A 288358-nucleotide genomic window follows, 5' to 3' on the forward strand; every position below is an offset into this window, starting at 1 on the left:
TCTGTCATGCACAAAGTAGAGTAACTTACTAACCTACTTGCCAAAACTATAGTTTTTGACAAGAAATTTGTGGAGTGGTTGAAAAACGAGTTTTAACCCAACCTAAGTGTACAGTGCCTTGCGAAAGTATTCGGCCCCCTTGAACTTTGCGACCTTTTGCCACATTTCAGGCTTCAAACATAAAGATATAAAACTGTATTTTTTTGTGAAGAATCAACAACAAGTGGGACACAATCAAGAAGTGGAACGACATTTATTGGATATTTCAAACTTTTTTAACAAATCAAAAACTGAAAAATTGGGCGTGCTAAATTATTCAGCCCCTTTACTTTCAGTGCAGCAAACTCTCTCCAGAAGTTCAGTGAGGATCTCTGAATGATCCAATGTTGACCTAAATGACTAATGATGATAAATACAATCCACCTGTGTGTAATCAAGTCTCCGTATAAATGCACCTGCACTGTGATAGTCTCAGAGGTCCGATAAAAGCGCAGAGAGCATCATGAAGAACAAGGAACACACCGGGCAGGTCCGAGATACTGTTGTGAAGAAGTTTAAAGCCGGATTTGGATACAAAAATATTTCCCAAGCTTTAAACATCCCAAGGAGCACTGTGCAAGCGATAATATTGAAATGGAAGGAGTATCAGACCACTGCAAATCTACCAAGACCTGGCCGTCCCTCTAAACTTTCAGCTCATACAAGGAGAAGACTGATCAGAGATGCAGCCAAGAGGCCCATGATCACTCTGGATGAACTGCAGAGATCTACAGCTGAGGTGGGAGACTCTGTCCATAGGACAACAATCAGTCGTATATTGCACAAATCTGGCCTTTATGGAAGAGTGGCAAGAAGAAAGACATTTCTTAAAGATATCCATAAAAAGTGTTGTTTAAAGTTTGCCACAAGCCACCTGGGAGACACACCAAACATGTGGAAGAAGGTGCTCTGGTCAGATGAAACCAAAATTGAACTTTTTGGCAACAATGCAAAACGTTATGTTTGGCGTAAAAGCAACACAGCCCATCACCCTGAACATACCATCCCCACTGTCAAACATGGTGGTGGCAGCATCATGGTTTGGGCCTGCTTTTCTTCAGCAGGGACAGGGAAGATGGTTAAAATTGATGGGAAGATGGATGGAGCCAAATACACGACCATTCTGGAAGAAAACCTGATGGAGTCTGCAAAAGACCTGAGACTGGGACGGAGATTTGTCTTCCAACAAGACAATGATCCAAAACATAAAGCAAAATCTACAATGGAATGGTTCAAAAATAAACATATCCAGGTGTTAGAATGGCCAAGTCAAAGTCCAGACCTGAATCCAATCGAGAATCTGTGGAAAGAACTGAAAACTGCTGTTCACAAATGCTCTCCATCCAACCTCACTGAGCTCGAGCTGTTTTGCAAGGAGGAATGGGAAAAAATGTCAGTCTCTCGATGTGCAAAACTGATAGAGACATACCCCAAGCGACTTACAGCTGCAATCGCAGCAAAAGGTGGCGCCACAAAGTATTAACTTAAGGGGGCTGAATAATTTTGCACGCCCAATTTTTCAGTTTTTGATTTGTTAAAAAAGTTTGAAATATCCAATAAATGTCGTTCCACTTCATGATTGTGTCCCACTTGTTGTTGATTCTTCACAAAAAATACAGTTTTATACCTTTATGTTTGAAGCCTGAAACGTGGCAAAAGGTCGCAAAGTTCAAGGGGGCCGAATACTTTCGCAAGGCACTGTATGTAAACTTCCGACTTCAACTGTAGGTATTCCTCTTGTCCAAATGGGATAGGGCAGTGTGCAGTGTGATGATGATTGCATCGACAGAGGACCTTTTGGGGCGGTAAGCAAATTGGATTGGGTCTAGGGTATCAGGTAGGAGGTGATATGGTCCTTGACTAGTCTCTCAAAGCACTTCATGATGACAATAAGTTATTTAATTTGTCTGGGTGCAAGACTGTAGTCATGGACTGTTCTTTTTGCTAACGCACGGCAAGCGGTACCGGAGCACCAAGTCTAGGTCCAAAAGGCTTCTTAACAGCGTCTACCCCCAAGCCATAAGACTCCTGAACAGCTAATCAAATGGCAACCCAGAATATTTGCATTGCCGCCCCCCCCCCCCTCACCTCCTCTTTTACACTGCTGCAACTCTGTTTATTATCTATGCATAGTCACTTTAATTCTACATACATGTACATATTACCTCAATGACCTTAACTAACCTGTGCCCCCGCACACTGACTCTGTACCGGTACCCCCCTGTATATAGCCTAGCTACTGTCCTTTTGCTGCTGCTCTTTAATTATTTGTTATTTTTATTATCTATTTTTTACTTCATATTTTTCTTAAAACTGCGTTGTTGGTTAAGGGCCCATAAGTAAGCATTTCACTGTAAGGTCTACTACACCTGTTGTATTCGGCGCATGCGACAAATAAAATTAGATTTGATTTGAAAGGGGTAAGAGTGGAGCAACGGGTCTTACTTTTGTTATTGTGTAATTGTGTGCATGTGTGAGGTGGAAACAGGGAGAGACAGAGAGAGAGAGAGAGAGAGAGAGAGAGAGAGAGAGAGAATGAGAGCATGCACATGTGGTGTTTAACACTGCTGAATGCAATGCACTCGTAAATCTCAATCTCTTTCAATCTCTCTGTCTAAGCCACATGGTATTCTGTGAATGAAGATCTAAAACAACTGTGACCCTTCAGAGCTTCCTGGGATTCAGGTCTTGTCGTGATGTCCCAGATGACTACACTGGCTCTCCACATGGGGATCAACTTACTGTTGGGCCTGTAAACCCACAGCATACAGTCTACCGTATGTGTAATAATCAAAATATGGGCATTGAGAGGGCCTTCACTGTATACAACCTCCCAAATGGTTTTGGTAGAGTATTTTCAGGGTGTAAGGAGAGCTGTGGTTTTCAGGACTCAGCTGTTGCAGTGGGATGCAGTGTGGCACTACAGAGGGACGTGCTGGGTGGGTCCATACTATACTACAGTGTGGATTTATTTTAAAGCAACACTGGTGGACTTTGGGGATTCATCCCCTCTCATGTGTTATCGGCATGTCAGCTTTTTAAACTCCAGAGCAAGTGACACAGTACATAACACAGCCACCACTACTCTGAAGTGCCCCTTGTCCTGAAATAGCTCTGGTCTGCTATATCTAACTGATGCCCAAGAACGTTTCAGCCATCAACGCAACACCTCTCGCCCTGCCACGGCAGGAGATAATGCCATTAACGAAGATGGCTGCCTCTTAAACCAAGATTTCCATGTAGGACATTGTTTTCCCCTATCGTCACTATTGAGTCCTGCACTCTAACACATAAGAACACTTATAAAGCATTTAAAAAACATTTGCTCACCATTTATTAATCATCACTCCCACATTTGTAAATGTTAGTAAGCTAATTATTCACGTGCAGTTGAAGTCAGAAGTTTACATACACTTAGGTTGGAGTCATTAAAACTTGTTTTTCAACCACTCCACAAATTTCTTGTTAACAAACTATAGTTTTGGCAAGTTGGTTAGGACATCTACTTTGTGTATGACACAAGTAATTTTTCCAACAATTGTTTACAGACAGATTATTTCACTTATAATTCACTGTATCACAATTCCAGTGGGTCAGAAGTTTACATACACTAAGTTGACTGTGCCTTTAAACAGCTTGGAAAATTCCTGAAAAATATGTCATGGCTTTAGAAGCTTCGGATAGGCTAATTGACATCATTTGACCTGTGGATGTGTACCTGTGGATGTATTTCAAAGCCTACCTTCAAACTCAGTGCCTCTTTGCTTGACATCATGGGGAAAACCAAAAGAAATCAGCCAACACCTCAGAATTGTCTTTTTACACCTCCACAAGTTTGGTTCATCCTTGGGAGCAATTTCAAAACGCCTGAAGGTACCACGTTCATCTGTACAAACAATAGTACGCAAGTATAAACACCATGGGACAACGCAGCCGTCATACCGCTTAGGAATGAGACGGGTTCTGTCTCCTAGAGATTAATATACTTTGGTGCGAAAAGTGCAAATCAATCCCAGAACAACAGCAAAGGACCTTGTGAAGATGCTGGAGGAAACAGGTACAAAAGTATCTATATCCACAGTAAAACGAGTTCTATAGCGCCATAAGCTGAAAGGCCGCTCAGCAAGGAAGAATCCACTTCTCCATAACTGCCATAAAAAAAGTCAGACTACGGTTTGCAACTGCACATGGGGACAAAGATCATACTTTTTGGAGAAATGTCCTCTTGTCTGATGAAACAGAAATAGAACTGTTTGGCCATAATGACCATTGTTATGTTTAGAGGAAATACGAAAATTTGTGGGCAGAACTGAAACAGTGTGTGCGAGCAAGGAGGCCTACAAACCTGATTCAGTTACACCAGCTCTGTCAGGAGGAATGGGCCAAAATTCACCCAACTTATTGTGGGAAGCTTGTGGAAGGCTACCCGAAACGTTTGACCCAAGTGAAACAATTTAAAGGCAATGCTACCAAATACTAATTGAGTGTATGTAAACTTCTGACCCACTGGGAATGTGATGAAAGAAATAAAAGCTGAAATAAATCATTCTCTCTACTATTATTCTGACATTTCACATTCTTAAAATAGAGTGGTGATCCAAACTGACCTAAAACAGGGATTTTTTACTAGGATTAAATGTCAGGAACTATGAAAAACTGAGTTGAAATGTATTTGCTCAGGTGTATGTAAATGTCTGACTTCAACTGTATGTGTATGTAGTTCCTTAAACATCCTGTGTTGTGTGATTAATCTTTTACCAGGTACTGCAGGAATGTCTATCAATGGCATGCCAATCTTTTTGTGAGAAATTACACTGGTCAATCAAAACATCTATAAAGTATTCATTTTAAAGTACAAATAGCACTCACTTTAGATTAGGGACTGCAAAAATACTTTACTAATCATTAGTAAATGGTTTATTAATGTAGGAGTAAGGATAAATAAATGATGAACACACAGTTTGTTAATCCCTTATGAATGGTTTGTAATGGACCCTTCAAATAAAGTGTTACCGAACATTATAACCCTCTAATTTGTATCTTCTCTCTGTTTGTACTGTCTCTTCAGCTGAGGAAATTACAAATGAATCCCACTGCTTCTGTACTGCTGTGGCTACAACACTGGACCATGGATGTGTGCTACTGTGCCTGTTCAACAATAGATCTTTCCAACAGTGAATCCTTCAATCAGGAATGCTGGACTCTGGCTTTGTCTATTCTGGGACACTTTGAACCCACCCCCCTCTATGCACTCATACAAGGCACCATCTCCTCCTCTGCTCCTCTGGACTGAAGGTCAGGTCCACTGGGGCCAGAATTTGAGAGGCACCGTCCTAATAATAAGACTCATAACGTTCATAGACTAAAGCACACTAGTAGTTTTCCTTTCACATTTAGCACAGTAGAGTTCTCTGGAGTTGAGATATTTCACATTCACAATATGGAGTACTGGCAATGTGCCATTATCTTTGCATAAGTCATTTATGACCACCTTGTGTTGACATTATGAAAGAACACCAATATAACTTGTTACCAAAATATTACTGCGTTGCTATTTCATCAATACATTGCTCAGACATCTTCAGTGTGTCAGTATCTTCCACGTAGAGAATGTAAATGTACTGTCCGCCACCATGTTCAAACAGAGAGCCGTTTGTCTCTATTAATATTGTGTGATGTATTTATAGAGCATGTTTAATGTCACACAGACGGGCTCCTGAAATAATCTCTTCTCAGGTTGCATCCTCCTGTGGCCACACACAATGGCAGACACCCCTGTTGGCTCCTCACAACAAAGAAGCCGCCTGGGCAATTACTGAGGGACAGAGTGAGCACATGGGCATCTCATTCACTTCCTGTTGCGCTGTGCAGACTTGAGCTTTTCAGGAACTTTTATTATAGAGAATAAGATAACACTTGGTATTTTCATTGAGGACAAAAGTGACACTAGGCAGGTTTTAGTTTCAACAAATAGATTTAACAAGCTACTACATATAATGGATAAGTGTGAAGTATTTTGTAAAATATACCGGACAATTGCATTCACAGGCAATAATATCTGTAAATAACTGTGAATAAATTATTTAATAATAGTAAACTATTAGTTAACCCTTGTGTAATAAGACAGTTATTTAGAATATATTTCAGGATGACACTTTATAGACCTATCTGCTCACAACGGTATTTGAACTTTTTAAACCACTTATGTTTACAATATCGTGGGCAACTAAAACGGATTATCAGTCAAATGTATTGTGTTTCAGTCTAGTTAGGCAATTACGTATTGTCATTCGTATTGTCATTCTGCATGGTTGTCGACTAGATAGTGGTTCCACAGCTGATAGTGACACCAAAGTTTATAAAAGCAGTTCAAACGTATTATAATTATGTGTACCCCTTCACAATGTGTACCCTACATGAATTGTTACTGTAAAAATAGCCAGCTTGAGATAAAAACCTTGCTTTCCTTTTGTGTCAATTGAGACACGCGGTCACGACCAATAGGCGATGGAGGAGGTGGCATATGCTAATTAGGGATTAAGCTACTCTGACCGTGACCTTGAGAAAGACAATAAAAAGCGCACACACTGTTCCAAATACTCATCCCGTTGCAGGACCCTGTTTTGAGGTCAGTTACAACTTAAACTCGTCTGTTTGTTTTTTTTACATCATTACACGCCTTTACGCACCAGTGTAAACCCATGTGTGGTTTTTTATACAATAATTTTTTTTTAAATTCTTGCTGAAAAAAATGTATCTTGCTATTTCTCTGCTGCCTAAACTGTGTTGTCATCTATTGTCAAGAATGGATTTACTCACTACATTACGCACGAATCGTAAATGTTGTTCTTTGAGTTTGTCCAAACGTAACTTTTTATGAATGAAGAAAAAGTTGACTCACTTAAATGTGAACCGTAATAAGAAAACAAAAGAATGCACAGTAAATGTTCCTCTCTTTTCCAAGGAGTTTGAGAAATCGTCTGTCCTGTCGGTGCTTCGTCGGCGTGTGGAGTTGCCATTGCGGTCATGTCCCGCTTTGATGCGAATGAGTTCGGAGAGGCTGGTCCTTTTCTATGCTAAACTGACCTGGAGTTGCTGGCTGCGAAGACCATCGCGTTTGATGGTAAAAGCGAACATGGGTTCCAGACGCAAAGCAGGCTTACATTGAGGTTAAGATCAACGAGCTCAACGGAGACCAAGTCATCGCTGAGACCAAAGTTAGAAGGGTGAGTGTTGCGCTCAGGGATTTGACACAACCATTTACTCAGGTTTAGAAGATATGACTACCTCCTCACTGTGCAAAAACTGTTTGAATCAACGTTGTTTCCGCGTCTTTAATATATATTGATGACGTTGAATCAATGTGGGAAAACTGATTGGATTTGCAAAAAGTCATCAACATAAGGGAATTTCGTTTTTTTCCCCCACCTTTTAACCTAAGTCAAATAACATGTAATGTTTTGTTGATTTCACTTTAGTTGACAACTCAACTAAATGTAAATCAAAACTAGAAGTTGAACTGGCATCTGTGCCCAGTGGGTCATTTCTTTGCAGGTGTTTATAGATAGTTAAATACTAAATAAATAATTAAATACTCATAATAAATATAGTATAATAATTTATTCTGATGCATTAGTATGAATAGTTTTTAAGAATAAAATGGAATATAGGTTTGTAGTGACTGAATATGATATGACAACAGAACCAGAATATATATGACCACAGTTTTCCTTGCCCAAGGCCCCAGTCTCACTGTCGCCTCTTCCTACTTCCTCTCCCCAACTCTAGTCTCTTACAGTGTAGCAGGGGGACATCCAGCAGATAAATCCTCCTAAGTTTGACAGGATAGAGGATATGGCCATGCTGACACACCTCAACGAGGCCTCTGTGCTCTTCAACCTGCGCAGGCGCTACGCCGCATGGATGATCTACGTGAGTGACCCCACAGGGGCAATGGCGGGGTGGGACAGTTGTTCCATGCACTTCCTGGGATCCTTGAGTAGCCAGAACCACAAGTCAGTCTGTTTTAGACCATATGAAATGAGACTGTCAGTTAGTGCTCCTCATCCTTCTATTATTGCTCAGTTGGGTCTTTTGGGGAACAACTTGATTTAACAGTATGTCAAAGGTGTTGAAACTATAGCCCAGGTATGATGAATTGCCTTATTCAACTCTCTCTCCACAGACTTACTCTGGGCTGTTCTGTGTGACAGTGAACCCATGCAAATGGCTGCCTGTCTGCACCTCCCCTGTTGTCGCTGCCTACAAAGTCAAGCGCCGTGCAGAGGTCCCGCCCCACGTCTACGCCATCACAGACAACGCCTACAATGACATGCTGCGCAGTGAGTCACTCAGCACAAATAATACTCACACTCCTCCATGTTGTCAGAAACCTGATGCTTGCCACTAGAAGTCATGATAGTGCACACAAACACCAGACAGTAATGGAATATGACGTGACTTAAGTAGAGCTTCACCAAAATACAAGTTGACGTAGTGCTACTACTATTACACAAGCCTTTTCTAACAGTTCACTCTTTATGATATCTACACAGATCGCGAGAATCAGTCCATGCTCATCACATAAGTAAAAACCCAAATCCATCTCAGAAAACTGTGCTCTAATCATTGTGATACCCTACCGTCTGCTGTTGTTCCATTACACTACTAGCAAAAACAAGAAGAACAACTTGTGACGTTGGCCTTGTCTCTGTATACACAATCAGAATGTATTCTAGGCCATCCAAACACAGCCACTGTTTTAAAATGTGTATATAAAACAATATTCTATTTTTGTTTTGTGCTGTAACTCAAGATGTCGAAACAGGAGTTGTTTTTTGGGGGGCTAAAGATTTTGGTACAATTTTTTTCTTTCAGCGAGAACATTCTGGTATTTTGTTCTTGGCTGCAGTTTATAGTCTAATTTTCTTGATTTGTGCATTTTTTTACCTGTTTTATCTACACATTTCCTTTCTTATCTATACTTTTCCCACACTTCTATAGCGGAGAATCCGGTGCTGGCAAAACTGTAAACACGAAACGTGTCATTCAGTATTTTGCCATTGTAGCAGCTCTTGGGGAAGTAGCTGCTAAAAAAAGGAGTAAGGCCAATATGGCATTCCAGATTTCTTTTCCTTCCCCTTTTACATTTTTTTTGGGGGGGTGTTTGGGACTCGCTGCATGTTTACCCTTTCCCTTTATGACTTCTTGGTCATATTCTGTCATTCAGCATCAAAACAGTGAATGTTAATATACATTTTTACTGTCCTTTGTGGCTCAAAGTCCATGTTTGTCATGTATGCAGCCCTCGTTTGTTACTGCTTGTTCTCGTTCTCATTTTTGAATCTTTATTTTTTTCATTATTTCAAGTCTTATATCTTTCCTTTTTGAAACGTTCTGTTGTTATTAACACCCGTTACAGGCCCACCATTGAACATTTTTTGAGGAAAAAAAACAAATTCCATTTTAGAATAAGGCTGTAACGTAACAAATTGTGGAAAAAGTCAAGGGGTCTGAATACTTTCCGAATGCATTGTATATACAGTGGGGCAAAAAAGTATTTAGTCAGCCACCAATTGTGCAAGTTCTCCCACTTAAAAAGATGAGAGAGGCCTGTAATTTTCATCATAGGTACACTTCAACTATGACAGACAAAATGAGAAAAAAAATCCAGAAAATCACATTGTAGGATTTTTAATAAATGTATTTGCAAATTATGGTGGAAAATAAGTATTTGGTCACCTACAAGCAAGATTTCTGGCTCTCACAGACCTGTAACTTCTTCTTTAAGAGGCTCCTCTGTCCTCCACTCATTACCTGTATTACTATCCAAAATGAATGAAAGCTTTTGAAAAATGGATGGCAATAGCGTAAATTAGTTGGTTGATTATACTCCATCTGCTTTATGTGATTGTTACTGTTTACTCTGCACCACTCCTACAGGGCAAGTTCATCAGGATCCACTTTGGGCCCACAGGGAAACTAGCCTCTGCAGATATTGATATATGTGAGTACCATCAAAAAGCAAAGTGAGATGAGCTCATAACACCTGCATAAAGGGCACAACTCTGCACACAAGTTTCAGGGTGTGATGAAATCAAAGATATGCCCATTCTTTCTCTCCTTTAGATCTTCTGGAAAAATCCAGAGTGATATTTCAGCAGCCTGGAGAGAAGCTACCATATCTGCTACCAGATCATGTCCCAGAAGAAAACAGAACTTCTGGGTAAATTAGGATGAAATTCAATACTACCCAGAAAGTGTTAGTGTTAGGTGACCCAATTGCATGGGTTTTGATTGACAAAGATTGTCTCCACCACAGACATACTGCTGGTGTCCACCAAGCCGTACGACTACCACTTCTGCTCTCATGGCGTGACCAATGTGGAGAACATGTACGATGGAGGGGAGCTCATGGCCACCGATGTAAGAGCTCTTACTCTGCTATTCCTTACTGCTAGACCAACTATCAGTAAGGAATTTGTCATGACATCACTTCCCCTGGTTTCTCCACAGCATGCCATGGATATCCTGGGATTTACTCCTATTGAGAAGTATGGCTGCTATAAGATAGTGGGAGCAATCATGCATTTCGGCAACATGAAGTTCAAGCAGAAGCAGCGCGATGAGCAGGCAGAGAATGATGGCACTGAAAGTAAGGGGGACTACCAATTTGAGATTTTGCATAAAAGTGGACTGTCTAAGACTAATAATCAAGAGCAGATCAGGACCAATTCCATTGTAGCCTCCAACCAAGTGTGTTATGCGTGTGTTTCATCATGTATATGTCCTGTGTGTTTGTCCAGGTGCTGACAAAGCCTCCTACCTGATGGGAGTCAGTTCAGCTGACCTCATCAAGGGGCTCCTGCACCCTAGGGTGAAGGTGGGGAACGAGTATGTGGTGAAGGTATAGAGCGTCGAACAGGTGAGGAGGACTCACCACCGCACAGTCAGGACACAGCACTCAACAGCATCTGTACAGCTACAAATATTCAGTTTTCTTGAAGTGAATTCAGCTTAATTTGTGATAATTTAGCTCAGTGCTGAGCATGTCTGCAGGGATAGCTTCTTAATCTTCTATTGGTCAATATATTCAGCAGACTCTAGAAATTGGTCTCCAAGCAACTGTGTGTGTGTGTGTGTGTGTGTGTTTTAACTATTCCGTCGGAGCTCTGGCCAAAGCCACTTACGATATGTATGTTCAAATGGCTGGTGGGACGCATCAACAAGACCCTGTACACATCCCTGCCTCGCCAGTTCTTTATCGGAGTGCTGGATATAGCTGGCTTTGAGATCTTTGATGTGTCTTTCCTTCCAACAATTTTCACAGAATGTTTTAATTCACTCTCTTCCTGGATCTTAAACAGATTTTTGTGTGTGTGGTCTGTAAATATCAACATTCTTTTCCAGCTTCATTTCACAAGACTAAAATCTGAAGTGCTTCTTGCATTCTTACAATCTGAGGCTTTTATTCCACTCGATATGCTTTTTTAGAACCCCGGTCCCTCTTTCATTTCAGCTCAACAGCTTTGAGCAGCTATGCCTCAACTTCACCAATGAGAAACTGCAACAGTATTTCAACCACCACATGTTCATCCTGGAGCAGGAGGAGTACGAATGGGAGGGCATTGAGTGGACCTTAATAGACTTTGGACTCATACAGGCTGACATTGAACTCATAGAGAAGGTATGTGGAGCTACCACTTCTCAAAGACATTACATTAACATTAGAAATTAACAAGAACTTCCCACCTCGGATGAGGTATTGAACCCAATGATGTGTTTGCTTGCTAGTATGTTTCATGACAGGATCCTGCATGTGTGTTTGTTCCTGCAGAATTTGTATGTATTGTTTTATATTTGATTGCATGATCCATCTCAGATTCACTACATGTATGTTTAGTTGAGCTTTGTTTCTTCTGCCCCTGGGGATCATGTCCATCCTTGAAGAGGAGTGCATGTTCCCCAAGGCTACAGACAACAGCTTTAAAGCCAAGATGTACGACAACCACATTGGAAAGTCAGCTAACTTCCAGAAACCGCGGCCCGATAAGAAGCGCAAGTATGAGGCCCACTTTGAGCTGATGCACTACGCTGGAGTGGTAAGTGTGTATGAATGGTATAATATTACAATACAATTGAAACAAACCAATAACTTGACAATCATGAATATATATATACAACACAGAAAGTAGAAAAGGAAACAAACGTTTCATTTTTCACTTACAAATTTCATTAGGATTTTTTGGCAGTAGTTAGAGCAACTTTTAGCCACATGAGCTTCTCAATCAATATCAATATCCTTAGTGATATTCACTCAAAACCGAGCAGGATTTGAAAGTATTGTGATATGTCCTTTCTATACCCCTCTTTCCAGAAAACGATGTGTCCTCCTAATTATCGTGTAGTGTATGTGAAAGTATTATCTAGAAAGTATGTTAACGGTTGACTTCATCCTGACACCCCAGGTACCATACAACATCATTGGGTGGCTGGACAAAAACAAAGACCTGTTGAATGAGACGGTGGTGGTGGGCTTCCAGAAGTCCTCCAACAAGCTGCTGTCGTGCCTCTATGAAAACTATGTTGGCCCTGACTCAGACCAAAAGACTGGAGGAAAGGAGAAGAGGAAGAAGGCTGCCTCTTTCCAGACCATGTCACAGCTGTATGAGGTGAGAGTGACAATTTGCTCTATCAACAAAATGCTGGATAAATTGACAATATCACAAGCTAATCGAATGAGATCCAGCTGGATTATACTTTTCCTACTGTAGTAGACAGTAAAACTATACAAGTCATTAAGGTGTAATAAACAAACAGAAAGGATATCGCTAGTTAGGCAGTGAAGCTGCATCAACATTGAGAGATCATCTATCCTGTGCTGAGAAGGAGACAGTTAAGACTTGCAGTGATGTTTAGGGAAATGATCACATGAACATCACTTTAAGTCTGTGCTGGCTCCATTCTCATAAACATCGCACACTGTATCCTCCCTGAAGTCAATGGAAGAGCTACAGCTGTGCACCATAACTGAAAGAGTGAGGGAGAATTTGTTTTCATAAACTGCTGCAATAACTTAGATATTTGCTGACGTTGTAAACGCTGAACCTACATTGAGCAACATTCCCATCGTCAATGCTAGCTTAGGTTTTCATTCTCTCCACCCGTTATGTGCGCTTCTCTGTCTGCAGGAGAACCTGAACAAGCTGATGACTAACCTTCGCTCCACTCAGCCACACTTTGTGCATTGCCTTATCCCCAACGAGACCAAGACCCCAGGTACGCCACAGTGCAACATTCAACTGAGATCCAAGGGAGTCGGAGTGCCAAAGAAATCTGAGGAACATCTTGTTTACTGTAAGTGCTCCAGAGAGCATCCTCTACTCTGATTGATTACCTCCTCTACCCAGGTCCTCTGCAGGGATCATGGATTCCTTCATGGTGCTGCACCAGCTTCGCTGTAACGGTGTGCTGGAGGGCATTAGGATATGCAGGAAGGGATTTCCAAACAGCATCATATACGCAGAGTTCAAACAGCGGTGAGTGTGATAACACACGTTCATTCCCACAACACACACATAAAAAAATATATTTGGAATTAATCATACAATACAATGTTAGTTTTTTTTACTAACAGCTATCACATCCTGAATCCACATGCCTTCCCCGATGATACGTTTATGGACAGCAGGAAAGCAACAGAGAAACTGCTCCAGAATATGAGGACCAGGAAGTAAGGGACCATGGCTTCATTTGATTTGATCCTTTCAAGTGCTCTAGTAGAGTACCTAAATGAAGTCAGGTGTACTTATGATCTGAGAGTATTTGGCCAACATTTAAACCCAGAGAGGTTTTATCATGGCATTTCTTTGGAACCATTCATAGTAAGATAAAGACATCAGCATAAACAAACCAACTCCTCCACCAGTTGCTTCCTCCAACAGGTTCAATAGTAATATGATCAGTTGCTCCCTTTCAGTTTGTGATATATTATAACTTAGTGCTCCCATTGTGTAGTACAGGGCTATTCAACTATATTCTTATGCGGGCCAGATGTAAAAAAAGGTTTATTGCAGGGGGGCCGGACAATTTTTCACATTCTTTGGAAGAACTGTAAAAAAGCAACGCACAACCACCAATAAAGCACATTTCTTAAAATTAATCGTCACCAAAAGTAGTTAGGAAAGGAGGAGGGCGCTCAACCAACGTGAGTCGAGGGTGCAACCCCCGAATTTGAAAGGAGCAACGCTCGCTCACCAAAACTAAGCATCTCAATAAATGACACAAAGACATATTCAAATCAGGTAATGCCAAATTCCAGTCGGAAGGGAGTTTAAAGCTTTGAATTCATTTCCCTTTGTCATGAGGTGCACTTTTAGTCACACTCCTAACGAGTCCTATGAGTCTCAGAGGGGGAAACAGAATGCACGTACATACGTGTTCCTTGGAGTCATATCTTTCAGGAATGGGGTCATAATATTTTGTAGCTTAAACTGTGGCTAGATCCAAATTCATATGAAGAAAAAATAAATCAACACGCCAGAGGTGCTAGAAACCCCTAAAAACAACACTAGAAACAACCACTATGGTGCTTGTCGTTTTGGTACTGAACGTCAAATTTGTGCCTGGAATTTTTTGCAGAACTTTTATTAAATGTTCAGAATTGATCAAAGGGCGAGTATAAATTAATACACGGGCTGGATCTGGCCCGCGGGCCGCTAGTTGAATAGTCCTGGTCTAGTATGTGTGGTATGCAAGGGCAATGTTAGCGGCGTGTGTGAGGCGTGTGCTTGTCCATGTATGGTTACCCTGCATGTGTGTGGCCCCCACGGTAATATTGACCCCATTACCTCCCTCACACACACTCCTCCCCACCCGTCCCGGCCCCTCTCCCCTCTCTGCTCTCCCTAAATTAAACAATGCTGACGGTGTCCTTAGAGCCAGGTGGTGACATGTGCCAAGTGGCAGCTGCTAGGGCCCACCCTAAAAATACAACCCCCCCCGCCTACCCCGTGGCCCTTGGCCTCTTTTGTCCCAGGCGCCTGCAGTTCTAAGTAAGCACATAGATGGAATATGTGGCGGGTGACAGATGATTAAAGGCCGCTGTTTGATAGAGGGCTTTAGTTTCTAAATAAACACATAGACACTCACCTTTGAGAGGCAGAGCATGGAGTCATGTCAGAAATGCAATCATACTCATACCACAGCCACCTCCCCATTCACTCTGCTACCCCCGACACCCTGCCTGACCATGGCCCTGTACTCACTCAGGCACACATTCACAACTCTGACAGGAAGTGCCTGACCAGGTTGCAAAAATGTCTTGTATCTAAAAGAATTCTTCAGCTGTCCCCATAGGAGAACCCTTTTTGGTTCCAGGTACAACCCTTTTTGGTTCCAAAACCACAGGCTTAAGATTTTCAAAATAAGGATAATATAATAATATCCTTTTGGGTTCCATGTAGAACCCTCTGTAAAAAGGGTTCTACCTGGAACCAAAATGAGTTCTCCAAAGGGTTCTCCTATAACCCCTTTAGGTTCTAGATAGCACTTTTTTTCAAATAGTGTAGTTGAAGATGTCTAGGGGTGTGAGACGCCATCGTTATTTTGGAAATCTTCAGCCTTTGGTTGATCCAAGACATTAAACATGTCATGAGGGATGCCAGATTGCATAATTATTCCAATTTTAATTTGCCTAACAATAAAGGAACTCATAACTATGATGAGACAGCCTAGGTCAATTACAAGCTGTGGTGAGTTTCTAACCAGACATTTTCACTTGATCAAAAAATACAGTTGACTTATTTATGTGTGGTAATTGTTCATTTAGTAGGAACGGTAGAGAGATCCTCAAAATATAAGATAAAGATAAACCTCAAGTTAAATTTGATATTTTCTCATTTAAGAAAAGAAGAACGTCTTTGAGCCACACAGCTAAGCAGGTATAGGCGCTGAGGATTTCCAACGGCTCAGCACAGTTGTGAATGCAATAACATGAGGGTGTTTTTCCACATTTTATTACGTTACTGCTTATTCTAAAATTGATTAAATCTACACACAATACCCCATAATGACGAAGCAAAACATGTACAAAAAATGTAAAACAGAAATACCTTACATAAGTATTCAGACCCTTTGCTATGAGACTCAAAATTGAGATCAGGTGCATCCTGTTTCCATTGATCATCATTGATATGTTTCTACAACTTGATTGGAGTCCACCTATCTATAAAAGGTCCCGCAGTTTACAGTGCATGTCAGATCAAAAACCAAGCCATGAGGTCGAAGGAATTGTCCGTAGAGCTCCGAGACAGGATTGTGTCGAGGCACAGAGGGTACCCAAAAATGTCTGCAGCATTGAAGATCACCAAGAACACAGGGGCCTCCATCATTCTTAAATGGAAGAAGTTTGGAACCTCCAATACTCTTCCTAGAACTGGCCGCCCGGCCAAACTGAGCAACCGGGGGAGGAGGCCCTTGGTCAGGGAGGTGACCAAGAACCCGATGGTCATTCTGACAGTACTCCGGAGTTCTTCTGTTGAGATGGGAGAATTTTCCAGAAGGACAACCATCTCTGCAGCACTCCACCAATCAGGCCTTTATGGTAGAGTGGCCAGACAGAAGCCACTCCTCAGTAAAAAAGAACATGACAGCCCGCTTGGAGTTCACCTAAGGACTTTCAGACCATGAGATTCTCTGGTCTGGTGAAACCAAGATGGAACTCTTTGGCCTGAATGCCAAGCGTCATGTCTGGGGGAAACCTGGCACCATCCCTACGGTAAAGCATGGTGGTGGCAGCATCATACTGTGGGCATGTTTTTCAGCGGCAGGGATTGAGAGACTAGTCAGGGTTGAGGGAAAGATGAACGGAACAAAGTACTGAGAGATCCTTGATGAAAACCTGCTCCAGAGTGCTCAGGATCTCAGACTGGACAACGACCCTAAGCACACAGCCAAGACAATGCAGGAGTGGTTTCAGGACAAGGCTCTGAATGTCCTTGAGTGGCCCAGCCAGAGCATGGACATGAACTCGATCGAAATAGCTGTGCAGCGATGCTCCCCATCCAACCTGACAGAGCCTGAGAGGATCTGCAGAGAAGAATGGGAGAAACTCTCAAAATACAGGTGTGCCAAGCTTGTAGAAGACTTGAGGATGTAATCACTGCCAAGTTGCCAAGTTGCTTCAACATAGTACTTAGTAAAATGTCAGAATAAATGTGATATTTCAGTTGTTTTTTAAAATAAATTTGCTAAACTTTCTGAAAACCTGTTTTTGTCATTATGGGGTATTGTGTGTAGAATGAAAAACTATTTGATACATTTTTGAATAAGGTTGTAATGTAACAAAATGTGGAAAAAGGGAAGGGATCTGAATACTTCCCAAATTCACTGTAAATGGGGTCTTCTACATCTCTAAAAATAGCAGCATGGGGTGATGGTTGAAGTTGAATAGCTAGGACCTGTGATGAGATTTAAAAGATCGAAGTCCAGAAGCTCATCATTTTGGAGCAAGACCATGAACATGTGTGTGAAGTTAGCAGGAGACTGGGTCCAACGCCCACACTTGTCATCAAAGTCAGGGTATATCTCTGCTACTCTAGACTTGCTCATATGAACTCGATGGAGCACCTTAAACTGGTTGAGTCCAAGTCGAGCACAGGAAGAAGAGGGAAAAAGCCCTAATTCTGACCTCTACTTACTTCCTGTATCCAGGGAGGCTCTGGTGATCATCCAGTGGAACATCCGGGCCTTCAACACGGTGAAGCACTGGCAATGCATGATGCTCTTCTTCAAGATCAAGCCTCTGCTAAAGAGCGCCACCACAGAGAAGGAGATGGCCACTCTGAAGGAGGCCCTGGAGAAGTTATAGGTAAAACGTAAAGAACTGGAGAAGAAGCAGGTCAATCTGATCCACCTCTCTCTGGAGCTACAGGCAGTAAGTTCCCACAGACTGACGGCGATGCACGCATTTACTACCTACTACAACATGGTACCATTAGGGCTCCAATGTCACCTCACATTTCTCCCTCTCTCTCTCCCTGCAGGAGTAGGAAAACCTGGCGGATGCGGAGGACGGCTGTGACCTCCTGATCAAGGCTAAGATCCAGCTGGAGGCCAAGGTCAAAGAGATGATGGAGAGGCTGGAGGACGAGGAGGGGATGAACGCCTGCGTGCTCGCCAAGAAACGCAAGCTAGAGGACGAGTGTGCTGAGCTGAAGAAAGACATTGATGACATAGAGATCACCATGACCAAGGTGGAGAAGGAGAAACATGCCCCTGAGAACAGGGTGAGGAGACTAGAGGAACACAGAGAAGGAGATCAGACCAGACAGTCACAGAGAGGGAGAGGACACTGAACCACATATGTCATAGTCCTCTTGTCCTTTAAAGTGAAAGAGATTCCTCCTAATTTTAGATGATACAAACAGTGGTAGTATAGTCCTGACTTAATGTAATTAATTAATCAAGTCAGCGTCAATACTCCATCCAACTGAAACGTCTGAAAAAAAAATCTAACTTTAGCAACCTAATATTGGTGAATATGTGCAGATGAGAATGCGATGTGCATAGCTGAGTTCCTGAAGTCATCGTATCCCTTGTCTCCTCTTCTCCAGGTGAAGAATCAGATTGAGGAGATGTCAGCTCTGAATGAGATCGTCCTGAAGCTGACCAAGGAGAAGAAGGCCCTGCATGAGGCCCACCAGCAGACACTGGACAACCTGCAGGCTGAGGAGTACAACATACTGTCCAAGGCAAAGGTCAACACACTGTCCAAGGCAAAGATCAAGCTAGAACAGCAAGTGGACGATGTGAGTTTACGCACAAGGAACTACAATGCATATCCAACCTGACTAAAATGAAAATAGATATAAATCAAGGGAAATACATTTTTGTTGCGATACATTGCCTTTTTTTACAGCCACCTAATCTTTGACATTCTCCATACTCTTTCCCAAATCAGTTTGGGAAAGCTGTCCATGGAGTCTGTCAAGGACCTAGAGAATAACAAGCAGCAACTTGAAGAGAAGCTGAAAAAGTGAGAACAATCTATTTGATTGAAGACTGAACAACTGATCAGTTCCATGATTATTGATCAAATATGAATGTTCTTTCAAATCAGGAAGGACTTTGAGATTAACCACACTAGCACTAAGATTGGGGATGAACAAGCCTTGACCATTCAGCTCCAGAAAAAGATCAAGGAGTTACAGGTATGAATGGAATACTGGGTCTGGAAATAGTAACAGCGATTTCTGGTTAATATAATACAATACTATCACATTTCTCAGTACATTACAAAGATCACAGACCACAAGCTGAATGCGTCCATTGATCTCTACGTCTATGCCCATATCTTCTCCCAGGCTCGTATCGAGGAGCTAGAGGAGGAGCTGGAGTCTGACGGGGCATCTGGGGCATCTGACGCTGCGCTCAGGCCGACAGTGGTGAGGCCCTGTCCTAGAGCGTTATAGAGACAATGTGTAAAGCCATGGGTTTAGTTTAAAAAAATACTTCCCTGTCTGATCTCCCACTCTGTCCCCCACCCCTGTAGCTGAGTTCGGCAGAAAGCTGGAGGAGCGGGAGGCCCTGGTCACTCAGCCGCAGCGCACAAAGTACTCCTTTAGTCAAAATGCTGGGGAGCTCAAAAAGCAGCTGGAGGAGGAGAATAAGGTTAGAGGCAGTTCTAGGGCCAGTCAGAAGCCCCATACTGTAGTGGAGTGCTGATGGCAGCATCAGTCTGGTATCTTAATGACAATGTATAAACATCTCAATATCATAGCCCACTTAAGCCTAGTGTTCACTACACGATTTTGGCACCAATTTAGCTGTCCCAGGCAAGTTTTTGAGATCGTAGACAAAATCTCCATGTCGTTGCCTACTCGGGTCGCGCGGCCGTCACCGACGCTCGTTTATTATAAGCGGGTTTGAGACGCAATCGGAAGGCTATATTTTGAAACGTTTCATTTTATCGGCACAAAATATGCAATGCTTTTGTAGTGTGAGCTGTGCAATGACATGTTTTGAGAACGGTGATCAGCAATAGCCAATGACAGCTTGCCAGAGAAGAGCCCAGAGAGTTGATGATGTTGTTTTGCATCACCCAGAATGTGTAGACTCTCGAGCAGGAGCAATGACCACTAGTATGTGTTTGTACTTGCCTTTAACCAAAGCGTTGAATCATTACAGCGCTGAAGTTCACAAGCAATGTTATTCAATTCAAAATGTTGGCTAGAAATTTCAACACTGTATGGCAAACGTGAATGTCTGACTGAAAACTTTTATGAGGCTGCTTTGAGCCACAGCTCGTTCTAGTTACATTAACAATCTAATCACATCATCATATATAGATGGTTTAATGTGGGCATCACTATGTTGGCAAGACAAAAAAAACTACAGGAAAGACAATAATTTAATGTGAGATGAACAGCGATGTTCAGGTTTTTTAAATGTCGTGTAGTGTAGTGTACACCCAGCATTAGTTGGTGTGCTTAACAGTACGACTCTCCTTTGCTCCTTCCACCATCTTGGCGCTATCTCCACTATCATTGTCTTCAGGCAAGGAATGCACTGGTCCATGCTCTCCAGTCCTCCCGCCACGACTGTGACCTGCTGAGAGAGCAGTATGACGAGGAGCAGGAGGCCAAGTATGAGCTGCAGCAGGGCCTGTCCAAGGCCAACGCTGAGGTGGCCCAGTGGAGGACCAAGTATGAGACAGACGCCATCCAAAGGACAGAGCAGCTGGAGGAGGCAAAGTGAGTGAGGCATCTAAGGTCTACATACAGTGACAATGACTCTTCACTCTCATCTATGTTTTCAACCCTGGCATAGTAACTAAAAGAGTGACATCTAATTAATGTGAGATGATGTATCTATTCAACGGGAAGAAGCTGGTGACACGTTTGCAGGAGACTGAGGAGTCTGTGGAGGCGTCCAACGCCCAAGTGCACCTCCCTGGAGATGACCAAGCACTGGCTGCAGACAGAGACAGAGGACCTAGTGATGGACCTGGAGCGCTCCAGCACTGCAGCTGCCGCCCTTGACAAGAAGCAGCGCAACTTCGATAAGGTCAGCAATTTGAGATTATCATGGGCAATGCAAATTACAGAGACATGCTGTCAACTTGATGACATGTTGTTGCTGAGTAAGGAACTCAAGTGAATGACCTCAGTGGAAGAAATTGCAATTTAGGTTGTTTTGAACCTAAACGTTATCCAGGCAGGGGCAATGGAATTGCTAATGAGGTGTATTACTGATTTCAGGCGCTGGCTGAGTGGAGGCAGAAGTATGAGGAGTGCCAGTGTGAGCTGGAGAGCTCTCAGAAGGAGTCCAGCAGCCTGAGCACAGAGCTGTTCAAGCTGAAGAACTCCTACGAAGAGGCCCTAGACCATCTGGACGCCACCAAGAGAGAGAACAAGAACCTCCAAGGTACGACCACGTCACACACATTGGAATAACTCTGACTACTGAGTCATTGGTCCTGGTCCAAGCTACATGAGTTGAGCCATTGAATTGTATCATAGCCTAATTAATTTCTCCCCCCAAAACCCCCATATGTCATGATAATCAATAATAATCAAATGATTTATTAGTTGAGAATTTCACATCGATTGTACAAAGTATGGAAACGCAAACTGAAAGGCCTTTTTTCCACTAACCCCACTGTCCTATTCCCTCCACCTACAGAGAAGATTGCTGACTTGTCTGATCAGATCAACCAGGGCTGCCTTAGAGGAGGTTGATGTAAGTCACTGTCTCTCTTTAAGTGTGCTGTACTGTAACCATTGTGTGTATTTGTTTGTATAATATGTTGTTCTCTCTTTCTCTCTCTCAGGGCACTTTGGAGCATGAGGAGAGTAACTCTCCACCTCCTGCTGGAGCTCAATCAGATCAAGGCCGTCATCGACCGGAAGCTGGCGGAGAAGGACGAGGAAATCGACAACCTCCGGTGGGTTAAATCACCACACAGTTAGAAAAACATGCACTGGTAGCGATCTCTCCTTTTAGTATCAGAGGCCCATGTCTAGGAATGTCCTCCCTTGTTAACTCCTCATTTTTTGCCCTCCTCCTCTCCTCCCTCAAACCCCAAGCCAGAACCACCAGCGAGCCTTGGAATCCATGCAGGCCACCCTGGACTCAGAGTGTAAGTCCCGGAATGAGGCGGTGCGTCTGAGGAAGAAGACGGAGGGGGACCTGAACGAGATGGAAGTGCAGCTGAACCACACCAACAGGCTGAGTCCCGGAAACTACTGCACCACCTGCAGGTCCAGATCAAGGCAAGTTCTTCATCAGCTGGTCTGACAACTCCACACTCATTTATGGGTACTGTGACAATGTGACACACGGTTGTAAAATGTCTAGAGACAGGATTTGTATGTATATTTATTTGGTTTTTACAATGCTTTGTTTACACTGTAACAAACTCTTCAGACTCATTCAATTTAAAGTTAGCTACGTGACTCATTGACCCTTCAGATCATTTGCCAGCTGGGTTATGTCAATAGCGTGCTGTACCGAACACAGGCTTTTTCTTTTCTTCCTTTGTATATTTTCTTCCTCCTACATTTGTATAGTTATGACACATTGATTTGATTGGGGAGATAACGGAGAGGGACATAGCAGTCCCACAGTCTGGGTTTGAACACATGGCTCCAGGGGCGACGTGTGGTCCGGGGGGATGGCAGCACTACTGCTAGACAAGCTCCCGGCACTACTACTGAACACTCTCTGTCTCCTCTGTAACCCCAGGACCTGCGGCTGGAGCTGGATGAGACGCTGCACCAGAACGAGGAGCTGAAGGAGCAGACGGAGGTGACGGAGCGCAGGAACAGCCTGCTGACTGCAGAGGTGGAGGAGCTCCGAGCCCTGCTGGAGCAGAACGACTGTTCACGCAAACTGGCCGAGCACGAGCTGCTGGAGTCCACCGAGAGGGTTCACCTGCTGCACTTAAAAGAACACAGGGCGCATCAACCAGAAAAAGAAGCTGGAGAATGACCTGTCTATGTTGTCCACTGAGTTGGACGAGGCTTCGCACGAGTGCCACAATGCAGAGGAGAAAGCCAAGCTGAGGTAAGGGAGAGAGCCAGAAACCCAGGCTAGACTTACTTGTGTGTCTAGTTTAAAATTAAATTAATTTCCGATTACAAATCAATCAATCAAATGTATTTATAAAGCCATTTTTACATCAGCCGATGTCACAAAGTCCTGTACAGAAACCCAGCCTAAAACCACAAACAGAAAGAAATGTGGTTAAGAAAAACTCCCTAGAAAGGCCAGAACCTAGGAAGAAACCTAGAGAGGAACCAGGCTCTGAGGGGTGGCCAGTCCTCTTCTGGCTGTGCCAGGTAGAGATTATAACAGAACATGGCCAAGATGTTCAAATGTTCATAGATGACCAGCAGGGTCAAATAATAATAATCACAGTGGTTGTAGAGGGTGCAACAGGTCACCACCTCAGGAGTAAATGTCAGTTGGCTTTTCATAGCCGATCATTCAGAGTTAGAGACAGCAGGTGCGGTAGAGAGAGAGAGAGTCGAAAACAGCATGTCCGGCGAACAGGTCAGGGTTTTATAGCCGCAGGCAGAACAGTTTAAATATATGAGAGAGAGAGAGAGAGAGAGAGAGCGAGAGAGAGAGAGAGAGAGAAGCCCTCCGAAACAAACTATTGCAGCATAATTACTGCAATAGATCCTGGAACCATATTACAGGTCAAACTCTTCTCTCTGTCATTGTCCATTCAGCCATGATGGCTGAGGAGTTAAAGAAGGAGCAGGACACCAGCTCTCACCTGGAGAGGATGAAGAAAAACATGGAGCACACCACCAAGGACCTGCAGCTCTGCCTGGATGAGGCTGAGCAGATCGCCCTCAAGGGTGGCAAGAAACAGATCCAGAAACTGGAGGGCAAGGTGAGAGTCCAGAGAGCACACCCTTTTCTCATTCACCATCTGTTCATTAGGAGAGTGCAAAGTAAGTAGATTGTTGACTCAATTAGCATGCTCAGGGTTTTGCTTTACCGATTTAGGCCTTACCCATTTTAACAGTCCTGTAAAGACTGTAAAAATGGGACCCGTTGTGTCTCTGCTTAGCACTCAGCATTGGGGGAAAGGCCCTGCGATAGACTTGCGTTCTATCCAGGGGGTGTACTTGTACATCATGCTGCCTCGCGCTACAGAAACAGAAGATAAGCTGCTGCTTCTATGAGCCGCTCTAGTTTGGCAGGTTGGCGTTTATTTGGATGAATCTTATCCTGGTGGCAGAGCTGAGCGATTTCCACTAGATGGGCCAGCGTCAAAGTCAAATTTGTCTATTTACCGAAAAAGAAATGTAAACAAAAATTTGATTTTTGGTCTTATTTTAAGGTTAGGCATGAGGTTAAAAGTGTGTTTACTGTTTGTTAGGGTTAGGTTTAAAATCAGATTTTATGACTTTGTGGCTGTGCCAGGTAGTGACTACCCTTCAGAGCTGCCTCCAGTACATTAGTCATCCCAATAAATGGCAACCTGCTCCGGCCAAGGCTTGTGCAAGGCTACTTCATTTACTTGGTTAAAGTTGTTTACCAATTTTGGATGGTGAGTGTAGATCAGTGATCTGATCAGTCTCCCATCAACAGGTGAAAGAGCTGGAGAATGAGCTGGAGTCTGAGCAGAAGAGGAGCCAGGGTTCTAGAAGGGAGTCCGCAAGTATGAGAGGATGATCAAAGAGCTCACCTACCAGGTACTGAAACATACCACATGATTATATGCACTGTTTATTGAAAGAGCTGCCTGGCCTGTCAGGTGTTGTGATGTGATGTAGTGCGTCATGCTGCCCTCTGCTGTTTGTGTTTGTCCTTGCAGACAGAGGAGGACAGTAAGAACCTGGCCCGTTCTCAGGAGCTCATAGACAAGCTTACAGGCCAAGGTGAAGAGCTACAAGAGGCAGGCTGAGGAAGCGGTAAGTCCCCCACAACATTTCAAGTTTTCATTTAAACTGTTGTGTTACTGTATGAAATGTGGGTCTGTTTCCAAATGGCCTACAGTGGCATGATCTAGTTCCCTGCTCTCTGTCTTCTCCTCTCAGGAGGAACAAGCCAACTCCAACCTGGCCAAGTTCAGGAAGATCCAGCATGATCTGGACAATGCAGAGGGCCGATGCCACTGTCAACAAGCTCCGTGTTCGCACTCGGGACCAAGGGCCCAAGGTCAGTACTACACTTCATGGACGATACCAGTAAATTGTGATATATCACATAACATGGTCTTCTCCGTAGTATTTCTCAGAGTATTTATTCCCATGCCCTCAGTATTATCGGTGGTTGTTACTGAAACATACTGTGTTTCTCTTGTGTGTTTCAGCTCGCAGAGTAATCCAGAGGATAACTACCAAACCAAAGATATCACAGCCAGCCAGCTGCAGCAGTTGTGGTGTGACTGTGGGAGTACAATACAGACCCAATAAAGACTTCTAAAAACACTTATAGTACAATTTGTCTCACCAGATAGGTGCAGTGAAAGGTGTTGTTTTACAGCAGCGGTGTCAACTCATTCCATGGAGGGCCTAGTGCAGGGTTTCTCAAACTAGCAAGCTTTGATCATTTGAATCCGCTGTGTAGTGTTAGGGCAAAAACCAAAAGGTGCACCCCTTGGGGTTCCAAGTACTGAGTTTGGGAAACACCATAGTAGTAGGGTGCCTATTAAGGTTAAGTGCCTTTGCTCATGGGTACAGACAGTTAAAAAAAAAAAAAATTGTCGGCTCAAACCAGCGACCTTTCGGTTACTGGCCCAACGCTGTAACCGCTAGGCTACCTACCGCCCACATTACTATCGGCAGTCAGTGTGGTACGTGGAGATGCAGTGAGTAATGGATGGCAGTGGTCAACGCATGGAATCGTCAGTAAATTACAAGAGAATTTACACCCAGTGTTCTGTGGTCAGAGGAAAGAGGACGGCTGCCTGCTGCACACAGGCGATGTTCATGAGGACAAATATAAGCACCCACCACACATTATCATTATCGGTGTCCCATCCTTAAAACCACTGTGACAAAATACACTGGACACACACTCAAAAAGAAAGTTGAGAATTTATTTAGGATTATCATTGTATTAAATTCACAGACAAGACTGTTAAATTAAACATAAGATTAAGAAAACAGTTGTGAAATTGAATTTTAGGGGGATTGTGGTGGATTGAGTCAGGATTAGGAGTGGTGTGTGTGTGTGTGTGTGTGTGTGGGGGGGGGGGAATCCAATGTACACTAAAACATCACCACCCCAATATCCAATGTCAAAGCAAAATATAAACATACAAAAATGATTTGATCATGTTTCAGAAAACATAAAGGTTTTGCTGATCTAATTTCTCTAGGTATACACACACACCATATGCTTTTTATTATTCATCTCCAATGATAACAGTGACTGGGTTATACCACACACAGTCAAACAAAGGAAACTAACTTGGCATATATGCCAAAGAACAGAGTAACAATTCCATCAAATAATGTATCTGATGTAAGAAGGGTAAGAGACTAGGAATTACAATCAAATTCAAATAATTAAGCACCAATTATCAACTAAAAATGTAAAGTCAGACTTTCATATTTTTTTTGTATTGGATTTAATGTATATAGGCTGCTTCTGAAATGTAAGTTCTTAGTGTGAAGCAAATCTGCACAAAACCAAATATACAGTATGTACAATGTTTCAACAGTACAAAATCTGGGTGGCTGTTAATGATGGATAGTATAGAAATACAGTACTGCGTTTGATTTTCAAAGTTATATCTAGCAATTAAGACCAGATTTTTTAAAAGTAGGTTATCTACTCTGCACCAGATGCCAACAAAAAAAAAACAGACAATATGCTATTCCACAGGCAATCATGACTTTTGGGGAGCGTGGAACATGCACAGAGTTCTCATGGCAACAGTTCTGTTCCAAACACTAGAAGAACACAGAATGACCTAAATGGTGCTGCACCGGTAGGACTCCTATGAACATTGCAGGCTCCTTCCATGATGTACATGAACACAAGTCATCCACATTATGTAGTGGTAAAGTGTAGGTAGGTAAAGAAACCAAATGGTGCGAGAACACACATCGTAGGAAAGCCTGTGGTTATGTAGCAATAACAACTGTTAGGGCAAACCAAATGGTGAACAGATTATACGTTCACATGACTGAATGTATGATAGCAAAAAAAAAACTGTTTTAACAGGATTAGTTCCATTTCGACATACACCCTGTGAGTGATCCAATTGGTGCTTGCTGGGTTGAAAAATGAGGTAGCTCAATCATTGGTCAATTTCTTGGATTAGTTTTTTTGCTAAATGCTTACTCTGCATCGGCAACATCAGCACATTCTAGCCAGAGGAGCCATAGCAATGTAACCACTCCCATTCCCCCCTTCAGCCAATCACATTAGAGGTGACATCAAGCACAGAATCATCACAAAGACAGATCAAGATTGTCGAAGTCTAGGCTCATGGTAAGATAAGAGCAGTCAAGAGTTAAGTGGACGACTAGAGAACAATCAAGTGACGCAGCACAGCGTGGCTGTTGGTTCAAGGATAAGGGGTTAAGGAACTGTTGTGAGAACTGTCGGCGACAGAGAGTGGGATTGAATACTAGAACCTGCATAGTTAATTATTTTGCCAAACCCCCTTTCACTTGATGCATACAAAGTCTGATACAAAATGAAAACACCGGTCATCAAAATAAACAAAACAACAATTCAAACAGTGCAATGTTTTCTTCCTTTTATCTACACTTTATTTAGAACTAAAAGCTATTCTCTTAACAAGATGAAAAACAAAAACAATGTCTGAAAAACAGAAAGGAAAATGTTTCCTTGTGTTGGGGTAAAGTCATGAAGGGGTTGGTGACTTCAGGTGAGTGGGGGTCCCGTCCAGCCCCATCTCATCCACCATAGGACCCCATAGAATGTCAACCATTAACAGATCCACAAGCTACCTGGACGGGTTGAGTAAAGCTACAAGTACCAGTCGACTAGATTCACCTAAGAGAGAGAGCCCTACATACACATATAGATCAGAGACGAAGCCATTCATTCAAAAGACCACTGGACAAGACTGATGCCACCTCTGCATCCAGTCATGAGCAACCCTCTTAGGCTCACAGACATGGAGTCAACACTTCCCTTCTCTAAGAGAGCCATGTGGGCTAGAGGAGACACAGGGGGGACTAGTCTTCAGACATACTCTGGGCCTCCCCTCTTATAACAAGTCCCCCACAGTGAAAACAAACCATTTTCTGTGTTAGATGGATAGATAGATACATCCTATCTAATTTGTTGCATCGTATGTATAGATTTTTCAATATATTTATGTAATATATAAAAGGCTATTTGATTTCACCTAAAGCAAACCACCAACATAGGAGTATTTCAAGGTCCAAGAAATGTATCTCTCTACTGTAGGGTCTGGTAATGGACAGACAAACAGGTGCAGTCTCGCCCCTTCTCCTCCGAAGAGAATGGAGCGAGGAGTGAAGATGGCCAGGATTGTAGAATCACCCCCCCCCCCCCCCTCCTTCAGTAACGGCCTCCTGGCCTAGTTACAGACAGCATAGCAACGAGTCTGTGTCCAGCCACAGTTACAGTCCTGCTCTAGCTTTCTGGCATGGTCATCACTCATGATAGGTGTCCATACCCCAGCAACCCCCTACCCCCTCCACCAGGCCAGCCACACCCAAACCCGCCTGTATGGGTTAATCCTCCAGCAGGTCCCTGTCCAGCTCCATGAAGGGCTCGTCTATGTAGCTGGCTATGGCACACAGAGAAGTCCTGTCTGAGCCCAGCAGCACTGACACTGTCTCCTTCCAGTAGTCAAAGGGGATGCAGGAGCTCTGAGGGAGAGAGGAAACAGGGGGTTAAGACTTGTAAAACACCCCCTTTTTACCCAAAGAGGAGAAGGGGATATTCATGGTAAGTGGAGTAGTGCAAAATCGCAACGTGACACTTTCCCCGGTCTTAGGAAATACAAAATACTACCGCCGCACCTGCCCGGTACCCCAACAAAATGTGGTGGACACCGACTAATGAAAACACAAGCACATTTATAGGATTTGATGATTGGCCTCCTCCCGCGTCTTCCGAAACACACCCAGCTCCGTGCCATTGAACTAGTCTCTGACTAAATGACCCCTCACTAAACCTTGCATGATTTGAATTTAAAGTTTAGTCAAAGGCTAGTTAAATGACAGGCCAGCCAGTCTACGGACTACAACTAGATCGGGTGAGCTCATAACAGGGACGCAAACTGCCGAAGCCCCCAAAAAGTGACAAATGTTACATATTTTCAGGGAATAACAAGTACATATTTGAACAATCTCAATACTCTGGAAGCATGTTTATGGTAGGCTGGCCTCGTTTAATTGATGCCGTGGGTCGAGTTTAATCCAGATAAATGTATAGTTCCATATCACAACATGTTGCTGAATTCATGAGCGAAGCAGAGGGCCTATATATGCCTATTTGGCAAGTCAGCTGTGCAGGGCTGCATCTCACTGTAGTAGGCTGTGTTTTGGTTATTTGGATCTCCATTCAAATCTAATTTTATTGATGACATACACATATTTAGCAGATGGTAGGGCGGGTGTAGTGAAATGCTTGTGTTCCTAGCTACAACCGTGCAGTGGAGTAGTATCACTTGCCTTTTGTTTACTGCATTTGTTTACTGTTAATGTAAGTAGCCTAAATATAGATTGCGTCATGCTTTTATCAATCTGATATTGTTTACTAGGCCTACTTGGTAGTGCTGTTTTGTTCTATTTGAATTCATTCGTTTGCATTCGCAGTTGTCAGTATACTGAGCCAAACTGCTATCCATTTTTGTTTGCATGCATGAATAACTAGGCTACCACTTCCAGCATTTATTAAGACAGCAGTGTTCATGGCTACATTCACAGGCTGTCGGTAATAGGTGGCTTACCCTATTTATCTTGTAGCCTATATTCATTACCAAAACAGCCTTGCTTTAGTGTGATAAGCAGCAGAGATGGGCTACAGATTTTGTGCCAACCTGTCACTTCCAAAATCACTCAATCAATGGTCTCAAGAGTCTCGCCATTTTAACTTTATGGTTATTGTGGTGTAGCGTGATATAAGCAGAACTCAATATACAATTCCAATGCAAGAACTCCCCCCAAAGAATTGACGAACCCCCAAAAATGTCAACTGCCCCCGTAGTCACTTTATCCTGGCGCCGGGTCTGGAGAGAAGCAGCTGAGTAGACTAATGGCTGGTTAGGGGATGTGACTGGCTGCGCACAGCTGTCACACGTGATATTGGATGAAGCGATCTGATTTGACATATATGACATCACACTCTGAACTCTGATATTCTATTTTAGCTTGTCAGCTTAGATGCTAAAGTAGTTCGCTAGCAAACGTTAATAACTTAGTGTGTAATAATTTGCGCTATTGAAACATAAGTACGGCTTTGTGGTAATCGTATCACCGCCACCCCGGCGGTTACGAGTCACGAAGGCAGTCAAATTCCACGTGGCCATTTAGTCACGGTAATTAGGGTTTTCCAAGTTCTGATGCTGCTGATGGTCATTAGTAGCCTAACAAATTTCGTAACTGCCTGGTACTCTGCACTCTATTGTCCCTCTAATCACTCTGACATCGATGCAAATATAATCGAAAATCTAATCAAACACTTCATGAGAGCCCATGATCTCATGTTGCGCAACATTTCAATAGGCCATGCAATTGCGTGAGAAAACAGTAATTGGCTCTATTAAATATAGGAGGATCCCATCAGCTTTCTATAGGCTAGGCCTACTATATATATATTTTTTAACTTTCCTAATATTAAGTACATTGCTTCTCTTTACAACAGGAGTATAGCCTACCTGACTGGCATGAAAATAAAACACGGGGGAAAAGTGTCCTCCAAAAAAAGTGTCCTCGCAATTTAAGTGAATAGATATATTTTTTCCCCAAACTTTTTTGACAGGTGCATGATAAATGCTAAATCTAAATCAAAACAAATTTCACACATATATTATTTTGTATATGTAAAGACAAAATTAAATCAAGAATAGTCTGATGGGTGACAATACCAGCCTATCACATGTGAATTCTATATTATCACTTATCATAATGCCCAAGCGTAAGGCAAGAAACAGTGCCTTTTTTGCAACTTTTTCAAATCATAGTCGCACACCTCATGTAGCCTAGCCCATAGGCCTATATATGTTCTAATAAGGTTTGTATCACAACTAAAGTGTCCAAATAACTTCTTAAAATTAAGCACATTAATCCTCTTTACAAGGGTTGTAAGAGCCTAACTGGCGTGTGAGTTTCAAGTTTGGGGAAGATCATTTTCACCATAAAAATGCACCTTTATAATAAAAGCATTATATGCATAATCACATTTACGGTAATTTTTGATAATGGTGTTTTCCCGCTAATGGAACATTCCCGCTTACTGCTGTGTGTGCATTACTGCACTTATAATGGGAAGATATAGCCCAATAGTTTATCAACATTTTTATCATCTAAATGTTCTGAACTGTTGGGTCAGCCTCGTTGCATAAAACAGTTTAGGGATTCTAGTGGTTATATTAATTTGGGATCCATTGCATCCCACAACTGTCCCAGACTATGTTTGGAATATTTATTTCACGCACAGAATAGGTCGGCTTTTGATAGTAGATTTACATAGGCTAGTGCTTTTGCTGTTCGTTAGGCCAACTCATCTGGTTGGATGACGAAATGTAAATGTGGACAGTTCTTCATTATGCACCTTGGAATTGGATAAGGATCCACGCATTTTTTTAGGGTGCATTACAGCCACACAAAGGGGTTGCCACCGGGAAATTTGAGGTATCATCATATGCTTGTCAAATTGTGAATAAGAGACTGATGTATTGTGTACAGTCCGTGCAAAAAAAACAAAGCAGAGCTCATGCCTTTCAAGCAACTTTTTCAAATCATCGTTAGAGTCGCATCATGCAGCCTTACAATGTATTAAAAATCAAAACATATAGCCCAACGTTTGTAGAACAACTAAAGTTACATTAATAACTCTAAACTAAGCATATAGGAATACCTATTTCTTTCTTAACCGCTCAACACAGAATAGCCGTATGTGTGCACTCCCTCAAATTGTTTGGTGAAAATATCCTTTCTATTTTATTCAGCTTTGTTCAATTGTATTCTTCATACTAGAAAAATAATGCCACGGGAATTCAAAGAAAATCTTGTCTGCTAAATGAACTAGTGTAGCCAACAGCCATATGGCATAGCCAGATCAGGATAACTCAAGTATGCTATTCTGTTATTCTGAAATAGATTACATTTTCTTCATATCATGTTTCTTTAGAACTGTCTAAAATAAATGATAGATTTATTGTGAAGGTGTAGGCTATATTACATGGATTTATTAGACTTTTTAAAATGTAGATGTTCCAAAGGTCTGCATCAGTGGCTTGTAGGCTATGTGTTGAAGCCAGGAGATGCTAAATGTGTTTATGTTAATTAACGGTTAATTATCATGAGACAGTTGACAATCACTGGCTGACAAAATTTTGTGACCGCCACAGCCCTAAACATAAGCAAATTATAGTTGCATGTATCAAATATAACCGCAGCATTATTTCGAACACAGGTTGCTTACCTCAAGTTGCATTCCAAATTTCCCAGTCAGGAACAAAGTTTGTTGTGTGGAGTGGATGATGACTCAGCCGCCAGAGAAGGTAACGTTAGTGAGCACACAGTGGGGAGAACCTCAATTGCATACTTCTCGCTCCTCAAACCCCAATGGATGTGAAAGCCAGAGGTCCCTCCCCTCTGACCTTCTCCTCCAATGGGTTTTGAGAAGGAGGTGAGGAGAGAGGACGCAAGGAGTGTGCAATTGAGATTCTGTTCACACCTCTCTTTTATAGCTCAATGGGTGACACACTCTGCGTACTTTGCCAGACATACTTTTGTTTTTATGGATCGACACAATTCATGTGAATGACCTATTTTGAGATCAAAACTGTGAATATCGCCAAGAAGCGCCAAGTTTGCATCCCTGCATAATATATTTTGAAGAAAATAAATCTGGTTTTCCCTTGTTTGGGACAGAGCAGGGCGAGGACACTCACGTTCTCCAGACAGGTGCTGTCCTTGTCCTTGTTGAGGTAGTGGCGCTGCCAGAAGCGCAGCAGGTTGTGGAAGTTGTTTAGCAGGCAGCCAGGATATTTCTCTGCATACTCCTTCTCTCTCAATGTGTTGAGGTAGAAGGGAAGTTTACCCCGCCTCCTGGCCAGCATCAGGACCACCAGGCTGGTGTTCAGACAGCTCACATTCTCCTGGGCAAGGGGATGGGCAGGGGAGAGGGGGACATGTCAGCGCCAGATGTTGGAGAACAACAACCTCAAAGCCTAACAAACTGAGGACACATTCCTCTTATCCTGAAAGAGGTACAGAGGTGTGGGTTTGTCTGGTGTTAGAGAGACCTGTGTGAGAGTCTGCACGTTGATGACATTGACCAGCCTGAAGAGGAAGGACAGCCTGTTCTCCACCCGGGCCATGTAGGACAGCAGACAGCATTCAGACAGCACCTCCACCACTGCAGGACCACAGCCAGCAACAATTACATCAGGAACAGCACCATTATAATGCACTCAAAGCTTGAATTCATTCCAGCATTGGCAGCTTAAGATACTACATGTGACCCTCTCTCATCGTTCCATTCACTTACTATGGGATTAGACAGTGCGGCTTACCTTTCACATCCTCTGTCTGGCTCTCGAAGCGGTCGAGGGACAGGACGATGCAGCGCACCAGCATGTTGGAGTCCACCAGGGAACTGTTGATCTGGGTCATGAAGGTCTGGAACTGCAGCCGAGCCGAACAGAGGAATGGGACACACAGCATTATAGAACACACACATCGCAAAAACTTGGGTACATTGAGATTACTTATATATGACTATAAGAATCGATATTGCATTATTTCATGTATTTTCTGGGACGATTGAAAGGACTAACAGATTCTTCCCACATTGGGGGGGGTTGCTACTCGCTAAGGGTTTCACCTTGTCGTCTGTGCTGACATATTTGTTGAACCTCTTGAAGGCGTCGATGTTGAACTTCATGAGTTCCCCCAGCAGGTCAAAGTAGCTCTGCAGGACATCTCTGGACTTACAGCCACTGTCTATGATGCAGAACAGGATGTGTTCTAGCAGCCCCCTCTTCAGCAGAAACATCTGGTCCGCATAAGAGGTGGCTCCACGGAGGAAACTCTCCACCGCCCTGGCCTGCCAGAACCTAAAGGAGGAGTCTGGAGGCTCCCTCTTCATGACGGCGAGCAGACGTGTGAGGAGTCCCTTCTTCCCATCGCACACTAGACTCCTGCAGGAGCACAAGGAGACAGGGAGAGTGCATTAGTGTGTGAATCACTCACAACAGATTTCGGACACACAATATGGTATTGCATTTGAGGTTTCAGAGAACATGATGTCTCTGTAGTGTGACGTATTGAGGGTGGAGTCAAAAAGGAGTCCCGGCCGTGATTGGGAGTCCCATAGGGCGGCACACAATTGGCCCAGCGTCGTCTGGGTTTGGCCGGGGTATTTGTTCTTAACTGACTTGCCTAGTTAAATACATTTTACATTTAGGATGCATACCTGTCTGTATTGACTAAGGCCTCCACCTCCGGTATGTTGGCCTTCAGAGAAATGGCACTCAGCTCGTTCAGCTCCTGACTGTTCAGAAGAAGGTACTTGTTCCTGAAATAAAGAAAATGTTGTTTGTTAAACTCAAGTGAAGCTAACGGGGGAACTTTCGGTCAAACAGACTGTTTGAAGGTTACTTACTCGTGGTGGTCACTGAAGCTCTGGAGAAGCCTCAGAAACTGGATCTTGAAGGATATTTCCTAAGGGAAGGACAGAATCAGCGTGATTGATATTGCAAATGTTATAACACAGCAATGGTAATATGTTACCCAGAGTGAGAATCCTAGAAAAAGCCACCGATCATGTCCAGGGACAGCTCAGTGAGAGACGAGTGCACTGCTTACAGGACTGCAGTCACAGTTCTCGTTCTGGCCATGCACCACGTGATCGGACGAGGTGTACTTCCTCCAGATCAGCTTGTCAAAGAGGTTGTTGAGACCTGGGATCAGACGGAACTCTGCTAACATCTTGTGTACCTGAGGAAGACAGATCAGGTGGTCAAATACACGCAAGAGCACAGGAGTGCCTACACCGGAGAACCCGTGTCCTGTATTAGGTGAGGCGTCTGCTCTGTCCCCCAGTCCCTCACCTGGTTCCTCTGACGGCCCATTAGCAGCACACAGAGCACGTAGAGCACCTCCACCTTGTACATGATCTCATGGACAATCTTCATGGACTGGGGCAGACGGTGCCTCAGAGGGCTGGTGGCCATCGAACTCTCATCTGATGACTCTGTGGAGGAGACACAACAGGAGGTTTTTTTATTTTTATTAAAATGAGAAGAAATGTTTATAGATAAGTACAGAGGTACAAGGGTAGGTGACAACCGAGATGTCCAGGATATTTCTGTATAGTACAATAAATAAACATTTCACAGGCAGAATGGTGCATCTAATGTTAGACCTTTTAAGTGATAACTGGTGTTTAAGGCAGTGGTACAGAGCAGGAGCAGAGAGGATGCTGACCTGTGCTGCTGTGCTCAGCTTCCTCCGTGGCCATCTGCATGAGGGCGTCCAGCACCAAGGCGTTGTCCAGCCACGTGTACCAGTCCTCCAGCTCCTGCAGGAAGTTCGACGCCCCGGTGGCCTCAGACACCTTCCTGGTGGCCAGCTTACACAGGCGCTCGATGAAGCCCGGGATGTTCAGGAGGGTAACTGGGAACAGGGAGGCAGGGTGCGCTCATTCATTGATCATGTAACGTTACTCTACAATAGTTTTCGGTTGAGCACCGATGGGAAAACTTTTGGACAGAATAAGGGTATCGAATTTAAATGAGTACTACAAATGAACAGACGAATCAAACCAATACTTTAATGAGACCCCAAAGAAAGGGTAATTGAGCTAAATAGTGAGAATACAATCTAATCTCTCCAGTGTGTTCCCGTATCCCTGTCCTACCTTGATTGACCTCTGCACGTGAGGGGCTTGCGTTGCGTTTCTGCTGTGCATTCTTGGCCAGCAGGGTGTGTTTGTCATCATTTCTCACGTCGGGTTCTGAGATGGTGACAGAGAGGATGCGGCAGAAGTTAGCCAGCTGCTGCTGGTCGAAGCTCTGGACCAGACCAGACAGGTTAGGAATCCCCTCCAACTGGATCATGTCCTGGGGCAGAGAGAAGACCAGGACCAAACAAATGGATCACCATCGGCACAACATGATCATGGACACCAAATCTCTACCTAGAGCAAACGCTCATACTCTGTGTGAACAATATTAGTATAAATTAAAATAATATGAAGACTTTGCCGTGAAGTTGCTCTGACCTTCTTGACGCCGAGAATATCCTCGATTAAAGTGGCAGTCTGTAGAAACGTCTTCTTGTTCGTCATCAAGGTGAAGAGAAACAGGACAAAGTCGTCTCTGGCTGCAAGGCTCTTTGTAACCCCTTCCGTCTGAGAAAATGTGGGGAGAGATTTGACGATTAATGAATGTCTAAAGAGGAAAAAGCAGACATGACAACTTTTTTTTTGCGTATGAAGTGATGGCCTGCAAAGAGGGTACTTACACATATACAGCAGTTATAAAGAACACTGAGGCAGTCCTTGACTAAGTCATCATTCACTGCAGGGACAAGAGACACAGACATGAATAACAACGGTCCCTTATGTCAAAAGTGCAGTCTTCAGAGAGAAATTATATCAGACCTAAGTGTTACTGCTTACTTTGAGGTTTCTTCTTCTGCATAGTGAGTGTAGGCCTCATCAAGATCTCTACCAGCAGCTTCGAAGGGATGGAAAAAATGAATGCAATGAACAAACGTCGCCTGATAGTATCCCAGAAGGCACTGATACACTGCAGTAGGAGGTGACATGGCTGATTCAAGACATTCAAACTGGTCATTGATTACTTTCCATCACAGCATAGAACACACTAGTAACAAGAGCATAATAAACAGTATGTAAACATACATCAACTCCACCAAAGAGGTCAAAGGTGTATGTGTTGGGAAAGGTGGATTCTTGAGCACTCTTCCTGTCTTCTGTGACAAAAGACATTGCCTCCATGGAAAGTAGGGATGATAGTTCCTGTTAAAAATAACAGATAATTAGGCCTTCATCTTTGAGTAAACTATACACATTCAGTCGGCTCCTATAGCCTAGGAGACTGAGCTTAGTTGATGTTGTGGTGTATATATTATCTGGGTACCTTTAGTACACTGTGTGTGTGGGAGAGGTCACTGTTAGGATGGCTGCTCTCATGGAGCTTCTGCAGCAGCTCAGGGATGCCGTGCCATTTGGCCCTCTTATCTCTCTCCTGGAGCAGAGCCTCTGGGAGCTGGAACACAACGAATGAGTGGTGAATACAGGAAATATGCGAGAGCTTAGAAAATGTCTCCAGTATGTTCCCGTGTCACAAGAACACTGACAGTTGATCCTTTTACCCTACCCTCAGCACACCCACACAACCGGAGACAGATTTAACAAAAGCCTAGGTCTTAGATGTTAGTGCAAAAATAATCGCATCCCCTCCAAATTCCAGTTGCAGAGACCATCTTCTGGCACCAGTTAAGTCAGAAGTCATTCCAAATCATGCACAAATGCTCCTCACAAATGGAGCACAATATAACTTTCAGTTCTCAAAACTCAATTATTACTGAAACGTTGAGAGGAATGTGGCTCAAACTGCCATTTGAGACTTTATATTGGAATCGGTGGAGCAACACATAGGCCTTTTCTATTCTTTAACGGCAAGTTGGCAGTGAGTTAAGCAGGCCACATTTCACAAGAATGAAATGAGGAAAAGAAGTAAAAGCTTATCAGTGCTGCTGAGGTCTGAGGTTGCCTTGAAAAGTACACAGGATTCCTTAGTTTCAATATCAGAGAATTTGTCCTGTCCCCATTGCATGTTCAGAAATGTTGCGCTTATGAGTTGACTTCATAGCTATTATTGGTAAGGTTACTATACTAATAGTTAGTAGGGATTTATTTGGTTTTGGATTTTATTTTCATGGTAGTACAGAATTGGGCAGCTCATGATTGAGCGTACAAACTTTCCAGCACAGTAGGTGGTGGCATGCACTGTAAACATTTGTTTGCGGACTGCCATGATCTCCATAGAAGAAGAAGGGCAGGGAGTCAGAGGGTAATTCTAGGATAGACATCCTCAGCATGCACAAGGTAGCTCTTCATGTTAAATGTATAATTCAAAAGGTTTGTTTTAAAATCACCACCATCTAGTCTACTGCAGCCATTTGTATACACACATGAATGAGTGCATAATGTATCATTTCCAGTGGTGTAAAGTACTTGAGTAAAAATACTTACTAAGTCGTTTTTTGGGGTATCTGTACTTTACTATTTATATTTTTGACAACTTTTACTCCACTACATTCCTAAAGAAAATAATGTACTTTTTACTCCATACATTTTCCCTGACAGCCAAAAGTACTAGTTACATTTTGAATGCTTAGCTGAACAGTCTAGTTCACACACTTATCAAGAGAACATCACTGGTCATTCCTACTGCCTCTGATCTGGCGGACTCACTAAACACAAATTCATCGTTTGTAAATTGTGTCTGAGTGTTGAACTGTGTCCCTGGCTATCCGTGAATTAAATAAAATAAACGTGTCGTCTGGTTTACTCAATATAAGACATTTAAAATTATTTATACTTTGACCTTTGATACTTAAGTACATTTAAAACCAAATACTGTTAGACTTTTACTCAAGTAGTATTTTACTGGGATGACTTTTACTTGAGTGATTTTCTTTTAAGGTATCTTTACCTTTACTCGAGTATAAACATTGGGTACTTTTTCCACCACTGACCATTTCCACAAGATTATTAGCAAAAAAAAAAGGTGCCGTAGATTTTTCAACAGTGCATGAAAAGAGAAAGGTTTTTGACCCTGTAAGGTTTATTTATCTGGCTAGTAATGAGAGGCTCACATGAGCAAAAACAAGTAGCTAGTTAGGTAAAATACCTGTTGGCAGAATAATGACTGAGCCGTGCCCAAGCACAGATGGGCGGCTCCCATTTATGGAAACGAAAGTAGCGTTAACGTTACGTAATCACGCGTGTTGTTCCAAGTTAGTTCTATCTAGCAGATGAAAAACACATCCTGTCAAAACCTAAAACCCAGCTAGTTAGCCGTAGCTAACTGATAGCCAAACTAAGCTGCAAGCGAGCTAGCAGCAGTGGCGCACTCTTTCCGTTTCGCAAAGTCATCAAATGTTAGGTAGCTCGCTAATATAACAACATTGAGTAATACAACTAACTACATATACCAATTGTATGTAACGTCATGGATGGGAACAGACACATACGATACTACCAAAGATGGCTATCTACTTAGGTTAGCTAAAAAAAAAAGGTTAGCGTAAATATACTAGCAACACTTAAAAAAAAATCTTAATCAACAAAAGAGCTAACAAGTGCAGGCTACATCAAGGTTTCGGCTGTCATTTTATTGTAAGTAGCTAACTTGCGGGTGTATTTAGTCATTTAGCGAAATGATCACATTATTTTGTAGCATAGACAGCTGATGTTAGCCAACTAACCAGAAAGTCTGATAAACAGCTAGCTAGTTTCCCAATATATGCTAACGTTAGCTAGCTCTCAGCAGGGTTACCAAACGCAATCCCAGCCAGGCTTGAGTCGTCCTCCCCCTTTTCAAATACCTTCATTGCTGATACATCGCACAAGTTGTCTTACCTGTGTCCCTCTGCTGAAACCCTGGCCTGCGATCTGACTGTGTGTGATTTTTGAAATGATATTGCGACTGCTTCGTTTTCCTCCAGTCCAAGGGGACTCAGACCCCAGAAACGTCGCCATTATTTCTTTTTCCTGAACAGTTCTAAGCAGGAAGTTCTGTGGATTTAGCGAGCTATGGTTGATACAAAATATTCCCATGTATCTAGCGGTATCTAGTGGTAGGACTTGAAAATGGTCTTGACATGAGATGCTTTCTCTTTGTGGGCCAGATGTGAGAAAACTACAGCATCCATTGTCTTGTATGTTTTGACGATCTTGTTTTTATAATTAAGAAGTTGGCCATGATAAGAAACCAATGAAACAAAACAGTCACTCAGAACTATTTATTTATTACTCATTCTCACCCACAGCCACATTCTGGTAAAAACGTCTGAGTTAGTACTCCTCAGCCTTAAGTGTCTTCATTTGCGCTAGCTAGTTTTCGCATGGCGTCGAGTGGAAAGATGCTTCAGGAGGGTGGTCACGTGTGCTAGCAAGGCAGAAGTCCCGAGTTCGCGCCAGGTATGGGCCGAATCAGGAGGAATTGATTCTTGTTATGCAAGCAGCGTGACGTTCTTTACTCAGACATGGCAATTCATTCATACAAACAGATTGCATATGAAACTACAAATGGGTTCTCCCTTTAGTCCAGATACAACATTATTGTATTTCAGTGATCTTCCTTCTTTGATTCAAAATAGACCAATACATAGGTGTTTCTGTGAGGACCATCAGTATGAAACCTTCCATAAGCTGAAAGGAAGTGCTCCTCACATCATAAGACCTCTGAGTTCCATCCAATGTATATAAACCCTGGATTGCTGATACTATGTATTGGCCAATAAGAGCCTTTAAAGCAACTGGTCGGCCATATTGTCACTCCCCAGAAGGAGCCGTTTCCCAAACTCGGTCTTGGACCCGCCCTGGGTGAAGCTTTTTAAATTTTTCCCCCTAGCACTAGACAGCTGATTCAAATAACCAACTCATCATCAAGCTTTGGGTTTTTAATCAGCTGTGTAGTGACGGGAAAAAACTAAAACCGAGTTTGAAAAACCCTGCTCCATAGGAATGAATGGAATTCTACAGTATTTCAATTAAATATTTCAAAGACACAATTACACATATTTAAGTGTTTGTTGTTGTAGTGGGGACAGTAACATTAGTACTTTCAACAAGTTATACTTTAAGAAAGTATGTATTTATATATATTTGTATTTTAAATGTTAATGTTTAGCTCACATCATACAATTTAATAGTATGCATTAAGGTGTCCGTAATAGAATAAATATGGCAAAAATGAATGTAGACATTAATACATGCATTTCTATAACTTCCAAAATATTTTTTGCAAGGGTGGGGGAGTGACAAGATGGAGATGCACCCCCTGTCAGTCATCTAGTGTAGATATATATATAAATCATAGGTTTCACCTTGTGAAATATGCTCTTGAGAAGAAGAACCAGTAGCATTAGAAGTGCCAAGTAACACGGCTCCTTGTGGCTACCTGAACCCAAACCCACATTTTACCATCAAGACATGAATTGTGCTCATTTTTTTCATTGTGGTTGTAAATGGTAGGCTTACTACTTTTTAACTTCCTCTATGCTTTTGTTTAGGTCACCCTTTCTGGCCTAGTACCGTTGGGCCGGGGCAGCGGCAGACCAGACAGTATTATGTATTATTATTTTACTCTCAGTCTTCCCTCTCATCAGGTATCCCAGTGTTTGCCACAGTCCTGGCAGCTGGCCTCTGTCATGTAGAGGTATGAGCTCATGGCCTCCCTCAGCCCCTTGCTCACCAGCGAGTCCTCTGAATCCACTCTGCCCTTACTGAAGATCAATGAGCTGGGAAGACAAGAGGCAGGCACAGGGAATGTGATATACCTACCACCAGTATATGCATCATCTTACAATGTGAATTACAATGCAGTTAATTGCATAGATATAGCATGACACATCATATCATATTGACAAATAGTCAAATAAGTAGTGTGTAGGTCACTTGGGACACAAAATATGGTAGATGGAGGACTTAGGAATGTGCCCCACCTGTCTACGTCCTTCCAGTTGAGGGTGGGCCTCCTGATAGCTTTGGGGTACGGTCTAGTCATAGTAGTATTGTTTGAGCCTTGGATGATGCAAGGCTCCCTCAGTAAACAGCACAACCCATCTGCTGACTCTGTGGATAGACATGTTTCCAAATGTTTAGAACATTCTCTACCCAAACAACACATTACAGTAGTACCATACTGTCCACTCTCTTTGCATACCAGAGTAAGAACTGTGCTGTAATAATAATGCATTTGAGCCCGTCGATGGGCTTGTACCCACCAGAGTAGTGTTCCACCAATTGGCCCAGGGTGTAGAAGGTGAGGCTGGGGGAGATGTAGAACCAGCCGTTTTGGAGGCGACGGATGCGGTAGTGTTTCACTGTGCCCATGTACGAGGAGTCGGTCCTCCCAAGGACCGAGAGCGAATAGGTGTCTGTGACCAAAAGTAACACAAGACTCTTGTCACGCCACAGCAATGAAACAGTGCACAAGTCCTAGGCTAGTTGTTGTGCTTATAGCAAACTTAAAAAAAAAAAACTTGACATAACATTCAGTAAAATGAATTTAATTAAACGAGCCCTAAGCCATGAACATGGACTCACCTGTGTTTGTCTGACTCTGTCGTATCAGGAAAGCCCCTGTGTAATTGTGTGGCATCAACAGCAGCTCCTCTGCATTTAACCTGCTGATGCCATTATACTGCCACCTGATTAAAGATGGATGAGAAATATCAAATATTCACTATCAGAAGACAAATAAGATAGTACATTATATTTTTCAATCCTCTCCACCCTGCGAGGAAACTCCACTGGAACTACTGGTGCCATCATCCCCCACTGGGGGAGGAGTGACATAATTAGGACATTGATGATGTCATTCAGAGCGAGAGAACATCTACAGTATTGCTCTTTCAAATTGACGCATTCCAATTCCCACCCTCTAATGACATTCACTGATGTGTAAACAGCTGTGACAGTCAGAAGTAAAACTTGAGAATAAGTAGTAGGTATCTTACCTGTTTATTACTTTGGCAGTGTAGTGGCTGGGGATGTAACTCTCATTGCCTGTTGTTGTGGATCGCACCATCCAAAAATCCCCATCACTGCAAATAAAGAGGTCAGTCAGTGCATTCAACTAAACTATCACAAACTACCACATACAGTAGGGTCAGAAATGATTGACGTCATTGATAAAGATGACCAAAAAGGACTGTATAAAATAAATAAATACTGAGCTATATTGTATACTCCAAAAAGTTGGGAAATTATATTATTTTATACTAATACAATTGCTCTTGTTCAACAAGTAATACATCATTTTCTCAAAAAGGTAGGGTTAAAAATGATTGACACCCCTGTTTTTAATACCTTTAGAGGATAACAGTACTGAGACCTTTTCTAAAATATTTTATGAGCAGGAGAACACATTGGAAGCAATTTTGGACCATTCCTCCATACAGAATCTTTCCAGATTCTTGATATCCTTAATCTGTGTTTATGGAATGCCCTCTTCAATTCAAATCTCTTCAATTCAAACCACGGGTTTTCAATGGGTTTCAAGTCCAGAGACTGAGATGGCCATTGGAAAATGTTGATTTTGTGGCCAATTAACACATTCTTTGTGGATTTTCATGTATTTTTGGGGCTATTGTTTTGCTGGAAGACCCACTTGCAGTATCAGCCTCCTGGCAGATGCAACCAGGGTTCGGGCTAAAATGTACTGGGTAAAGTTCATGATGCCGTTGACCTTAACAAGGTCCCCAGGACCAGTGGAAGCAAAATAGCCTCATAACATTAAAGATCCACCACCATATTTCACAGTAGGTACGGGGCTATTTTCTGCTTATGCATTCTCATTTCGACACAAACAGAACCCACTCTGAGCAATTGTATTATTCTAAAATAATATAATTTCAATTTTTTTGTTGCATAAAATATCAATCCTTATTTGAATACTTTATTTGATGCAGTCATTTTTACTCATCTTTATCAAGGGTGTCAATCATTTCAGACACCACTGTATATGTACAGCTCCATGCGTGTATGCCACTTACTCTGATAACACAGTGAGCCTCTCCCCCATGCGGATGCTGGATTCCAAGGGATCTTGGGAGGGGAAGTCATAAAGGGACACCACCATGGGCCTGTTATTGTCTAAAAAGGAAGAATGGTTTTAATAGTTGCAATCAGCATTCACGCTGGCTGGTTGATGAATTCAGATTAGGTTAACAAAATTCAAGAATTCAGAAGACCTATGGAGGAAGCTGGGCGTTTAGTATTACCTGACATTGCAGGTTCAGTTGGATTCTCAAGGGTTGGCATACTGGATCGAATTTTGACAGGGCAATTCCCCATGACCAGCTGTTCTCTAGCTACAGTATATGTCTGTATGGCTCTGTAGGCTGAGAGACAGAAAGAAGTGTAGTGTCATTTATCTTCTCTTGTCATATGTCAAGCTAAAACAAGATGACACAGGAAGAGAAATAACCACAACCAGAAACCATCATTTCCTCAACCTGAAGTTTCCATTAAAAAATATAAAAAACTGAAAACTTGCTCACCTTATTGAAAGAGAATACGTCTCACTCCTCTGCTCTGTTGCTCAAGGCGACTACTCCATTTACGCAGATGTGGCCAAAGGGTAGATAGAAACAAGACAGAGGCTCACTGGATGAGGACTGGTTTTTATGTCTCTAGTAGCTTCCTGTGACGCCAAAGGCTCTGACATCCTCCTGACACAAAGCAATGTGTGGGTGTGCGTATGGAGGGTTGACATTTGATATGTCAATAACATTTTATTTCTGCATAGGTGCACAAAAAACACAAGATCAATATTCTCCTTAAAATTACAAACTACTTTTTTTCCAGGATTGTAGCAATCAGCATGTATTTAGTATAGGCCTACTAAATACAGTGCCTTCGGAAAGTATTCAGAACCCTTGACTTTTCCCACATTAGGCTAGGTTACAGCCTTATTCTTATTTATTTATTTATTTATTTTTAAATCCCTCATCAATCTACACACAATACCCCATGATGACAAAGCAAAAACAGGTTTTTAGACAATTGCAGACCACGTGTAACCACGCCAGCCCAGGACATACACATCCGGCTTCTTCACCTGCGGGATTGTCTGAGACCAGCCAGCCGATGAAACTGAGGAGTATTTCTGTCCATAATAAAGCCCTTTTTGTGGGGAAAAACTCATTCTGATTGGCTAGGCATGGCTCGCAAATGGGCATCTGCCCAGTCAAGTGAAATCCATAGATTAGGGCCTAATGAATTCATTTCAATTGACTGATATACTTATATGAACTGTAACTCGGTAAAATCGTTGAAATTGTTGCGTTTATATTTTTGTTCAGTAGAAATGACATATTTCTGTATTTAATTTTCAATCAATTTGCTAAATGTTTCACTTTGTCATTACGGAGTATTGTGTGTGGATTGGTGAGAAAAATAAATACATTTAATCCATTTTAAATTCAGGTTGTATCACAACAAAATGTGGAATAAATCAAATGGGAATTAATACTTTCCATATAGACTGTTGGTCATCAGATAGGAGGAGAGGATCTGACTCACAAAGGATGATAATCTATTTTGCCTTGACCTATAGCCAACTGATTAAGACCTGATGCACTCAGATGGTAACGTCTTGGTGAGATGCAGAAATCAGATGTACTACATGTTTGCGCTCTCAGTGGTTAGCTGAAATGGAAAAGCAAACTTCAGAGAACCTTATCTGAGCTAGGGCATAGCTGACCGTTCTACTTTATTTTTAGAGCAAGCTAAAAATAGCCTGCCCTCACCGTTTACATGCAGTTTGAGGTCAACCGATGTAAGAGTGAGAGAAAAAGCTCACATATGCGGTTGGAAACTACTGACCATATTCCTTTAAGTCTTCTGCCAAGACAAAGCTGAAAGGTGTCAACTATTTTAGTCTGAAATGCAGAACATTGATTATTTTTCTCAAACCTTTGCAATTATTTGATAGATTTGCTGGCGTATGTGTTTGTGTGCGCAGTGGAAACACTTGAAGATATGACCACAAACCAAGGGCCCATTTTACATCTTCTAGCTTTATTTAGTAGTTTAGTAGTATAAATGAGTTGTATTGGCAGACCGTGATAAGCACCACTGGGCCCTGCAGTGAAGACTGAACATATTTCCACATTATAACAGGCTTGTTAAGTTGTTATTCATTGTGTATGTCTACTCAAGCGATGAGTGAACAGACTATAAAAACAAAAATGTAAAACATAAAAAGACGACATCAATTACAAAATAAACATTTTTAACACACAGATGAAAGGAGAAGTGATTGAATCTAGACAATCACATTGGCCCACGGTTCTTTCCCATTGAATTTCTTTACATTTTTGCATATTCCTAAAAAGCAAGTATAATGTTCTAGAACAACCAAAACACAGTGCATTCATTCTGTCATTTGGACCAGTATAACCTGCCATATGGAAAACAACACAATGCAGAGAAATGTACAGGAAGTCATGAATCTTGTGTTTGCACCCAGCATGAGTGATCATTCTACAGTGTGAATGGAGTGACTCGGCAGAGCAGAGCAGTGCAGCAAGGTACAGTACAGGAAAACACACATCTACACTATGCCACACAATCAAAGGAGGCGTGTGTTCACAGTTCACAACATTAAAAAATATGTGTCTAAATATGTGCAATGAATGAAGGTTAAGTGTAAATGTGTTCTAGATCATAGTATAAGAGAAGGAAGAGGAATGTGTGTTTGGACTACAGCGGGTGTGAGAGATGGGACTCTTCAACCCCTCCTGTGCTGAGGAACTGATCCGATACACACAGACACATGGGGAATAAATAACAGATGTGAAAGGCAACAATCGGAACAAAGGAGGGACATACAATAATTGAAACCGGGAGAACAAGTCTCCAGATTCACTTGCACAAGACACATGCATACATATGAAATGATGAGAAACAGTTGGGTGGGGGATCGTACCATCTAGACCCTTGGAGTATACAGTATATCTGATTCATCCTTTATTTTGTCCCCTCAGCTTGTGGCTCGAAGTTTGACATGTATACAGTATTATATTTAATCTTCATTTGTATATATTCTCATATTTATCACACAATTCATCACTGAACACCCTGGCATTGAGTAGCTTCGGAGCAGGGTAGGAGAGACTGGGAGACATAAGTTACTGGAGGAAGAGAGGGCCACCGGTGAGGGCGGCTACCCTATGTGGAGTGAGGGAGAGATGGGACGATTTAGCAGGAGACCTCCATGGTCTGGGGCCCAGGCTGGTTGTCCAGGCCCCCAGTGGTGTTGGCTCTCTCCAGCAGGCTGTTGAGGTTGCGGCTGCGGATGCTGTCCATGGAGGTGATGCTGGAGGAGGAGGTGGTGCGGGATCGGACCAGACGACTCATTCCAGCCGTGGGCACTACGACACAACACAGGAGTGTTAACATGCCAGTCACAATGTAGAGCACTTCATGCAATGCAGGAAGCATTATGATGTGTTCCCTCTGTTAGGGAATCACATCAAGAAATCATACAAATACTGCAGACATTCACCATGCAGACAAATCTGAGGAAATAAAGGGACCAATTTTTTTTAAAGACTTCAGTACCAGACACAATACACTATGCAAGCCAAAGACTCTGACAAGCATGTCTTGTAAAAAAGGCAATACAATAATAGCATAAAGCACTGAAAGAAATTGATAAAGGCAAAATGAAGCAAAACTAGCACCATGTGCAACAATAGTAAAAAATCTAACATGAGTTTCATGCTTAAAGGAGCCACATTACCACTTAAACAAATGTCAAAGTATGCAGACGGTTCTCCACTTAATTGAACAATACAAATGACCGAAATGACCAATAATATGACGTTAAATGGACTTTCTGAGCATACATTGACATTCATGAAATGTGTGTTAGGTTGAATGGAGGCTGGTATTTGGCCAACTGGTCTAAAACTGCTACTGCTTTAACACCTGGTACCTGATTCGTTGCTCAGGTGACTGAGAAGAATGTAGGGAACTGTTAGCATTGATGGAGTTGAGGAAAGGATTGAAAAAAGAAGAAAGGAGAACGTATTGGACGGGAATAAAGTTTATGAAGGTTGAGGTAATGAATAGAAGTCATTTTGAAGGAAAAGACAGCTGCTGTATACCAGAAAGACAACCCCCCCCCCCCAAAAAAAACCAGATGTGTTCTTCCTGTCTGATTCTGGGGTAGGGCAGAGACAGGGATATCCCAAACGAGACAAAGCAGAATTTTGGCCAATACTCAACGGGCCCTTACAGCAAAACAACACCAACACTGTGACGAGAGTGTACCCTCATACATCTGTCAACGTGGTTTACAGGGTGCTGCACTGGGATCGTGACGAGATGCGTTAATGTCATGGCATAGAGTCATGGCATAGAGTCCATACCCTATCGGGGAAAAAAAGTATTTATTTCATAATGGGAAGATTTATTTTCATTCAGCCAAACTTCATAATAGGAGGATATTCTTGCAGCCTCTCCAACAAAGTTGCTGTAATTTAAATGGTTTGAAGTAGCTAGTTACATCAACAACTGTGTCAACTGATCGGTGTTTTTAATACAAGCCTAAAATGTGATACCATTTCTTTCAATGTGTGTCAGGTGATTTGAGCTATTTCACTACTTAGGTTTAGGATTATTAAGATAACTTACGAATGTATATTTGATATTATGTGCTTATTCCTGTGCATCTATGTCTCTGCAACGCTCTCGCTGTCGAAGAAAACAGACTTGAAACGTAAAACTATGCTGCTTCAAACTAACCTCGCTTTGCTGACGTTTCGGCCTCTGCGTGCAGTAGAACATATCTCATAGATGACTATGAGAAGAGGCTTTAATCAACTCTAATCTGACAGTGAAATGTCCTAATCTAATCATCAATCAAATGTTTTTATAAAGCCCTTTCACATCAGCAGATGTCACAAAATGCTTCTACAGAAACTCAGCCTAAAACCCTAAACAACAAGCAATGCAGATGCAGAAGCACAACGGCTAGAAAAAACTCCCTAGAAAGGCGGGAACCTAGGAATAAACCTAGAGAGAAACCAGGCTCTGAGGGGTGGCCAGTCCTCTTCTGGCTGTGCCTCTGCAGGGAGTGACTCTGTGCTGCATGGCCTTCACCTCCACTCTACAATTCTCCTCTCACACAGTGACACCTGGGGCTGCATGCAACACTCCCACTGAGGAGGACTGGGGGAGGAAACAGAAGAGCCTAGTACCATAGAAATGCTGTGCTGGTGAAAGGTGAGAGGTGAAAACAGAGAAGCCTTTGCTTTGTGTCACAGGAAGAGCTGCAATCTTAAACAATTTGGTTAGAAAACAAAAACACACAAGGCAAGAGAGTCTCTCCCACGCAGAATTGAACAGGAAGTCAATTGCTGTTCAGAACATCTTTGTTGCTCGTCATTCATGCTACAAGCACTGTTTCTCACCTACTAAGAACCGAGGCTAGTCAACACTGCAAAGATGAAAGAGGAAATGACGTTAGCTGTGAGACGTGAGGAGCGGCCTCCTCCGTGACCAGTGTGACAAAAAGAGGGTCCTTTCAGACACAACTGGCTGCACTCCAAACCCAGGAGGGGGTCTGGCATAGGCTCATGGGAAACCGTAATGAAAACAATACTCATTTCAGCAACAGTTGTTATTTTGCTCACGTCAACAGGAAATACGTTCAGAACACATATGTTAACCACAAAGACGTACAACAGCTTGTTAGTGGATAATCAATACTCAAGAGTCAAATTCCAAGGTAAGCAAACAGTTACCAGTGGCCAGAGACAAGTGTCCAGAGACATTATTTATTTTTTAAGTATGCTAGAAAGGAGTGGTTATTGAGATCACACATTTATAAAGAAAAGTAAGAGTTGTGTACTTACTATAACCCATACCCTGAACAAAGTACTTGAAGGCCTCTGCCAGTTTCCCAGGCTATTGAGGAGACGACAGTAAGTTAGTCATCAATGTAAATAAAAAATGACATAAAAAACACACACAAGGACATAATAACAGCATTTCAGAAGCTCAAACCTCACCTGCACAACCTGAGGCAAGCCTCCACAATCAGCCATCTACAGAGAGAGAGGGAACCTTTGAGTCACTACACATGCAATAGCTTAGCATCAAATTTTTATGCATGACATACACAGGATGTCCTGCTTCACCTCACCTTAAACAGTGTAGTCTTCGTTGGATTTAACCTGGAATTGCACTCCACCTGAAACAAGGTTAAAGAGTGTTAGTGGACAAAACTTAATCACATAAAGGAACTGATTTTCAACATTTAGTTCCATCATCCTACTATATATACACACAAGCATGTAGAAGCGAACGATCCATAGTCAGAAGCTAAACAACCACCACCTTTAACTAACTCACCACTGCCTCCACTGCAGGAGATGTGTCTCCAACCACCAACAGAGAAGGGCACCTGGAGGGGAAGAGAGTAGTTTCCATAAGCACTGTGAGTTACAACAGGTTCGCTTGAGCATACTGTTGAAAACACGTCAGTTCAAACTTTCAAACTCACGTCAGTGTGTTCACTGTCTCCTCATTCAGACCAATGACTGGCCTCTCGATTTCCAGATCCCGACGACTGTCATTGAAAAAAAGAGAAAAAAAGGTTAAAGCCACGCTTAGTAAGTCAGTAGTAAAGTCAGCGAGTACCTTGGGCAGGAGTGGATCCCTGCCCCATCTCCACTCCTGCCTAGCGTACCCGTTGTAGGAGGCACAGAAGAGGGCCAGGTTGTCCTGATTGATGTCCTGGGCGATGTGAAGGCGGTAGGTCTGGATCAGCTCTTGGTTGTCTGTTAGCTCATCCTAGAGGAACACACAAGGCATCAGTATGGCTGTGTGTGTGGATGGTATCATGACGTCATCTTCGATCACTTTTATATACAAATATTTCAAACCAGGTTAGTTTTTTGAATATTATCAAAAGGTGAACGGAACTCAAAGATGGGCAGATGCCAACCCATCATACTCACAGTGCTGAAGTGGTGAGCCATCACTGTGTCCACGATGTTACTAGTCCATCCAGAGAGCTGAAGAGAAAAACAACAGGACAATGTCTAAGTAATACATAGCTAGGACATTTTGACATTTTGTCAGACGGTTATTGTCATGCAAAAAAGTCTGCCGGTCTCAACGGTAATTAACCGTTAATTAACATAAACATTTAGCATGTACTACCTGTACTACCTGTTCACCCACGACTGCATGGCTCCAACACCATCATTAAGTTTTCTGACGACACAACAGTGGTAGGCCTGATCACCGACAATGATGAGACAGCTTATAGTGAGGAGGTCAGAGACCTGGCAGTGTGGCGCCAGGACAACAACTTCTCACTCAATGTGAGTAAGACAAAGGAGCTGATTGTGGACTACAGGAAAAGGCGGGCCGAACAGGCATTAACATCGACGGGGCTGTAGTGGAGCGGGTCGAGTTTCAAGTTCCTTTGTGTCCACATCACCAACAAACTATCATGGTCCAAACATACCAAGACAGTTGTGAAGAGGGCACAATAACACCTTTCCCCCCTCAGGAGACTGAAAAGATTTGGCATGGGTCGCCAGATCCTCAAAAGGTTGCACCATTGAGAGCATCCTGGCCGGTTGCATCACTGCCTGGTATGGCAACTGCTCAGCATCCGACCGTAAGGCACTACAGAGGGTACTGCGTACAGCCAAGTACATCACTGGGGCCAAGCTTCCTGACATCCAGGACCTATATACTAGGCGGTGTCAAAAAATTGTTAAAGATCCAGTCACCCAAGTCATAGACTGTTCTCTCTGCCACCGCATGGCAAGTGTGGGACCAAAAGGCTCCTTAACAGCTTCTACCCCCAAGCCATATGACTGCTGAACAATTAATAAAATGGACCCGGCATACACATTTTCTGGGGCAGCAGGGTAGCCTAGTGGTTAGAGCATTGGACTAGTAACCGGAAGGTTACAAGGCTGTTAACCCACTGTTCCTAAGCAGTCGTTGAAAATAAGAATTTGTTCTTAACTGACTTGCCTGGTTAAATAAAGGTAAAAAATTAAAAATAAATAAAAATGACTGACAATCTGAAATGGTCCACCCGCACAACAGTGCCTCTTCAACCTCAGTAGGATGAAGAAATTTGGCTTGGCCCCTAAGACCCTCACAGACTCTTACAGATGCACAATTGAGAGCATCCTATCAGGCTGTGCCCCGCAACCGCAGGGCTCTCCAGAGGGTGGTGCAGTCTGCACAACGCACCACCGGGGGCAAACTGTCTGCCCTCCAGGACACCTTCAGCACCCGATGTCACAGGAAGGCCAAAAAGATCATCAAGGACAACAACCACCCAAGCCACTGCCTGTTCACCCCACTACCATCCAGAAGGCAAGGTCAGTACAGGTGCATCAAAGCTGGGACAGAGAGACTGGAAAACAGCTTATATCTCAAGGCCATCAGACTGTTAAATAGCCATCACTAGCTGGCTACCACCCGGTTACTCAACTCTGCCCCTTAGAGGCTGCTGCTCCATATACATAGACATGGAATCACTGGTTACTTTAATAATGGAACACTAGTCACTTCTTCGAGATAGAGGGCGCTCTTTTAATTTTTGGATAAAAAACGTTCCCGTTTTAAACAAGATATTTTGTCACGAAAAGATGCTCGACTATGCATGTAATTGACAGCTTTGGAAAGAAAAAACTCTGACGTTTCCAAAACTGCAAAGATATTATCTGTGAGTGCCCCAGAACTAATGCTACAGGCGAAACCAAGATGAAATTTCATACAGGAAATGGTCCAGATTTTGAATGCCCTGTGTTCCAATGTCTCCTTATATGGCTGTGAATGCGCCAGGAATGAGCCTGCACTTTCTGTCGTTTCCCCAAGGTGTCTGCAGCATTGTGACGTATTTGTAGGCATATCATTGGAAGATTGACCATACGAGACTACATTTACCAGGTATCCGCCCGGTGTCCTCCGTCGAAATTATTGCGTAATCTCCAGGTTCATGCGCGTTCCATTTTCTTCAGAGGAGAAAGTCAACTGCCACGAATGATTTATCATCGATAGATATGTGACAAACACCTTGAGGATTGATTCTAAACAACGTTTGCCATGTTTCTGTCGATATTATGGAGTTAATTTGGGAAAAAGTGCGTTGTAATGACTTAATTTTCAGTTTTTTTCTTACCCAAACGTGATGAACAAAACGGAGCGATTTGTCCTACACAAATAATATTTTGGAAAAACTGAACATTTGCTATCTAACTGAGAGTCTCCTCATTGAAAACATCTGAAGTTCTTCAAATGTAAATGAATTTATTTGAATGCTTTTCTTGTTTTTGTGAAAATGTTGCATGCTGAATGCTAGGCTTAATGCTATGCTAGGCTATCAATACTCTTACACAAATGCTTGTTTAGCTATGGTTCAAAAGCATATTTTGAAAATCTGAGATGACAGTGTTGTTAACAAAAGGCTAAGCTTGAGAGCTAATATATTTATTTAATTTCATTTGCGATTTTCATGAATAGTTAACGTTGCGTTATGCTAATGAGCTTGCAGCGATAATTACACTCCTGGATACAGGTTTTTTTCGTAGCCAAACGTGATGAACAAAACGGAGCGATTTCTCCTACACAAATAATATTTTTGGAAAAACTGAACATTTGCTATCTAACTGAGAGTCTCCTCATTGAAAACATCTGAAGTTCTTCAAAGGTAAATTATTTTATTAGAATGCTTTTCTTGTTTTTGTGAAAATGTTGCATGCTGAATGCTAGGCTTAATGCTATGCTAGGCTATCAATACTCTTACACAAATGCTTGTTTAGCTATGGTTCAAAAGCATATTTTGAAAATCTGAGATGACAGTGTTGTTAACAAAAGGCTAAGCTTGAGAGCAAATATATTTATTTCATTTCATTTGCGATTTTCATGAATAGTTAACGTTGCGTTATGGTAATGAGCTTGAGGCTATAAATAGGATCCCGGATACGGGATTGCTCGTCGCAACAGGTTAATAATGTTTACATACTGCTTTACTAATTTCATATGTATATACTGTATTCTATTCTACTGTATTTTAGTCAATGCCACTCCAACATTGCTCGTCCTAATATTTAAACATTTCTTAATTTCATAATTTTACTTTAGATTTGTGTGTATTGTTGTGCATTGTTAGATACTACTGCACTGTTGGAGCTAGGAACACAAGCATTTTGCTCCACCCTGCTAAATATGTGTATTTGATTTGATTTGATGCCAAATCATATATTTGTATGATTTTATAGTAAGAAGTATTTTACTTTTTATTTTTTACCTTTATTTAACCAGGCAAGTCAGTTAAGAACAAATTCTTATTTTCCAATGACGGCTTAAGAACAGTGGGTTAACTGCCTTGCAACCTTCCGGTTACTAGTCCAATGCTCTACTTAAATAGAAAGGATATTTCTCCCATTCTAGAGCGAAGCTGCTTTGTTGAGCGTAAAAGTGATCATTTGAAACAGGCCCTATATGCTAGATTTAGAGCTATGTGGCAACCAGTCCATCCAGTATGAATAATAATACAGTCTCCACTCAAAGGCGATTACTCAAATTTGTTTAATTTTGGAGTAGAGGCTAGAGCATTTATGTTTTTCTGCCATAGGTAATATGTGATACGCTATGTATTGTATAATGGCACAATCATCATTTTTATTAAGTTTATTTATTTTTTCAGGCTTGGCCTCATTAGCCTATGAGTATGCATAAGCTTTACTATTTGAAGGAATCACCTTAGAAAGCACTGTCAATTTAGTTGCATAAGGCTTTGAAACAACATCCACAACAACCATGTTTTCCACTTAGTTTCAACCTGCCGTTGAACTTCTTTCTTCAAATTGATCAGTAAGGTGAGTTTTAAAAGCATGATACTGTTTTGATGATAAGTGGCTGATGTGATTTTCAACCTGATGGTCGTTAGCGAGTTGGGTACTACCAAAACATGTCCAGAGTGCATAAAAGGAGATTATCTCAAGAGAACTGGGGGGCTCTCGAGTAGCACAGCGGTCTAAGGCACAGCATCTCAGTGCTAGAGGCGTCACTAAAGAACCTGGTTCGATCCCGGGCTATATCACACCTGGCTCGGGAGTCCCATCGGGTGGCGCACAATTGGCCCAGCGTCGTCCGGGTTAGGGGAGGGTTTGGCTGGGGTAGGCAGTCATTGTAAAATAATAATTTCTTCTGAACTGACTTCAAATGTCTTGGTCTGTAAATACGGGTGATTGGTTTGAGGACTACTGACCTTGGAGGCAGCCCAGTCGATCCATCCCTCGGCACACGGATCCACGTTGATCAGAACCAGGCCCTCTACCAGAGTAGGGTTGTTCAGCTGCAGGCGAGAGGAACAACATATCAGCCCCCCAACACGAGGTGAAGCAGCATAGCATCATTCCAGTCTTCATACTTAGTATAGTAAGAAAGGAATGAAGATGATGATGAACATCTCAGGGAGTGTGGTGATTGGCGTTAAAACTGCATTCAGAATGCTACAAACATTTGTCATTTTCAAGAAAGGCCAGATGTATCAACAGAGGCGGCTGAGATGCTGGTTACCCGAAACTACATGTTAACATCAAATGCAACGACAGTTGTTACCAATCTAGCTACCTTGTTTCCATTTCACTCCAACCCCTAATTGGTGGAATTTGAAAATAAATGTTGAGCAGACCCCCAGAGAAACATCAAACACTGTGATTCCTAAATCCTCCAGACTATATATATATTACTCACACTCACTCAGAGAATACAGCAGAGCTAAAATAAGCCAGGCATTGAGCGCAGAAAGAAAAAGAACACAAGAGATGGCGAGTGAATAGCAAGGTGATTCACCCCCCTCAGAATGGCACGGTTTATAATAGACAAGAGGACTGGTGAAACGCTGCTGTGTGAGTTGGGTGTTCAGACTGTAGAGGAAGCTGTAATAGTCCACACAGAGATGAACTGAGAGAGACAGGTGATTTCGGGAAAAAGAGAATAGACATTGGATGACAGAGCTGTTGTCAAGTGTTAAGTAGACTTACAGCAAACCGGGATAGGATGTAGGCTCCTGCTCCCACGCCAATCCCAATCACACTGTTCACCCTGTGGACATGAGGAAATACATCACACTCAGCAACACCAACTTCCACTGGTTAATCCATCACAACCTGAACAAGCCAAGTGATCAATATCCATGTCACTCACTTGAGCTGAGTCATAACCGAGGGCAGCATCTCAGACAGTTCGTCCATGGTCGGGTACTGGTACCCGGTGGGGAAGGGTGCTGCCGCCTCCTGCTGTCCGGGGGCGTCCACGTGAACCACAGCAAAGTGCTGCGTGATCTCTTGCATGTCCTCAAAGTTAAACAGCGTGTTGAAGCATGACTTATCTGCACAGAGAGGGGACCAAAAGGATAGTAATGCAAACCCATTCATTAGATATGAAGAATTAGAAACTGGGTGGTTCGAGCCCTGAATGCTGATTGGCTGATAGCCGTGGTACATCAGACCATATACCATGGGTACGACAAAACATTGACATCTTTAATTACGTTGGTAACCAGTTTATAATAGCAATAAGGCACCTCTGGGGTTTGTGATATTTGCCAATATACCACGGCTAAGGGCTGTGTTCAGGCATTCCCTGATGCGTCATGCCTAAGAACAGCTCTTATAGCTCTTATAGCTCTTATATAGCTCTTATAACAGCTCTTATATATGGGCCATATACCACAGCCCCACGTGCCTTATTGCTTAAGTAAACCTAGAAATAAGATACACAAGAATGGCACAAACCTATCATACATGAAACACAAATCCATGGCATAAACTTACAAGAAATACTTATATAAGATATGTTACATGTTTATAAACACATTGTCTTAGATAAAAGTATTACGGTTAATCTGCACACTCACGATTGAGGCCGATGTCATGGTAGGTGAGGATTACTGGCCGGTTGCCCTTGGGAACGCCCCTCATGGTCACATGGAGCACGCCATGCTGAGTCTCAATATCATGCTCCTGCAGCCAATCAGAGAGGAAAACAGACAGGTCAAGGCGTTGGTAGACAGATCTGAACAGTACGGAGGTAGTGAGGGAGCCACCGACATAGGGAGGGGCCAGACCGACATATGCCCAATTCCAAACGGACTCCTAGGCCCTTGAGGTCGAGGACATTTTCACCGTATTGTTGTTTTCTTATCTTTTTCAATCTACACCAAGTGCCCCAGGGTCTGTGTAAGGGGATCTGGAGTGGGTTGGATGTGGACATTTATGGATTCATATCCTAATTACAGCTTACTACATCATTCCTCAGATATGAGAATGACATAAAAAGCCAAACAAATTGACAATCCAATACTGAGTGAGTCCTTATGATTGAATGCATACAGACTATACAGCTTCCTGTCTCCTTTCCAGAGCCCTCCGATGGGACGAGGAGGAGCAGAGAGTGCGCACTGGGCAGAGGATCAGATGGTTCTCTTGGGAGATTTTAAAATGCACTCCACCCCAAATATTACTGTGCAAAAATCCAGAGTCATCGCCTCCATTGAAAGCTGCCACTGAAGGGAGGACTAGCCCTCTTCTATTCAAATTCAGACTCAAACTGCCTTCATTTTTCTCCATGCCTCTCTCTGCACTAAATAGCTTCCTTTCTTAACAAGAGACTGAACCCTAAAATTACACAGAGACAGAGACATCTATAAAATGCTGAATGATTTTTTTAGGATTCCAAGTCTGTGCATTAAGGTTTTCAGTGTAACCGAGTCAGATAATAATCTGGTTGACCAGGGCAAATTAGGCCCAAAAATATGACAGCAATAAACTGCCATCTTTCTGAGCTTCATCACATATCATGACTTGAAACAGGAAGTGATGCAATACACCAAGGAATTAACAGCGTCATTCCCTGGTGTGCCTCCACACTTTCTAAAGACCGATCCTGTACCTCTCTAAATTCACACCATACAAGGACGGCATGACTTGGGACTGGGTATCTGAGCATGTTAGTGTATGAGTGTGAGCGAGTGTGTATAGGAGCATGAGGTCGTGGTGGTCACAGAGCTTGCCTAGTCTCAGGGCGCACTGGTCATGCAATAATTAAGAGAGAGCGAAAGGAGCCTCCTCTGCTCAGAGGCAGGGCTGGGAACACTGCAGCAGGAACCATTTGAACATTTAAGAAATGAGAATGGTGGAACTCAAAGTTCCTCTGGTGGAAGTGAAGGTTCAACCTACCGGTCAAGGACCGGGCAGCGGTATCCCTGTCTAAGATCTCAACCAAACATACCAGCCATTTTCAATGCTTTAACATTCACTATAGTCAGATTAAGACTTCATTTAAATGCACGGAGGCAGGTACATGCATTAATCAACAGCCAGGCACCCACAGAGTGGAGACAAAGACAAACACAGAACAGAAACATGGCGACACATGCAACAGAGAACAATGGAAAAGGCTTTTCCTCAGGTTACTGTCTTTAGTATTATATGTTGTCCATATCAAAGTATTGTGAAAAAGAAGAGGACCCTTTAAACCACTCTGCATTCAAAGAACGTATTTGAAGCTCACAGAAATTACACGATGGTCAAAGGATGAAGGCAGCACGACCCGTTGTTATTAACAATGAAACACTCCCTTCTGTGTTGCTGCACGACCCGTTGTTATTAACAATGAAACACTCCCTTCTGTGTTGCTGCACGACCCGTTGTTATTAACAATGAAACACTCCCTTCTGTGTTGCTGCACGACCTGTTGTTATTAACAATGAAACACTCCCTTCTGTGTTGCTGCACGACCCGTTGTTATTAACAATGAAACACTCCCTTCTGTGTTGCTGCACGACCCGTTGTTATTAACAATGAAACACTCCCTTCTGTGTTGCTGCACGACCCGTTGTTATTAACAATGAAACACTCCCTTCTGTGTTGCTGCACGACCTGTTGTTATTAACAATGAAACACTCCCTTCTGTGTTGCTGCACGACCTGTTGTTATTAACAATGAAACACTCCCTTCTGTGTTGCTGCACGACCTGTTGTTATTAACAATGAAACACTCCCTTCTGTGTTGCTGCACGACCCGTTGTTATTAACAATGAAACACTCCCTTCTGTGTTGCTGCACGACCTGTTGTTATTAACAATGAAACACTCCCTTCTGTGTTGCTGCACGACCTCTTGTTATTAACAGTGAAACACTCCCTTCTGTGTTGCTGCACGACCTGTTGTTATTAACAATGAAACACTCCCTTCTGTGTTGCTGCACGACCTGTTGTTATTAACAATGAAACACTCCCTTCTGTGTTGCTGCAAAAGGAGAGTGTTTCAGGTTGAGAGAAGGACAGCAACAAGGACACCGTGAGTGAGATAAAAACGATTGTTCAAATAAATGGAGCACAAACACACACACACACACACAATCTGCGGCCGCTGATGGAGTGAGAAGAAGAAGAGGCAGAATGATAGAACAGAAGAGAGAAGATAAGTTGAGCATGAAAGAGCGATTAAAGATCGATAAAAGGATGACAGAGGAGAGGAGACCCAATGATTTTTAAAAAACACAAGGGAGTGGCTTTCTTGGCATAGAGGAAGAAAATGGTTCATCATAAACACCATGATCTGAACAAGGCCCCAGATCCAGTCTTCTAGCTTAGAGCCTTGTCTTTGGGTTGTATTGATGTAGGAGTAAGCCATGCATGCGGTCTGTTTTCCTTCATCTTTCTCTCTTTACACACACACACCGCAGTTGAGCCTCAGACGCAAACAGAACTGGGGCGGGGCTGCTGGCCTGAAGAGGGAGGGGGAAGAGGAGTGAGCACTGCAATGGCTGCACCCCTTTTATCCTTTACCAAAGTGAAACTATGCTTCTTTAATGGGGGTTTAGACCAAATTCATAGAATGTGGAGGAGAATGTTAATGTGGGGTTTGGATTTGTGTATCGTCAAAGACGGCTGATAATGATCTATAACAAATGGAGGGCTAAGGACAGAGAGGTGCCCTGCAGAGACACCCAGAGGAATCTGCCAAAGATGGAAACAAAGTCACACAGAGAAGGAAAAGAGAGAACAATGAGAGGATAGAGAGGGTGAGGAAAGAGGAGAGGATAGAGAGGGTGAGGGAGGAGGAGAGGATAGAGAGGGTGAGGGAGGAGGAGAGGATAGAGAGGGTGAGGGAGGAGGAGGAGAGGATAGAGAGGGTGAGGGAGGAGGAGGAGAGGATAGAGAGGGTGAGGGAGGAGGAGGAGAGGATAGAGAGGGTGAGGGAGGAGGATGAGATGATAGAGAGGGTGAGGGAGGAGGAGGAGATGATATAGAGGGTGAGGGAGGAGGAGGAGATGATATAGAGGGTGAGGGAGGAGAGGATACACACACCTGTCTATGTCTTGGGGTTGAAAAAAACATTTAGCCTGTAAAAAACATTTAGCCTCGTGTGATATCTTTCAGACTTCAACAAATCTGTCGTTGTTATGTGGGTGAAAGATCAGTTCCTGGTCCCTGTCAGACTGTTGCAGTTCACACACATGGATCACAAGGCCTGTCTAGCTGGTCACGGTCACCACTGATATGTACAGAGAAAACAGCTATTTTCTCTTCACGATCTGGCAAACACAGACACAGAAATAGAGTACATCCAGAGACGTGCACACACAGACAGGTACATACGCATACCCTCCCGCCTATCCTCCCGCCTACCATGCTGTATGCTGAGACTCCTGAACACTTATACACATGCATATTTCATGCCATCACATTAAAATGTACCAACACACAAGAACACATTCATAAGTCTTTGTTGACAACACACACACACACAAACACGCACTTCCCCGCAAACGAATACACAGTCTCAACAGTAAGTGCACGCAAACAAGACAAATCTAGTGTTCTCCTGCAGACAAACGTCCGCCCACGCAAATGCCTCTCTGCACACTGAAACGTCTCAGCTGCTTAGCCGTCTGTCTGGGGAGGCAGTTAGGCAGACAGGCAGGTGTGCTGCCAACCAGCCAGGGAGTCCTGCCCGGGTCCAGCCCCTCCCAGAGAGCCAGGGGCTCAGCACCCTGAATCTAAACCCAGCGAGGTGTGTCAGTTAGACGCACTCACCACTGCATTCCCAGAGCATGCGATCTGGTCCAGGTCCAGAATGGCTGACATGTTTCCCACGCAGGAGAGGACTGTGTGCTGCTAGGAGGGAGGGAGAGAGGGAGGCAGCGCAGGGGTGGAGAGAGAGAGAGCAAGAGAGAGAGAGAGAAAGAGAGGAGATAGAGACTCGCTGCACAAGTTAGACCAGCAAGAGGGAAGGGAGAGAGCGAAAGACAGACAAAGACAAATAGGAGTGAGAGAAAGAGTGAATATTTTGAAAGAGAGGGATGGAAAAGATGCAGAGGGACAGAGAGGAGGGAAGAGAGAGGAAAAGAGAGTGGGAGAAGGAGAGAGTGAGACTGCAGTTTGTGCTTGGTAAGCACAGTGCGTCTGTGCGGCCAAGGCTTTGTCCCGGTAATTCTAATTGGATTTCAGCAGGTCAGGTGGGTAGAAAGGGGTTGGGCTAGAGAGCAGAGGAAAGGGGGCGGGGGATGGATGGGGAGTGGAGTGGAGAGGGTGCTGGGGTGGAGACATGCAGCACTCTGACGTCACAGAGAGAGATAGAGGGGTGCTGAAAAAAGGAAGGGATGCTGACATTGACTACTGACCCCTTCCTTCCAGTGTATTCTGCATCAGCTCAGCAGCTGCGCTCTAAAGTCACTGTCTGATCCTGCTGAATTATCAGAGCATCACCTTGAATGTCAGTTTATGGGCTGGAATTGGATTAAACACTACACCTGTCATCAATGAGCAACCAGGCTAATACATGATGACGAAATCCATTCTTCTTGTCGCAGAGTGTCAGACTAGACAGTGAGGGAAGAAGGTCTGCATTGAATATCAATATGAGCTCAGTCTTCCAATGCACCAATATGGTTTTGTAACAGCAGATTTTCCAGTAATTAAGACATTCAGTATATTGATTTTATTCACTAACGACCCTGCAATCATGCGACCTGCTGTGACCCCAAGGTAATCCAATGCACCGTCACTGTGATGGGCTGCAAATGAGCACTTTGTGTCTAAGAGAGATTAACAAAATGGCTGTTACACTGTAATAACAATCCACGTTGCTCTATATCACTACTGTGAGTGTGTGTCTGTGTGTGTGAACCGTATGTATTTACTTATTGAGCTTGATAACCTGTTGATTTGTCATGTTCTCTTCTCTATTACCTGCAGGAAGCAGCTGGCCCGGTGGGTGGAGTTTCCACCAGGGGACCAATGGAACGTACATAGAATGTGTTCGAGTGGGCGGAGCAGCACACTCACTGTGTGTTCTATTGGTCCTACAGTGTGAACTCCACCTACCTACAGGGAGCGCCAGGCGAGCTGGGTGGAACGCACTACCTCGCGTCTCTACATGAATGATTCCCACTACTGCCCCACAGGGGGGTGCCACATACATACATACATACATATATACTGTACAAACACACGTTGACCGGTCTAATGGTGATGATGATGATGATGCGTGCATCTCTGGAATAAATTACCCCACTAGGATATCAATATCTGCTCTCTCATGCACACAGGCGCACAGCAGCGATGCACACGTCTTTTTTACTGATAAACACCACCATTTTTATTCAGGCATACATTTCTTACTACGGTCTGCTTTTGTCCAATTCCCCACAGTGTTTTAGAATGCAATCACCGAGACTCGGCGCGACTGTTTTGAAGTCTCTCAGGCACCACAGTGAGAGTGACAGTCATACTGCCACCTCTCCCTCCCTGTGAGTCATACAGACACTGTCGTCTCAGCACCAACCACCCCCTCCAAGGAGACAGACAGATGGTCGGACGCTCAGAGGAGAAAGTAGAGGACAGGGATAGTCACAGGGGACACTGATTTATTTCGTCGGCACTGTTTTCACCACAACTACATTTACCAACATCTGAATTCCATTTTAATATAAGCCTTTAAAAAAATATATATAACATAGGCAAGCCTTCTGTATTGTACATGCAGGGTTGGGGAGTAACTAATCATAAATAAAAACGGTAACTGTAATCCATTACCAGCTAGAATATTGTAATCAGATTACAGATACCTTTGAAAAACTAGATGATTATTGAGGATTACATTTAAATTCAGAAGGGATGTTTACGAAAACAAAATCTTGGACACTTCTCTGTTTTCTCAATGACATTCAAATCAGCATTGAAAAAAAGGCGCAAGTTTAAGTTTGTTCCACCTGAGCGAGTCTGACCACAAGTTAGAGACCACTATGATGACACACCAAATGTGTTTGATGGATCCCGGGTAAAGAGCCAGAATAGGCTTTTGTAGGCTACAGTCCAAGCTATGTCTTCCAATGGTGCGACTGCTGTCGGCATCCAAAGATGATCCAACTTGAATAAACGCTTGGAGGTAAGGATGACAGCAGTGGTGTAGTCCACGGTGATATGGATAAAGAGAGAAAAGTGGGGCTTTTATTGCTCAATCTAATTCATGCAGATAAAAACAATAAATCCATAGTCCTAATGGACACATGCTCAGACTCACACACTTTTGATTGACTTAAAGGGGCAATCTGTAGTTGCTACATCCATTTTTGTATTTATAAATGTATATCCATAGATTTTTGAAGAATGTAACTTATGCCTCATGAGCTCAGTTCAACTGTCACACTAAAATATAAAACTTGTTTTTCTCCAATATTTGTAAACATTGTAAATGTAAACAAACACTGTTTAGCCTCATAACATGGTTAAAATAATCATGTTGATATCATGGATGGTCAGTCCTTCCATCTTTAGCTCTGTCTATTGAGTGCTGAAATTTTTCCAGGCCCATCTCTCAGCTTTTTACCAAAACAGAGGCGTGGCAACCGTTTTGTTTTTGTTTCATCTGTGGATTTGCCCTTTAAACAGCTGCATATTATCAAGATATCACAGTGTCAACAACAAAAAGGTCAACAATAGGCCTATAGCAAATGCAGCATATGGCATTCATTTTTCACATGTAAATAGTCCTTTTCAGTAGTGCTCAAAGCCTGCCATTCCATGAGCGCAGCATTTATTTTATACTCCAATCAATGAGCCCAATCAGTCCTCCATGACAACAAAATCATAAACAACAGAGGTGGGCTGGCTAATAAACCCTTACATTTGGTGTTATGCTCAGGAAAATGTTTTGGTTAATCTATACTCCCATATTTCCAAGTCCTATTCTTGAAGATCAAGGGTTATAACATTTATTGGAATGACTGGAATTCTGATATATCTTGACAATAAAAACCAAAGTCTAATTTAATCGTATTATTATATGTAATAGAAAGTGATAGGTTAGAAGAAGTCTACATAACCAACCCATAAAGTAAAATGTAACATCCATATATGGCCAGCTATGTAAACTTTAACATTGATTTATCCTGCAATAGATGTTGTTCAATTGGTAAAATATATATTTTTGTCTTCTTCTAATGCTTCTTAAGGGGAAAGTCATCTAAAAGTAACTGAATGTAATCGGATTATGTTACTGAGTTCGGGTAATCCCAAAATAACAGTTTACAATTTTGGGCAGGTAACTAGTAACTGATTACAATTTAGAAAGTAAACCTACCCAACACTGTGTACTGGCACATCACGCTAAAGATCTGCACCGTACCATCAGACAGTCTTACAGCGCCATCTCTTGGGCTAAATGAGATCAGCAAAACACAGGGGGCCACAGCAATGATTTGCAATCCCAGTTTGATGCTATACCAAGACATTTCACCCACTGAAGGGGAAGAGAGAGGACAGTGCATTTCCTGGAGGAGGCCAAGGTCAAGCTGAAGTTATTGTCAGGTTCTTTACATTCATTCTAGTCTACAATGAAGAAAAATAAATGCAACGTAAAGTGTTTGTCCCATGTTTCATGAGCTGAAATAAAATATCCCAGAAATGTTCCATATGCACAAAAAGCTTATTTCTCCAAGGTTTTATGCACACATTTGTTTACATCCCTGTTAGTGAGCATTCCTCCTTTGCCAAGATAATCCAACCACCTGACACGTTTGGCATATCAAGAAGCTGATTAAAAAGTATGATCATTACACAGGTGCACCTTGTGTTGGGGAGAATAAAAGGCCACTCTAAAATCTGCTTGTGACGGGTGGCAGGTGGTTAGTGGTTAGAGCGTTGGGCCAGTAACCGAAATGTTGCTGGATCAAATCCCCGAGCTGACAAGGTAAAAATCTGTCGTTCTGCCCCTGAGCAAGGCACTGTTCTCCAGGTGCCGTGGATGTTGATTAAGGTAGATCCCGGCACATGTCTGATTCAGAGGGGTTGGGTTAAATGCAGAAGACATATTTAAATTGAAGGAATTCAGTTGTACAACTGACTTGGTATCCCCCTTTCCAATGTCATTTTAGAGAATTTGGTAGTGCGTCCAACCGGCCTGACAACCGCAGGCCATGTGTATGGTGTTGTCTGAGCAAGTGGTTTGCTGATGTCAACGTTGTGACAGTGGGGTTATGGCATAAGCTACGGACAACAAACACAATTGCATTTTATTGACGGCAATTTGAATGCACAGAGATACAGTCACAAGATCCTGAGGCCCATTGTCGTGCCATTCATCTGCCGCCATCACCTCATGTTTCAACATGATAATGCACAGCCCCATGTCACAACGCTTTCTGTACACAATTCCTGGAAGTTGGAAATGTCCCAGTTCTACCATGGCCTGCATACCCACCAGACATCTCACCCATTGAGGTGTACGACAGCTGGAACACATGTACGAAAGCGTGTTCCAGTTCCCGCCTATATCCAGCAACTTCGCACAGCCATTGAAGAAGAGTGGGACAACATTCCAAAGGTCACAATCAACAGCTGGATCAACTCTATGCAGAGGAGATGTGTCACGCTGCATGAGGCAAATGGTGGTCACACCAGATACTGACTGGTTGTCTGATCTAAGATCCTACCTGAATAGCATATGTTTATCGTCTGAGAGTTGTGTCCATGAATACTGGGCAGGGGACACAAGATGTGACCAGCAGATGCGCATCAGTATTTTCAGTCATGTGAAATCAATAGATTAGGGCCTAATGCATTTTTTTCAATTGACTGATTTCCTTCTATGAAGTGTAACGCAGTAAAAAAAAAATGAAGAAGTTGTCACATGTTGCGTTTATATTTTTGCGCAGTATATTTACTGTACATAGGAGAACAATAACATTTGAAATGAATTAGGCATACACCATTATCTTTGCAAGGAGAACTAAATTGTGATGTTGTAACAGAGCTAAGCATCCCATTACTCGCGCCTTCGTATTACTGCAGCTGCCAAAGCAGGTCTCCTGGGACTGCACTCATTTAGAATCACTTCACACGTTTCCATTTTGAAAGCATAGCCATTTCTAGCTCCATCATTTTGTTTCCCGAATTGCCGCAACAGTGTAAATGAACATGTGTGAAGGGAGGGAGGGTGACACAGCTAGTGGATGCCTCCCTGTGATGTAAGACATGGGCAGCATCCCTTCGGCCCAGTCTCCCCCATTCATCACACACACACACACACACACACACACACACACACACACACACACACACACACACACACACACACACACACACACACACACACACACACACACACACACACACACACACACACTCTCTGGGTGATGACATCACAGCTGTGCAGCAGTGGACCGACTAATGGGAGCTTCTGTAAAAATGACGCTGGCTAGATGTAAACACTGCAGGTTGTCTGTTGGATGTGGCAAAAGTGAAGACAATACTGTATGTCTGAATGTGTGTGTGTGTGAGTGACAAGGCCTATGTATATGGATGAAGGGTGGATGGGTGCACAGACAGGACAACCTGGAGAAGGAGAGACAGGACCACCTGGAGAAGGAGAGCATGCACCAGCCCTGCTCCACTGGGGATGCTTACTTTCCTACCTGCAGTAGATACAGTGCATTTGGAAAGTATTCAGACCCCTTGACTTTCACATTTTGTTAAGTTACAGCCTTATACTAAAATTGATTAAATTCGGGGGGCATCAAATTACACACAATATCCTATCATGACAAAGCAAAAACAGTAACAAAATTGTTGTAAATATCACATTTGCATAAGTATTCATAACCCTTTAATCAGTACTTTGTTGAAGCACCTTTGGCAGCGATTACAGCCTCGAGTCTTCTTGGGTATGACGCTACAATCTTGGCACACCTGTATTTGGGGAGTTTCTCCCATTCTTCTCTGCAGATCCTCTCAAGCTCTGTCAGGTTGGATGGGGAACATCGCTACACAGATATTTGGGGTCTCTTCAGAGATGCTCGATTGGGTTCAAGTCTGGGCTCTAGTTGAGCCACTCCTGCATTGTCTTGGCTGTGTGCTTAGGGTTATTGTCCTGTTGGAAGGTGAACCTTCACCCCAGTAAGGTGCTCTGGAGCAGGATTTCATCAAAGACCTCTGTACTTTTCTCTGTTAAACTTTTCCTTGATCCTGACTAGCCACCCAGTCCCTGCCACTGAAAAACATCCCCACAGCATGATGCTGCCACCACCATGCTTAACCGTAGGGATGGTGCAAGGTTTCCTCCAAAAATGATGCTTGGCATTCAGGCCAAAGAGTTCCATCTTGGTTTCATCAGACCAGAGAATCTTGTTTCTCATGGTCTGAGAGTCCTTTAGGTGCCTTTTGGCAAACGTCAAGAGGGGTGTCATGTGCCTTTTACTGAGAAATGGCTTCCATCTGGCCACTCTATCATAAAAGCCTGATTGGTGGATTGCTGCAGAGTTGGTTGTCCTTCTGGAAGGTTCTCCCATCTCCACAGAGGAACTCTGGAGCTCTGTCAGAGTGATCATTGGGCTCTTGGTCACCTCCCTGTCCAAGGCCCTTCTAGCCCAATTGCTCAGTTTGGTCTGGCAGCCAGTTCTAGGAAGATTCTTGGTGGTTCCAAACTTCTCCCATTTAAGAATGATGGAGGCCACTGTGTTCTTGGGACCTTCAATGCTGCAGATATTTTTTGGTACACTTCCCCATTTCTGTGCGTCGACACAACCCTGTCGTCTCGGAGCTCTACGGACAATTCCTTTTGACCTCATGGCTTGTTTTTTACTCTGACATGCGCTGTCAACTGTGGAACCTTATATAGACAGGTGTGTACCTTTCCAAATCATGTCCAAACATCAGTTGAATTTACCACAGGTGGACTACAATCAAGTTGTAGAAACATATGGGGTATTGTGTGTAGATTGATGACACATTTAAAAAAAAAAGTTTTAGAATAAGGCTGTAACGTAACAAAACGTGGAAAAAGTCAAGGGGTCTGAATACTTTCCGAATGCACCAGGAGGTGATGCAGGGAACAGGCAAGACTGCAGGAGGCTGAGAGAGACAGTGTTAGTTAACCCTTTACAGCCTGAGAGGCAGCATCCAAACAGTTGAAAAGCCAACCATCATCTGTACGTATGTATGTATGTACGTACAGTGGGGAGAACAAGTATTTGATACACTGCCGATTTTGCACGTTTTCCTACTTACAAAGTATGTAGAGGTCTGTTATTTTTATCATAGGTACACTTCAACTGTGAGAGGCGGAATCTAAATAAAAAATCCAGAAAATCACATTGTATGATTTTTAAGTTATTAATTTGCATTTTATTGCATGACAAGTATTTGATACATCAGAAAAGCAGAACTTAATATTTGGTACAGAAACCTTTGTTTGCAATTACAGAGATCATACATTTCCTGTAGTTCTTGACCAGGTTTGCGCACACTGCAGCAGGGATTTTGGCCCACTCCTCCATACAGACCTTCTCCAGATCCTTCAGGTTTCGGGGCTGTCGCTGGGCAATACGGACTTTCAGGTCCCTCCAAAGATTTTCTATTGGGTTCAGGTCTGGAGACTGGCTAGGCCACTCCAGGACCTTGAGATGCTCAACGGCTGTGTGTTTCGGGTTGTTGTCATGCTGGAAGACCCCGCCACGACCCATCTTCAATGCTTTTACTGAGGGAAGGAGGTTGTTGGCCAAGATCTCACGATACATAGCCCCATCCATCCTCCCCTCAATACGGTGCAGTCATCCTGTCCCCTTTGCAGAAAAGAATCCCCAAAGAATGATGTTTCCACCTCCATGCTTCACGGTTGGGATGGTGTTCTTGGGGTTGTACTCATCCTTCTTCTTCCTCCAAACACGGCGAGTGGAGTTTTGACCAAAAAGCCCTATTTTTGTCTCATCAGACCACATGACCTTCTCCCATTCCTCCTCTGGATCATCCAGATGGTCATTGGCAAACTTCAGACGGGCCTGGACATGCGCTGGCTTGAGCAGGAGGACCTTGCGTGCGCTGCAGGATTTTAATCCATGACGGCGTAGTGTGTTACTAATGGTTTTCTTTGAGACTGTGGTCCCAGCTCTCTTCAGGTCATTGACCAGGTCCTGCCGTGTAGTTCTGGGCTGATCCCTCACCTTCCTCATGATCATTGATGCCCCACGAGGTGAGATCTTGCATGGAGCCCCAGACTGAGGGTGATTGACCGTCATCTTAAACCTCTTCCATTTTCAAAAAATTGCGCCAACAGTTGTTGCCTTCTCACCATGCTGCTTGCCTATTGTCCTGTAGCCCATCCCAGCCTTGTGCAGGTCTACAATTTTATCCCTGATGTCCTTACACAGCTCTCTGGTCTTGGCCATTGTGGAGAGGTTGGAGTCTGTTTGATTTAGTGTGTGGACAGGTGTCTTTCATACAGGTAACGAGTTCAAACAGGTGCAGTTAATACAGGTAATGAGTGGAGAACAGGAGGGCTTCTTAAAGAAAAACTAACAGGTCTGTGAGAGCCTGAACTCTTACTGGTTGGTAGGTGATCAAATACTTATGTCATGCAATAAAATGCAAATGAATTACTTAAAAATCATACAATGTGATTTTCTGGATTTTTGTTTTAGATTCCGTCTCTCACAGTTGAAGTGTACCTATGATAAAAAATTACAGACCTCATGCTTTGTAAGATGGAAAACCTGCAAAATCGGCAGTGTATCAAATACTTGATCTCCCCACTGTATGTATGTATGTATGTATGTATGTATGTCTGTTAATAATAACTAGGGCTGGAAATGACCAGGGACCTCTTGGTACGATATTATCATGATACTTAGGTGCCGATACGATATGTATTGCAATGAAATGAATTCTTTATGTATCGCGATTCGACACTATGATTTTACTGCAATTCAATATTCCAAACATTGACCAGATGTCTGATCAGTCATGGACATTAAAGTGCTGAAAACAAATTGTCTCCCTATTTAAAAAGAAGATGGAGCACAAGCTAGGAAGGAAAAATACTGGCGTTTTGGTGAAAATACAGCCAACTAACGCAGGTCAGAATCAAATCAAATCAAATCAAATTTATTTATATAGCCCTTCGTACATCAGCTGATATCTCAAAGTGCTGTACAGAAACCCAGCCTAAAACCCCAAACAGCAAGCAATGCAGGTGTAGAAGCACAGAACAAGACATTGTTAAAAAAATAATATCCCGATATGTAACTGTATCGATCCCCCCCATCACTAATAATTATCCTGTCTGGCAGTTCTATTTGGGTGTTTGAAATGTGTTTAGACATCACACAATATGACAGAAACCACTCCTCCTCTTCTTCTTCTTCCCACTCAGTGTTACATGGCAGTGAAGCAGTGATTCGCTGTGTAATGGAGAACGAAAGGCATTCATTGGCTGTTGTCGTGATCCTCAGGGCCTCAGGCTGGTGTGGTTTAACGAGTCACGACTCAGTATTATTCCATAAAAGGTTTGTCCACAGAACAGGGCCTTACAACAACTTAACACACCAGAATCTGGAAGTTCAAAGCATCAAAATAAAACCTTAATCATGGAATAAAACATCACTTGTTCAATTCTAGATTAATAGAGAACCATACCAGAGCAACTGACAGATACAACTCCAGAACCAAAATGGCTCCCGTAACCACAACCACCCCATGATGAACCCCATCTCATGATGAACCCTAAGTCTATCACAGTTTAACCAGAATGGTATAGATGGTATAGATGGGTTAGCTGACAACGTCATGAAAACGATGTGCATGCTTCCATGGTGCAGAAGTCAGCGTGTTGTTGTTATTCTGGATGACCAAATAGCGAGCAAGAATGACAAGAAACTGCCATGTGGGGGAACAGTAAGTGGCTAGTTTCAGTTTGTTTCATCTTGTTCTTGAAACCATGTCTTATTTTGAGGTGTTTTGACAAACATCTGCTATAGCGAGCTAACCAACAACTGTAACAATGTATTTGAGAGACAACAAGTGCTCACTGTGCAAATGGATTTATATTTTCAATAAACATTGGAGACAAAATATAATTCACATGTTGTCAACAAAGCCAACCCCATCTGTTTTTCCCCATAGTTGCAAATACATCGGTTTGTTGCTAAACAACCAAGCCGTCAATAGTACGAAGCAAGCTAGATCTACTCAGGCTTTTATAAAGCTAGCCAGCTTCAGTTAACTTCACATTCCACCTCAGGCAATATCCACGTTACAAAAGGTAGATATTGATCATGCACCCGCCCCTTACTTGAGCCTGCTCGAGCTAGGCTTGTAACTGCATGTTCATATCGCCCGTGGCTTGTCCAAGGGGATGGAGGCACAATCTTTGCGAGAGGGAGGGAATCTGATTTAATTGGTCCTCAACTCCCGGACTAAAGATACATGGAGTTAGCCTGCTCCAGAGCAGGTTAATTCTGAAGGATAGGTTGCCATAGAAATGTACCTGGCTAAAAGGTGAGCCACTTTTGTGGTACCGGTTAACCCGAGATGAACTAAGAGTTGAACAAAGTAACCTCACTAATTCCTCAAACGTGATTCGTAGTACACCCCACTGAGCCTTGCATGGCTGGAGGCCCACTATGAACGCCAGGCTGTCCCGCACTCTCCATGGCTCGGCCTCAACTCCCCCATCAGCAGACTCACACACCGCACAGGAGCTGGGGAGTGGCGGCATAGCTATGAGTTTAAGTCCAGTGGGAGGGTGACCCAAAGGTCACTACTAATGCTGCTGTTTGTCGTTTGCTGCGTACACATCAACAAATAAACAAGCTGAGCCAGTCTCACAAGCAACATGTTTTCCACCACTTGGCTTGTGAAATTAGCATCAGTAGATAGATGCTGCCCTTAGCCAGTGATACAGGGTCAGATGTTTCCCCCCCTCTCATGGTGATTGTTAGGATTGGAGGTAGGGGAATCTGATCCAAGATCTGTGTTTAAACGTATACTACCACAAACTCTGCATCACCATTCCACCTGCAGACTCTTCATTGTGAGAAAGGAACTCCAGTTAAATCCATGCTACTGCAAACTAAATGCAGTAGCAGGAGAATCAGAATGAGGCTATGTCCCCAAACCACCACTTGTTACCTGAGCAGAACACTTTCCCTCTGTTTGGCTCAATTAACAGGAAGTGAGAGGAGAGCCCTTTCAAAGCTCTCCTGGCCTGAATCACATCACTGAAATAGATCAGTACAAAACAGCATCCGTTTATAGAACTGGAGACACTCACCTGGCAGTCAAAGTCCTGGAAGTTACGGGAATTCTGAGAGAAAAGAGGAAAGAAAGGTATGTTAATGAGGTGTTGGATGTTAGAAAACATATTTAACTAGGCAAGTTGGTTAAGAACAAATTCTTATTTAAAATGACGCCCTACCCCGGCCAAACCCTAACTGTGCTGAGCCAATTGTGCACCGCCCTATGGGACTCCCAATTGTGATTCAGCCTGGAATCGAACCAGGGTCTGTAGTGACGCCTGTAGCACTGAGATGTAGTGCCTCCACTCGGGAGCCCTACAGTATTTTAGAAAACACGACTATGGGAGTTTCAGTATACATGCACTGGCTGATTGACAGACGGAATATGCTATCCCATCTATCTCCCTCACCTATAATATCATTACCGTCTGTATGTCCTCACATCTATCCTGCAGGCTCCTGTGAGTGTCTGCTTGGTTCTTAATGAGGTGGCCTGGCCACTAGATGGAGTGAGTGGTCAGCCATAAACCCATTAATTCAGATGAGCTCATGATTCTGCCTTACTTCCTTCAACCGGTCCACAGCCGAGATACTGTATATATTGACAAGGTGGTCTTGTCTCTACCCTAACAATGGGAGTTGTTGTCCCAAAGGAGGGAAGGCAGGCGGTCTGCTTAACGTGGACAGATAATGACGGGAGTGAACCCTCGCACTTCTCCTCTTCCTCTCTTTCCATTGCCAGCCCACTTCACCAGCACCACTGTCAGGTGATAAATGGCCTGTTCAGCCCATGATGCATGGCGCAGCACCCTCTGCCTCAACCTATACATCAACTTATTTCCTGTGAAGCAGAGAGTCTACAGGGCTCTACGCTGACCTTTGTTTCACAAGGAGCACGTATATGCGCCTGAGTTTAAAAAACGTAGATGTACACAAAGAAATTTAGGAGCACAATGCAAAATATTTGGGGTAATAAAGCTAGAATCTGTCATTTTTCTAGGCGTACTGGTGCTCCTAAATCAAAATTCCAGGTCGCACTGGAACTGTCTGGAACAGAATATCCCCCTCTGGGTTTAATAGCGGTCAATTTACACAGATGGGCTGACTTCCTTCTCCAAGGCAGGCTCGGAGCTCATGCCCTCCCTGATGCTGCAGTGTAGACTGAGGTCCTAGAGGAACCGTGGGAAGAAAGCTTTGATCTGCTGGAGGTTTTTTCCCTCTCACCTGAATCTTTCAAGCTTACAAAAAAAGAGCAGTTTATGCTAGCTTCCCCTTTCATCTTTTCCCCCTCTTTCCTCCGTCTCTCTCTCTATCCTCTGTTTCTCTCTCTCTCTCTCTCTCTCTCTCTCAAGCCTAACTCCATCTCTTGCTTTTTGTTCTTCTATTGACTCTTCCCTCACTACAGCGAAGCTGAGATGATAAATAATTCACTTTGATGAACAGCGCTCTGGAGTGGGGAGCGAGGCACTGTTCACACTGGAGACAAATACAGAATAAGTCTCTGTGTGTCATGTATAGGCAACATTCTGCACATCTGTTTGTGTATGTATAAATCTTCCATGCAAGTGGTCATCTCATCCTCTCACCTTATTGGTCAGCAGGGGCTTGATCTCAGTCAACTGCACGTCCTGTAGCTCATCCATCCTTCTGTCTTGTCACTACGCCACAGAGAGAGAGAGAGAGAGACAGAGAGAGAGAGACAGACAGGTGTATTTCTTTGTCTTCCTCTCTGTGAGCTACACATGGCATACATAGCACATCTTCAGAAATTAGAGCTGCACAATTATAACGAATAATAAACATGCAAATAATAGTCTTTGTATGACGGTATGTGTCAATGCAAACACAAAGAAGATCTGAGAGACCCCTGCTGCGTCAATAAGATGTTCAGATTCATGTCAGCTTCTCGCTATTAGTTAACATGGGAGCAGTTAGTAACGACACATCAGGCTGATTGATCTGTTTATGTGGGATGAGAGAGGCAGGCAGCCGTGTGTCGTGCCCTGTCATTCCTCCCCTGGGACTCTCCTGAACAGTGTCGCCGTGACACACGTGATGAGGATGATGATGATGATGATGGAGCTGAGGGGTTCAAGAGAATTCTGACTGTCTGTGTAAAAGGTGATTCTATCTATCTATCTATCTATCTATCTATCTATCTATCTATCTATCCTTTCATAGTTTATACCCAGGGACCAGGCAGGCAGGAAGAAAGGCAAGCAGGGATACCACACAAGTCCCTCCTCATTTGTTTTCCCCTTGAGGCCTCAGTTTGTCCTGGCAAACAATTACACCGAGAGAGACGACGCCCGGGCGGCACGAAATCACCCCCGCCAGCCCCAGCCCCTTTTACCCCATCGCCGCCTGCTCAAGGTGAGGACCTTAATGGTGTTCTGTTACCTGGCTCTCTGAGAGACAAGATCATGTTACGGATAACAGGAGATATCATCTCGAGGCCTTCTCTTAGGTCAATGCTTCTAACAACAGAATAAAATAAAACTGAGCCCATATTGTAACTAACTCTCACCTATATTTTTTGTATCCTCATGTTAAAAAAGCTCAATTAACAGAAAAATTGCTCTAAAAATGTACAGTACAAATAGAGTGAAGGCTGGTCTTCAAAAGAAAAGGCCATGGGTATTGGATTGACAACAGCCAATGGGAGTTCAAGTACTACAATCACTTCCTGTGTCCGGGCCCGCCTCGGACAACCTTGAGCTGAGGTAGCATTTAACCTTCAGGGTGGGTTGGTGATTTGCTTGGACTGCCTGGAACTCAGCCAACCAGAACAGCTCCACTCCACAGATTACGTCATCCCAGTTTGAGTCAGCAGGAACCATTAGGCTGTTCTTAGACCTGCCATAATGACCAGTGTAAAGAGCCTCCGTCTGATGAGTGAAATATAATATACATAACATAATATATCCCTGTGGCAAGACTTCACTGTCTTCCTGAAACAGACTGGAAGTTCCATCACATAAAAGTAAGCAAAACGGTAGTTTATGCCTGCACATCAAGAGTTGACAGTACTTAACAGGGTGAAAATATGCCCAGCAATCCTGGTTGACAAATCCGGCTCAAAGGAACTAAATAATATTTTGACAAGAAGCTAGAAAAAAGAAAAACAAATATTTGCATGCTTGAGCGGATTGGCTGGATAAATCCAACACTTCCTCTGGCTGACACAGAAAGTGGGCCGGTAGCAAAGGCCAACTGTAATCATAGCCTTCTAAATCGGCTAACGCAGCCCCCAGGGGGCAGGGTCAGGCTTATACCCAAATGACAGACAAACAGCTTCATTTCACACCTCAACTCCTTTGACCCGTACTGGGTTACCTGACAAACAAACCTTAATTGCTCTTGGAAATTACTTGGTAAATGGAATTACACAGAGACCCAGATTTTTCACTTTAAAAATGAATAATAAACAAAAACCATTCATTTAAACATTCAACAAACCACAGAACTCCATGCACAATGACTACTTTTAACAATTTCCACTGAATATTTGATAAAAACACATTTACAGGAAGAACTGTGCCGATACAAAGTTTGGTAACAGAATAACAGGGATATTTTACTGTAATGTATTTTGTACTGTATTTTACAGTTAATGTACTTTTTTTACTGTTTAAATTGTTCGAAGTAGTCATTGTGCAGAGAGTTGTATGGTTTGTTAAACTTTTGTTTGGCATACATTTGGCATAATTCAGTTATCGTGGAATTGCCCTCTCTCATTTGGGGGGGGGGGGGGGGGGGGGGGTAAGTCCCTAAGAGCCATCCCACAATAGGAAGTGGTATTGTATTTTATTGTACTGTATATTGTCTTTGGCCCGACCCTGTCCCACGTTAACTATAAGAACACCAGGTCACGTCTAGACACCTCAGTCTCCAACAGATTCACATTCTACTATACGCAGTGTGCTGCGGTTGCCATAGAGACAAAGCCGGCGATGTTTATTCTAAGCTAGGAGCCCCTTGGGACAAATGAGAGCCAAAGAGACAAGGGGAAGAGATAGACTGTAATGGGAGGAACAGATCGGGGCAGTGTAGGTCTGGAGAGAGACACTAAATCATCTAACTCCTTCCCTGTGGTCACATTCATCCACAGTGCCATGTAACACACTTCAGATACAGTCATTCAGAGATTATTCAGGCAATGAGAGTTAAGAGGAGATAGCCTAGAGGACAGATGGATAGACAAAGCATGCGTTTGCTCTCTGTGGACACATATTTGACTGAGACATTTTCACATTTGGTTAAATGCCTCTGACATCAGACGATTCTAAGAACATGTCAAGTGCATGGATAAATATGGAGGAAGGGGGAAGGGGAAATTGCGGAAACAGCTAAAACAGTACAATGAGGTGCATAACTGCCTGGAAAGCCTGACTGGTGGTGGATGATGGATATTCTGAATACAGTATGGCTATCAACTCTCTCGTGGATGAAAAGGTTAAGGAGATGCAGGGACACACACACAGACACAGTAGCTGTTCTCGTGGTCAATTTTAGCTCTCAGCATGCTGCTCCCAGTGCCTTCTCCTATCAATGTTAAAATCCCACCACACTGCAACAGAGACTTGGGACCAAGCGCTAGGAAAAACATCACTGGAGATCATGTCTCAGAAAAACCACAGCCACAAAACTGAAGAAAGCTCAGGTCTTCACCCCAGCTACCAGGCAATATACTACTAAAGTCCTGGCAATATACTACTTTATAGGAATTTACAAGTTAAAATAGTCCTATTTTAAAATGTCTGACTATGTATTCCTCTGTTCCCCATCTTCCATCCTGTGTGACTGAAACTCCACTGGTCTAAAGGAGAACCCACCATTGATGCCCTGCCCTCTGACCTGGACTAGCTGGGGGTCAGAGGTGTTATTAGCTTTAGGCTAGTGCTGAGACACACACGCCAGCGCGAAACAAAAGGGAGTCCTGTAGCCGCCTTGTCAGCAGCCGGTGCTGAATGATCGATGGAGAGGACACATTTACACTCCTCCCCCTCTCCATCTATCTATCTCCATCTCACCTTGAAGAGCAGCGCAGTCTGGGAGAGGCTCCAATGATGGATCACATTTTTCTGAGAACCTAGTCATGATGCTGACTCTGGAGGTAGCCTTCCTTAAAATGGCATCATGGTGACCCTGAATTATTCCCCTACATGTTGCCATGGTGACCTTATTTCTACCTACCTAGACATCGCCATGGAAACCCTAGGCCTAGGGTAACCTACCTAGATACCACCATGGTGACCCTAATTTGACCTACCGTATTGTCACAATGGTGACCCTGAGTTAACTAACCTGCCTGTATGTTACCATGGTGACCCTGATTTGACCTACCTTAAGGTCCCCTATGACTGAAGGATCTACTGCGAGAGCAGGGCCCTGGCAACAAGCTGAAATAGAGGGACTGTTTTCTGGCTGTCCCGTTTAATTTTGGGGCAAATAACTTTAATGACCGTCCCAATTAAAGAACAGAGAATCCTATGTGTGTGGGGAAGGTGTTTTGGATTGGTAGTCAGGCATTTTTTTTTAAACGAGGAAAACATGCCAAGCCAAATTCCTGGGATGCGCACGCTGCCCTCCCAGCCAACAATTGATACCAGATCCCATGCCTGCTTTCTTTTATGTGACTCAATGGTCCTGTCATGGCCACCTTCTGAAAAGTACAACTAACTGACCTGTGTTCAAACCAGGAAGATTTCACTAAAAACATCTTCCCTGGCTGCTCCACATCAGTGCCCTCCTCCACACTGTTTAGAGCGCTTAGTCTGTGTATAACTTAAAGTTGGTGCATTCATGTTAAGGTGGCTAGGTGAGACAACCACGCATATTTTATATTTATATCTTAGCAGACACTCTTATGCAGAGCGATTTACAGGAGCAATAATGCTTCAATTCCTTGCTCTTGGGCACGTCGACAGATTTTTGCATAGTCAGCTCGGGGATTCAAACCAGGAACCTTTTGGTTACTGGACCAACCTCTTAGACACTAGGCTACCACCCAGCTCACAGTCATCCTTACAACCTTTCCTCAATAAAGCAGCTATCAGCCAAGTTAGTGCTAGTGACAAAAGACACATGCGAGTGTTAGTGCAAGAAAGGTATAATCCACCCCAGAGTATAATTGTGTGAAATGAAGAGATTTTCCCTCTAATTCTCTGACCAAAAATAGCAGCCTGGGTTAGAGTGTTAGGAATAATCTGAAACTGAGCCCACACAATGCCAAGCACTTCTCTGGATCTTTGAAGGATTAACAGCCAAATACACAATACATTGTTAATTTATAATGACTTCGATGTCTTAAACCTGTCACTTTCATATTGGAAAACACAACCACACAGACACTCTCAGAGATTTAATTTCCTGACCCTCCCACAAGCAATAAATCAAAACACAGTCACCGGTGTGTGTGTGTGTGTGTCAGAGCAGGTCAAGGCTCAGTTCATTATCAGAGCCCTCACTGGCATATAGCAGTCACTGCGCTTATCTGTCTGCCAAAAGGGGAGCCTCATCCCCCTCTCTAAAGTCACTAAGGACGGGGCAACCCTGTCGTATTCAAACAAAACACAGGTGCACACACACGCGCTCTGTCAAGTCTCTCTCATTCGGAACATCCGCTGCAAGACATCTCTCATTATTGTTAGAGGGCTTTTAAAGAATTGCATTATTCCTTGCGGGGGTATTTTATCTGCTAATGTACTTATGAGATTAAAAAAGGCATTTCCCATATTGATTTAAGACCTCATATCAGTTGGCATCATCAGCAGGTTTCCAATACACCCCCCCCCCCCCCATGATTCTGCAGTGTCTAATGCTCTCTCTGAGGCCAGAAATGCAATGATACCCCTGTTACATCAAGGGGGGGGGGGTTGATTATAGAGCATGAAGATGGCACAGAACCTCTGACTCAACACTAGCGGTGGAAAACGCTCTACTTGTATGTATTGTTCTCATGACGTTATACCCACAGATTGAAATAGAACAAAAAAATCTGCTACAATCTATAACATTGTCCAGGACACTACCAGTGCTGCTACTCCTGCTATATATAAGGCTGAATGGGCCGGCTGACGTGTCTGTTCTGCTAAGTGCTGCTAATAGAATCTCGACTGTCTGTGTTTGAACGCCCCACTCCACCCTGTTCGCAGGCTACCCCGCCAAGGAGCCGGATAGGGACGGTCTGTGGGGGATTCCTAGCACTGCTTACTTGTTCAGACTGGAGTGGAGAGGCAGGACAGAGGGAGGAGGGAGAGCCAGAGGTAAAGAAAAGGTTAGAGAGAGAGCGAGAGAGAGAGCATGAGAATGCAGATGAGGCGGGGTTCATGTGAGAGTTGTGCCACGGTGAACCTTACTCCAGATAACAGGTTTACAGGACCCAGGTCTGGTGTAGTGTAGACAGACACCCAGGTCTGGTGTAGTGTAGACAGACACCCAGGTCTGGTGTAGTGTAGACAGACACCCAGGTCTGGTGTAGTGTAGACAGACACCCAGGTCTGGTGTAGTGTAGACAGACACCCAGGTCTGGTGTAGTGTAGACAGACACCCAGGTCTGGTGTAGTGTAGACAGACACCCAGGTCTGGTGTAGTGTAGACAGACACACAGGTCTGCTGTAGTGTAGACAGACACCCAGGTCTGGTGTAGTGTAGACAGACACCCAGGTCTGGTGTAGTGTAGACAGATACCCAGGTCTGGTATAGTGTAGACAGACACCCAGGTCTGGTGTAGTGTAGTGTAGACACACAGGTCTAGTGTAGTGTAGACACACAGGTCTGGTGTAGTGTAGACAGACACCCAGGTCTGGTGTAGTGTAGACAGACACCCAGGTCTGGTGTAGTGTAGACACACAGGTCTGGTGTGTCTACATTACAGGGCAGAACACTGACCCAAAGATGGATGACAGAACCACAAGGTCATCGGTACATGTTAGTGTGACAACCAAACAGCAAGGCTCACACTCAGAGATAACCAAGACACTGTCACACACCCATTCTCTCTGCGAGATTATTAAATAGGAACAAATGCAAGGTGGTATTCTTTATTCAACACGGGCATATGAGAGTATCTCCATGCGGATCGCAGGTAGGTGGGTTGGGTCTAGGTCAGTCTGTAGAAATGTATGGATCTGTGGTGAGCAGCCACACGGCCATGGCTGACTGTCACTGTGACAGATCATGACAACCCAATCTGAGACAGACAGAGGTGGACCCTTCCAGAACAGCACTGGCGCCATCTCTCCTCTCCTGGTTGCCAACAAAAGGGGGCCGTCACCCCCCTCCATGCAGCCCTACTGGTGACGTCATGACGACCAAATTACCTTTCCATGATAATATACATAAAACCGCTCATCAGACCAACCCAAACAATTTAGCAACCACAGTTGGGTTCAACAGTGTAAACTGTCCTCAGTATTGTTGAGGCAAAACCCTGAAAGCTGACCATTCAAATATCTCCAAAAGTCTAGATCATTTGAGACAAAGTACAGTAACGGGAACTCAAAAAATGAGTGCAATAAGAATGCCTTCTTGAGCACAGATCTTTTCTGTACATACACTACCCACAAATAGGCAATTCCATGGCAAGGGCATTACGCCTTGACTCAGACTTTTCACTTAAAATGTATGCCAAACAAAAACCATTGATTTCAAAGTTCAACAAACCATATAACTCTATGAACATTTTACACTGAACATTTCACAAAAACCCATTTACTGGAAGAACGATTTAGATTCAACGTTTGGTCACAGAATTACAGTACAATCTCCCATCCATTTTTTTATGTGACCACGTTTTCCCCAAACTCTTAAAAATCTGCTCTGAATTAAGATTAAAAGAAGTCTGCAGAAAGAATGGGCTGTCATCTATGAAATATTTTGGTGATTGAACTACAGTAGGTGAAGTGGATTTACATCCAGTAACATAATTATATCATGGCTCCCTGATCTGTACTAGAGGTCGACCGATTAATCGGAATGGCCGATTAATAAGGGCCGATTTCAAGTTTTCATAACAAATCGGTAATCGGTATTTTTGGACACCGATTTGCCGATTTTTTTTACACCTTTATTTAACTAAACAAGTCAGTTAAGAACACATTCTTATTGTCAATGATGGCCTAGGAATGGTGGGTTAACTGCCTTGTTCAGGGGCAGAACGACAGATTTTTTACCTTGTCAGTTCGGGGATTCGTTTTTGCAACCTTCCGGTCACTAGTCAAACACTCTAACCACCTGCCTTACATTGTACTCCACGAGGAGCCTGCGTGGCAGGCTGACAACCTGTTACGCGAGGGCAGCAAGAAGCCAAGGTAAGTTGCTAGCTAGCATTAAACTTATCTTAGAAAAAACAATCAATCTTAACATAATCACTAGTTAACTACACATGGTTGATGATATTACTAGTTTATCTAGCGTGTCCTGCGTTGCATATAATCAATGCGGTGCCTGTTAATTTCTCATTGAATCACAGCCTACGGGTGATGATTTAACAAGCGCATTTGCGAAAAAAAAGCACTGTCGTTGCACCAATGTACCTAACCATAAACATCAATGCCTTTCTTTAAAATCAATATACAAGTATATATTTACAAACCTGCATATTTAGTTAATATTGCCTGCTAACATGAATTTCTTATAACTAGGGAAATTGTCACTTCTCTTGCGTTCAGTGAAAGCAGTCAGGGTATATGCAGCAGTTTGGGCCGCCTGGCTCATTGCGAACTGTGTGAAGTCCATTTATTCCTAACAAAGGCCGTAATTAAATTGCCAGAATTGTACATAATTATTACATAACATTGAAGGTTGTACAATGTAACAGCAATATTTAGACTTAGGGATGCCATCCATTAGATAAAATACAGAACGGTTCTGTATTTCACTGTATTTTATTTTCGAAATGATAGTTTCCGGATTTGACCATATTAATGACCTAAGGCTCGTATTTCTGTGTGTTATTATGTTATAATTATATTTGATATTTGATAGAGCAGTCTGACTGAGCAGCAGCAGGCTCATAAGCATTCTTTCAAACAGCACTTTAGTGCGTTTGCCAGCAGCTCTTCGCAATGCTTCAAGCATTGCGCTGTTTATGACTTCAAGCCTATAAACTCCCAAGATTAGGCTGGTGTAACCAATGTGAAATGGCTAGCTAGTTAGCGGGGTGCGCGCTAATTGCATGTCAAATGTCACTCGCTCTGAAACTTGGAGTAGTTATTCACCTTGCTCTGCAAGGGCCGTGGCTTTTGTGGAGCGATGGGTAACGATGCTTCGAGGGTGGCTGTAGTCGATTTGTTCCTGGTTCGAGCCCAGGTAGGGGAAAGGAGAGGGACGGAAGCTATACTGTTACACTGGCAATACTAAAGTGCCTATAAGAACATCCAATAGTCAAAGGTATATGAAATACAAATGGTATAGGGAGAAATAGTCCTATAATTCCTATAAAAACCTCAGCCTAAAACTTCTTACCTGGGAATATTGAAGACTCATGTTAAAAGGAATCACCAGCTTTCATATGTCCTCATGTTCTGAGCAAGGAACTTAAACGTTAGCTTTTTTTACATGGCACATATTGCACTTTTACTTTCTTCTCCAACACGTTGTTTTTGCATTATTTAAACCAAATTGAACATGTTTCATTATTTATTTGAGGCTAAATTGATGTATGTATTTTATTAAGTTAAAATAAAAAAGTGGTCATTCAGTATTGTTGTAATTGTCATTATTACAAATAAATAAATACAATTGAAAAATCAGCTGATCGGTATCGGCATTTTTTTGGAGCCTCCAATAATCAGTATCGGAAACGGCGTTAAAAAAATCCTAATCGGTCGACCTCTAATCTGTACTATACAGAAATGCATAATTTAGGATATGAATATAGTTCTCTTCATGTCGATGTATGCTTAACAGATTCACAAAAAAAGTAGAAATATGCAATATCCTTCTTTTGCATATTTGGGTATTATTATACACATGGTTTATTATTGTAATGAACTCTGCCCCCAGACAAGACCAGATTTGGTTGGTCCAGATCAGATCAGATCAAATCTGAAACAATCACAAAAGTGTATGTTTCACAAGTTTGGACATCCCAGAACAGCTCAGCACAGCAGAGTTCAGTACAGTACAGTACTTTACTGTTTCTGTTTTATACTGTGCTGAACTCTACTGTAGTAGAGTAATGTACAGTGGAGTCCAAACTTGTTAAGATTTGGTCCAGCCAGAGTGGATTGAACAAATTTCAACTACTTTTCAGCATCCATGGACGTCGGTGTCGGGCAGTGCTCAGTGGGTGAGGATGCTTGTTACAGTAAATAGAAAGAGGGTAAGTGAGGGCCCCCCCCCGAGTGGCGCAGCGGTCTAAGGCACTGCGCCACTTGATCCCAGCCTGTGCCACAGCTGGCTGTGACTGGGAGACCCAGTAGGCAGTGTACAGTTGGCCTAGCGTTGTCCGGGATAGGGGAGGGTTTGGCCGGCCGGGAATTCCTTGTCCCATTGCGCTCTACCGACTCGTGGCGGGCCGGGCGCCTGCAAGCTGACTTCGGTAACCAGCTGGACGGTGTTTCCTCCGAGACATTGGTGCGGCTGGTTTCCAGGTTAAGCTAGCAGTGTGTCAAGAAGCAGTGCGACTTGGCAGGGTCGTGATTTGGAGGACGCATGGCACCCAACCTTCACCTCTCCCGAGTCCGTAGGTGAGTTGCAGCGATGGGACAAGACTGTAGCTACCAATTATAGCATCACGAAAAAGGGGTAAAAGTAGGAAGTTATTTTTAAAAAGCAAAATAAAGAAGGTAAGTGGTAGGGGTCATGGCAGGTGTCAGTAAGAGCTTGGACAGTTGACATTAACTGGAAAGAGTGAGAGGAAGGGGTCATCCAGACTGTTTTCACACTCTTGCTTTGATCACAAGACGACAGAAAGAAAAAAGAAGAAAAAAACTGTTATCGGCTGCACACAACAGTATGCCCAACTATGGTTTGTAACTACTACGATTTCCCATTATAGCCAATTCCTTTAATGATATTTTGGTAATTCCATTACCGATTTATCACCGTACAAAAATATAAATGCAACATGCAACAATTTCAAAGATTCTACTGAGTTACAGTTCATATAAAGGAAATTAGTCAATTTAAATATATTCATTAGGCCCTAATCTATGGATTTCACATGACTGAGAATACAGATATGCATGGGTTGGTCAGATACCTTTAAAAATAAAATAGGGATGTGGATCAGAAAACCAGCGAGTATCTGGTGTGACCACATTTGCCTCATGCAGCGCGACATCTACTTCGCATAGAGTTGATCAGGCTGTTGATTGTGGCCTGTGGAATGTTGTCCCACTCTTCTTCAATGGCTTTGCTAAGTTGCTGGATATCGATCCAGAGCATCCCAAACACGCTCAATGGGTGACACGTCTGGTGAGTATGCAGGCCGCGGAAGAACAGACATTTTCAGTTTCCAGAAATTGTGTACAGATCCATGCGACATGGGGCTGCACATTATCATGCTGAAACATGAGGTGATGGTGGCGGATGAATGGCACGACAATGAGCCTCAGGATCTCGTCACGGTATCTCTGTGCATTCAAATTGCCATTGATAAAATGATATTGTGTTCGTTGTCTGTAGCTTACACCTGCCCATACTATAACCCCACCATGGACACTCTGTTCCTAACAGCGGCAAACATCTTGCCCACGACGCCATATACACAAGGTGCACCTGTGTAATGATCATACTGTTTAACCAGATTCCTGATATACCACACCTGTCAGGTGGATGGATTATCTTGGCAAAGGAGAAATGCTCACTAACAGGGATGTAAACAAATGTGTGCATATGGAACACTTCTGGGATCTTTTATTTCATCTCATGAAACAAGGGACCAACACTTTACATATTGCGTTTATAGTTTTGTTCAGGATAATAGATTTACTAATAGATTTATCTAGATTTACTAGTTACTTCTGTGAACTTTCATTATCCTCCCCCTTATGAGGTAGAGAAATTAGATAATATATATGGGTTTTTGGTAATGGAATTACAAGGCACAATGCAATGTTTCTTAATCTTACAGAAGGCAAATAATATCTCCAAAACTAAATATGAGTGTTGATATTAGTTGGCTTGGGTCTTTACTTCAACATGATTGTTTTTGATACATTTCTGATACCTTAAGACTTTATCTTGGTTGATGTTGACGAAGACTCCTTTTCCAAGTTTGGAACAAAAGCATTTCCTTAAATCAACATTTTTAGGATGTTAAATGGTTGAAACATGTATATATGCCTTAATTTCTAAATAAAATATACTCTTAGCTTTCATTTGACATGCTCCTATGAACTTCACATGTCGGTGCTCATGGGTCCTTTTACATGGAAATGCCCAGATCTATCCTGTGGTCTATATACATTCCAGACAGCAGGGTCACGACTCACTGGGGAGCTGCTGCTCAAGCACAGGCCCAATCTCACTGAGTGCCATTCACTTAGTAAATGAGTGTTTGATGTTTGCTTGTTATGTTCCTCTCGTTCTCAGTTTAACTGCACTCGCAGAAACAGCCCTAGGAGGAGTTCAATTCACTGGGGCGTCATATTTGCTTCTCTGCAATTACAACTGGTAAGGTATTACATTTTCTGGGCCTGTTAAAAGAAGCCAAGGACAAAATCCTTATACTCTTTACCCGGTCTATAACCTTCCATCGTTTGACTGTGTAGTGGATATTTATGTACGGGAGGAGCCTGACCACAATCATCGATCGGTTGCTGAAGTGTTTTGTTGAATGGAGCACAGATCAGCAAAGGCCTCCCAAGTGGTGCTTTAGCTATAGAACATGAGAAATCTCTAGATGTAACCCACAAAAGCTGAGATACACAGGCAAAAGTATCACAATAACAGACAGACAAAACACTTATGAACAAGTAAACGTACAAATATATAAAAAACTAAATATAATAGATGAAGTAGGAAAAAAATGAACACAAAAGAAGAGCAGTCTTTCCATGAAGAGGAAAACTAATGGAGGACCTCATATCCATCCATTAGTGTCCAGTACATAGATGTTAAATCGGTCAGAAATATACAGTAAATGCAGTCACTGGACACTCTCCCAGACACCTTAACACCTTGTTGAGAATATCCAACAGCGTAGATACCCAGATGTCGACTGAGGAATGTATCTGGTCTGGTGTAGGGCTGTAGCGGTCACAAAATTGTCAGCGGGTGATTGTCAAGCAAATAACTGTCTCACGGTATTTGACCGTTAATTAACATAAACACATTTAGCATCTCCTGGCTTCAACACATAGCCTACAAGCCACTGATGAAGACCTTTGGGAACATCTACATTTAAAAAAGTATAATAAATCCATGTAATATAGCCTACACCTTCACAATAAATCTATAATTTATTTTAGACAGGTCTAAAGAAACATGATATGAAGAAAATGTAATCTATTTCAGAATAGAATACTCTGAGTTGTTAGGTCCTGAGCTGCCTATGCCAAATGGCTGTTGGCTACACTAGTTAATTTAGCAGGCAAGATTTGCTTAGAAGTCCATGGCATTATTTTATAGTACAATTGAACAAAGCTGAAAAAAATAGAAAGGATATTTTCTCCAAATGATTTGAAGGAGTGCGCACATATGGCTATTCTGTGTTGAGCGGATAACAAAAATAATTGGTATTCCTATATGCTTAGTTTCGAGTTATTAATGTAACTTTAGTTGTTCTACAAACGTTGGGCGATATGTTTTGATTTGAAATACATTGTAAGACTGCATGATGTGACTAATGATAATTCTTTAAAAGTCGCTTTAAAAAGGCATGAGATCTGCTTACAGGCTGACTACACCGCTCGCGTCGCATGCGAGAGCACTGCAAAATACATTTAGAAATCTATGTTGTTATTCCATTATTGTGCGCGCCTACGAGTGTCTGCATTTCCAAGGGCTAAAATACAAGTCAGTTCTATTTCTGACACAGATGACACTGCAAGTCCTGCCTCTCCCATCTCCTCATTGGTTTATAGAAGCAGGTACCCAGGTGCCATCTCCTCATTGGTTATATCCACGTGGGTAACTGAAAGACGAACGAGGTCAGTGGCGGTAATGCACCTCATTTATGAAAGTTGCCAATCTCCATATAAGGTCAAGAGAAGAAAAAGCCTGGAATGAGGAGAGATGACTAGAAACGATTTGGTTGACCGTTTTATGTGTGGATTTAATTGTCAGAGTAGAGGACTTTGTGCATTTCAGGTAAAATAACTCAATTTTTATATCTCAGGACAAATTTGCTAGCAACAGCAAGCTAGCTAAATAAGACAAATTAGCTAGCAAGTGCAAGCTAACGAGCTAAATTGCTATACATGTTTAATGCTTTTAGACCTGTCTCCAAATTAATATAATTGATTCACAGTTTGTTTTGATATTTTAACCTGCGTGTCGAGATCGCGTTTGGTGTGGGGGGACAAAATACATTTATGCATGATGGCGCACGCGCGCAGCCGGTTTGAGTTCTGTGTTAGTTTTTTTGCGCAGGCTGTACACAATACATCAGTCACTCATTCACAATTTGACAAGCACTTGATAAATGCCAAGAATTTCGCAGCGGTGTCCCCTTTGTGTGGGCGTAAAGCACCCTAAAAAATCCATGCCTTTTGCGACCAGTGGCCATTGTGCCCTTCTCCCTGAGTGCTTAGCGCTCTGAATCACCTCTCACTCACATGCCCCTCCCTCATGTCTTTCTCTACAAGTGAAGACAGTCACATCGGGTACGCAACTCTGTGCATCCTTATCCAATTCCTTGGAGTAAATTGAAGATATTGGGAGAACTGTCCACATTTACTTGTCAGCCAACAAGATGAGTAGGCCTAACGAACAGTAAAAGCACTAGCCTATGTCAATCTACTATCCCCCATAGTACAAAGTTGACCTATTCTATTCTGTGAGAGAAATAAATATTCCAAACATAGTCTGGGACAGTTGTGGGATGCGATTGATCCCAAATTAATACAACCATTAGCATCCCCAAAAAATGTTTACGCAATGTGGCTGACGCAACAGATAAGAACGTTTAGCTTAAAATGTTGATAAACTATCAGGCTATTCCTTCACATTTTAAGCGCAGCAATGCGCACATGGTAGTAGGCTATAAGCGAGGAAAACACCATTAACAAAAGGGACCACAAATGCATGTAATGCTTTTACTAGAAACGTGCATTTTTATGGTGAAAATGATCTTCCCAAACTTGAAACTCACACACTGCTTATGTATGCCAGATAGGCTCTACACTCCTTGTAAAGCGGATTAATGTGCGACTATGACTCGAAAAAGGTCGCAAAGAAATCAACAGTTTCTTATGCTGGGTATCATTCACAAGTGCTAATATATAATTCACAAGTCATAGGCTAATATTGTCATCCATCAGACTATTCTTGATTTAATCTTTCTTTACATATACTAAATAATATATATGTGTGAAATTTGTTTGGAATAAGAATGGACCATTATGCAGCTGGAAAACATATGTCATCTATGCACTTAAATTGCAAACGGAGGATGCTTTATGCATGGTTCATTTTCATGCCAGTCAGGTAGGCTATACTCCTGTTGTAAAGTAGGCGAAGCCTATAGAAAGCTTATGGGATCCTATTTTTTTTTAGTAGAGGCCATGACTCTGTTTTATCACGCAATTGCATAGCCTATAGAAATGTTGCACAACATGAGCTCATGGGCTCTCACAAAGTGTTTGATTAGGTTTTCGATTACATTTGCATTGGTGTCAGAGTGAATAGAGGGACAACAGAGTGCAGAGTACCAGGCAGTTAGCAAGTTTGGTCATTAGTAGCCTACCAGCAGCAGCATCTGAGCTTGGAGAAGCCCAATTACTGTGGAATTTGACTGCCTTCATGACTTGTGACTGTCGGTGTGGTGGTAATACAGTCACCACAACGGCCCTAGTCTGGCGTCTCCTAATAGTTCACTGCAGCAGAGGTGCGTGTGAGTATCATGTATTATATGTGTGTGTACGTGTCGTGCGTGCATGTGTGTGTGTCTGTATGTGTGCGACTGTGAATATGAACCCCGGCAGCAGTGAAGGACAGCACAGGGCATCCAGAGGGCTGGCTTGGACTCTATCCATCTTCCTGGATCAACAAGCTGGCCACCTGTGCTCCCTCTCCCTCTCTCACCACCTGCTGCTGCGCTGCTGCTACTGCTGACGCAGATAAAGAAGTGAGAGCTCCCAGAGGTGTGATCCAAGAGATTGGCTTTGTGAGGAAAGGACACCCCAGAGCTTCATATGACTATGGATGAGACTGTACAGAGTGTTCAGATAGGTTTACAGTGTCCAGCACAGACTAGATACATCACCTCTGTATTGTGTGTTAGGCCTATACTCCACTACTGTACTCTAGCCTAACTAGTATGAGTGTTATTACAATGTAGTAAAACTGTCCATGGGATTTTCAAGTGATCAAAAGAGAACAGCAGTCGCAGATATTGTCAATCATAAACCATTTCGGTTTAATTACAAGTTTCAACAGCGAGACACCTCCAGCACAGAAACAAAGAAAATGTCTCCCTGTTGCACCATGTAAAGAAACCAAAATTATTGTTGATCGACTATATCCGCAACTGCCCCTCCCTTTTGTTCACCTGAAAATCCCCTTTACAGTTTGGCGACAAGGATGGGATGCTAAGGTTTTCAGCCATGTTCATTGAGCAAAGCTTCAGAATCAGCTCCCTGGAGGTGACTCAATTGTTTGTACTCCTCTTCGAGGAGCATCTATGGTTTCTCTCCAAGAGATCGTCTTCCTCTGGTATCCAAAGATTACCACTGGATTTCAGTAATCTTTTGGAACAGCAGAACAAAGTTACTAAAACACATTCCAAAATGGAGAAAGGAAGGTGGGATGTGAACGGCATCCTGACTAGAATGTTGAATACTCCCTTTGGTAAATGGATGTAAAGACAGGTTAGTTGACAACATCACAGTATAGATGCGCTTGCAATGCAAACGGCTAAAAGTTGTGACTTGTTTCGATTGAAAGCCAACCCAGTCTGTCTTGCCCCAAAGTTGGTCGCGACCCACCAGTCTATACTCATGTATATTTGTCTTTGATGTTTGTTGACTAGGCTAATACAATAGAGGCTTAACAGAATATTGATTTAGGGACATATAGTATGCGTATGTTTTTTTCCCTTAAAACAAAAACCATGTACTTCAAAAGTTTAACAAACCATGCAAACGACTGCTTTTAATCACTTCCACTGAAAAATGTACAAAAACTAAATTTAGTGGAAGAACTGTGCAGATGCAAACTTTGGTAAAAGAATTATGGTAAAATATCTCAGGTTTATGTGACCACATTTTCTAAAAACGTAAATATCTGTTCCGAATTAAAGATGCACTATGCAGAAATCACTCTGCCATTGCCTTTTTTAAATTTGACCTTTAATTAACTAGGCAAGTCAATTAAGAACAAATTCTTATTTTCAATGACGGCCTAGGAACAGTGGGTTAACTGCCTTGTTCAGAGGCATTACGACAGATTTTTGCCTTGTCAGCTCAGGGATTGGATCTTGCAACCTTTCGGTTACAAGTAAAACGCTCTAACCACTAGGCTACCTGCTGCCCCAATTGCAAAAATTTGAATAGTTTGCCTAATTTCAGTTTATGTGACCAAACAAGCAAATACAGTATAGTCTGAGAATCATTGTTCCATCTAAACCGCTGTGAAACATACAATACCAGTCAAACGTTTGGATACACCTACTCATTGAAGGGTTTTTCATTATTTTTTACTATTTTCTACATTGTAGAATAATAGTGAAGACATCAAATCTATGAAATAACACATATGGAATCATGTAGTAACCAAAACAAAAAGTGTTAAACAAAAAAATGAATGTGATTAGCTCAATCACATTAAGAAGGAAAGAAATTCCACAAATTAACTTTTAACAAGGCGCATTCCAAGTGTCTACCTCATGAAGCTGGTTGAGAGAATGCCAAGAGTGTGTAAAGCTTTCATCAAGGCAAACGGTGGCTACTTGGAAGAATCTGAAATATAAAATATATTTGTTTACCACTTTTGGTTGCTACATGATTCTATATGTGTTATTTCATAGTTTTGATGTATTCCCTTATTCTACAATGTAGAAAATAGTAAAAATAAAGAAAAACCCTGGAATGTGTAGGTGTGTCCAAACTTTTGCCTGGTACTGTATATGTTCCATAACCAAAGATATTGTATTTTCAGCTGTTTGAAGCTGGTGTACAAAACAGAAAGTAAAAGACACAAAAACAACACTTAAAAACAGGAAGCATAGAACTAGCACATAGAACAGCTCTACCACTTCTTAAGACTTGTTTTCAATGAGAATGACAGATCTATAACTCACATTCCTATGTGAACTTTGTTGGGTCGCTAAAAAAGGTTCATATTGCAGTTAAGATTCAATGATGTCTGCAGAAAGTATTGGGTGTCAGCTATGACTTGGCACCTTCAGTTTGAAAGAAATATATTTTGGTTATTTAACAAGAGTAAGTGAAGTGGATTTACACCCGGTAACCGGATTGGGTCCCTGATCTGTACCTGATTGGGTCCCTGACCTGATCTGTAAAGAAATGCATAATTATTATGAATATCATTCTCCTCATGTTTCACAAGTCAGGGCAGCACAGCAGAGCACAGAGTACAGTGCAGTGCAGTACAATACTGCACAGCAGAGTAGGGTAGAGTTCACTACAATAAAGTAGAGTATAGTTATGTACAGTACAATATACTATATTCTACTGTACTATACTTTTCTTTACTGTATTGTGCTATCTAAACTTGTGAAACATACATGTACATCACTGATAGGTTCAGATTTGGTCCAGCCTGATCCGTCTGTGGACGTTAACATCAAGGCTAGGGTGGACTGACCAAATGTCAACTACTTTTCAATGACCATGGACGTCCGGTGTCGGTGGGTGCTCAGTGGATGAGGATGCTGGTTACAGTAAATGGAAAGAGAGGGGACAGGTGTCAGTAAGAGCTGAGAAGGGTGACATTAACTGGAAAGAGACAGAGAGAGAGGGGTTGTCCAGACTTAGCTCTCGAAGCGGTTAGCTTCACCCACAGTTGGCTGCGTGTGAACTACAATCCCGACGCTTAGAAACGTGAATAATCGCCGCTTGATGAATGGTTTTCAAAACATATGCTGATATGCCCCTTGTCTTTCATGTCAGTGAGAAATAATTCTTCAAATAAAAAAGATACACTTACGGTAGCAGCTTAGCACAAATCCATACAGCTATGGGTGCCTCCAGTTAACGAACTACAGTCATGGCCAAAAGTTTTGAGAATGACACAAATATTAATTTTCACAAAGTCTGCTGCCTCAGTTTGTATGATGGCAATTTGCATATACTCCAGAATGTTATGAGGAGTGATCAGATTAATTGCAATGAATTGCAAAGTCCCTCTTTGCCATGCAAATGGAACTGAATCCCCCAAAAACAATTGCACTGCATTTCAGCCCTGCCACAAATGGACCAGCTGACATCATGTCAGTGATTCTCTCGTTAACACAGGTATGAGTGTTGACGAGGACAAGGCTGGAGATCACTCTGCCATGCTGATTGAGTTCTATTAACAGACTGGAAGCTTACTTCCGGCGCCGACAGAGATGGCCGCCTCGCTTCGCGTTCCTAGGAAACTGCAGTTTTTTGTTTTTTTACGTGTTATTTCTTACATTAGTACCCCAGGTCATCTTAGGTTTCATTATATACAGTCTAGAAGAACTACTGAACATAAGAGCAGCGTCAACTCACCATCAGTACGACCAAGAATATGACTTTCGTGAAGCGGATCCTGTGTTCTGCCTTTCACCCAGGACAACGGAATGGATCCCAGCCGGCGACCCAAAAAAACGACTTCGTAAAAGGGGGAAACGGAGCGGTCTTCTGGTCAGACTCCGGAGACGGACACATCGTGTACCACTCCCTAGCATTCTTCTCGCCAATGTCCAGTCTCTTGACAACAAGGTTGATGAAATCCGAGCAAGGGTAGCATTCCAGAGGGACATCAGAGACTGTAACGTTCTTTGCTTCACGGAAACATGGCTCACTGGAGAGACTCTATCGGAATCGGTGCAGCCAGCTGGTTTCTCCACGCATCGCGCAGACAGAAACAAACATCTTTCTGGTAAGAAGAGGGGCGGGGGCGTATGCTTCATGGTTAACGTGACGTGGTGTGATCATAACAACATACAGGTACTCAAGTCCTTCTGTTCACCTGATTTAGAATTCCTCACAATCAAATGTCGACCGCACTATCTACCAAGGGGATTCTCTTCGATTATAATCACAGCCGTATATATTCCCCCCCAAGCAGACACATCGATGGCTCTGAACGAACTTTATTTGACTCTTTGCAAACTAGAATCCATTTATCCGGAGGCTGCATTCATTGTAGCTGGGGATTTTAACAATGCTAATCTATAAACAAGACTCCCTAAATTTTATCAGCATATCGATTGCGCAACCAGGGGTGGAAAAACCTTGGATCACTGCTATTCTAACTTCCGCGACGCATATAAGGCCCTGCCCGCCCTCCTTTCGGAAAAAGCTGACCACGACTTAATTTTGTTGATCCCTGCCTACAGACAGAAACTAAAATAAGAAGCTCCCGCGCTGAGGTCTGTTCAACGCTGGTCCGACCAATCTGATTCCACACTCCAAAACTGCTTCCATCACGTGGACTGGGATATGTTTCGTATTGCGTCAGACAACAACATTGACGAATACGCTGATTCGGTGAGCGAGTTCATTAGAACGTGCGTTGAAGATGTCGTTCCCATAGCAACGATTAAAACATTCCCAAACCAGAAACCGTGGATTGATGGCAGCATTTGCGTGAAACTGAAAGCCCGAACCACTGCTTTTAATCAGGGCAAGGTGACCGGAAACATGACCGAATACAAACAGTGTAACTATTCCCTCCGCAAGGCAATCAAACAAGCTAAGCGTCAGTATAGAGACAAAGTAGAATCTCAATTCAACGGCTCAGACACAAGAGGTATGTGGCAGGGTCTACAGTCAATCACGGATTACAAAAAGAAAACCAGCCCAGTCACGGACCAGGATGTCTTGCTCCCAGGCAGACTAAATAGCTTTTTTGCCCGCTTTGAGGACAATACAGTGCCACTGACACGGCCCGCAACTAAAACATGCGGACTCTCCTTCACTGCAGCCGACGTGAGGAAAACATTTAAACGTGTCAACCCTCGCAAGGCTGCAGGCCCAGACGGCATCCCCAGCCGCGCCCTCAGAGCATGCGCAGACCAGCTGGCTGGTGTGTTTACGGACATATTCAATCAATCCCTATCCCAGTCTGTTGTTCCCACATGCTTCAAGAGGGCCACCATTGTTCCTGTTCCCAAGAAAGCTAAGGTAACTGAGCTAAACGACTGCTCACTTCCGTCATCATGAAGTGCTTTGAGAGACTAGTGAAGGACCATATCACATCCACCCTACCTGACACCCTAGACCCACTCCAATTTGCTTACCGCCCAAATAGGTCCACAGACGATGCAATCTCAACCACACTGCACACTGCCCTAACCCATCTGGACAAGAGGAATACCTATGTGAGAATGCTGTTCATCGACTACAGCTCGGCATTTAACACCATAGTGCCCTCCAAGCTCGTCATCAAGCTCGAGACCCTGGGTCTCGACCCCGCCCTGTGCAACTGGGTACTGGACTTCCTGACGGGCCGCCCCCAGGTGGTGAGGGTAGGCAACAACATTTCCACCCCGCTGATCCTCAACACTGGGGCCCCACAAGGGTGCGTTCTGAGCCCTCTCCTGTACTCCCTGTTCACCCACGACTGCGTGGCCACGCACGCCTCCAACTCAATCATCAAGTTTGCGGACGACACAACAGTGGTAGGCTTGATTAGCAACAACGACGAGACGGCCTACAGGGAGGAGGTGAGGGCCCTCGGAGTGTGGTGTCAGGAAAATAACCTCACACTCAACGTCAACAAAACTAAGGAGATGATTGTGGACTTCAGGAAACAGCAGAGGGAACACCCCCCTATCCACATTGATGGAACAGTAGTGGAGAGGGTAGTAAGTTTTAAGTTCCTCGGCGTACACATCACAGACAAACTGAATTGGTCCACCCACACAGACAGCATCGTGAAGAAGGCGCAGCAGCGCCTCTTCAACCTCAGGAGGCTGAAGAAATTCGACTTGTCACCAAAAGCACTCACAAACTTCTACAGATGCACAATCGAGAGCATCCTGTCGGGCTGTATCACCGCCTGGTACGGCAACTGCTCCGCCCACAACCGTAAGGCTCTCCAGAGGGTAGTGAGGTCTGCACAACGCATCACCGGGAGCAAACTACCTGCCCTCCAGGACACATACACCACCCGATGTCACAGGAAGGCCATAAAGATCATCAAGGACAACAACCACCCGAGCCACTGCCTGTTCACCCCACTATCATCCAGAAGGCGAGGTCAGTACAGGTGCATCAAAGCTGGGACCGAGAGACTGAAAAACAGCTTCTATCTCAAGGCCATCAGACTGTTAAACAGCCACCACTAACATTGAGTGGCTGCTGCCAACACACTGACTCAACTCCAGCCACTTTAATAATGGGAATTGATGGAAAATGATGTAAAATATATCACTAGCCACTTTAAACAATGCTACCTAATATGATGTTTACATACCCTACATTATTAATCTCATATGTATATACTGTACTCTATATCATCTACTGCATCTTTATGTAATACATGTATCACTAACCACTTTAACTATGCCACTTTGTTTACATACTCATCTCATATGTATATACTGCACTCAATACCATCTACTGTATCTTGCCTATGCCGCTCTGTACCATCACTCATTCATATATCTTTATGTACATATTCTTTATCCCCTTACACTTGTGTCTATAAGGTAGTAGTTTTGGAATTGTTAGCTAGATTACTTGTTGGTTATTATTGTCGGAACTAGAAGCACAAGCATTTCGCTACACTCGCATTAACATCTGCTAACCATGTGTATGTGACAAATAAATACAATTTGATTTGATTTGAAAATGAGGGTGGTGCTTGGAAACATTGTTCTTCCTCTGTCAACCATGGTTACCTGCAAGTAAACACATGCCATCATCATTGCTTTTCACAAAAAGGGCTTCACAGGCAAGGATATTGCTCCCAGTAAGATTCCACCTAAAATCAACCATTTATCGGATCATCAAGAACTTCAATGAGAGCGGTTCAATTGTTGTGAAGAAAACTTCAGGGCGCCCAAGAAAGTCCAGCAAGCACCAGGACCGTCTCCTAAAGTTGATTCAGATGCGGGATCGGGGCACCACCAGTACAGCGCTTGCTCAGGAATGGCAGCAGGCAGGTCTGAGTGCATCTGCACGCACAGTGAGGCGAAGACTTTTGGAGGATGGCCTGGTGTCAAAAAGGGCAGCAAAGAAGCCACTTATCTCGAGGAAAAACATCAGGGACAGACTGATATTCTGCAGGTACAGGGTACAGGGATTGGACTGCTGAGGACTGGGGTAAAGTCATTTTCTCTGATGAATCCCCTTTCCGATTGTTTGGGGCATCCGGAAAAAAGCTTGTCCGGAGAAGACAAGGTCCTTTGTCATGCCAACAGTAAAGCATCCTGAGCCCATTCATGTGTGGGGTTGCTTCTCAGCCAAGTGAGTGGGCTCATTCACAATTTTGCCTAAGAACAATTTTGCCTAAGAACACAGCCATGAATAAAGAATGGTACCAACACATCCTCCGAAAGCAACTTCTCCCAACCATCCAGGAACAGTTTGGTGACGAACAATGCCTTTTCCAGCATGATAAGGCAAAAGTGATAACTAAGTGGCTCAGGGAACAAAACATCGATATTTTGGGTCCATGGCCAGGAAACTCCCCAGACCTTAATCCCATTGAGAACTTGAGGTCAATCCTCAAAAGGCGGGTGGACAAACAAAACCCCCCAAATTCTGAAAAACTACAATCATTGATTATGCAAGAATGGGCTGCCATCAGTCAGGATGTGGCCCAGAAGTTAATTGACAGCATGCCAGGGCGGATTGCAGAGGTCTTGAAATTAAAAGGGTCAACACTGCAAATATTGACTCTTTGCATCAGCCTTTGACACTTATGAAATGCTTGTAATTATACTTCAGTATTCCATAGTAACATCTGACAAAAATATCTAAAGACACTGAGGCAGCAGACTTTGTGAAAATTAATATGTGTTATTCTCAAAACTTTTGGCCACGACTGTACACTTCCTCCCCAGTTACACAGGTGTAAATAGCACAGGTGGCAGGCAGCCTGTCTTCCATAAACCAGTGATGTAACATGGCGATATGGCCAGGTGTGAACAATAACCCTAAAAAAAGGTGTGTAGTCATTTAACCTTTAGTTTTTTAAATTATTATTATTTCTCACTGATAGGAAAGATACGTGCTTTGTTTTTTCAAAACAGTACCGCAAGTGATGAGGTTTAACGTTCAGAGTGTTGGGGATCTTTAACAAAACTCCCCCAGCCAGAAGATACTATTGTCAATATGCGCTAAAGCAGTTATCCTCTATGAATGGGTTAGTACAGACTCAGACTGTTTCAACAATCTTGGTTCGACCACCAGATGACAGAAACACAAAGAAAACATGTATGTGGACACATTCGGGCAGGTAGCATTCTCCTGGCATCTGCCAAACCAGCACTCGGCAGCCCCGTTCTGTGAGCTTATGTGGCCTACCATTTCGCGGCTGAGCTATTGATGCTTCTAGACATTTCCACTTCACAATAACAGCACTTACAGTTGACATGGGAAGCTGTAGCATGGCAGAAACTGACTTGTTGGAAAGGTGGCATCCTATGACGGTAAAACGTTGAAAGTCACTGAGCTTTTCAGTAAGGCCATTCTACTGCCAATGTTTGTCTATGGAGATTGGGTTTTGATGTATTTCTGATACCTTTTAAGACTTTTTCTGGTAGATGTTTTCTAAGACCCTTTTTCCATCTGTTTATCCAAAAATAAAAGCCTTTAATTATGCCTCATTTCTATGATGGAACATTTTAGAAAAATGTATCTATTCCTTCATGTCCGAAAAATGTAGACTCTTAGCTTTCATTTGACACACAATTTGATATGCTCCCATGTACTTCACGTTAGTGTTCATGGGTCCTTTCGATGGAAATCCCTGTATCCAAATGTCAGAATTGGCCATTTGGCATGCCACTTCTGACAGGTATGTCAAATTAAAAACCGGGGACTGTAATGGGGAATATTTAAGATGAATCAAGTTAATATTCAGTTAAGAGTAATTAACACAATGATTAGCATACTTATGTTTTCTCTATGTAATTCACATGATTTCAAGTGTTCTATTTGTGACACTCATGGGTCACTGGTTGATGGTCACTAGACTCAATGCTTTATGTTAAAGTCATCTGTAGATAGGGACTGACGCCAGACTGGAGGTCCAAGTACCAAGGACATTGATTGTATTCTGTGGAGCACTTTGTGATTATGGAGCAGCTGACAAAGTTGTTTTGACTTCTTGGTTCTATGTAATTAGAATATCAGGGCCTTTCTCGACAAAGGCCAAGTTAGAGATTTTCTCTGCTTATGTGCTGGAAGGGTATCCCTGTTGCAACTTGTAATTAAACCTAAATGATTTATGATTGACTATATCCGCAACTGCTCTTCTCTTTTGTTCAACTAAAACTCCCCTTTACAAGAACTATAGGCACAGGAGAGGAGCCAGTGCATCATCTTTTTCCTCTGATAGGTCCACTTAAAAAGAACCTGCTGTGCAAAGCAGGTACTGCTAAGGACTGCTGGGACAAGCAAAGCTTAAATTACGTCCACACTATTCAACTACAGCAACTAAAGACCCATCACTTCACTTGAGGGCAAATAGGTGAAACTGTGCCATAAAAAATAAAAAAAAAGAGTGATGTGTATAGAGAGAGGTAGCACATAACTATACTAACCAGTGAGTGAGAAAAGAACCACAAACAGTGAAGTTGTCTGATGCTCTAGGCTAGAAGACGTCACTACTAGAACCGTACACCTAATATGAGAATCTAATGGATAAGAATTTTAGCAGCCTGACAGGCTGACCATACCGCTTGCGTCGCGTGGGTTGCAAAATAAATGTAGAAATCTGTGTTATTGCCATTGGCTAAAATAGAAGTCAGTTCTATTTGTTACTCAGATCGCGCTGCAAGTCCTGCCTCTCCCATCTCCTCATTGGTTTATAGAAGCAGGTACCCACATGCCATCTCCTCATTGGTTATACCCATGTGGGTGACTGAAGACGAACGAGGTCGGTGGCGGTTAATGCACCTCATTTATGAAAGTTGCCAATCGCAATATAAAGTCAAGAGAAGAAAATTAGTAGAAGACCTTGTGCATTTCAGGTAAAATAACAACTCAATGTTTATATCTCAGAACAAATTAGCTAGCAACAGCAAGCTAGCTAAATAGGACAACTTAGCCAGCAAGTGCAAGCTAGCTAGCTAAATTGCCATAAAGGTTTAATGCTTTTTGACCTGTCCCCAAATTAATGCAATTAGTTCAGAGTTTGTTTTGATATTATAACCTGCGTGTCGTGATCGCGTTTGGTGTGGGGGGGGGCAAAATACATTTATGCACGATGGAGCAGGCGTGCAGCCGGTTTGGGTTCCGTGTGAGGATGAGATGGATGTGGGGGAAACACGGTTTGAAAATGTCAAGACACACTAATTCTCTCTTTGCCATGGTTCCCAGGGCGTTGTTTTGCCCCCCCCCCCAGCCATGACAGACAGACAGGGAAGCTGAGGTGATAGAGGGAACCCAAAACACTGGCTGACTGGCAGCGCAGCTTAATTAAATCACTCATATCCCCTGTGGCCAGTATTCCCTGACATTCATCTCTCTAACTCCATTACAAGTCTCACATCACCAGTCCTCATTTGGGTAATTGGGTACAGGAATCATTAAGTGTTTTCATACAGTACATTCGGAAAGTATTCCGATCTCTTGATGATCTCCACACTTTGTTAAGTTACAGGCTTACTCTAAAATTGATTAAATCGCCCCCCCCCCCCCCCCCCCATCAATCTACACATAATACCCCATAATGACAAAGCAAAAACAGGTTTTAGAAATGATTAAAAAATAAAATATCACATTTACACCCTTTACTCAGTACTTGTTGAAGCACCTTTGGCAGCGATTACATCTTCGACTCTTGGGTATGACGCTACAAGTCTGGCACATCGGTATTTGGGGAGTTTCTCCCATTCTTTTCTGCAGATCCTCTCAAGCTCTGTCAAGTTGGATGGGGAGCATCACTGCACTGTTATTTTCAGAACTCTCCAGAAATGTTCGATCAGGTTCAAGTCCGGGCTCTGGCTGGGCCACTCAAGGACAGTCAGAGACTTGTCCTGAAGCCAATCCTGCGTTGTCTTGGCTGTGTGCTTAGGGTCATTGTCCCGTTGGAAGGTGAACCTTCGACCCAGCTCTTCTCCACCGATTGCTCAGTTTGGCTGCCAGATCCAGGAAGAGTCTTGGGGGTTCCAAACTTCTTCCATTTAAGAATGATGGAGGCCACTGTGTTCTTGTGGACCTTCAAAGCTGCAGACATTTTTTGGTACCCTTCCCCAGATCTGTGCCTTGACACAATCTTGTTTCTGAGCTCTATGGGCAAATCCATTGACCTCTGTGGTGGATGAATCAGAATTATTTGGGTAACATAAATAATTAAGATGTCTTATCTGCATAATATTCTTATGTGATATACTTTTATTTAGAATGTATTTCTAATAGACTCTAGTTTTGGCAGTTGCATTTCTTCTCTCAGCTGGAGCTCAGTCACTTGGGGCCCAGAGAGGGGAGAGGTCAGGCTTGTCTTTCACATATCCCTGGTGCTAATCAAATTAAATCAAATTTTATTTGTCACATACACATGGTTAGCAGATGTTAATGCGAGTGTAGCGAAATGCTTGAGCTTCTAGTTCCGAAAATGCAGTAATAACCAACGAGTAATCTAACTAACAATTCCAAAACTACTACCTTATACACACAAGTGTAAAGGGATAAAGAATATGTACATAAAGATATGTGAATGAGTGATGGTACAGAACGGCATAGGCAAGATGCAGTAGATGGTATCGAGTACTGTATATACATATGAGAGGAGTATGTAAACAAAGTGGCATAGTTTAAAGTGGCTAGTGTTACATGTATTACATAAAGATGCAGTAGATGATATAGAGTACAGTATATACATAGACATTATATTAAGTATGCAGAATATCGGAAAGGGAAGAGGACAGGATGGAACATCTGTTAAACCATGTGAAGGGATGGTGTGATTAAGGGGGAACCAATTACTTGTCTCCACAATGTCTGTGCGCAAGTCACTCCCTCCTTTGGCATTGGGGGAGGTGTATGGCAGTGTCTGGAACCATTGTATGTCCTCTCTGATGTTGCACTTATCCTGGGATAGTGTATGACATAGAGGCTCACTTCCCTCAGTGAGTTTGTCCAGGAGAGGGGTCAAGAAGTTTGAGTTATGCCATTGGATGAGGTAATGGTTCTGTGCTATGAAGTACCAGGAACGAGATTAGAACCTGGTCTTAGGGACCAAACTGAACGATAATTTATAGCAAATGTTATCTGGCTAAGGGATACTCCTTTCTCAATTATAAAGTCCCTTTGTGAAGTGTTCCTAATATCTGTGGTTCGTCATGTAGTTTGAGAGGGGTGTATCTTGGCTATAAAAGATCTTTGTACTTTTGTGTTGTCACTCAACAGTTCATTAGAAATAGCGAATCGTTTGAAAGTCAGTGGTATCTTATTATTAAAGATGCAGTTTAAATATAACTCTGACTGGTGCGTGAAGTTTGTTTCTCCTCATTTGGTAATGCAGAAATTAGCCACCACACCTCATGGCTTGGTTTTTGCTCTGACATGCACTGTCAACTGTGGGACCTTATTTTGACAGGTGTGTACCTTTCCAAATCATGTCCAATCAATTTAATTTACCACAGGTGAACTCCAATCAAATTGTAGAAACATCTCAAGGATGAACAATGGAAACATAATTCACCAGAGCTCAATTATCGAGTCACATAGCAAAGGATCTGAATACTTATGTAAATAAAATAAAAATGTTTTTTTGCTTTGTCATTATGGGGTATTGTGTGTAGATTGATGAGGAAAAATTATAACTGGTGGTCAAACCAAGAGCGTTAAAACGGTCTGAGTCTGGACTAACCCATTCATAGATGCTAACTGCTTTAGCGCCTATTGAAAAAAGTATCTTATAGCTTGGGGAAGTTTGTTAACAAATGTTTACTTTTATTGTAAGAAAGAATATAATACGTTTCTGAACACAGCATCCACATTCCTGTCGACATCTTGATTACGGATAATCCTAAATGAATCGTGAATAAAAATCGAGGCACAAATATCATACCCCCTTCAAAAATGCTAACCTCCCCTGTTATTGGTGAGATGTTCGCATGTCTTGGGAGTACGATCTTTGTGCCTCTGTAACTTTCTCACTCATCATTATTCATGATTATATTGTAATCATGGTAGCATCCACATTAATGTAGAATGGAGAAAGGACGTGGCATCCTGAGTATAAATTTGAATATTCTCTTTGGTAGATGGATGTAAAGACGGGTTAGTTGACAACAGCACGAGTACAATATTGATGCGTATGCAACAAAGGCTAAAAGCTGTGAGTTGTTCTGATTGAAAGCCAACCCCGTCTGTCTTGCCCCACAGTTGAGCACGTATCAGCTTTGTTGGTGAAAGGACGTTGAGATGTGAATGGTGTCGAGAGATTACACTACATATCCTTCTTCTGGCACCAGAAGACACTGTCAGCAGTCACCTGTTAAGCATCACTTTCTACCGTGATAATTAACTATGGTGGACTGCAGCTCCCTCCCAATAGAAGGCTAAGGCTATTATGATAACAACGTCTAAAGCAGGGTTCCCCAACTGGCAGCCAGTGGGTGGTTTTATTTGTCCCCCAAGTTTTCTGAGCAAAATGTTATTATTTTATTTTCATTGTTGGACATAAGACTGTAAAAACAAGTGACTTTAATTTTGTTAATCTGCCCCAAGTATTCCGACGCATAATAAAGAGACGCGTGATCCCGACCATCCACTCAAGAAAAAAATATTTCGTTAATTTAATTTAGTTGATGATCTCTGGTCTAAAGTAGAATTTCGGTGTCTCTTTGGTGTGTCAAACTAAAGCGTCTTTAGACCATAATAAACTGACCAAAAGCCTGTAGTGGTCATGTAATGGGAGCACTGTTTTGAATTAAAACAACTGGAAAGAATGTCAGTGTTTATTTTGTAAACTATGCACGCCTCTGATTATGTGGCATTGTTGAGGTCATTCAGGTAATAGTCCCTCCCTCCCACCAACTGAATTCAAACACCTGGGGTGTATTCACTAGGAACCAAACAGAACCAAGCAAAAGAAAACAGAATAAAACGAGGAGTGACCTACCTGAATTTGTCCAATATAAACTCTAATTTCTGTTGCAAAATGCAACTGTTTGGACCAGGGCTGAATTCCAAACACTTAAGACACCCTATCCCCTCAGCCCTCAAATTAAGTGGACACTTCTGATGACTTTTCATGGCGTCTGAAGTAGAGGTCGACCGATTAATCGGAATGGCCAATTAATTAGGGCTGATTTCAAGGTTTCATAACAATCGGAAATCTGTATTTTTGGGCGCCAATTTTTTATTTTTTACACCTTTATTTAACTAAGCAAGTCAGTTAAGAACACATTCTTATTTTCAATGACGGCCTAAGAACGGTGGGCTAACTGCCTCGTTCAGGGGCAGAATGACAGATTTTTACCTTGTCAGCTCGAGGGATAAAATCTTGCAACCTTACAGTTAACTAGTCCAATGCTCTAACCACCTGATTACATTGCACTCCACGAGGAGCCTGCCTGTTACGTGAATGCAGTAAAGCCAAGGTAAGTTGCTAGCTAGCATTAAACTTATCTTATAAAAAACAATCAACGACTGTCGTTGCTCCAATGTGTACTTAACCATAAACATCAATGCCATTCTTAAAATCAATACACAAGCATATATTTTTAAACCTGCATATTTAGCTAATAGAAATCCAGGTTAGCAGGCAATATTAACCAGGTGAAATTGTATCACCTCTTGCGTTCATTGCACGCAGAGTCAGGGTATATGCAACAGTTTGGGCCGCCTGGCTCTTTGCGAACTAATTTGCCAGACTTTTACATAATTAGGACATAACGTTTTGTTTTCGAGGTGATAGGTCAAATCCAGAAACTAAGGTTCGTATTTCTGTGTGTTTATTATAGTTAAGTTTATGGATAGAGCAGTCTGATTGAGGGGTGGCAGCAGCAGGCTCGTAATAGTCAAAGGTATATGGTTTAGAGAGAAATAGTCGACGCGTTATAATTTGTGTAATAACTTGCGGCTGAACTTGAAAGGGGTCCTTCGTTATTTTACCGTTCCTGTCTTCCATAGAGAATGTCTTGATCTACTTCCAATAAGGTCTGTGTTTCGTGCAGGTTAGGGTGCAGGCTTAAACCGCCTCTGCGTTTTGATACCCGTGTAAATCTCACTAGGATAAGGTAACATTTGTCAACATATTTTCATAAATCCACTCTACAAAAACATTATCTTCACTTATATTTAGCCAATAATTGATCAGAGTTACCTTGTCCTATGGATATCTACACCATTATAAAATTGGCACGGTGGTGTAAGCCTACACGAAACACAGACCTTATTTTAAGTGAATCTAAAAATATCCTATGGAATAAATTAATGAAGGAACCGCTTTTCAGATTTTGCTAGAAGGTGTCATGGGAATTATGACTCGCACTTTGGTAGTCAATTCTTACCATGCCCATTATTAAAATAGGATTTCCTGCATATAGAAATTACAGTTTTTGTTTAACATTCATCGCAGTTAACTTAAACTCAATTTTTATTCAAACAGTTGAGAGTATTTGTCTCCTAAGCAGACTCTTCAGTATCATAGTACCAGTGTGGGACTATTACATGGAATTGGCACCAGGGAAAGCAAGGTGTCTTATTTGTGATAAAGATGTAAGAATGGGGTCAACAACGGCTAAATCAAAAAATACCACCAACCTGTGGAATCACCTTAAGAACACCCATCCAAAAGCCCATAATATGTTTAATCGGTATCGCCTTTTTTTGTCCTCCAATAATCGGTATCGGCATTGAAAAATCATAATCGGCACAACCCCCCCTTGGGTTGTGCCGTGGCGGAGATCTTTGTGGGCTATACTCAGCCTTGTCTCAGGATGGTAAGTTGGTGGTTGAAGATATCCCTCTAGTGGTGTGGGGGCTGTGCTTTGGCAAAGTGGGTGGGGTTATATCCTTCCTGTTTGGCCCTGTCCGGGGGTGTCCTCGGATGGGGCCACAGTGTCTCCTGACCCCTCCTGTCTCAGCCTCCAGTATTTATGCTGCAGTAGTTTATGTGTCGGGGGGCTGGGGTCAGTTTGTTATATCTGGAGTACTTCTCCTGTCCTATTCGGTGTCCTGTGTGAATCTAAGTGTGCGTTCTCTAATTCTCTCCTTCTCTCTTTCTTTCTCTCTCTCGGAGGACCTGAGCCCTAGAACCATGCCCCAGGACTACCTGACATGATGACTCCTTGCTGTCCCCAGTCCACCTGGCCATGCTGCTGTTCCAGTTTCAACTGACCTGAGCCCTAGGACCATGCCCCAGGACTACCTGACATGATGACTCCTTGCTGTCCCCAGTCCACCTGGCCATGCTGCTGCTCCAGTTTCAACTTCCACCTGACTGTGCTGCTGCTCCAGTTTCAACTGTTCTGCCTTATTATTATTCGACCATGCTGGTCATTTATGAACATTTGAACATCTTGGCCATGTTCTGTTATAATCTCCACCCGGCACAGCCAGAAGAGGACTGGCCACCCCACATAGCCTGGTTCCTCTCTAGGTTTCTTCCTAGGTATTGGCCTTTCTAGGGAGTTTTTCCTAGCCACCGTGCTTCTACACCTGCATTGCTTGCTGTTTGGGGTTTTAGGCTGGGTTTCTGTACAGCACTTTGAGATATCAGCTGATGTACGAAGGGCTATATAAATACATTTGATTTGATTTTGATTTGATAATCGGTTGACATCTAGTCTGAAGAGTATACACTTGCAGGGCAAGTGATTTTTAAAATGACCTCCATTGCCCGGAAATTCATCACTCGTGCATCCCGCGATGATTGTGGGTGCTTTATATGCACTACGTCAATTATGATTGCATGTCTACTTATATTAACTGTATCATTATTAATATACACCTACTGTATGATAGCTAGCAAATTAAATTAGATAACTGCATAACTGGTGCTTCTGAAGGAAGAGTTTTTTTATTTCTACAATTTCCAAAAGCTAACCAAACATAATTAATTTACGAGACTTGTTTGTGCCGTCATGTGCATTAGTAGTACAATTTCTACCCTTTTTACATTAGTTTTTATCCATATTTACGTTGTGGTTGTAAGTTTCGGCTGACTTTTCTTAGTGGATGTACAATTATCGCAAATTTAATTTATGGGGCGTTTCAGACCCCGAAGTGAACATTATTGTACACTCGCAAAAACGGGTGCTTAGGTTGCAAACTACCCTTGTTTGGACCGACCAAGATGGTCACAGGGATTCCCCCAAGGTCATAAAACGAGGGTGTGTCTTTTATGAGTTTGAAATGCAGCACACGTGTCAAACTCATTCCATTGAGGGCCGAGTGTCTGGGGGGTTTTACTCCTCCCTTGTACATGATTGATGAATTAAGGTCAGTAATTAGTATGGAACTCCCCTCACCTGGTTGTCTAGGTCATAACTGAAAAGAAAGGGGAAAAACATGAGGAATGAGTTTGACACCCCTGGTTTGTACTAATGATTACACGCCTGAATCCAATGACCTATAGTTCAGCTTCACCTGTGTGACCTTCACATATCCCAGCCTGGTCTCATAGACCCTATCCAGGTGATTGCTGACAATGTCATGTGGTGCCAGAATGATGATATGTAGCCTAATTTCTCCACGCCACTGGTTGCCAACTACATCAGCGTAACAGCGTGGATATGCCAAGTCTTGTCTACTTAATTAAGCAACCATATAATTCAGTAGACTACGAGCGAGATCATGTTTTGTAGCGTTGATGTTACAATGAACGGTTCTAGACGTGAGAGTGGAACAGGGCAGGTAGTTTTTTATATTGCTCTATCTCGGGGATCGTGACAAAAATATTCAGCAACCACCTTCCTAATCGTTCGATGTTGAGACATAGGTATGGGCGGGCCATTGACGTACAGTATGAAGTGCCTAACCTGTAAAACAAAAGTAAGTTATTCAACAGGAAATTATATCCTACAGAGGCTACTGTCGCAGCAGCAAATCGTGTTAGAGGCAACAATGAAAGTGAATAGGCGTGTTGAGCTATAAAATAGCAATACAGTTCATGTGCATTTACGCATGCAGAATTTGACACTTATCAAGTTAACCTCATCTTGTTACATTTGTTTCAACGCGCGCAGAATCGTGGATTACATTGGACACTATTGTGACGTTTAATTTTGGTTACTCACAGATCTCACCTAGGCCTACATTAGAACTGGCTGGAAGATGAATATGGGATATTATATCAAGAATACACCACGAACTGGTGGATTATCCACACCAATGGCCACATCTGCTGTTGGCATAGCAATATTAGAAAATTTCAAGATCTATACTTACCGCTTGGATTGAATAAGATCTACACTTACCGCTTGGGTTGAATTACGTATCCGTTCGATATGCGTCAAATCCTCTGGACTTTTGGTGAAATACCGGTGTTATAAACTGCACGTTCTTGTTCTTTGCCTGGTTGCGTTCCTATTCCAACGAGTATTTCGATGTCACTCTCAGGGCGGAACTACACATTGCGTTCTAGACACTGAGGGGAAGCAGCCAACCAAGAGCCTACGAGGAGGCAGTAGCAATTAATTTGAACGCCCCCAAGAGGTTTAACTGAGATGATTCTGTCAAAAAAAACTGTAGTGTACACTATCAGTCCCATCATTGAATTGACCCATTTCTCGGAGATTATGCGCTTAGAATTCAATTTCAATCCTCAACTGATTGAATAAGAATACAAACAGGCGGTGATGCAACATGTTAAAAAAACTCGATTTAATCTAAACCTCGGACTTGTTTTGAAGTTGTAGGCTATTTCCAGACCAGCTGGAAAAATGTGGCGATCAGCAAGACCGCTTCCTTCAAGTCCTCATAAAATGAGGGTGAAAAATAAACATGCATTGAGGAAGGGATAGATAAAGATAATTTATAGCCTACTAGGCAAGCAATGTTTTGTTTCAGAATTTTGCAGCACAGCCTGAATTGTGTAGCAAAATGTGTGGCCAAAAAAGCACAATTTACTTTTTCCACATTTGGTTAAATTACAGCCTTATTCTAAAATTGATTAAATAGTCCCCCCCCCCCCAGCAAAAACAGTTTTTTAGAAATTTTGGCAAAAATAAATTAATAAATATTTACATAAGTTTTCAGACACTTTACTTAGTACTTTGTTGAAGCACAATTGGCATCAATTACAGCCTCGAGTCTTCTTGGGTATGAAGCTATAAGCTTGGCACACCTGTATTTGGGAAGTTTCTCCCATTTTTCTCAAGCTATGTCAGGTTGGATGGGGAGTGTCGCTGCACAGCTATTTTCAGGTCTCTCCAGAAATGTTAGATCGGGTTCAAGTCCGGGCCACTCAAGGACATTCAGAGAATGATCCCAAGGCCACTCCTGTGTTGTCTTGGCTGTGTGCTTCGGGTCATTGTCCTGTTGGAAGGTGAACCTTTGCCCCAGTCTGAGGTCCTGAGAACTCTGGAGCAGGTTTTCACCAAGGGTCTCTCTGTACTTTGCTCTGTTAATCTTTCTCTCGATCCTGACTAGTCTCCCAGACCCTACCGCTGAAAAACATACCCACAGCATGATGCTGCCACCACCATGCTTCATCGTAGGGATTGTGCTAGGTTTCCTCCAGACGTGATGCTTGGAATTCAGGCCAAAGTGTTAAATCTTGGTTTCATCAGACCAATTAATCTTATTTCTAATGGTCTGAGTCCTTTAGGTGCCTTTTGGCAAACTCCAAGCAGGCTGCCATGTACCTTTTACTGAGTAGTGGCTTCTGTCTGGGCACTTTACCATAAACGCCTGATTGGTGGACTGCTGCAGAGGTAGTTGTCCTCCTGGAAGATTCTCCCATTTCCAGAGGAACTCCGGAGCTCTGTCAGAGTGACCATCCGGTTCTTGGTCACCTCCGTGACCAAGGCCCTTCTCCACCGATTGCTCAGTTTAGCTGCCAGCTAGGAAGTCTTGGTAGTTCCAAACTTCTTCCATTTAAGAATGTTGGAGGCCACTGTTCTTGGGGACCTTCAATGCTGCAGAAATGTTTTGATACCCTTCCCCATATCTGTGCCTCGACACAATCCTGTCTCAAAGCTCTATGGCTTTGTTTTTGCTCTGACATGCACTGTCAACTGTGGAACCTTATATAGACAGGTGTGCCTTTCTAAATGATGTACAATCAATTGAATATACCACAGATGGACTCCAAGTCAAGGATGATCAATGGAAACAGGAGGCAGGTATGTTTAAAAAAAATATTTAATACATTTAAAAAAAATAAGAACCCTTTTTCGCTTTGACATTTAAACTTATTTTTTTAAATCAATTTTAGAATTAGGCTATAATGTAACAAAATATGGAAAAAGTCAAGGGGTCTGTATACTTTCCGAATATATCAATGAGAGAGAGTATTTATGTACCAGCATATCTGTTGCATTTTTTCAACATCTTGTTTGATTCTTCACCTGGTTGACCCACTAGTACAGTATGGCTCTTTGGAGGGCTATGTTTAAAAATAACCATCAATACAAAGTCATCCCAGGAAACTTTCAGATGTATTTACACAAGAAATACAAAATATTGCAAATAAACAGTACAGATAAAACAATACAAGAAAAGGAAAATCGTGGATCTGTTACAAGTCTTCCACTGAGAACCGAACACAAAATGCTGAGGTTGTAGCAGACATCTCCACAAACATTTGCAGTAAGCCAAAAGTCAAAGGCTACAGTGAAGAAAAGTTAAAGGTCGAGTTCCTGCACGACTAGATGTGCAGGGCAGGCGTTACATTGCATCTACCAATGGCTGTGTGCCACGTCAGACTGCAGTCGGGCACCAGATTGCTATATCATACGAGGTGGTTAGCTAAAATGTTACACCTATTGCAGGCATTCTAAGATCTGGTATGCATCTGCAAAGTAGTAGGGCAGGAACTCGCGAGACGAGAGTGAATAGAAGAGAAGATGCACGGAATCTAACAAAATACAAGTGACATTAGCTTTGGAAAGAAGCCACATTTAAACTATATGAAAACAAAAATCCAGAAACGTCACTCGTCATCAAACTGTGTACTGTCCCTCCAGTGTCTATAATACAGACCAAGTAAAAATTCACTACGTAAAATCTGAAAGATTAATCTTATCTATACAGTGCCATTATAAGAATATAGTTTGTATTGTCACACCCTATTTATAACCTTATTAAGGTTGTGCTCTGTAAAACAATCCACATGATCAGCAAACATAAGCTTAATAATTATGCGAGATTATCATTGACTAAGTACTTTACAATATTCAGACAGGAAAAAGAGTTGCAAAATATGGCTCCAAGGACAGTGTTTCCAAAAGCTGTCATTATGAATATTGACAGTGTGTCTATCAGAAGTTCAGGTGAGGTCTTTGAATACATAGTACAGGTCATCCATTTGTGGAGTGCATGACAGCAAGCTTCAAACAAAACCTCAGACCAAGGCATTAATATGATGCAGGTTTGCACCAACAAAACCCATCCGATCATAAACTGTCCCCGTTTGTTCTCTCTTGTATTGACTCCATCCCATTACCTACCGCAATGACCACGATACAGCACATTTCCATTATGTGGGCTTTTCCCTGTACAGACTAGAGGCCTTACAGAGGAACACCAACTGTCATCCTCAAGCATTTTACCCCATGCCATGAAATGCTCCCACTAGTCTGCAGTATACTGAAAGTGCATTTGCATTTAATTATCTGGTCATTTCTCCTCAGTCCAACCCCCATATGCCATAGATAGACCTGTGAGTGGCTGCTCTCCACTGCATTGTCTCTTGGGAGTGCTGTGTTGGTCTGTGAATATGGATGTCACACTGCTCACTGGCACCCTCATGTGGAGCAGCACAGGGCAATCTGCTGCACCTTAGCCAGCTCCGTTAGCAGCAGCTTCATGCTGTGTTTAAGCTGAGGCAGGCGGGCCAGAGGCTCTGGGGGCTCCAGCTCCCCTGTGTAGTCCAGCCAACTCTCCAACACTGAGGAGAAAAGCCAGAACAGACAACACTGTCAATCACTCATGTCAGATGCATAGCTGAGAGGAACCTATAATATACAGTAGATGTATTGATTGTGGCTACACCTTTATGACAGGTAAGAGGGCAATGGCTTGAGTTGTTTTGCTTTAAAATCTCTTTTTCCCCATTGTACATACAATCAGTGGCATCACAAAACGCTTTACTGGCTGACAGAAAACAAAGTGCATGCCTCACCATCCAGCTCCCTTTCAATGAAGTCCATCCTGTGAGTGACCTCTTCCTGTACGGCATCTATGTGATCCAGCAGGTTGATCTGCCACTGGTGCTGCTGGCTACTGCCGTCTCCGTCCCCTCCCTCCATCTTCACCTCGGCCTGGCCCCAGCGACCAACATCTGAACCCTGGACACATGGGAAAGAAGATGCTTCAGTCATAAGGTTGGACTACCACTCTATAGTATTGTGCATGCAGGATGTATGGATGGAGAGTATAGGAAGCTTTAGTTTTTTAACAAGGACCTGCGATCACAGTTGTATACCCACATATTGTTTTACCACTACATCACTGGCTGAAATAGAACAGACCTTTGGGTGAGTGTTCAGGGGTGTGTGTGGGCTGAAACAACACTAACCTTGGTGTGAGTGTTCAGGTGTGTGTGGGCTTTGGGCCTGGCTGTCTCTAGCATGCCTCCATAGCGCTGCTCTCTCTCCAGGAGGTCCTCAGTACTCCTCAGGCTGTCCTCCAGCTCAGAGCCCCTCCGTGTGGTCTCCACAACCAGCCTCTGCTCCACCGCAGGGTAGTACGCCCGCGGCTTCTGGTAGCAGTGCTCACTCATAATGTACGAGTCCTGGAATGACTGGTATGGCGAGAAGGCGGAAGAGGAGGCTCGACTGAGCTTCTCCATGGCGGCTGACATCAGAGCTTCTGCTCCCCCATGCGCAAGACTCTTGTGGTCCCTCTCTGAGCCCTCGTCTGTTGGCGCTGGAGACGGTGCTGCGTCAGTGCCCGTCCCCGAGCCGTCTCTCCTCCAGGGCCTCTCTGCCCGCTTCCAGGGCTGGCACCACAGCCGCAAGTCAGGGTGGGTTTGGGTACTACAGGGCCACACACAGGCATTCAGACTCCATACAGACTCTACTCATTTCATAAGGGTATAAGATATTCATTCATATTAGTGTATAGATGGATAGTTTTTCCCATTCTATTCCTCTACTTACTGTAGGATGCTCATCTTGAGCTGCAGGCCATTGAGTACCTCCACCACACGGTGGACGTCTCCTAGTAGCTGGTGTGTTGCTGCAATCTTCTTTGCATTCTGGTGGGAGTAGTTTTCATCCAGGAAGGACAGACCGTACATGTGACCCCTGCTCAGCCAATCACGGTCATACCAGTACCGCAGGCTCTGCCGCTGACCTGGAACAAAGATCATGAAGGGTCACATGGTATCATAAGACACATCCAGAAAAATGAGTTAATTGTATTGGCTTATTTAGTTTAGTGTGAGCCTCTTTTAAACACCTGTGGAGAAACCTGCGATGGATTTACTAGCAATCCCAGTTGTATGTTCCTGGCTCTCACCTGGTGGGTCTCGGCAGACGTAGCAAGCGTATTTGTCAGGGACGTTCTCCTCCAGGAGGCCCATGCAGGTGCCATGCTGCCAGCACAGACACTCCTCACACTGAGGGAGACGAGAGACATGGCCAGGGAGCAGAGTTACTATCAACTACTCAATCATGCAAATCAAGGTTTCTCTCTGCTGCTAATGGTTGGCCTGAGATGGGCTTGGCCTTCAGTTAGGTGCTATTTAATCTCGGTTTACTCCAGAACTAACGTTTAAGGACTGCCTTTCCCCAACCCTGATACGTCCAAATAATCGGGGATGAAAAACCCAAACACTGATGTGGTGATACTAATGGTTTGTCAAGGCTGATGGTTTGTTTACATAGCAGGTTAGAACTATCATGGCAAGTTGGGAGAATTAACGTAGCAGGTTATGTGAATGAGGTTAAGGTTAGGAAAAGGGTTAGGCTTAGTTAAAATGCTCCAATTGTCAATAAGTTTAGTCCCAACTCCATCTAGTAGGACTGAGGCCTAACCCAAATGTAGGCCTAACTCCATCTAGTCACAACGGTAAAAGTCCCGACAAACCATCAGTATCGACAAACCGTCACTATCATAACACCTGAACTACTGCTGCTTGTTATCCTAGGCATTCCATCCCGATAGATTCTTGGGTTTACAGAATCGCAGAATCTGTCTGAGAGATGGTGCCATTTGACAAATGTGATTGATTTAAATAAATAGAGTTGGTAGGAATCCACTAGTCTCGCAGTCTCACTGATGTGTATTGGAGGGAGGTTTGGGCTAGAGCCAGGTAAAACCCCCAGGTAGCTCACCTGTATCATGAAATCGTTTTCCTCTTCCACCTCACAGACACAACGCACAATCTCCTGAGCGCCCGTCTCCAAGGCAACAGAGCCCAGATTCAGGGGTGGAGTAGTGACGTCCAGCTCCGCCCCCTGCCCATCATCACTCCAACCACAGCTATCAGTTGACCAATCACTGATGCTATCTTCATCTAGGAGGGGAAATCAAGGGATGGAAAAGGTTAACTAATACAAACAATCCTGGTCAAGATGACCCTAGTCTCTTTTAGAAACATTGCAATACTACATAGACATCTATATTTCTTCCATGAGTTAGTTTCATACCAAACAGTATATTTCTCAATGTGAGTCCCCAGAAGATAACAGCATTTACATCCAAATGACATGTTTGATCAAGGCAATATTGTAACACCAGCAATAATGGTAGAAAATATAGGAGGAAACTATAGCCAATTTCATCCACAGTATTCTAACGTACATTTAAGTGCCAAAATAAAGGAAACACTTGAGTAAATGAGGGATACAAAGTATATTGAAAGCAGGTGCTTCTACACAGGTGTGGTTCCTGAGTTAATTAAGCAATTAACATCCAATCATGCTTTGGGTCATGTATAAAAATACCCAGTTGCCCATTATTTTGGTTACCATGGCTAGAAGAGATCCCAGTGACTATAAGAGGGGTCTCAAAGGAGCATATGGATTTAAAGGGTGTGTGTGTGTGTCTCTATGCCACGGCACATATAAGCTGTTCTGGAATCGCATGGTTGCCCAACGTTCTAGTAAGACATTTTGTTGTTGTTTCCTTTATTTTGGCAGTTACCTGTATATCCTTTACGCATAGCTCTATGGGTTGGACGTATAACAAACCGTATGTTGCACAATAATGAGTATAAAGCAAGCCATAGCAGCAAAAAAAGACCTTTGATTCTATCAATAAACCATAGAATCAGTCCTCAACTGTGACAACAGTTAGTTTGCTTTTCACGCCAGAAAGTGTGGAAAATAATGAGCAACATCGGTTTGATACAGAATTGAAAAGATACAGGTCGAAGCCAAGGACAAATTACTTGGATTGACACCAGGCAAAGAATAATGGCAAAAGGGAGAGAGTGACACACACACAACATACACACACTGATACCCACCATCCACGTGTATCTGCTCTGACTGGTTGTATCCGGGCCTGCAGTGGTATAACTCAGGCTTGTGATTGTGTGAGAGGGGGAATTTGAGTGGCAAATTCAATTTGGACTGAAGATCGAATATTGAGATGTCAATATTCTCCTCACTACCTGTGTACTCTGTTAATAAAGGGGAGGGAGGGGGAAGCAGACGCAGAACAAAATGTCAACTTTGGACTTGCTGATGAGGACAAACAAGAGATACTCTATTGGGGGGGTGGGACAAACACTATATAAAAACAGACCTCTGATGTTTACAGCTAAAGATACTTTTATTGGTAGGGGAATATTTCCTTATAACAAAGAAACCATAAATGGTCAACTTGTGTCCATAAAATACCTCTACTTGAGTATTTCTGAGAGGTGAACTGGCCAAAACAGTGTAAACATAGTCTAATTGTGCATAGTAAATAAACTATCCTCCTAAAAGGTGTTATAACAAGTGTTATCAGAGTTACTCAGAGTGAATTTAAACTAGGTCAACAGACCAATAGTGGTTCAAACCTGGTTAGAGAAGTGGTGTCACAGTGGCTTGTGGTCAGCATTAGACTTTTCACAGATGAGTGAGATGGTTATTAAATCCATAATAAAGGCCTTCCTAGCCTAATGTGTTATTATATGAACCAAACATGAGCCGAAGATGTGCATATCATTAAAGGTCAGTGAAAAGGGAGGTAAAAGCACAAGACTGCTGATGCAAATGAAATGAGCAGTGGCTATTTGACTGATGAAGCGGTATAGGCCAGTAGTGAGGACAGGTAGTTTTAGTGATAATCCCACACAGACCTACACCTACCACACCAAGAGGAATGCAGGATGGCTCTGTGCTCAGGGGCCTTCCCACGGCCTGAATGAAGCGTTGCACATGCAGCTGAGCAACAGGACACGGGCCCCATTCAGAACGGTAGGGTGACTAGAGTCCCCTTCTTACCAGAATTGGCCTTCTTTTTCTTCTTCTTTTTCTTCAGTTTAACGCGAAGGAAGTCCGTTTGTTTCTTATCCTTCAGCCGGTCTCGTTCTTTCACCAATCCTGGAGTGACACAGAGTGAACCAAGAGTTAAGAAAGTGCTTTAGATCCTGAACGCATTACAAACACTAGAGCATGCCAAATTTCACAACATTCCTGTTGTCACATTTAGAGAAAGTGAAAATGAATCTCTGATCAGAAATCAGCTAAGATGCCTACACATTTGACCTATTTAAGCCCTCTCTTTAGATCATTTCACGTCTCCATTTTACACACACCTAAGTCCATGCCACTGCTCATAAACGTCTCTGTCACAACCGGTCTCTGGCCATTCCTGTCCAGCTGGTTCTCTTTGCTCTTCTCCCTCAGCAGCGCCCTCTGCTGCTGGCTCTGCGTTGGCTCTGTGCTGACAGCAGGTGGCACTGACCTGCGTCTGCTCATTGTCTTTGCCTCACTACGTGGAGACGGGGGAGTTCTGATAGGACTGTGCACAGTGGAGTCTGCCAGGCATAGAACAAACATTATTATGACGAAACCTTTGGGTAAATCTATCCCTAAAGCCAACACCTCATTTGGCCGCCTTTCGTTCCAGTACTCTGCTGCCTGTGACTGGAACGAATTGCAAAAATCGCTGAAGTTGGAGACTTTTATCTCCCTCACCAACTTCAAACATCAGCTATCTGAGCAGCTAACCGATCGCTGCAGCTGTACATAGTCTATTGGTAAATAGCCCACCCTTTTCACCTACCTCATCCCCATACTGTTTTTATTTATTTACTTTTCTGCTCTTCTGCACACCAATATCTCTACCTGTACATGACCATCTGATCTTTTATCACTCCAGTGTTAATCTGCAAAATTGTAATTATTTGCCTACCTCCTCATGCCTTTTGCACACATTGTATATAGACCCCCCCTTTGTTTTCTACTGTGTTATTGACTTGTTAATTGTTTACTCCATGTGTAACTCTTTGTTGTATGCTCACACTGCTATGCTTTATCTTGGCCAGGTCGCAGTTGCAAATGAGAACTTGTTCTCAACTAGCCTACCTGGTTAAATAAAGGTGAAATAAAAATAAAAAATCTATCAACAGCCAATTTTTTACACTCACGCATTGAGGCAGAGATGGTGCGTCTCCTCTTAGGACTCTCCAGAGTGGTAGGGAAGGGGTGCTTCTCTGAGGCCTGGGTCTGGACGCTCCTGGTGGGGCTGAGGTCATCCTCTTGCTGCTGGTCCTCTCCGTGGTAGTACTTCATGTGGTAGTGAAGCAGCTTGGCCTTGCGAAACGACTTGGTGCAACCCACAGCGCTGCATTTAAACGGGTTGTGGTCCAAGTTGATGGACAGGACTGGGGGAGGCTGGTTTTTGATCACTCTGTACACTGAAAACACAATGGAGATGTGTAAGAGAGGATGGACAAACAGCTAGGAGTGGAAAGAAACATGTAAACTAATCTAACAGAAAGCAGGGGGAGAACTCACATGGCTCTCTGCTGAATCTGTTGGGGTTGTGAAAACCCTGCTTCCTTATTGCTGGAACAAAAGACAAAGACACCATAAAACTGACAATCCCTGACTGACGACATTCAACAACAAATTAAAAACACTTCACTCTCTCAGAATTCTCATAAATATATTCAAACCTTCTATACTATTTTGTCGACTTGAAATGTGGACAGAACCTTGAAATAACTGCAGTGACAGCTTCCATTATTTGGAAATAAGTCCTTTTGGATAGTGATTTTCTGAAGGGTGTCGTCTTACGTTTCACTGGGAGGTCCAGTGGTGCAGATTTTGAGCTCTCCGGTTGGCTCGCTGCCTTCTGCTCCACTCCGTCATTGGTGGACAAAGCTGAGGGTAATGGGATAGACACTGGCCCTGTCAGTGTTGACATCTGATTGGGTGACTCAGTCGATGGCTTAGGTTCATTTGGTGAGCTCAGGACTGTGTACTCAGTTTCCATTTCCACCTCTTTTTTTATCCCTCCATTTAAATGATGAGTAGACCTCTCCACACTCTGTCCTCGGTCTTCTTCCACCTTCTGTCCTCGGTCTTCTTCCACCTTCTGTCCTCGGTCTTCTTCCACCTTCACTCTGTTCGGGCCCACAGTGGCTGTCATGTGATCCCGGAGGTCGTTCTGTCCTGCATGCTGCTCTGTATGCTCCTCCTGCTTAATCGCGGGTGGACTCTCTTTGATGACGTCCACCTCACCGTCCTTCCTCTTGGTCTTCTCCTGTCCCTCCCTCTTGTCCCATTCATCAACCTCATTATTATCCTCAGTCTCACTGTCTCCCTCCAGGTCAGAGGTACTGCGTCTGGCCCTTTTATTCTTGGGGATGTTTTCCTGAGGCCTCCGTTCTCTGCCATTCTGGTGCTTCCTGACACCATTCCTCTCAGCAGACCGAGTCTTCCCTCCTCCTCTCTAGTTCCAGGAAGAGAGGGGTGATGAAAATAAGGTAAAGTATGACCCACAGAAATGTGACCCCTTGCATGGCAAGCCAACACAATATGAACAGAGACAGTGCCTTCAGAAAGTATTCCTACCCCTTGACTTATTCCACATTTTGTTGCGTTTCAGCCTGAATTAAATGTGTTTTTTTCTTACCCATCTACACATAATACACCATAATGACAAAGTGAAAGCATGTTGTTATACATTTGTGCATATTTATTGAATATGAAATACAGAAATCTCTCATTTACACCCGAGTCTTTACACGTTAGAATCACCTTTGGCGATTACAGCTGCGAGTCTTTTGGGGTACGTCTAAGAGCTTTGCACACCTGGATTGTACAATATTTGCACATTGTTCTTTTAAAAATGCTTCAACCTCTGTCAAATTTGGTGTTGATCATTACTAGACAGCCATTTTCAAGTCTTGCCATAGATTTTCAAGCTGATTTAAGTCAAAACTGTATCTAAGCCACCCAGGAACATTCAATGTCATCTTGGTAAACAACTCCAGTGTATATTTGGCCTTGTGTTTTAGGTTATTGTCCTGCTGAAAGGTGAATTTGTCTCCCAGTGTCTGTTGGAAAGCAGACTGAACCAGGTTTTCCTCTAGGATTTTGCCTGTGCTTAGCTCTATTCTTTTTATCCTAAAAAAACTCTGTAGTCCTTGCAGATGACAAGCATACCCATAACACGATGCAACCACCACCAGGCTTGAAAATATGAAGAGTGGTACTCAGTGATGTGTTGGACATAACGCTTTGTATTCAGGACATAAAGTTCACTTCTTTGTCACATTTTTGCAGTTCTACTTTAGTGCCTTATTGCAGACCAGATGCATGTTTTGGAATATTTGTATTCTATAGAGGCTTCATTCTTTTCAGTCTGTTAATTAGGTTAGTATTGTGGAGTAACTACAATGTTGTTAATCCATCCTCAGTTTTCTCCCATCACAACCATTCTACTCTGTAACAGTTTTAAATTCACCATTGGCCTTATGGGGAAATCCCTGAGCAGTTTCCTTCATATCTGACAATTGAGTTAGGAAGGACGCCTGTATCTTTGTAGTGGCTGGGTGTATTGATACACCATCCAAAGTGTAATTAATAACGTCACCATGCTCAAAGGGATATTCAATGTCTGCTTTTTAATTTGTTTTATTTACCTATCTACCAATAGGTGCCCGTCTTTGCGACCAGACACCTCCCTAATCATTGTGGATGAATCTGTGTTTGAAATTCACTGCTCAACCGAGGGACCTTACAGATAATTTGATGTGTGCGGTACAGAGATTAGGTAGTCAATAAAAATTCATGTTAAACACTATTATTGCACAAAGTGAGTCCATGCAACTTATGTGACTTGTTAAGCATATTTTTACTCTTGAGCTTATTTAGGCTTGCCATAACAAAGGGGTTGAATACTTATTGACTCAAGACATTTCAACTGTTCATTTATTAATTTGAAAACATTTCTAAAAACGTAATTCCACTTTGACATTATGGGGTATTGTGTGTAGGCCATTGACACAAAATTTCAATTTAATCCATTTTAAACTCAGGCTGTGTCAACAAAATGTGTAAAAAGTCGAGGGGCGTGAATACTTTCTGAAGGCACTGTATGTGCCATTTGAGCAGGTAGAAACAATTGACAGTCCCTGGTGAGAGAAGGAAACAAAGAGCTCACCTCTCTGACAAAAGGCTTCACGTGGATCCCCTTCACTGTCTGGACGACTCCATCATAAAACTTCACGGTGTAAGATGCTGAGGGCAAATGGAGATCAGATGGATCAGGTTGATGCTTGATTTTATATTATTTAACAAATTAAAAATGCAGTTGAATCGGTGTTTGAAATTCACTGCTCAACTGAGGGACCTTAGCCAAATACATTTAAACTCAGTTTCACCATTCCTGACATTTAATCCAAGTAAAAAATTCCCTGTCTTGGGTCAGTTAGTATCACCGCTTTATTTTAAGAATGTGAAATGTCAGAATAATAGAGAGTATTATTTATTTCAGCCTTTATTTCTTTCATCACATTCCCAGTGTGTCAGAAGTGTACATACACTCAATTAGTATTTGGTAGCATTGCCTTAAACAATTTAAACTTCGGTCAAACATTTTGGGTAGCCTTCCACAAGCTTCCCACAATAACTTGGATGAATTTTGGCCCATTCCTCCTGACAGAGCTGGTGTAACTGAGTCAGTGCTGTAGGCCTCCTTGCTCGCACACACATTTTCAGTTCTGCACACACACTTTCTATAGGATTGAGGTCAGGGCTTTGTGATGGCCACTTCAGTACCTTGACTTTGTTGTCCTTAAGCCATTTTGCCACAACTTTGTAAGTATGCTTTGGGTCATTATCCATTTGGAAGACCCATTTGCGACCAAGCTTTAACTTCCTGACTGATGTCTTCGGATGTAGCTTCAATATATCCACATAATATTCCCTCCTCATGATGCCATCTATTTTGTGAAGTGCACCAGTCCCTCCTGCTGCAAAGCACCCCCACAACATGATGCTGCCACCCCTGTGCTTCATGGTTGGGATGGTGTTCTTCGGCTTGCAAGCCTCCCCCTTTTTCCTCCAAACGATGGTCATTATGGCCAAACAGTTCTATTTTTGTCTCATCAGACCAGAGGACATTTCTCCAAAAAGTACGATCTTTGTCCCCATGTGCAGTTCAAACCATAGTCTGGCTTTTTTTAATGGCAGTTTTGGAGCAGTGGCTTCTTCCTTGCTGAGCAGCCTTTCATGTTGTCAATATAGGACTCGTTTTACTGTGGATATAGATACCTTCGTATCCGTTTCCTCCAGCATCTTCACACGGTCCTTTTCTGTTGTTCTGGGATTGATTTGCACTTTTTGCACCAAAGTACGTTCATCTCTAGGAGACAGAATGGATCTCCTTCCTGAGCGGTATGACGGCTGTGTGGTCCCATGGTGTTTATACTTGCATACTATTGTTTGTACAGATGAATGTGGTACCTTCAGGCGTTTGGAAATTGCTCCCAAGAATGAACCAGACTTGGAGGTCTACAATATTTTTTCTGAGGTCTTGGCTGATTTATTTAGATTTTCCCATGATGTCAAGCAAAGAGGCACTGAGTTTGAAGGTAGGCCCTGCAATACATCCACAGGTACACCTCCAATTGACTCAAATTATGTCAATTAGCCTATCGGTATCTTCTAAAGCCATGACATCATTTTCTGGAATTGTCCAGGCTGTTTAAAGGCACAGTCAACTTACTGTATGTAAACTTCTGACCCACTGGAATTGTGATACAGTGAATTATAAGTGAAATAATCTGTCTGTAAACAATTGTTGGAAAAAATGACTTGTGTCATGCACAAAAGTAGACCGACTTGCCAAAACTATAGTTTGTTAACCTCTCTAGGCTAGCGGGCGGTATTTTTCACATCCGGATGAAAAGCGTGCCCAAAGTAAACTGCCTGATACTCAGGCGCAGAAGCTGGGATATGCATATTATTAGGAGTTTTGGATAGAAAACACTCTGAAGTTTCTAAAAGTGTTTGAATGATTTCTGTGAGTATAACAGAACTTATTTGGCAGGCGAAACCCCGAGGACAAACCAACCAGGAATTTGTTTTTGGAGGTCACTCTCTTTTCAATGAGATTTCAATGGGAATCTAGATTTCTAAGGCACTTGCTTGCAGTTCCCATCGCTTCCACTGGATGTCAACAGTCTTCAGAAATTGGTTGATGTTTTTCCTTTGAGAAATGAAGAAGTAGCCCTGTTCAGAACGAGGGTCGAGTGAAGTGTACCGTTTGTTAGAGGTGTGTGACCTGAAAACTCGCTCCACTTTGTTTTTATCCGCTATTGAACGCAGTTTATCCCGTCTTAAATTGTATAGATTATTTACATAAAAAAAGACCTAAAGTTGCATTAGGAAAGTTGTTTGAAATGTTTGGACAAAGATTACAGGTAACTTATTAGATATTTTGTAGTCATGTTGCAGGAGTTGAAAACTGTTTTTCTGGATCAAACGCGCCAATAAATGGACATTTGAGATATAACGACGGAATTAATCGAACAAAAGGACCATTTGTGATGTTGTGATGTTTATGGGACATATTGGAGTGCCAACAAAAGAAGATATTCAAAGGTAAGGCATGAATTATATTGTTATTTCTGAGTATTGTGTCGCACCTGGCGGAATGAAAAATGATTGTGTGTTTGATGGGGTACTATCCTCAGATAATAGTATGGTTTGCTTACGCCATAAAGCCTTTTTGAAATCTGACACAGCGGCTGGATTAACAAGAAGTTTATCTTTAATCATATGTATAACACTTGTATCTTTCATCAAAGTTTATGATGAGTATTTCTGTAATTTGATTTGTCTCTCTGCAATTTCACTGGATGTTATTTGAGACAATGCATTACTGAACATAACGCTCCAATTTAAACTGAGGTCTTTGGACATAAAGAGGGACTTTATTGAACAAAACTAACATTATTGTGTAACATGGAGTCCTGGGAGTGCCACCAGATTAAGATCATCAAAGGTTAGTGATTAGGGGGCCTCCCGGGTGGCACAGTGGCTAAGGGCTGTGCCACCAGAGACCCTGGGTTCGCGCCCAGGCTCTGTCGTAACCGGCCGCGACCGGGAGGTCCGTGGGGCGACGCACAATTGGCCTAGCGTCGTCCGGGTTAGGGAGGGCTTGGCCGGTAGGGATATCCTTGTCTCATCGCGCACCAGCGATGCCCGTGGCACAGTGCACGCTAACCAAGGTTGCCAGGTGCACTGTGTTTCCTCTGATACATTGGTGCGGCTGGCTTTCGGGGTTGGATGCGTGCTGTGTTAAGAAGCAGTGTGGGTCGGTTGGGTTGTGTGTCGTGGGACGCATGACTTTCAACCTTTGTCTCTCCCGAGCACATACGGGAGTTGTAGCGATGAGACAAGATAGTAGCTACTAAAAACAATTGGATACCACAAAATTGGGGAGAAAAAGGGGTAAAAAAAAAAAAAAAAAGTTTGATTTATTTAATTGATATTTCTGACTTTTGTGAGCCCTCTCCTTGGTTGGAAAATGTCTGTATGGTTGTTTGTGGCTAGGCGCTGTCCTAACATAATCGTATGGTGTGCTTTCGCCGTAAAGCCTTTTTGAAATCAGACACTGTGGTTGGATTAACAAGAAGTTTATCTTTAAAATGGTGTATAATACGTATGTTTGAGGATTTTTAATTATGAGATTTCTGCTGTTTGAATTTGGCGCCCTGCAATTTCACTGGCTGTTGTCGAGGTGGGACACAAATCCCAGAGAGGTTAACAAGACATTTGTGGAGTGGTTGAAAAACAAGTTTTAATGACTCCAACCTAAGTGTATGTAAAATTCCGACTTCAACTGTACATAACAAAATTGTCAAGGATACAAACACAAAAATGTCAAGAGACTTATTTCCATTGTGGTCCTCTATTCTGCAGAACAGAACACACAAATCCCTTCAATATGCATACGAGTGTACTTCCAAACCACTCACCATCTTTATTGACTACTAAGACCTTGGCAGGGTAGAAGCGGCAATCGGACCAACTGGCGAGGACCTTGTCATTCACATGAAATCCCTGAAGAGACAGATGAAAGGAGGTGTCACACATGGATCCAGTATCAGCCTGAGCAAATGACATCCAATAGAAGTAGGCGGAGCAAACAAAAGACCAGGTAAAGCTAAGCAGAACAATCAGTAGGGATCTAGTCCCTATCTTACAGGGATAGGATCGTCGTCCAGCAGTCCCTGTCGTCTCAGCTGGATCCTCTCTACAGGTCTCAGGTAGGGGCTGGTCCAGTCAAACCACTCATCATAGCGGTGGCTCCACTGACGGTAGTGGATCAGGATCTTCTCATCGCTATAGTCAATCTTCTCTATGTTGGCCGGATACCTAGGAGCAGGGGATATATGAGGGGTGACTGAGATGGGAGCAAAGCAACTGAACAGGATAACAGAAAGACAGAGCGAAAGACAAAGAAAGACTGAAAAATAGCTGAGGAAAGCAACAAAGAGAGTGCAGGAAGATAAAGACATACTGTACTGAGAATGAGAGAGAGTGATGGAGGGACAGAAGCATGACTCACCAGTTTTTGAGGGTGTCTCTGGCCTCTAGCGTCGCTCCCACCTCAAAGGTTATCCCTCTTCTGTTAGGGGGTGTCTTGCTCATCATGCCCACATCCACCTCCTGCTGACAGACACACAGTTCTACTCGGTTAAAGACCAGACACACATACACTTCTAGTTCTTAAAACTGCCATGACGGGGGTCCAACGTGAGTTTGTACTGGTCTAGAGACTGGATTAGAGTGAACTGGCTTAAATACAAAAGAGGTCCGACTCCATAATCAGTGGAGAATTTAGTTAGTTCTCAATTTCTTTTGATCAGCATTTACTTGTTACATAATGAATCATAGTGGTGGAAAGTGAAAGCAAACAATGGTGCTAAGGGTCTTAGTCATTTTGCTGAGAGGACTGCCAGGAAGAGAGGTGAGAGAACAGGGGATGAGGCTGGTCTATATGGCTGAGAGAAAAGGGAATTATTCCATAAATACAGGAACACAATACTGTGTGTACCCAACAATAACTACTGTAAGTATGTAGACACATGGGGAATAAAAACGATAATTACTGAAGTTAGTATTGTAGCAGTAGACACATTAAGGGATTCCACAATGTTTACAAAAGACCAACGACTGAGCAACAATGTTGGCAGGCACAGTGGAATTTAGCCCCTAGTCTAAAAGGTGTGTTGACACCATGTAGTTCTAAGCTATATCTAACATCTTAGTTTGTTGCATCCAAAGATAGGTGTAAACATTGTAGTGTGTATCATCTAAATAAATAAAAACGAAGAAATAACAACTTAAGCCATTATAGGGCATCCATTAAGTAGTCATAAGCTCTACATCGACGTTTAATAAGAATTTAAGCAAAGTCGTACTACATAATGAGCGATGTGAAAGGCCCTTAAATCTGGTGTTCATCCAAAGATGGCATAACCCCCTTGACACCCTTAAAATGGCTTGACATTCGTTTATGATAGCAAATATGTCTGCCCCGTCATTTAGGCTATCAGGCTCCAATGTTTATCCAACGAAAACACTTAGCAAAGAAACACATAACGTTATATGCAATCCTCAGATCTCATAACAGCACGCAAACCTTCCTCTTTGAAGCATTTGTATGTAACCCTTACTCCATGTATTTTATAGCAATACTGTCTAATCCCTGTCTCGAGAATTTTGTGCAGCCAGTACCTAATAACGAGGTCAAGAGCCAGACAGCTTTCAAAGACTTGGGCAGCACGATGAGAAATTCCGACACTGTCTATTATGTATCCTTTTGTCCAACTGGAGTGATCAGTGTGATGATTCATGACTGAATTCCAAATCGGTCAAATTGACAACATTTTTGCTTTTGATGACTAAATATGCTCAAACAAAATCTGTGCTACTCAAAATGGTCCATTGTCTGGTCCATTGCAGAGCGTTACATTGTGTCTCGCGCCCTGAATACTTTGTATCCTCTAGCATTGTCAAACACAATCACTAAAATCCCGGGAAACACACGATTCTAAACAGATCTTTGCAATACATTCGCCTAATTTCGGGAGGAAAAACTCACCTTTGTGTAGAGACTTTGAGCATATTCCATTTAAATGCAACAATAGTAGCCGGATATCTTCACACTACTTGGCAACCCACGTGTTTTCTGGTCAGGCGAACATTCCACATATTGAAACAATGGGAGACAATAGCAATGCAAATGGTCTCTGAAATTAGATTAAGCTAGTTATGCAGCCCAGTTGCTTATGTAACATACATGGATAACATGAATTAACGTTATGTAGGTTCAACAAACACATACTCTGACGAAGCATTTATGAACGAATACGGCATAATTCTTTCTGGTGGAGTGTGGCTCTAAACGCACGGAAGCGACCTCAATGACGCGCAATACACGTCAGTTGTTTATCACAGACTCGATAAGGGTGAAAATAATTGTAAACTTAGACCTTGGCTTCAACTATAGGCCTACTATAGTTCATGGCTTTACATTACCTATGTAACATAACCATAGAAGGCTAGTTGCCGATAAAATGTTGAAATATAGCCTAATCCTGTAAATTGCCATGTTTTTCTCTCTCCATTATTTGGCAGCGCTGCTTGCACGTTAGCATTCACCCAGCATCCACTCCAAAGTAAGGCTTAAATAAGATGCATATGATTTTATACAATTCAAAAGCTGCCTTTTATGGATTCGTTTCTGACGGTTTATCTTCCGATATTCTATAAGGAGTCTTGAATATATTTCACTGTAGTTTGTCAGTGACTTGAATAAAGCTAATTGGTTAAGCGGTCTGATATGGGCGGGCTTGAGACATTGTACAGGCCATTCAGACTGTCATTCATAAGAGGATCGGGCCTCTACGCCTGGCCACACGTTTTCTTACGGTAAATACGGCATGGAAATAGAGCACTTTAAACTTCCCTGAAGCCACCGAAACAATGACGAGTCAACCTTACACCAAGCATAAGATATCCGCAAACCAAAACAAATCTACATTACAAGTCTTTAAAAGTTATTTGTTTAGGAAGCAGAAGCGTCATGCCGCATTCAGATTACACAATGTTTTGTTATTGATGCATAAAATCTTTCTATTCTGTCTCAAATACCAATGACTAAAATTGTGCAGAAAACTGATATCAAATGTTACCTTGATTTCTGGATACTGTGTTTCCAATGGTGATGTGCAGCGTGTGGTGCCTCCGCTTCTGATTCGAGAGCACGCAGTTGATTTCTCTCTCGATGCACTCGCACTACCGGCGCGCAACTACGCATGTATTAAATATACCTTCTGTTCCAGAGATGCATGGTAGAGGCTATTTGCAGGCTATACACAAGTAAATTACTTTGTCGTAGCCCTGCCAATATGACATGTACAGCCAATGGCAAATTGACATCAATAGTAGGCTAGGCTATATTACATCGTATTACTAACATAGCTAATTACTGGCTTGCAAATGCTGGCAGGGTATTGTTTCTTGAATAGTGCTCGATTTTACTCCGAAATAGGCTATATTTCCTTTATTTAGAAGACAACACTTTCTAAAAAACAATCCGAATCATGTTAATTTAATTTCCTGCAACTTCTGTATTACATTCTTATGTACAAAAATATCCACTATATTTGTTTTAATTACCAGGACGATAAGGACAATGACAAGACAACCATAAAGAACTGAGGACCATGTCGGCCTACTTTACAATACTCAGATGGTACAACACATTTGGACAAGACATTAATAAAGGGAATGCTATTAATAGCCTCAATAACATATACATTTTTTTTTATACACTTAATCCAGTAAAGGTCTGATAACCAGTCTACAATGAAACCTTTATTTTTCTTGAACAATCATTTTATAGAATAACAGAGGGTATGTTCACATAATACACAACACAAACAATGAGTGGTTGAATCAGTACTATTTTCAAAGGCAAGCTTGCAGGAGGGAAACTATGAGTAGTTACAAAATCAAAAAGGTTCATCTTTATCATGGATCATTTGAAAATACAACCAGATACTGTTACTATTTACAGGCATTATTTACACAGGAAAGCTTCCAGGGAGTGTCTTACCTACATCGTCAGTTTAGTACATCATAGTTTGGATGCATGTGAAATTCAGACCTTCAGTTACCAGGGGAAGTTATTACTACACCCGTTTTAATAGAACACCTGAGCCAAAATATCTATGGTGAAAAGAAGTGATAGTGTTACTACTTTACACATGTGTTTATGCCTCTTTCAATATTGGTGTATTGCAACAACAAAAAAACATGTATTTTTGGCAACGCACTGGATAAATGCAGTGAAAAGTGTTTTACAAGGTCAGCCATAGTAGTACGGCAACCCTGGAGCAATTTAGGATTAAGTGCCTTGCTCAAGGGCACGTCAACAGATTTTTCACCTAGTCAGCTCAGGCATTCCAACCAGCAACCTTTCCGGTTACTGGCCCAACGCTCTAACTGCTAGGCTACCTGCTGCCGAATAGATCTCCCATACACACAGTACATACATGTACCAGAATACATTTATAACATCCTCCATCAGCAGTTGAAAATCAGAGGGTTGTTATGGCACAACACACTGTTGAGGAGACCACTAAAACGGGCATTTTACACAAGCTCCAAAACACATGGTCTTATTGCTTCCAGTTTGTACTTTGAAATGTACGCTCTGACTGTGGCTCTACTGTAGTCAGACTATAGACTGTGGCTCTACTGTAGTCAGACTATAGACTGTGGCTCTATATCAAAATGGCTGTGGTATAACTTTTTTTTTATTTTGAGATAAAATCACCAACATAGCAGTGAGACTGATGCAGTCTTGTTGATAGAACTACTAAAAACATCACAGGCACGCTCATTTTTAAATTAGACATTTTTTCTCATTTGTAAATAAGAACTGGAGGCTGAGTCTCTAGAACTCAGACACACATACATACAAGAGGCCAAATAGATATAAGAAGGGGACCCTGGGTCTGTTTCCTGATGACAATGTCCATCCTGTACAAACCATATGAGACTCCTCCTGCACAGCCCATATCCAGCAAAGAAACAATGGCACTTCACATTCAGTTATAAATGTAGGAGGAAAATCTGATTTTACATGCAGTTAAAACAAAGTCATCCAAATGAACTGAATAAAAAGCGGTCCCTATGATGTAAAGTCATTTGTAGTCTTTTTGTGTGCAATAATTGTGGGGTTTCTATCACATATCACACACAATGTCACCTATGCAGTAGGCACAGATGTATTGTTCTGCAGTCAGAAAGTAGAACAGAGGATGGGTCCACTGTCAAGTGACTGTGTTACGTACAGTACTCAGTGGTGAAACATCTGGGTTCTCTCTTATCTTCTTATGACCCTGCCTTTGAAGACAGAACTGATCAACTCGGGTATTGTTACAGTATGATTTCCAGTGTGTGTGTGTGTGTTTTGTGATAGGTCAATGGAGTGGGGCGGGCTTCGCAAAGCGAATCTCTCAGTGACACTGGGGCACGTGGTGTCAAGGGAGTCAGTCTACACAACGCCCTCAATGAAACTGGTGTCCAGGTGAACGATGAGCATGCGCAGGAAAGACATCTCCTTGCGTGTGTTCTCAAAGATGATTCGTGGGTCATCAGACTGGCAGCGGAGGCAGTTGGGGGCCATCACCATGGCAAGGTTATTGACATCCATCTTAGTAACAGACACATTAGCAGGTTGAGCAAACACCTGGGGATAATTAGTGTGGGAGAAAGGGTGAAAAATCATTAGGGACTGAAGGCAGAGTATGTAACTTGAAACAGATTGACTAAGGACAAATTCATGAGTTTGTAGAGATTTGTTCTATTTCAACTTCCTGACCAAAGACCATGTCTCCAATGTTGAATACGATAATAGTTGTGTCAGTATGACTATTGTATTAGCTGTGGTGTTCTGTGTCGTGGTTATTACCTGCAGGAAGTGGATGAAGTAGCACAGCACCAGTCTGTTGAGCTCAGGCAGACATTGTACAACAGTAATGGCTGCCACAGGGTCATCATAGTTACTGACACACTGCTTGTAGAAGGCCATGGGGATGAGAGGCTCCTCCAACTCACGATACCATAGCTTCATCAGGGAGGCTAGAGGAGACGGGGACAGTGTTAACACTAACACACACACGCACAGATAATAGCAGAGGTACAGACTAACTCACCAGGTACGTTGGGGTCTGAGAGGTTTTCTGGGATCCGCCATTGGTCGACCTGGAGCTTCAATGCGTTGACTTCATCGATATCTCCAGGCACCCTTCAGAACAAGCGTTCTAATTCAGTATTCAGTTGCACTGCATGGCCACTAGGGGGAACTATAACACCCACTATTACCAATCTACAGGTATGTTCAGTGGCATAGCTTGAAAACCCATTATAACATGGTGAAACGGTTATCATGACACAAACGGCACTGGGAGTATCATGTTGTTAATTGGCAGAATTTGTTTGGATTTAGGGACTGACCATGATAATAACCATGGTGAATAGGCCTGTTCTGTATTAGCTGGAGTAGGAGAAAAAAAAGACCAAAGCTCCTTATCGCCCATGAAACATTGTAGTGGGTGGGGTATAACGTTTATGTTGAGAATAAATACTCCTCCAAACAAATTCAAACCTAATAGAATAATCTACAGAAATACAGACCAAACAAAAATACTTACTCACAAATCACATATATGAGAATAGCTCTAACAACATGATTGAAAGCCCATGGCTTCATGCAAAAACAAAAGTGTAAACATTTTTTATAAAGTATCAAATGAAACATTGCTGGTCTCCAGGGGCTCTTGAGCAGTGGTATGCAATGTTTGCTCTGCTGTCCATCTCTTTACAGTAGAGTACACAGGGAATGTTTGCTTTAAACTGTACTGCTTCAGGAGACCACCCACCAAGGCTGGCATACATTTGTCTAGATCCTCACTAGATCTCCTTTTATGACCGCGACCCTGCTAAACACACAACACAAACCCACACCTCACTGATGAATACACCAAGTCCAATGAGGTGATTTGCTGACCCTGTCCATCCGTCTCACCTGAAGATGCCCTCAGTCTGGGCCCCTCCCAGTGCCAGGACGTATTGGGAGAGCTGCACCTGTACCCAGGGTAGCTTCCTGTCTGGGAAGAGTTCACTCTGGCGCTCCATCACCTCGTCCAAGGAGCTGCCAAACAGGGAGGGGGTCACGATGGCCCGTCTGCTGTGGTCAATCTCCTCCAGAGTTGGTTTACGAAGACCCTGCAGGGGAGGTTCACAGTGTGACGACTAGGACTATATTTTACACTGTTCATGTAAGACTTTGTCTATGACTGTTAGTCTATGACTGTTAACATCAAAGAGTATATCTGAAATAGACTGTCTTGTGTGTATGTAAGCCCTGTGACTAAGAATCTATCCATGATATGTTTCTGACTAATGTCCATGTTTATCTCTCTAGCATTATTCATATCTTTATCAACATCTGTATTGGTTAGGAACCCTTTGAGTATTAAACAAATAGGGACGTGTTTTGACTGCCTTCTCTATTTGGGCATTTTTAAATACCTTTGTGACAAATACTATTTTCCCTTGTCATTCCCTGCCCCTTTGCCATGCTCACTTCTCAACTCACCTTTTTGCCTCCAGTTATGGCCACTTTCTGTAGTTTGCGATAGCAGAACTTTGCATACGTGCTGATGGGCAGACCTGTGACGAGAGAAGGAAGACAGGGCCACTGTAACACCGAGGAATGCGACTCAGTAACCCAACACCATGGGAAATACAGCTCTTACTATAGCAGCACGTCACACCTTCATAGATACGTCTGCTCAGTGAGTGAATCCTCTAAGGAGCCTTGGTTTTCAACCAAAACAACAGATAAAAGGGTTGAACAATTCCTCACTAAATGCACACGCAATTTGTTCCCATAGATGTCAGATATTTCCAAGGCAGTAATTGGAGAGATGCTGGCTGTGTGATTCTGGCATAAGGGGATCAGAGTATACACGTCTCAACTGTCCTGGTTTAGAAAGAAAAGCTGGGAGAATGGAGCCAGCCAGCCAGCACATCCTGTCCCAGCTGATTCATCAGACAGACACTTAGTACACTGGAGGGAGCAGTACCCCTACCTACAGATCCAAACTCTAGCGGTCTGCCTCGTTCCCTGTACTTGGGTGTATTTTCTGAAGTAAGATACATTTGAGGAATTAAATAATCATGACTGGGCCTCGAAAAGTAATGGAACAAGGCACTCAACAATCATGCTCCAAATTTATGAGCCACTTCCTAAGAGAACCGCATAATTTCCGTACTACAGGCCGTCGTCACTGTGGTAACTCAAATTTACACATAAACAGGTCTCCACTTCCATCCCAGAGCCTCCCTATCACACCCATGGGATCTCAACCATCTCCCTTCCTTCCCAGAGAACTCTCTCAGGTGGCTGAGCCCTGGCCAGATGGAGAATTTTGTGCTGCGATGAAAAATATCCTTCCTGGAATGTTCTCTAGACTGAAAGACCCTGGATTTATAGCAAACAGGTGACTGACTCATGCATGTACACCGCCATCGTTAATCTGTCCCAGTTTGACTGTAATTACAGCTAATTACAGAGATCATAACGATAATTTCCCATTGATCTCAGGGAAAACACACTGTTTTTCCCAAGATTCCCTGAATTAGCTAATCATTAGAGGAAGAAAAGCAAGAGTTGGACTACTTTTTTTTTACCCAGCCTGAGAGCAGGTTTGAACACCAGCGGTGGTCCAAATGAAAATTTTGTTTTGATGAGGCAAAACAACAACGAAGGAACCAGAGCCCATGAGAAATCACCCCTCAGAGGATTAAGAGCACAAGTCAAAGACTAATGATGACACCTGTTAACTTCTGGGTCCAGACGGTCTGCCTATATCTGTTAGATTCTCCCGGGGTATCAGTTTAGTGATGCTACCTCAGCAAAGTTTTTAAACCCAAGTAAGCAAGGCCCGCCTCAGACCAGCCTAGGCTCAAAAAAAGACAAGAGGCCTCCAGTTCCCACACACACTACTCCCTCCCACCACTCTGCTCACAGCTGCTCCATGCTGTGGTCACAACACCACCCTTCATTTCAGCTTGTCTATCCAGACAGCAGCTCTCATCATGCTGTTCATGAAGAGGCTTTCCCTTGTGATTGGCTGGTGGGTCCACATCGTGAGCAATGCAATAGCCCTTTCCCTCAAGTCATTATTCCTGCCTCTATCTCAAGACCTCTACAGTGAGTCACTCCCATGAAGGGTAGCCATTCCTCATGGCCTGCGAGTCACTGATTTTGTCCAGTGTGTACAATAGGTTGACGTTACAGTCATTGATGAACAATGTGTGTGGGTTCACCATTGTGGTCACTGCCACTTAGACGGGTAGGTTCCTCTCTGATGACATCATCACGGCTGATATTGTGGGTTGCCCTATAGCAACAAGACTAATGAGTGTGCAGGTTTGGGGCAAAACAGACAGGATTGACTTAGAATCAAAGGATTGTTGACAACATGTCAACTATATTTCCTCTTTGAATGTTTATTGGAAACATAAGTGCTCATTCTGCAAATGCATGTGTCTCTCAAACATGGTTGAAGTTGTTGTTAGCTAGCAAGGGAATTTTAACCATTTTAGTAGACATGACACAAGTGAAATCAAGACATGGTATCAATAACAATACAACAAACTGAAACGAGCCACCTACGATTCCCCACGTGACAGCTTCTTGTCATTGTTGCCAGCTATCTTGCTGTTTAGAATCATAACACACAGCCTTTTTACCCTGCGATGCGCGCGCATAATTTTCGTGCCTTTGTCAGGCAATCCGTCTATTGGGGTCAGTGCAGTGAGTAGGCTACCTAAATCACAATGTGGGGCTGCCAGAGAGGAACACTAACATGGCCCCCTATTGTATTTCTATAGAAATTCTTATCCTTCAGCTCCCTTACCACCTCCAGTGGTATTTTGTGAAAACTATTTAATACATCTACCAGGGAAGTTCTGCATATTAGCATGGTAGTCAAGTGACAAATCATAACAAATGGCCATTTCTCCAAATTCTTAAATCTGCAGTGAGATATGAACCATGTTTGATATGTAATGACTTCCTACCCATGAGAAAATAATAAATAAATGATTGGTCTCACTTCAGCACTCTCCAACAGACGTCCTCCTTAGGAAAACTCACCCCACACTAAACACAAATCTTTATAATGCTGCCTAAGTGATCTCAGACCTACCTTCTTCATCTGTGTTCTGTTTCCGTTTCTTTCTGGACTTTGAGTTCTTCTTCAGCTTCATGTCCTGCTGGTCTAGTATGAACTGAGCCACTGGAAACCAGGAAATAAGGCAAAGGTTAAAAGCCGATTCAGAAAATCAAATAACATTCTCGAAGAGCAAACAGGAGAGAAGAGGAGAGGGAAAAAAACACTTCAAAATCCTCACACACATCAAGCTATACCCATCATGCTGATACTGACAGACACACAGTGACAAAACAAAGAGAGAGAAAGGTGACCCACCCTGTTGCTCAGTTTGAGACTCACGTTTCTTGTCACTGCTCGGATCCGTGTGCCTCTGGATGTATCCCTCCAGGTAGCAGCGGAACTTGGGAGAGGGGGCGAAGAAGGCCAGGCTGACAGCCATCAGCTCCCAGCCTGCAGCCAGGCTCCTAGGGCTGGTGTTGCCTGTGGTCTGCCTCACCAGCTGCACATACAGCTCATCCCTCAGGCCCTGCATGCCCCAGCACTTGGTGACAATGAGCAGGGCGGCGTGGCGACGGTCCAGGCGTGAGGGTCTGTCTCCCATGTAGGCCTGGACCAGCTTGAACATCTCACAGGCTTCCTTCCTCACGGCACGGTCGCTGGTCACCAGCATGGGCTTCTTGATGGAGCCGCGGTTCCATGAGAGCATGTTGGCGATGGAGACACGGCGGCGGAACAGGCCCTGGGTGTGCATGTTCAGGTGCTTGCTGGCCCAGTCCGCCATGCCTGAGGTGTCTGGGGGCGGGGGCTTGCGCAGGGTGGCGTAAGAGAGCTGGTGGTAGGAGCCTCCTATTCCTCCTCTTCCTTCTCCCTCTATGTTGTCATGGGAGACAGAGCGTTGGTGATGTGGGCCCAGTGAGCCTGTTCGTCCGTCCACCATACCTTTCTTCCTGCTGTCCAACTGAGCCTTCAGTTCCAGGGTCCCCACCTTCAGGGGAGAGAGAGGGAGAGAGGGAAAACAGAGGAGAAAAGAGGAAAGAGGGAAAGAGAAAGCGTCAGTGCAGCAGTATGCATGGCTGTCCACAGCTGCAGGCTCCTCAGTGTCGACGAGGCTGCTTTACCTTTGCTCTGCAATGCGAGGGCTCGAGGGGGAATTGTTGCAGGACCGGCAAATACATTTTCTAAAGCCGCGTCCACCAAAAATTCCCCAATATCTAAATGGACCTTTTCGTCAGAAGGTGAGGAGCTTAGAGTGACATGAGGCCCTACCTCTGTTCTGCCTGACCCACAGCTCCTTTAAGACTACATGTGCAAATCCTTCATCTGATCCCAAGTGGGATTTCTGCCTATACGGAGCCCTGTCCACAGTCACCGCCCCTCACAGCAAAAACCAAACCAGTAATGCAGCTCTAGTCAGAGAAACATCAAGAAACCCAGGCCAATTCACAGCAGGAATGTACTAACTGAACATAAAACGTTCAGCATATCTCTTTAATTTGACTATGATGTAATATTGTAGTAAAGTGTGCCTAGACCGTATGGATTTGGGTTTGGCCGCACTTCTTTATGGTCATATGGTCTTAATGGTGTTAAATGAGTGGTATGGGTCACTGTTTGAGATCAAATGGAACCACGGGCAAGTTTAACTAGGCAAAGGAACATTTACAGTATGAATGATACATTCTATAATTCCTCTTCTCTTATACACAGATAGCTTACAGATGCCCCATGACATGGTGGTAATTCAACAGCAGAGTTAAATAAAACAAGTCTCTAAAACAGATTTCAGTATCAAATATTCAGAGTTGTATAGATTACACATTGAAAACAGATCACATGTCCATGCTGGCTTTAAACCACTGGGTTCACTGTTTAAAAAAATTAAATAAGTAGTAAATGTTCTGCTTCTGAAAGGCTAGACCAATGTAGCCAAAACTTCACATGGGGTATAGCCAACAACCAATAGTGTTTGTGTGTATTCTGTACGAGCAAATCTGTGTGTATCATGATATAACAGCAGGTCTGTAGAACATTTCAGTACAGGATTAGGGGATTGTTTCCTATATTTGTATAAATGCCATTGCTTCAGTACCAACCCCTCATGGCACCAGCCTCTGAACCCCACCCGTACCCAGCTCTCCCTGCCAAACTTGTGCCATCTGGGCCACAGTGGCCCTCCTTCCTGACCAGGGGGAGCCATGTCCTGGATCTCCCACGCTTGGCCCAGGCTCCTGATACCCAGGCAGAGAGCTGGCACAGAGGGACAGGGGCCTGCTGCGTTGGCCAGGTGTAGGACAGTCAGAGGGGGACAGGTAGCGCTAAGCTCACAGGCACCATGCCTGAGCCATATATTGGTCCAGTGGGGCCCCTGAGCCTGCCGCTCCTGATTAGAATGTTTAAGGTGTTGCATCTTCCCCGGCACCTTATGTTTCTCTCAGTCAGATTCTAATCGCCAGTCTTATTGATTTCAGGACTTATTTTAAATTTCAACTGAACCTCAGACTTATTAGCTCTATAGTTTCATTAGATTCCTGAAACTTCATAAAGACATATGGAGTGGGGTGGGTGAAGTAAGTGCATTGTTGAAAGGGTTTGGGATTATAAAATGGTAGGTTTCATAGCACTGAGGCTTTGCACAAATCATGTGCACCTGTACTAGCCTAATAATTCAAGCTCCTGACAGCAAGCAAGTTATCACTTTTGTCCATCCCATCTGTGTGAATTACTCTGCTTAGTTAAAATACCATTAGTACATTTATCCAGTTTTATAATACGCATAATGACCTAATCTGTCTTTACTCTGTTCAGAATTTTTTAACCTCTGAAAATGGGAGACAAACACAAAACCATGAATTTAAATACTTCTGTTAATGTATTTAACTTGGCATAGAGACGTCCTAAGTAATCTAGCAATAAAAGTAGCCCTGGAAAGGCACCAGCAATGTAACCACCTCCAGACAAAACAAAGCAGAATCCAAAGAAAAATACATAAACAGACCACACAACAACAGGCACCAGTCAGAGTTAACTAAGCAGACAAACTAGAACTAATCCATTTATCAGGAGTGGACTTCCAAGGTCTTCCCATATTTCTCCTCTCTCTCACAGCCAGACAGAGACAAATACTGGAGTGTATGCTTACCTCTGAGGGAGGTCCAGGGGTGTCTGGTGAGGAAAGGCCGGCCTGACTGGTGATGCTCTTCTCCAAGGTGTCCACCTTCTCATAGGTCCTCTTCTGCCTACCAGGCATCTCCAGGGGTGGCAGGGCCGGGTTGCCATGATTACCCGCCCTGCTCAGCGAGCGGCTGGCGGAGGGGACGTCTTCTCGTGACGCACACCTTCCTCCATACCACTGCAGGGAGTCCACGGGGGAACGTGTCCGGGGAACTGCGCCCCTCTCGCTAATCTCTGCCCCCAGGCCTCCAGCCTTCATCTCCCTCATGGTGTTGGAGCGGCTCACCACCTCTCTCATCTCCGCCATCAGCCTCTCGTTAAGGGCACACAGCTCTCCGCTGCTGCCCACTGAGCCAGGCCGGCCTCCGGCCCCCAGCCTCCGCCGGCTCTTCCTCCTCAGGCTCGGAGAGGGGCCAGTGGAGTAGCCAGAGTCCTGGTAGGTGGCGGTGGTCTGGGGGCATGGAGGTGTGGGGAAGTCCTGCGAGGCCTGGCTGCTCTGCCTGCTGTGACGAGCCTCCACTGCCCTCAACACACTGGCCTCCAGGGCTCGCCATGTCTGCTTCTTCTCCAGGGTCCCTGGCTCCCTCTGCTGCCCCCGTGGCTGGGACTGGGGCTGGGCCAAGAGGGGGTCTGATCGTGGTGTGGGGGAGGGGGTGCGGGTGGGACCAGGGGAGGTGGAGAGGAGGCCCTGTTTTGGGTCCACAACAACCATGTGCTTGATGCACTCCAGGCCAGCAGGGCTGTAGTCAGAGGCAGAAGGGTTCCTCTTGTGCCTGGATTCGGAGTGAGAGGAGCCAGGGTGCTGGAGGAGCCTGGGCTTTTGCAGGCTGTGTGTGGGGGTGAGACGGGATAGACCACCAGGCTCATTATGGAGGTGAGCCCCCTCCACCTCCATGTCCACAGGAGGCTCATCATAGATGGGACACTCTTTTCCCGGGTCGTCGTAGAGGTGAGGTGTGGAGGCGTACTGTGGTGACACTGACCTGGGGGTGCTGGGCTGGGACCTGTGACTGCCGGGAGTTTGGGGAGGGTCAGAGGACACCAGACAGAAGCTGCCGTTGCCGGTCTTTCTCAAGTGGTGGGCCTGCCGGGCGTCGGCGGCCATCTTGCCGGAGGGTGCGGTCTTGTAGCCCTGGGTGGAGCAGGAGTGAGCCCCCGGGGGCTTGCTGCTGACGGGGTGGAGGGTGAAGGCCTGGTGGCTGTTGGACTTGTTGTGTGTGTTGTGGTGGCGGAGCTGCAGGTCCGGGCTAGATGGGCCTCCAGGCTGGATCCGACTGACACTGTTTACTTTAACCAACATTGCTGCCTTAGACCCTGGGGAAGGCTGCCATCTCTGAGAGCGCTCTCTGGAATAGAAAGAGAATAAGGGAAGGATGAGATCTGGGCTTGGATTTAAAGAGATAACTGCAGATTAAAAAAAACACACACACCAGATGACAGTCACCCGAACAAGCAAAGCATTGTCCCGAACTTCAACAAGCCTGTGGTAACTTCTAAATTGTGACCATCAAAAAAATGCTCCACAAATTTAAATTCCAAGCTCAGACAGATCAGATTCCTCGCATTCTTCCCCAGACATTTCACTGACCCTCCAAAATACTGCCTTCTAAGTCATAAGACAATATCTCCAGTGTGTGTTGTGCAAACCAACCTCCTAAAAATACACAATTACCATTGCTGCCTGGGTTAGAGGTGTGGAAAACATTTCCTACGTACTGTAAGTGTGTTAAGCATTCTCCTGCTTTGGACCATAACACAGTACCTCCTCCCAAGAGTCGTGACCCATCAATTACACAGACTCAAAACACCTCATATGTGAAACATTTGGTTAACATTTGAGAAAATGACAAAACACGATAAGATATAAATTCCCAGCTGCCACAGTTCCAAAACACTCACAGACTGAGTAGAGTAGTAGAGAAGAGTGTATTTGAGAACATACTTGGGGAGCAGAATTACAGTAGAGTCTCCATCTGGCCTGAGGGACTGGAGGTTGACACTCCTCCCTTGCGGCTAACTTCAGACATCGTCAGAATGCTAATCCAAGCACTGGGAACTAATCTGGTATTAATCTGTTTACACCTCTCTCTAGCTTTCTAACCCTGTAATTCCTGTGGCCCAAGCTTCAGGCCTCATTCATTCCTCAATATCTCACTTAGATCCAATTGCCATCCATCCGTGGTTCAGCAAATAAACCATTCTATCCATCTGACCAACTGTGACTGAAACAACTATCATACAGCATAAGAGTTATCCGCTAACTTCAAGAATCAAAGGTTGAGCATGCTTTACAGTACTAGCACTACAGACCAAGGATTAGAAAAGCAGAGACTTACCTTCTGCCCTCCTCCCTCTCTACCGTATAGCCAACAACACACTGTAATCAATACTATTAAACCTGCATGGCTCTATCCTTCTGCAGCCAGACATCTAACAGACTGGCCCACTGCACACATACCTCCTAAGTCTCAGGACAGGAGTTACTGGGGAGCAGGAAGACGACAGAGAAGACCTTCTGTAGTTTGTAACAATACAATAACAACTCCCCTGGGGCTCAAGCTTCTCGGGCCAATGGCAAACTTCCTCACTTCCTTCTCCCCCCCCCCCCCCCCCCCCCCACCCACCACTGAACTGCATTCTCTCTTTCCCTCAAACAGTCACGCCACCTCAGTGATTTGAATGTAAACAGGCTCTTCAAATGGTTGAGCAGATATAGCTTCCACAGCCCATAAACAGCTGGGCCTAAGCCACCTGGCAGCCTCCCAGCACAGCCAGCCCTGTCCTTGTGGTGTTGGGAACATTCCTGGGCCTCACCTCCCTCCCCCCTGCTCAGACGCGACAAAAGACCAATCAACAGTGTTTACTGCCCCACACGTGGGTCCAGAGGAGTGGAGACTAGTCACGCGCTGCAGAGTGGATGGGAGCCACTTCAAACCGGCTGTGTTAGAGCCGCTTCAGTTCTCAACAGTGTGACAGACTGAGGTGGGAGAGCTGAAAACGTGCTGCTGCTGTCTAAACTCTGAAATGCGGGACTCAGGAAGTCCTCCTTCCGTCATGGTCAGGGGCTGGTGATGTCAGTGATGTTACCTCCACAACAGAGGCAGTGTTAAGCAGATTTTTATGATCAAAGATTATGGTCTGATGTTGGTACTAACCTTTGAATTGACTTTAAAAAAATACAGGAACATAAAACTGGCTGTTTTAAAACAGCCAGTTAATAGTTTACTATGGCACAGAATGGGCTACATTCCAGTAACCATTAAAAGAGACAAGAAGGAATTTAAGCAAAAGGCCAAAGACCACATGTAACCTAGCAAAATGATCACATGCATCATGCACTCAATGGCCAGTTTATTAGGTACACCCATCAAGTACCGCGTCGGACCCCATTTGCCTCCAGAACAACCTGAATTTTTTGTGACATGGAAACGTTGCTCAATTGGTATCAGGGGTTCCTAACGTGTGCCAGGAAAACATTCACCATACCATTACACCACCACCACCAGCCTGTACCGTTGACACCAGGCAGGATGGGGCCATGGACTCCTACTACTTTCGGCCCCAATCCTGACTGCCATCAGCACGACTCAACAGGAACCGGGATTTGTATGACCAGGGAATGTTTTTCCACTCCTCAATTGTCCAGTGTCGGTGATCGTGTGCCCACTGGAGCCACTTCTTTCTGTTTTTAACAAGGACCGATGAGTTGTGTGTTCTGAGATGCCATTCTGCACACCACTGTTATACTGCACCGTTTCTTGCCTGTTTGTGGTCTGCTTGTTAGCTTGCACGATTCTTACCATTTTCCTTCGACCTCATCAACAAGCTGTTTTCGCCCAAAGAACTGCCGCTGAATTCGCACAATTCTCAGGAAACCCTAGACACTCATGCGTGAAAAGCCCAGGAGGCCATCCGTTTGAGTTACTGGAACCGGCACGCCTTGGCACCGATAATCATACCACGATGAAAGTTGCTTAGGTCACTCGTTATTCCCATTGTAACGTTCAATCGAACAGTAACGGAATGTCTCGATGCCTGTTTTTTATAGCAAGCCACGGTCACGTGACTCACTGTCTGTAGGAGCAAACTATTTTCGTGAACGGGTGGTATACCTAAAAAACTGGCCGGTGAGTGTACACCCCCACACATATCATTAGGTTACTCTCATTCTCCAGTGGTGAGAGGGATGAGTGGTCTGGTTTACCACTGATGACCTTGAGAGAGGGGGGTGGGGTTCTACTTCCTATCGCTGAAGCCCCCTGGAGCCTCCCATACAACACAAACAGGAAATGACAAATCTAGCATTCACGCTGGAGTAAGGCCGAATGAGAGGGGTGACCTTCACTTATAGGGAGTTTACATGTTGCTAAATTAAATTCAAACAAACAACCATATATGAAAGACCATTGTCTAAGTCCCTGCCATTACACTCAACATCCCCATACTACCTGAGTGCTAATTCCAGCTACACGCTAAATGATGTCAGTCCTCTTTAAACATGTCACCAGTAACAACAGAAACACTATCCTCTGCTTGGATGTTGTTTTGAGGTGAAACCAGAGCAACACAACAGAATGATAAGAGGAAGTTTGGACATGCTGAGTCAAGCTCCTAGCACAGAGCAGAGCTGGGGATTTCATCTGGCTTTGTGGTTGCTGTTCACTTGTCATTGTCACACCACAGCCAGGGTGGCACAGCCAGGCTAGTGTTCAGCCCTCCAGCATCGGCTCATTATTTTGTTTGTTAGCACAAACAGTTGGTGCGCAATAGATGATTATCCCAATCACATCTGGCTTCATGCCAATGGCCACAGTTGATATAAGCTTTCCTCACTGTAGCAGTCCTAATCCAACTATAATTTACCACCAACAACCTCTTGCCTAGTTAAGTAAAATAAAAATAATAAATACCACCCAACCAGAATGATCTCACTTCTAAAACAGTGAGACAGAATAAGAAAGCAGTGGTTAGAAAATAGGGTGAAGTGAGAGAGAGAGCAAGAGAGAGAGTGAGAGAAAGAGAGCGAGAGAAAGAACGAGAAGGGGATTTGTCGTGGGAGAGTGCCGTCAGAGAATGAGCAGGAACGTTGGCATTCCTCATAGGTCTCATTCAAGGGCCCCAGGCCAGGGAGCCTATAGACAATGCCTGGCTCTGCTATTGTCACGGCAACGCCCCTCTATGGAGCAGAGTCCCATTTAAAGACTATCTACAGATTCTCTCAAGCAGATGTAAACACTTACCTAACATCGGTATGGCAGTGCTGAGCTTACTGGCTCATTGACACTGTCAACATGTTCGCTTTACCACAATCATAAAAAGAGCCTGTGTTATAGCCCTGTGTTTCATCACACTGACCACATTGGCTGTTGGGTACTTTTCAAATAATGTAAATTTAAAATAAATTATATGCCACGGAATATAAAAAAATACATTACCGGTATTCAGACAAAAACAGCACTCATTTTCAAAATCTATAACATACCCCAACCAGAAGCCATGGATTACAGGCAACATTCGCACTGCCGCTTTCAAGGAGCGGGACTATAACCTGGAAGCTAATAAGAAATCCCGCTATGCCCTCCAACGATCCATCAAACAGGCAAAGCGTCAATACAGGACTAAGATCGAATCGTACTACACCGGCTTCGACGCACATCAGATGTGGCAGGGCTTGCGAACTATTACAGACTACAAAGGGAAGCACAGTCAAGAGCTGCCCAGTGACACGAGCCTACCAGATGAGCTAAATAATTTCTATGCTCGCTTTGAGGCAAGTAACACTGAAACATGGATGAGAGCATCAGCTGTTCAGAATGACTGTGTGATCACGCTCTCCATAGCCAATGGGAGTGAGACCTTTAAACAGGTCAACATTTACAGACAGATTACCAGGACGTGTACTCCAAGCATGCGCTGACCAACTGGCAAGTGTCTTCACTGACATTTTCAACCTCTCCCTGTCTGGGTCTGTAATACCAACATGTTTCAAGCAGACCAAAGTCCCTGTGTCCAAGGACACTAAGGTAACCTGCCTAAATGTCTGTAGCCATGAAGTGCTTTGAAAGGCTGGTCATGGCTCACATCAACACCATTATCCTAGAAACCATAGATTCACTCAAATTTGCATACCACACCAGCAGATCCACAGATGATGCAATCCCTATTGCACTCCACACTGCCCTTTCACACCTGGACAAAAGGAACACCTATGTGAGAATGCAATTCATTGACTACAGCGTTCAACACCATAGTGCTCAACACTAAGCTAAGGACCCTGGGACTAAACACCTCCCTCTGCAACTGGATCCTGGACTTCCTAACAGGCTGACCACAGGTGGTAAGGATAGGTAACAACACATCCGCTGATCCTCAACACTAGGGCCCCTCAGGGGTGCGTGCTCAGTCCCCTCCTGTACTCCCTGTTCACTCATGACTGCAGGGAAAACTCCAACACCATCATTAAGTTTGCCGATGACACAACAGTGGTAAAGGCCCGATCACCGACAACAATGAGACAGCCTATAGGAAGGAGTTCAGAGATCTGACCGTGTGGTGCAAGGACAACCACCTCTCTCTCAACGTGATCAAGACAAAGGAAATTGTGGACAACAGGAAAAGGAGGACCAAGCACACCCCCATTCTCATCGATGGGGCTGTAGTGGAGCAGGTTGAGAGCTTCAGGTTCCTTGGCGTCCACATTAGAGGTCAACCGATTATGATTTTTCAACGCCGATACCGATACCAATTATTGGAGGACCAAAAAAAGCCTGATACCAATTTATTTTATTTGTAATAATTACAATTACAATACTGAATGAACACTTATTTTAACTTAACAGAATACATCAATAAAATCAATTTAGCCTCAAATAAATAATGAAACGTGTTCAATTTGGTTTAAATAATGCAAAAACAAAGTGTTGGAAAAGAAAGTAAAAGTGCAATATGTACCATGTAAGAAAGCTAACATTTAAGTTCCTTGCTCAGAACATGAGAACATATGAAAGCTGGTGGTTCCTTTTAACATGAGTCTTCAATATTCCCAGGTAAGAAATTTTAGGTTGTAGTTATTATAGGACTATTTCTCTCTATACGATGTGTATTTCATATACCTTTGACTATTGGATGTTCTTATAGGCACTTTAGTATTACCAGTGTAACAGTATAGCTTTCGTCCCTCTCCTCGCTCCTACCTGGGCTCGAACCAGGAACACATTGACAGCCACCCTCGAAGCAGCGTTACCCATTGCTCCACAAAAGCCACGGCCCTTGCAGAGCAAGGGGAACAACTAGTCCAAGTCTCAGAGCGAGTGACGTTTGAAACGCTATTAGTGCGCACCCCGCTAAGTAGCAAGCCATTTCACATTGGTTACACCAGCCTAATCTCGGGAGTTGATAGGCTTGAAGTCATAAACAGCGCAATGCTTGAAGCATTGCGAAGAGCTTCTGGCAAAAGGCACGAAAGTGCTGTCTGAATGAATGCTTACGAGCCTGCTGGTGCCTACCATTGCTCAGTCAGACTGCTCTATCAAATCATATAATTAAGTCTAACATAATAACACACAGAAATACGAGCCGTATGTCATTAATATGGTCGAATCCGGAAACTATCATCTCGAAAACAAAACGTTTATTCTTTCAGTGAAATACGGAACCGTTCCGTATTTTATCTAACGGGTGGCATCCATAAATCTAAATATTCCTGTTACACTGCACAACCTTCAATGTTATGTCATAATTACGTAAAATTCTGGCAAATTAGTTCGCAACGAGCCAGGTGGCCCAAACTGTTGCATATACCCTGACTCTGCGTGCAATGAATGCAAGAGAAGTGATACAATTTCACTTGGTTAATATTGCCTGCTAACCTGGATTTCTTTTAGCTAAATATGCAGGTTTAAAAATATATACTTGTGTATTGATTTTAAGAAAGGCATTGATGTTTATGGTTAGGTACACGTTGGAGCAACGACAGTCCTTTTTCACGAATGCGCACCGCATCAATTATATGCAACGCAGGACACGCTAGATAAACTAGTAATATCAACAATGTGTAGTTAACTAGTGATTAGGATTGATTGATTGTTTTTTTATAAGATAAGTTCAATGCTAGCTAGCTGCATTCGCGTAACAGGCAAGCTCCTCGTGGAGTGCAATGTAAAGCAGGTGTTTGGAGCGTTGGACTAGTTAACCATAAGGTTGCAAGATTGAATCCCCGAGCTGACAAGGTAAAAGTATGTTGTTCTGCCCCGAACAAGGCAGTTAACCCAACGTTCCTAGGCCGTCATTGAAAATAAGAATGTGTTCTTAACCTCTTGAAGCTAGTAAACGGCCTATTTCTCAGAACCAGATGCTAGAATATGCATATAATTGACAGATTCGGATAGAAAACACTAAAGTCTCCAAAACTGTCAAAATATTGTCTGTGAGTATAGCAGAACTGATATTGCAGGCGAAACCCTGAGGAAAATCCAATCAGGAAGTGCCTCTTATTTTGAAACCCTTCTGTTCCTATTCATGCCTATCCTCCATTTAAAGGGATATCAACCAGATTCCTTTTTCTATGGCTTCCCTAAGGTGTCACCAGACTTTAGACATAGTTTCAGGCTTTTATTTTGAAAAATTAGCGTGAAAGATCACATTGCGTAAGTGGATAGGTGGGCGCTGTCAGAGTGAGTTTTTGAGCTATAGACTAAAGCGGCCATTGTTCCACCCGGTGTTATTGAAAAACCTACACACTCGGTTGATATATTATCGAATATATATTTTAAAAACAACCTGAGGAATGATTATAAAAAAACGTTTGACATGTTTCTGTGGACATTATGGAGACTATTTGGAATTTCCGTCTGCGTTGTTGTGACCACTCTTTCCTGTGGATTTCTGAACATAACGCGACAAACAAACGGAGGTATTATGGGTATAAAAATAATCTTTAGGGAACAAAAGGAACATTTGTTGTGTAACTTGGAGTCTTGTGAGTGAAAACATCCAAAGATCAAAGGTAAACAGTTAATTTGATTGCTTTTCTGATTTGTGACCAAGCTTCCTGATCCTAAGTGTACATAATGCTATGCTAGGCTATCGATAAACTTACACAAACGCTTGGATTGCTTCCGCTGTAAAGTATAATTTCAAAATCTGAGACAGGTGGATTAACAAAAGGCTAAGCTGTGTTTTCCTATATTGCACTTGTGATTTCATGAATATGAATATTTTTTAGTAATATTATTTTTAGTAATACTATGCTAGTCAACGGTTGCTGACGAAAATGATCCCGCGACACTTTTGGATAAATAGCGTGCCCAATTTCAACCTCCTGCTACTCATGCCAAGAATATAACATATGCATATTATTAGTAGATTTGGATAGAAAACACTCTTTTCTAAAACTGTTTGAATCATGTCTGTGAGTATAACAGAACATATGTAGCAGGCAAAACCTTGAGGACTAACTGTTCAGAATCTTTTATTTTAGGTCTCTGTCTGTTCACATTGGCAAAGGATATTTCATAGGAACTTGTTTTCAGTTCCTACCGCTTCCACTGGATGTCACCAGTCTTTGGAATTTGGTTGAGGTTATTCATTTGTGCATTGAAGAATTAGCCCATCTAGGAACTGCGTAACACTGTTGAGTTGGCCAAGACATGAAAAGTAGCGTTAGTTTCCTCTCGTCCTCTATTGAAAACAGATAGACCCGTATTCAATTTGATCGATTATTAACGTTTAAAAATACCTAAAGTTGTATTACAAAAGTAGTTAGAAATATTTTGGCAAAGTTTATAGGCAACTTTTAAAATATTTTGTAGTGACGTTGCGCATTTTGGAAGCAGTTTTTTTCTGGATCAAACGCGTCAAATAAATGTACATTTTGGATATATATGGACGGAATTAATCAAACAAAAAGGGCCAATTGTGCTGTTTATGGGACATACCCTCTTTGATTTGATTTACTGGAGTGCCAACAAAAGAAGCTCGTCAAAGGTAAGGCATGTTTTATATTTTATTTCTGCGTTTTGTGTAGCGCCTGCAGGGTTGAAATATGCTATCCTCTTTGTTTACTGTTGTGCTATCATCAGCTAATAGCTTCTTGTGCTTTTGCCGAAAAGCCTTTTAAAAATCTGACATGTTGGCTGGATTCACAACGAGTGTAGCTTTAATTGAGTATCTTACATGTGTGATTTAAATGAAGGTTTGATTTTTATATAAATTATTTGAATTTGCCGCGCTGCATTTTCCCTGGTTTTTGGCCAAGTGGGAAGCGAGCGTCCCCTATCCTAGAGAGGTTATCTGACTTGCCTAGTTAAATAAAAAGGTATATATATATATATATATATATATATCCTTTAAAATCGGCCAAATCAGTGTAAAACAACAACAACAAAAAAATACAGATTTCCGATTGTTATGAAAACTTGAAATCGGCCCTAATTAAATCGGCCATTCCGATTAATCGGTCGACCTCTAGTCCACATCAGCAACAAACTAACATGGTCCAAGCACACCAAGACAATCGTGAAGAGGGCACGACAAAACCTTTTCTCCCTCAGGAGACTGAAAAGATCTGGCATTGGTCCTCAGATCCTCAAAAGGTTTTGCAAGGGTTGCATCACTGCCTGGTAAGGCAACTGCTCGGCCTTCAACCGCAAGGCACTACAGAGGGTAGTGCGTGCGGCCCAGTAGATCACCGGGGCCAAGTTTCCTGCCATCCAATACCTCTATACCAGGCAGTGTCTGAGGAAAGCCATAAAAATTGTCAAAGACTCCAGCCTCCTAGACTGTTCGCTCTGCTACCGCACGGCAAGTAGTACCAGAGCGCCAAGTCTAGGTCCAAGAGGCTTCTACAGTGCCTTGCAAAGTAATCACCCTTGGTGTTTTTCCTATTGTGTTGCATTACAACCTGCATCTGAATGGATTTTGGGGGGGGATTTCATGTAATGGACATACACAAAAGTCAAAATTGGTGAAGTGAAATGAATAAAATAACTTAAATTAAATGTAAAAGTGGTGCGTATTCACCCCTTTGTGGTGCATATTCACACCTTCATGAAGTCACATAATTAGGTTTAAAAAAGTCCTCCTGTGTGCAATCTAAGTGTCACATGATCTCAGTATATTTACACCTTTTCTGAAAGGCCCCAGAGTCTGCAACACCACTAAGGAAGGGGCACCACCAAGCAAGCAGCACCGTGAAGACCAAGGAGCTCTCCAAACAGGTTAGGGATGAAGTTGTGGAGAAGTACAGATCAGGGTTGGGGTCTAAAAATATATCAGAAACTTTGAACTTCCACAGAGCACCATTAAATCCATTATTAAAAAATGGAAACAATATAGCACCACAACAAACCTGCCAAGAGTAGGCCGCCCACCAAAACTCCCAGACCAGGCAAGGAAGACATTCAATCGGAGAGGCAACAAAGAGAACAAAGATAACCCTGAAGGAGCTGCAAAGCTCCACAGCGGAGATTGGAGTATGTGTCCATTGGACCACTTTAAGGCATACATTCCACAGAGCTGGGATTTAGGCAAGAGTGGCCAGAAAAAAGCCATTGCTTACAGAAAGAAATAAGCAAACACATTTGGTGTTCGCCAAAAAGCATGTGGGAAAGTCAAACATATGGAAGAAGGTACTCTGCCAGAACCTCAATTTAAGTCTCATTTGACCAATCAAGGAAAATGCTATGTCTGGCGCAAACCCAACACCTCTCATCACCCATAGAACCCTATCCCCACAGTGAAGCATGGTGGTGGCAGCATCATGCGGTGGGGATATTTTTCATCCACAGGGACTGGGAAACGGGTCAGAATTTAAGGAATAATGGATGATGCTAAATACAGGGAAATTCTTGAGGGAAACCTGTTTCAGTCTTCCAGAGATTTGAGACTGGCATGGAGGTTCACCTTCCAGCAGGAAAATGACCCTAAGCATACTGCTAAAGCAACACTCAAGTGGTTTAAGGGAACACATTTCATCGGAAGTTTACATACACTTAGGTTGGAGTTATTGAAACTCGTTTTTCAACCACTCCATACATTTCTTGTAAACAAACTATGGTTTTGGCAAGTCGGTTAGGTTGTGCTTGACACAAGTAATTTGTCCAACAATTGTTTACAGACAGATTATTTCACTATCACAATTCCAGTTGGTCAGAAGTTTACATACATTAAGTTGACTGCCTTTAAACAGCTTGGAAAATTCCTGAAATTGATGTCATAGCTTTAGAAGCGTCTGATAGGCTAATAATTTGATTCAATTGGAGTTGTACCTGTGGACATATTTCAAGGCTTACCTTCAAACTCAGTGCCTCTTTGCTTGGCATCACGGGAAAATCAAAAGAAATCAGCCAAGACCTCATAAAAATAATTGTAGCCCTCCACACCTGAAGGTACCATGTTCATCTGTACAAACAATAGTACGCAAGTATAAACACCATGGGGACCATGCAGCTGTCATACCGCTCAGGAAGGAGACACGTTCTGTCTCCTAGAGATGAACGTACTTTGGTGCAAAAAGGGAAAATCAATCCCAGAACAGCAGCAAAGGACCTTGTGAAGATGCTGGAGGAAACGGATACGAAAGCATCTATATCCACAGTAAAACGAGTCCTATATCGACATAACCTGAAAGGCAGCTCAACAAGGAAGAAACCACTGCTCCAAAACCATCATAAAAAAGACAGACCACAGTTTGCAACTGCACATGGGGACAAAGATCGTACCTTTTTGGAGAAATGTCCTCTGGTCTGATGAAACAAAAATAGAACTGTTTGGCCATAATGACCATCGTTATGTTTAGAGGAAAAAGGGGGAGGCTTGCAAGCCGAAGAACACCACCCCAACCGTGAAGCACAAGGGTGGCATCATCATGTTGTGGGGGTGCTTTGCTGAAGGAGGGACTGGTGCACTTCACAAAATAGATTGCATCATGAGGCAGGAAAATTATGTGGATACATTGAAGCAACATCTAAAGACATCAATCAGGAAGTTAAAGCTTGGTCGCAAATGGGCCTTCCAAATGGACAATGACCCCAAGCATACTTCCAAAGTTGTGGAAAAATGGCTTAAGGACAACAAAGTCAAGGTATTGGAGTGGCCATCACAAAGCCCTGACCTCAATCCCATAGAAAATTTGGGGGCCGAACTGAAAATGTGTGTGCGAGCAAGGAGGCCTACAGCGCTGACTCAGTTACACCAGCTCTGTCAGGAGGAATGGGCCAAAATGCACCCAATTTATTGTGGGAAGCTTGTGGAAGGCTACCCGAAACATTTGACCCAAGTTAAAAGGCAATGCTACCAAATACTAATTGAGTGTATGTAAACTTCTGACCCACTGGGAATGTGATGAAAGAAATAAAAGCTGAAATTAATCATTCTCTCAACTATTATTCTAAATGTCAGGTATTGTGAAAAACTGAGTTTAAATGAATTTGCCTAGGTGTATGTAAACTTCCGACATCAACTGTAAATGTCTTGGAATGGCCTCATCAAAGCCCAGACCTCAATCCAATTGAGAATCTGTGGTATGACTTAAAGATTGCTGTACACCAGCGGAACCCATCCAACTTGAAGGAGCGGGAGCATTTTTGTCTTGAAGAATGGCCAAAAATCCCAGTGGCTTGATGTGCCAAGCTTATAGAGACATACCACAAGAGACGTGCAGCTGTAATTGCTGCAAAAGGTGGCTCTACAAAGTATCGACTTTGGGGGGGTGAATATTTAAGCACGCTCAAGTTCAGTTCTCTTGGCTTATTTCTTGTTCACAATAAAACATTTTGCATTGTCAAAGTGGCATGTTTTGTAAATCAAATGATACTACCCCCCCCAAAAAAACTGTTTTAACTCCAGGTTGTAAGGCAACAAAATAGGAAAAATGCCAAGGGGGGTGAATACTTTCGCAGCTTCTACCCCCAAGCCATAAGACTCCTGAACAGCTAATCAAAAGGCTACCCAGACTATTTGCATTGCCCCCCCCCACCCTCCTGCTACTCTGTTATTATCTATGCATAGTCATTTTAATAACTCTACCTACATGTACATATTATTTACTGCTGCTCTTTAATTATTTGGAATTCTTATCTTACTTGTGTTTTTAAGGTATTTTCTTAAACTGCATTGTTGGTTAAGGGCTTGTAAGTACACTGGTTGTATTCGGCACATGTGACAAATAAAATGAGATTTAACACATTCACTTGTTTTCCATAGAGACACACACATTCCTTAAGGCCTTGGCTAACATCTGAGACGTTGGGTAACGCCGAAGGTTGAAATTAAGTTAGAATCCTTTGGAGCCCAACTGGGTAATTCGATTGGGTTATGGCGCAGCAAATCAACTTAACGGTCAGCGAATTTCAATTTGTCTCGGCAGCTCTGGTGTCATACACCCCTGACCACTGCTCCTACCTCCACGGAGTGTGATTGTGGTAGGAAAAGCCAGCTAAATATACGTATTAAGCTATTTGCAAAGAAATGTTTTTTCTTTCCTTCCTGGAATAACCATGGTTGTAAAACCCATCAGCTGAGTCACTGGTGGATAGGGATATGGATGGGGAAGTACCCCTAAAATACAAGCCCCTGGGAATAGTAGGAGTATCAAAACAGGGGCTATTATCGTCATTCCGTCAGACAGGAAGAGGAAATGAGGTCCTATAGGCCAGGCTCTGAACACAAACACCTCAGAGCTTGGGCCAATGAGATCATTACAATCTGCGTAGAAGAAGGATACAAGACAAAGGTCAATTTCCAACAGTGACCACATGGTTTGACACAAACGTCATCAGAAACCAACATTGGAGGAATATCCCAATGCAAAAGTGATATACACAATATATGTATGTATGTGGACACCCCTTCAAATTAGTGGATTCGGCTAGTTCATCCACACCTGTTGCTGACAGGTGTATACAATCGATTACACTGCCATGCAATCTCCATAGACAAACATTGGCAGTAGAATGGCCTTACTGAAGAGCTCAGTGACTTTCAACTTGGCACCGTCATAGGATGTCACCTTTCCAACAAGTCAGTTCATCAAATTTCTGCTCTGCTAGAGCTGCAGCAGTCAACTGTAAGTGCTGTTATTGTGAAGTGGAAAGGTCTAGCAGCAACAACGGCTCAGACGCGAAGTGGTAGGCCACACAAGCACACAGAACGGGACCGCCAAGTGCTGAAGCACGTAAAAATGGTCTGTCCTTGGTTGAAGCACTCACTACCGAGTTCCAAACGGATTCCGGAAGTAACGTCAGCACAAGAACTGTTCGTTGGGAGCTTCATGAAATGGGTTTCCATGGCCGAGCAGCCCCACACAAGCCTAAGATCCCAATGCGCAATGTCAAGCATCAGCTGGTGTGATGTAAAGCTCCCCGGCCATGGGACTTTGGAGCAGTGGAAACGCGTTGTCTGGAGTGATCAATCACGCTTCGCCATCTGGCAGTCCAACGGACGAATCTGGGATGAATTGGAATGCCGACTGCGAGCCAGGCCTAATCATCCAACATCAGTGCCCCACCTCACTAATGCTTGTGGCTGAATGGAAGCAAGTCCCCGCAGCAATGTTCCAGCATCCAGTGGAAAGCCTAAAGGGGGAACCAATTCCATATTAATGCCCATGGTTTTGTAATGAGATGTTCGATGAGCAGGTGTCCACAGCATACTTTTGGTCATGTAGTCTAGGAACCCCACAACAGAGACAACCCAAGCAGGAGTGGCAGAGCGATGGGGGACCTGCAGGGACACCTCTGAGGTTAAAGACCCAGCTGTCATCATGAGACAGCTGAACGCAACTCCCTGATCTGAGACACTATGTCTACCAGCTGCACATACCACCCACTACCACCCTACCCTACCCTCCGCCGTCTCCCCACCCAGCTAGGAGGCACTGGGGCTGGGGACAGACACCGGGACCCCTGGTTTCCAGACTGTAGGACATGGTGACAGAGAGAGACCATCCCAGTGTGGGGTCAGAGAGAAACGCCTGTGGAATCTGAACTGTGCTTCTACATGTGTTCATATGGAACCAGATACAGCATCAGAACACACTCCTTGGATTACAGTAATACAAATCCCACATCCTCTCAATCACACATCCTCTTAACACTGATCTGGAGGTGCGCCACAGGAGCCACAGAACCAACATGCTCACATTGCTGACTTTCATAGTCAAGGTTAATGGATCCTTTAGGTCAACCGATACGCATGCTTGTCATGCCAGAGACTAGTGCACATGGTGGCACTGGCCGTTTATCAGAGCAATGAAAGGCTTCTCAGCATAGAAATCTGTACATGAAGACATCTAGGTCCAGTAACATGGTAATGCTTAGATCAGGTTTAAAATAAAACCAGAGCTTGGACTTGCTGTTCTAGTTTTAAAAAATGATTTAAAAAAGTAGGTCTAATCTAGTTTTTTTGAGGACACCATAAAACTTTTACTTTACAAGGGAGAGAGTGAAAACTGGGACAGAGAGAAAGAGGGATAGAGAGAAAGAAATAAGGACAGTCACAACAAGCACCAGCCACCCAGACCCATTTAACAAGATGCTTAAAGTTCAACGTAGTACTTTTTAACTGGAAAAACGACACAATAAGAGTGACTTCAGTCAACATCTGGCAAGAACTAAGAAATGATCTTACCAAGCCAGGCGCATAGAGATGAAAAAGAGAACAAGTCTTATTCCCAATGTCTTTAAAGCGCTGCTGTTAGTCCCATCCACCGATTGCACAGACAGATGAAAGTGTTAGAGCCTGTGTCAGACCTAGAAACATCCAGTCAACATGTGACTCATTTAAACTCAACTATTTCAACCACAGACTCCTCCTCAATGTACTGGTGATATACTTACAATGACTCAGAGTGAAGCCCATGTGATGATAACCAGGTTGGATTTACTTTTGCTTTAATTCGCAGAGCTGAGTAGGGAAGGTTTGAATCTTCGTCAAAATAAGAGACTCAGGGCTTCATTAATTTGGCTACGTAAGGAATAGCGCCTGAAATCTGGATACCATTAGCCCATATCTTGACACAGAAAGAATATGTCAACATAGAAATGTCTATATAATAGATATCTATTTCATGAGAATCTCTAGGTAGACTTACACACGTTGTGCAATGGCGATTGCGCACCAATCCGTAACAACACGTTTAAAGTGTGTTTGATCTTCGCCTGACTGCCTTGGATTGAATCGTGTTAGTCTTTTGAGTGTAGCTATATCATTAGCGGCTAATGAAAAGGCACATACTATTCTTTTGGTAACTTAGTTCACTATTCACCATACCTTCACTTCCTCTTCAGAGATAGCTCACAGATCAGTTGCCCCTAAGGCCACTTGTGATTAACGGAGGGCCTTTCTTCCTTTTGTGGCCCATTCTAACCCTGGGGCAACCCACAGGATAATGGGTTGCTATGACCCATATGTGAACCACCCCTAGTCACTACTGGGATACCTTACAGATCTCTGTCGTGCCTTCAACAAGTAGGGCACTTCCCCTACAGTTCATCTGTCCCATGGAACTCCAAAACACTACAGGACAAGCTACAGGGCAAGCTAACCCAACTTCTACCCCACATGCATCCCCTCTACATACACACACAGGTCATCTGTTCCCCATTCAACCTTACGCAATCAGGGTCAGAGGTCAGAGGGTAGGAGAGTCTTGCTGGCCATGGCGAGGTCCTCCACATGGCTGAGGTTTGAAACCCAGGACCCAGGCAGAGAGCAGGGGCCAGGGGGAAGTGAAGAGACACACAGACAACTATAGGAACAGCAGTCTCCCGTTTAAAACTAACTGGAATACACTTGACCCCAAGCTACCCATGTTATATTCAGCCCCACTCTCCCTTATACACTCACAGCCAATTGCGGAGCAGTAAGGTGCATTTAACCATTCAGCTATTAAAAACTCTTGGTTTAAAATGGTGCAGTTCCCGCATATTTAGGAGTTGATAATAAATAATAAATGAATAAATAAAGTGGTAACGGGATGCTGGGAACCCCCTCTTTCTAACAAAGGCCATTAAACCAACTGTTTTCCCCATGATTGCAGTATGAATTGTTGTGCATTGACTGCTTGTCAGAATGCATGTTTCCCTTCCTATGGTACTCGCAACTTCAATGTGCCTAGAGAGGAATATTAATCTCACACAGAATGCACAACAACAAATCGACTAGGTAAATAGATCAACTATGGACTTGTCTGAATTTTCTATTCATTACTCATTTATTTTGCAAGGGAGAATTAAACGTGTACTGGTCTAGTATCTTCAAAGTGCGCCCCGGCTGTTCCATATTTGTTTGCGTGGTGGCAATGAGCTTGCAAGGGCGCAGCGCCACAACTAAATGACTGCAGCGGAAACACTGCATCTGTTGTGAAATCCACAATCCAGTACAGAGGTCGTAAGCAAGGTGATCGCCAACCATTTACTGTTTAAAAAGATCAGAATCCCTTACTCTAGTACTTCTGGACATGTTGACCTAAGGAGTTTAAGGCATTTTCCTGATTAGCTGTACAGGGTCAGAATACCCAGAAATTCCCAGGCCATGTGATAAGAGTAACAGATTTAACGTGCGCGAGCGAGAGAAAAAGCTGTATAAACTAAACAGTGCTTAGGATAACACAGTTGGTGTGTAAACACAGGGTTTCCCAAAGTCGGTCCTGAGTCCCCCTCTGGGTGCTCATTTTGGTTTTTGCCTTTGTACTACACAGCTGATTCAAATAATCAAAGCTTGATGATGAATTGGTTCATTTGATCAGCTGTGTAGAGCTTGGGCAAAAACCAAAACATGCACCCAGGAGGGGCCCCAGGACAGAGTTTGGGAAACCCTGTGTTAACAGGCAGATAGATATTGTAAGACCACTCCTCCGATGTATTTATAGAACTAAAAGGAAACTGGGATTGGAACAACTGATTGTCAAGTTTCCTCTGAACACTTTTCTCTCAAACGTCATCATCAACTGTTGAAATGCACATGAATTTCTGAACAGATTCAACAAAGTAAGAAAAGGGAACTTGGTCAAACTGAAGTAGACATTATGCACACATAGCTGAATGTCAAGAAACCCCATGTTCAGCATGGAATACATGAATGCCCAGACTACTTCTGTCCTGGAATATAAATGAATGATGCTTCTGTAAAAAGAGCGTACACTTTCCTCAAGACAAATCTTTGAACAAACTAAGGCTATCTGGTGCATCTCTCAATAGAGCACTACATGCCCTACGAAGCCTTCCACACTACTGAACTGGCAGAGCCTTCCACACTACTGAACTGGCAGAGCCTTCCACACTACTGAACTGGCAGAGCCTTCCACACTACTGAACTGGCAGAGCCTTCCACACTACTGAACTGGCAGAGCCTTCCACACTACTGAACTGGCAGAGTTTCTTAAAGGAAAATGTCAACACAATTCTACTTCATTCTCAATCTCCAGCACCTCCCCAACATCAACATATGTTTTGTATTACAAAAGGAAGATGAGCGTTGAATCGCGGTTTTAACCAATTATGAGTAGGTGTTACATAATAATTAGTTAATGATGTCATTGGAAACAGTTCCTCTATATTTTTTACTCCAAAACATAGAAACGCACCATTTGTATACTGTAGGTTGATGTTGGGGTGGTGCTGGAGAATATGAAGTTGAAAATGTTTGAAATGTCCCTTTGATCATGACTAGGCTCAGCTATTAATCAGCCAGACAGTGAAGAAGAGAAGAGCACAGGTCCCGAAATGTTCCTCTCCAACCCCAAACATGAAACAAACTCTGTTTTCATCCATTTATTGTTTGTCACATTCCATCTTCTCTCCTCATTGCATGGTGGGATCTAATTACAAGCCCAGAGAGAGAGACCAGTGAAAACCACCATATGGCTAAGTGGGGTGCAAAGCCCAGAAGAGTTTAAGACTCTTCAGCTCCACCCAGAGACACAGATGCCCATTGTTTTGGGGAGACATGGAGACTTCTGGGAAACATTGACTCATTAGGGATGACTGCAGAGTGGTGGAGATTCCTGGGGAGTAAATGCTTCTAAAAAGGATGGAATGTCAAAGAGTCAGGCAGGCTCAGCAATCCGTGAGCAATTAGTTCCCCTTCCACCTTACGCAATCAGGGTCAGAGGGTAGGATAGTCCTTCTGACCCCAGCGAGGTAAAGTCCTCCACGTGGCTGAGGATTGATGCCCAGGACCCAGGTAGAGAGCAGAGGGGCCAGGGGGAAGTGAAGAAACACAGACAACTCTAGGGTCCCCTGTTAATTAAGAACTAACTGGAATGTAGAAGTTCTATATAGTATGTTATTACCCAAGAACAGACAACACTCCTTTCCTCTGAAATGTTATTAAAGGGGACCTCAGTCATGTTTTGTCTACGGTGGTATGGTTTCCCCCACCAGAGACCCCCATTGGTCTTTGATGGCAAGGGGCCTCGTGTTGTTTTAGGAAAAATAAATGAGCGTATATGGGGCTGGATTAGAGCGTAGTGGCAGTGAGCAGCACACAGGGGCACTGAGACAGCACTAGTGGCCATGGGCCAGGGGAAATAGAGCTGGCATGTGTGGAATCTGCCTCTCAAGGGGAGATGCTGGTTTGGATTCTGCCACCGCGCTGAGCACACGATAGGGTCTTTGAATGGCCCTTACTGTTAGGTGCCTTTCTACCAACGTGAAGGGAGAGGGGAATGTCATGCACTTTATGACTGCACCCGTCTTCACATTTGGTAGCAATTGCTTTAAAATGGTTGCGGTGTGATTCACAGAGAAAATTATGAAAACGTGGTGCATGTGGAATGTCAGGATAAGTGAGAGTGAAAATAAAGGAGTCTGAGGTAGCCTTACTTGTCAAATGGTCTCATGCCAAAAGCATTTTAAAGTCAGTATGCCACAATGGGATAACAAATATGTTTTTGCGATTACCATATGGCCTCTTTCCTGAAACATGATTCTCTAATAGTAAAAATAGTCCTCCCTATCAACAGTAATTTGGTTCAATAGCAAAACAAAGAGATCAGACGTACCTCAGTGACTCCTTGCTTTCGTCCGAGCTGTTGTCTCCCTGAGCTGGTCTTCTGTCCACCACTGTGTCTGAAGTCTCTCTCTCACTTGGGGTCTCAGGGGTTCTGGGGACAGGCTTACTATCCTCTGGACGAGGGGTGCGGTGTCCCTGGCTGCCTGTACTCCCCAGGCTTCCTGGTTCATGGTGCTCTGGGAGAGGGGTGCTGTGTCCCTGGCTGTCTGTACTCCCCGCTCCATAATGCTCTGGAGGAGGGGTGCGGTGTCCCTGGCTGTCTGTACTCCCCAGGCTTCCTGCTCCATAATGCTCTGGATGAGGGGTGCGGTGTCCCTGGCTGTCTGTACTCCCCAGGCTTCCTGCTCCATAATGCTCTGGATGAGGGGTGCGGTGTCCCTGGCTGTCTGTACTCCCCGCTCCATAATGCTCTGGATGAGGGGTGCGGTGTCCCTGGCTGTCTGTACTGCCCAGGCGTCCTGGTTCATGGTGCTCTGGACAAGGGGTACGGTGTCCCTGGCTGTCTGTACTCCCCGCTCCATAATGCTCTGGACGAGGGGTGCGGTGTCGCTGGCTGCCTGTACTCCCCAGGCTTCCTGGTTCATGGTGCTCTGGACGAGGGGTGCGGTGTCCCTGGCTGTCTGTACTCCCCGCTCCATAATGCTCTGGACGAGGGGTACGGTGTCCCTGGCTGTCTGTACTCCCCGCTCCATAATGCTCTGGATGAGGGATGCGGTGTCCCTGGCTGTCTGTACTCCCCGCTCCATAATGCTCTGCAAGAGGGGTGCGGTGTCGCTGGCTGCCTGTACTCCCCAGGCTTCCTGGTTCATGGTGCTCTGGACGAGGGGTGCGGTGTCCCTGGCTGTCTGTACTCCCCACTCCATAATGCTCTGGATGAGGGATGCGGTGTCCCTGGCTGTCTGTACTCCCCGCTCCATAATGCTCTGGACGAGGGGTGCGGTGTCGCTGGCTGCCTGTACTCCCCAGGCTTCCTGGTTCATGGTGCTCTGGATGAGGGGTGCGGTGTCCCTGGCTGTCTGTACTCCCCACTCCATAATACTCTGGATGAGGGGTGCGGTGTCCCTGGCTGTCTGTACTCCCTGCTCCATAATGCTCTGGACGAGGGGTGCGGTGTCCCTGGCTGCCTGTACTCCCCAGTCTACCTGTTCCAGGCTCCCTGTCCCTCTCTCCAGTTCCCCCGGCCCGCTTGGCCTCAGAGCAGCGCTTCATAGCCTGTAGTTGGGAGAGGGGAACTATGTCGCCCCCTTGGGGTCGGTGCCAGACAGTCTGGCGTCCTACGGAGTTGTAGTAGTAGAAGCGGCCGCTCTGGGGGTCAAATAGCTCCCACCACTGGTTGCCGTCAGCCTGACGTACGGGAGCGCCTAAGGGAGGGTCCCAGCCGCATTCGCCAGTGGCCAGGTTCACATACATGCGCTCCCGAGAGCGTGGCTCCAGGATCTCCACCCAATCTGGACTAAAAAACAGACACAGAAAATAATGTTGTTAGGACTGAGAGTAACGAGAAAAACAGCTTTGATGCGATTAATAACAAAACACTTTGTTCAGTATGGAAATCCTACTGATATGACCATCCCTGTTAAATGCTTATCCGATAACCTGCACACAAGTTAAAGTCAAAAACGTACTACAAAGCAAACACCCTTACAAGACCCATATGTATAGTGAATGTTTGTGACCACAACACGTGTCCATCTGTGTGTGAGTGCTATAGAATGCTGGTTCAGCAGTGATGTCATCCCTCTGGTGGGCTGAGGAGCAGCGGGAGTAGCTCTGTGCGTCTGTGATCTGACTAAGGGACAGGTGGACCCGCTCTGTACGGCACTAGGACCACAGCCGGCAGGCCTGGAGAGCACCATCCGAGCCAACAGCACCACACAGGGCATGGCATGAGGATCATTAGCAGCTAACTCAGCAGAACACAGAGGGCTGGGAAGGGGCTGGGAGGCATTTGAGACTGGCCCACATACACACACAGACAGGGTACAGAGGAATGTGTCATTGAGAAAGGGGGCAACCTGTCAGATTGAGGAGATACATTTGGGTCATGTTTCCCTTTGAGAAATCCCTTATATGGTCTCTTTTGATCTAGTTCTCTGATGCAGAGCAACTTCAAGTGTGCCAATGAATCCATGAGGGACCCACAGCCAGCCTGTCGTGTCCTTATAGTCGGCTGAGAACCCGGTTCGGGGCTAGGTTGAGGAGGCAGGAGGTAGAGACAGGGCATTGGAGAAGAACCTCAGGAGGCATGGGCCCTCAGATCTTCAAAAGTTATACAGCTGAACCATTGAGAGCATCTTGACTGGGTGCATCACTGCTTGGTATTGCAACTGCTTGGCATCCGACCGCAAGGTGCTACAGAGGGTAGTGCGTACGGACCAAAATAAGAATTTGTTCTTAACTGACTTGCCTAGTTAAATAAAGGTAAAATAAAAATAAACTCCCTATCCCCCAGTAGCGATGACTGATAGTATAGTTTTACCATAATCCGGCCTCAAACTCTCTCTGACCTGTTTGACTTAGCTCTGATTGGTTGCCATGTCAGTTGCTAGGGTGCCGGACACCCTTCGGACTCTCCAGGTCACACTTCTCAGTCTCTTCCAAGCAGTTGCGGAGAGAGCAGAAAACTCCTACACCTATGCCCTACTCAACACAACTGGACTTCTGTGGACTGGGATGGTGTGCATGCACAAAGGGAGTTGCATGACATGTATATTGTTCTCCAAAGTTAGTTGTATTGTATGTTTACTTTGTTATGTAATGTGTGCAGGTAGCATATACATTTATCAACCAGGTCATTCAAGATTGAAGTAGAATTGGACGTCTATCCATGTCCTGAGGAAGTCGGGAAGGGGCAACAGTGAGCACTATTACCATCAAGTAGGCTTGGGTTTTGCTAGGGTGTTGTGGACAGGGGTGGTGGATGGGCGTACTCCCATGACTCTGGATCAGAAGGTTGCGCGTTCGATCCTAGTCCTGGACACAGGTTAGTAATTTTTGTTTTTAACCGTTTCCCAAACCTTAACTAATCGGAATGAGTGCTTAAACTTAATCCTTAACTTCAACATTTGGAGAAATGGAATGATACCGAGCAGCAAGAGCAACAAAAATTATTCCAAATGTGACGTTTGAAGAACGTGGATGGTCTAATTCTGCAGTGAGACGGAGCTTGTTGACATGTATACATTGTTTCTATTGTTAAAAGCTGTTGCTCTATTTGTGCTATTAGTTATTGCATTGTGTAAAGTGTGTTCATTACCTCCGTTTCTGTCCATTAGAGAACCACAACCATTCCAGTACATCCCCATGTACCTGAATGTTTGTGTGTGTAAATAAAGTTCCTGTGTGTGTTAACACTTGGGTTGCTTTATTCCCCTTTAACTGGGGGGCGGTGTCAGTGGTTGACAGACCAGTAAATGCATAGAGCCGGGTTTTTTTTCTTCAAGTGTACTCCCAGATCATCATGGACGAGAGTATTTGACCATTTCCCTACAATTTGGGATACATGGCCAGAGAACATGTGGTGAAGGGGGGGAGCAGGGTGTCTGGCACGGGCCACAGTACACAACACATGCCCAACACATGCCACCCGCACCCCCAGCCTCAAAATAGCCTCAGAAGAGAAGAATACCAGCCAAGTCGACAGGACTGCCTTTGCATTGGGCATAAAGCTCAGTGGAAACTATCTGTATGCGTTCCCCTCGTCACTGCCAGGTTAACATCCAGGGGGACAGGGGCCCTCCACATGATCCCTGCCTGTGTGGAGTCAGTGTGAATGTTTCTGCTGTCTGTTGGGAGACCATCTGCCTCCCACTCTGAACAAGGACACATAATTCCCTGTCACAGCTTACATGACTGTAATTAACATGACCCACCTCTTCAAGAAGAGAGACGAATAAATCTAACTTAACCCTGTTTTCTTTGAGCTTCTGCAGTCAAAGAATGTAAGAGTCCACATACATCATTATGTGAGAGAGAGAATGAGTGTGTGAGCTAGAGAGAGAAAGACAGACAGACAATGTAAACATGTTTCACATGCAAATAAAGCCTCTTTGAATTGAGAGTTTGATGTGATGAGGGATAGGCATGATGGAGGGGGGGGGGGGTTTACAAGTCTAGCTAATCACAAAAGAGAATTCCTGCAGTGAGGCACCATGGATAGTTTCAGTCGAGGAGGGGATGACTTTTATACTGATGGATCAAAAGCTTAATGGGCGGGAAGCGGGTGGAAATAAAAGGGACAGTCAAACTAGAGACATGAGCAGTCAATAGTCCTATCCCACACACCCACTCCTCAGCCTCCCTCCAGTCTCCCAAGGAGGCATTACCTTACAGCAGCAAGCAGAGTAGTGGGGGTGTGTGTAGCATAGGACTATTGACTGCTTATGCCTCCAGTTTGACTGTCACAATATTATCTTTGCTCTAGTCAGTTGTACCTGCACCAAAACGCCAGTATTTTTCCTTCAAGCTTGTTCTTCATATTTTTTAAATAGTAAGCCAATTTGTTTTCTTATGGCTCTCTTCCCCTCTGCAGCAGACATGGTGAGCAATGTGCTTGGAACATCGAATCGCAATAAAAAAAATAGTATCGGCACGTACGTATCGTGACAATATCGCAATGTGAGGTCCCTGGCAATTCCCAGCCCTAAAACAGAGCACTTCACTTTGGATTCAACCCTGTCAAAGTCACGTTTTTGGCATTACATTATTGTAATGAGAGAGAAAAAAAATCGGAAAGAGAAAACACAGCAGCGGAGAGATGTTGTGAACACGTACATAAGACACCACCATGTAAACGTGCTGACAGGAAACCGGGCGTTAAAGGTCATGTGCATAGGCCATAGTTAGATGTGTAGGAGCAGCGTGGGGTACAGGGGATGCATAATGGACTTTCCACCAGGGTAAATAAACAGTAGGATACAAAGTGGAACCAGCATCTCGCTGACAGCCGCTGATAAGCAGGAAGATGGACTGGCGGTCAGGTATTGGAATTCTTGGAAGATGTATTCTGGGAACTCTTATACAAGATCAACACCCTCCCCGATATCTAACTATGTGATGTGTAACATCGCCCAGCCACTCAAGTTCACTGTGCAGAGCAGAGATCGACCCTCTTTCAAATGGTTGGTGAGATAGGGTTGAACTGTTACAGTGTTACTCGATGGTCAAACGAATCTGTTCCACTAGAGCCAGTCGCTGAGTTAGAAGTGTGAGTATGCAGTTGGCATACTCAATAGAAAATCACTGGGCAAAAAGGGCCCATATCAGGGGATATCTTCACATGACACGTTTTTGATATTCTAGAGAATACAGATAATTTCCAATACATATTGAGTTTTGTGGATATGCACCATATCCTGACAAATTCTGAATCCACATGTGTCTTTTAGACATATGATATTGGGATTACTCATGGGCATTTCCTACGGCAGGATGTGCTCATTAGATATCCGGAGGCAGGCCTATGTGAACATCTTATTTTCTCTATATGATGACAAATCACGGCCGGTTAGGGATCCCGGCGCAGCGGTCTAAGGCACTGCATCTCAGTGCTAGAGGCGTCACTACAGACCGTGGTTCGATTCCAGGCTGTATCACAACCGGCCGTGATTGGGAGTCCCATAGGGCGGCCCACAATTGGCCCAGCATCGTCCGGGATAGGGTTTGGCCCGTGAAGGCCTTCATTGTAAATAAGAATTTGTTCTTAACTGACTTGCCTTGTTAAATAAAGGTTAAATAAAAAAATGAACTGACAGTAGGTCTACATAGTATATGCTCTTGAGTGACGGCCACATCAGGATCTTGATATGCTAAATAAGGACAATTTGTGATTGCATTTTTTAATTTTTTTACAGAAATAAAAATGTTTGCCTTTCCATGCCTTGTATAGCCTACTACTGAATTTGGTGCAAATGTATGCTCAGATATGTCAACGTCATGTAAAGAAGCAGAATGATTTCCAGTGCCTGAACAGGTCAAATAATTTGGGCTCTAGACATTTCATAATTTGGATTTAGCCCATTTTTGATCAGACATACAGTACGAGGAGGAATATTACGTATGTAAGGATATCTATTGAAATGCTTTTTTTGTTGAGAATATTATAACTCTTTCAGGAGTTATAATATTCTACAAATATGTAAGCTGGAGCAAGCGCATCAGGGGAACTTATCTCACCCCAGTGATCTCCCTGGACTCATACGGTAGCAGGGAGATTTGAGGTCCGGATTGGATGCATGTAGAAACTGTCCCATTACAGCTCTGTATATGAAATAAGGAAATGCGTATCTGGAGCATGTCTACTCCTTACAGTATATCTAATAAAATGAGATAAGGGGGTCTTTACCTAGCAGGGTCTTGTAGATGACCTGGAGCCAGTGGGTTTGGCGACGAGTACGAAGCGAGGGCCAGCCAACAAGAGGGTACAGGTCTCAGTGGTGGGTAGTACATGGGGATTTGGTGACAAAACAGATGGCACTGTGATAGACCGCATCCAATTTATTGAGTAGGGTATTGGAGGCTATTTTGTAAATGACATCGCCAAAGTCGAGGATCGGTAGGATGGTCAGTTTTACGAGGGTATGTTTGGCAGCATGAGTGAAGGATGCTTTGCTGCGAAATAGGAAGCCAATTCTAGATTTAACTTTGGATTGGAGATGTTTGATGTGAGTCTGGAAGGAGAGCTTACAGTCTAATCAGACACCTAGGTATTTGTAGTTGTCCACATATTCTAAGTCAGAACCGTCCAGAGTAGTGATGCTGGACGGGCGAGCAGGTGCAGGCAGCGATCGGTTGAAGAATATGCATTTAGTTTTACTTGTATTTAAGAGCAGTTGGAGGCCACAGAAGGAGAGTTGTATGGCATTGAAGCTCGTCTGGAGGGTTGTTAACACAGTGTCCAAAGAAGGGCCAGAAGTATACAGAATGGTGTCGTCTGCGTAGAGGTGGATCAGAGACTCACCATCAGCAAGAGCGACATCATTGATGTATACAGAGAAGAGAGTCGGCCCAAGAATTGAACCTTGTGGCACCCCCATAGAGACTGCCAGAGGCCCGGACAACAGGCCCTCCGATTTGACACACTGAACTCTATCAGAGAAGTAGTTGGTGAACCAGGCGAGGAAATCATTTGAGAAACCAAGGCTACCGAGTCTGCCGATGAGGATGTGGTGATTGACAGAGTCGAAAGCCTTGGCCAGGTCAATTAATACAGCCGCACAGTATTGTTTCTTATCAATGGCGGTTAATTAAGATATCGTTTAGGACCTTGAGCGTGGCTGAGGTGCACCCATGACCAGCTCTGAAACCAGATTGCGGTGGGATTCGAAATGGTCGGTAATCTGTTTGTTGACTTGGCTTTCGAAGACCTTAGAAAGGCAGGGTAGGATAGATATAGGTCTGTAGCAGTTTGGGTCAAGAGTGTTCCCCCCTTTGAAGAGGGGGATGACCGCAGCTGCTTTCCAATCTTTGGGAATCTCAGACGACACGAAAGAGAGGTTGAACAGGCTAGTAATAGGGGTTGCAACAATTTCGGCAGATAATTTTAGAAAGAAAGGGTCCAGATTGTCTAGCCCAGCTGATTTGTAGGGGTCCAGATTTTGCAGCTCTCTCAGAACATCAGCTGAGTGGATTTGGGAGAAGGAGAAATGGGGAAGGCAGGGTACAGTGCAGTTGACCGGGATAGGGCTAGCCAGGTGTAAAGCATGACCAGCTGTAGAAAAATGCTTATTGAAATATGTGAAGCATAGACATAATACACCTACTATGCCACAGGTAAGACAGTGCTTAAGATAAAATGGCAACATATATCCTAATACTGGTGTTTGGTTCTTATTATTTTCTAGATCTGATAACACATTCACACTCTCTCCATGGAAGGCACACGGGCTCTTTATCTCCAATCTGGGTCAAGGAGACGTCTATGCACCAAGTGGTTATTCTAGAATGACAAAAAAAATACTCAAAAACACCTCCCCAAACAGAAAACACGACAGAGCATTGCAACAAGACCAACATAAACATACGCACACTCTCTCCTCCATCCTGTTTCTCCTAGCCACTATGTGTCAGACGTCTCATTCTCAATAATAACTTCATCCACAACCCACAATTTACAGTTGGCCCAAAATAACTTGATGTTGAATGGCATTTCCCGAGAAGGCAGAACAGCATTCTACTCATGGAATCTGCTCCATTGTTTTAAAACAACCCAAAGTATAGATGACAGTTTTCCCAGCAGTGAAAAACATAGGAGTGGACATTGCATTGTCTGAAAATAGGGCAACACAGTTCTGTCATTGTTTAGTTTTGGCTTTCAATCAAATTCAAATTCCAGTATAGCTCAAATCGATTCCCTCAAAGATAAACTATTGTGAAAAAAAAGGTTTTCCTCCAAGTACCTCAGCCACAATGAAGTGAAGAGACAGGAGACTATAGCCCTGTATAGAACACTGTCTCTAACAGGAGACATACAAGTTGATGTAAAGACAGATGGTCTAAAGGCTGAAGAACAGAAATCTAAACCAATGGGGAATAACTGCATGTGTATATCTAAATTCATTGGAAATAGGACTAAATCCATCAGTGACCAACTTAAAACAGCCATTTAACGTTTACTGCCCTCGTAAACCAACATCTAACCTCGCCTAACAACAGGTTATTCAGGGAGACTCTGCCCTGTCTCCTGAGTACCAGCCCAGGCTGATGTTTCAAACATGGGCTGTCATTTAGCTAACCTAGCACTCCATCCACCAATGCCAAACTAAGTCAGCCTGAGTGTATTTACAGACCTACTATTTCCTATCTGAAGACATAAAATATTCTTTCTGCTCAGATACTGGTTTTATAAATAACAAACTCAGCTAAATTCAGAGTTAAAATCCTCCTTACTCACCTTGCAAAACAGGTTACTGAGGTCCTTTGGAAATGTGTCAGAGGCTGGAATCAGACAATATAAAGACAACAAACCTTCTTCTATAAGCCATCCAGCCCAGTCGTGCGAGCAGCGGCATACACCTCAAAAGAAAAAGGCCACCTTCTGTTTGATTATGTGTTACGTTCAAAGTCTATACAGCATAGCTGCCAGGCAACCTGCTTATCCAAATATTGTAAAACATAATGTGTTGTAAAGACAGACAGTGTGCTGTACTCGACAGTAGCCCCATTAGCAGTAGGGATGTGATAACAAATTGACAATTTATCTTAAATGCTTAAACTGCCCTTTTTTTTTATTGGTTTTCCTTTATTAAGACAATAACAAAAACAGAAATTGTCATGTGAACAATGCAGAATATGATCCTATTGCGTATGGTGGTCCTATTGCATAGGATCGCTAGTGGGCAATGAAGTTCTATATACTGAATCTCAAAGCGAACACTTGGCCCATAAGCAAGTTGCCACTCGAGTCTTCAAGAGATTTGGCGAAAATTAACATTGAGATGATGTGCACCTGATGTCCCAACTGCCACATCAATATTCCAAAATCAATATCCATTTGCGCACAGTGTCTCCCATGACATGTCTTGTGCATGACTTACTCACTATTAAAATACAGGCACTGGGGCAGACAGCATATACTCTGCTAGACAGTGAGAAAGTTAGCTAGCTTCACTGAGAAACACAGGGATGGAATGTCTAAGAATGTTAGGCAGTGCACCGATAAACAGTATGTAGTTTATAATTACGATAGTTTGACAGCTTGCTGATGAAGTTGTAGACATGTTTCTAGCAGTCAGTCCATACTTTAGCATGTTTCCAAAACACTAATCGCTGGCACCAATAGGTTGTAATGTTGGGTCAGCTAAAATCCCAGCGCAGCAGCCGACTCGAAACTGTACTAACTCAGGGTAGAGCTGTCTGTTCACTGCATTTCTCTGCCATTTTTCCAACATGCCGATACTGTGCAAGCGCTTTATATTCGTGGCAAATAATTTGAAAGATGCATATCTCCTACCATTACAGAATTGTTGCGTTAGTTTTTTATTTTATTTGTATTTTTCCCTTAGTGATGATGATCGGGACCTGCTTGTGGTAGTTCCCTGGTAACTGCACTGGAATTTTGTGGAAGAAAGTTTTTCTGATTAAGATTAACATTAACGTCCCAATTTTGTTTAAACGTTCACACCCCGAATTAGCAGTGTGTAATTCAGACTGTAGCATGTCCCCTTTAGTGTATAGTGTATGCTAGAGTTAGGGGCCCCCAGAACACACAGCATATCAATGTATCTGCAATGAACACAAGGGAGCTAACAGCTTAAGTAAACCAAGATGATGTATGTATGGATGTCAGGTGTAGGCTTATGGCCATTTACTACATTTAGAGTGATGTTTGATTAAAGTTCTAACACCTAGCCACTAGGCTTGGACGGTATCCAGGTTGTCATACCGACCTTGTTCTATCCTGGGATATTCAGTAATACCAGCACTGAACACAAGGAGCGCTATTTTAAGCAATGCAATCCCATGCAATCCCATAGCAAATGCTAGCTAAATGTTAATGACAAACTATTTCCAAGGACAGACATCCCAGCTCATAAAAGGTATACAAGTATCTCAAAAATGTTACTCAAAGTTTGCTGCATGCACAAAACAAATATTGGCTTTTGATCAAGGAGGGAATTCTCTGCTGTTGTTACCAAGAGGAGCTTGATTGCAAGAAGCTAACCACTTAGCTAGCTAAGAAGTTAGTAAACCAAATGGATAACTGCACAGCATTTAGCACATTTTAGACAGTTAACTTAAGAGTTCTAAGATATCAAACAGTGAGTGACTCACAAGGCTCTGGTCTCTCGTGGTTGTGTGCTTGTAAACTAACTACATGTGACTGGGGACTACCGATAAGCTTCAAAATGTAAAATAATGTGACAGGTGAAATGAACACGTTGCGCTTTATCTCCTAACATATTGCACAAGTTGACTGCAGGCATGTACTAAAAAGTAGCTACAAATATTCAAATGTATAAAAAATAAAACTTCAAAGTAGTAGTTTAAATGGTATTGAAAAACTATCCTTGTGGCCATTTCCAAATACCCCGGTATACGGCATACCATTGAAGACTACTAGCCACACATTTTCTGAATTAGGAATAGGATACAGAGTATTGGGTCACCATTGTACTGGACAGACACAGGGAGGAACCCACATCCAGGCTTGAGAGAACAATCAGAAGGAGAGGAGAGAGTGCACATGTTTCAGATGACATAGAACAGCCCTGCACCTGTCACACACATTCTTTGCTTCTATTGTTTTTCAACTCTAATTCCAACCGTCCCACCAATTCTCCTCATTGGCAACACAATAAATGGGAGGATTAAAACCTTGTGCTTCATTACATCTGTAGGCCTAACAGCAATGTGCTTTATATCAGGCCCTGAAGGCTGCATACTGTCTGCCCCTTTAGAATGTGAATGGGTTTATTTGCCATTGATTCTACTGTAGTGCTAAGAAGCCTGTTAAACTTCTTCCCCACTGCAGGAGTGCCCTGAGGATAAAGGTAATTGTGGTGAGGAGATTAATGAAGTATGGGATCTGTCCCTAGCCATTGGGGCATAGGGTTTCCCTCGTGGGACCGGGAAAGGAGCTCATGCGATGGTGACTTTAATGGAGTCGTGGAATCCTCAGACTAGGAAGCATTTGGTCGGATGTCTCTGGGTTATGGACTGTTTTTGTGGTCGTATAGGTGTGCTTCAATTGTTTTTGAAAAAAGGTTCTGGTGTCTTTCTTTCTGAAGTAGCCTACATCAGCATGACAGGACCATTGCTGATCACTTCTCCAAAAGGTTGTCAACCCCCCCCCAGTTGTTCATGTTCATTCCTCACACATCCTGAACACTGGGGGCCAGTGTGGGGTACTTTTTTATGGAGGATATGGCAGGCATGATAAAGCTGGCTTTGTGTTAAGAGATCAAATAAAGCACAGGAGCAGTGGTGGAAAAAGTACCCAATTGTTATACTTGAGTAAAAATAACTCTGGACGGTTCTGACTTAGAATATGTGGACAACTATAAATACCTAGGTGTCTGGCTAGACTGTAAACTCTCCTTCCAGACTCATATTAGGCATCTCCAATCCGAAATTAAATCTAGAATCGGATTCCTATTTCGCAACAGGCTTCCTTCACTCATGCTGCCAAACATACTGACTGACTATCCTACCGATCCTTGACTTCGGCGATGTCATTTACAAAATAGCCTCCAACACTCTACTCAGCAAATTGGATGTAGTCTATCACAGTGCCACTGCAACCTGTATGCTCACGTATGCTGGTTCTCGCTTCATATCCGTTGCCAAACCCACTGGCTCTGGGTCTTCTATAAGTCTTGCTAGGTAAAGCGCCGCCTTATCTCAGATCACTGGTCAACATAGCAACACCCATCCCTAGCACACGCTTCAGCAGGTATATTTTACTGGTCATCCGTAAAACCAACACCTCCTTTGGCCGCCTTTCCTTTCAGTTCTCTGCTGCCAATGACTGGAACGAATTGCGAAAATCACTGAATGAAGTTGGAGACATATCTCCCTCATTAACTTTAAGCTTCAGCTGTCAGAGCAGCTTACCGATCGCTTCAGCTGTACATAGACCATCTGTAAAAAATATTTTTTAAATCCTACCAACTACCTACCTCATCCCCATATTTGTTTTTCTGCTCTTTTGCACACTATTATTTATACTTGCACATCCTCATCTACACATCTATCACTCCAATGTAAATTGATAAATTGTAGTTACTTCGCCACTATGGCCTATTTATTGCCTCACCTCCTTACTTCATTTGCACACACTGTATACAGATTTTTCTATTCTGTTATTGACTGTACGTTTGTTTATGTGTAATTCTGTTGTTTTTGTCGCACTGCTTTGCTTTGTCTTGTCTAGGTCACAGTTGTAAATGAGAACTTGTTCTCGACTGGCCTACCTGGTTCAATTAAATTTAAAAATTTAAAAAAGACACCTTAATAGAAAATGACTCAAGTAAACATCCCCCAGTAAAATACTACTTGAGTAAAAGTCTAAAACTATTTGCTTTTAAATATACTTAAGTATCAAAAGTAAATGTAATTGCTAAAATATACTTAAGTATCAAAAGTAAAAGTATAATTTCAAATTCCTTATATTAAGCAAACCAGATGGCAGGATGTTTTTATTTAATTTTTTTAATGTATGGATAGCCAGGGGCACACTCCAACACTTAGGCATAATTTACAAACAAAGCATTTGTGTTTAGTCAGTCCGCCAGATCAGATGCGGTTGTCAAAAATATAAATAGTAAAGTACAGATACCCCCCAAAAATGACTTAAGTAGTACTTTCAAGAATTTTTACTTATGTACATTACACCACTGCACAGGAGACAGGCAGGCTGGGAGGGCAGGTTGCCAAGGAGGGGCAGATAGGTAAAGAACTTTAAGCCCCAGCCAGCAACCCTACGGCCACATTCTGCATGGCTAGCAGGGAGAGAACAGGAGCCTGTACTATACAAGCTGCCACCTTGCAGGGTCACCTCCACAAGGGTCATGATGACTGGGTAGCCCCAGCATAAAATGCACAAATTCCTTGGTGAGGGAATATAAAACACCGGTTTGCTATTAAGTGACCTTTATCACTCTAGTATCACCTGTGAGTGACACTGCACACCTCCAAACCTGACTGTCTGGGAGCCATAAGGTGTGTCATATTTGAAGCTGGGTTCTGTCTGTTCAAAATCAATGGTTCAGCTCAAAGTGGACATTCCGCAGCTTGCTTTTTGCCCTCTACATAATAGCTGTCAGTTCATCTTCAGAAGTGTAGAAAGGGAAATTCCCTGTGTCTCTGCACCAAAACAATTATGAAATAAAATAAAAATAAAAATAAATTTAAATCAACAGTTCAAGAATATCATAACTTGTATCATAACTTGTTTGTCTTCTGAGAGGTTTCTAGTGTTACATAAACCCAGAGGGTGTCTTGTGAAATAATAAAAACCTGAGCCATGAGTCAATCATATGCATTACAATGCGTATGCAGTGTACCCTATGCTAATGCCTGATGGCCATGGACAATGGGCTCTATTGTCAGATCAGCAACCAGACTTCATTCAACTAGAACTGTCTCTATTACCATTCCCACAAGGGCCGCCAGCCAATCAAAGCCCTCCATCGGAGTACAGTGGGTGGAGCTTGGGACATGTTTAGGAGATTTGGGGTGACCTCCATCAACAGCTGCGATAATCCAAATCATGAACAGTTTGCACTTCTCCTGCCCTGGGATTAAGACTACATTTTTGAGTTGACAAGGTGGCCCTTGAAAATTGATTGATTTTCCAATATTATTTCCAACTTACAGTTTTACATTACCAGATAGGATATACTCTTTCCCAATCCATACAAGGGTCCCACTCTCAACCCAATGCCCCTGCAACAAACTCTCTCTGTGTGCGAGTCAAGATTAAACAAGACCTTCCTATTGGTTTAGATGTGGAATATTTGAATGTTGGCAGGCCACCTTCACAGGCTTACTTTGGGCCTCGCCTCCAAAATAACTAAGAAACAGTGCTCTATGGTGGCTGTATGGAGGCTTTTGTCTTGGTCTTCGCCCACCATCCCGCTCTTCCTACCACTAAATTAATGCTGGGAACTTCCGGCCCCTCATAGCCCAGCAGGACAGGTCCAGTGACTGTCTCTCTGAGACATGAGACAGCAGCAGGGTCAAACCACAATAAATCCTATTTTATAGGGGGCAAGCCTGACCAACAACAGCCCCCTTTACCCCCTACAGGCCTCCTCTATTCCTCCTCCCAACCTCAAACAAATGAGCACTATCAGGTCAGACGGCCTCTGGACGAGAGTGAGCATGTGGGACATAGAGACAGAGTACAGGGTGTTTACAAAATACACGACTCAATGTCAGTCAATACCAGGAATAATGGAGTCACTTGTCCAAACAAATATGGAGATAAATGAACCGATTAGGATGCAACTCTGATTAAGGTTTGTTATTTCTTTGTCCATTCCTTATCATCAGATTATCTGAGGTAAAATGTAACAAATGAGGACATAAACCAACATTTAGGGCTGAGATTATTTTTTTAAAAGTCCATAAGGAGTTGTCCAAGCAGATGGCTGAGGTTAATAGTCCAACAACACCCTTTGCATTCAATGTTCTTGTTTAACTATGTAGTTGGACAGTCTCTGTATGTAACTGCATTTTGAGTTGCGCCTGCGGTCTCTGTTCCCCATCTCCTGCCAACATGACCACAACCCCAGTGTCTAAATCAGGGCCGAGTTACAGGGTGAGAGGGGGGTCAGAGGTGGCCAAGTGAGCCACACAGGAAAGAGGCATCCATCTGGGTGATCCCCCCCCCCCCCCCCTGGGGAAATGGGCTACTCATGCCATGCAGGTTCTGGATCAGACTAAAGGCTTCCGCATGCGTCGGATCATCTTGAGATGCTGTAGCCTTCCTCAAAACAGTCAGAAGTAAACTAAGATAGATTTCTTGAGTTGTTTTTTATTTTAACGTTTTTGCCGAGGAGATGTTAGTTGCACAATTTTATTTCTAAATAAGATGTTTGGAGCAGTATTTCTCAAGTGAAAAAATGTGCATCAAAACGAGTCGTCTACCATTGAATGACAACACTTCATTGAATAATCCCTACTGTTGACCAATGACCGATGAAGGGGCGTAGACTTCGCCTCCGAACTTCGGCTTGCTTCGAGAAAATGCCTTGCCGAAATCCAAAACAAACAAAATGTTACAAAATGACGTCATAATATATGCACAAACTATTCTGAACTGTTTCGGATGGGAAGCATGCGGACAACTTAGCACACAGACTAGTTATGCTGTTAACGTTTGCACTGAGACTCCAGGAATGAGACGGCCAGGAAGGATAATGTCCTCTCTAGGGGACCAGGGTGGAGAATTCGATTAACATAATTCTAATCACCACAGAATTACAGAGGGCTGGGAATGGAATGAGTTGCTCCAATCAAACATGAAGACATCCTCCAACACATTTAACAATAGGAAACACAACTGTTAGTACCTGACTACTCAGTGATGATCTCAAACTTCCTTTTATTACCTAAAAACCTGAGGATGCAGGTGAAGGTCTGGTCTCTAAATCATTACCATCTGTAACTTTTGGACTGGTAGTCCCAATGTAACCCTAATGCAAGGAACATGAGCACTTAAAAAAACTAAACCATGTTTACCACAGCTGAGGTCAGAAAGTTAAGCCAGTCCTTTAGCTCTGTCTAAGAAGGATTCCAAATGTCAGAGGTTGAATTGGGACGGGGCACACATATTTGATGGGGAAAAAAATAGAGCTCCATCACCTTGGTAAAAGCCAAAGAGAATCACAGAAGGGTGAATGAGTGTTAATGAATTATCACGTTCTTTCATCCTAACGTTTTAACCAATCTCTACAGAAAATGAACAATCAGCACCGTAGAACAACGAGACATAATACATCGGACTAGCCCTTAACGGCCCAATCCAACACATCCATCATCAAAGCCATTGGTTGTGTGACGGAGATCCTGCCTTCACATTGTCATGTTTCTCCCAAAAGGCCTGGCTGGCTGGTTTGCACTGGGGTAACCTTGCTAGAGGAATGCAGTGTCCTGTCCTCCTTTGTCTGTAGACCATTGTGAGTCTACAGAGTAAACAGAGGGACAACATCCTATTGTGAGGCATCTCAGGAGCTCACAATCATATCCTACTCTGACCCGCTAAAAGTATTTAGACATTTTAAAAGTAAGGTTAATTAGCTAGACTATATTTAGGCCCTCTCCAACAAGAATTCTTGTTAATAAGGGAGTTTTTCAGTCCACCCCAATGTGAGAGTTGTTTTTGGAACTATGTTTAGCTCAGAAAGAGCAGACAGTGAGGCAAATTGTTTTTGTGTTAAACTTTCCTCTCTTCCAAGACGCAGGTTCTTGCCATTCTGCGAGCACACTTCTGGGATTTGTTACAATAAACTAGGGCTGGGCAATATACCATATCTAATGATATACAGGTATGGATGTTTCAATTTGAATTTGCCTTCTATAAAAAGGTATTTGAATGTTTGGTTTATTGAAATGTGATAAGCCGTGTGTAACGTCCATTTTTATAGTTTACTTTGCTACTTCAGTCATCTCTTGCTGCCTCTTTCCACAAAGACCTAGCCCTGCCCCTTGTCACTCAAGGAGCGCATGTTGTTCCTTGACCATAAGACACTTGCCTTCAGTCTGCATGGTTAATGCAGAACATTTTATTTTAATTAACCTTTATTTAACCAGGTAGGCTAGTTGAGAACAAGGTCTCATTTATAACTGCGACCTGGCCAAGATAAAGCATAGCAGTGTGAACAGACCACACAGAGTTACACATGGAGTAAACAATTAACAAGTCAATAACACAGTAGAAAAAAAGAAAAAAAAAGAGAGTATATACATTGTGTGCAAAAGGCATGAGGAGGTAGGTGAATAATTACAATTTTGCAGATTAACACTGGAGTGATAAATGATCAGATGGTCATGTACAGGTAGAGATACTGGTGTGCAAAAGAGCAGAAAAGTAAATAAATATAAACAGTATGGGGATGAGGTAGGTAAATCGGGTGGGCTATTTACCGATAGACTATGTACAGCTGCAGCGATTGGTTAGCTGCTCAGATAGCAGATGTTTGAAGTTGGTGATAAAAGTCTCCAACTTCAGCGATTTTTGCAATTCGTTCCAGTCACAGGCAGCAGAGAACTGGAACGAAAGGTGGCCAAATGAGGTGTTGGCTTTAGGGATGATCAGTGAGATACACCTACTGGAGCGCGTGCTACGGGTGGGTGTTGCCATCGTGACCAGTGAACTGAGATAAGGTGGAGCTTTACCTAGCATGGACTTGTAGATAACCTGGAGCCAGTGGGTCTGGCGACGAATATGTAGCGAGGGCCAGCCGACTAGAGCATACAGGTCGCAGTGGTGGGTGGTATAAGGTGCTTTAGTAACAAAACGGATGGCACTGTGATAAACTGCATCCAGTTTGCTGAGTAGAGTATTGGAAGCTATTTTGTAGATGACGTCGCCGAAGTCGAGGATCGGTAGGATAGTCAGTTTTACTAGGGTAAGTTTGGAGCGTGAGTGAAGGAGGCTTTGTTGTGGAATAGAAAGCCGACTCTAGATTTGATTTTAGATTGGAGATGTTTGATATGAGTCTGAAAGGAGAGTTTACAGTCTAGCCAGACACCTAGGTACTTATAGATGTCCACATATTCTAGGTTGGAACCATCCAGGGAAGCATCCAGGGTGGTGATGCTAGTCGGGCGTTCGGGTGCAGGCAGCGAACGGTTGAAAAGCATGCATTTGGTTTTACTAGCGTTTAAGAGCAGTTGGAGGCCACAGAAGGAGTGTTGTATGGCGTTGCAACAACGTTGATGACAACGATGCTATTTTGACAACGATGCTATCTTCACTGTGCTTCTTAATATAAATTCACTAGCATTATATAATAATACTATTCATTTGTGTTTCTTACATCTGCAAACAGCTAGTTTACATTTTCTTAGCAAGTTAGCCGCTAATGCTAATCGCTAGCTAATAAATGTACTGAGTCAAAGCAAATGTAATTAGCTATACAGCTTGATAATACCAGTGATTGTGTAGACCTCAATCAGCATGTTGTTTGTGCAACAGTATCTTCAAATCAAAGAGAAATATGTTCGCTACATGAAGTAGCTGAGCGAAAACATTTAAGGTAGACAAAGATTTTACAGTCCCCTAGGAAACACTTATCAACACTTTAGTTCCTACCTTTTCACATTAACGCCTCCCTCGCAAAAGTCTTAAAAAGTATTAGAAATACATCAAAACACAATAATGTTGATGTAAAGACCTCTGCCAACTAATATAAACACTTATATTTCGTTTAGGAGAAATTGTTGCCTCCTGCTTTGTAACTCCGTTACCAAAAACCCACAAGATATTTTCTAATGAAATTATGGAAAGTTCACAGAAGTAAAAATGAATGGTAGATCTATCAATTTGTTATAGTTATTTTACTGCCATCAATGTTTAGCTTAAATTTTTGATAAACGATTAGTTCTTCACATTTTAGGCGCAGCAATGTACACATGGAGGTAGGCCTATGTGTGAATAGCAAAATGCAAATTGCGGGGAAAAAAACATTCTAAAATGAACAGCACACATGCAAGCAGATTCATGGACAGAGATGGAAATATCCATTAGAAAGAGGGAGGATTTAAAGACGCATTAACTATCATGGGTTGTTAATATGAGTAGATAATGCATTTGGGTGATAGACAACGAAATAAAGTTGAAAGAAAACCAATAGAACAGGAGAATGCATAATGAGCAAGTCGATATAAAAATACTATTAGCCTTTTGCACAGTACAGCTTGAGTTGGCCTGACTGAAAGACCAATATGGGATTTATCATTTTAAATCATTCAGAGTGTATGTCACTGTTTCTCATAGAATTTTTCACTCAGGGCGCCTTTCCTTCGTCAGGGCAGGCCATTCGAATTTTTTGGCCAAAATTAAAGTATACCCACTTCTCCAGGCACCACTACACCACTGTCTCGATCAATAACTAAGAGATATTTTTAAACTCAAGGTGCCATGTCATATCTGACACTCCATTTTTTCTGCAGATATCGCATAAAAACCTGAGGGAGACTTTGCTTGAATTCCATTACCAAAATTAGCATCTCTAAAAATAAAAAAAAGTTTTAAAAAATATATATATTTTTAACATTGCTCTGCCATTTCCGGGTTGCAAAATGTTGAATAGTTTGCCTATTTTCCATTTGTGAGAAAACAAGATAGTGTAGAGAATCATAGTACCATCTAAACCACTGAAATACATTTTCCATAACGTACATAAAGTACATTGTACTTTCAGCTGTTTGAAGCTGGTGTACAAAAAACTAAAAAACGCAAAAACTAAACTTAGGAACGGGAAGCATAGAAATTGCATACACAGAACAAATCTACCGCTTGCATTCAATGATAATTACAGATATATAACTCACATTTCTATGTGAATTTGGTCAGGTCGCACAAAAACATACATATTGCAGTCAAAGTGTAATTCCGTTACTGTGGAATTGCCCATATTACTTAGTTTCAAAAGTCTCCAGGAGTCAGTGGACATCCCTGTGACGGTTATGTTTGAGGTTTTACATTGTATTAGTCATATGTACGGGATACAGATGGTATACACCGTCCAACGAAATGCTTACTTGTAGGGTCCTTCTGGACAACGCAACAATAAGAAAAAATAAACTATATAAATATGAACATAAAGTAAATGGCTCAGTAGAATAGAATAAACTTTTTAGCATAAGTACAGGAAGGCAAAATGTATCTGTTTTGGGGAAGGGGGGGATTGGGGGCAAGTGATAAATTGTGCAGTATTTAGCAATGTGTATCAATGGGGGGATTTTTCCTCTTGTACAATGTGTGATAGATTGAGTGGGATGGATTGAAAAGTGAGTGTGTATGCAGAACCCAACACCACACAGATGCTCCCCATTTCACGCTGTCACCAATACCCAAACGTTGGATAGGAACACCAGCTGCACACGGAGAGGTAAAATAGTGAGATGTATACTCTCTAGTACTCCAGACCATATAAATGGCATCTTTTGCAAACAGCATGCTACTGAGGACCTTGGAGTGACTAATATGTCTGATGGTTACACCACCAGTGAGGGAATGAAAGCCATCAAAAACGTTTTGAATGTCCCCTTGAACCACTCTAAACGGAGACATCAAGGCTGTTGAGACTGCGGGGGTTGGCTAAACACATTATCTCAGAAATGCTCGCTTTAAACCGGTGACACCCAATAACACATTCAAATCCATAAACACAATTGAATTTATGTTCATCAATAATTCACTTTTTGGGAAGTAAAAAAATTTTGAGTACATTCACATAAGACTTTCTTTGAGCTTGTGGCGAAGACTTATTTCCATTGAACCATCTGTTTCATAAAACAAAATCAAAGCAGAAGAGAGGCTAAAGGGTTTTAATGAGCAACTTCACATCTGTCTTAAAGCATAGAGACAGATGTTGGAGAATATTAATGTGTGAATAAACCAAGTCAATCTAACTGCACCAGCCATCTTAACCTACATGAGTGAAACAGCGGTGCAACAAATGGGATACGGAACATTTGTCTTCCGCCTTGGTTATTGGTCTGTTAACCACACTAAAGAGCCAGTAAAGCCAATTTGCGAATCAGTTAAAGATGAATCATAGTGGGAACTGACAATTAAAATGACACTCAAAAGGCAAACTAAATATTCCCCAAAAGGATACAGCATCTATGGGAAATACTTCCTTAATAGACAACATTTTCGATCATGCTTTGATGTTGGGTGAATATGTTGACTTGCATTTTTTTTAACAAGATTAATGGCTAATAATTGTCTCTAATAGGATACTGAAATATGTTATTCATATCAGTTATAGCTCTCAAATAACCACCAGATAACATGGGGGAAAGTTTTTGGTGACTAGTATTCTTAACGATTATCTGAATATCTTTCAGCATTAAAAACTGTATAAACAGGACAACAGACGTACACTATAATAAAAGTTAGTTCCATAACCTTGCAATATCACTTTCCTCCACCATTCCTCATCTTCACAGGGATATTGGATAAGACAGTACACACTTTAAACTTAAATGTAAAATGTTTAAGATCCTAGGCTACATTGAAACAATCGTAGCCTATCCGTCTGTTAAGTAAATTACACTTAAGTGTGGTTAGTCGGTGCTCGAAATTCAAAATAGTCCGCCAAACAAATCATGCGGTGCTGGTTGAGTTAAAGTTATTTCTGTTATAAATGTTGCCCGTTAGGTTTAATTTCCCATATTATTTATCTTACCTTATCCCGGACATTTTCTTCACATTGTGAACATTGAGTTGCCTTGGTCTTGAAATTATAATGTAATGTTGACTTATTCTTGTTAATTTTCCCACCGCGTTGGACGGTCTGAAAAAGAGACAGCTCTCCAGTAGTGATTTAGATATGGAGTCTCCGCCTCTGCACGTGAGTCATACGATGGGGGTCACCCCGCGATTCGAGTCCAGGACGTACCCACGCGCTTCCCGCTCATCCTGCTATTGCCATAAGGCTACCTCCGACGGAACATTCGACACAATTCTAAGTCTACTCTTGGTCCAATGTTGATGATTTAGATTTATGTCTCATTTTCACGTCTTTAATATTGAAGTTTTTGAGAGTCCTAAATACATCCCCCCCACACACATGGGAATTTAAAGTGTAGGCGTTCCTAAGGGCTTAACATTATAAACAGGCCACTAGCTGTTGGTTCTGCAGGGATGGGCAACTGGCGGCCCGCCAATCCTTTTGCGTGCGTGCGTGCGTGTGTGTGTCACAGGAGGTTGGTGGCACCTTCATTGGAGAGGACGGCTTGTGGTAATGGCTGGAGCAGAATCAGTGGAACGGTAGCAAATACATCAATCACATGGTTTCCATGTGTTTGATGCCATTCCATTAGCTCTGTTCCAGACACTATTATGAGCTGTCCTTCCCTCAGCAGCCTCCACTCGTGTGTGTGTGTGTGTGTGTGTGTGTATGGGGGGGGGGGGGGGGGGGTATTGTAGAATTGCCCAAAATTAACACTAAAACTTGAAAAAGTACGTGAAATTAGTTATAAAATTGCAACCTTTTCTCATGGCAAAATGTGTAGAATTTCAGCAAACTAGCTTTAAAACAGAAATGTGTTTTCTACATCCCTTGACAAAAATGTGTAGAAATTATTTGAGGGCCCTCAAGATGAGTTCAGATTTTTTTTGTCCCCCACCCACATCAAAATTGCACATCCCTGTTCTAGTGTTTGATTAGGATCTCACAGTCAAAGAGTGAACTGGATGGAAGACACGGGGTCAGCAACAAGAAAGCGAACAGAGACACCTGCTGGTTGAGTTTCTTAGCACAGAACGTTCTCACTCATCCTGAGAGCCCCACTAATGTATAACTGAAGCAGTGACAACAACAGAGAGGTGACCAATACATAGCAGGGTTAAAGGTTAAAGTAGTAAACAGACATGAGGGCAATCAACACTTTATTCACAATCAAAACTCTGCTATGGGAGTCTCACTGCTAAGAAACAAAGAACACAAAAAATGAGGGCAATAAATTAATATGCATGTCAAGATGCATTACATTGTTGTGTAACTTGTTTACTCTTGTGCACAACAGAGTCATTTTACATGGACTTCTTTTCATAGTGAATATTTTCTAAATGCTTTCTCATCTTAAATAAGTATTTTCAAACTACAGTGGGGTTTGAGAGAGCAGAGGAGAAATTCAGAGAGATGTCCAGACAGGACAAATGGACAAATACAGAGCTAGGAAAATTCATCAAGCTACGTTCTTTCTAAAAGGTAATATTTGTCAATTCATATCAAACACGAAAGAGAGGTCTGCCTATTTTTCTGAATTATAAAAAATATTGTAAACATTTATATTAATTGCACAACATACATTCAAATACATATTGTACAGCAAGTCATTATTTTTCGCAATGTTATCATAGCACCATGTATAGCAAGCTGAACAAACTAACATGATTGGATCTAGCAGGTGGCATTAGCAATACAAAGGAGTAAAATGACATCCACTTATGAAATGTACACATTCCGCTGGTGTGAAGATGCTTGTTTGGTAGTCTCGTCTGTACCATTGTCTAGGAGGGTGGGGTAGTGGTTAGCGAAGTCCCATCCTGGTTTAAAGTGAACTAGGGGGGATAAGCAAGGTGGTGATGTGATGTGTCTTTCATATCCTGACCAGCTCCATCCCCATACAGTCTGGTGTGTTGTCGTTCTCACTCCTGTATTATCCTTGGGGGGGTGTAAAGAATCCTCGCATGACATCAACGTTAATATAATGTATATTGCAAAATAATGGGGTAAATGTCCTGGGGAACCATTCTGTAGCCATAACACAAACAAAAAGAAGTGAGAAGGTTCCAGAGTGGTATACTACAAAGCAGGTTCAACTTTGATAAAGTTGTTCACTTCAAACCAGGACTTCTCTAACCACTACCCCACCACCCCTAGGCAATGGTACAGACGAGACTACCAAACAAACATCTTCACACCAGCAGAATGCATACATTTAATTGGTGGATGTCATTTTACAGTTGATTTTCTGGTTCATTAAGAAAGCTAAACATAGATATGTGTTTATGGGTAAGTTAATTAGACCATACATATGTCAAGCTTATCTTTCTAAGAAGTTATTTCAGAATATTCAGGGAAGTTAGCAGGCTAACTCCTTTATACTGCTTTGTAGCATACCCCTCAGGCGTGCTAGCATGTTCTGGACAATACCTTTCATGCTGTGCAGTGAGGCGAAAGCTTGACTTGATGTTATCGCCTGACATCATACTCCCACGGGGGGACGATTTAACCCAGATGTGGCACAATGCCATAAGGGATGATACATTTCAGGTTGTGGCAGCAGAATTGACATTAAACTAATCTTGGTACCCAATGTTAAGGCGGTTATGAGAGACTAATATTAAACACACCTCACATTCACTGTTCACACAGGGCGAGTGTTGGAAGTCAAAGTATAGGTTCGAAGTGTATCCCCACTCAACTGATCAGTCTCCAACTCAGTTTGGCGGTCCTGACAACTGGTGTGATGGGAGATGAGAGGTGAGGACATTCCTGTGCGAGTGAATGAGTGTGTGTGTGTGTGTGAGAGAGAGAGAGAGAGAGAGAGAGAGAGAGAGAGAGAGAGAGAGAGAGAGAGAAAAAGAAAGAAAGAGAGAAGACAGGAGAGGTTATAGTTTTCATTTTCTTGGATGTTTCAGTATTTGCTTTGCTGGGTGATGATCTGAGCATCAGTTGCAGCTAATGTAGGATCAGCATCGTCCTCCATAAACTCCCACAATAATGGTAGATCAGATTACATTCCCATGAAGTCTGTACAAAGTCCTCAGGTTCACCAGTAGTTCTGGTCCTCCTTTATTGGCAGACTGCAATATGGTGGGTTGTGGGACACAGGTTGTTAACCAACCCATCCTTCCCAAATCTGCCCTCTGTATAAACAACACATAGATGGAGATATATTAGTGTTTCAATCGTACAAATTGCTGATAATCGTAGTTCCAGCAACTTTAATAAGAAAAAACTAGAAGACGACTCAGACAAATTACCAGAAAATACCAAAGACAAAGGACACTTCATAAGTACAACACCACTGACTTTGAAAAGTAGGTCTATCTAAGCCTTAAGGGCATGACATTGAAATGCAGGTAAGTATTAGTTACATGAAAAGCTTCAAACGAGAAGGTTGAAAAGCATGCTGCTGGGCCATCTGACAAAGCAAGATAATCTGGATGAAGAGGGGGAGGTTGGCTGAACTGAAGGGAACAGATGGGTTATGACAAACTCACAGGGATTTGGAAGAGGGCTTCTTCACTTTTGGCCTCTTTCGACGATGAACTGGCCTGAAGAATGTACAGCGCGGACACGCACACGTACGTGAGGGGGAAACACACACACAAACAGCGGAAACAAGCCATTAGGATTCATTGCAACATGAGGAACAGAAGCTGCTACACTCTCATGCTTGCGTTTTAGAATTCACCTAAATAGTTGTTTATTAATAGAATCAACAATGTGACAATTTGTGCAATCCCTATGAAGTACCTCAGAGACTTTATAATCTGCTTAAAAGAAGTGTTCCATTATATTATTTACCCAATGCAGGAAATGCAGGAAAATGTACAATTCAGACACCAAAGGACAAAAAGACATAAAGCCTGAAAAATTAGAGTACCTGTATTCACTTAAAGAGTTTCTGTCTTTACCACCTGAAATAGAGATCATGTTATTAAAGAATTGAAGTAGCAGTGGTTTGTGTGTATGTACAGTGGGGCAAAAAAAAGTATTTAGTCAGCCACCAATTGTGCAAGTTCTCCCACTTAAAAAGATGAGAGAGGCTTGTAATTTTCATCATAGGTACACTTCAACTATGACAGACAAAATGAGGGAAAAAAATCCTGAAAATCACATTGTAGGATTTTTAATGAATTTATTAGCAAATTATGGTGGAAAATTATTATTTGGTCAATAACAAAAGTTTATCTCAATATTTTGTTATATACCCTTTGTTGGCAATGACAGAGGTCAAATGTTTTCTGTAAGTCTTCACAAGGTTTTCACACACTGTTGCTGGTATTTTGGCCCATTCCTCCATGCAGATCTCCTCTAGTGTCCTCAGAAGTGTACCTATGATGAAAATTACAGACCTCTCTCATCTTTTTAAGTGGGAGAACTTGCACAATTGGTGGCTGACTAAATACTTTTTTGCCCCAATGTATGTACTGTACCAGTCAAAAGTCTGGACACACCTACTCATTCAGGGGTTTTCCTTATTTTGACTATTTTCTACATTGCAGAATAATAGATTTAATAATACATATTTTTTACACTTTTTTGGTTACTACATGATTCCATATGTGTTATTTAATAGTTTTGATGTCTTCACTATTATTTTACAATGTAGAAAATAGTACAAATAAAGAAAAACCCTTGAATGGGTAGGTGTGTCCAAACTTTTAACTGGTACTGTATGTGTGTGTGTGTCTTTCTGACTCACCTGTCTCTGGATTGCATTGCTTGTGGCCTTTGCAGCTCCGCAGTTCCATAAGTTGCTGGTGCATCTGGTTGAGGGCAGTACGGTCCAGGGTGCTAACCCCATTTATCAACTATAGACAATCAGAGGACAGGATATGTTACCAAACACTGTAAAAAATCACAATAGGAGGCTACAGCTCATTTGTGAGATGTAAAAGAGAGAGGGAGAGCAAGTGAGCAAGAGAACGGGAGAGAGAGAGAGAGATACCTGGTATGGGTCAGTGTTCAGATCGAAATACTCTATGAAACCTGTGGCGAACTCGCAGAATATGAAGTTGTGTGTGTCGTTGATGGTCCTGAGGCACCAGTAAGTGTTGTTGTTGGCGCTAGTACAAGCACAGAATGGACCCACTGGCAGGGGATGGACAGAGACAGACGTAGTTATTCAAACAAGATACATGGCCAGTTTTAACGCACCTACTTCATCTTATTTTTGGATCTTTACAATTAATCATTCAATATATAATTTTGTGGCAGTGATGAAGCAGAGTGGTAAAAATTCAGGAATCCCATGTCTCTTTACTTTTACTCTAACTGTTACTATTGTTCTGCATTTGTTTTAGTCTGTATTCTGTCATTCCATACTTGTCCAGAAGGGGGCAGTCTGCCAGTGCTGGTTGTCATGGGTGAAACAGGTGAGACCAGGCATGCTGCAGGTGTCGTTGTTGCGGAGCCTCTTGAGCAGTTTACGGAGTTTCTTCCTACGTTTCTGCTCCTTCATCAGCCACTGCTTCTTCTGCTTAGAGGGCATTTTGCTGAGGACACACCACAAGAGGACATATAAAGAGAGATACACTGATTTGTGAGGATCTCCCTCTCTCCCTCTCTCCCTCACACACACACAAACACGTGCACATACACACCACCATCTCACAATCATTACTTTAGTGAGTGAATGCGGCCTGCATCGAGTCTGAACATCCCTTTGTTCTTGGACAGGTAATTGGGGGTGTTACACTGGCACTCTTCAGGCCGAACCTTCTTCAGGTGACCTTTGACCTCACGCAAGTTCTTTATTTTCGTCTGCAGGGTTTCAATCTGCGCACAGCACATACAAAATAGTTAACCCCCGCAATGACAAGAAAGGCTACAGATCAGCCAGGTCAGATTGAGGATCAACTAGAGCAGTACCTCGTGCTCGATGTGGAGCTTATGGTCTTTCCAGGCCTGGAGGGATTTGTAGAGTCCTCCATCACACCTGACTGTGTCATTCATCAGGATGGAGCACCTGTGGGGAAAACACACACCAGCTACTGTATCATCACCTTTACCTGACAACTGCATTTACCACAGTTTACAGCAGTTAGCACTTTCTTACAGCACCCTCTCAACACCTGAGCATGAATTACTGTAAAGCTAGTGTGCTTCACAAGAACATAAAGATTAATCATACTACTACTCATAGACCCGCCGACACGGAAGCTCAACACACATATTCACATGCACACACACACACACACACACACACCTGTAGGTGACTTTAAGAGCGGCAGGTGGTGTAAGGCTGTTGCTGGTTGTAGGTCTGGCTGTAACTCCCATTCCACTGAACTCCTCATCGTCGTCCTCCTGCAGGACCGCTCCTCTCCTCCTCTCCCCAGGCCTGCTGGTATTCCGGAGGCCCACGGGCCTGTAGCCCTCTTCCAGGTCCACAGCATAAAGGTCTCCATCCAGCTCAAAGGGAATGGACCGGGCCCAACGGTTCCTAGTCAGACTCTTAGTGGACTTTACCTCTGACGGGGTTACAAGATTTATTAGTTTCAATGTTATTATTACAAAGGTATTGCAACGCCAATGACCCAAGAGAGAGAGGGTGTTAAAGTATATAGCATTTGTCACTGTTTTTAAATGACACACAGGAAGTCACTTAAATTGTATTATGTCTCATTTCAATAAAAATAAAATATTTTTGTAAAGTTTTCTAATCTGCCACTGCGGGACAACAAATACTTGTCCTATAATTTGCAAGCACAATTTATAGGCCTTTGATAAATGGTACATTTTTAAGCCACTGAAAGGACTACTCACTTTTCTTGGTAAGCAGTCTCTTCCTCTTCAGGGGTGTAATTTTGAGGCCTAGGGGGCCACAGTCACAGCTGTCTCCAGCATTGGAGACGTGTCCAACCCACTGCTGGGACCTGCTGCTGGCCATCAGAGCCTGCATACGTGGGGCATAGAGACTGGCCATGCCCTTACACTTATACAGCCTCAACTTACCAGACGGGTCCTCCAGACACTGCCACTTCTACACACATAGAGAAGGGAAAGGGGGGGGGGGGGAGATTTAGCTACATTTCTCCCTCCTTTTTCAGAGAGGGGAAAATGGGGAGAGAGATTTAGCTATATTTCTGCTAATGTATAAGTGTTTGTGCCTGTGGGTATTGTACGGAACTCTTACCTGCCCTGGCTGTTCACAGGAGCTCTGGTACTCTGCCCTCTGACACAGGTCTTTGACCCGCTGGTACTTGGGGAGGAAATTCTCCTCCTGGGCCACCTCCTTCCCATCAGCCTTCTTGTGGAGCAGTTTCCTGTGTGAACAGGATGGACTCAGATGAGAGTAATAGAACATAGACTAAACATACATAAAACTTTGATCACATGGCTGTGGGGGATTATCCCTTTAATTGCACTTGATTAACCCTCCTGTTGTGTTTGTTTCATGTTAATTCATTCTGTGTTCCCGGTCCAAAATGACTGCACCATTATAGCTGATTATAAATCCATAATAATACATATATTATCACCTAATGTTGTGTTATATCACGTTTTGAACTTCTATTTGTTATTTATGGCCTGTGTGTGTGTGTGTGTGTGTGTGTGTGTGTGTGTGTGTGTGTGTGTGTGTGTGTGTGTGTGTGTGTGTGTGTGTGTGTGTGTGTGTGTGTGTGCTCAAACACGCATGTGGGGTTCTGAGAGAGGAAGTGTGTCCATCTGATGAATGGGCATGTGCCTGAACTCAATTTTATACACTAATTGTAGTCTCACCCATTCACTTCTAATGACCGGTCATTTTTGAGCAGGAACACCACAGGTGTACAAAAGTTAAATAAAACACCCAAAATGTAATGAAAATCATCTAAATGTATTTTGTGTGTTCAGATGCCCTGTATGGACAAAGTCATGGAACCTTATGACAATCAGATTAAATTAACTACATTTTTCAGAGAGAAAACTTGGAAATCGGTCCAATTTTGCCGGAACACAGCAGGAGGGTTAATGACTCAATTATGAATGTAACATACTGACCCTCGCTCTACCAGGAAGGAGTCCCTCCACATCTTCCCCTTCTTGTTCACCTGGAACCTGCAACAAAAGAAAGATATTTCAGGTCATCCTGAAGCGACATGGAGTGTCCATTGTGTTAAGTTCAAACCATGCAAATTAAGTTGCGACCCTCTGTACCTGTTGACAGGTTTGTCTGTGTCCAGGAGTTTGAGGATGGACTTGCCGTCCATATCAGAGGGAACATCGGCTCCGGCCATGTCCAACAGTGTGGGAGCCAGGTCAACGTTCAGCACCACATGAGGGTTACTGCAGGAGGGCACAAGAGCAGGTGGGGGAGAGAGATGAGTGCTGCGTAAGAGATATTATCAAGAGAGTAGTAATAACAGTGAGATAAGAGCCAAAAGACAACCATTTCTATTGAAACATATCCTAAACAAGGTACTGTACAAAGCTTCAAAGTTGCACTCACATGGCTCCTGCCTCCACATTGGGGCCTCGTATGTAGAAGGGCACCCGGATGTCAAACTCGTAGGGCATGGACTTGCCCTTGACCAGGCCGTACTGGCCAATGTGGTAGCCGTGGTCTGATGTGTAAACAATGTAGGTGTTGTCCAACTCACCTGTCTCCACCAGCATGTTGTACACCTGAGGAGGAGGACACAGTGAGACAGGTAGTCAGGTAGATGTAGTTGAGCATGAGAGACTATTTTCTGTTTGTCTTTCTTCATGTCTGTCTGTCTACCAGCCTGACCCACCTTGTCCACACAGTCGTCCACAGACAGCAGGGTCTGCATCCTCCGGCGCTGCAGCATGTTGGTGAACTGCATGTGGACGGGTTTCATGGGGCCTGTGTAGCGCAGGATCCAGTGCTTGTCTGGGTTAGGAGCATAGTTATAGCTCGGGGTTCTGAGAAAGGGATGGAGGGAAACGAGTACTTAGTTCTCGACGAAATGTATCTTCATTGACGTGTCTTTGTTTTTCCTGCCATGGAACTGACTTTTTTTTACCAAGCACATGAGACAGAGGAGTGCTTACTGCTCTGATATCTTCACCATTATGTCTCCAGAAATCCCAGAGGAGCTTTAAGATGAAATCTGTAGTTGTTGAAACTGCCATGTTTGTTTACGATATTACAACAACAAAGGAGTTGCATCAACCAGCGAACGCAGTTTCACTGCACGCGGAACAGAACAGTAGAATATGGACCGCAACTTTTTCTTTACCACGATGCTGGATGCCCCTCTCCTCCGTTTCATCAACAAAACAGAAACTTTATTTTAAAGGCGGTGGGGTGAAGAGGGGTTCTCCCCCCCCCCCCCTTTACAGAAAGCATTTTACAGATCACATTCTATAGAGAGGTGACATATCTTTTGAATTAACACTGAATAGTATTGTGGTAGGGAACATTGTGATAGTTCTCACAGTATTCATAGAAGAGTGTTTAATATGCATAGCTGTATAGTCTAAATGTGAAATTCTGGTGTGAAGGAAGCATTGTTATATTGCACTGCATTGTGTTGTGTTGCATATTGTATTGTATTGAATTGTATTGCATTGTCATGTGAATTCCAATAGAAATCAGATTATACAAAGCTGTGGTTGGTTTCATGATGTAGGGGTTGGAACCAAAATCATTTTCCAATCGTTCTGTTCGGAACAAAATTAAAAAAAATCTCTTTCAGTTCCAGTTTTCCGACCACCATAATAAAGTTTTGAACTGGTTCGAACCCGAAAAAGTAACGGTTCATATAGTTCATTTGGCATGAAGCGGGGACTTGTGTGTTCCGGGTGCTGTTTCCGTTCCTCAACATTTTTTGCTATTTCCCTGAACCGGTTCCAATCCCTGTGTTGTTTTACTATTGACATATACGACAATAGGCTCTCCGAGTGCTTGCGAATGGCTCCAACTACACCTTTGAAACTGATCTCATAACTTATTGTGTATGCTGAATTGGAGGCATATGAACCAAAGAAAAGGCAACCAGCTGCCATTCTGATCAATATCAGCTAACATAGAGAGGACCATTTTATTAATATGAACTAGTATTAACTCAGGGGTAGATGGAACCTTAATGATTTCAAAGTTAACAAGCTGCTAAATATCTAACGAGGGCTTGGAGGCAAGGCATATTTAACATTCCAGCATATGGATTTGACTTGGCAAAAAGCTAATCGTCTATGGCCTTGGAGCATAAGGCCCTGACAACAGATTTAAATAGAGGATGAAGATGAGTCACTGCAATGTGGATGTGAAAAGGGTTTTCTGGAGGGATGGCGTAAGAGGGGAGACATTTTCTTTCTCTCCATAAAGGGAAAGCGAGATAATTTATAAGCTCCCAACAGGGGGGGGGGGGGGGGTGGTGTAGATTTCTGAGAAAAAGCAATTAAAAGTTGACATTAAAACAGATTGGGCTGAATATAATCACTGTGTTACACTTTTATTCAGTACTTTAATGATGCTTTTGGGACTCAGGATGATCGACCAAAGACACAGGCTCATTACTGCCTCCCTGTTTGTCTCTCACATGACCAATGGGAGAGGTGGTATTATCCCAGGACCAAGCGTTCATCTTCGGGGTACTGTGCCAAGCAGACAAAGGCTGGGACCCATAGTGTGTTATCATAGTCTATGGATGCCTATTTATCATGAACCTCTTTAACGATGCCAATCTACTGTAAAGTCTGCAATGTACAAGGATCATCGCTGATCCTACACTCAGCGTACACGAGCACACTGCGTCTTCTGTCAAATGAGTGTGTCTGTGTCTGTTACAGTATATCCTTACATGTGCTGCGAGGCGTTGGGGAAGGCAGTGCTGTACTGCGGTGCTGAGTCCTCTGGCCCATGTGGGGCAGCGTGGCTCAGGACCATCATCACTGGTCGGTGGGGGTACATCCTCTTAGAGGAGCGGAAGTAGTTGAGGCTGTCATTGGTGATGATGTCTGTGAGATAGTCCTGCGGAAGCAAGAATCGCCTGTACATGAGGTTCTGAACTCTAATATTAGGCTACTTCCTTCCAGAAAGGGAAAGAAAAATGTGTATAGAGCAATAAAGCTTGTCATACAGGCTGCCTTATAACAGCATTTAGATTGAGATAAACTGTTTACTGCTGGTTACTACTGTATACTATTATATACTACTGTATACTATTATATACTACTATTTACTACTGTATACTACTGTTTACTGCTGTATACTACTGTATACTATTATATACTACTGTATACTATTATATACTACTATTTACTATGGTATATTACTGTTTACTACTGTATACTACTGTATACTATTATATACTACTGTATACTATTATATACTACTGTTAACTATTGTATACTACTGTTTACTACTGTATATATTGTATACTATTGTATACTATTTTATACTACTGTATAACAATATTATCATAATTTTAAAGAATTGGATGATTAAATCAGGGTTATTCATCATCATAGGTTACTACTCCAATATTTGAGTGAAAACTGAAACAGGATGGAACCTTTGGATAGTTGCTGCCATGCTTCTCCCGTGCACCGTTCCTGCACAGAGTGTAGTTGTAGAAGCGAGAGTTCTTCACCAGCGCTACCCACTCCCTCCAGCCAGGGGGCACATACGAGCCATTGTACTCATTCAGGTACTTCCCAAAGAAGGCTGGGACAAGAGGTGGGCACGAGTACAAAGTGATTCAATATGCAATAATGCATGTGTGTCTGTGTGTGTGTGTATATGCTGCACAGTTCACACTCACCCGTCCTATAGCCTGAGTTGTTAAGGTGCACAGCGAAGGTGTGAGGCTCATGGTGGGCCTGCCAGGACGGCGAGGAACAGTTCTCATTGTTGGTGAAGGTGTGGTGGTTGTGAACATACTTCCCTGTCAGAATAGAGGAGCGCGATGGGCAGCACATGGGAGTAGTGGAGAAGGCGTTAGAGAAATGGGTGCCTCCCTGCTCCATGATACGCCGTGTCTTATTCATGGCTTGCATTGAGCCTGGAGGAGAGAGAGACAGGGAAAAGAGAGGGGAAGGAGGGAGAGAGGGAAAGGGTGAGGGGAAGAGAGGCATAAAGATGGAAGGGGATGAGGGATGTGAGAGAGAGAGAGGGGGAGAGAGAGAGAATAAATATTTTCTGTGAAGAGTCGCTCATTTGAATTCATGTGTACTAAAGGCTTTTCAGGCTGATGCCGATTGTTTAGTGAAACAGATGCTCGACCATAAATTCCTGGTTTTCAATGGTATTCTCACAAGCAATCAGAGCGGAACAAAGGGTGTCAGTGAGGTTGTTATACCGACACTCCAGTCCAATATGCAGTTTAAGGGCTTAAAAGGGTAGGGAGATGGCCAGGGTTTGGCACTCAGACAATAGATGCCATAGGCCACTCGCTCCATGCCAATACTGAAGTTGGCCATGGTGTACTTGACTTCGAGTGGGCAAATGGAGAATGGTGCCAAGAGGAAGCATTACCCTGACCTCTCTCACTAACATGCTGACAGACACTGAACAATCACCACACAGACACACACACACACACTGTGTTTTACCCAGTTCGATGTCCTGGTCGTCAGTGAGGATGAGGATGATGTTGGGTCGGACATTGTTGCGGGCTTGGCGATCCCTCTGCAGACGTGTCCGGTGGCGCTGGCCGGAGAGGAAGGACGAGCCCTGGGCCGGGGAGACCACCCCCAGGAGGAGGAGGAGAAGGAGGCCCCGTCCTCCCATGGCTCTACCTTGTCTTCACCTCCTTCTCACTGAAGCAGGGGCCACTCTGCTGCCGTACTCCCTCACTCACATTGACAAACACAGAGACAAGGATGAGACCAGACCTAAACGATCCATAACATACAAACTGCTACAATCTGGTAGCTATGCTGTGACAATTATAAAACATGTCATATTGACGAGTCAGAAAGTCTGTGGTCTATGGTCATCAGGAGCAGTTCTCTGTGAATTCTGTGAGAAATACTGTAAGTGTCTCTCTCGTTCAACTATTTCTCTCACACACAGACACACTCAAGTAAAGAACAGGCAGATGCCTCCCGGGTGGCGCTGTACTGCAGCGCCACCAGGCTCTGTCACAACCGGCCGCGACCAGGAGGTCCGTGGGACGACGCACAATTGGCCTAGCGTCGTCCGGGTTAGGGAGGGCTTGACCGGTACGGATATCCTTATCTCATCGCACACCAGCGACTCCTGTGGCGGGCCGGGCGCAGTGCACGCTAACCAAGGTTGCCAGGTGCACGGTGTTTCCTCCGACACATTGGTGCGGCTGGCTTCCGGGTTGGATGCGCGCTGTGTTAAGAAGCAGTGCGGCTTGGTTGGGTTGTGTATCGGAGGACGCATGACTTTCAACCTTCGTCTCTCCCGAGGCCGTACGGGAGTTGTAACGATGAGACAAGATAGTAGCTACTAAAACAATTGGATACCACGAAATTGGGGAGAAAAAAGGGGTCAAATAAAAAAATATATAATAATAAATAAATAAAGAACAGGCAGATGTGAGCAAAGCCATTACACGGCGCTCTTCCATATAAATGCACCTGTTTAGGCTCCCCTCGTTAATCAATCATTAATGACGCATTAGAGCGGTGTCATTGCCTCAGTGTAATGATCTCTGCTGGTGAACACATGGCTGCCAGTCTGGGGCTAATGGGCCTGGGCCAGGGGCCAAGGCTCCCTCGTCTACCCGAAAAGAACAGGGGGATGGAGCAGGGCGGAGGTGAGGGAGAGGAGAAAGAGTTTAAAGACGGGATGAGATTTACCAGAGGAGACAGAGGTTATTGAACAGGAGGGCATTGTTGTGGGTTGCTTTGGTGAATGTTTTAAGGAAAGAAATACAGAATATTGTTGCTCTCAAATAGTTACAAAGTGTGCATTGAGAAAGTGTTTCAGGGCAGGATAAAAAAGTCCTCATAAGACGTAGACGTGGTGATGTGGTGGTGCATTATCTGTGTGCTCAGTAAGAGGAAATTATGTAGATGCAGTAAACTTCACTGATGCTTTACACACTGCGTTTCCTCATTAAACAATAGACATCACGCTGTGACAGTGCTCTGTTCGTAAATTATAGCTTCATGCATCATTTGCTAAATGTATATTTGTTTTATATTGATTTGATAATGCAAGTACACCTCTGACTTCTTACAAACGAACCCCAACAGAGTTTGTCATGATTACATATGTTCACAGTACAGGAAATGGCAACTGATTGTACTTGCTGTAAATGTTTCGAAAAGACTGCCTTGAATACAAATATGGTGTGGTGTTTCTTCTCACAGCTTTGAGATTGAGAAAGATTGGTATTAGAATAAGTAAAAGTCACCCAGTAAAATACTACTTGAGTAAAATAGTATCTGGTTTTAAATGTACTTAAGTATCCAAAGTAATAGATAATGTAATACATCAAGCTCCTTATTCACAGATATCCAGGGGCACACTCCAATATCATTTACAAACCCAGTATTTGTGTTTAGTGAGTCCACCAGGTCAGAAGCAGTAGGGATAACCACACATTCTCTTGATAAGGGCATGAATTGGATGATTTTGCTGCCCTGGGAGTCAGGGAAAATGTATGGTGGAGTAAAAAGTACATATTGTCTTTAGGAATGTGGTGGAGTAAAAGTAAAAGTTGTCAAACATGTAAATAGTAAAGTAGAGTACAGATACCCCCCCAAAAATGCTTAAGTAGTACTTTAAAGTATTTTAACATAGTTACTTGACACCACTGTATAAAAGAGCGTCACAAGGCCTCCTCACAAAATCAATTAACCAACAGCACCACTGACTGAGAGCATTGACAGGATTGAATGGCCTGTGTTCGCTCAGTGTTCTGTGGATCTACAGGGAGCGTATTCCTCCCAGCATAGAAACTGTACGAACACAAAACAGCCCACAACAACAGCTCAACACCAGCCTCTCCCTGCTGGGAGGTAACTCACTCAACAACAACAACCTCACTGGGATGCCATTGTTTATGGGGACAATAGAGCACACACACACATACACAGACACACACAGACACACACACACGCACGCACATGCATGCACACGTGGACACACACTTCACATGCAAACTAAACAACCTACAGAGCAAAATCAATCGAAGGCATTTAATAAAACAATATCGCCATATCCATCAAGCTCAAGCAAACACAAAGTAGATAAGTCAGTTCGGTATGTTACTATTCCAGAGGAGGGGAGCCACCCTGTTTCTGTCACCCTCCTCCCCCTACCTGATCCCAGTGTTGATGCCCAGGGATATCCTCATGGAAAACAGGCCTCTAGGTGCCAAACAGTACCCGTATCCAAGCAGGCCCTTCTGTCTGTGAACGTCCTGATTCTATAACACACTCATACCCTCTCTATACTCACACTCAAGCTCTTCTATCACACACACATGCATCCACCTCCCCATCCCTCGGAAGCACAAACTCACACACACACACACACACACACACACACACACACACACACACACACACACACACACACACACACACACACACACACACACACACACACACACACACACACACACACACACACACACACACACACACACACACACACACACACACACACACACATTATGTGCATCCACCCCACCCTCTTTGCATGCGAGTATGGACCCACACATATTATGCGTACATACGCAAATGCACGCAATCACACATGCGCACACAACGCGCACACACACACACACACACACACACACATCTGCCTTTTCTCTGCTTTTATGCTCCGTCTCTCAGGGCATTGTTGCCTGTCTGGGGAATGGATAAGGTTCTGACCAGGTCGGCTCTGCTGTGTTATATTCTCCCAACTCCTCTGCCCCTCCTGTCCCCCTCTCCATCCCTCCCTTATCCTCCCATCACTGGCATGGGATGAAAACCAAAACAACAACAAGGAACACTATACAAAAACATGTGAAAAGTCACTTAATTAAACAGCTCTGTCGCCAAGCACCAGAAATGCCTCACTGACACTGCTGCAATGACTTTGACAATAAATAAAGGAATGGATGGTTCCCTCTCCTCTCCACTGTGAGTGGTAGTGCTGTATGACATCAAGTATACAGTACCTTCGGGAAGTATTCAGACCCATAGTTTTTTTCCACATTAGTTACGTTATAGCCTTATTCGTAAATGGATTTTAAAAACTTTTTCCTCATCAATCTACACACAATACCCCATAATGACAAGGCTAAAATGTATTAAAATTAAAAAACAGAAATACCTTATTTACATAACTATTCAGAGCCTTTGCTATGAGACTCGAAATTGAGCTCAGATGCATCCTGTTTCCCTTGATCATCCTTGAGATGTTTCTACAACTTGATTGGAATCCACCTGTGGTTAATTCAATTGATTGGACATGATTTGGAAAGGCACACACCTGTATAAGGTACCACAGTTGACAGTGCATGTCAGAGCAAAAACCAAGCAATGAGGTTGAAGGAATTGTCCGTAGAGCTCCAAGACAGGATTGTGTTGAGGCACAGATCTGGGGAAGGGTACCAAAACATTTCTGCAGCATTGAAGGTCCACAAGAACACAGTGGCCTCTATTATTCTTAAATGGAAGACGTTTGGAACCACCAAGAGGGAGGGGAGAATCTCCTTGGTCAGGGAGGGGACCAAGAACCCGATGGTCACTCTGACAGAGCTCCAGAGATCCTTAATGGAGATGGGAGAACCTTCCAGAAGGACAACCATCCCTGCAGCACTCCACCATTCAGGCCTTTATGGTAGAGAGGCCAGACGGAGAGGCCAGACCTTTATGGTAGAGAGCCACTCCTCAGTAAAATGCACATGACAGCTCGCACCTAAAGGACTCTCAGACCATGAGAAACAAGATTCTCTGGTCTGAAGAAACCAAGATTGAACTCTTTGGCCTGAATGCCAAGTAACACCTCTGGAGGAAACCTGGCACCATCCCTATGGTGAAGCATGGTGGTGGCAGCATCATGGTGTGGGGAAGTTTTTCAGTGGCAGGGACTGCGAGACTAGTCTGGATTGAGGGAAAATACAGGTGTGCCAAGCTTGTAGCGTCATACCCAAGAAGACTCGAGGCTGTAATCGTTGCCAAAGGTTTTTCAACAAAGTACTGAGTAAAGGTTCTGAATACTTATGTAAAAAAAATGTTTTTGTTGTTGCCAAAATTTCTAAAAACCTGTTTTTGCTTTGTCATTATGGGGTATTGTGTGTAGATTGACCAAATGTGGAAAAGGTCAAAGGGTCTGAATACTTTTTGAATGCCCTGTAAATACTGTGGATCTGTTGCTGTCTGAGGAGTAAATGGCACGTGGTTTGAAGGGATCAATTGTGCTTTTTTGGCCACACGTTTTGCTACACAATTCAGGCTGTGCTGCAAAATCCAGAAACAAAACATTGATCAACAGAGACAACAGAGATCTTCTGTTGAATCTGACAATTAATCTTAATGGTTGTACAGTCGTCTCAAATAAAACTGTGAAGGACCTCGGCGTTACTCTGGACCCTGATCTCTCTTTTGAAGAACATATCAAGACCATTTCGAGGACAGCTTTTTTCCATCTACGTAACATTGCAAAAATCTGAAACTTTCTGTCCAAAAATGATGCAGAAAAATTAATCCATGCTTTTGTCACTTCTAGGTTAGACTACTGCAATGCTCTATTTTCCGGCTACCCGGATAAAGCACTAAATAAACTTCAGTTAGTGCTAAATACGGCTGCTAGAATCCTGACTAGAACCAAAAAATTTGATCATATTACTCCAGTGCTAGCCTCTCTACACTGGCTTCCTGTCAAAGCAAGGGCTGATTTCAAGGTTTTGCTGCTAACCTACAAAGCATTACATGGGCTTGCTCCTACCTATCTCTCTGATTTGGTCCTGCCGTACATACCTACACGTACGCTACGGTCACAAGACGCAGGCCTCCTAATTGTCCCTAGAATTTCTAAGCAAACAGCTGGAGGCAGGGCTTTCTCCTATAGAGCTCCATTTTTATGGAACGGTCTGCCTACCCATGTCAGAGACGCAAACTCGGTCTCAACCTTTAAGTCTTTACTGAAGACTCATCTCTTCAGTGGGTCATATGATTGAGTGTAGTCTGGCCCAGGGGTGGGAAGGTGAACGGAAAGGCTCTGGAGCAACGAACCGCCCTTGCTGTCTCTGCCTGGCCGGTTCCCCTCTTTCCACTGGGATTCTCTGCCTCTAACCCTATTACAGGGGCTGAGTCACTGGCTTGCTGGGGCTCTCTCATGCCGTCCCTGGAGGGGGTGTGTCACCTGAGTGGGTTGATTCACTGTTGTGGTCATCCTGTCTGGGTTGGCGCCCCCCCCTTTGGTTGTGCCGTGGCGGAGATCTTTGTGGGCTATACTCAGCCTTGTCTCAGGATGGTAAGTTGGTGGTTGAAGATATCCCTCTAGTGGTGTGGGGGCTGTGCTTTGGCAAAGTGGGTGGGGTTATATCCTTCCTGTTTGGCCCTGTCCGGGGGTGTCCTCGGATGGGGCCACAGTGTCTCCTGACCCCTCCTGTCTCAGCCTCCAGTATTTATGCTGCAGTAGTTTATGTGTCGGGGGGCTGGGGTCAGTTTGTTATATCTGGAGTACTTCTCCTGTCCTATTCGGTGTCCTGTGTGAATCTAAGTGTGCGTTCTCTAATTCTAACCTTCTCTCTTTCTTTCTCTCTCTCGGAGGACCTGAGCCCTAGGACCATGCCCCAGGACTACCTGACATGATGACTCCTTACTGTCCCCAGTCCACCTGGCCATGCTGCTGTTCCAGTTTCAACTGACCTGAGCCCTAGGACCATGCCCCAGGACTACCTGACATGATGACTCCTTGCTGTCCCCAGTCCACCTGGCCATGCTGCTGCTCCAGTTTCAACTTCCACCTGACTGTGCTGCTGCTCCAGTTTCAACTGTTCTGCCTTATTATTATTCGACCATGCTGGTCATTTATGAACATTTGAACATCTTGGCCATGTTCTGTTATAATCTCCACCCGGCACAGCCAGAAGAGGACTGGCCACCCCACATAGCCTGGTTCCTCTCTAGGTTTCTTCCTAGGTATTGGCCTTTCTAGGGAGTTTTTCCTAGCCACCGTGCTTCTACACCTGCATTGCTTGCTGTTTGGGGTTTTAGGCTGGGTTTCTGTACAGCACTTTGAGATATCAGCTGATGTACGAAGGGCTATATAAATAAATTTGATTTGATTTGATTTGCTTGCATAGTAGCCTATAAATTATCTTTGTTATATATCCCTTTCTCAATGCATGTTTATTTTTTTCCCTCATGGTATGAGGACTTGAAGGAAAACAGTCTAACTGATCTCTACATACTTTTACATTTATTTTGTATAGATTTGCAAACATTTCTTTAAAAAAAACTGTTTTGGCTTTGTCATTATGGGGTATTGTGTATAGATTTATGAGGAAATATACCATTTAATTCATTTTAGAATAAGGCTGTAGTGTAACAAAATGTGGAAAAAGTACTTTTCCCGAATGCACTGTATATACACTGCAGCAGACAGCATTAATGGTCTAACTATGTTTGCTCCTCTTCAGCAAGTGTTAAAAAAACTGATCCAAACAACACTGGGTTCTCATGTCAGGGAATCGTACTGTATATCCACACAGTTGAGAAAATGTCCAGCTCAATTTCACACACTGCCTTGATACATCAATAGATAATATGTATGTGATCGTATTAACGAGTATTATTCTACTGAGACCTCTCTGTTTCCCTGATAGGAAGTCAGACTGGATTTATTGCCTTTTATCAGTTACATGTAGAGCTGCAAAGGTCTGGGAACTTTCAATAAATTCTCTGGTTTTCCCAAAATCCTGGTTGGTGGATTCCTGGAATCAGGAGGGAATAAGCAGCGAATCCAGACCTCTCCAACCAGGATTTTCAGAAAAACAGTGAATTTTGCAACCCTAGTTACATGGAAACATTCTATCTGTCTCTCTCTTTTATCTCTTTCATAACACATATTCTGTGTATATCCTAGATGGAAAAAAATACATGAAAATATGAAAATGAAGTTAAATTAGTCAAAAGAATAAGCACTGCTATACTTCTGGCAACAACAACAAAAAATCCGGGCAGAAATAACAACTACTAAATAAACAACAGCCCAACAGTATGCGTTTCCACTGTATGTGTAAACATAAACATGGCCTGGAGTGTCCATGCGTTGAGTTGAGTAATGGTATGTCTTTCATAATACCTACTTAATAATTTTCACACAGTGCTTTGTGTAAATACTGATGATTTGAACCCAGTGTTGCTGATACCTTGATGATAAAGAAGGAAGAATATAGAAGGCAAATTGTTTGTCAGATCAGTTATTTTACACTAAGCGAAAGGCCCACAGTGCTAATGCAGCAGATGACTGACTGATTGGTGTGGCATACTGCTAAAACAGTTAGCCATATTTTAATGGTTGCGAGTTCTAATCTCTCATGGGGCAATTATCTTTACAAGCATTTCATTACAGTTGCGAAAACATCTGCTAACTATGCGACCAATAACATTTGATTTAAGGCAGACATTTGCCATTTAGACAGAGGTACAAATCACAAGATGAGTAAATATTAATCTGAGCAGACTGAACAATAACTGTAAGAGTTTGAGAGAGTGAACACAGCACATTTTTGTAAGCCTGAATGAAGATCGATGACAATCATCCAAAATTACAGTCAACTCCAAAATTATTGGCACCCTTGATAAAGATGAGGGGGGAAAAAATACTCTATAAAATAAATAATACAAATACTGAGCTATATGGTATGCTCACATTTTTGGGAAAGTTATAAATTAATTAATAATTAATCAAACAAATCTAAAAAGGTAGGTCTAAAAATGGTTGGAATAACTGTTTTCAATACTTTTTGCACCCTTGATAACAGCATTGAGCCTTTTTTCTATAATGTTTAATGACATTGGAGAACACATTGGGAAGGATCTTAGGCCATTGCTCCATACAGAATCTTTCCAATTCTTTGATATCCTTTGGCCTGCGCTTATGGACTGCCCTCTTCAATTCAAACCACAGGTGTTTGATGGGGTTCAAGTCCGGAGTCTGATGGCATGTGACGCTTTGATCTGTTTCACCTGTCCTTGTGCTTGTCTCCACCCCCCTCCAAGTGTTGCCCATCTTCCCCACTTATCCCCTGGGTATTTATACCTGTGTTTTCTGTCTGTCTGTGCCAGGTCATCTTTTTAGTTCAAGTCAACCAGTGGTTTCTCTTTTTTTCTGGTAACCCTTCCAAATAGCCTTTTAGTGTGGAGGTGGCATCTAATTGTACATTTGGGGACTTGGTGACCCCAAGATGCGACCAGGTTCGGTAAATCTCCAACTGTCCCTTGGATTTTTATTTTCCTCACGAAATATCTTCCTCACTGTGCATCAGAACAAGATACACATGTGTCCTCTAACAGTGGTTTTAAGCTTCTTAATTGTTGTCCTAATAGTGATAAGTGGTATTTATTTTTTAGCATCTGTTTTGTACCCATTTTTATTGATTCATTTTTTATTTGTATTATTTCACCTTTATTTAACCAGGTAGGCCAGTTGATGTCACACTCTGACCATAGAGAGCCTTTTCATTCTCTATTTTGGTTAGGTCGGGGTGTGACTAGAGTGGGTGATCTAGTACATTTATTTCTATGTTGGCCTTGTATGGTTCCCAATCAGAGGCAGCTGTTTATCGTTGCCTCTGATTGGGGATCATATTTAAGCAGCCATTTCCCCACTGTGTTTTGTGGGATCTTGTTTCTGTGTAGTTGCCTGTGAGCACTGCTTGAGCGTCACATATCGTTTATTCTTTATTGTCTTTTGTGCGTTTGACTATCAATAAAATATGTTGAACCGATTCCACGCTGCGCCTTGGTCTGAATGTATTTACAATGATCGTGACAGTTGAGAACAAGTTTACAACTGCGGATCTGGCCAAGATAAAGCAGAGCAGTACGACAAAAACAACAACACAGAGTTACACGTAAACAAACGTACAGTCAATTACACAATAGAAAAATCTATGTACAGTGTGTGCAAATGTAGAAGAGTAGAGAGGTAAGCTAATAAATAGGCCATATAGGCAAAATAATTACAATTTAGCATTAACACTGGAGTGATAGATGTGCAGATGATGATGTGCAAGTAGAGATACTGGGGTGCAAAAGAGCAAGAGCGTAAGTAATAATATGGAGATGAGGTAGTTGGGTGTGCTATTTACAGATTGGTTGTGTACAGGTACAGTGATTGGTAAGCTGCTCTGACAGCTGATGCTTAAAGATAGAGAGGGAGATATAAAACTTCAGCTTCAGTGATTTTTGCAATTCGTTCCAGTCATTGGCAGCAGAGAACTGGAAGGAAAGGCGGCCAAAGGAAGTGTTGGCTTTGGGGATGACCAGTGAAATATACCTGCTGGAGCATGTGCTACGGGTAGTGTTGCTATGGTGACCAGTGAGCAACCAGTCTAGCAAAGACTTATAGATGACCTGGAGCCAGTGGGTTTGGCGACGAATATGTAGTGAGGGCCAGCCAACGAAAGCATACAGGTCGCAGTGGTGGGTAGTATATGGGGCTTTAGTGACAAAACAGATGGCACTGTGATAGACTACATACAGTTTGCTGAGTAGAGTGTTGGAGGCTATTTTGTAAATGACATCGCCGAAGTCAAGGATCGGTAGGATAGTCAGTTTTATGTTTGGCAGCATGAGTGAAGGAGGCTTTGTTTGCGAAATAGGAAGCCGTTTCTAGATTTAATTTTGGATTGGAGATGCAAAGTGAAAATGCTGCCCCCTATCGCTAAAAAGTTAACTTAATGTGAGTCTGAAAGGAGAGTTTACAGTTTAACCAGACACCTAGGTATTTATAGTTGTCCACATATTCTAAGTCAGAACCGTCCAGAGTAGTGATGCTAGTTGGACGGGAGGGTGATAAAATAATTTATATGTTTAAAGATAATGTTAAATAAATCTACCCTGAAACTAACTATTAGGGATTATAGTTTATGTAGCATGTATAAGGAATAATTAAAGTATTAAACGTAAGTCCAACTAGGCTCAGAAGAGACCTGTAAGGGAGAAAATACAGAGAACAATTCAACTGTGTTTAACCCGACCTGGCTAGAACTCTGAGAAACTTATGATAGGACAGGGAGTACTTTTTTGTGTGTTTTTTACACCCTTTTCTCCCCAATTTCGTGGTATCCAATTATTTGTAGCTAATATCTTGTCTCATCGCTACAACTCCCTTATGGGCTCGGGAGAGACGAAGGTTGAAAGTCATGCGTCCTCCGATACACAACCCAACCAAGCCGCACTGCTTCTTAACACAGCACGCATCCAACCCGGAAGCCAGCCACACCAATGTGTCGGAGGAAACACTGTGCACCTGGCAACCTTGGTTAGCTCGCACTGCGCCTGGCCCGCCACAGGAGTCGCTGGTGCGCTCTGAGACAAGGATATCCCTACCGGCCAAGCCCTCCCTAACCCGGACGACACCAGGCCAATTGTGCGTCGTCCCACAGACCTCCCGGTCGCGGCCGGTTACGACAGAGCCTGGGCGCGATCCCAGAGTCTCTGGTGGCACAGCTGGCGCTGCAGTACAGCGTCCTTAACCACTGCACCACCCGGAGGCTGGACAGGGAGTACTTCTCAAGGTTTCCCTAATCTCGGGGGAATGGAACTGTCGGCTGGGTAGTGATACACCGTGGTGAGAACTCTGGAGAAGGATACAACAATAGGGTGCCAATAATTTTGACATATTTTTAAGAATAAAATATTTTTCTCTGAGCAATTGAATTAGTATAAAATAATATAATTTCACCAACTGTTTTGTGCATACAACATAGCTCTGTATTTGTATTATGTATTTTATAGTATTTTTTGCTCATCTTTATCAAGGGTGCGAATAATTTTGGAGGTGACTGTATGTCAATGCGATCTTCGATCTTTGATCTTCGATTATTCGATTATGTCAATGCGATCATAATCCTGGACTATCGGACCACCATTTTATTACGTTTGCAATTGCAACAAATAATCTGCTCAGATCCCAACCAAGGAACATCAAAAGTCCTGCTATAAATTCACAGACAACACAAAGATTCCTTGATGTCCTTCCAGACTCCCTCTGTCTACTCAAGGAAGTCAGAGGACAAAAATCAGTTAACCACCTAACTGAGGAACTCAATTTAACCTTACGCAATACCCTAGATGCAGTTGCACCCCTAAAACTAAAGACATTTCTCATAAGAAACTAGCTCCCTGGTATACAGACAGTACCCGAGCTCTGAAGCAAGCTTCCAGAAAATTGGAACGGAAATGGCACCACACCAAACTGGAAGTCTTCCGACTAGCTTGGAAAGACAGTACCGTGCAGTATTGAAGAGCCCTTACTGCTGCTCGATCATCCTATTTTTCCAACTTAATTGAAGAAAATAAGAACAATCCGAAATTCCTTTTTGATACTGTCGCAAAGCTAACTAAAAAGCAGCATTCCCCAAGAGAGGATGGCTTTCACTTCAGCAGTAATAAATTAATGAACTTCTTTGAGGAAAATATCATGATTATTAGAAAGCAAATTACGGACTCCTCTTTAAATCTGCGTATTCCTTCAAAGCTCAGTTGTCCTGAGTCTGCACAACTCTACCAGGACCTAGGATCAAGAGAGACACTCAAGTGTTTTAGTACTAGATCTCTTGACACAATAATGAAAATAATCATGGCCTCTAAACCTTCAAGCTGCATACTGGACCCTATTCCAACTAAACTACTGAAAGAGCTGCTTCCTGTGCTTGGCCCTCCTATGTTGAACATAACAAACGGCTCTCTACCCACCGGATGTGTACCAAACTCACTAAAAGTGGCAGTAATAAAGCCTCTCTTGAAAAAGCCAAACCTTGACCCAGAAAATATAAAAAACTATCGGCCTATATGGAATCTTCCATTCCTCTCCAATTTTTTTTTAAATGGCATCAGACCGAGGCTCTGCATCTGTCCTTGTGCTCCTAGATCTTAGTGCTGCTTTTGATACCATCGATCACCACATTCTTTTGGGTTAGGGTTAGGGTTAGGGTTAGGGTTCAAGTTCTGGCCTGGTTTAGATCTTATCTGTCGGAAAGATATCAGTTTGTCTCTGTGAATGGTTTGTCCTCTGAAAAATCAACTGTACATTTCGGTGTTCCTCACGGTTCCGTTTTAGGACCACTATTGTTTTCACTATATATTTGACCTCTTGGGGATGTCATTCGAAAACATAATGTTAAATTTCAATGCTATGCGGATGACACACAGCTGTACATTTCAATGAAACATGGTGAAACCCCAAAATTGCCCTCGCTAGAAGCCTGTGTTTCAGACATAAGGAAGTGGATGGCTGCAAACTTTCTACTTTTAAACTCGGACAAAACAGAGATGCTTGTTCTAGGTCCCAAGAAACAAAGAGATCTTCTTTTGAATCTGACAATTAATCTTAATGGTTGTACAGTCATCTCAAATAAAACTGTGAAGGACCTCTGGGTTACTCTGGACCCTGATCTCTCTTTTGACGAACATATCAAGACTGTTTCAAGGACAGCCTTTTTCCAGCCTTTTGTTACTCCTAGGTTAGACTACTGCAATGCTCTACTTTCCGGCTACCCAGATAAAGCACTAAATAAACTTCAGTTAGTGCTAAACACGGCTGCTAGAATCCTGACGAGAACCACATTTTTTTTATCATATTACTCCAGTGCTAGCCTCCCTACACTGGCTTCCTGTCAAGGCAAGGGCTGATTTCAAGGTTTTACTGCTAACCTACAAAGCATTACATGGGTTTGCTCCTACCTATCTCTCTGATTTGGTCCTGCCGTACATACCTACACGTACACTACGGTCACAAGACGCAGGCCTCCTAATTGTTCCTAGAATTTCTAAGCAAACAGCTGGAGGCAGGGCTTTCTCCTTATAGAGCTCCATTTTTATGGAATGGTCTGCCTACCCATGTGAGAGACGCAAACTCGGTCTCAAACTTTAGGTTTTACTGAAGACTCATCTCTTCAGTGGGTCATATGATTGGGTGTAGTCTGGCCCAGAAGTGTGAAGGTGAACGGAAAGGCTCTGGAGCAAAGGACCGCACTTCCTGTCTCTGCCTGGCCGGTTCCCCTCTTTCCACTGGGATTCTCTGCCTCTAACCCTATTACAGGGGCTGAGTCACTGGCTTACTGGTGCTCTTTCCTGCCGTCCCTAGGAGGGGTGTGTCACTTGAGTGGGTTAAGTCACTGATGTGATCTTCCTGTCTGGGTTGGCGCCCCGCCTTGGGTTGTGCCGTGGCGGAGATCTTTGTGGGCTATACTCGGCCTTGTCTCAGGATGGTAAGTTGGTGGTTGAAGATATCCCTCTAGTGGTGTGGGGGCTGTGCTTTGGCAAAGTGGCTGGGGTTATATCCTTCCTGTTTGGCCCTGTCCGGGGGTGTCATCGGATGGGGCCACAGTGTCTCCTGACGCCTCCTGTCTCAGCCTCCAGTATTTATGCTGCAGTAGTTTATGTGTCGGACGGCTAGGGTCAGTTTGTTATATATGGAGTACTTCTCCTCCTACTTCTCCTCTCCTGAATTTAAGTATGCTTTCTCTAATTCTCTCTTTTTCTCTTTCTTTCTCTCTCTCGGAGGACCTGAGCCCTAGGACTATGCCTCAGGACTACCTGACATGATGACTCCTTGCTGTCCCCAGTCCACCTGGCCGTGCTGCTGCTCCAGTTTCAACTGTTCTGTCTGTGATTATTATTATTTGACCATGCTGGTCATTTATGAACATTTGAGCATCTTGGCCATGTTCTGTTATAATCTCCACCCGGCACAGCCAGAAGAGGACTAGCCACCCCACATAGCCTGGTTCCTCTCTAGGTTTCTTCCTTGGTTTTGGCCTTTCTAGGGAGTTTTTCCCAGCCACCGTGCTTCTACACCTGCATTGCTTGCTGTTTGGGGTTTTAGGCTGGGTTTCTGTACAGCAATTTGAGATATCAGCTGATGTACGAAGGGCTATATAAATACATTTGATTTGATTTGATTTGTATCTTGGTTCAAAATGGAAGTGCATCCCCAAAATCTGATACATATTGAAACATATTGAAATCCTAATGTGAAGGCTATTGAAAATATAATGTTGAACACTCCATCTTTGCATTAAATGTTAATGATGGCTGTATAATTTATGGATAAAGATGAATTATGAATGGCATGACAACGGAGCTGTGTCACACTATGGGCGTTGTGGTAAAACAGAGGGGAGTGTAGGGGCCAAATGCTTTCACCAGAGAGACAAATACCCGGAGACAGACACATTATAGCAATGTCCCTCCACAGAGGAGAGAGGGACAGACACCTAGCAAGTTGAACAGAAACTTCTCAGTTTGGACAAAAACATCAAAACATAATAGAAATATCCAAAAGATTTAGCAGTGGAGTTAATGCTGTTTTCCTACGAATAAAATACATTTTTTTGTTCAATGAGCACCATCTGATGCATGCAAGCAATGCCCCAGGGAGAGAGGGCTAAAAAGAGAGAATATGAGAAAATGAGGAGAACCACTCTTATTACATATTGAAGGACGACTGATTCCATCCGTACGTTTCTCATTATTTAATCAGCTTCCTGCCAGTGAAATATGGAAGAGCACGGAAGCACAAAATAGACTGAGTCTGCCCCAATCAATGTTCCAACTGGGAGAGAGGGAGAGCGAGAGAGATATATTTCACACAGAATTCCAATGCTTATGTTCCCTTTCAAATGGTCCCTTATTTGCCACTTTCTTTGAGTTATTTCCCCATACATACAGTACATCCCAGTGAATAGCTGGCACACCGAGGGGTAGGAGTAGCCTCGGCGGGATCTGGCCATAGCCTATACTGAATCGGAAATGGTATTCGTAATTGACAGTTGATAGTCGGATCGCATGTTGGCCTACTCATAATTGGAAAAAACGATGTGTTTTAAAATGCTTAATAGGGGTTGGAAATATCTATGCTAATCATCTCCCTGCACGTTTCTATTAAACAAGTGGCAGCAGATCAGGATCAGCGGACCTGTGCGTGTCTGTGTGTGTGTTCTCAAAAGTTGCAGTGGGCAGATGATCTGCTGTCACTCAGTCAAAATGCAGATCGGCATTTCATAGTTTCTTCCTACCCTCTGCTTGTTTGATGTTATGCACATTGATAGCTTGCTAGAAAACGTCCTCGCCAACTGACTTAGTAGCAGCAGACCTTATCTACAGTAAATGGTCGGCGCAAAACGCGAAGAGAAGTTACCGGTGATATTCTCAAGCGAGTAGAGTGTAGCCATTGGTTGACCCAAGTGAGCATCCCAAAACCAGGACACGTTTTCACAGATCGGTTTTCTCACAGAGCCGTAAGATGAATTTTTAAAGAAAATACAGCAACGATCACTAGGTCCAGAGGGGAATTTTATGTATCGTTTTTCTTACCAGCTACACCTTTCAGATACAAAGAAAAGGCGGTATAAAGAAGATGGTATGGTAAAGATCGTGGGTTTTTGTCTCGATATAAAAGGGATCAGAGAGAGAGACAGCTCAAGGAATAGTCTGGATAGAACAAAGCAGGAGAATGTCTGCTTCAGGCATTTTTTTTTTACTAGATTCCCAGTGCAAGGATTTCAAATAGAATAGAATAGAATCAAATGAAATAGGATAAAATAGAACACTCCACTGTCCATTTCACATTCGTGACACTCAAGTTCTCCACTCATCCAAATCATACTCAACAAGTAAAAACAAATTAATGAAACAACTAAGAATGTCAAACACATATCCCAGTCCTGAATGCAGCCTATTGACAACACTATCACGCAGATTCCTTTGGTCATAATTGAGGCTGGCAGGGCTTTGAGAATGTGTGACTTTGTTCCCATTGGATTGTAAAAGCTGCATCTGGACAGAATTTGCAAACACTCCAAGGACCCTTGAATTTACCAACAAAAGTTGGTATTCAGATGCAAATTCTGAAACGTCCCGCCTCTATGCTAGAGTAACTCTTTCTCTGAGGGGAGAGAGTATGTTTGGAGGATGATTTGGTGTGTTGGGGGATGGGTGGAGATTGGGATGCTGAATTCTGTACAGAACTGGAACCCCATTTTGCATGATAATGTGTAGCTACTGTATCGAGAGGTGCAGTGATTGCTATTCATAATCTATTCTCCACTCACACATCCATGCATTATCACATAGTATATGCCATGGCATCCAGACATCACACTATTCATAATCTATTCTCCACTCACACATCCATGCATTATCACATAGTATATGCCATGGCATCCAGACATCACACTATTCATAATCTATTCTCCACTCACACATCCATGCATTATCACATAGTAAATGCCATGGCATCCAGAAATCACACTATTCATAAAGTCAGGTGTTGAGACGTACACTAAGATAAAGCCTCAACACAAAAACATACTGGCGAGTCAGCTGCAGATGGATTATAAAAAAAATGTAAATCAATGACTTCTCAATCAATGAACACTAACGCGATAACCGCTAAAACAATGACCCCTTACAAAGTCAATGCAGAGAACCCGCACCCGTCCCAAAGCACATAACCCTTGCATGCCATCAATAACACTGGGCAGGGCCCATGTACCAAAATACATCTAATTTTAAAGGAGTGATTATACTGCAGGAGTGCTAATAACCTATAATACAGTATGTAAATATCCCAGAGGATCTGTCAGACAATCACAGCAAATCATTTATTTAGATATCCTCTAGTTCTGATAAGCTCCATGTACAGTACTTGTTACAAAACCTGACAATCAGAATTGGCACAATCATATCCCATTTTAATACACAGACACAATGGACCAGGTACAGTAGTAGTCTCTGCCAGATCGAAGGAAAAACAGATGAGTGTTTTATGGCTGTTTATGTGTTGGACAGTCCATGTGTGTGTGTGTGTGTGTGTGTGTGTGTGTGTGTGTGTGTGTGTGTGTGTGTGTGTGTGTGTGTGTGTGTGTGTGTGTGTGTGTGTGTGTGTGTGTGGCAGTGGAAACATCAGGCAGAGTGTTTTCTCCTGCTTGTACCACTCTGTGCAGCACAGGGGCACTCATCCACAACTCTCCATATCAGTCAGAGAGAGAGACACAGACAGTGAGATGTGGATGTGTATACGTTTAGAACCTAACACATCATTAATCCTGCTATGGGTTTGTTTTTTTTGTGTTTTTTTAAAGGAACAGGAGTTGGTGATGTGGTCTGGCTGTTATCGGAGAATTGTGAGTATCACACGCACACACCAAACAAACACCACCCCCCTCTCCAAACATCCATATTATACATAATTGCTTTAATTCCTCTGATGAGACAGGGAGAGATAAGATGGCCGATGATTGGGTTGTTGGATAAATGAGGAGGAGATGAATGTGAAATGGTCTCACTAAAGACAAAAGACCCGTTCACGATAACAAAGAGCTCAGACAGACCCCTGTGGACTAGAAATGTACAATACACACAAGACACAGCATATCAGACTTCAAACAGCACTCTGCTGGAGTGTGATAGACAGTACAAAGGCACCGAGAAACATCTCATTAACTAGCCGCGCTCACTGAAGTGAACACGAGAAGATCCAAAATGATCAAGATGTTTTTCCCCTGTCTCGACCAACACAATTCTAGAGGGACATCACTCTGCCTTGTCCCTTACCTCAACAACAACAAAGAAATCATGCTTTTGACACCTCTCACATTTACATTTGCTTATTTTGATGTAATTCAGTAATCAATGTTGTTGCAGGGATGTGCTGTTGAATAATAGAAAGAGAGAACTCAGTCATCATCTCTTGGGGACCAGTGGAGTCTTCTCTATCGGCAACAGGGTGGGATGTGAGCGCTGCGGATTGGGGCCTGCCCAACAGAGGCCACCACCGTGTGTGCTGACCCGGTGGGGTCAGGCCACTCAGTCCCCCTCCGCGCTCCCAGTGGTATTCCGAAAAGAACATGGAGGTGGTAGCAAAAACAGGAACAGAGCCTTGATTGTGCCGAAGGCAGGTTCACCCCCCCCCCCCGCATCTCTGGGCCTTGAGGAAGAAAATGTAAATAGTATTTTGTTTCAGTCTGGATGGGTTTATTCTAGCGGTGGGTAAATGAGTGCTCTCTGCTTTCCCCTGCTATAGCCTATTATGTTGTTGTGTAAGGGAGAGCTGACATAGGGGGACGTGTCCTACTGTGCGGTACCATGATTTATTTCACTGGGACGGACGCTGATGGCTGAAACAAGTGACTGAGCTGGTCGACAAGACAACCTGCTGAGTGAGCGGGCCATCTTATTGGCACTTATTGACCAGAAGCAAAGCTCCCCCACAATTTGTCACATGTAAACTAAACGGATTATATATTTGGTTTTGTCCTGCTACCAGTCACAGCCCAGCTAACAATTCTAGGGAAAATAACGTTTTTGTAATGTTAGCCATAATGTTCCTCTAATGTTTGAGTCCCCAGTTTCCGTTAGTTAAGGTAAAATTCTATCTGTAGCGAGGTTTCCATCTAATTGGCAACAGATTTCCATGCAAATATTCTAAAATAGCATAAAGAAAATATGTTTCCACCGAACTGACTTGATGCCGATAAAAATCAGTGTGTGATGAGGTAGTGCACCCAAAATGTACTTTATTTGTGTAGCGAATACAAATCTAAAGTTTTCAACTCTACTGATAGTTTTGTCACAAAAACTAGGAGTAGGAGTTCTTTTGTTATGGATAAGAGCGGGAATGTTTTATTTATCAAAAAGTCCGGCAAGCATCAATCATCATGTCACCAGAAGAAGACCCTCGACATTTATTGGAAAGATGATTTATTATTTTATTTAACTAAGCAAGTCAGTTAACTTTTTAGCAATAGGGGGCAGCATTTTCACTTTGCATCTCCAATCCAAAATTAAATCTAGAATCGGCTTCCTATTTCGCAACAAAGCCTCCTTCAGTCATGCTTCCAAACACACCCTCGTAAAACTGACTATCCTACCAATCCTTGACTTCGGCGATGTCATTTACAAAATATCCTCCAACACTCCAATGCTCAGCAAACTGATGTAGTCTATCACAGTGCCATCCGTTTTGTCACCAAAGCCCTATATACTACCCACCACTGTGACCTGTATGCTCTCGTTGGCTGGCCCTCACTACATATTCGTCGCCAAACCTACTGGCTCCAGGTCATCAATACGTTTTTGCTAGGTAAAGCCCTGCCTTATCTCAGCTCACTGGTCACCATAGCAACATCCACTTGTAGCACACACTCCAGCAGGTATATTTCACTGGTCATCACCAAAGCCAACACTACCTTTGGCTGCCTTTCCTTCCAGTTATCTGCTGCCAATGGCTGGAAAGAATTGCAAAAATCACTGAAGCTGGAGTCTTATATCTCCCATTTTTAACTTTAAGCGTCAGCTGTCAGAGCAGCTTACCAATCACTGTACCTGTACACAACCAATCTGTAAATAGCACACCCAACTACCTCATCCCCATATTATTACTTACGCTCTTGCTCTTTTGCACCCCAGTATCTCTTCTTGCACATCATGATCTGCACATCTATCACTCCAGTGTTAATGATCAATTTGAATTATTTCACCTCTATGGCCTATTTATTGCCTTACCTCCCTATTCTTATACATTTGCACACACTGTACATAGATGTTTCTATCGTGTTATTGACTGTACGTTTGGTTATGTGTAACTCTGTGTTGTTGTTTTTATCGCACTGCTTTGCTTTATATTGGCCAGGTCGCAGTTGTAAATGAAAACTTGTTCTCAACTGGCCTACCTGGTTAAATAAAGGTGAAATAAAAAATACAGATATAATTTTCTGGAAAATGTCTACATTGGTCAGTCCAAAATGTATTTTTAATTCTGTCATGGAAATAATTGCATTTCTTATTACCACGTCATCCATGTGTACCAATTTATCAGTGAATTCTGAAAAGCTATCAAAGGATTGTTCCATAGGGGTTTGTTTTTAGGGAGAATATTGAATCTTGTATTATCTATTTCATGAAAATATTCTGGAGATGAGCATGCGCATCTTCAATATGTACCCATTATTCCCCTTTAGTGCATTTACAATATGTCGCATGTAAAAGCCTTGGGTAGCGAGTTGACACAATTCCAAGTCTGTAAGGTTAAAACCACCCTCAGACTTAGGGACATTTAAAACGTTTTATTTGCCCATATGAACTCTGTTATGACAGAGCATACTTTTTCAGGGAATGTCTTCGGTGGTGTAATTGGTATTATTGAAAATAAATCTAAAAAGTTTGGGAGCCATGCCATGCCATTCTAAATAGGTTTATTATAACTGTAAGATTGATGGGGAGATTATTCAATTTAAGTAGATCTGAGATTTCCATACCCAACTATAACATTTTCCATCAAGATAGAACTGCCAAAGGGGGAGGAGTTGCAGTCTACTGCAGAGATAGCCTGCAAAGTAATGTCATATTTTCCAGGTCCATACCCAAACAATACGAACTACTAATTTTAAAAATGACTCTCTCCAGAAATAAGTCTCTCACTGTTTCCGCCTGCTACCGACCCCCCGCAACTGTTCAGGGAAGTCAGGAACCAATACACGCAGTCAGTCAGGAAAGCTAAGGCCAGCTTCTTCAGGCAGAAATTTGCATCCTGTAGCTCCAACTCCAAAAAGTTCTGGGACACTGTGAAGTCCATGGAGAACAAGAGCACCTCCTCCCAGCTGCCCACTGCACTGAGGCTAGGTAACACGGTCACCACCGATAAATCCATGATTATTGAAAACTACAACAAGCATTTCTCAACGGCTGGCCATGCCTTCCGCCTGGCTACTCCAACCTCGGCCAACAGCTCCGCCCCCACCGCAGCTACTCGCCCAAGCCTCTCCAGGTTCTCCTTTACCCAAATCCAGATAGCAGAAGTTCTGAAAGAGCTGCAAAACCTGGACCCGCACAAATCAGCTGGGCTTGACAATCTGGACCCTCTAGTTCTGAAACTATCTGCCGCCATTGTCGCAACCCCTATTACCAGCCTGTTCAACCTCTCTTTCATATCGTCTGAGATCCCCAAGGATTGGAAAGCTGCCGCAGTCATCCCCCTCTTCAAAGGGGGGGACACCCTGGGCCCAAACTGTTACAGACCTATATCCATCCTGCCCTGCCTATCTAAGGTCTTCGAAATCCAAGTCAACAAACAGGTCACTGACCATCTCGAATCCCACCGTACCTTCTCCGCTGTGCAATCTGGTTTCCGAGCCGGTCACGGGTGCACCTCAGCCGCGCTCAAGGTACTAAACGATATCATAACCGCCATCGATAAAAGACAGTACTGTGCAGCCGTCTTCATCGACCTTGCCAAGGCTTTCGACTCTGTCAATCACCATATTCTTATCGGCAGACTCAGTAGCCTCGATTTTTCTGATGACTGCCTTGCCTGGTTCACCAACTACTTTGCAGACAGAGTTCAGTGTGTCAAATCGGAGGGCATGCTGTCCGGTCCTCTGGCAGTCTCTATGGGGGTGCCACAGGGTTCAATTCTCGGGCCGACTCTTTTCTCTGTATATATCAATGATGTTGCTCTTGCTGCGGGCGATTCCCTGATCCACCTCTACGCAGACGACACCATTCTATATACTTCCGGCCCGTCCTTGGACACTGTGCTATCTAACCTCCAAACGAGCTTCAATGCCATACAACACTCCTTCCGTGGCCTCCAACTGCTCTTACACGCTAGTAAAACCAAATGCATGCTTTTCAACCGTTCGCAGCCTGCACCCGCACCCGCACGCCTGACTAGCATCACCACCCTGGATGGTTCTGACCTTGAATATGTGGACATCTATAAGTACCTAGGTGTCTGGCTAGACTGTAAACTCTCCTTCCAGACTCATGTCAAACATCTCCAATCGAAAATCAAATCTAGAGTCAGCTTTCTATTCCGCAACAAAGCCTCCTTCACTCACGCCGCCAAACTTACCCTAGTAAAACTGACTATCCTACCGATCCTCGACTTCGGCGATGTCATCTACAAAATTGCTTCCAACACTCTACTCAGCAAACTGGATGCATGCAGTTTATCACAGTGCCATCCGTTTTGTCACTTAAGCACCTTATACCACCCACCACTGCGACCTGTATGCTCTAGTCAGCTGGCCCTCGCTACATATTCGTCGCCAGACCCACTGGCTCCAGGTCATCTACAAGTCCATGCTAGGTAAAGCTCCGCCTTATCTCAGTTCACTGGTCATGATGGTAACACCCACCCGTAGCACGCGCTCCAGCAGGTGTATCTCACTGATCATCCCTAAAGCCAACACCTCATTTGGCCGCCTTTCGTTCCAGTTCTCTGCTGCCTGTGACTGGAACGAATTGCAAAAATCGCTGAAGTTGGAGACTTTTATCACCAACTTCAAACATCTGCTATCTGAGCAGCTAACCGATCGCTGCAGCTGTACATAGTCTATCGGTAAATAGCCCACCCATTTTTACCTACCTCATCCCCATACTGTTTTTATTTATTTACTTTTCTGCTCTTTTGCACATCAATATCTCTACCTGTACATGACCATCTGATCATTTATCACTCCAGTGTTAATCTGCAAAATTTTAATTATTCGCCTACCTCCTCATGCCTTTTGCACACAATGTATATAGACTCTCTTTTTTTTCTACTGTGTTATTGACTTGTTAATTGTTTACTCTATGTGTAACTCTGTGTCTGTTCACACTGCTATGCTTTATCTTGGCCAGGTCACAGTTGCAAATGAGAACTTGTTCTCAACTAGCCTACCTGGTTAAATAAAGGTGGAAAAAAAGAAAAAAAAAGTTGCTTAGTAATGGGATAAAGTCATCTTTATATATTTGTTGTTTGTTGTCACTTATCAGGTGTCCTAAGTATTTATTATTTGTTGTGGTCCACTTAAGGGATTGCTGTTGTTGTCCACTTATTTGTCTTTTTTCCTATTGCCATTCTAAAAAAAAATGTTGATGTTAATTTTATATCCTGAGATTTTAGAGTATTCCGAAAATATATATATATACAGTGGGTTGAGAACAATTATTTATACACTGCCGATTTTGCAGGTTTTCCTACTTACAAAGCATGTAGAGGTCTGTAATTTTTAACACAGGTACACTTCAACTGTGAGAGACGGAATCTAAAACAAAAATCCAGAAAATCACATTTTATGATTTTCAAGTAAATCATTTGCATTTTATTGCATGACATAAGTATCTGATACATCAGAACAAGGTACAATTCAAAATTAGGAAACATCTAATTCCGTATGCTGGGATATAAGTGAAAATGGTGTATTCTTATTTATCAGGATGCCTACATCTCTGCTGTTACTACAGTAGGTGGAAGCATAGGCCTCTCCAACCCAGCTCCTCTTTAAATACAACATTTAAATAACAAAATAAGTGTAGCTCTTGCAGAAAAAACATATCTGCAAACAATCTCTTTAAATGTGCATATTCCATGTAATAAGTTGGATTTTGTTGTCCTTTTCTTGTATAGAATCAAAGTTAATCTTGTGTGCTCCTTCTGTCATTGACGAACCAGATAAAACATTTTAGCAGACGTCATATGAGGGCGGTGGACATCACATGGACATGTAAGAGTCATAGTATGAATACATTGTTATTGTATGCATTACAGAAATAAAACGTGTTAACATGTAGGAACATGTAGGCTGCTCAAACATTTAACAGAGAACACACAAAAACAAAAACACTTCTTTGTACTTTGAGGTATGTTAACCTGTTTTAATGATACTCATGAATCACTATAATCAATACAAGTTTTTCTTGAGTGTACTTTTAACAGAGCTGAGATTTACTTCGAAGTGCATTCACCCCATTGCTTACACCTATCAAAGTGTTTCAGATTTACACAAGTGCCTAGAGAGGAATGTTTTATTTTTTTCTTCTGGACCCTATTCTCACATTAGTCACCCTAGTCTCACATTCTTATATGTTAATATATGTCAAATATCTATGTTGAAAACATTACGTTAAAAGCACTGTGTGTGTATGAGTGAGTATCAGTCAGTTCACCAGTCATGGCCTTGATTGGCTCGGCATCAGTAACAAGACACAAATGTTCCTGCAAAGTTCTCATTTAATGTGTCTAGAGCATTCCTATCTTATATTCTGAGAACATGGCAACCATGTTCTGTGTATGTTTGGTGGAACGTTAATGGAATATTCTCCTAACCCACAGAAAACTGGAAACAGGAATGTTCGTGTAATGTTGTCATTTCACGTGTCTAGAACTTTAATATCTGATATTCTGAGAACATGGTAACCACGTTCTGGTATCTAGAAACATTCCTTGCATATCACAGGAACATTCCTATGAAAACGTTAATTAATGACCTAATGAGACTTTTAAGGGAATGTTCTCTACAGTTGTGGGAACGTTTGTTTGGAATCACATTATAGAGAGCGTGATAGATCCTAGTGGTCACACTTTATTTGGATAGTCCGGATAGTCCATCTGTAGATGCTCTACAGATGGTCATAATATCAACAACCTATCTGTTGATAAGCAACTACTTGCTAAGTTTAGGGCTAGGGTTAGGTTTAGAATAAGGGTTAGGGTAAGGGTTAAGGTTAGGGTTAGAGTTAGAGTTAGGGCTAGGGTTAGGGTAAGGGTGAAGTTTAGGGTTAAGATAAGGGTTAAGGTTAGGGTTAGGGCTAAGGGTGAACTTTAGGGTTAAGATAAGGGTTAAAGTTAGGGTTAGGGTTAATAGATAGATAAATGTTACTGGTAGTCTGTAGATAGTCTGCAGAACATCTACAGATGGACTATGCAAATAAAGTGCTTCCATCCCAGTTTGAACCTCACAGGTAGAACCACATGTGTTGGTCATGAGACCCCACTGCTTAATGTTTGTTTATTTCCAGTTTCCTATCAGTAGGTTACTAGCATTAATCTAGTTAGATCAACCATCATTGTCAGAGCACCACAGGAGAGAGGTTTATATTGTCATTTGTTTTCTTTTAATTACTGCCCATTTCTCTTCCTTCATCAAATTAGTGCAGGGAGAGGCCACTCCTAATGGCCTTGACTTAATGATGATTACAGACAATATTGGTTTCGCCTTTCAGTAAACAGCCACTGGCTGCTGGAGAATAAATCACGGTGGGCTACAGATATATCAGAAGGCTTCAGTACAGAATGACACAAGTTTGGGCAGAGCTCTCAAAAATACTGGATTATTTTCTCCTCCAACTTCTCCTAGGTCCTTTGGGGGTCCCATGTTCTTCCCAGGGGGGCACTTGTAGCGACCACAGCTTCCCACAGGGACAAGGATTATCTCCTGTCGGCTCCAGAGTGTTCCAGTGCTCAACCCTGCCTGCATGTCTCATACAGGGCCTGATAATGGGAACATGGGCGCAGTGGGGACAGTCTTATCTGCTGTTAAGCTTTCCCTTGGGGAATGGAGAGGCAAAGACCACTTATTTTCTTCCTTCACACCATCATATTCCCCCCTTCTCTCTCTCCTTCTTAGCCTTTGTCGGTAGATTATCTGGCTTAGAAACACACACCCCAAACCCTGTCAGAACCACACAGGGGGTGAAGACTGGAGGGGAGATGGGAACATAAAGAGGGGAAAAAGAGAGGGACTTCAACCACCCTATGTCCATTCCAATGCCTCCTTAGCCCCGTTAGAGAACCACTGACAGGAATGGTTCGATAACACTGTTTCTCTGAGTTTTTGGTAATGCTCTATTTGAATATTTTTAAATCTTTGTTATTTGCCTATTAGGCTCAGAAATGTGACTAACAGACCACAGTCATAGTAATGGTAGCTTAATAGTCCCTAATGTACAATTACACACCTTGTGAAGCAACATAAACTCAACACACAACCCTTTGTCTCCACTCATATGATCCCATAGTGAACAGTCACTGTCCCCCTCTCTAACGGTACAGAGCCATCCCTACCCCTCCTTAAAGCAGCAGCCCAGACACCCCATCTGTCTGTCCTGACCTGTGTTTTGGCACATGAGGGTAAGTGTTCCAGTCTAACTGATCCTCTGGCTGACTTCCCACAGTGTTACGGCAGTCAGTCAGGCTGCCAGCAGCCTCCCTCCCTAACAGCCCAGACATCTCTCTGTGGCGCTGCAGTATTGATATTGCATAGGGTTGCCTAGCAGGCTTTTAATGAAGGCTCAGATTGATCATGCATCAGTGGACCTCTGGATCATTCTGATTGCTATCATTTGTTCCTCCCTGCAGAGCTGGGCTTGTAATCTATATCGGGGAGCCAAGTGACACAGTCACACAAGTATCAACCACCTGTCAACACGAAAAAGAGAAAAACAAGAAGTTGAGGAAGGAAGACAACTTGAGGGAGAGACCAGAGAATGATCCAGAGAGACATGTGTGCTGAATCCTATGAACCAGAGTGACTTTCCCCCCCTCTAATGTTGTCTCATTACCACCACGACCTGCACCCCCAGCTCAGAGTGCAAAAGTAACCACAGCCCATGTCAAGGTCAGGTCTGGGGTGGGGCTCCTGCTGCATTTCTAATCAGGCATCCATTAGGCCCATGTCACGACCACACACAGCTGTCAGGACCCTGTGGCTGTGCTCCTGACCCTGCTACACCCACTAACTCTCTGGAGGGAGAGAGAGTGGGAGAGAGGGAGTGTGGTGGAGGTACAGTACAGCATGCCCTCCAGCTAGCCCACATTTCTATTAGCCTACTCTCAGACAGAACTACATGTCACAAAGCAATGTAATGACACAATGCAAACATGAATCTTGCATAAGGCTATAACCCTTTCCAGTAATGAATGCATTTGCATAATGCCATAAATTAATACTTAACCGCTGATTCAATGAAGTCTTATTCTTTTTTAAATATATTCCCCTCGCATCATTTCGATTACCACTCGCTCTTCATTCCATTAAATAGGAATTAGATGAGCTTTGATGAAGATCAGCAGCCTTGCCTGTTAATTAACACAGCGTCAACGGGTAGAGCACAGCCCCATCCTTCTAATGAAGTAATCACCAGACCAATGGCCGTCTCCCTGCCCCTCTCTTTATAAGCTCTCTCCATTCCCCCATTCCCTCTGCTCAGATGGGTGATAAAACAGGCACAGGACATACACTCAGCTATTCAAGCATGTGAAATTATAATAAAGGCCTATCACATTTTACTGTGCATCACACTGAGCTAAAGGTCAATTAGACTCATGTAGAAAAGGAGGGTAGCGGATGGATGTCCTCTGGTAATGAACAGCATGTAATGCAGTGTGCCACTAATGTGTGGAGCAAGAAAAAAGCACTAAAACCAAAATGTGGAGTGGAGGAGCCAACTCAAGCCACCATAAATCAGCCCATAAATCAAGGGTGTCAAACTCATTCCATGGAGGGCCTAGTGTCTGCCGGTTTTTGGGTTTCCCTTTCAATTAAGACCTAGACAACCAGGTGAGGGGAGTTCTTTACTAATTAGTGACCTTAATTCATCAATCAAGTACAAGGGAGGAGTGAAAACCCGTGGACACTTGGCCCTCCGGGGAATGAGTTTGACAGGTGCCATAAATCCTTAGTGTATAGGAACATACACAGAGATATACTGCCTTTCTATAGGGAGAGATTTATGTTTAACTAAAGCAGGATTCAAATATTAATGACTGCTATATAAAAGCAATAAAATGAACTGTATAATCCTTAAAGTCAAATGGAAGGCTCCCTAAACTGAAGCTTCCAGAAAGCGCAGCAGCAAAGGTTTATTTGCTACCACTTCATGCTTCATATAAGCCCCCAATGGTTGTTAATCATTACTGCGTGTAAACATTAAAGCGATGATGTTAGCAGCAGGACACTTGGGGATTGGAGAAAAGCCTTTTGTGAGAATCCAGATGTGAGACATTTCAGCACCGTCCCTCACGAAACGTGTATGTAAGATGAGTGGTAATGCAAGTGGGCATTGCAGAGACTTAGTAACAAGGTGAGAAACTGCCTAGTGCCTCCCCCAAACACATTTAAATCAACCACCTGACAGTCTCCCTCCCACAGACCTTCCTGGTTCATGCCTCCCATTCAGCTGATGGGAGCTCAGAGCTAGAGACACAAAGAGAAGGAGCTGCTTCTGCATCTATCTGTCTGTCCCATAACACCAGGCTGGCAGGCTGGCACACTGAGGGGTGCCTCTGTGTGTGGCCTGTCCATTGGCACACACAGGGGATTTACTGAGATACCTTCCTGAGAGGCGGGCACCGGGCCCAATATTGACAAAGCCGGGTATGGCCTGCTGTCACCCCATTCTGGGTGCATCCAGTGGAAAGAATCAATTAGACCGTACTACAACAGACCACTTTTATATTTGACTTTTAATCCATGTGCAGGAGGAGAGCAGGGGCATGGAGAGAGGAATCAGAACAGTGTGATGAGTGGTGGTGATCTGGTTGAATACGGTCAGAAAACAGACCGAGTGCTACTTCCGACATGAGAGGGGATCTGATATGAGTGTGCTATGAGGAAAGAATAGCACCACAACGGTCAGATTCAGGGAGCAGAGAGAGAAGAGGCCCTTTGTGGTGAGCTATCAAAAGCACCTTACGCAACCGCCTGCAAGAAATGTAAAGATGGCACATTTCTGGAGTCAGAAAACTACCAGGATTGGTGAAGGGACAGTGATAAAAACTCAAATCACTTTAAAGTTTTGATGTGGCTGAGGCTGATCTCTTCCTTTGAAAAGTTTATTTAAGACTTCTTTCTCTGTGTTATCCGGCCTTGCCACAGGACTCCTCTGGCAGAGAGGAAGGGAAGAAAGGGAGAGGTGAACAGTGCCCGCTTGCGCACCCTGGGGTTGATGTGGAGATCAGGCTTCAAACAGAATAACTCACCAAAGGGACATCATTCCCCTGTCATTCCTCTCCGGCTTTACAGACATGCAGAAAGTGAAAGTTAAGCCTCTTCTCTCAGGCCACTCTTTAGCTAACAGAAATGTACCTGAGCTGCATTTCAGTGACACTGCAGTGACCTACTGAATGAAGGCAGTAGTAGGGGAATATAGGTGACAGACCAATTAATGTCAGGTGTAGTTTTTACAAATGATTACGAGGCTGTGAGAGGTAGGCAGCTGTGCACATATGGCTACATTTGTTTGCTGCTGCTCATACAGCTGCCCAACTGTTCATATGGACTAGAATCTATTCATCTGTTACCTCAGTGTTATCTGTATAAAAGAGACAGGTTTTCCAATAGGTCTACAGTCAATTTAAACAGCACAGTGTTATGTAGCTGTGAATGTATCAGGTATGTGATCAGTATTGGTTGCAACATGAGAATATAACAGCTCAGCTTGTGGTATAAATCCATGCGCCGAGGGAATCCCAAACCACAGAGGGTTCTGCTGTTTCAGTCATTGATTTATAACTCTTAGCTTGGACATCAATCCCGGGGGGCTGTCCCACTCTGATGCCCCTGATCCGTTCTTATTCAGGGTGAGTGGCAGATGGACTGAGGAGTCCAGCAGAGGGGTTGTGCTGTGGTTAAAACCAATGATCACCGCTTACTGAGACCACACAATCAACCCCAAACCTACACTATTCAGTCCACACAATTGGGCTTTGGTTTAACACCAAAGAAGCAGAGTATTTGAGGTGAAATATGTCACTCTGAATAAAGTGGTTTGAATGTGTGAGTTCTGTCTGGTGCTGATAGACTATTCCCTATGGTACACGCTGTGGTGTTGACAGTAGCCTGCTGTGCAGTTGTCTCTTTACAGCAGCCATGGTGATGCCATACTAATGAGTTGATGCTATTTCTGCTCCATGAGATGTGTAACCAGCTATGCAACAGTCCAGTACAACATCAGATTCAATGAAGATTCCACTCCACCCACTGACAGGCTTATGATGTTCACATCAAAGATGTACCGCATGCATACGCACAGAGACATGAACAAACTCATAGAAGTCAATAACAAGATGTAAACAAGTCTCACCTTCCTTTCCAAACAATGCTTCTCAAATGTTCTCGCGCTCAGAGACCACGGTCTGGAAGTAAACACAGAAAGTCAAGAGAAGATGAAAACATCAGGAGTCAGACACAACATCAATGGAGAGCTGAAAATAAACCCATCAAAGTATTATTGTTAGCCACATGAAAATAATACTATCGTATACTATGGTATAAATACTGTAGTATTCACTGTAGTGTTTTTGCAGATTTTACTTTAGTATTCACGGTAGTACACTGTAGTATTTACAGTTAACTATATTATAACTACTGTAGTAAAAGAAAACTGTAGTACATACTATAGTAACCCTTACGAAAAAAGATTGCAGTTAGAGTGCAATATAACTGCAGTACACTGCAGTATAACTAAAGTTAAAGTGTAGTATAACTGCAGTATGCTGCAAATACTGCGTCCAAAATAACACCGTTTTTTTTACTGTAGTAATGTTTGGCGGATTGTAGTATACTGTACTATTTACTTTAGTTTTTTTGTGGATTGTAGTATACTGTAGTATTCACTGTCGTGTTTTTGTTTTATTATCTTTGACAAAAAAATTGAGGCTTTTTCCTTGAGGAAATGCTATTTTCTATAATATGTTGTGAACACAATATATGGTCTATAATTGGCATGTAGGTTTCTCAATGATGGATGGCAGAAATTGTGATTTGGGGGAGGGGATTAGGCAGGGTGTATGCAAATTAAGTACTGTAGTATTGACTATAGTTTAAAAAAGTGTAGAGTTTTTGCAGCTGTAGTGTTTTTGCCGACATTACTGTATTATTTGCTACAGTGTTTTTTGCAGATGGCACTGTAGTATTTACTATAATATTCTACAACATTCAATAGTAAGTACTACACATGATCGAGGATACTACAGTGTGAACTATACTACTCTACAGTATACTACAGTTTACAACAGAATTCTATAGTAAACTGTAGTATTTTCTCATGTGGGTAGTTAAAACAACTGTCTTTGTCTCCCTGTTCGGATGTCAAAGTGGGTGAATGCATCATACTCTTTTCATGCAGCCTATTCCTGATCTGGGATGCGTGTAGACCACATAAAACAGCCTCTGTCCATACTTCATTCTAGCTCTTGTTGGTGTTCATGCGTTACTCCATTACGGCTTATCTCCAACAGATGCCATACTCTATTGTTGTTCCTCATTAACAGATGCCTTCCACCATTATGATTCCTTCCCAGCAGATGACACTCACAACCACCGCTCCTCCCTCCCAGATGACAGAGAGGTGGATCAAACGTCTGCTTTATGTCTAGATCCTATTTCACTATCAATGTCATCAAATAACCCAAAAATATTTTCAATAGACCAGCTCTAACGTCATGCACCTGTCAAAATGTCTGAGAAACAGAACTATCTCTGAACTCACCACACTCTTTCAATCAGCAAGCTCTTTTAAAACTGTCTCTACTTCTAAAACTGTCTCGATCTCTAAAATGTCCTGTATGTCTTAAACTATCTATATTTGTTTCCTTTCTATTGCCTGCTGAAGGCTTTGTTCTGTGCCTGGCTGTGAAGGCAAGACGTGTTGACAGTGTTGAAGCTATCTGCTCTTTGTTGTGATTGGCTGGGTGTCAACGCCCAGTGTGTAAACCACTCAGCCATGTTGCCAAACCAAGCTCTTATCTCCATAAAAGACAAGACTGAACACTGCGCCAAACATTCTATTCCCATCATACCGGACTCTGACCTACAGCTCTCAGTAATGATATGACTCAACAAACATTTCATTCTTTGTTCTCTGTTAAATCATTCTTTACACCACAGACACTAAGCAAGGGTAGCATTTTGGGAGTGTGTGTGCGCGTGCCTGCATGTGTGTCAGGGGGTGTTTGATATTCTAAGAATAACACCTAAGCACCTATGGATGCCAGGGCATGCCAGCCACTCATGGGCATCAAAGGGAGGAGAGGCAGGGCACCTGTCTGTCTGTTTGTCTGTCCATCTCAAGATTCTATATGCCACCCTATGCTGTGTTCTCAAAGGCAGCGATATGAGGCAGGTTAACACATTCCTGATAGATACAGGGGAAAGGGACAGGGTGTTCACAACACAAACATATTACTCATGTCAGGTTGAGGAGACAAACCCATATACCCAAAATGTTTTATTTGGCCTATAAAGACACCCACAGACAGCCAGTGAAACACACGTTCAAAAGTAGCTTAAAAACGATTCATTTCCTCTTGTCTCACTCAAATAAAAAGATTGACGGTTTTAAAACAAATAACAGGAGAGAGAGGCAAAGGTTTTAGTGGACGGAGGGTGACAAGGCGATGGGACAACCGCAGCAGAGAGAAAATGCGACACCTGGCCTCGTCCTTGATTCGGATAAAAGGATGATACATCACAAAGTGACAGGGCAAAAAAATGGTTACTACACAGAGGAAGGGGAACGAGAAGAAAAGTCTATTTTTGGTACAAGTAAAAATATTATTCTCCATCAATTATTGTCCCTCACTGCACTGCAACATGAGATGTCATTGTTAGAAACATTCTCCTATTTTCAGGACTAAAACTACATAGGAATAAAAAACGTTTCAGTGCACAATCCCCTACATGTAATCAGAGGTGGGGGGAATTCGGAGAATAACTGCCTGACACAGCGGCCTTTCAGCAGTTTTATTGTCATCAGGTCTGACTTAGAGGAAGCATCAGGCCGTGTTTCTGTGATTGGGTATGTTATCATTCTCAACCACACCCCTGATTGATTTCAGTGGAGGAGAATGTTGTTCCTCTCCCCCTATTGATTCCACAACCCTTTCTCTCCCCCAATTAAGAGTTCAATGAGCAGAGCTGCGACTGGACAACTCAATTAGTACTGTCTCCATGCCAATCCTTCCCTCACTATTCCACCCTCTGCCTCTATCGCTCCATCCATTCTCAGATATTGCTAAGTTATAGTTCAACAACTATTGTGTCTGTGATGATGCATAACGTGGCTTTAGGGGGCTTGATGATCACAAGGTTAACTAGTGGATCTCACACTTCATGAAACACAACCAGAGGGGGGAATTCCTAATCTCTTGACCTAATTATTTGGAATATTAAACAAAACACCTGAAGCTCAGTTTTCAAACTAATCTATGTCATTGAAATGTATGAGGCAGAATATCAGAGTGTATCTAACTAGCCTACGTGTTAACCAAGTAGACCAACGAATTGTGAGGCTTAAATCAGAAAGAGAAGATTATACAGACAGTGGGACGGAATGAGAGAGCCCACATTTGTCCGTCCTTTGATCTGTCCACCTTGGGGCCCCTTAACCAAAGCAGTTCAGTTACAGGTCAGAGGCCCTAATGCACCAAGTACCAAACCGCTAATCCCCATGCTTTAGTGGAGTGAAAAATCTAATTTCAGAGATCTGTAATTCCATAAACCTTATTAGGCACCACAATGGCTGGACCAGGCAGGGAGTGGAAAGGAGGGAACAGGGAAGAAGATGACAGTCTTGGGCAGGGACCTCTCAACACTGGGAGAAAGAGAAAGAAAAGACGGGGGGTGGGGGGGTGTATTGGGAGAAATGGAAATGAACAACCTGGCCACAGAGCATTTCATATTATTCTTTATGGAAATCTGAGACACGCAATTTAGTATGATATGTTACGTTTAATTTGATATCTATTCATTTGTGGTTGTCCATCACCCATTTTGTATAATATTACAATTCGTATCATATGTAACGAATTAGCAAAATGTACAATATGTTACGAATTTGCAAAATGTATGATATTTTAAGTGGTTAGGTGGCTAATGTTAAGGGTTAGGGTTAGAGATTAGGGTTAAGGTTAAGGTTAGGGTTAAGTTTAGGAGTTAGGTTAAAGGGTTAAGGGTAGGGGAAGGGTTCGGGTTAGGGTTAAGATTAGGGTTAAGGTTAGGGTTAAGTTTAGGAGTTAGATTAAAGGGGTAAGGTTCGGGGAAGGGTTGGCTAACATGCTAGTAGTTGCAATGTAGCTGAAAAGTATTTAGACGTTAAAAAGTCGCTAATTAGCTCAAATGCTAAAGTTGTCCGTGATGAGATTCAAACTCGCAACTTTTGGGTTGCTAGACATTTGCATTATTCGCCTACTCATCCACCCCAACCAACCAACCTAATACAATTTTAGCCTTAAGTAACCATATGTCTTATGTAACCATACCAAATGTAAAATATCATACTAATTTGAGTGTCCTGGATTTAAATGTACTATGTTATGCCTAGTCTGTGAGACCAGGCTAAAATCAATGATGAGACGAAGCACACAGCAATTGGAGAAAATAGTGTCAGAAGCAGTTGTAATCTTGCTACTCGTATCAGTTGCTGAGTATTTGCTGTGGGCCCCTCAGGAATGCTTCCAAATAGATTTGCAGATGCGCATAGGCCTACAGCGGTCTAAATGATGAACCACTGAATCATTACGAGAACCCATTCATCATTTACCTCTTTATCTGCAGTCATCATCACATGGAGTTGTAATGAAAATAGACAAACCTTCACTTGGTATGTTACAGTATCTTCAAGCAGCAAAAGTTTAAATATAGGTTTCAGCAATGCAATCATTTGGACCGAGCAGCACCCCAAACGACTATTTAAATGCTCAAAGATGAGAAAACACGGGGAACTCATTGCCTCTGTCAGTAACATCACTCAGTCCTAATCTGATCACCTTTCTTCTCTTCTCCCTGTTGCTTACCATGGCGCCTTTAATATTGGTTCCAATTGCACCACTGCATCCTGTACTCATTTAATCATAGCATCGATGGGCCACTTAGCACCACTGTTATCTGAGAGCTGACATCGATTGTTGTCCCTCCCTGTTGTCCAAGAGGGAGGAGGGAAGGGAGGGTGTGTTTGTTTCAGGTTTGGGGTCAATTCCAACTTAATTAGAAATTCCAATTCAATTCTTGAATTTACACATGAAGTGGAGAATTTATATTGAATTACATTTTAATTTTAAAAAAAGTTATGGAATTGGATTTGTAAAAACATTTCATCTTTGGAATTGAATTGGAATTCAATATTTGTACATTTCACAGTTCATGGAATTAATGCACATAGTATCAAACCTTGATGGTATTTTTTGTGTGATATTTTTTCAATAATTTAAACTTGTATTCCAGCATAGTTACTGAGGCTGTCTGAACAGTTGCATGATCAGCCTGAAAGCCTAAGGGAATTTTATTATTGGAATTCGTATTACAATGGAATTCAGAGGAATTGAGTTATCCCTGAATTTGATTGACAGGGAGAGAGAATTGAAATAAATATAATTTGTGGAATTGACCACAACCCTGGTTTGTTGGTGCTACTGTCTTAATGGGGACCATAGTCAACATGCAGAGAGAGAGGTAAGAGGTATGAAATAGTAATGATGAAGATGGGTAGCTGGAGAGGAACATAATGTTGAAAATGGGGGTGGCAGTGATGCAGAGGATGATGATGACCGTGATGATAATTGGGATGATGATAAGGATGCTTGTGCCTCGTGGCCTCAACAAAAGCATCTCATACTCAGTAGAGTTTCCGATCTCAAGATGGCTGCACTTGAAAATATGAGTGAAACTATCAAAGTGAATTTCATAAATAATTCAAAACCATGACGCCAAGCCAAAACATATCAGAGGACGTCAAAAAAGCAGCGATCTCGTTGAAATCAAAGGTATGAATCTCACTGACAACACTAGTGATTGATATGTCCAGTGAAAGATACAGGACTCTGAAGTCTCCACTCTGGGGCTGACTGGATGGGTGTAATTATATTTCAATGCAGGATACCTACACTGCAGCACCGTTCACATAGATAGCAGATTGAAATTACATTGCACAAGCCTCAAGACACACAGCATACACAGAAGATTGCAAACACACACACACTCACCGGACAGAATTTCAGGTACACCCATCTAGTACTCTTTGTCTCCATAACAGTCGGAATTCTTTTTGGACATCTGTTCATCAGAAAAGTAGCACTTCAAAACCTTAATCAAAGAGGCCATCCTCCTGAGGTCTACAGTATTTAACATTTTGTAACCAATTATGTCCACTGTTACTTGAAATGATTAACACAGCCATTCACAAACCTTAATATGGAAGTGATTTAAATCCAGAACTAATTTAGCTTTTCACCCTCTGTCTTTGATAAACACAGATATTTATCTAATTTCAAAAATTCTGTCATCCCGTCACAAAACTTACTTACCCAAATTGGTAAATCTGGACCAAAGAGGGCTCCTTAAAAAAGGAATACCCTCAGATAACCTCCGTCGTCTATTACATATCTTACATGCTTCATCAGAAACCAAAGCACCTTAGACAGTTCTATCTCTCGATGCAGAACAATCTTTTGATAGACTAGAATGATCATATCTTTGGTCAGTTTTGGAACATATGGGACTTGGCTTAATAAAAACACTTTATGGCAATTCCTCAGCCATAGTACCTGTCAGTACCTGCTCTGTTCCGTTCAGAATAACTAGAAGTAGCAGGCAAGGTGATCCCATTTCACCTCTCCTATTTTTATGGTCTATGGAGCCCCTGACCAAGGCAATTCGACAATCGAAAGAAATTACACCAATATTTCTCAATTCCACAGATCACGTAATTTCATTATACACCGACGATATCTTACTTTATCTTGACAGTTTATCTCAATCGCTCCCAGAAGCTTTGAAGATCATAGACAAATTCAGCTTCTTCTGAAATTATCAAATAAACTCTATCTGACCTCAGTAGATGGACTAATATCACAGTTGCTTCAACCGACAGGATATCTATTGTCAAAATAAATATATAACCACATCTGAATTTCTGTTGTTCAATGGTTCCCTTGTCTCCCCCTTCTGGCTATTGGGATAAAATTCATAGCGCGGTTTCAAAATGTACATGGCAAGGTAAGCAATCCAAGATAGAATGAACAAACTTGCATGTACGAGGACTATCCGTCCCAAACTTTAAATTGTATTTCCAGGCACTAGCATTTCATCCCATCCTAAATTGATTTCGACATGATTCTTCCACCCCCTGTCTGAGAATAGAGATAAATAGGGTGTCTCCTATTGGCCTGGATGAGGTGGTCTTTGCTGATATATCCATTTTAAACCATGTAAACTACGTTTTGTCCTATTATAGCTCACACAATATCTATTTTGTGCAAAATTGAAAAACAATGTAACTGGGAATCAGAATGGCATGCCCATACTCCAATATTTCACAATAATCCCTTGTGATCTGGAGGGTGGCCTTTTTCATTCCCCCAATGGTCTAAATGTGGAATCCTTACCCTTGCCGATATCATGGACAGTAATGGTTTGAAAAGATTCCAAGATTTGAAAGACATACACATTACCAGACAAATCCTTTTTTCTGTATTTACAACTTAGATCAGATATACTGGCCAATAGATTCCCTTGGGAAACCCAACTACTGAACCATCCATTGATGGGATTTATAAATAAATTATCTGGGATCACGAAAGGGCTGATCTCTATAATATTTAAACAACTTCTGGAAAGCTCATATTCTGAGCTAATCATACAAAATTATGGTCTAGGGTAAAGGTAACCATTTAACTAGAACAGAATATGGAGAAAAAAATGACCGTGGCATCCCATACTTTGCACCATCAACTTATACATTTGAAGGTTGTTCACCAACTATTTAACACCAAGGAAATGTTTTACGATGAAATTGGCCCATACTCCCAACTGTACACTGTGTCCCAAAAATCAGGTAGACACATTCCTTCATATGATGTGGGAGTGCCCTGCAGTTAAACGCTTCTGGGGAAATGTTTACGAAATTCATTTTGAAGTGAATGAATGTAAATATTCAATGCTTTGCATCGATTAACAACGGTAGCTCCTTGAATTTCTCAATCAATATGATACGATTACTGCTGGCAGCCAGCACAGCCGCAAAAAATATGTTGGCTCTTGGACTGCAATCACCTCACTCTCTCTCTCTCTCAATTCGCCAGTGGACTATTACTATTACTATTAGAAATGATAACATTAGAATTATCAAAAGTGAGAATGATTGGTGCTCGTCAAAGAACAATTGACCTGTAACCAACCAAAACAAAACAAAATAACAAAACAAACCAATAAAGAGGCCATCTCAGCCCCTATCATTAAAGAGAAGAGCTGCAGGTTGAGATTTAAACAGTGATCTCCAGATACCTTCTCATCACAAGGCCCAGCTCACAGCAGCTCACCCTGCTGAACAGGAAACTCAGAGGGGAACAGGAGCACTAGTTACAGGTCTCACTTATTACATTACCCAACACATTTTCTTAGATGACCAGTAGTATCAGGGTGTAGACAGTCACAATCCTCCACCATCATCCAAATCATTCTCATATTTGAATCATGCTCTTTGCATCTCAGTCTTTGAGTATCATTTCATCACCTCACCACCTTTATCCTCTAGGTAGGCCTATGTTCGACCTAACCAGCTTAATGAAAAGTGGAGGTAAAGTGAGCAGCCACACTAAAGGCAGGAGTCAGACAGCCAGCCATGTCACCTTGAGTTTTGTGACTGTTACCGAAATCTGCCTCCTGTCACTGTACGTGTGTGGTGTGTGTGTGTGCCACTGTTGGCTGGCTCTGTGGTTAGTGTGTCATGGCCTGCCAATATATCTTCCCCCTGGCTGGGAGACACCAGATGTGTCCTGAACTTAATTCAACAACGGTCAATTCTACAGACTCTACATGCAGAACCTACAGAACATTCTAGATGAATACAAGTATGTAGAGCGTGGAACCAAACTCTCTCCAAGCACACTCTCTCCTTTTACACATAGCCTACACAAGCAACCCTCTCTGTGGAGTCCATAAGGCCTTTTACGCGTTCACTCTGAGCCACAGCAGACAGCCTTCCAACAGGTCTCCAGGTCAAGACTCCTGCTGAGTGTGTGTGAGGAGAAAGAGAGACAGATCATACAAGGTACTGGGATGTCTACTGTGTGTGTGTGTGTGTGTGTGTGTGTGTGTGTGTGTGTGTGTGTGTGTGTGTGTGTGTGTGTGTGTGTGTGTGTGTGTGTGTGTGTGTGTGTGTGTGTGTGTGTGTGTGTGTGTGTGTGTGTGTATGTGCATGCATGTGTGTACATAGCTTATGCGTGCATCTGTGCTTGTGCGTATGTGTGGGTGAACTAGAGGAGTGCCTAGGGGTTAGCTGACAGGTAGACAAAACAGGAGCAGTCTTCTCCACTCTAGCAGAGAAAAGAGGCCAGTTGATCTGGGGGTTAGATCCAGCCTCCAGCTGCAGAGTGCACAGTAAATAATGAATGTCTTAACCACTGATTTCTGCCACCACTAACCAAAGGCCCTCCATCCCCTCATCCCTCCAGTCAGTAAACAGCAGCCAGCGAGCCAGCCAGCCAGCCAGGCAGCCATCCAGTCTCAGCAATAAATATTTCAGGTCCAGGTCACAACCAGCGCCCTTTACTCTCTATCTCATCACTCAGAGAGCACTCACTACCGCCGGATCCTTTTCACCCATAAAGACACTGACAAAACATTATGTAAACATCTAACCTAGTCTAGCCTACTGCCTGGAATAGTAGAGCGGTTTTACTGGAACAGAAACAGTATGGTTTTATTCACTTCAATCTCACAAAAGTATAAAAAGTAAAAACACATTTGGAGCAATTCAAACCAGTAACTTCTTTGTATTGTATTGGGATAATTGTTGTGCATGAACACTCATCAATATATCAATTCAAGATCAATTATGTCAATGCAAACCAGAGAGAGGATCGAAACAATACTGTTACCAAAACTAATACACAAAAAAACATAAACTACACCAAGAACAAGTAGGAGCCGAGTCAGTGTTGGCAGAACAAAGCTCTACAAGTTGGATCAATCGCCTGAACTCCACTCTTGATAAACCTGGGGGAAATGGTCAACTTGAGGAAATGACAATTCATCATGTCAGAATCATCTTTACAACCAGTGCCCTATTATAAAAGAACTGAACCACTCTGCTACTAGGAACAGTATTGGCTTCTAATGTCACCCACCACCATGATACAGTGACTTACTGTATAAATGCGTATAACAAAGCTACATGCCTAATGAAAATGTGACTGTTAATTTATAATGACTTTTCATTTAATGTACCAACTTATAATGAATGGATGGATCCAAACTGCAGATACGTCTATTCCACAGCATCCCAACGCAAAGTCAGATACTTTGTGAAGGAGTTCAGTGCCACATGCATGTGAGTGTTCACATCCTCCTCCACTGTTACGCTGACGAGATGATGATGCTGGTGGAGGTGGTGGTGGAGGTGAAAGTAAATCTAATGGAGGCGAGTGCAATGGAGAGCAAAGCTACAGTACTGTACCTCCCAGCTGTGCTCCTCAGAAGCGATGTCCCTGGGTGGAGTGGGTGAGGCGACACACACAGGACGCACATAGAGCTCCGTCCGTCAGCTCACACACAGGCATACACCTGCTCTGACCAGTCTTGGCACACTCCTGTCCTGTGCCCTACTGTCCGCTCTGCTGGCAGTCTGAGATTCTATCCCACACACAGCCGCCCACTGTTATAGATGCACACCCAAGTGAAAGGAGGGAGGCGTGGTTTCAGAGGAGATTGATAAAAGAGGGAGGGAAGGAGGAGGAGAGAAGGTCCCTTTATCTACAATTCAATTTCGCCTCACTCCCCTTTTCGCCGCATCTCTGTCTCTCCCTCCCTCTCCCTCTCTATCACATATTGTCTTGCGCTCTCGCACTTTTTATCACTCACTCCAACACACTTCTGACCCGCTCTAGCTCTATCGTTTTCTTACACTCCCTCTGACTTGCAATCTCTTTTTCTCCTCGTTGTCCTCCCGTCTCTCTCTCCTCCCCTTCTCCTTTTCTCCCACTCTTTTCTTCCTATATCGTTCTCCTCTCTTTCTAGTTTTCAGCTTCACCTTTTTTTCCCTGTCTCTTTCTCTCTCTTTCTCTCGCTCCGCTCTCATTCATGTGGCTGTGGTGTGTATGTGAGTGAATCAGGGCAGCTCTGGCCATCTGTTGGAGCCTGTGTGCTTCACCTATTCACAGGCTCATAAAGGCAGGGCCAGGGAGAGGAGAGAGAGAAAGAAAGGGGAGGGAACCAGGGATCAATCTTAATGCTGGAGGGCGGGAGAGGAGAGGGAGAGTTTGGCACCATATTTATGAGCCTGGCACTTCTATAAGGCTGGCTGGCATGGCCCCTTAAGAGGATCAGACACCAACAAGCTGCAGAGAGGAATATGCATTAATGGACAAACAGATGCACATCAGGCAAGTGCACAGATATAGAGCTTTACCTGTGCAGAGCGCATTCCCCTTCACCCTTCCAGTCTCTAAAGTGCTCTTTAGTTTTGGGTAAAAAAATAAAATGTCACTTTTTGTATGCAGTTTTTGTCATTGTTGTTCTGAACCCACCGCCCGCAAGTCGTTGTTAAATTTGCGTTAAAGATGTGTAATTTAATTAGTCATTAAGAAAAATCTGTAACAGTTGCCCTTTATTTTTTTGAGCACCTACCCCCGAAAAGGTCTGTGCACAGCCCTGATACATGCCCAACCTCAACACACACACACACACACACACACACACACACACACACACACACACACACACACACACACACACACACACACACACACACACACACACACACACCATAAGCACACAAACCATACACGCATGCACTTACACAAACAAAACCTGTCAGAATGAAACAGAGCACAATTTTTCATACACATCCCTAAATCTCTCCATTATAATGTACTGTACAGTGCCTTCAGAAGGTATTCACACCTCTTTTTCCAACTCCAAGCGGGCTGTAATGTGCCTTTAATTGAGGATTGGCTTCCGTCTGGCCACTCTACCATAAAGGCCTGATTGGTGGAGTGCTGCAGAGATGGTTGTCCTTTGGGAAGGTTCTGCCATCTCCACATAGGAACTCTGGTTAGCTCTGTCAGAGTGACCATCAGGTTCTTGGTCACCTCCCTGACCAAGGCTCTTCTCCCCCGACTGCTCAGTTTGGCCGGGCAGCCAGCTCTAGGAAGAGTCTTGGTGGCTCCAAACTTCTGCCATTTCGGAATGATGGAGGCCACTGTGTTCTTGGGGACCTTCAATTCTGCTGAAATTGTCAACTGTGGGACCTTATATAGACAGGTGTCTGCCTTTTCAAATCAAGTCCAATCAATTGAATTTACCACAGGTGGACTCCAATCAAGTTGTAGAAACATCTCAAGGATGATCAATGGAAACAGGATGCACCTGAGCTCTGTTTTGAGTCTCATAGCAAAGGGTCTGAATACTAGGTATTCTAATAATAGGTATTTCTAGGTATTTCTGTTTTTTATTTTGAATACATTTGCACAAATTTCAAGAAACCTGTTTTAGCTTTGTCATTATGCGGTATTGTGTTGATTGATGACGGAATGTATCTTTTAAATCCATTTTAGAATAAGGTTGTAACGTACCAAAATGTGGAAAAAGGGAAGGGATATGAATACTTTCCGAATGCACTGTATTGGTAGATGGGTAAAAAAAGCAGACATTGAATATCCCTTTGAGCACAGTGAAGTTATTAATTACACATTGGATGGTGTATCAATACACCCAGTCACTACAAAGACACAGGCAACCTTCCTAACTAATTTGCCGGAGAGGTACGAAACCGCTCAGGGAGGCCAATGGTGACTTTAAAACAGTTACATAGTTTAATTGCTTAGATTGGGGAACATTGCAGTTACTTCATAAGACTAACCTAATTGACAAAGTGAAAAGAAGGAACCAGTACAGAATAAAAATATTCCAAAACAGAAATCCTGTTTGTAATAAGGCACTAAAGTAATAATGCAAAAACAATATGGCAAAGCAATTCAGTTATTGTCCTGAATACAAAGTGTTATGTTTGGGGCAAATCCATTACAACGCATTTCTGAGTACCACTGTTCATATTGGTGGCTGCATCATGTTATGGGTATGCTTGTAATCGTTAAGGACTGGGATGTTTTTCAGGATAAAAAGGAAACAGAATGGAGCTAAGCAAAGGCACAATCCTAGAGGAAAACCTGGTTCAGTCTGCTTTCCACCAGACACTAGGAGATGAACTCACCTTTCAGGACAATAACCTTAAACATAAAGCCAAATCTACACTGCAGTTGCTTACCAAGAAGACTGTATGTTCCTGAGTGGCCAAGTTACAGTTTTGACTTAAATCTACTTTAAAAAGTCAAGAAGACCTGAAACTGGTTGTCTAGCAATGATCAATAACCAATTTGACAGAGCTTGAAGAATTTTGAAAAGAATAATGGGCAAATGTTGTACAATCCAGGTGTGGGAAACCCTTAGAGACTAACCCAGAAAGACCCATAGCTGTAATCAAAGCCAAAAGGTGCTTCTACAAAGTATTGACTAAGGGCTGTGAATACTTATGTAAATGAGATATTTCTGTATTTCATTTTCAATTACAGTTGCCAAAATTCAAAAAAATATTTTTTCACTTTATCATTTTTTTAAAAATCACTTTGTCAACATGGTTCTATAAAAACCCCTTTAAGTTTGTCAAAGATCTCTTCGCAAAGGCAAAGTGTGGAATCCTAAAAACTCCAAAGCCTGAACTGGAAGAACATCTGGAAAAGGTCCACCAGGACATGAAAAGGCATGAGCAGATAATCATCCCACATGACATCCCACCTATTCAACCACCAGAATTCAATCTGGACACTGACCCTCCACTATGGAGGGAAGTAGAGAACATTGTCCGAAGAGCAAGAGCGGCCTCGGCTCCTGGGCCTAATGGAGTACCATACAAGCTCTACAAGAACGCCCCGGATATTCTACGCTTTCTTTGGAGGCTCATGAGGATAGTGTGGCAGAAGGAAATAATACCAAAGGCATGGCGAAGGGCTGGTGGTGTGCTAATCCCGAAAGAGAAGGATGCGACAGATGCGACAGTCAATTCCGATCAATCTCCCTTCTCAACGTCGAAGGGAATATCTTTTTCAGTATAATAGCACAGAGGCTGTCCACTTATCTGGAAAGGAACAAGTACATTGATACATCTGTACAGAAAGCAGGCATTCCTGGTTTCTCTGGTTGCCTGGAACATACTAGTATGATTTGGCACCAGATCCAAACAGCTAAGAAGGACAAGAGAGACCTCTATGTCATCTTCCTCGACCTGGCCAATGCCTTTGGCTCAGTTCCCCATGAACTCCTCTGGGAATCCTTCAACATTTTCCACGTACCAGAACTCATCACTACACTGGTAAAGGCCTATTTCCAAGACCTGCAATTGTGTTTCACAACACCTGACTTCACAACAACATGGCAGCGCTTGGAAGTAGGCATAATGGCAGGCTGTACAATTTCTCCTCTGGCCTTCACTATGGCCATGGAAGACATCATCAGGGCATCGAGATGGGTGGTCGGCGGTGAGAGAACTAAGGAAGGGCTCCGTCTCCCACCTATCCGAGCATACATGGATGACATGACTACACTGACCACCACTGCAGCATGCACCAGGCGGCTACTTGCAAAACTGCAGGATAACATCAAGTGGGCCCGGATGAAAATCAAGCCAAGCAAATCTCGAAGCATCTCCATAGTCAAGGGACAGCTTAAAGATGTGAGGTTCTGCATTGGAGATGACCCGATACCAACGGTGTCTGAGCAACCCATCAAGAGCCTGGGTAGATGGTACAACGAAAGCCTCTGGGATAAAGATCAAGTTCAGCAAGTAAGGCAGGTCTTGAGAACATCAACAAGACCCTACTGCCTGGGAGGCTCAAGCTTTGGTGCCTACAGTTTGGACTTCTCCCCCGGGTAATGTGGCCACTCACCATCTATGAGGTCCCAATAACAACAGTGGAGAAGATGGAGCGAACCATTACCTCATACGTGAAGAAATGGCTGGGTGTCCCACGATGCCTGAGTAACATCGGCCTCTATGGCAAAGGGGTCCTTGAACTACCTCTTACAAGTCTAACGGAGGAGTACAAGTGCTCTAAAGTAAGACTTCAGATGACATTGAAGGACTCCAAAGACCAGACCATTAGCAAGGCTGCACCTCCCCTACAAACTGGACAGAAATGGACATCATCCAAGGCTGTGCAGCAAGCAACATCAGCCCTGAGACACCAAGACATTGTGGGGAATATCCAGCATGGAAGCGGAGGCTTTGGCCTGGCAGCAAGCAAACCAACGTTCCATAAGGCAACAACATCTGAACGCAGGAAGCTGGTGGTCGAGGAGGTGCGCAGACAGGAGGAGACTGCAAGAAGTGCAAAGGCTGTCGCTCTTGCTAAACAAGGGCAATGGACGTGGTGGGAAGGCCTGGAGAGGAGAAAGATCAACTGGAGTGAGCTTTGGCAAATGGAGGCAAGCAACATCAGCTTCATCATAAGAGCTGTTTATGATGTGCTTCCATCACCAAAAAAATCTACATCAATGGTATGGCGAGGACTCGACCTGCCCCCTCTGCCCAGCTCCAGCGACTCTCAGGCATATAATGACAGGTTGCAAGACCAGCCTCTCACAAGGCCGCTACACCTGGAGGCACAATCAGGTCCTCAAGAGCCTGGCTGCAGCACTTGAGACCAAGAGGAGTGCAACCAATTCATTACCTCCAAAAACAAGAAATCCCGTCAAAACAACAACATTCATCTGGGAGGGACAGAAAAGGCCCAAGCATCCTCCTACGAAGCCAGAAACTGGACACCTAGCCATGGCCCGGGACTGGAAGATGCTTGTCGATATTGGCCAGCAACTAATTTTTCCACCTGAGATTGCTTCTACCAACCTTAGGCCAGACATGGTACTCTAGTCCCCTTTACGAAAGGCTGTGTACATCATAGAGCTCACAGTCCCGTGGGAAAACTCTGTTGAATAGGCCTACGAGCGTAAGAAACTGCGTTACACAGAGTTGGCAGCAGACGCAACTCAGCGTGGCTGGAATGCAAAAGTCTGGCCAGTTGAAGTGGGATGCAGAGGATTCGTGGCTTCTTCCACCATCAGGTTGCTGAAAGAACTTGGAATCCATGGACAGGCTCTGCGGAAGACCATCAGAGCAGTTTCTCAAGCAGCTGAAAGAGGCAGCCAGTGGATCTGGATGAAACGGAAGGACCCTTGCTGGGCTATAACTTCATGACCCCCCACCCCCACCTGAGAACCCAATTCAGATCCCTCCAACTTGAGGAGGGCATATGAGGTATGCGGTCAGCTGTAGGGCTGGCTCAGGGAAGAGGACGCCCCTGCCTTGCATAGTCCCGTGGGACATCTTAATTGGGCATGGGACACAAGCTAAGGCTTGATCACCCTTTAGCTGGCCACCTTTGATGAGGGTGTTTAGTGATTAAAGGCCGAAACACCCACTGATTCGAAGGCACACTACTGAGGATGTGTCCCAAAATTTACATCTTAACCCAGTCTAAGAAATAAACCTCCCATGCCACTCTGTCAACATCACGGCAAATCTCATGCGAGTGCATTCCATCTATTGGCACAAAGGACAGTTTTTAACATCTCGTCGCGTGTTTTATGATTCTTATGGGGTAGTGTGTGTAGATGAGTGAGAGAAATAAATATTTAAAATACATTTTGAATTCAGGCTGTAACACAACAAAATGTGTATAATAAGTCAAGCTGGTCAGTCTGTGTTAGTAATCCTGTCGAACGCGGCTTTTTAAAAATGTATCGTGTAGTGGAGCTGCATAAGTGTTGCTCTCCACTTTCTGGAGGATCAAGTTTTGAAATCAGTGGAATTAGAGTATGATAGGTGTTTCTCCCTCTCTTTAGCCATCTCTGGATTACATCTTCAAACTAAGGACAATCGTGGCATGGCATCCGTGACAGGGAAACGCTTCCATCATGCATGATGATGTATACGGACGGGTAAGATAGTCTAGCTAGCTAAATTTTCAGATATTACACGTTTCGACAGGTGGTTAAATTTCAAGCTAAAGTGTACTGTTAGCTAGCTAGCTAAAGTGTACTGTTAGCTAGCTAGCTAACGTTACATGTATGACATTATTATTAATATCCCAGAGCCGTTTGCTTTGCTAGTTAGAGCCTAATGTTAGCTAGGTAACATTGAACCTGGTTGGTTAGCTCCCAGCAGATTCATGCAGGGTAGTAATGACATGATTTGGCACTATGTTCATTGTTGTTTAACTAGCTAACGCTAGCTGGCTGGTTCATTAGCTAACATTAACTGTTGTGTGTGATCTTACACGTTGTTTTCCTAGCTGGGTTCATTGTTTACCTAGCTAGCTACATATCTTAAGCTAAAGTATACATTACCCATTGAACATGGCCGGTGTCAGTAAACGTCGGCAAAAAAGCTTAATGAAATTGTTGCCAGCAGAGTTATTTAGGCTGTTTTCGTGTTATCCAGAGGTAAGCAAATCATCGGCCAGAGCGTCAAGTTTGCGCTCTGACTGCTCTGAGAGCGAAACGAGATGGGTGGGGCTAAAGCTTAAGAGGGTGTGAACAATGCTGAATGAGTGTAGACAAAGAAGAGCTCTTCCCTAGATGCCAAAACATTCAAAAGCCATTTTCTCAAAAGTTTGTTTACAACATTATCAACTTTCAAAGCAGAATTACTTTTATCCAATGTAAAAAACACCATTACAAATTTTGCTACATAAGACCAAATCCAGGTGGTGAGTCACATATACACACACACACACATACAACAACTGTCACGCCCTGGTCTTAGTATTTTGTGTTTTCTTTATTTATTTGGTCAGGCCAGGGTGTGACATGGGTTTTGGGATTGTGGCTTAGTGGGGTTTTCTAGCATAGTCTATGGCTGTCTGAATTGGTTCTCAATTAGAGGCAGGTGATTATCGTTGTCTCTGATTGGGAACCATATTTAGGCAGCCATATTCTTTGAGTGTTTTGTGGGTGATTGTTCCTGTCTCTGTGTTAGTTTGCACCAAAATAGGCTCAGTCACTTTGGGATTGGGCTGGCCAACACGATTCGGTTTGCTTGGAAGGAAAAGGAGTTGGAGCCTTTAGGACGGGAAACTTTTGGAAGGATAATATTGATGGGGATTCTGAAGCTGACGGTGAAGGACGTGTTTGTTTCCAAGGCAACTCGTTGGAGGGAGCATACGCCGTGGCACTATATACAGAGGAGAAACACGATGATATCCTGAGAAGGGCAAGAGCAGTGGGAGGTGAGAGGCCGATGAGCCACTATGAAATAACAAGCCTGGCGAAGAACAACTTTAGGGTTGTAACTGTCAACATTTACAACCCATACGTTAAGGACGAAGAGGTGAGGGCCTTTCTGGGGAGATACATGGATAACGTCTCCTCAGCAAGGCACCTCAAAGACTCCCTTGGGTTTTGGAATGGGAGGAGAGGCTTCCAGGCCCTCCTCAGGGAGGACCCAAAGGGACACGGTGGCTACCTCCATCCTCCAGCTATGTTCTCCCTAGGGGCTGACAGGGGGACGTTGTTTTATGCACGTCAGCCCCCATTTTGCAGGTGCTGTATGGCCTACGGCCACATATTCGCTTCGTGCAGCACAGGAAGATGCAGATTTTGTGGATCTGAGGAACACGAGGCGAGGGATTGTGACAAGCCTAAGGCGTGCCACGGGTGTGGCTCGTCAGCACACCTGTGGCGGGGGTGCCCGGCTCGTCAGAGGTCATATGCGTCTGCGGCTGGGGGGGGAGCAGGAGCGGGGGATGGGGGAAGAAGAGGAGGGGAAGGAAGCACGCCTCATGACCAGAGTACAGGTCCAGAGGGGAAGGCCGCAAGGAGGGAGGAGGAGCAAGAAGCGGCAGATGGAAGAGAGAAGGAAACAGAAGGCACGGGAGTAGGAGAACCAGGAAAAGCGGCGGAAGAAGGCAACTGAGTGGAGGAGCATGAGAGAGAAGAAAGCAAGGGAGGAGTGTTGGAGAAGGAGACGGTGGAAGAGCAAGTGGACTGGGGGGAAAGTGCCCTGGTGGAAGAGATGAGGGGTATGGTGGAGGAGCTGGCGGGGGGAGGGTGGTATCTCTCCACTGCCGCCATCACCAAAGAAGAGAATGAAGAGGAGGGTGCGATTGGCCGACAGTGAGAGGGAGGGGATGGCCAAGAGAGTGATGGGGGTGGGAGAAACCTCTGGGTTGCTGCTGGTTTCCCCAGGCCCTCAACTTCTGTTGGGTGGGGACACACCTAACAAGACTCAGGACTGGGTACAGGAGGAGGTGGGGAGTTTTTTGTTTGGGGACTCAGCCTCCCCGATTTTTTTTTTTTTTTTTTTTTCCAAACCAGCTGCAGCACTGGGGAGGGGGAGGAGTGAGGGGGTAGACGCAGGGTGCAGGGCACCCCGGAGCCAAACACTATTCCTGGGTTGGTGAGATGGAGGAAGAGGGGGGGGTGTCGGGAGTACGGATGGTGTTCTCACCGGTAGATATGGAGCAGGGGAGCATCGGGTGAGTCTCCTGTTTTAGTTTTTTTCTGTCTGGGTTTAGAATTTGAGTGTATTACATGATTTTATTTTATTCTTTCATGGGATCTAATTTTACTTTTGTTAGTTTAAATGTAAGGGGGTTAAGGGATTTTGTTAAGAGGAGGGCAGTTTTTAGTTATTTGGAGGGTGTGGGGTTTGATTTTTGTTTTTTACAGGAGGTTCACCTGAGGGATGGAGGTAAGTTGTCTGGGCGGCTGTTGCCTGTTTTCTTTTCGGATCACGACGGGGTGCTCCTGCAGGTGGGGTCGCCAGTCTGCCTCTTTGGTAGGGGGTACTGGAAGTTAGATCGGGATGTGCTGGAGGAGCAGGCTTTTGTTGACGGGTTTTATGGTTTCTTTTGGAGGCTTGAAGGCCTCTGGTCCATGTGCGAGGGGGTGTTGGAGTGGTGGGAATTAGTTAAGGTGAGGATTAGGGCTTTTATAATAGGGTATTGCAAGAGGGAAAAAAGGGAGGAGAGGAGGGAGGTGGATCGTATCCAAAGGTTAATTGAACTCGAGTACGAGGCAGGCAACCTCGGCGGGTCGTTTGACTGGGAGAGATCCGCAACCCTAAAGGCGCAGCTCAGGGAGTTGCAGGAGCGGAAGGCTCGAGCTTTCCTGGAGCGTGCGCATAGTGGCTTTCTAGAACACAATGAGACTTGTTCTGCTATGTTCTTTAAGTCGGTTAGGGCCAGACAGAGTAGGAAGGTAATGCATGGCGTTAGGGAAGAAAATGGTAGTATAGTTAGAGAACCAGAGGATATGGTCAGGGTGACAACTGATCATTTCCAAGGTTTATTTAAGGAAAGGGAAATAGATGTAGAGCAGGGAAATGTGTTTTTAGAACACTTGTCCAGGCGGTTGCCGGAGGACATTAGAGAAGTGATGGAGGCCCAGATTTCACTAGAAGAGGTTGAGAGCGCTCTTAGGAGGATGGGAAAAGGGAAGGTGCCTGGGATGGATGGGCTGCCGGCTGAGTTTTATCTCAAGTTTTGGGGTATACTTGGACCAGTGGTCCTCGAAGTCTTGAAGGCCATCCTTGAGACGGGGGTCCCGGGGGGATCAATGGCTGTTGGTGTGCTGTCACTTTTATATAAGAAGGGGGAAGTAACAGACCTTGGCAACTGGCGGCCGTTGACCATGCTGTGTGTAGATTACAAGCTACTTGCAAAGGTTTTAGCAGACCGGTTGCGCACAGCCCTTCCCTACGTCGTTCATGAGGATCAGACGTGCGGGGTAGAGGGCCGCTCTATTAGATGGAACCTACAGTTAATCAGGGACTCCGTCGCTTGGGTTGAAGATAGAGGACTGCCTTTAATGGTAGCAGCGCTAGATCAGGCGAAAGCCTTTGATCGCGTGAATAGATCCTTTTTATTCAGAGTGTTAGGTCGATTAGGATTTGGGGAGAAGTTCATAGGATGGATTCGTACATTATATGTCGGAGCGGGGTGCCGAGTTAGTGTAAATAGTCACTTGGGTGACGTTTTTGACCTCTCGTCTGGGGTCAGGCAGGGGTGCCCACTCTCGGCTCTCCTCTTCGTTCTGTACATGGAGCCTCTGGGGGCTGCCATTAGGGCAGACACAGGGGTGGAAGGCTTGTTGATCCCTGGAAGTGGTGGGCTGCGTGTTAAGATGACGCAGTACGCCGATGACACTTCCTTGCTGCTGTGCAAGGACTCGTGCCTGACAAGGTCCCTTGCCATCTTTGGGGATTTCACCCGAGCGTCGGGAGCAGTTCTGAACCATGCAAAGTCTTCTGTCAAGTTTTTCGGAAGATGGCGCGGTAGAACGGATGTGCCTGGGGGGTTATCTCTCTGTGAGGGGGCCCTGAGGATTCTCGGGGTCCATTTTGAGACCTCCGGCTCAGCGACGCTAAACTGGAACATGCGTATCGCAGTGGTACAGAGGAAGCTAGCAATGTGGAAGGCTAGGTATTTGTCTTTTATGGGCAAAGTCCTGGTCCTAAAGGTGGATGTGTTGCCGTCTCTTTTGTATTTGGCGTACATCTACCCATTGCCGGCTTGTCTGAGGAGGCCTCTAGTGAGGCTTGTGTTTCAGTTCATGTGGAGTGGCAGGTGCGAGTGGGTCGCCAGGGCATGCATGATCTGTCCCATCGGGGAGGGAGGTAGGGGGGTACCACATTTCCCCCTCAAGCTGGACACAATTTTTGTTTCTTTCTTGTTAACGGAGCTTGCTCATCCAGTGATACACCCGTCCGGTTACCTCCTGCGGGTGTTCTTCTCGTATCAGGCGAGAAGTGTAATGGTGTGGTCAAACACGGGTCCTCGGGCGGAACAGCTGCCGTGGCACCGTGCGCACCCTGAGGTTGAAGTTGCCCGAGTAGGTTTAGATCACAGGCACCTGTACGAGGAGGTCAGAAAGGCAGGGAGTCCGGCACCTGTAGTGGGCATCTCGGAAGTGGTCTGGGAGGGAGTGCAGGCGCGGGGTCTGGACAACAGGCTCAAGGACCTGAATTGGTTGAGCCTCCATAAGTGCTTGCCGGTACGTTCCATCATGTACCGGTATAGTTTGGTGCAATCCCCCACCTGTCCAAGATCCTCTTGTGGCAGGGAGGAGACTGTGCGCCATGTCTTTTGGGACTGTGCCTTTGCCGGAGTAGTATGGGCTAGGGCATGGGTGTTAGGTTTGGTAAGGGGGGATTTTGTATTGACGTGGGCCAGGTTAGAGAGAGGTGTAGGGAGAGCGAGAGGGATGGATAGGGACAGGTTTCTGCTCTGGCTTCTCATGAGTATCTTTAAACGGGGGCTGTGGGAAGCCAGGCAGAACATGGTGAAGACAGGGAGAGATTGTGGGGTGGAAGGGATAGTGAGGAGGATGGAAGGAGATTTGAGGGGGAGGATGAAGAGGGAGGAGAGGAAGTGGGGGCAGCAAGCTGCTCGGGAGAGGTGGAAGGGGGGTTTAGGGCTGGGTGTCATTTAGATTTGCAAGGGGATAGATTAGGGACGGGGAGATAGGGAAAGGTAGTTTGTAGGGTGACGGGGAGGGAAGATGCTCCCCCGAGGTTTTGTTTGGGGTTTTTGTTTAGTTAAATTAGTTAAATTAAAATACCATTATTTGAGTATGTATGAAAATTATGAGTTGTAAAGAATGAATGGTATTGAAGATAGGCTGTATAGGTTTTCACGTTTCGTTTGTTGTTTTTGTATTGTTTGTTTTTTCATCATTATTAAACGTGTATGAAAATTACCACACTGCATTTTGGTCCAACTCTCTTTCGACGGGAAGAAAACCGTAACAACAACTGACATTTACAAGCACCTGATTGACTGACTATTCTCTAAACAATGTATTTTATCTCCATATTATGTCTATCTCCAATATTCTACCCACGAAAGGGCTAAGAATAGCCCATATTAATATATGTAGTCTTAAAAATAAGGTTAATGAAATCAATAACTTGCTAACATTGGATAACATTCATATACTGGACAATTCTGAAATTAATTTAGTATCCTGGCCATCGCTGAAACTCACTTAGTAGTGATGCCCAGGTTGACTCATATCCCCACAGTTATATCCACGGGGCGAGCAGATTTAGGGTAATTCAATATTGTGTGGATGAAGGGTGGGTGTGAATAAAAAGAAAACAATACCTTTAAAAAAATCCATAAACGTATCAGTATTGTGCAATTTCTATCTATCTATAGGCTACATATTGAGTTTATATTTTATTTTAGGCGATCTGGCATTAGTGCATATTCCTAAACTTCAGGGCTTAACTCTACACGCTCCTACACACCTATCGCCAAATGCTTTTGGGAATGGACAGAAAAAGTTAACGTCAATCCACAGAGGCAAAAAGTCTGAATTGAATTCAGTAAGAGAAAAGCTGTGAAATGGTAGTTGAAAATAAAGAGAAGAGAGGGACAGAAAAGTCATATTTGGTCAAAGAATTGGTGAAGTGGTGAAAGAGGATGATAGCAGTGCCGGTTATGTTATGTGTGATGATTGTGAGACGCTATACAAATTCGACAGTCCTAAAACGGGGACTTCAAATAGGCCTGTGGCCTATGGTTAAGGGAACTGTAGCCTCATGTTCAAATGGGTTAAATGGGAAACTGAAATCTGGACACTGACTATAAGTCTATAACCTCTCACATAGCCATAGTATTAACTGCAGAACTGAGCATTTCTTGTAGTAAAATGATACACCAAATGTATGCAACATTTGTAACAGGGAACAGGAGTAAAAAACAGGAGAAATGTGATTTATCTCTTTCAGCATCTTAGAGAATGTGAATGCGCAGTTAGAATCCGTCTGTAGAGGTACAATCTTTATCAGCATCATAAAAGCTGATGGTATTTCAACCACATATGATATGCATCTAAGCTGAACTGAAATATTATCATAAACATGTTGGGTCATTTTCACAGCTTTCTATTTCCTTACAAACTGATGTCATTTAAAAAAAATTGTATTGCCTTTTCTTCCTGGTCCCTCAATGTCTTTGCTTCGCGAAAGAAGCAGAGATGACAGAGAACTTTACCAATGTCAACTAGATTGAAGCATTCATTCTATCGATTTATGACATTATTCTGGTGAGCAAGGGTTTATTTAGTCTTCTCGCGCAACATATAATGACAGAATAGAAGCTGCGTGTATTTAGTTATAGATAAGTTGGCTAACAAATAGCCTACCAAAATAACAGAAATTAGAAGCAGAAACATATCTAAATCAGGCAAAAACAATCCTGCACCCCCTGTCAAAAAATCCTTCCACCGTCTCTGACTGTAGCCTACAGTGCATGTTCTACATTAGCAGGATAGGGTCGGGTGCGGGCCTCAGATTTTCACTTTATCACATATAGTCAGATGGTTGCGGATGGGTTATTAGCAATTGCGGGCAGGTGCAGGTGAACAAACAGCTGACCCGTGCTCCACTATCACATAGATAATTCCTTTAAATATACAGCAGTAGCAATATAAGGATATGACATCTACAGAAAAGACAGGAATGCCTATGGGGGAGGTGTTGTGGAAGGCACATGTGTTCAGAGCCATGTCCCTGTAAAACTTAGAGAGGATCTCCTGTCGAAGTGTTGTGGTTGCAAATTCACCTGCCTCATCTAAAGACTTTTATTTTGGGGTGTTTCTGTAGGCCACAATGCTTGATATGGTGTGTGATGTTAACGGAGAGGTCTATTTTCTGGGTGACCTGAACTTTGGCTGGTTAGCTACTAGATGTCCTCTTCAGAGGAAGCTTCTAACTGTGACTAATGCCTGTAATATGACCCAGGTTATCACTTAACTGACTTGTATTGATCATATCTTCACTAATGCTGCAGAGCTTTGCTCCAAAGCAAGTTCCCATTGGCTGTAGTGACCATATCATTGTGGCAATAACAAGGAAAGCCAAAGTGCCAAAGTTTGGGCTTAAAGTAATTTATAAGCGATCACACAAAATGTTGAAGATGTAAAAAATGTATGCTGGTCTGATGTGTATGAGGAAGTGAATCAAGATGCAGCACTGGAAGCATATGTAAAATGATTCATGCCAATTGTTGACAAGCCTGCACCTGTGAAGAAATGACATGTGAGACCTAATAGAACCCTCTGGATTGATGATGAATTGCACAATTGTATGGTTCAAATAAATTATGTTAAAGAGGTGGCAAACAAGTCAGGCGGCTCAGATGATTGGTTGACATAATGTAGATTGTGAAATGTTTTAACTAAACTTAACAAAAATAAGAAGAAATTATATTACCAAACCAAGATAAATGACATAAAACACAATGGGAAAAGACTTTGGAGTACCTTAAATGATATCATGGGCAGAAAACTGATTTCAATGACTATTTCACTTAGTAAAGTGAAATAACTCAGAAGTGGAATGACATTGAAAAGTGATCATCATATTTTTGTATAAAATATTGAATAATAAAAGAGAAGGATTGCTATTTTGAATTTGGTCAAGTTATTGTGGGAGAAGTGGAAAAAGTATTGTTATCCATTAATAATGATAAGCCACAAGGCGTAGTCAACCTTGATGGGAGACTATAGAGAATGGTAGCAGACTGTTATGCCTCCCCTTTTTGCCATACCTTTAACTAAAGCCTAAAGGAGTGTGTGTCCACAGCCGTGGGAGGAAGCTAAAGTAATTTCACTGCCTAAAAATAGTAAAGCAGCTGGCTCTAACAGCCACCCAATCAGTTTGCTGCCTACTCTTAAGTAAACTAATGGAGAGAATTTGTGTGACCAAATACAATATTTCAGATAAGTTACCTACTGACTTTTAGCATGCATATATATATTTTTTAATTAACTAGGCAGGTCAGTTAAGTCAGTTACGAACAAATTCTTATTTTCAATGACGACCTAGGAACAGTGGGTTAACTGCCTGTTCAGGGGCAGAACGACAGATTTGTACCTTGTCAGCTCGAGAATTTGAACTTGCAACCTTTCGGTCACTAGTCCAACGCTCTATCCACTAGGGCACCCTGCCGCCCCATATTGAGAAGGGAACTCAACTGACTCAGATAACAGATGATTGGTTAAAATAAAAGGAAAATGAGGTGATAGTTGGAGCTGTATTGATAGATTTCAGTGAAGCCTTTGATGTTATTAATCAGAAATTGTTATTCAAGAAACTCACTTGCTATGGTTTTACGTCACCTGCCATTTTTTTATTTTTTTTATTTAATCTTTATTTAACCAGGTAGGCCAGTTGAGAACAAGTTCTCATTTACAACTGCGACCTGGCCAAGATAAAGCAAAGCAGTGCGACACAAACAACAACACAGAGTTACACATGGAAAAAACAAGCGTACATTCAATGACAAAATAGAAAAAAGAAAGTCTATATACAGTGTGAGCAAATGGCGTGAGGAGGTAAGGCAATAAATAGGCCATAGTAGCGAAGTAATTACAATTTAGCAGATTAACACTGGAGTGATAAATGAGCAGATGATGATGTGCAAGTAGAGATACTGGTGTGCAAAAAAGCAGAAAGTAAATAAAAACAGTATGGGGATGAGGTAGGTAGACTGAGTGGGTTATTTACAGATGGACTATATACAGCTGCAGCGATCGGTTAGCTGCTCAGATAGCTGATGTTTAAAGTTAGTGAGGGAAATATAAGTCTCCAACTTCAGTGATTTTTGCAATTCGTTCCAGTCACTGGCAGCAGAGAACTGGAAGGAAAGATGACCAAAGGGGGTGTTGGCTTTGGGGATGACCAGTGAGATATACCTGCTGGAGCGCGTGCTGTGGGTGGGTGTTGTTATCTTGACCAGTGAGCTGAGATAAGGTGGAGCTTTACCTAGCATAGACTTATAGATGACCTGGAGCCAGTGGGTCTGGCGACGAATATGTAGCGAGGGCCAGCCGACTAGAGCATACAGGTCGCAGCGGTGGGTGGTATAAGGGGCTTTAGTAACAAAACGGATGGCACTGTGATAAATTGCATCCAGTTTGCTGAGTAGAGTATTGGAAGCTATTTTGTAGATGACATCGCCGAAGTCGAGGATCGGTAGGATAGTCAGTTTTACTAGGGTAAGTTTGGCGGCGTGAGTGAAGGAGGCTTTGTTGCGAAATAGAAAGCCGATTCTAGATTTGATTTTGGATTGGAGATGTTTAATGTGAGTCTGGAAGGAGAGTTTACAGTCTAACCAGACACCTAGGTATTTCTATTTGTCCACATATTCTAGGTCAGAACCGTCCAGGGTGGTGATGCTAGTCGGGGGGAGGGTGCAGGCAGCGAACTGTTGAAAAGCATGCATTTGGTTTTACTAGTGTTTAAAAGCAGTTGGAGACCATGGAAGGAGTGTTGTATGGCATTGAAGCTCGTTTGGAGGTTAGTTAACACAGTGTCCAAAGAAGGGCCAGATGTATACAGAATGGTGTCGTCTGCATAGAGGTGGTTCAGGGAATCACCCGCAGCAAGAGCAACATCATTTATATATATAGATGAAAGAGTCGGCCCGAGAATTCAACCTTGTGGCACCCCCATAGAGACTGCCAGAGGTCCGGACAACAGGCCCTCCGATTTAACACACTGAACTCAAAGTGGTTGGTGAACCAGGTGAGGCAGTCATTAGAGAAACTAAGGCTATTGATATAATAGCCTGGTTCCTCTCTAGGTTTCTTCCTAGGTTTTGGCCTTTCTAGGGAGTTTTCCCTAGCCACCGTGCTTCTACACCTGCATTGCTTGCTGTTTGGGGTTTTTGGCTGGGTTTCTGTAGAGCACTTTGAGATATCAGCTGATGTACGAAGGGCTATATAAATAAATTTGATTTGATTTAGTCCTATATTTTTATATTTCTCATGGAAATCAGAAGGGGAGATAGATTGTAGGCCCCTCACAATGCATTAAATTGCAATGCACACAATAAATAATCTGTCAGTTTGTCACGCAACACTATTGCCTTGCTGCTAAGATGAAATCATGCTGCATGAAAACATACAATCACATTTAATATGATGAAATCTGATGACCGTCCTTGATTCATCCTTTAGAAATCATACAGCACATAAGAATCTTTACATTGTTGGTAAATGGTCGACTTCTTCACAAATCCTGATGAACCTGGTCTTATAAGGGCACAAGGCGAGACCCAGATGCAGACACATGAGGCAGATGGTTAGAGTCCAAGATGTTTATTAACAATCCAAAAGGGGTAGGCAAGAGAAGGCAAGAGAATGTCTTAGCAGTCTGACACGATTCATTACAACACGTAGTGTAATCAAATTATCATATCTCTTGCAGAGTGTATTCCAGACCAAAGAGAAGCTCCTAGTATAAACCACATCCCAGTGATCCAGTAAACAGTGAACATAGAATAGGCTGGATTAGGACGAGCCCCTCGAGACAGACATGTTTTTCCTGAGCAGAGATGACATGCCAAACCATGAGCCCATGACACCACTTTACAATATGATTTATTCATAGTGTTTTCTCATGCACTTCAGCTGTGTCATCATGGCACTGACATTTGACTGTGTTGGGTCACTCCACCAACTCCGTGCCTTTTGAGAAGCGTAACTTGGTAAAAACAAAATGTTTGATTTCACCTACTTTTTACATTCTTTCATAAAGAACATTCTGTCATGAAGAGCTTTACAATGATGGTGAAACTCGACACAGGGTTGGCGGAGGGGTATGTCAAAATCCTGAATAAAAAAATTGGATTTATTGAATTCTCCATGTGGTCTATATTAAATGAAAGGTCACTTCATTTAATATAGAACAATTTGTGGTCATACCCACATCCTTAAAAACGCAGGTGCTGGAATATAACAGGCTTTTACAATTGGTGCACAATTTCTACTTTATTTCTGCCTATTACTTCCTGATCTCATCCTTACTACATCCTATTACCAGTTTATCATCTATGTTCCTTGTTTAGGCTTTATGATGACTGATAGGTGAGAGATTGAGGTTTGCTATTGCAAAGATCCATTTTAAATACTGAAAGCTTTTGCCTGCAATTACCTCAGCTTTCAGGGAAGATCTATAATGTAATCTATAATGTAATTATTGGATTGTGTTGAAAACAACTAACATTGCTTTACTACAATGGATGAATCAGATTAGTAGCAGACACACTGTGGAAGGTGAGGTCATAAAGTCAGGTCAGTCTAACCCTGCAGGTTTAATGTCCCGATGGGTGCTCTTCTCTCATCTACCATGATGGCTGATTCAGGAAAAAAAAAGTCTAACTAGTGGAAAATGGAAACAAAAATAGCTCACGTCTGGGGAGTTAACATTACTCCACCTGACACGGTGGATAGCGAGCTGTTTATTAAGGAGCTAATGAAGTATTCATAGGAGGAAATTGATTCTGCAGCATGTGGACGACTATTAGTCTGGAGTGGAGGATCAGTTTAGAGATATTTTATGTTATTAAAATAAATGTACAATATGTGATGTACTGTACGTGGCGCAACAAAGTGGATAGAGAAAAATAAATACATTTGAAAAACTGTGCAGCAAAAGGCTGGAAAAAGTCCAGCCTTGGAGTCCATCCACAAAGAGCCATAGCTGTATGCAGTAACCTTGGGAAACTTGTCTTGCCTTTTTGGGCTTCAAGCTGAGAGCCATGTAAGCCCATTTGGGTGAGGTTGTTGGGCCAGCGAATAAATAAGAATTAATGATCTTTCCTCTGATACTCCTAACAGACATCTACGTTGTGTCCTGCTGGGCTATTGTCCTTGGCTCGCAGTCTCAGTTACAAATGAATTTGTTATTTTTGCCCAGTGTGCGCCTCGCTGATAAGAATGTCCCATGTCAGCTGTGTTTGTGATGAGGGAGGACTTTGCGCAAATGAGACTGACCCCTCTCTATCTCTGAAAGCACTCCTCTTTTCATTCCCTATGTTTATTTGGTTCAAGGCTGAGCCCCTCTCCCAGTCCTCCCCCAGCCCTCCACTCCTCCCACCCCCTTCAAAAAGAGAAATCCGTGGCTGAATGCTGGTGTCTATCCATCAGCAGGCCCTAGCACTGAGACAACGCTTGATCACCATGACTACCCCAGGGAGAGAGTGAGCCATCACAAAGGACGTGCATGGAGGTGCTCTGAATGTGGAGACTCAACTACAGAGGCTTGAGTGACACTGGGATGAGTACAGTGTTGCAAAACCCCTCAGTATAGCTTTTCGGCAACTTATAAAATGCAAATAGCCTCTTGGCACATGGCACATGGACTTAGACCACTACTGGTCCATTACCATACTACACTGGCCTGACTCATGGCCCTGCATACAAATCACACTATATCAGCCCCTCGCCATTACTGAAAATGCTACAGTATTCTGAACACACATAGCAATGTGGACCAGTTTCAAGAGTACCATTTGGTAGATATTCACCCGTGTGTATGGCCGACTTATGCTAATAACCACACCATATATTAATAGTACACCATTTTCCATGACGGCAAGGCATTGATTTAGCCGAACGTCTAAGGGTCATTAGGACGCGAGTGATGATACATACCGCTCATCATCTTGTCATGTTTAATGTATTCTCGCCTTATTTATTTGTCCTCTCACATCACAAGCTCCCATTATGTCCATAAATAGTTCATTGGGCATTTATGGACAACCACAATTTCTTTCAAGCAATTGCCTCTGCGCCCCAAGGTATTGATATAATTCATTCATGGGCGCCCAACCTCTCCGCACATGCATGATCCTCAATATGGTAGAAAGAAAACATTGGAATAGACAGACAGAACTAATGAAAAAAGAGAAAGGGAGGTCCTCACCCATGTTCCATCCACCTCTTGTCTGGAGTCGCGTGCCAACAGGAGGAAGTAGAAATGTTGTCTGGAGCAGGGCAGCCATGTGTCAACCTCAGTGTCATGAACAGTTTCTAGAATGACAATGTGAGAGGTGTTAGGAATCTGAGAAGTGGAAGATTACATTGACTTTTAGCAAGAAGGAAACATTTTTATTCAACACTGGTGTACCACATTAGAGTGTCTTGTTTTAGGAACAGATGCCTCGTAAGTCCTGGACTGACATTTCTAAGTGACCCCAAACTTTTGAACAGGAGTGTATATTTCTGCGTTTATAAAGGCATTCTGTCAATTAAGCCATTTTTCTACTTACACAGATATAGATGAACTAATGGAAGGAAGTTGCTAACTAGCGCAAAGGCTCACTAGCATTACCGCAATGAATAGAAGTCTATGGGAACAGCTAGCATGCTAACTTTGCCACCGCTGCTGAAAAGAAATCCTAGGGGAAACACTGACACTACAGTAAATTATATTGTACTCTAGTCTAGTGTGCTCTACTCTACTGTACTATACTAAACTCTACTATACATTGCTGTACTGTATTGTACTGACCTATATTCTACTCTATTTTTCTTTACTGTACTGTACTTTAATGTACTGCACTGTGCTCTACTGTACTGTACTGCACTGCACTGTACTGTGCTGTCCAAACTTGTGAAACAGACTTTAAGATTGGTTCATACTTGGATTGACCAAATTTAAACTACTTTTCAACGTCCATGGTCGTCCGGTGTCGGTCGGTGCTAAGTGGGTGAGAGCGCTGGTCACAGTAAATTAAAAGAGAGAGGGCTCATAAGTAGGTGTCAGTAAGAGCCGGGGGAGGTGACATTAACTGACTTATAAATGTATGACATATACCCATTGATTCTTTAAGATTATAACTTATAAATGCCTCATGAGCTTAGTTCAACTGACGTATCCCATCAGAACCCCCAAAACAATCTTGTGTTACTACAATGTTTGCAAACAATGTAAATGTAAACAAACACTGTATTGCCTCAACATGTTTAAAACTATCATTTTGATATCATGGATGGTCCGTCTATAGCTATGTATAGGCATTTTGTCACGCCTGTTCCCGCTCCCCCTCTCTGGCGCTCGAGGGCGCCAAACTGCCATTAATTACGCACACCTGTCACCATCATTACACGTAGCTGTGCAATATTGGACTCACCTGAACTCCATTACTTTGTTGATTGCCATTCTATATCTGTCTGTTCCTCAGTTGGTTCCCCGTGTCAGTATTAATGTTTTCTCTTCAGAACGCTGTCCTGTTCCATGTCCGTCGTTAATTAAATGTTCACTCCCTGTACTTGTTTCTCGTCTACCAGCGTCGATCCTTACACATTTGAGAGTGGTTACATTTCTAGGGCCCTATAAAATCTGTTAAACTTTTGGCCTTATCCCGTTTAGTTATTTTCTAAATTCCGTTTTCTCCTTTTCTCCTTTTTCCCTGTTTCTTCAGGTTTTCACTCTCAAAATACACTTTTCAATAGAAAAATGAACTAAATTGGATGTTTTAAGTCCACAACAATGCTTAAACCACCTGACAGGTGTGGCATGTCAAGAAGGTAATTAAACAGCCTGATCATTACACAGGTTCACCTTGTACTGTGGACAATAAAAGGCCAATCTAAAAATGTGCAGTAAAGTAAAATCGTTGAAATTGTTGCATGTTTATATTTTTGTTCAGTATAGTTAACATTTAATTGAGAATGTTTATGGGAAAGCCTTTCTATCTATACCCGAAAAAGGTTATCATTAGCAGCATCGCTAACGGCTACACAAAGTGGTAGACACGTGCACCGCACATACACAGATAGGGAATTCTCGTTGCCTCTTCGGAAATTTGCAGGAAATTCAAATCACTGATGCATTCTGTTCATGTCTTATGATAAACTTGGGCAAATTAATTCATTTGAAATACCTTTAGTTTATTCCCTACTAAGTTAAAAAATATATATATTATATTGTTGAATTGCATTTTAACGTCTTGATTCTGTCTGCGTTCCCCACATTATGGATTTTATTGGGCCCTACATTTCTCCAGGCCCATCCCTCAGCTTTTTACCAAAACAGAAGCGCGGTAACACAAGCTGGGTGACCTCTTTGTTATTTTTTCAATTAAGGATTCTAGCTTTAAATATATGTGGGTTTTTGGTAACAGAATGACAAGACACTAGGCAATATAACTTCCAGAAGGCAAATTTCTGCTAAGCTAAATATAAATGTTGATATTAGTTGTCAGAGGTCTTTTCTTCAACATTATTGTTTTGATGTCTTTAATACCTTTTAAAGGTGCAACATGCAGAAATTGCTTCGCCGTTTCCTGGTTGCAAAAATTCTAATAGTTTGCCTGATTTATGTTTATGTGACAAAACAAGCAATGCATAGTGTAGAAAATCATGGTGCCATCTAAATTGAAATATATTTTCAATAACCAAAAACATTGTATTTTCAGCTTTTTGAAGCTGGTGTACAAAACCAAAAGCAAAAGATGCAAAAACAAAACTTAAGAACGGGAAGCATAGAAATAGAGCACATAGAACAGATATTCCGCTTCTTAGACCTGCTTTCAATGATAATGACAGATCTATACCTGGGATTTCTATGTGAATTTGGTCTAGTTGCCCAAAAGGTTACATATTGCAGCTTTTAAGTCTTTTTCTGCAACTGTTTCCTAAGACCCCTTTTCCATCTGTTTGAGCAGAAATCAAAGCCTTTGCTTATTCCTACTTTTTTGGATAGAAATGGTTAAAAACATTTATACATGCCTTAATTTAAAAAATATATAGACTTAGCTTTCATGTTCTCCTATATAAACTTCTCATGTTAGTGCTCATGGGGCTTTTTACATGGAAATGTCCCTGTCTGACTGACAGTGCTGCTAGTAGGAGCAGTGCTCCTTCAGACCGTGGGATCTACAGATCAAAGTGGAGCCCCCTGCTGAGACCTTCGCTCCAGAGTAAAAGAAGCCTCTGTTTGGAAAGCCATGCTCACATTGCTTGCTAATTAACTAAACCCTGTTGACGTCTTACCATTTGCATATATAATATACCGTATTTGCTGTAATAACTGCCACACATACTAAGCAGGTGGCGCCTGTAGGTTGGTTTAACAAGGAACCCCGCTGTCTAAAATAATTACTAATGTAATCAGTTTTTAAACAGGCGAGTACATTACAAAATATGTCAAGTTGTTCTGTAAATGGAAAGTTCCTGTACACAAGTCACCTGGTAATGATGAGCTTCCTTTTCCCCCTCTCATGTTTGCTGTGCTCACATGTTTTGAAGTATGTTTGCAGTGTCAACCTATTCACAAGTGCTGCATGTTCAATAATTGAAGTGTGAAATCTCGCGTGTGCTACCAATAACGCGTATCCTAAATTCTCAGGAGTGCTACCCACATGCATGTGTAACCGATGTGAAATGGCTAGCGGTGATGCGCGCTAATAGCGTTTCAATCGGGGACGTCACTCGCTCTAGGACCTTGAAGTAGTTGTTCCCCTTGCTCTGCAAGGGCCGTGGCTTTTTTGGTGCGATGGGTAACGATGCTTCGTGGGTGTCAGTTGTTGATGTGTGCAGAGGGTCCCTGGTTCGAGCCCAGGTAGGGGCGAGGAGAGGGACAGAAGCTAAACTGTTACATTGGTGCCGTGACCTGGATCACTGGTTGCTGCAGAAAAGGAGGAGGTCAAAAGAGAGATGAATGTAACCAATGTGAAATGGCTAGCTAGTTAGCGGTGGTGCTCGCTAATATCATTTCAATTGTTAACGTCACTCGCTCTGAGGACCTTGAAGTAGTCGTTCCCCTTGCTCGGCAAGGGCCATGGCTTTTGTGGCGTGATGGGTAACGATGCTTCGTGGGTGTCAGTTGTTGATGTGTGCAGAGGGTCCCTGGTTTGGGGCGAGGAGAGGGATGGAAGCTAAACTGTTACACATGTTCTAAATTATCATGTGTGCCATGACATCTACTAAAGTGACACTCAAGAACTACTGTATAATTTCAGCCAGCAGTTTAGAAAGCGGTGCTCACGAACCAAAACGTGTCCCTATTTTTTGTATACTACATCATGCAATTATATTTGTCATCCATTTTGTATGATGTTACATCCTGCAAAAACTTTTTTTTTTGCAATTTGGATGATATGTTATGAATCCAATTCGTACAATATGTTACAAATTTGTTGCGTTTAAGACACTGGACTGCATTTTTTAACTCTTTGCCAATGACATGCTCTAATCCAAATTGAGAGGCGACATTCCTGCGTGCCTCTCTTTCCGCTCTTGATTGTGCACAGGTGAAGTAAATGAACAGGACTCCCTAAAGGACAGAAGCACACAGCCAGTGACGAAGCCTCTCTCCCGGCATCCTACGGTGCAGACACGCAGCGCTCAGATGGCAGCCTGCTCCTAGGACGCACCCGGGCCTGTATCCCACGACTGCCTCTGAACACTCCAAACAATGAACTAAAGTGAAGTACTGTTTTCCTCTCGTTCTTATCTACGGATCAACGTCACTTCTGTAATGTGTGCACTTTGGATAAGTGATGATTACGCAAGATATGAGCTAACATTGTGCTGAAGATCTAGAAGTAAACAGGAATTAACACGGGGAAACTGTATCTACCTGACTCGGATACTTACACTGCCGCATTCCCAGGAACGGACCTGAACCCCGTCCTACACGGAGAAGGGAACCTGTGTAGAGAAAGCGATTCAATGGAGAGCTAGTAAGGAGAAGAGGCCTTACTAAAAGTGGAGGAACTGACACCACGTTGGACTCGACTACACAGGCTACATTTGGATGAATATTGACTGTTGGAAAATAAGAAATGTTGATTGATGGATTTTACCCAATCGGTTTTTGGGATAGAATTTCTATTTTTGAGGAGACTTTATTTTTTTAAATAATATTTTTGACACTTCCTAACTTTTTCCAAATAAAGTATTATTAATTGTGGAACTTGCCTGGTTGTCATTAATACTTTCTGAAATTGCACTGGGCCACAAAATAACTTGAGTTTTCCCATATCTGAGACGGGCAGGAAAAACTCATTCACATATGTTTAGGCTTTACTCAACCCTGCTCTAAATCCTCGTACAGTTGAGTACACACACCACATTTGGGGTAAAGACAAAGTATCCTGGCAGAGTTTTGACATGGCCTCCATTCCAGAGACACAGCAGTGTTGTGGACAGGCAGGGTTAAGACAGCCTCGGAATGTCCCCACAGTGGGAGAGAAAGGCCTGCATTATAAATTGTGGGGCCTTTTTAAAGGCTATGTAGATTAGCAGCCAGTCATGTTTGCTGTCCTAAATAATTAATGAGTTGTTTGTACCAAAAGCGGACCCCATTTTTGTTTGTTTTTTGAGTGCTGTCTGCAAACAAACACTCTCGCACGCAAGAGGGAGTACTAGGCAAGGTGTGAGGGAAGACTCCAGAGATGGCCCAGTATAGGGTCTGATGTCAGAATAAAAGAACAAACATCCATCCACAGGCTGTTGGAGGGGTGTGTGTGGGGGCTGTTACGTAAAGGCTGTGTACACTACTTGAACTACTCAAGAAGGTTATAGTAAACAAACTAATCAAGAAAAAAATATTTAGTAAACTGAAATAAAATATATTTTTTTATAGTTTTAGTTTTTCAAATGGGTTTGTTATATTATATTTGACTGTACCTTAAAATCAAAACCATCATGAATTATGTTAATTTTTTTCTAAACTTTGCAAAAAAATCTAAAGGGGTTTTCAATCTTTTGGGGAGTTTAAGCTACTGAGCTGCCAAGAGATAGCACTGTTTCAAACAGGCCTAGTTCACGCCTCAATATCACTAGCTAACAGGTCAAATTGTCCAGGTAGCTAAACTGACTCTTCTTACATGTACTAAGGTTAAAAAGCATTGGATTTGCTGAGAGTTTCCTTCCACCATACTGTAGCAAATTTGGAAGATAGCTCCAACTGGGACTCAAACCCTGATCCAGTGACTGACAAGCCAACACCTTACCTATTACACCAAGAGGTAAAAAGCTCTTGAGATCACTAGGAGTTGATTTAAGGTCGCTATAATATTTTCTGACCAGTCTCAGCGCTAGCCTATTCCTTTTAAATCCAAGTCACATTGAGATTTAGTTTATCATTTAAACCTTAACGTATGACCTGGCCCATCCCCTTATGTATTACTGCCCCCCAGTGGCAAGGTGTGACATCCCAAAAAACAAAATATTCAACACAATTATCAGAATTAGTTTTTCACCACAAAAGGGCTTTATTACAGACATAAATACTCCTCAGTTACATCAGCTGTCCAGGTGGCTAGTCTCATGACCTCGCAGCGATCCTGCAGGTAAAGAAGCCGGATGTGGAGGTTCTGGGCTGGCGTGGTTGGACGTTGGACGTACTGCTAAATTCTCAAAAATGACGTTTGAGGCAGCTTATTTGAGATAAATGGAACGTTAACATTAACAGCTCTGGTGGACATTCCTGCAGTCAGCATGCCAGTTGCACTCCAAACTTGAGACATCTGTGGCATTTTAGAGTGGCCTTTTATTTTTCCCAGCACAAGGTGCACCTGTGGAATGATCATGCTGTTTAATCAGCTTCTTGATATGTCAAACCTGTCAGGTGGATGGATTATCTTGGCAAAGGAGAAATGCTTACTAATGCACACTAACCAGGATATAAACAAATGTGTGGACCAACATGTTGTGTTTATATTTTGTTTAGTATACATTGTGAAATACAAATATTTGTGTACAACTAAATAAAAAGGTCCGAAAACTAACTGAAACTAAACTGAATTTAATTTTTTTTTAAATAATAATAAAACTATAGAAACCTTTGATGAAATAATGTTTCACTCTACCCAGAGCTAAATTATGAATTGTGTAAAATCATCTTTGGCACGTCATATTACAAATCCAGAGATTGGAGAGTCAGGCAAAAGCAGAAAAAGCTGATGTAGACAGACAGAGTCCAGAACGCTATTCGAGAAATGGGCCTCTCCCATCATCAGGGTGACATATTGTACACCTCTCACTTTAATTAACTGTCTCTCTGTCCTAACGGGAAAAACAGCAACACAATAAATGTCCATGCGCTCATCTGCAGCCCTCCACTCAGATATGGTTGAGTAATGTTCCTATCTGACTTGTGACTACCCAGAGGAAATTCTGTCAAATCATATCGGCCGCGATTTGCTTGTTTCCAATCCAACTGTTGAGATGCATAGTCTGTACTCTTCATTTTATTTTAGAATTCATTTTTCTATTTTAATTGCTATTTTAATTTGAAAATGAAGCAATGGCAATCATTGTGAGGGAGTGGATAAGCGGGCAATATTTGAATTCAAACTAGAAGGAGAGAGGTAGAGAGCCCCTAATTGTAATTTCAATCAGGTGGTTTTCCATTCAGCCTTCATTCATCTGGCTCTGACAAAACCCATCTACAAAAATCTTGAGAGGATATTGTTATTATCTTAGATACCTTTGTTCCTTTACTGTACATCAGACGAGGCCGGTGGGAGGAGCTATACCGGGATGGGGTCATTGCAATGGCCGGAATGGCATCAATGGAATGGTACCAAACACGTCAACACATGGAAACAACGTGTTTGACTCCGTTCCATTGATTCCATTTCAACCATTACAATGAGCCCATCCTCCTATAGCTCGTAGGTTAAACAATATAATGGAAAATGAAGTGGGTGGCTGTCAATGTTTTGGCCCCATGTTGCACATTCCCTAACCATCTTGCTGTTCAATGTGTAAATGTATGGTTTTTTTTTAACTGTAGTGCTTTGCGTTTTATGTAAATGTAAATGTGTCTGCAACTGTTTGTGCTGCTATTTTGGCCAGGTCTCTCTTGTAAAAGTGATTGTTAATATAAATAAGACTGCTCATACATAATATATGAGCAGGGTGTCCCACACATTGCCATTCAGAAGTCTAAGGGCCTTACTGTATCAGTCCACTAATCTCAAAAGTATCCATCCACTCATCTCTTCCTACTCCACCTGGAGGAACATAGATAACCTTTTCTCTGGTAGAGGATGGCAGAGGAGGAGAGGATGGGAGGGAAGGGATGGGGGGGCAGAAGTGACTGATGCTGAGGCTGCCATCCGTGGACATCCATTAGTCAAGCACTCAGCATGGGATCTGGCATTTACTGAGAGCATCCAAATGCCATCGCAATCAATCAGGGCCCTGAATGCCAACCATATCAATATCTCATATACACTTCTATTAAACATGGAGAGCTGCTATATTCAGACCAACTAACATCCTGCTCACACTTAAAACCTGATGTTTGTGTATGTTCATACAATCAATAAATCCCTTTCCTTGAAAGTACTTATGATGCCCTATGATGCCCTATTTCCATCCAAGACCCCTACAGGAAGGAAAAAGCTAAATAAATATTTATCTTCTTCGTTCAAAAAATATGTACAGTCTTTGTAAATGAGACATGCTGAAAGGAGAGTGGGACAAAGTGATGTTTATGTGGAGATCAGTAGAGATACTCTGTGACCATGTGACAAGAGGACACATAGCTATCCACCCTCTGAATAATTTTCTCTACTTGACTCCTTTCCAGCATTTGCACTGATCTGACTATTCAGAATAGTTGAGAGCAATATGGTGGAAGCCTACTGGATATTTTATTTCACAAGTTCAGATATTGGAAAGGACACATGGGAGAGGAGGCTACTTCTGACTATTGAGAGTAGATGCCCCAAGTTGCTGAGGCAGCTGAATTTATACTGCAGTTGACTGACTTCAAAACTTGAAATCCACTTATACTTTGGGTAAGTCGAGCCCAAATAAAGCTGCTAAAATATGGCACGTGTTAGAGAAATGCTATAAAGTGACTGTGGGCCTCTTGGTTTAAAGTATTCCAGCAAAAGACTGACCTTCAGAGAGAGAGTGTGTGTGTGTGTGTGTGTGTGTGTGTGTGTGTGTGTGTGTGTGTGTGTGTGTGTGTGTGTGTGTGTGTGTGTGTGTGTGTGTGTGTGTGTGTGTGTGTGTGTGTGTGTGTGTGTGTGTGTGTGTGTGTGTGTGTGCTCTCAAGCCAACTGAGCTGCAAACTGTGGTTTTCTACCCCGCAGAGATAGAGACAAGAAGGCATGTTGACATTTTCTGTTAAATAGACCCTATCTCCTACCATCTTGACAGACCTGAAGCCTGTCACGCAATGCTTGCAGTGAGTCCCTATGGTCCCTTAAACTCAGCATTGGTAGGCTATACAATTAGTGTAAATATATTCAGCCCATGTAACCTGATAAATTCCTGTTCAGTCCAGGCTAATACTCCAATACGTGCCCTGCTATATTTCTCACTTCTTCTAGCCCAGTAGTCACCAACCGGTCAAGGCTAGTCGATCACCAAACATTTCTTTAGAAAAGCCAACAATAAAGGCTTGCGCTCCTATTTGTAGGCAAAGTGTTCCCATTTTTAACCTTTTCATTTGTCTGAAAAGAGAAACTCTGCTTACCTGGCTGTACATAAGACCTGTAGCTGTATCGAGTGTGCCTACTGTGCTGGCCAATCGCAAATGACCGTGCCTACAGCTTCCAGCTAGGTTTTATACACTATACAGTATATTAAAAAAGTATGTGGACACCCCTTCAAATTAGTGGATTCTGCTATTTCAGCCACACCTGTTTGCTGGCAGGTGTATAAAATCTAGCACACCACCATGCATTCTCCATAGACAAACATTGGCAATAGAATGGCCTTACTGAAGAGTTTGAGTTTATTTTATTTTTACAGGGACAGTGCACATTAATCAACATTTCAGTAAAAGTGCCGGTTTTAGCCAGCCGGCTAATTTTCAACCGCAGTCCCTGGGCAGGTTATTAATAACAATTACAATATAGACAATCATTGAGCAGTGAGCACACGCAGAGCAACATTGGACAAGCAAGACATAGCATACAGACAGAGCAACATAGGACAAGCAAGAAGTAGCATACAGACAGAGCAACATAGAACAAAAAGCAGCAAGACAAAATTAATAAAAGCAACAAAGTGTTTCCACAGCTCACAAGCTACAGACAACAGACATCATGGAATTACACACAGCTAGGGATTATGTTCACAAATCTGATTGACCTTTATCCATGTCTTCATGCATTTTGTGAAAGTGTGATATGTGGTGCAGTTATGTGTGTCTGATGGCAGTGTATTCCGGACATTGGAATCTCTCACAGAGAAAGCGGATTTACTAAAGGTGCTTACCCTTAAGGGAACTATACAGTCACCTCTCATGGCAGACCTTGTGGATCTGTAGCCATATGTTTGGGTTTTCTGTTTAACAAAAATACTGAGTGGAGGGGGAGCCAGGCCATTTAGGATCTTGAATACAAGACATGCGTTGGTGTATTGCACAAGATTTTCCCAACTCAGGAGCTCATGCTTTCTGAGGATGTAACAGTGATGATGGCTATTGGGATTCCTATCAAGCACTTTGAGAGCCTGTTTGTAGACAGACTGAATAGGTTTTAATGTTGTACAGCAAGCTTGGGCCCAACTAGTCAAGCAGTATGTTAAGTGGGGGAGTGTCATAGATTTGAAGTACAGTTTCGCTACCTCTGTAGTCAAACAATTTCGTATAAATTAGCAAGGTTAAATTTGGTTATCTGAATTACCTTTTTCCACATGCTTCTTAAGAGCACAGTGATGTTCAACATGGCACCATCATAGGATGCCACCTTTCCAAAAAGTCCATTTGACACATTTCTGCCCTGCTAGAGCTGCCCTGGGCCAACTGTAAGTGCTGTTATTGTGAAGTGGAAATGTTTAGGAGCAACAGGGCTCAGCCGCGAAGTAGTAGGCCACACAAGCTCACAGAAGGGGACTGCCGAGTGCTGAAGCATGTAGCGCCTGTTCTCGGTTGCAACACTCACTACAGAGTTCCAAAATGCCTCTGGAAGCAAAGTCAGCAGAAGAACTGTTTGTCGAGAGCTTCATGAAATAGGTTTCCATGGCCGAGCAGCCGCATACAAGCCTAAGATCACCATGCGCAATGCCAAGCGTCGGCTGGATTGGTGTAAAGCTCACCGCCATTGGATTCTGGAGCAGTGGAAATGTGTTCTCTGGAGTGATGAATCACGCTTCACCATCTGGCAGTCCGACGGACTAATCTGGGTTTGGTGGATGCCAGGAGAACGCTACCTGCCCCAATGCATACTGCCAACTGTAAGGTTTGGTGGAGGAGGAATAATGGTCTGGGGCTGTTTTTTATGGTTTGGGCTAGCCCCCAACTTTGTGGAAACAGTTTGGGTAAGACCCTTTCCTGTTTCAGCCATATAGAAATGGTTTGTTGAGATCGGTTTGGAAGGACTTGACTGGCCTGCACAGAGCCCTGACCTCAAACCCCTCGAACACCTCTGGGATGAATTGGTACGTTGACTGCGAGCCAGGGCTCTTGGAACGTGCCCTTGATGTCCTTTTGCCTAAAATCAGTGCCCGACCTCACTAATGCTCTTGTGGCTGAATTAGAGCAAGTCCCCGCAGCAATGTTCCAACATCTAGAGGAAAGCCTTCCCAGAAGAGTGGAGGCTGTTATAGCAGCAAAGGGGGGACCAACTCCATATTAATGTCCATGATTTTGGAATGAGCAAGTGTCCACATACTTTTGGTCATGTAGTGTACTAGCCTGCATGAGATTTCGTAACTTTTAAAAACCATGACAAGAGAGAGTGTCAAAGAACATAGCAAAGAGCTGGTATTTTTATGAGTCAGTTCATGTTTACGTTTTTATTCAGCACTGCCAAAACTGTTTTATTCAACACTATTATAAAACATAAAACACGCTTTTCCGTACTACCGCTCGCGCTGCAACTGCAATGAATTACACTGAAAAATATATATAAAACCCAACATGTAAAGTGTTGGTCCAGTGTTTCATGAGCTGAAATAAAAAATCCTAAGAAATGTTCCATATGCAGAAAAAGTTTCTTTCTCTCAAATTTTGTGCACAAACTTGTTTACATCCCTGTTAATGCTGAGGAGTATTTCTGTCAGTAATAAAGCCCTTTTGTGGGGATAAAATTAATTCTGATTGACTGGACCTGGTTCCCTAGTAAGCCACCCATGGCTGAACCCCGGCCCAGTCATGTGAAATCCTTAGATTAGGGCCTAATGAATTTATTTAAATTGGCTGATTTCCTTATATTTTTGTTAAGTATAGTAGCTAAGTGTATCGATAGCCCTTCATTTGTATTATTAATATTAGCAGCTCGTCATGTCTATTTTAATATTAAGGAATATTTCGCTTTCTCATAGGAACAACATGAATTTGTGCATAAGGTAGAGTTGAGTTTTTCCATCAGGTGGACGATGGTGTCCCCTCTCTCTGGTTAGTCTCACAACGGACAGGAAGGAGATGGACGGTGAGAGGCAGACCCTCTGGCTGCTCTTTTCTTCTGCCGTGTTCAAAACAACTGGGAACTCGGAGCTCGGACATCGCCGACTTCCGAGCGTTCAAGACAACTGGGAACTCGGAAAGAAATTAGATCCGACTGGGAAAGAGCTCAGACTTTTCCGACCTGAAGGTCACTGACATCATGATTTTACTTCCCTTTTCCCCCGAATTCCCAGTAGTCTTGAAAGCACCATGACCATCAGATGCAGGCACCATCAGTCCAGTAAATGTATTTAACTAAGCAAGTCATTTGCTGTGGGGGTGGGGCAGAGCTCGTTAAAATAAAGTTGATATTTTTTTTTTTAAACCAACTTTAAATTGTAGAAATGTATATACAAATATTGAAAGCATTTCATGAAAAAACTAAAAGGTGTGCAACATTAAAATATTGTCTAATTTACATTGTGCAATGTATTTACAGTCCCTAACTATCCACTGATATAGGCTATCCAAAGTCAAACCGACTTTGCCATGGTCACTCACCAGCAGGCTGAAGATAATTGGCTAAAAAATTTGGCTAACTCTTCCCACCTATGAACACACATACATGAGATACCCACATCAAACCACACCCCAAAGCCAACGCACGTTTGAATTCAGTCATTGCTATTAGCATATCTTAATTAACCAAATCTAAAACAAGGCCAAATCAAGAAGTGCAGTCGCCCTTGAAGATGCACAGTGATCTAGTGGTTATGCATGTACAGCACATCAGTTCTCCCTATTCTAAATGAATCTGTCAATTATTATCTGAATTCTTAGACAAAAGGAAACATGATACGTCGCATCTCGAAGGTCATTTCTTTGTCCCACTTTGAGGGAGTTGGTGAGCACCTGCACTTCAGTATTTGAAGCTACAAGAACATGTTTAAGACACAAGGGGGCGCCAATACATTGCTCCAGAAACAAGAAGCAGAGATCAAAATTCAATAGCAAAAATACCACTTCGACATAAGTTTACTATTTCATGCTTAATATCAATCTCTCTCTCTGTTGTGATACAAGACCCCAAAGCTTTTTAGGACTGCATTCGACTAGAAGGACGAGGTTTTCCCTGAGAAAGCGATGTAGATCCAGGTAAACTGTAATCTGATTTGGATTTGTTCCAATGCCAGTTGTGTCCACAGTGCACCCCTGTGGTCTACACTCTTCCATGGGTGCAAATGAGACATGACATGAGCGTCTGACATCTAGTGCCTGACATCTAGTGCCTGAGGGTGCATAGGTGCAGTGCAGAGAGAACATTCTCTAGTTAAGTAAGCTGGATCAAATCCAAATCAAATCCAAATGAATTTGTCGCATACTCCGACCACTTTACCGTGAAATACTTACTTACGAGCCCTTTCTCAACAATGCAGAGTTAAAACGGAGGAATATTTGCGAATAAAAACAGAAAATAGTAACACAATAAATAACAATAACGAGTCTATATACAAGGAGTACCGGTACAGAGTCAATGGGGTACGAGTTAGTTGAGGTAATATGTACATGTAGATGGGGTAAAAGTCACTAGGCAATCAGGATAGGTAAACAGAGTAGCAGAAGGGTATGTGGAGAGTGTGTCAGTATGTGTACTGGAATGTCAGTGTAAGTATGTGTGAGTGTGTGGGTAGAGTCCAGTAAGTGTACATAGAGTCAGTGTAAGAGAGTCAGTGTCAAAAAGGGTCAATGCAGAAAAATGACTTAGGGGTAGTTATGGGTGCCTTTTGGTCCCAGACTTGGTGCTCCGGTACCACTTGCCGTGTGGTAAGTCTTTGGCTTGGGTGGCTGGGATCTATGATAATTTATTTGGGCCTTCCTCTGACACCGCCTTGTATAGAGGTCCTGGATGGCAGTGAGCTCCAGGACCTCTACCCTCTGTAGCGCCTTGCTGTTGTCATACCAAGCGGTGATGCAGCCAGTCAAGATGCTCTCAGTGGTTCAGCTGTAGAACTTTTTGAGGTTCTGAGGGCCCATGCCAAATCTTTTCAACCTCCTGAGGAAGAAGAGGTAGTGTCACGCCTTCTTCCCGACTGAGCTGGTGTGAGGAACTTAACGCTCTCGACCCGCTCCACTACAGCCCCATCGTTGTGGATGGGAACGTGCTCATCCCTCCATTTCCTGTAGTCCACGATCAGCTCCTTTGTTTTTGCTGACGTTGAGGGAGAGGTTGTTATCCTGGCACCATACTGCCAGGTCTCTGACCTCCTCCCTGTAGGCTGTCTCATCGTCATCGGTGGTCAAGCTTACCACCGTCTGTTCCTTCAGAAAACTTGATGATGCTGTTAAGAGTCGTGCGTGGCCACATGATCGTGGATGAACAGAGAGTACAGGGGACTAAACACACACCCCAGAGGGGCCCCTGTGTTGAGGGTCAGTGTGGCAGATGTGTTGGTACCTACCCTCACCACCTGGGGGGCGACCTGTCAAAATTCAGGATCCAGTTGCAGAGGGTGGTGTCCCAGGGTCCCGAGCTCAGTGAGCAGTGAAAACACAGCCGTAATAATAACCTGTGGATCACTTCATTCTGAGTAAACATCAAGGCTTGCTATTTGTTCTTCATTATTCCCCAGTGGCCCAGAGCTTCCAGTGAGGTTCCCATGACCTTACCGATGAACACAGTGTCGTCCTCCAACTACCACCTCTTTCCGCTCCACTGTGTGTGTGTGTGTGTGTGTGTGTGTGTGTGTGTGTGTGTGTGTGTGTGTGTGTGTGTGTGTGTGTGTGTGTGTGTGTGTGTGTGTGTGTGTGTGTGTGTGTGTGTGTGTGTGTGTGTGTGTCTATGGCGAGACACTGTATCCCCTTTCTCTCTCTCTCTGTCAGGATGAGAAAGGTAGACTACAACGTGTCTGGTGTTGTCTTTCAGGTAGCAGCCTGTTAAGGGTACCATAATCTTGTCTACCAGCCGTCTCTCTCTCTCTCTCAAAAAACGCCTCAGAACGGGACTTGACTGGAAGTCAATGAATTATATATTTTTTTTTCAGCAACAAAACCAACGCCTATGCAACTATGGGGTAAAACAGACAGGGTTGGCTTAGATTGTTTACAACATGTAATCTATATTTAGTCTCCAATGTTTATTGAAAACATGAATAGATTTGCACAATGAGCACTTGTTGTAGCAGAAGTACATTGTTACAGTTGTTGGTTATTTAGCTATATTAGCAAACACCTCAAAACAAGACATGGTATCAAGAACGAGATGAAACTAGCTGAAACGAGCCACCTACCATTCCCCACATGGCAGCTTGTCATGGTTGCTAGCTATCTGGTCATCCAGAATCACAAGACACGTACTTCTGCCCCATTGAAACATGTACATCGGTTTTGTGACGTTGTCAGCTAACCCATCTGTGGTAGGAGCAAACGAAGCAACCACTGGTTTTCATTGGCTGATCTCTCAGTCCTTCACCAGCTAGCATAACCCTTAGAACCTCCGTCCCCCCTTCATTGTGGACTTCAAAGCGCGAGCAGAGCAAGTGATTTAAACAAGGAAGTTCGGGAAATCTAGCAATAGTTTTCATATATAAACATTATACAACTACCAGTAAAAAAAGTTTGGATACACCTACTCATTCAAGGGTTTTTCTTTATTTTACTATTTTCTACATTGTATAATAGTGTGCAAAGCTGTCAACAAGGCCAAGGGTGGCTACTTTGAAGAATCTCACATCTAAAATACATTTTGATTTGTTTTGTCACGCTGTATAATGATAGGCGACAAGCACCAAAACAACAGAGCGAGGTGTAGACCTCTAAACAATACACAGGACAAGAGATCCGTAAAACAGGTGCACTATAACACGTAGCATGGGAGCCGATACAACAGCACAGGTACTCACAGGACCAACGGACATGGTAACAATAACTGACAAGGACAATGGGGAACAGAGGTCACACATATACACATACTAATCAGGGGGAATGGGAACTAGGTGTGCGTAATCAGACGAGACAGTCCGGGGTTGGTGGTGATGACCCAGTTCAGTGACACCTAGAAGGCCGGTGACATAGACCTCAGGAAACTGGTGAACAGAATGAGCAGCAGTGCCGGGGGGGGGGGGATCTGTGACATGTTTAACACTTTTCTGGTTACTACATGATTCCATATGTGTTATTTCATAGATTAGATGTCTATTATTCTACATTGAAGAAAATAGTCAAAATATAGAAAAGCCCTGTAATGAGTAGGTGTGTCCAAACTTTTGACTGGTACTGTGTGTCCGAACACAGAATCAACTGGGCTTCCCAAAAATAATATGGTAAATGTGATAGAACCATAACCCTTTTAAGTCCCAGTCCGTTGTGCAGTGTTACCAGGCTCTATCCGCCAGCAATTCGAGCCTGGAGACAAGGTTAAGGGTTCTGTTATAACCCAGCCATATAAACGCCACTTATTTCATTATGTAGTGTGTTACAAACCAGGTTAACACACCAGACTGGAGCATTTTTTACGACTATGGTTGAAGTGTAGTAAAGTGCTTTACAAACTGAACGTGACAGACTGGTTTGACAGATGCTGTATACAAGTATAGGCTACACAGACATGTTGTTGTAATAGTGAGCCCTGTTTTACGTTTCAGTCTACTGGCTGAAAGAATAACACTCTCCCATTATCTGTGAGTGGGGTTGGTCTGTTATGGTTCTGCTTCACTGAGCTCCTCAGAAATACCAGTCCTGTTCTCTCCAACTGTTATCTTATCTGTGTGGAACGACTGCTGTCTACACATCTGAATGTGCTTTAGAAATCAGTGACTTTCACAACTCTCTCTTATGTTGAAAAGTTTGAGTTTATTTGATTGAATATTGCATTTGTTGGTACAACTGTGTGGCTTTGTCCGTATGGAAGAAGTCTCAAAATACACTACTTCATACATAGATTTATGGACAACAACAACCTGTGCTCAGACATGCAGTAGATTCTCTTCTTGCCCCTGTTTCTATCTTATAGGTCAGTGGTTATTTTATCTATGTGTGCAGGTCTGATGTGAGAAGCTTACCCAGGCCCTGTGGGTGCCTGGCCTGGTCCAGCTGGTCAGCCCTGTGTTGGTGGTGGTGCCGCCCCAGAGGCTCTGGTGTGTCACACTGTGTTCTGCCAGTGTGGCAGCTCCAAACCCACACCCAGCCAGCCAGCAGCAGATTCACTGTGCAAAGCCAAAGCACCATTACCAACACTGAGGGCCTTGGCTCTGTCGCAACATGTCAATACAAACTCTGACACACACGCACCTCCCCAACATTTTATTGCACAACTTATAAGTCTCTGATGGTCACTATGAATCAGCCCTTATCCCTGCCTCTAGAGTAAATAACAAAAATCACATTCAGCTGTCTCTGTGTTTTACTGTCAACATCATGGCCACTTTGTTGAGTGGTTTTTGGTCTATGGTGAAACACATGCACTTCTTAATTAATAAAATACCATATCACATACTGTAATGAAAATATGCCTGGATGATCTCATGAATGATATACTTTGGGTGGTACGTGCCGATGTAGTGTTCCATATTCTGTTCTTAGTGCCAGCTGGGGTCAGCTTGGCATTTCACAATCAGTCAGTGAGAACTGTTCAAAATCTCACCTTCAGAAAGCAGGAAGAGGATCTCTGTGACCTTTGTAGTGTGATACTCAGCCCAAACGACCTCCTCAACAGGTGACAGCAACCGTGGCTGTTTGCACCTGTAGTCAGAGGAATTAAGGTCACCTCTAGCCCCATTCACCTGGGAGTGCTTAGTCTCTCCTGTATCTGGTATCGCCCCCTCTCAGTATCCCCCCCTCCTTCTTCATCGGACAGAAAACAACGGTGGGAACCTGAGTGGATACAGGTGGCGAATGGGTGTGAGTGCTTCACCAGTGCAAATGTGAGGGATTGATTTCATAGTGAGAGCCATTCAGACACGCAAAGCACACTTTGTCTATTTGTCATAATGGCTTCCAGAGAAGGCAAACAGAACCAGTGTTATCCAGATGAGACTTTGTTTTTTATGGATATTACCTTGTATTTCCCAAGTAGCCACAGTCATTTATTCCATTTGAGAGTTGGAGAGAGGAGTTCAGGCAGTTCAGGGAGGTTAGGGCCTTGTTGGGGTATCGCGTAGCTCCCTTTTACGACCTGTTTAACACCAGAAACCTGAACACAGCCATTTATCCCCGAGTGTATGACACAGTGTGAATGTGATAGGGCGAGCAGGGCCGTAAAAACACCATGTTCATTACTGGGGAGGAAATCAGGGAACATGGAAAACGGAGGGCACTTTGTCTGCAGTAAATCACGTTGCCACTCGGGACGCCTAACTCTCTGGGTTCTCTGACAAAGGTTGTTTCTTCTGGTTCTCCGCCCTTCGGAGGGGGACACTATTGTGATTGTGTTTTTATGCCAGGGGAAACCCTGGGTTGAATGCTGTTTACAACAGAACCAGCAATAAAGTTAGAAACAGAAACCCCTGTGGAAACTCACACACATGCATAAGTCAACTTTAGTCTAAACCAGGTACTGGATATCTCGGTTATTTGTGACATAGTGGCCAAGTATTTACCATCCATTTTATCTGCCATATAATTGGCAACGGAGCATGTCTCCATGAAAACCATAAAACACTTCAGCCAAGTCACACAAACCATATCTTGATGAAGATTAGGATAACAAACACACAAACGCCTGTGCTGGTGCTGACGTATATGGCAGAGTAGCCCTTATAGAATCTCATACATACAACACGAAAGAGTCCTAGTATATTTGATAGAGGTCTTGTAAAAATAAACCACTGTCAGCTTGAAAGGTTCTCTGTGTGGGTGAGGGATAGTTTGAGGCAGATGGGAGGGGTGGAATGAAGGAGGGAGACAGAGAGGAGGGAGATAGAGAGGAGAGAGAGAGCAGGAGTGTCAGGATTAGTAGACCCCTGAGGGGGACGGAGAGCATTTGCCCAGAAACAGGACCACACTTAGTTCACACTGCCAAAACAACAGCAGCTGTGTGTGTATCCCTGTGTCCGTTTGTTTGTGTGTGTGTGTGTGTGTGTGTGTGTGTGTGTGTGTGTGTGTGTGTGTGTGTGTGTGTGTGTGTGTGTGTGTGTGTGTGTGTGTGTGTGTGTGTGTGTGTGTGTGTGTGTGTGTGTGTGTGTGTGTGTGTGTGTGTGTGTGTGTCCGTTGGTTTGTGTGTGTGTGTGTGTGTTCGTGCGCGAGAGTGAAGCGTGTGCAGATATAATGTTTATCACGATAGTGTTTATTGTGTTTGTCAGAGGGAATGTGTTTATGACCATTCTTTGACTTGTCAATTCCTCGAAAGATCACTGGCTGTCCCCTGTGAACGCTTATGCTCTCAGTCTTTGGAAGGATAGAAATAACAATCCCATTTGTGATGTCTTCCACATGCTCACTATGACTACAGTCATTTGGCCAGTTATTCTGTCCTTCATCATATGAGTTTGGAGATGACAGAGAGGGGAGAGTGTGTATGCTTGTGGGACTGTGGGGGTGAGGGGGATTCAATTTCAATTGAACACCAGCACCTATGCAAACACAAAGAGGGGACGGTGGCCCAGGCAGGGCAGGCAGGCAGGCGGGGCAGGCTGGCAGGCAGGCGAGTGGCTGAGGGAGAGAGGCCTAGTAGAGCCAGTGAGTCTAGACTCCAGATGTGCTGTGTGGTGTTGCCTGGCCTGCTGGCCCCCGCTCTGTGCTGCTCTCTGAATATCCCCAGCAGATGTCACCGCTCCGCCTGTAAATCACCCAGGCCAGGACTGCGGCCACAAAACTCCCTCCGCACGGATCCCCAAAACATGCAGGCCAGCGACAGGCGGACGCCTGCGAGCCCGCCACGACGCGCAACGCCAATAACCTTCCCTCCCTCTACTTATATGAGATGCACAGGGATCCAACTGACGTTACCACCCTTTTCCATGTACAGTGCCTCTTTGCTCTGGTTGCAGTTAAAATGCCACTCCAGTCTCCTTTTCACCTCATTTAACTCCTGATTTACTTAACAAAAGGCACATCTCTCTCTCTCTCTGTGTGTGTGTGTGTGTGTGTGTGTGTGTGTGTGTGTGTGTGTGTGTGTGTGTGTGTGTGTGTGTGTGTGTGTGTGTGTGTGTGTGTGTGTGTGTGTGTGTGTGTGTGTGTGTTGGAACCCCTTTGCATGTGATTATCAACACGTTTCTATAAAGTACAGAAGAATGTACTACTTTGTGATAACCGGCGCGGAAGCTGTCCTCATTTAGCTTACCACAGAATGTTTTGGTAACATGTCATTCAATAGCACACCACATCCATACTGGGCCCAATTCTAGACTCTCGTCCAATCTAAACGCCAGAGAATGAATTCTCACAATGACAGATTCTTGGTGGATGTGTGTAATCTTTTCCCATCAGCACTAACACATAATTAGATGTTTGAGTTGAAGCTCTGGTCCATATATAGTAAGCCATGCACACCACAGACATTGACTAAAACCTGCAGGCTTTATCATTGTGCATCTGATCAGAATGGGCTTGAAGTGGGCTCATTGGGCAGAAGTGGTTAGGGCGGCAATGGACACGGAATTACACCCAACCAGAGAGGAGCATGTTTCCAGCTGATCCTCTGCCATTGTGAGGCCTCTGGAGACAAGGCATACTCAGCTGTATAAACAGGTAGCGTGTAGACATGCAGGCTGTGTTGAAGTTGATCAGGGTGCGGGCATCCTCTAAACAAACAGGTAGAGTAGTGGCCTGTCCTCCCACAAGGACGTCTGCTTCCTCCCAAAGTCTTTTGTCTCTGTGTGTGAACAGGTGAGCAAACTACAGTCATTGCTCCCGACACACACACACACACCAGTAGCAATGTGTGTATTTTTTTGTTTGTTGTCACAGTGACTCAGAGGGAGTTCTCTCAGCATCAGGCCCTTCGTGTAAAGGGAAAGGGGATACCTAGTCACAACTGAATGCATTCAACCAAAATGCATCTTCCGCATTTAACCCAACCCATCTGAATCAGAGAGGTGCAGGGGGCTGTCATCTGCACCTGGGGAACGGGTGTTGTTGGGGGGTTAACTGCTTTGCCGGGGCAGAATGGCATATTTTTCCACCTTGCTGGGTCAGGGATTCAAACCAGCGACTTTTCGGTTACTGGCCCAACACTCTTCAGCGCTAGGCTACCTGGATTTGCATAAATGTACATACCTATATATTTTAGGGAAATGGTGAGTGAAGGAGTTGATGACTTTGTTTGTCCATAGGCTAATGGGTAGCATCAGGAGTAACAGCTTAAGGTCTATGGAATCCTTAATCTATGAGGTTAAATAGGCTTTAACCCTGCCTGCTAACAACATGCACAGTGGGCAGTGGTGAGAAAAGTACCCAATTGTCATACTTGAGTAAAAGTAAAGATACCTTCATAGAAAATGGGGGCAGCAGGTAGCCTAGTGGTTAGAGCGTCGGGCCAGTAACCGAAATGTTGCTAGATTGAATCCCTGAGCTGACAAGGTAAAAATCGATCGTTCTGCCCCTGAACAAGGCAGATAACCCACTGTTCCTAGTCCATCATTGTAAATAGGAATTTGTTCTTAACTAACTTACTACTTCAGTAAAAGTATTTGGTTTGAAATATACTTTAGTATCAAAAGTAAATGTAAATGATAAAATGTACTGAAGTATCAAAAGTAAAAGTATAAATCCTGTCAAATAATTGACATTAAGCAAACCAGACAGCACCATTTTCTTGTTTTTTTTTATATACAGATAGCCAGGGGCACTCTCCAACACTCAGACATAATTCCAAGCGAAGCATTTGTGTTTAGTGAGTCCGCCAGATCAGAGGAAGTAGGGATGACCAGTGATGTTCTCTTGATAAGTGCCTGAATTGGACCATTTTCCTGTCAAGATGTAACGAGTACTTTTGGATGTCAGGGAAAATGTATAGAGTAAAAAATATATTATTTTCTTTAGGAATGTAGTAGAGTAAAAGTTGTCAAAAATATCAATAGTAAAGTAAAGTACAGATACCCAAAGAAAACTACTTAAGTAGTACTTGAAAGTATTTTTACTGAAGTGCTTTACACCACTGACAGTGGGAGGGAGCTCTGCTATGCCATATATGCAAATGTTTCATGGTCCGTGACAGTGGCATGGACATGTTTGCATATGGATAGGTGGAGGTTGACTTCAGAATGAATCTGCCTCATGACATACTGAGAGAGAAAACACAAAGGTTCCTCCTGTTTTCTGCAGTTTCTTGTCTCTACCACAAGGGGGCCACATGCACTCCTTAAAACTGAGGGACTCACAGGGTGATGAGTTGGTGTTCAGTATTTACAATAAAAAAATATTTAACTAGGCAAGTCAGTAAAGAACAAATTCTTTACAAAACAAAAATATTTACAATAACTTCCTACCAGGGAACAGTGGGTTCACTGCCTTGTTCAGGGGCAGAACTACATCTTCTTGTTCTGGGGATTTGAGCGAGAAACCTTTCGGTTACAGGCCCAACGCTCTAACCTTGCGTGTGCAAGGGGGGAGACTGGAGACCATACAGGCACTGAGGGAATTTACTGGCCCAATTAATTAGTAGCATGGATTGGCTACAAACAGCCCAACAAACAGCCCATGTGAGACAGCTGAAGGGGGGATATAGCTCTCTCTCTCTCCTGAGATTAAGCTGTTCAAAGGCCTTATCTGTGTCTGGCCCTGTCTTATCTGATCTGACCTCCACTCATATGCCTCCTGTTACTCTGGCCTTTGTGTGTGTATGTGTGTGTGTGTGTGTGTGTGTGTGTGTGTGTGTGTGTGTGTGTGTGTGTGTGTGTGTGTGTGTGTGTGTGTGTGTGTGTGTGTGTGTGTGTGTGTGTGTGTGTGTGTGTGTGTTGAATGCTTGACTTGGATGAGAGCTGGGTGAAGTCATCATCAGTTGAGGTTATGTAATAACATTGCATATCAGATCTCTACAGGTAATGTCATTAAAGTGTAAGGTATTGATGTGTTTTTTTGGAACCTTGTTTGTGCAGGCTATGTGGCTGTGGCTTTACGCAGGTATGTGTTTGTGTCTAAATGTGTGTGTGTGTGTGTACTGCAGGTGGCTATTTATGTTTTTCATTCAACTGTAACAACCAAAATTCCTATATTGGTATTTGATTAGATGTTTTAAATCAAAGCCATTGCAAACCACTTATCCCCTATGTACCTTTCTCTGGCATGGCTTTAAGTAGGTTAGGTATGAAGTGATATGAACAATTTAGCTACAATTGAGCTACAACACTGCAGTAATCGTTGTTACACACACACTCTCTCTCTCTCTCTCTCTCTCTCTCTCTCAATGTTGACACAGCTTCAGCGGGACACCCCCTCCACACCCTGACACCCCTCACCCCACACACACACACAACCCTGTTTGGTGCAGATCAGAAGCCCAGCTCGGAGGCCCCACACCTGGGGATGTTTGCGGAGGAAGAGGGCCTGGGCGGGCGGCGCTCCATGCGCCTGTCGACTGGCTCCACCATGTCTGGCCAGCTGTGCTCCTGGCCTGGCCTCGCACTGTGGGGGCTGTGCAGCTGGGAAAGGCATGTTTCCCAAAGAGAGAGAGAGAGAAAAAAAAGCACTGGGTTATTTCAAGCTCATTACACATTCAGTCTCTCTCTCTCGCTCTCTCTCTCTCTCTCTCTCTCTCCACTGCTCCTTCGATTTCCCAGTCTTTTTGCTAGGTAACATTTTGAAAACTGACCATTGTTGGGTGTTTTCCACCTACGGTGTTCATGATTTTTCTGATGCTTCTGATGTATTTCCAGTTGAAAATGTCAGTGTAACTAACCTATTGATTCATGTTCTTCACTTTATTGTCATGGTTTAGGCCAATTAAGCCTCAGCATACCAAAGGCTTTATGCAAGTGTATATTATCTTGCTAAATGTGCCATATTTTGTTGTTGCCTTCAGATGTTGTTTTTCATTAGCTGGTATTGAGTTAAATCAGATGCCATTATCACAACGATGTGGCTGGGGTAGAATAGAGTTGAATATGGTCCAAATAAGGGGATCAACAAGTTCAAATGCAATGAGACAGCCTATGCTTGCCATTTCACATTCATACAAAATATATTAACTTTTATTAATATATTCTTTACTGTTACTGATTAAGACGACAAACCATTGACTATCTGTGAGTGGCCTCCTGCTGGTCCTGAGGGGTGCAGTGCAGTGCCCAGCAGTAGCAGGAAGTGGTGTACGTGTGAAGAGGCCCATGTATGCCCCTGCCACTCAGCACAACCAGGCAGAGCCAGGACCAGTGGAGATCCCGTCAGGACATGCCCAGGATGCTTTGTCGTGGGTAGAGGCTTCAACCCCATCAGCTCAAGGCTAGCTCTTAAAACCACCCACACCCCCTAATTGTGATGGATTGAGATTGTATCCTAGCTCTTCGTTCTTGTGTAAGGAAAGTGAAATGCCACAGGCTCTTCCCAAAAGCTCCTCTCTCTTAAGCACCAATAGTAGATTTTCAGCTGTCCTTGTCAAGGACTGTTCACATAGCTTAGATTTTAGATGCTATCTGTATAGATGTTAACTGAGGCAACTTAAGCTTTAAGATACCATGGGCATGACTAGACAGACCCTAAGTTATGTGGTTTCAAATGTATTGCTTAGGTAGAACAACCATAAATGATGGTATTTATCCTGTCTAATTATTCATTGTTGAGTTAAATGGAATGAATCTAACATATCTCCCCTAGAAATCCTTAAACATACGTCAGTGAATCTGAGGGAACTCATACACATTTGTGCTCATTGGGTACTCATCATACCCATTTGTCCATTCCATATCCCATCTGACCACACTGACACCATGACCGCCCCATGAGAAGCCCATGTGGCTGCCATGTCCCCTGGTTCAAAGGAGACACTCAAAGTTTGCCCTCTCCGAGGGGAGACATACCGACGGGCCTGTACCCTCCCCAGGCTGACTCCGCAAGCACCAGCCCCTCTCCCCAGGCCCTGACCCTGGCAGCCAACCCTGCTGTCATCCCTGGCCCATGCAGGTGGTCACATGGACACACTGATGGCATAAGGTGAACATATGCTAACCAGTTCGACTGGAGCTGGTGCTTAGCCGAACTGAACGAGTGTGCCGGCATATTCCGTTAAAAGACCTCCGATTGAACGTCGCAATAAAACTGTTTGTCCATTTTGATACGCCAGTGCCAGTAAATACTTCCTCAAAATAGTCAGAATTAATCTAAGATAATTCCAAAAATCTGTCAGAAAGGTTGATGCTTTTGCTGAGGAGATCTTCGTCTGCCAATTTTACATCTAACTAAGATGTTTGGTGCAGTATTTCTCAATGAAAAAATGTGCATGAAAGCAGGTCGTCAAATTGAATGTGTCACATCTGCTCCTGCAACGCCCTCTACTAGTAATCCTGTGTTTCTTTGACCTGCCGCCTCCCCCAGTGCTCTTTTCTTTTTTTAAATTTGAGCAACAGCACTACTCTTATGCTAGCGAACAGGCCAAGATTTATTTTCTGATTGGCTGCCTCCGTGGAGCAGCGCTTTCCTGGGCCACGGAGGTTTGGGAGAGACAGTCCCCCATCTGCTTCTAATACTCCAGATTCACGGAGGAGATGAAGGTCTTCGAGCACCCGGTCTGCGGTAAGGATGCCGCTAAATGACTCCTGTCCCTCTGTCAAGGCCCCCATAGTGTTGCTGAGATGGCATGTGAGTTTCGCACCCTCGCCGCTGAGAGCGGCTGGAATGAGGAGGCCCTTCAGGGAGCATTCCGGAACACACTCGCTGAGATCCTCATGGATGAGTTGGTGTTCAGGGATGAGCCTGACGGACTTGATGAACTCACCTCTCTTGCTATCCGCATCAACAACTGTCTCCGTGAGTGTCGGATGGAGAGGGTAGGTAGGGTTGCATGTCCCATAACATCTGCTTCAGTGCCTTGCCCACCTTCTCCGACTGCATCCCATCCCCAGGCATGTCCAGATCCTGAACCCATGCAGCTGGGCAGGGCCCGTCTCTCTCCAGAGGAGAGTCAATGATGAATCGGCACTAAGAGCTGCCTATACTGTGGCCAGGTTGGTGACTCCAGCAAAAGAGGGGGCTTGGCAGTAGTGGGGGATATACTGTTGAGACAAACCACCTGCCCATCTTCCCCCAGGCAACCTTGTGTGGCAGAGTCAGACTTTTCCTCTGTCTGCTCTTATCAATTCCGGCTCAGACGAGCGCTTCCTGGCCCGAGGTGTCGTTACCCAGTTGTGCCTGGACACTGTTCCACTCGATTCACCCCTCGATGCCAAGGCTCTCAATGGAAAGCTCCTCGCCTGTGTCTGTGAGAGAACCGTCCCTGTCATCCTGCGTCTCTCTGGAAATTACCAGGAAAAGATCGGTTTCCACATAAACAAACTGTCCTTACTCTCCCCTGGTTCTTGGCCATCCATGGTTAAAGCTACACAACCCACAGATTGACTGGCCCTCCGGAAAGGTCACCACTACTTGGAGTTGATTTGTCACTAATTGTTTACATTCAGCCCTTCCCCCTACCTTGTTTGTGCCTCAGTTCATTCCAGAACCTCAGGACCTGTCATCTGTTCCTCCCGAGTATCGCGATCTAGCTCCTGTGTTCAGCAAGCACCACGCCCTGTCGCTGCATCGGCCGTACGACTGCGCCATTGATCTCCAGCCTGGTGCTCCTCTCCCCAGTAGCCGGTAAGTCCTCTCCCTGTTTAACCTCCTTCATTCCGAGCAAGAGGCTATGGAGAGTAACATACAGGATTCTCTGGCTGCAGGACTTATTTTTTTAAAAATGTATCCGTTATTTTACCAGGTAAGTTGACTGAGAACACATTCTCATTTGCAGCAGCGGCCTGGGGAATAGTTACAGGTGAGAGGAGGGGAACGAATGAGCCAATTGTAAACTGGGGATTATTAGGGAATTTAGCCAGGACACCAGGGTTAACACCCCTACTCTTACAATAAGTGCCATGGGGTCTTTAATGACCTCAGAGAGTCAGGACACCCCTTTAACATCCCATCCGAATGACAGCACCCTACACAGGGCAGTGTCACTGATCACTGCCCTGGGGCATTAGGATATTTTTTTTAGACAGAGGAAAGAGTGCCTCCTACTGGCCCTCCAACACCACTTCCAGCAGCATCTGGTCTCCCATCCAGGAACTGACTGGGACCAACCCTGCTTAGCTTCAGAAGCAAGCCAGCAGGGGTATGCAGGGTGGTATGCTGCTGGCAATGACTTATCAAGCCATCTTCCTCCCTGGTGGGTGCTGGGTTTTTCTTTGTGAAGAAGGATGGGTCACTCAAACGCAGTCAAAACAGGCAGACAAAAGAAATCCAAATTGTATCCGTAAAGTTCATAGAAACATGTCAAAGGATGTTTATATTCAATCCTCAGGTTGTTTTCTAGCCTAAATGATCTATAATATTTCAACCGGATAATAACGTCGTCAATATAAAAGGTAAACAAGAAATGCACTCTCGGGATTGCGCATGAAAAAGCTCTGGGACACGTCAGACTGGTCTTACTCCCTCATTTATAAGAATACAAGCCTGAAACAATTTCTAAAGACTGTTGACATCTAGTGGAAGGCATAGGAACTGAAAATTGAATCCTAAGTCAATGGTTACTGTAATGGCATTGAATAGAAAATTACAAAACCAAAAACAGAAAATACTTCCTGAATGGATTTTTCACAGGTTTTCGCCTGCCAAATCAGTTCTGATATACTCACAGACACTATTTTAACAGTTTTGGAAACTTTAGAGTGTTTTCTATCCAAATCCGCACCTGGTCTCCAGCAATCCACCCGAGCTTCCACTGACCTGTACTCCATTTTCCCCCATGTGTTCCAATAAATACCTTGGTTACTTAACTTCTTTGGGGTACTCCACCCCCCTTCTTCTAATCTAACTGCCTGTAGCTCAGGCCCAGAGGCAAGGATATGCATATTCATGGTATCATTTGAAAGGAAACACTCTGAATTTTGTGGAAATGTGAATTTAATGTAGGAGAATATAAAACAATAGATCTGGTAGAATAAAATACAAGGAAATAAACATACATTTTCTGTTTTTATTGTTGCTGCATCATCTTTCAAATGACCAGGAACAGCCAAACATACAGATATGATGTTGTGGATGATTTGAATGAATAACATAAGATGGCAACAATAGCTGAGCAAAGTATTTGATACACTGCCAATTTTGCAGGTTTTCCTACTTACAAAGCATGTAGAGGTCTGTAATTTTTCATCATAGGTACACTTCAACTGTGAGAGACGGAATCTAAAACAAAAATCCAGAAAATCACCTTGTATGATTTTTAAGTAATTAATTTGCATTCTATTGCATGACATAAGTATTTGATACATCAGAAAAGCAGAACTTAATATGTGGTACAGAAACCTTTGTTTGCAATTACAGAGATCATACGTTTCCTGTAGTTCTTGACCCGGTTTGAACACACTGCAGCAGGGATTTTTGCCCACTCCTCCATACAGACCTTCTCCAGATCCTTCAGGTTTCAATACGGACTTTCAGCTCCCTCCAAATATTTTCTATTGGGTTCAGTTCTGGAGACTGGCTAGGACACTCCAGGACCTTGAGATGCTTCTTACGGAGCCACTCCTTAGTTGCACTGGCTGTGTGTTTCTCCAGATCCTTCAGGTTTCGGGGCTGTTGCTGGGCAATACGGACTTTCAGCTCCCTCCAAAGATTTTCTATTGGGTTCAGGTCTGGAGACTGGCTAGGCCACTCCAGGACCTTGAGATGCTTCTTACGGAGCCACTCCTTAGTTGCACTGGCTGTGTGTTTCGGGTTGTTGTCATGCTGGAAGAACCAGCCACGACCCATCTTCAATGCTCTTACTGAGGGAAGGAGGTTGTTGGCCAAGATCTCACGATACATGGCCCCATCCATCCTCCCCTCAATACGGTGCAGTTGTCCTGTCCCCTTTGCAGAAAAGCATCCCCAAAGAATGTTTCCACCTCCATGCTTCAAAGTTGGGATGGTGTTCTTGGGGTTGTACTCATCCTTCTTCTTCCTCCAAACACGGTGAGTGGAGTTTAGACAAAAAAGCTCTATTTTTGTCTGATCAGACCACATGACCTTCTCCCATTCCTCCTCTGGATCATCCAGATGGTCATTGGCAAACTTCAGACGGGCCTGGACATGCGCTGGCTTGAGCAGGGGGACCTTGCGTGCGCTGCAGGATTTTAATCCATGACGGCGTAGTGTGTTACTAATGGTTTTTCCTTTGAGACTGTGGTCCCAGCTCTCTTCAGGTCATTGACCAGGTCCTGCCGTGTAGTTCTGGGCTGATCCCTCACCTTCCTCATGATCATTGATGCCCCATGAGGTGAGATCTTGCATGGAGCCCCAGACCGAGGGTGATTGACCGTCATCTTGAACTTCTTCCATTTTCTAATAATTGCGCCAACAGTTGTTGCCTTCTCACCAAGCTGCTTGCCTATTGTCCTGTAGCCCATCCCAGCCTTGTGCAGGTCTACAATTTTATCCCTGATGTCCTTACACACCTGGATTAATAAGACGTTCATCTTTTAAATGATTTGAGATACATGTATTTACAAGAATGTTTAATACAACAAATGGTGTATTTAGAATGTTAGCGCTCTGCAGTTTCACCGGATGTTGACCTGGTGGGACGTTAGCATCTCACCTACCCTAGAGAGGTTAATCCCTGTCTCCTTGTCCGAGTCTGCTCTTGCGTTTCGCTCCACCTAACAGAATGACTATAAATACTTTTTTTGAATAATCCCTACTGTTGACCAACAGTACGTAGACTTCGCCTCGAAACTTCGGCTTGCCTCCAGAATTTTGTTTTTGTGGCCGAACAGCCGAAAAAATATCTCACCCGAAGTCCAAAATGAACAAAAACGTTACAAAATGTTGTTATAATGCAGAAAATCTTCTGAACTGTTAAGGCTGGGAAGCATCTGAACGCCTTTAGTTTGTGGGGAGACAGATAATGTAGCCTACAGTGGGCTTGACAAAGGAATGGGAGGATTGCGAGATTCAACAGCCTAGAGCAGTGTTTCCCTGCTGGCACCATCTCAATTTGGCCCGTTGGTGGTTTTATTTGCAAACCCCCGAAGTTTTCTGAACAAAAAATAAATAAAACAAAGACTGTAAAAACACCAGGAAATCAGCCCCAAGTTACTTTAATTTTGGAAATCTGCTTCCAAGTAGTCCCACGCTTAATAGAGACACATGATCGTATACAAATGTAAGCAAGGTTTGAAATGATTGTTTTAGTCAAACATTCTGTTTGGGCTTCTGGTGGTCAATTTGCATTCTACAAATTATTCGTTATGTTCCGGCCCCCCGACCAAACACTCAAGAAAAAATTGGTACGCAGCTGAATCTAGTTGATGATCCCTGGGATAGTGGCACCATCTCAATGTAGAGCAGAGGAGGCTGGTGGGCAGAGCTATAGGAGGACGGGAAAATTATATTGGCTGGAATGGAATCAATGGAATGGTTCCGGACACATCAAAGACATGGAAACAACGTGTTTGACTCTGTTCCATTCCAGCCATTACAATGACCTCATCCTCCTATATTTTCTCCCACCAGCCTCCTTGGACGTAGAGCATGTGGAGTCTTTCATATCAGCTGGTGTACACATCACATCTACACACACAAATATACATTGGTACATACTGTAAACCGTTTCAGCTGGGTGGAGTGATACACTGCAATCCCAGACAGAAAGGCACCCAAAGCAGAGCCTCATCCACATTTCCTCCTCCGCTCCCTCATTCCCCCTCCTTTGCTCCCTCATTCCCTCTCCTTGTATTCCCTCTCCACCTCTCCCTTCTGCCTCTGGCCTGTGATCCCTCACCCAGTGAAGCCCTCCTCCCTGCAGGCTGTCTCTGCTCTGCTCTGCCCGTCAGGGGAGGCTGTGGTGGAGCTTCATGTACCAACCAGCGCCTGTCTCTACCGGGGCCCACAGTCACCACACCCACTGCATTCCTCTACACACACACCCAGGGCTCCTGGAAGGCCTAAGGGAATACTCTGAGGAGAGGAGAGCTGATGGGAATGCACAGTCCACTGAGGATAGACTGGTGCAATGCTTAGTCTTTCACATCACTATGTTGAATATGTACTTTGTGCCTATATTGTGTTTCATCATGTAGTATGTTATATTTCCATCTCATTTTATTGCTCTGCTTCAAATGCCCCGACAGGTCCACTCTCCAAAAATTGAGATGACATAGCTCAGGGGGATTTGATTTGGTTCACTTAATATCAAAATAAACCTGCAGCCAAGCAGAGTAAGTGGAAAAACAGCGCATGGAAAAGAAGACACTTGAGTAAAAAAAAAATGAAAAATCAGCAAAAAGGGGGAATTATCTCCACAGCTGTCTGTGGAACAGGAAGTCTCTCCCAGAGAGGCGGCTCCGCAGGGCCTGATCACAGAGGCAGGGCAGGAAGTCACACAAAAAGACAGGAAGTGAACGCCAGCTCCAGGAAGTGAGTTTGCAGCTTCGGCTCCATGAAGTCTGGACCCTGAAGCGAGGGAGGAGGGAGAGAGCGCATCACAACATCAGAGAGGGGGAAAGGGAAGAGGAGAGATGCATACAGGGAAAAATGAGGAGATATAGAGAAAGAGGGAATGGAAGAGAGAGAGAGAGCAGGGCCTAGTTATGGCAGTGACAGCTATCTCCACAGAACCAGCTGTGTTATTCACTGAGTCCTGATGCTCTGGTGCTGAGCTCCCTGCTTTAAATGGATGCATCGTGTCACCACTAACATCCTCTTAACCCCCCCCACCCACACACAAGAATACGCAGACAGGGATACACATGAAAGAACACGCAGTATTCACTTAAACACAAGTAAAAACAGCCCTGACTGTGTTTTGTTCCATGCATAAATGAAGTGTTATCCATGCCATGCTGCATGAAGGCATGAGAAAAGAAAAGGGCACAGCAAATAAGCCTTAATGAAATGCAGAATTTGCCCAATACATAACACACATTACATAGTATAATAACCAATAACTATCATAAGAATTATTCATATTTCAATGTTACGAAGTGGGATAAAAATGGATTCAAATGTTATTATTTTGTCGATGATCTACACATTATACTCTGTCAGGGTGGAAGGAAAATTCAATAATAAAATGTATTATCATGACAATAACCTGGATTGTTTGCCCATTATTCTTTTCAAAATCCTTCAAGCTCAGTCAAGTTGGTTGTTGATCATTTTCAAGCAGATTTAAGTCAAAACTGTAACTCAGCTAATGAGGAGCATATTGTCCTGCTGAAAGGAGAATGTGTCAAGTGGAAAGATGACTGAACCAGGTTTACTTCTAGGATTGCGCCTGTGCTTAGCTCCATTCCGTTTCTTTTTAACCTGTAAAACTCCACAGTCCTTTTCAAAGACAAGCATACCCATAACATGATGTAGCCACCACCATGCTTGAAAATGTGGAGTGTGGTGTGTTGTGTTGGATTTGCCCCAAACATAACCCTTTGTTTTCAGGACAAAAATATCATTTCTTTGCCACATTTTTGGAGTATTACTTTAGTGCCTTGTTGCAATTGTTGCTTAAGTACCCCACAACAACCAGTCCTTATCCCATTAACACCTCTCCTGTTCCCCCCTCCTGTCTCTGAATCTATCTGTGCAAATCAGATCAGCAGGTCCAGGGCCAGGTGCAGCCCAGAGGGAGTTAGCACCTCCTCAACCATGCCAACACACTCTATTTACATGCACAATGCATGCAGGTTAATTAAGCAAATCTGTGAGCACAGGTGTGTTTGATGGATGGGAGGAGGGACACACTGTTGTGACTGGAGTCATTTATACATGTAAAAACGTAAAATGCAGATGATACATAGTGCCTATCATAGGTAAGGGATTTTAAAGTGGTATTGAAATGGATTTACCTTACTGTACCCACACATACAATTATATGTAAGGTCCCTCACTTTAGTAGTGTACTTGTATCAATGCCCAGATTCAACAACAAAGGCCTGGGAGCTTTTCCAATGACTTGGTAGGAAAGGCACTGATTGGTAGATGGGTAAAAAATGTAAATAAAAAGCAGACGCGGACTATCCCTGTGAAGCTATTACAATAAATAGAGTCCTTCCTAACTGAGTTGCCAGAGAGAAAGGAAACAGCTCAAGGTTTTCACCATGATGTCAATGGTGATTTTAAAACAGTTACAGAGTTTAATGATGTCACACCCTGATCAGTTTCACCTGTCTTTGTGCTTCTCTGCACCCCCCTCCAGGTGTCGCCCATCTTCCCCATTATCCCCTGTGCATTTATACCTGTGTTCTCTGTTTGTCTGTTG

At 43.2% G+C, this 288358-nt stretch overlaps 6 protein-coding genes and 1 pseudogene across 32 annotated transcripts; 1 reads left to right on the plus strand and 6 right to left on the minus strand.

The window, feature by feature from the left end:
• The first annotated feature begins 6618 nt into the window (after positions 1 to 6618).
• On the plus strand, positions 6619 to 25384 carry LOC109891522 (myosin-7-like; annotated as a pseudogene).
• Positions 25385 to 26080: 696 nt separating this feature from the next.
• On the minus strand, positions 26081 to 40044 carry LOC109890963 (short transient receptor potential channel 4-associated protein-like). 2 transcript variants are annotated; one of them, XR_004210011.1, is made up of 17 exons: positions 39865 to 40039; positions 37355 to 37483; positions 37117 to 37233; positions 36871 to 36928; positions 36714 to 36769; positions 36472 to 36600; positions 36109 to 36310; positions 35676 to 35864; positions 35300 to 35442; positions 35055 to 35186; positions 34852 to 34910; positions 34663 to 34764; positions 34072 to 34387; positions 33761 to 33872; positions 33491 to 33603; positions 32665 to 33343; positions 26081 to 28883 (listed from the first exon to the last, which is right to left on the minus strand). XR_004210011.1 is itself a non-coding variant. In XM_020483150.2 (17 exons), the coding sequence occupies exons 1-17, from the start codon at positions 39982 to 39984 to the stop codon at positions 28746 to 28748; spliced, it is 2322 nt and encodes a 773-aa protein (XP_020338739.1). In that variant the 5' UTR covers positions 39985 to 40044; the 3' UTR covers positions 26081 to 28745. The 2 variants fall into 2 exon arrangements, 1 of the variants encoding a protein (XP_020338739.1); XM_020483150.2 differs by having other exon boundaries at positions 33137 to 33343; positions 39865 to 40044.
• A 189-nt stretch (positions 40045 to 40233) lies between these two features.
• On the minus strand, positions 40234 to 44655 carry LOC109890183 (src-like-adapter 2). Its single transcript, XM_020482162.2, has 8 exons — positions 44514 to 44655; positions 44235 to 44354; positions 44007 to 44106; positions 42969 to 43055; positions 42556 to 42659; positions 42234 to 42386; positions 41952 to 42081; positions 40234 to 41747 (listed from the first exon to the last, which is right to left on the minus strand). Exons 2-8 carry the CDS (start codon positions 44305 to 44307, stop codon positions 41612 to 41614), a joined length of 783 nt encoding a protein of 260 aa, XP_020337751.1. The 5' UTR covers positions 44308 to 44354; positions 44514 to 44655; the 3' UTR covers positions 40234 to 41611.
• Positions 44656 to 46015: 1360 nt separating this feature from the next.
• Positions 46016 to 108691, minus strand: LOC109890964 (protein NDRG3-like). 9 transcript variants are annotated; one of them, XM_020483154.2, is made up of 17 exons: positions 108459 to 108635; positions 74170 to 74241; positions 72619 to 72651; positions 56927 to 57032; positions 56215 to 56398; positions 56052 to 56112; positions 55274 to 55360; positions 50988 to 51044; positions 50717 to 50820; positions 50531 to 50596; positions 50380 to 50431; positions 50171 to 50218; positions 50037 to 50072; positions 49881 to 49932; positions 49437 to 49462; positions 47957 to 47995; positions 46016 to 47390 (listed from the first exon to the last, which is right to left on the minus strand). In XM_020483154.2, exons 2-15 carry the CDS (start codon positions 74224 to 74226, stop codon positions 49440 to 49442), a joined length of 966 nt encoding a protein of 321 aa, XP_020338743.1. In that variant the 5' UTR covers positions 74227 to 74241; positions 108459 to 108635; the 3' UTR covers positions 46016 to 47390; positions 47957 to 47995; positions 49437 to 49439. The 9 variants fall into 9 exon arrangements, with proteins under 9 accessions (XP_020338743.1, XP_020338740.1, XP_031680805.1 ...); XM_020483151.2 differs by lacking the exon at positions 49437 to 49462 and having other exon boundaries at positions 108459 to 108691; XM_031824945.1 differs by lacking the exon at positions 47957 to 47995.
• Positions 108692 to 110623: 1932 nt separating this feature from the next.
• LOC109890965 (PHD finger protein 20) lies at positions 110624 to 127955 on the minus strand. Of its 16 annotated transcripts, none has more exons than XM_031824950.1 (18): positions 127811 to 127929; positions 126718 to 126804; positions 125179 to 125282; positions 124814 to 124985; positions 124586 to 124670; positions 120763 to 120839; positions 118389 to 119046; positions 118107 to 118157; positions 117737 to 118006; positions 116903 to 117124; positions 116589 to 116687; positions 115622 to 115777; positions 114486 to 114667; positions 113608 to 113767; positions 113307 to 113502; positions 112724 to 113183; positions 112328 to 112493; positions 110624 to 112093 (listed from the first exon to the last, which is right to left on the minus strand). In XM_031824950.1, exons 2-18 carry the CDS (start codon positions 126745 to 126747, stop codon positions 111951 to 111953), a joined length of 3231 nt encoding a protein of 1076 aa, XP_031680810.1. In that variant the 5' UTR covers positions 126748 to 126804; positions 127811 to 127929; the 3' UTR covers positions 110624 to 111950. The 16 variants fall into 16 exon arrangements, with proteins under 16 accessions (XP_031680810.1, XP_031680812.1, XP_031680811.1 ...); XM_031824952.1 differs by having other exon boundaries at positions 125179 to 125279; positions 127811 to 127915; XM_031824951.1 differs by lacking the exon at positions 127811 to 127929 and adding an exon at positions 126961 to 127791.
• Positions 127956 to 128475: 520 nt separating this feature from the next.
• LOC109891523 (rho GTPase-activating protein 39) lies at positions 128476 to 181368 on the minus strand. 2 transcript variants are annotated; one of them, XM_031824965.1, is made up of 10 exons: positions 180925 to 181368; positions 159048 to 160511; positions 138015 to 139392; positions 135215 to 135860; positions 134909 to 134998; positions 132289 to 132362; positions 131716 to 131915; positions 130844 to 130935; positions 130600 to 130769; positions 128476 to 130377 (listed from the first exon to the last, which is right to left on the minus strand). In XM_031824965.1, exons 1-10 carry the CDS (start codon positions 180936 to 180938, stop codon positions 130183 to 130185), a joined length of 4323 nt encoding a protein of 1440 aa, XP_031680825.1. In that variant the 5' UTR covers positions 180939 to 181368; the 3' UTR covers positions 128476 to 130182. The 2 variants fall into 2 exon arrangements, with proteins under 2 accessions (XP_031680825.1, XP_031680824.1); XM_031824964.1 differs by having other exon boundaries at positions 135191 to 135860.
• Positions 181369 to 183889: 2521 nt separating this feature from the next.
• On the minus strand, positions 183890 to 234926 carry LOC109890966 (extracellular sulfatase Sulf-2). Of its 2 annotated transcripts, XM_020483163.2 has the most exons (21): positions 234298 to 234926; positions 223930 to 223981; positions 193480 to 193722; positions 192690 to 192929; positions 192441 to 192592; positions 191727 to 191896; positions 189696 to 189846; positions 189410 to 189585; positions 189118 to 189246; positions 188962 to 189018; positions 188114 to 188243; positions 187744 to 187960; positions 187187 to 187448; positions 186850 to 186946; positions 186602 to 186756; positions 186304 to 186473; positions 185927 to 186069; positions 185681 to 185789; positions 184859 to 184892; positions 184473 to 184526; positions 183890 to 184115 (listed from the first exon to the last, which is right to left on the minus strand). In XM_020483163.2, the coding sequence occupies exons 3-21, from the start codon at positions 193655 to 193657 to the stop codon at positions 184085 to 184087; spliced, it is 2655 nt and encodes an 884-aa protein (XP_020338752.1). In that variant the 5' UTR covers positions 193658 to 193722; positions 223930 to 223981; positions 234298 to 234926; the 3' UTR covers positions 183890 to 184084. The 2 variants fall into 2 exon arrangements, with proteins under 2 accessions (XP_020338752.1, XP_031680826.1); XM_031824966.1 differs by lacking the exon at positions 223930 to 223981 and having other exon boundaries at positions 234298 to 234411.
• Positions 234927 to 288358: the final 53432 nt, after the last annotated feature.

This window comes from Oncorhynchus kisutch, linkage group LG5, assembly GCF_002021735.2.
Source record: "Oncorhynchus kisutch isolate 150728-3 linkage group LG5, Okis_V2, whole genome shotgun sequence".
Classification (NCBI taxonomy): Eukaryota; Metazoa; Chordata; class Actinopteri; order Salmoniformes; family Salmonidae; genus Oncorhynchus; species Oncorhynchus kisutch.

What these genes read in the sequence shown, in the direction of transcription:
- LOC109890965 (XM_031824950.1), bottom strand. Translation starts at nt 126,747, where the DNA reads ATGGAATATGCTCAAAGTCTCTACACAAAG. An exon ending in ACTGGACCTCCCAGTGAAAC is followed by an intron (nt 118,158 to 118,388) that starts GTAAGACGACAC and finishes CTTTTGTTCCAG; the next exon opens with CAATAAGGAAGCAGGGTTTT. An exon ending in CTCAAGATGAGCATCCTACA is followed by an intron (nt 113,184 to 113,306) that starts GTAAGTAGAGGA and finishes GTGGCCCTGTAG; the next exon opens with TACCCAAACCCACCCTGACT.
- LOC109890963 (XM_020483150.2), bottom strand. Translation starts at nt 39,984, where the DNA reads ATGGCGACGTTTCTGGGGTCTGAGTCCCCTTGGACTGGAGGAAAACGA. An exon ending in ACACACACAGTGTACTAAAG is followed by an intron (nt 37,234 to 37,354) that starts GTACCCAGATAA and finishes TATTTTTAACAG; the next exon opens with GAACTATCATCCCTACTTTC. An exon ending in ACGTGCAGAGGTCAATCAAG is followed by an intron (nt 35,865 to 36,108) that starts GTAGGACAGGGA and finishes CCCTGTTCCCAG; the next exon opens with TTACCCTCCTGAACATCCCG.
- LOC109891523 (XM_031824964.1), bottom strand. An exon ending in GTCTCAAACTGAGCAACAGG is followed by an intron (nt 134,999 to 135,190) that starts GTGGGTCACCTT and finishes CCTGGTTTCCAG; the next exon opens with TGGCTCAGTTCATACTAGAC. An exon ending in CAGACTGAGGGCATCTTCAG is followed by an intron (nt 130,936 to 131,715) that starts GTGAGACGGATG and finishes CTTGTTCTGAAG; the next exon opens with GGTGCCTGGAGATATCGATG.
- LOC109890966 (XM_020483163.2), bottom strand. Translation starts at nt 193,657, where the DNA reads ATGGGAGGACGGGGCCTCCTTCTCCTCCTCCTCCTGGGGGTGGTCTCC. An exon ending in CGACCAGGACATCGAACTGG is followed by an intron (nt 192,930 to 193,479) that starts GTAAAACACAGT and finishes TCTCTCCTCCAG; the next exon opens with GCTCAATGCAAGCCATGAAT. An exon ending in ATGGCAGCAACTATCCAAAG is followed by an intron (nt 191,897 to 192,440) that starts GTTCCATCCTGT and finishes TTGCTTCCGCAG; the next exon opens with GACTATCTCACAGACATCAT.
- LOC109890183 (XM_020482162.2), bottom strand. Translation starts at nt 44,307, where the DNA reads ATGGGGAATTGCCCTGTCAAAATTCGATCCAGTATGCCAACCCTTGAG. An exon ending in AGGCTCACTGTGTTATCAGA is followed by an intron (nt 43,056 to 44,006) that starts GTAAGTGGCATA and finishes CTTTATTTGCAG; the next exon opens with TGATGGGGATTTTTGGATGG. An exon ending in ATTGGTGGAACACTACTCTG is followed by an intron (nt 42,082 to 42,233) that starts GTGGGTACAAGC and finishes GTCTATCCACAG; the next exon opens with AGTCAGCAGATGGGTTGTGC.
- LOC109890964 (XM_031824944.1), bottom strand. Translation starts at nt 56,528, where the DNA reads ATGGTATATGGTCTGATGTACCACGGCTATCAGCCAATCAGCATTCAG. An exon ending in TCGGTTATGACTCAGCTCAA is followed by an intron (nt 56,113 to 56,214) that starts GTGAGTGACATG and finishes TCATGTCCACAG; the next exon opens with GGTGAACAGTGTGATTGGGA. An exon ending in TGGCTCACCACTTCAGCACT is followed by an intron (nt 50,821 to 50,987) that starts GTGAGTATGATG and finishes GTGTTCCTCTAG; the next exon opens with GATGAGCTAACAGACAACCA.